This window comes from Macrotis lagotis, chromosome 2, assembly GCF_037893015.1.
Source record: "Macrotis lagotis isolate mMagLag1 chromosome 2, bilby.v1.9.chrom.fasta, whole genome shotgun sequence".
Classification (NCBI taxonomy): Eukaryota; Metazoa; Chordata; class Mammalia; order Peramelemorphia; family Peramelidae; genus Macrotis; species Macrotis lagotis.
The window spans coordinates 278,606,776-278,853,016 of NC_133659.1; the positions used below are offsets into that span (position 1 = coordinate 278,606,776).

A 246,241-nucleotide genomic window follows, 5' to 3' on the forward strand; every position below is an offset into this window, starting at 1 on the left:
GAAATAATGTTTCAGGGGTTTGGGATGGGGGGAACAGCTCCTTAGCAATATTATTATACATGGAAGAGAAATGATCCAAATCTAGAACTGAAGGAGCCTCAAAAGCCATCTAATCCAACCCATTCATTTTATAGATGGAGAAATTGAGACCCAGGAAGTCGTGACTAGTCAAAGATTACACAGGTAGTAAGCATCAAGAGATGGGATTTAAGGTCCTGATCCTTAGACTCCATATAGCCACATAAGAATAGTCACTTACCCCTTTTCTCCCCAGGAATTCTCCAACCTCTTGGACCACAGATTTGGGAGTAGGGAGTATCTTCAAAATCAAGTACAACCTTATCATAGATGATGAAAACTGAAGCTCAAATGAAGGTCAAATAACTTGACTAAAAGAATATATTAGCCAAGATAGCTCAAACCTGTATGATCCCACTCAAAATTCATTTCAGATCAATAAACATCCACTAAACAACTCTAAGGAATCATTCTAGACAATGGAGATACAATAATGACAAATAAAACTATCCCTATCCTCAAAGCATTTCATATTCTCTTGGGGGGAAGATATAAAAGTAAAATAAGATCAAAGGGTAGAGAATACTAGTACCTGATGAAGAGGGGAGTGGGGAGAAGGAAATCACATCTCAGGAAGATTTCTTGTGAGAGGTGATTAACCTTGAAAAAAAGCAAGAATTGGGGCAGCTAGGTGGTGGAGTGGATAAAGCACCAGCCTTGGAGTCAGGAGTACCTGGGTTCAAATCCGGTCTCAGACACTTAATAATTACCTAGCTATGTGACCTTGGGCAAGCCACTTAACCCCATTTGCCTTGCAAAAACCTAAAAACAAAACAAAAACAAAAACAAAAAAAAGCAAGAATTCTAAGATGCTGAGGTCGGGTGGGAGTGCATTCCAGTCATGAAGACAGAAGATGGAATGTTTTGTTTGGGGAATAGATTGAAGCATAGAATGGAAAATAATGTGAAATGAGACTGGAAGGATTGTGGATAACTTTAAATGGTTTGCATTTTTATCCTGGAAACAATAAGAAGCCACTGAAGAATTTAGTAGTGAAGGGGAATAGCATGGTCAAATCTATGTCTTTATTTTCCCATCAATAATCAATAAGCTTTCCCAGAGCTGAGGAACAGAGAAACAAAGACAGAGACACAACAAGACAGACACAGAGCCAGAAACAGAACCAGGCAGATACAGACAGACACAGAAATAGAGACAGAAAAAGACACGGAGACAGAGAGATGCAAAGAGACAGACACATAGTCAGACAGAAATAAACAGACAGAGAAAGAGAGACCAGATAGAGAGAGATAAACGGAGAGACCAAGCCAGAAGGAATAGAGAAGTATTAAACCCTACAGCCACACATGGAAGAGAGAGGAGGGATGAGGGTTGGGAGGTGGGGAATATAATTGATTAGAGCTGAATCTTGAGGGTCAGGGATCAACCTCCCAGATCCAACCTCTTCAAGACACCAAACGAATAGGAAATCCAAAGGGGCAAGACTTTGAACTCGCAGGAACTAAGCCAAAAAGTTAAGAAGACCTATTTTGGTTTGGAGAATTTTTTCTGTTCTTTCCTTTGTATTCCTAAAGCAGTTAGTGTGGAATGTAAGTTGTTGCTTCTATTTGTGAATGGTGCTGTTAGTGAAAAGGATTTGACTCATATTAATGAACTGAATTATAAATTATTTAGTATCTCTATTGAAAAACCCAAGTGAAGATAACCCAAGTGAAGAACAAAAAATTTACCCTAAGCACCAGAGTTATTACCTGAGTTATTAGAAGACATTATGAGAATGTCTTTGTAGTGCTATATTAATAACATTGTAAAAAAATATTGGCAATTTTATATGTTGTATTCCTATAAATGGTTTTCATAAGTCAATAATGTACCCCAGAAAACATAACCCTTTTCCTTCTCTCCCATGAAGAATGGTGTGTGCCCTCATCTGAAGGGGTACATGATAGCAGGTGGGCATGGCAACTTGCAAAGCCTAAAGAAAAAGAAAGCAGGAGGGGTGGCATTTGGAAGAAAAAGGGAAAGCTCTGGAGGTTTTGATCTCAAACAAAATAAATAGTCTTTTAAGATGGGAGAACATTAGAGGTTTGTGTCTTAGTCACTGACTGGAGAAAGTTCCCTCTCTTTTTTGAGTGCAAAAGAGCAGTAACCAAGGTTGGATTGAACAGGGGAAGAGGTGTAAAGGTTACTAGAAGAGTTCTGATATTCAGGGTCATGGCTCCAGGATTTACTCACTTCTTGGAAGGCAATAGTTATTTACAAAATGGGTTCTAGTTGGTTTTGACCCTTCAGTGACTAAATTTTTCTTCTATCATATAGTATACCATATACTTATAAGCATAAAAACAGTTTCAGTATATGCATGAAGAAATTTTTCCAAGTTTCTGGAATCATATCCCACTACTTTCTTTTTTTAATGTTTTTTAAATTTTAGAAAGGCTTTATTTATTTTGAGTTTTACAATTTTTCTCCCTATCTTATTTCCCTCCCCCCACCCCCACAGAAGGCAATTTGTTAGTCTTTACAACATTCCTATAGTATGCATTGATCTAAGTTGAATGTGATGAGAGAAATCATATCCTTAAGGAAGAAACATATAGTATGAGATATAGCAGAGTTACATAATAAGACAATATTTTTTTTTAAATTAAAGGTAATAGTCTTTGGTTTTTGTTCAAATTCCACAATTCTTTCTCAGGATACAGATGGCATTCTCCATCACAGATAGCCCAAAATTGTGCCCAGTTGTTGCCCTGTTGGTATCAGCAAGTTCATCAAGGTTGATCATCACCCCTTTGTTGCTATTAGGGTGTACAATGTTCTTCTGGTTCTGCTCATCTTGCTCGGCATCAGTTCTTGCAAATCCTTCCAGGATTCCCTGAATTCCCATCCCTCCTGGTTTCTAATAGAATATATATGTGATGGAACACTATTGTTCTATTCCATTACTTTCATATTCCATGTATTCAGCCAATCCTCAAATAATGGATACTCCCTCTCCTTCTAATTCTTCACTACTGAATATTTTTGGTGCATATATAGTAACTTTCCTTCCCTTGATAGGTCTTCTTATATTACCACTGATTCAAGAGGTATGGGCATTTTAGTTACTTTTGATAATTACAAAATGTCTTCCAACATTATTAAAACAATCCATACCTCTGCTGATAATGCATCAATTTGTCTGTCTTCCCAATGCTCCTCCAACATTCACCATTTTTGTCTTTTATTGTCTTTGTCAATCTGATGAAACTTCAGTTTTGTTTTAATTGATTTTTTTTCTTTTGAAAACTACTTGCTCCTCATTTTATATACAGAATCTCCTAGGTCTTAGAAAACACCTAAGGACCTCTGTAGGTCTGCATCCCCCTAAAACCATAGGTCAAAATGAGCATGAATATTTTTTTTCATTTTAATGGTTCACCAGATGATACAACTAATTCAAAGCAAAGATTTTAATGATTTAAATAATTTGTGGAAAATATAATGACAAAATATTTCCTATTTCCATTAAGCAGGGACATATCTGTGTGTGCACCCTACATTAGTGCAAACAATAGCCACATATGCAAGGAACACAAGCAGTTGGGATTCATGCTTTGAAAAATGCACATTTAGGTGACACAGGTGACAAGGGCATGGACAAAAAAGACACACACATGAAGAACATGTGTGATCAAGGAATGTTGTGGAATAGCCTAGGGAACATGTGCCCAGATACATATGAAGAAGGACAACCCACACCTTTGATCATCATGTTTATACCAGATCTGTTCGTTTCTAGTCTCAGTTTCTGCTTGATGCTAAACAGACCCCCATCTAGGGGGTACAGATAGGAAGAGCAATCAACAGAGTTTTCTTTTTCCCTCTCCCTTCCCCTCCCAGACTCCATTTAGGGCATTTAAGAGAGAGATGAGTGACATGACTGCTCAAATTAGCTGAAGAAGTAAGTCATCACTACAATAATTTTAGTAAGATGGAAAGACTTCTAGGTGTCATACAACTGTCACTGAATCCTAAGGTTTTCTGAGCCTTTACCATGATCTCTAACACCCCCAATATTAGGGTTAGATGTGTTAGGATGACAATATCACTGCCATCCACTCTGTCATTTCATTCTTAGGATTTTGGAGTCTCTCTTTATCCAATCTTAAGTATGATACTCTCCTTTAATTAAAATATGATAGCCTTAAAAGCAAGGATTGCTTCACATTTTCTAACTTTGTCCCCAGTGCTTGACACCTGGTTAGTACTTAATATATATTTTCATCAATTTATCTATTCACTAAAACATGTGGTTTCTGGGACTGCTCTGTTGTGGTCTCCACCATATGCCACTCTACTGGGTGAAGATCTCTTAAGACCTTACTCAGGGGGATTCTTCTCATCAAATGCAATTTAATAGAATGCTTTTTGTCTACGGCTTTCAGTTTCTGGATCGGTTGAAATTTTTGATTACCTCTTCCTCAAAGTAGATGTTGCCCTACTCTTTTAACTTAAAGCCTATAGGCTTTCCTCAGATCTTTTAAAAGGAAGAGAAATTCTTCCCTAGGACCAATAAAAGGCCTTTGTTTAGGTTCTTTCAGCCATGAATTCCTCATCTGCTCAGCTTGAGATACTCAGACCTAGGCTCCATGACACATCTTTCCAATTAATGCATTTCTCTCAAGATTAATCCTTTTTTAGACTTAACTTTCTAGTTGCTAGATTTTCATTCAGGTTCTCCCCCCGCCCCACTCCCTTCTCTCCTAGTTCTTCTTCATGTGTTGTCTTCTTCCATTAGAATAGAAACTCCTTGAGAATAGGAACTACTTTGATTATTTTTTATTTGTAACTCAAGTGTGTAGCATAGTATCTGGCACATAATAAATCCATAATAAATATATTCTTGCTTGTGAACTTGAATCAAAAAAAATACATCTCTAGCTGACATTTAAGATTTCCTTCAATTATGAATTCAGGCAACTATTATTATTCTGAGAAGAGATCTAAAGACTTCACCAGATTGTCAAAAGTATTCATGACACCAAAAAAAGTTTGAGAACATTTGATGTAGGGAATGAGAAAGAACAGCATCTCATACTTCCATATCATGAATACTTTCTCCAGAACAAAAATTGAGGAAACAGCATCTCCCAAAGTAGAATTAATTATATTTTGAAAGGTAATGACTTGTTCCTAATATGGAAGTCATTCCTGAACTAACAAAATAGTGACTAGTTACAAAAAAGATCAAAAACAATACAAAACTATGTAGAAAATTAAAAATGATAAAAATATGCCATTTAATTGAAGTTCACTCTAACCTATTTAAGCACGTTATTGAGGCCAAAAAAGGGTTAGACAATTTTAAACAAAGACCTAACTAATATAAATCAATTGCTGAAACAAGGAAACCAAAATCACCTCAGCCAGCAACCACTTGATCTCCCTACCAGTCATAGAGATGTGCCAAACAACAACAGTTGAAAATATACACTCATAATAAAATCGTACAGAGAGGGATGGTAGGAGATTATGAGCAACATTGCCTCATAAAACACTGAGAAGCCATAAAAGGAAAAAAAGTTAAAGGAAAACTTAGGAAAAGATCCAACTAAACAAAATTATCCCAAGGGCATTTAATTTTGAAATTGAAGGGAAGACAAACAAACATGAAAAAATGGAAAATATTTTCAAGATTTTTGTAACAAACTCTTTTCATGGCCAGCAACAATAGGGGCAGCAGATTTGGATTCTAATGTTTCAGTCCCAGATGTGTGACTTGATGAAATGGAAATGGTTCTGATGATAAAAGGGGGGGGGAGTAGCTTGGCTCTTAGACTGTATGGGGGGGGAGAAATTGATTTTTTCACATTTAAAATATATAAAATAACTGAGACAAGAAGTTATTAATGCATTAACACAGCATTAACTCCCAATGACCCTTTGATGAAGCATAAACAGACCCCTTGAGTGAAGGGTCCAAACTTATTGGTTGAGTTCAGTCTGTTTGTCATAGACTCTTTAGGGGAGGAAGGAGTAAATGAAGAAATGTCTCTCACCTCCCCACTCTAATTCATTGACAATGACAGCTAGCAGAAGAGAGGGAGTCATTCCAAAAAAAATAATCCAGCAGTTTGAATGTTCATTGGTTTGAAAGTTCTGGGAACAAATGAGGGGGCAGACACAAATTCCTGATGGACAAAAACATAGAGAAGTATTCATTGGAAAGGTAAAAACAGCTTCAAGGGATAGCAGCCAAGAACAAAATAGACTATGGAGAAAAATAGAACCTAGGGTTCTGCCCATCCAAGACTCTGAACCCACAGGGAGTTCTATAAAGATAAAGGGCTTCTAGATCCAGCAATCAATGAATCAATCAATGATAATTTATTTAGTGACTTCTACATGCCAACCAGTTGTTCTTTGTCACAGATATGCCTCACTACTCATCCTACTCTTACCAAGGATACTGTACAAGATGCAAAAATTTAGAGTTCCATCCCAAATGTTCATTTAGCCTATTTGTACCCAACCTGTGGTAGAGCATTCCAAGATTATATTCATCTGATCAGTTCCAGTCAGACACAATGTAACTTGACTCTAACTTAGTAATGTCATTTTGGTCCTCTTTGAGAATGAAGGATAACAACCACTTGTGGAAGAGTGTAACTCAGACTTATGAAAAGAATGTTTTAGAGCTACTGGTTTTAGTCTGCCATCTTAGTAAATAATGTTGTTAAAAAACTAATTGGGTCTTCTAGTTCATTTTTCATGGGAAGAACAGAAGTGGAAGCTCATGATCTAAATTATTTTCAAAGCCTTACACTATCCTAAGGATTCATTCTAATCATACCCCTATGTATCCAACCTACAAACCTGTGAGTGCAAGTTGGAAAAGTGACCCAAAGTGGATATCATTTAAGTATTTACAGAGAAGATCCAAAATGGAGACAACATAATTTTGGTGGTAAGGTATTGAAAGGAAATAAAAAAACAGTTCATATTTTATTATCACAAAAAAGGAATGATCAAGAGAATTCAATAACTGCAAATCCATATGTCTACTTTCCCAGGATTTTTGTGAGACTAATACATACATACATAGGCATATAATATATATTACATATATATGTATATATATATATACATATATATATGTATCAAGGGGATCCTTGGACAGAATATTATTAGATGACTTTCACAAGATTGTCCATTGTAGATTACATCTTTACCATAAAATAACTGATAAAAAGATGAAAAGGAAAAAAGATTCCATTATCTTTATTGTTGATAGGCTATTAAAAAAACATTTGAATCATTGAAGAAAAATACCTCTGTAAACATTTTCCTACAACAAAGTGTCTCATATGACAATAGGTAATGACCCTCTGATTACTACTTTACTTATTTTAATTAATTTATTGTTAACATTATATGATAAAATGTAAAGCATAAACTAGCTATATAAAATTTAATAAGCTTAAAGCTGCACTGAGATTTTTGGGGTATCCTGAAAATGCTCACCAAAACTGCATACCTTTCAAGGTAAAGATACAGAATATCTTTAGAAACAGATTCCTGTTCCAGCCAAGATGACAGAGAGAAGACAGGCACAGTTCTAAAGTCTCCTGATCTTTCCCCATCCATCACATAAAACAAATCTCTTAAAATAAATCTGACCCACAAAACCCAGAAGAAAAAAAAAGCTAGAAGAAAGAACATCTACCTCAGGATTTGTCTCCAGCAGCAGCTTTGGCTGAATTCGGGCAGGTGAGTCTGGGCTCAGAGGGAGGATCAGCACCAATCAGCGAGATTAGCAGCTGAATTGGAAATGGGAGTCTGAGGGCCGAGAGCTGGACCTGCTGGATCAGCGGTGGGGCTGGACGAAAGGGGCTTAAATCAAATAGGGAGGAAAGACCCTGGTGTTGGTGCTGTCCCCTGGGAGCTTGCGGACAGGGATGAGGAGAGAGTTCTGGTGCAGGAGAGCTGCAGACACCATCCCAGGCTCCTCTGGTCCCATTACAATTCAGACCTCCTCCCAAACAAACAAATGCAAACTACTTCTGCTTCAGGCTCAGGTGTGTGAGCAGAAGAACCAGCCCAGCTGAGGAATGACCTCAGGCCAGGGTAAAGGCCACCATTGATTGAAGACAAAGGAATTCAATAGTTCCAACTCCTCCCTTCAAGCAAAGGGAAAAGATCTCAATCAAGGTCACAGACACTCCAGAGAAAGCAACCAACACCCCTACTGACCAGCCAGAGAAACTGCACTCAGTGAGTAAAGCCTTTAGCAACCCCAAGCCCCTGTGAACCAGCCCCTCCCCAACTCAAGGTCTTAGCAAAATGAAGAAGGGTCAGCGGAAAGGTGGATCCACAGAAAAATTCCTGGAAGGGAAAGACCCTAACTCAGAGAGACCTGAACATCTGAGGAGAATACAATCTGGTCTCCATCACAGAAAGACTTCCTTGAAGAAATAAGGAAGGAGCTTAAAAATTTGGGAGAGACAATTATTACCTTGCAACAAGAAAACAAAACCTTAGAAAGTACAATTGGACAAATACAAAAGAAGAATAAATCTCTCAGATCATCAATTGGACCAATATAAAATGAGAATAATTCTCTCAGATCCTCAAATGAGCAAATGCAAAAAGAAATTAATTCTCTCAAAACCTCAATTGGTCAAATGGAAAGCTCTTTCAAAAGTAGAATTGACCAATTGGAAAAGTAGTTGAAAAAGGTTAATGAAGAAAACTCCTCCCCCCCAAAAAAGAATGGAGTCTACAGAAACTAATGACTCCATGAGACAGCAAGAGTCAGTTAAACAAAATAAAAAAAAATAGAAAAAATAGAAGCAAATGTAAAATACCTCATCAACAAAATCACTGACCTCGAGAATAGATCGAGGAGGGGCAACCTGAAAATTATAGCACTTCCTGAAAACATTGAAGAGAAAAAAAGCCTGGACTTAATATTACAGGATCTAGTGATGGAAAACTGCCCTGATATCATGGAATTGGAGGGCAAAGTAGTTATTGAAAGAGTACATCAATCCCCACCAGAAAAAGATCCTAAAATGGAAACACCAAGGAATGTTGTGGCCAAACTCCAGAACTATCAGATAAAATTGAAAATCCTGCAAGCAGCCAGAAAGAAACAATTTAACTATGAAGGAGCCACAGTAAGGATCACGCAGGACCTGGCTGCATCAACATTAAGGGATCAAAGGGCCTGGAATGAGATATTTTGAAGAGCAAGGAAGTTTGGAATGCAGCCAAGAATTTACTTTCCTGCAAAGCTGAGCCTTATCTTCCAGGGAAAAAGATGGACATTTAACGAAATGGAAGAATTCCAAAAATTTCTTATGAAAAGACCAGAGCTAAACAGAAAGTTTGGACATCAAACAAGAGGTTCAAGAGACACATGAAAAGGTTAAAAGGGGGGTGCTGTAAAAGGAAAAAAAATGCAATCCAGCAACTTGAAACTGGCTATATCCCAGCATGGGGGCGGGGGGGGAAGATTCTCATAAATCTTGAGAATTGTGACTCTAACAGAGAGAATACACCTAGCCAGAAATGATGTACATTCATGACCTATCCATGAGACTGCTATCTAATGGGATGTAACTGGCTTGGGAGAAACACTCTAATAACTCTCAGGAATTTTGACTCTATTCAATAGAATATACTGAACTAGAAGGGACAGACACTCAGAATTTTCTATAACTTAGATAGAATGATCTAAAAAACACTACGTCCTTAAAAAGGGGCACAGGAAAGAGACTGGAGGAGGGAGAGGATTGAATGGAGTAAATTTCATTACACTAAGAGGTACAAAAAACCTATGGTAATAGAGGGGAAGAAGGGAGCAGAGGAGAAACACCTGAATCTTTTTCTCATCAGACTTGGTTTAAAGTCAACCTACACATACTTAGTTAACTTATAAAACATCTAACCTTTCAAGTATTAAAAGGGGAAAAGGGGAGGGGGGAACGGAGAAAGGGAAGAGGAGTGGGGGAAAAAGGGGGGAAAAACAAAAGGAAGGGAAGGGAAAAGGGAAAAAGGGAAAGGGGAAAGAAAGAGGAGGGTGTGACATAGGAGGGCAAACACACTGAAGGGGTGGTATTCAGAAACAAAATACTGGGCAATATGGATAAAGGGGGGAACTTTGCAGAGGGAATATAGCACAGAGGGCAATAAAGAATTAGTAATCATAACTTCGAATGTGAATGGGATGAACTCTCTCTTAAAACATAAGCAAATAGCAGAGTGGATTAAAAACCAGAATCCTACAATATGCTGCTTACAAGAAACTCATTTGAAGCAGAGAGATACATAGAGAGTAAAGGTAAAAGGCTGAAGCAAAATATATTTTGCTTCAGTTGAAGTAAAAAAAGCAGGGGTAGCAATCCTTATCTCAGACAAAGCAGCAGCAAAAATAGCGTTAAAAGAGATAAGGAAGGAAACTTTATCCTCCTAAAAGGTACCATAGACAATAAAGTCTTTTCAACATCGAATATATTTGCACCCAGTGGAACAGCACTCAAATTCTTAGAGGAGAAGCTGAAAGAACTACAGGAAGACATAGACAGCAAAACTCTACTAGTAGGAGACCTCAACCTCCTGCTCTCAGATCTAGATAAATCAAATCATAAAATAAACAAGAAAGAAGTTAAGGAGGTAAATAGATTGTTAGAAAAATTAGATATGGTAGACTTAAGGAGGAAACTGAACAGGAATAGAAAGGAATATACCCTTTTTCTCTGCAGTACATGGAACTTATACAAAAATTGACCATGTACTAGGACATAAAAATCTAATGATCAACTGCAGAAAGGCAGAAATAGTGAATACATCTTTCTCAGATCACAATGCAATAAAAGTCATATGCAATACTGGGCCAAGGAGATATAGACCCAGAACAAATTGGAAACTGAATAACCTCATCTTAAAAAATGAGTGGACCAAAAAACAAATTATAGAAAGAATTAACCATTTTAACCTAGATAATGATAATAATGAAACAACGAAACAACATACCAAAACCTATGGGATTCATTCAAAGTGACTCTCATGGGATATATTATAGCACTAAATGCTTCCATGAATAAATTGGAGAAAGAGGAAATCAATGAACTATACATTCAACTAAAAAAATTACAGAAAGAACAAATCAAAAATCCCCAAATAAATGCCAAATTAGAAATTCTAAAAATTAAAGGAGAAATTAATAAAATCGAAAGCAAAAAAAACTATTGAATTAATAAATAAAACCAAAAGTTGGTATTATGAAAAAAACAATAAAATTGATAAACCTCTGGTCAATTTGATTAAAAGAAAGAAAGAAAAAACCAAATTGCTAATATCATAAATGAAAAAGGTGAATTCACCACTAATGAGGAGGAAATTAAAGTAATAATTTGAAATTATTTTGCCCAACTCTATGCCAATAAATTTGATAATCTAAGAGAATTGAATGAATATTTACAAAAATATAAGTTGCCCAGATTAAATGAAGAAGAGATTAAACACCTAAACAACCCTATCTCAGAAAAAAGAAATTCAACAAGCCATCATTGAACTCTCTAAAAAAAAGTCTCCACCCAAAGGGCAACAAAAAATGTGCATACCCTTTGACCCAGCAATACCAATAGTGGGTCTATACCCTGAAGAGATGAGGGAAAAGGGTAAAAACATTACTTGTACAAAAATATTTATAGCAGCCCTGTTTGTGGTGGCAAAGAATTGGAAATCCAGTAAATGTCCTTCAATTGGGGAATGGCTTAGCAAACTGTGGTATATGTATGTCATGGAACACTATTGGTCTATTAGAAACCACGAGGGACAGGATTTCAGGGAAACCTGGAGGGATTTGCATGAACTGATGCTGAGTGAGATGAGCAGAACCATAAAAACACTGTACAACCTAACAGCAACATGGGAGTGATGTTCAACCTTAAAGGACTTGCTCATTCCATCAGTGCAACAATCAGGAACAATTTCGGGCCGTCTGCAAAAGAGAGTGCCATCTGTATCCAGATAAGGTGCTGTGAAATTTGAACAAAGGGCAAGGACTATTCCCTTTAATTTAGAAAAAAAACATATCTTATTGTCTGATCTTGTTACCTCTTAGACTTCTCTTCTCTTTAAGGATATGGTTTCTCTCTCATTGCACCCAATTTGGACCAAGGTACAACATGGAAACAAAATAAAGACTGACAGAGTGCTATCTGTGGTGGTGGGGGAAGCAAAATTGGGGGAAAATTGTAAAACTCAAATAATATCTTTAATAAAAATAAATTTAAAAAAATCTCCAGGGCCTGATGGATTCACAAGTGAATTCTACCAAACATTTAAGGAACAATTGATTCCAATCCTATATAGACTCTTTGGAAAAATAGGGAAAGGTGAACTCTGCCTAACTCTTTCTATGAAACCAATATGGTACTGTTACCTAATCCAGGAAGAGTTAAAACAGAGAAAGAAAATTATAGACCTATCTCCCTGATGAATATAGATGCAAAAATCCTAAATAAAATCATAGCAAAATGATTACAACAAGTCATCACTAGGATGATACATTATGATCAAGTAGGATTTATTCCAGGAATGCAGGGTTGGTTCAATATTAGGAAAACTGTTAGTATACTCAATTATATCAACACCAAACCTATCAGAAATTATATGATCATATCAATAGATGCTGAAAAAGCTTTTGACAATATACAGCATCCATTCCTATTAAAAACACAAGAGAGTGTAGGAATTAATGGACTGTTCCTTAAAAATAATTAGCAGTATCTATTTGAAACCATCAACAAGCATTACATTCAATGGGGAGAGGCTAGAGGCATTCCCAATAAGATCAGGGGTGAAACAAGGGTGCCCATTATCACCACGACTATTCAGTATTGTATTAGAAATGTTAGTGTCACCAATTAGAGAAGAAAAAGAAATTGAAGGAATTAGAATTGGGAAGGAAGAGACAAAACTCTCACTCTTTGCAGATGACATGATAGTCTACCTAGAGAATCCCAAGAAATCATCCAAAAAACTACTGGAAACAATTAGCAATTTTAGCAGAGTTGTAGGTTATAAAATAAACCCTCATAAATCCTCAACTTTTCTATATATGTCTAGCAAGATACAGCAGGAAGAGCTAGAAAGAGAAATCCCATTCAAAGTAACCACAGACAATATAAAATATTTGGGAGTCTATTTGCGAAGACAGACTCAGAATCTTTTTGAAAACAATTATAAAACACTTCTCACACAAATTAAATCAGATTTAAATAACTGGGCAAATGTCGGCTGCTCATGGATAGGTAGAGCTAATATAATAAAAATGACAATTCTACCAAAACTAAGCTATCTGTTTAGCACCCTACCAATCAAAATTCCAAAAAATTACTTTAATGAGTTAGAAAAAATTGTAAGTAAATACATATGGAGAAATAAAAAGTCAAGAATTGCCAGGAGCATAATGAAAAAAAGGGCAAAAAAGAAGGTGGCTTAGCCCTACCTGATCTAAAATTATATTATAAAGCATCAGTGATCAAAACTGTTTGGTATTGGCTAAGAAATAGAGTGGTGGACCAGTGGAATAGACTAGGTGTAAAAGCAGGAGATGATTATAGTAATCTGCTGTTTGATAAACCCAAAGAGTCTGGCCATTGGAATAAAAACTCCCTCTTTGATAAAAATTGCTGGGATAATTGGAAGCTAGTATGGAAGAAACTTAGATTTGACCAACACCTAACACCCTTTACCAAGATAAGATCCAAATAGTTACAGGACATAGACATAAAAAAACAATACTATAAGCATGAAGATCAAGGACTAGTCTACCTGTCAGATCTATGGAAAGGGGAGCAGTTTATGACTAAGGAAGAGTTGGAGAACATCACAAAAAAAACAATTAGATTATTTCGATTACATAAAATTAAAAAGCTTTTGCACAGATAAAACCAATGTAACCAAGATCAAAAGAAATGTAGTAAATTGGGAAACAATCTTTACAACTAATGATTCTGACAAAGGACTCATTTCTAAAATATACAGAGAACTGAGTCATATTTTTAAAACAAAAAGCCATTCCCCAATTGACAAATGGTCAAAGGATATGCAAAGGCAATTCACAGATGAGGAGATCAAAGCAATCCATAGCCATATGAAAAAATGCTCTAAATCATTAATTATTAGAGAAATGCAAATTAAAGCTTCTCTGAGGTACCACCTCATACCTCTCAGATTGGCCAATATGACCAGGAAGGATAATGATCATTGTTGGAAGGGTTGTGGGAAATCTGGGACACTAATACATTGTTGGTGGAGCTGTGAACTCATCCAACCCTTCTGGAGAGCTATTTGGAACTATGCCCAAAGGGCAACAAAAATGTGCATACCCTTTGACCCAGCAATTCCACTACTGGGTCTATACCCTGAAGAGATGATGAAAAATGGTAAAAACATTACTTGTACAAAAATATTTATAGCAGCCCTGTTTGTGGTGGCAAAGAATTGGAAATCAAGTAAATGTCCTTCAACTGGGGAATGGCTTAGCAAACTGTGGTATATGTATGTCATGGAACACTATTGTTCTTTTAGAAACCAGGAGGGATGGGATTTCAGGGAAGCCTGGAGGGATTTGCATGAACTGATGCTGAGTGAGATGAGCAGAACCAGAAAAACACTGTACACCCTAACAGCAACATGGGAGTGATGTTCAATCCTGAAGGACTTGGGATGATTAGAGGGCTTCCAAACTATAAGTCTTGACTCCATCCCTGTCTAATACTGGTTCCACAGTGGACACACATAATAAATAGCAAAGAAACCCATTTCCAAATTATAGCAAAACAGATATAGATAAGATATACACAAAGGAGATCATATCCCAGACAATACAGAATGAAGGAGCTTTCCTATTGGGAGAGCTATAAACAATTCAGTCAAAAGACAGTGTCCTGGTCCTTAGCCAAGGAAAATCTCTCTGAAGTCTCTAGAGTATCAAGATGTGAATATAGAAATGATGAAGACTGCATTGATTCTCAGGTCTTCCCAGAATCTTTTTTTTTCAGAAACCTGAAATGGGATTGACTGTCATCTTTTCTATCAAAACTAGAAACCAAGAACACTCAAAGCAACTCAGTGATCAAAGAAGACGTGAAGCCCAGAGGGGAACTGACTGAAACCTGAAGCTCTCCATCTCTCCCCAACTTCACCCTACCCCTCATGTAAAGTATGTATGTATTTGTTCATGTGTGTGTGTTATCCTAGGCAGTAATAAGAAGCAATGATGTGCAGAGCAAGGAAGGTGATCTACTATTATATTCTCTTCTAGGTGCTGAATTTTTTAAATAGTGATTTTTTAAAAACCAAAGCATTGATAGAGTAGAATGGCTCCAGAAGAAGATAATTAAAATAGTGAAAACCAAAGAGACCATATAATATGAGAAACAGTTGAAGGATTGGTAATATTTATCCTGAAGAAAAGAAGGCAAAGAAGACTTGAGGGAGGACATGATCATGATAGCCATTTTTAAGCAATGAATAGGGCTGCCCACTGAAAGAAGGATTAGACTTGACAATTAGTCAATCAAAAAACATTTTAAACACCATATGCCAATGGGATGAAGATACAAAGAAAGAGGGGGGAAACCACACAACCCTCAAGGAACTCAATCTAATGAGAGAGACTCATTGTTCTGGCTGACCTCAGAGGAGAGGACTAAGTTTCAGAGAGGCAAATGTAAGTGTGACAGAAGAAAAGACTTCCTAATAATTAAAACAATCAAAACAGAGAAAAGGCTATCTTGGTTGCTTTGTATTCCTTTTCACAAGAGACATTAAATGACAACTCATCAGTTTAGTCAATGCAACTAGATTCAGGAACTTCCAAGTTCCATTCCAAATATTCAGTTCTGTGGGGTCACATGATAAAATGAATCTAGTTTTTCTTTTTGTCACCTTATTTTCTCATTCCACTTGACTTCTTATCCTGTCTTTCTTCTTTTTAAATGCTATTTATACCTCCTCTAGAAGCATATCTAGGACAATATGTGACTCCAAATGCCCCAGAACATTTGAACCGAGAAAAAAACTCACTGAGATCAACATTTTAGAGGAAGCAAGAAAAGTAAATTTTAAACATTAAGGGGTAAGAGAAAAATGGAAACTCTTTTTAATATGCTATCAGAGTTCAAAGGAGAGAAGATAGGTGATTTCAAATCCTGTGGAGGGAAAGTGGGTGTTCCTGCAGCATTAAGACATGCATATAGTATGATTCCCCCCAAAGGAGCTAAGATGATCTGGAGGTCAGGGATGTGGGGTTCTCTATCCTTCATTTGAATTATGGAAATGTACCAGTACAGACCTCAAATAACTATTGTAAAGAATGTATGTAATCAGTTTGGACTTTAAAATTCTCTATAAATGTCTACTATCAAATAAATCACGGGGGGTGGGTGGCTAGGTGGTGCAGTGGATAGAGCACCAGCCCTAGAGTCAGGAGTACCTGAGTTCAAATCTGGCCTCAGACACTTAATAATTATCTAGCTGTGTGGCCTTGGACAAGCCACTTAACCCCATTTGTCTTGCCAAAAAAAAAACCCTAAATAAATAAATCACAAGGGAACTATAGGAATCTGAAGTTAGAAGTTATTTTGGGTTAAATTTGTGAAAAAAAAATCTGTATAAGAGAATTTGAAATCAACCCTGAAAAATTTGGTAGACTTCAGTTAGCTAGAGGGGAATGTGAAGAATGTTCTAAGTGTTGAGAATAGCATAAATAAAAGTTTCAAGGAAGGATAGTATTAGACATTTTTAGATGGTGATGAATTGAATGGTCTGACTGTTGACAGATAATACAGGAACTATGATAGATAAAGCTGAAAAATCCTGATGCCAGGCTAAGGACTCTGAACTTCATCCAAATGGGGAAATGTATGGGGATCCATTGGTAGTATTTGAGCAGGGGAATGATATAACAGGAACAGTGCCTGAGAACACTTGATAGCAAAGGGATGGAAACAGCATACAAGGCACAGATGCCATAGATTATAAGGAAAATAAAATGGTTTTCAAGTCAATTTTTCACTCACCAGAGCTCTCTGGGACAGAGGTTGTTTTTTTTTAGGGTTTTTTCTTGTCTTTTAAAAATATAGTTTTTCTCCACTCTAAAAGGAGATGACAGGATAGTGAATATGGTTTCCAGCATTCTCTTCCTCCTTCTCTCCCCTTCCAACAAAACCCACACATATGCCCAGCCTTCTGATGACTTCCTGATAATTGAGTGTTGATGACTTCCCCTGAGTGTCGTTGTGAAATATTGAGTCACACTTAATGTTACCAACACATTGCCCAGATCCTTGGATCCAAGTGAGAGAGTGGGTGGGCCATTGAATACTCAAGCCAGAACCAGGGGAATAATTTTGGGTTGAGTCAGTTCAAGTCTTTAACAAAAGATATGGCTCACTGGGGAAAGAGGGGAACATTGTCTTTTTCTGCCTTGTTGAGAATTGGCTTTTCTGTCATTAATAGCTAGCCTTGATATGAAGCTTTAAGAGTTCAACTTACTTTACATACATTATCTCATTTGATCTTCATAACAGTCTGTTGAAGTGGGTGCTTTTATTAATATTATTATCCTCCATTTTACAGTTGAAAAGACAGATTTTCTGAGATCACATAGCTAGTAAGCATCTGAGGTAGAATTTTCCAGACTCCAAGATGCATACTCTTTATCCACTATACTGCTCTGAGAGAAGAGACTTGGTATAAAGTCACATTTACTTGTTTGGGTATTTTGAACAGAGTCCGGGGAAAGAACCCTATCTCCAGGGTTCAAGAACCTGGATTCAAATTCTAAGAGTATGGAACTGGATCTATAAGGGATCTCATAGTCAATTCAGTCCAACCCTCTTGTTAGGAAAAGCAAAAAATCAAGTCAAGATGTGCTCAAACTTACATAGGTAGTGATAGTAGAAATTAGAGACTACCAACCTGATACAATATAGACTATCAAAGTAAGCATGATACAATGGAAAAAAAGAAATAACTTTTATTAGAGAAATGCAAATTAGAGCTTCTCTGAGGTACCACCTCACACCTCTCAGACTGGCCAATATGACCAGAAAGGACAATGATCATTGTTGGAAGGGTTATGGGAAATCTGGAACACTAATACATTGTTGGTGGAGCTGTGAACTCATCCAGCCTTTCAGGAGAGCAGTCTGGAACTACGCCCAATGGGCAACAAAAATGTGCATATCCTTTGATCCAGCAATATCATTACTGGGTCTATACCCTGAAGAGATGATGAAAAAGGGTAAAACATCACTTGTACAAAAATATTCGTAGCAGCCCTTTGTGTTGGCAAAGAATTGGAAATCAAGTAAATGTCCTTCAATTGGGGAATGGCTTAACAAACCGTGGTATATGTATGTCATGGAACACTATTGTTCTATTAGAAACCAGGAGGGATAGGAATTCAGGGAAGCCTGGAGGGATTTGCATGAACTGATGCTGAATGAAATAAGCAGAACCAGAAAAACATTGTACACCCTAACAGCAACATGTGGGTGATGATCAACCTTGATGGACTTGCTCATTCCTTCAGTGCAACAACCAGGGACAATTTGGGGCTATCTGCAATGGAGAATACGATCTGTATCCAGAGAAAGAACTGTGGAGTTTGAACAAAGGCCAAGGACTATTACCTTTAATTTAGAAAAAAAACTGATATCTTATTGTTTGATCTTGCTATCTCTTATACTTTATATTTCTTCCTTAAGGATATGATTTCTCTCATCACATTCAATTTGGATCAAGGTATACCATGGAAACAATGTAAAGACTGGCAAATTGTCTTCTGTGAGGGGTGGGGTGAGGAAAGTAAGATTAGAGGGAAAATTGTAAAACTCAAAATAAATAAAATCTTTAAAAAAATTAGAGCGCCCTACAAATTTTATAGTCAAAGGACTTTTCAAATTCCATCTCTGTCATTTACTACCTTGAGCAAGTCCCAACATCCTTGAGTCTTAGCTTTCTCAACAGTAGAATGAGAGAGTTGGACTCTTTGGCCTCAAAGAGTTGTTCTATCTCTGAATCTCTGTTCCTACTTTAGGATAAACACTTTATTGTATGTTCTAATAGTGAACTTATAAGCTACAGAAAGCTTTTCTATCATCTGCCATGAGTGACTAAGCTGTTTCTTCTCTCCTAATGCTGAAGAGACAGAAGGGCAAATTGAGATCCAGTGCAATTTGTGGCCCAACAGACCTCCAGGTAGACCCCTGAGATGGGACAAGAAGTTGGCATCAACCAGTGAGTAAACTACCTGGATCCTTTTCCTATGATGCAGAGTAAACTGCAGAGGGAGGGAAAGGGGGGGAGGGGGATATATAAGGATCAGTATCTTGATGGGATATGGGGAGGTGGATTCTTATGAGACTATGGAAAGAGTGTATGATAGAATAGAGGAGAACTTTCCTTGTCATTTCTTTGGCTATACTAAAAGATATTAATTGTCTTTTGCTTTAAGTAATGGTTCTCTAGTGGTAGTGAATCAAACGCTAGGCTTGGAATCAGGAAGTCACATCCTCATGAATTCAAATCAGATCTCTGACATTTACTATGTGTGCAGCCCTAGGCAAGTCACTCTACCTGTTTGCTTCTGTTTCCTCAGATGTTACATGAGCTGGATAAGAAAATGGCAAACTATTCCAGCATCTTTGCCAAGTAAACCTCAAATGGAGTCACGAAGCATCAGATACAACTGAACAATAGCTTTTGGTAAAATCTGTTGTTTTTTTTTTTAAGGAATGTTGGTAGGAACTCAAGCTATGGCATGCCTGGATACTTACCCGAAATTTTCCATATACCAAGAAAAGCTTTGAATGGGGCCACAATTGAGGGAGACCAAATTGTAACAATTTGTTTACTCAATAATGATCGTAAAAATCTAACTCAAGAAAACAGAAAAGAGTAGTCAACCATGATTCTTTGACCATGACATTCTTTAGATTCTGAGTATTTGTTAATATAAGCAGCTTATTAAAATTTTTTAAGCCCAGAAGTTTCTTTATATGGCTTTTTCAGGGGGGAAAAGATGAAAATTATGAAAATATTCTCCATATAGCATAGTCCTGAAATTTTGCTTTTTTTCCTCTACCTAGTTAAAATAGAAGTCATAGTAGATAAGTAAAAAGAATTCCTGACTTTAGTTATTGTGGACAGAATTCACTTAGAACATCAAATTAAAGACTGGAATTCTTGAGAACTTAGAGAATCTTTCGTTCTCATATTAGTTTTACAGTGAGAAAAAATGCTAGTCACATTCTCTATAGGCAGCATCTCTCTAATTCTATCCAGGAAATAATGCCAAGAAAAGAATCAATATTTAAAATTTAGAGATGTGAATAGTTATAAACAAGCCAGAGACTGTAGCTCTTTGTTACAGAGCAGTAGAATCTTTGACTGGAATTGAATTTGAGAGCTGAAAGGAACCTTGGAATCCCTCCAGTTCAGCATCCTTCTCAATACAAGAATTCATACTCATAGTTATGAATATAATGCATCTCTGATAGATTGTCAGCTAAATTCCACATAACATTTTCAATGAAAGAGAGCTCACCACCTCACAAGCTAGCCCAGTCTTTGCTGGACAGTTCTGACCATTAGAAAATTCTCCCTCATATGGAACCCAGATTTATTTCCCATCCTATTGTACCAGATGGAGCTACATGGAAAAGGTCTGGTCCCACTTCCATATTTCATCCACTTAAATATTGTTATTATAAAATTGAATAATCACCAACATACCTAATTGAATAAACATAAAAAACTGGACAGAATCTAAGAGTAAAATCTCTTCCCTCTAAAAGAAAGACCTAATCGGGGCGGCTAGGTGGCACAGTGGATAAAGCACCAGCCCTGGAGTCAGGAGTACCTGGGTTCAAACCCGGTCTCAAACACTTAATAATTACCTAGCTGTGTGGCCTTGGGCAAGTCACTTAACCCCATTTGCCTTGCAAAAACCTAAAAAAAAGACCTAATCAAGAGAATTAACAAATAGGTACTCTTTTCTCTCTAGGGGACTGCATCAGCTCACATAGGTTTTTACACCTTAGATTCCCAGATCACTGTTAATATCCCACCCTAGTTATTGCCTTGAGATCCAATCTCACATCTTCAACTGTTGATTGGCCTTTACCAAATGAATAAATCATGGGCATCTCATACTTTACATATCCAAAACAGAATTCATGTTCCCCACCCACCTTCTTCTGCATATTTCTGTTGAAAGGACCACTATTCTTCCATTTAACCAGACTCACCATTAGTCCTTATTCTTGATTCCTCAAACTCTCTCATGTGTCCAATCAGTTGCCAGATCTTGTCATTTTAATTTCTTCTACCTCAGTCACCTCACCACTCTTAGTGCTCCTACCTCTGTTCAAGTTCTCATCATTTCTCACCTTGACTATTTCCAAAGCCTCCTTAGCAGTTTCCCTGCTTCAGACATCTACATGCTCCAATCTACAAAGCTGCCAAGGCAATTTTCCTAGAACACAGGTCTCACATTGTCACTTTCCTACTCAAAAAACTCCAGATTCCTACTACTTCATGAATCAAATGTAAACTCCTCTGTTGGACATATAAAATCTCTCAACTTGGACATCCCATAGACATTTAAAATTCATGACCAGATAGAGTTCTGGAGTTAGGAGGACCTGATTTCGAGACCTGCTTCAGACGCTTACTAGCTATGTGACCCTGAACAAGTCACAAACTTGATTGCTTCTAAACAAACAAACACAATAAAATACACTAAAAAAACTCATGACCAAAACAGGACTCATCATGTTTCTTCCAAAACCCTCTTCAGTATTTACCTATAACTGTTATGGGCACCTCTCTTCCCATACATCTAAGCTAACAACATCAGGGCCATCCTCAACTCCTCCTCTCTTTCACCCCATATGCTAAATTCATTGTCAGACTTTGTTGTCATAAATATATATATATATATATATATATATATATATATATATATATATATACATATTCAAATAGACACCACTTCAGTTCACAGTTCACCTTCATCCTCTCTCTCCTGGACAATTGTTATCATTCTTAGCAGATCTCCCTGCCAGAAGCCTCTCCCCAACTCCTATCCATCCTACAACAAACTGCCAAAATGATTGTTTAAAACACAAGTTAAAACATCTCACTTTGCTATCTAATTCAAGTGGCTCCCTATTAATTCTAGGATCAAATATAAAGTACTATGGCATTTAAGGTTCTTCAAAAAACTTGGTTCTTTCCTGTCTTCTAGTTTTCTCATACTTCTTCAGGGGGAAAAATGACAAAAAATTATTAAACTCATGCATACTCTATGAGTATGAAAATTTGTGTTCTTTTTATTTCTTCTCGGTCTAGTTAGAATAGATATCATAGAGGGGAATGACATTCCTGTCTTCTATGAACAGAATTCACTTAAAATATCAAATAAAGTTGAAAGCTTACCTTTTACAGAAGGCCTTTCCCAGAGTTCATGACTGCCACTCTAGGATGAGACAGAGAGAGAGCAGAGAGAGAGAGAGAGAGAGAGAGAGAGAGAGAGAGAGAGAGAGATTTGGGACAGTTGAAATCTAGTCTCAGACACTTGACACTTACTATCTATGTGACCTTGGGCAAGTCACTTAATCCTGACTGCCTTGTACCCAGAGCCATCTTCAGTTATCCTGATCCATATCTGGCCACTGGACCCAAATAAGTGAGGCTGGTGATTTTACACAGTACCTCCTCACTCAAATCCAATTCACAAGAATGTCATGGCATCATGTCCTTGATTTTATTGTGGTTGTTGAGAATGAAGGACAATAAGCAGCAACAACAACATGAATGTAGATATGTATGCATGTTTTATATATATGCATTTAAATGGGTATATACCTATTTATATGTGCTTATGTGTATGACTATGTGGCTGTGTGTTTGTACATGCATGTTCAGTTATTTGTGTTTTCTCTCCCATTAGAATGTGAGCTTCTTAAGGGCAGTTTATTTGTGCTTTTCTTTGCATTCCTACATTTCAGCTTAGCCCATGGTACATTGAAGGCATTTAATTAATGTTTATCAATTAGCTGATTACCAAATGTATACTTTTCATATCAGAAAATCATTTCGGGATGTCGAAACATTTTTTGATCCTGATTCTGTTATTGAAACTATTAGCTCTCCCAAACCCTTTATTTTGCACAGGCTGGGATGATTTCCCTTTAAAAGACCAGCTCCTGGATAGTTGATCCAGTGGACCAGGAAAATAAACACCCAAACTTTAGGGAGTCATTTTAGTGGCAAATACAGAAGCGAAAGAGTTTCTGCTCCTACAAACACTTACTTCCATCCCGTGCATATGATATGCTAACTAACAATAATAACTGAAGTTTATTACCAAACTTTAACAAAAGTGCATTATATATTTTAAACCTGAATTTAAAGCCCATAGTGCAACTAGAAGAAATTGTGTTCAAATACATCGCCTCCTTCCCTTGGTTGTATAACAAAATGTCTCTCATGCACATGTACAGGATAGAAATGAAATAATAAATGAAAGAAGTGGTAGGATCAAGCTAAGATCACTTCCTAAATTTATACCTGAGATTTTGTTTTATTATGAGGTCCTATCACACTGGAAAGGCTTCAAATAAAAGTTCAGCAGTGGACTATATATCTGTGACCTGAGGTGGTTGTTACTTGTTCTTCATTCTCAAAGAAGATCATGACATCAGGGAGATGATACCATTACAAGCAAGTGGATTTGGATTTGATTAAAGAGGGCTATTCAAAGTCATCAACCTCACTCTCTTTTCTGGAGTCATCTGGATCCAAAGGCCAGATATAGATCAAGACAACTGGAGATGGCCCAAGATGCAGTGGGAAACACTGGCCTTTTTAAGCTGTCTTTAACAGCTCTCATTTTGACTGAGGCAATGCCCATTCAGTGATTAAGGCTAGGTAAGAAAGAGATGAGACTAAGAATGGCTATTTTTACCTAGTGAAAAAAAAACTGGGTGGAAAAGTTTCTGGCCCAAACAGAAACAATTGCTTTTTACATTCACTTTGAGTCAAGCAAGACCCAACAATGACCAATTTGGGTTCAGGACCTATTGTTAAATCAGTGAGAGCCAAAGTAATCTGGGTGCCATTTGGGTATGGTCTTTAAAAAAAGAAAAACCCAAAGCTATCTTTCATCTCCAGAATTAGGCAACTAAAACTAGAAGAAGTAGAATTTAAGAATGTCTCAAATGATCAAGCATATTTTTGCATCAATTGACACGTTAGATCTTTCTGATACTACATGATCCTGTGGATAGAGGGCTGGACATCGAAAGTCAAAGAGATTTGCACTTACTGGTCTGCATCAGTTGAAGAAATACCCAAATTGTGGTACTTTTGAGGTCTTGAAAAAAAAGGAAAAACACCAATGATATAGTCCTGAGGAACTGTGGTTATAAACAGTCATTTAGTCTCTCCTCAGGGTATTCCACAGGACAACAGTATTTGCCAACTGGCTAGGAGAAAAATAGCAATTTTAGGAGAATTAAATGGGCTTTCATAGCCTGGTATTAAGGAAATGTGATGGAATTTCTTCATTAAAATCATCCAACCTGGTCATAACTGTTACTCTAGATACTATCTATGATAGATGGTTGCTTGGGTCACAGAGAACAAACACATTTCAAAATTCCAAAGAGTTCAATCAGTCTGTGAAGGGAAAAACAAAATTGACCAAAAAAATCTAGGAATGGCTTGCATTTTCTTTCTTTCTTTATTTATTTTTTAAATATTTTTACCCAGCTACATACATAAATAAGTTTCAACATTTGCTTCCAAAACCTTGAATTCCAAATTCTCTCCCTTCCTCCCACTCCATACCCCATCATTGAGAAGTCAAGTTACTTGGTGAAGGTTAAAAATGCGTAACCATGAAACACAATACTACAAAACCATGCTGTGAAAATAAATATAACACCCCCCAAAAAAGAGAAATCTCAAGAAAAATGAAGTTTAAAAAAAAGTATACTTCAGTATGTATTCAGACACCATCAGCTCTGTCTTTGGCATAGATAACATTTTTGTAATAAGTCCTTCTCTTAGGTCACAGAATTCTGCTAAAAGATAGGTCATTCAGAGCTGGTCATACTGAAATATTACTGTTACTTTGTATAAGGTACAATTCCCATTGCAATCTTCTCTTTTAAATTTTTTTTATTGAGAACATCCTGTTCATCATTTCCCATAACAGAAAATCATTTCATCTCGATCATATACTGCAATCTGTTCAGTCATTCCCCAGCCACTGGGCATCTCCTCAACCTCCTCCTCCACACCACCAGAAGAGAACTTCTGGAAGTATCCCTATGCATATAGACTCTTTTCTTACCATAATTCATCTCTTCATGAATATAGACTTGGCAGTGGCACTGCTAGATCAAAGGGTAGGCATGGTTTTATAGTTCTTTGAGCGTAGTTCCAAATTGCTCTACAGAATTGTTGAATCATTTCACAACTCCCCCAAAAGTACATTAATGTCTCAATTTCCCTTCATCCCTTTCAACATTTGGCATTTTCTCCTTCTATCCTTTTAACCAATCCAGTAGGTATGGTAGTACCTCAGAACTGTCCAAACCCATATTTCTCCTATCAATATAGAGGCAGAACATTTTTTAAAAATATATATTTAAAGAGATTTCATTGATAACCTCATCTGAAAAATGTTTATGTCTCTTAATCATTTATCAATTGAGGAATGGCTCTTATTTTTTTTATAAATTTGACTCATTTTTCTGTGTTTGAGAAATGAGATCTTTATCAGAAAAACTTTTTTCAATATTTTTCCCACAGCTGCTATTACTAGCTGTATTTCCCTCCATCCTATTTCTCCACCCACATTTATTCTATTCTCTCTCTCCTTTCACCCTGTCCCTCCTCAAAAGTGTTTTACTTCTGAGAACCCTCTCTCACATCTTTCCACCTTTCTATCACTTATATCTCCCCTCACCTCAACCCACCCCTCTTCCCTTTCCCTCAACCTTTTCTTTTCCTATTTTCCTCTAGGGTAAGAGAGATTTCTATACCCTATTAAGTGTGTATATTGTTCTCTCTCTGAGTCAGTTCCTATAAGAGTAAGGCTCTCTTCACTTCCCCATCTTCCATTCCACTGCAAAAAAGGTTTTTTTCTTTCTCTTTTATATGAAATAACAGCTCCTTCTAACTCCCCCTTTACTTGTTCTTCTAGTACATTCTTCTCTCACTCATTAACTCCATCTTTATTTTTTAGGTTTTTACAAGGCAAACGGGGTTAAGTGGCTTGCCCAAGGCCACACAGCTAGGTCATTATTAAGTGTATGAGGCCAGATTTGAACTCAGGTACTCCTGACTCCAGGGCTGGTGCTCTATCCACTGTGCCACCTAGCCACCCCAACTCCATCTTTTTAAGATATTACCTATTCAAATTCAACTCCCACCTTTACCTTGTCTACATATGGTCCTTCTAATTTTCCTAATAAATTAGAAAGTTCATTTGAGTTGTTCATATCATCTTCCCATGTAGGAATATAAGCAGATCAACATCATTAAGTCCTTTATGATTTGCCTTTCCTGTTTACCTTTCCATGCTTCTCTTGAATCTTGCATTTGAAGATCAGATTTTCTATTTAAGCCCTGATTGTTTCATCAGGAAAGTTTGAAATTCTTCTATTACATTGAATATCCATCCTTTTCCCTGAAATAGTATGTTCAATTTTGCTGGGTAGTTAATTCTTGACTGAAATCCAAGTTCTTTTGCTATCAGGAATATTATATTACAAACCTCACAATCCCTTAATTTAGAAGCTACAAAATCTTATGTTATCCTAACTATAGCTCTATAATATTTGAATTGTTTCTTTATGGCTGCTTACAATATTTTCTCCTTGACTTGGGAATTCTGAAATTTGGCTATAATATTCCTGGCAGTTTTCACTTCAGAATCTCTTTCAGGAGGTGATCAGTGGATTCTTTCAATTTCTACTTTACCCTCTGCTTTGAGGATTTCAGGGCAGTTTTCCTGGATAATTTTTTGTTTATATTTTTTCACATTACTACAACAGTCTTGTTATAAAAGTAAGCATTATCCCCCCACACACACACAACAGTAGAGAAACCTCAAGAAAATTGGAGAGAAAAAACAATGTGTTTCAATCCATATTCAGACACCATCAACTCTGTCTTTGGAATAGATCACATTCTTTATCATAAGTCCATTAGAGAAGTTGCTTCAATATTTTTTCCCACAGTTGCTATTGCTAGCTGTATCTCCCTCCATCCTATTCCTCCCCACCCCCCTTATTCTATTCTCTCTCTCCTTTGACATTGTCCTCCTCAAACGTGTGTTGTATCTGACTACCCTCTCCCATTATCTTCCCTCTCTCATATCATCTACACCCCCATCCCTCCCCTTGTCCCCTTTCTCCCATCCCTTTCCTCTCCTTTTTTCCTCTAGGGTAAGATAAATTTCTATATCCTATTGAGTGTGCATGATATTTTCTCTCTGAGCCACTTCTAATGAGAATGAAGGCTCACTCATCCCCCCCCACCTTTCCATCTTCCATTCCATTGCAAAAGCATTTTCTCGGCCTCATTTATTTGAAATAACTTATCTCATTCTACCTCTCTTTTCCTATCTCCCAATATATTCCTTTCTCACCCATTAACTCCATCTTTATAATATATTATACCTTCATATTCAACTTCCTCCTGTGCCTTGCTATATATGTTCCTTCTAACTGCCCTAATAAGGTTCTTATGAGTTATCAGTATCATCTTCCCTTGCAAGAATATAAGCAGTTCAACATCATTCAATCCCTCATAATTAGTCCTTCGCATTCACTCTCTCTATTCTGCACCTGAATCCTGTTCTTGAAGATCAGACTTTCTGTTCAGCTCTGGTCATTTCAACAGGAAAGTTTGAAATTCTCCTATTTCATTAAATGTCCACATTTTCCCCTGAAAGAGAATGTTCATTTTTGCTGGAAAGTTGATGCTTGGTTGTAATCCAAGCTCTTTTGCCTTCTGGAATTTCATATTCTAAGTCCCATGAGCCCTTAATGTAGACACTGCTAAATTCTATGTAATCCTGACTGTAGCTTCACAAAATTTGAATTGTTTCTTTCTGGTTGTTTGCATTATTTTCTTCTTGATTTGGGAGTCCTGGAATTAGTCTCTAATATTCCTGGGAGGTTTTATTTTGGAATCTCAGGAAGTGATTGGTGGATTCCCTCAATTTCTATTTTATTCTCTACTTCTAGAATATCAGAGCAATTTTCCTGCAGAATTTCTTGACTCTTTTCCTGGCCCTGATTTTCAGGTAGCCCAATAATTTTTAAATTATCTCTACTGGATCTGTTTTCCAAGTCAGTTGTTTTTCTAATGAGTTATTTCACATTTTCTTCTAACTTTTCATTCTTTTAGTTTTTCTTTCATTGATTCTTGATTTCTTATAAAGTCATCAGCTTCCCTTAGCTTCATTCTACATTTAAAGGAATTATTTTCTTCAGAGAGCTTTTGTATCTCCTTTTCCATTTGATTAATTCTGCTTTTTAAGGCATTCCTTTCCTCATTGGTCTTTTGACTGCTTTTTCCCACATTTGCTGTTAAGATATTATTTTCTTCAGTATTTTTTTGAATCTTCACAAATCTGCTGACCCAATTTTCATGATTTTTCCCACATCATTCTAATTTTACTTTCCTATTTTTCCTCTAGCTCCCTTATTTTATTTTCAAAAACTTTTTAAGCTCTTCCATAACCTGAGATCAATTCATATTTTTGGAGGCTTTTGAAGGCTTTGGATGCAGAAGCCTTGACTTTGTTACCTTCTTCTGAGTGTGTGTTTTGATCCTCCATAGGACCAAAATCATTGTCTATGGTCGAATTTTTTTCTTCTGTTGTTTGCTCATTTCCCCAAACTATGATTTGATTTTAACTCTTTGTTAATGTGGAGTTCCACTTCCAGGGTGAAGGATATACTTCCAAGTTTTTGAGGGTTTTTGCAGTTGTTTTCAAGCATTACCCTACCCTCCCACCCCCAAGGGCCTGCAAGTTCTCAGTTCTTCCAGGATCTTATGAGAGGCTCTGACTGCTCTCCTGGCCTGTGTTCTGATCTGTGGATGACCACAAGCACTTCTTTTTGCCCTGGATCATTGAGGAGGACTGCTGCAGAATAAGCTCTGTTGTGCTTTTTGTTCCTTTTTGTGGGACTGGAGCTCCAGACTGAGACCAAGATCTGAGTAAGGGCAAAGCAACAGGGATCTAACCCCTGCCTCAGAGATAAGAAAGAAATTTCAGCAATCTCCCTCAACCTCCTTACCAACCACTGAGCACTGAGGGCTGAGCACTCTGGAAGCAGCTGCCCAAGTCTTCTCCTGGTCCCCTGGGGCTAGGTCTATGCTGATACCTGGGCTGGCCTGAACTCCCCTCTCACATTGGTGCAGCAGAGATTTTCTGCTGCCCTTCCAAGTTGTCTTTGACAATTCCCTGGACTGAGAGGTCTGGAAATCACCACTACAGCCATGGACCCAGGCACTTCAAGGTCTGTTACTTGATGGCCACAGTCCAGTGAGGCCTGGGCTGCACTATGGGCCCCTTTCTAATACTGGTGCAACAAAACTTTTCTACTGATATTCCAAATTGTCTTAAGCTGAAAAATTGTTTCACCCACTCATTTTGTGAATTCTACACTCTAGAATTTGGTTAGAATTATTATTTTTAAAGGTCTTTGGAGTGTTTGGGGGAGTGCCCTCAGGAGTCCCTGCCTTTACTCCACATCTTGACTCCACCCCTGGCTTATATTTTCTTTAAATGAGCTTGGGATGAGTCAAAAAATATCAATGCAATATTAACCTACATAATTCTTCTTCCTTTTACACTATGAGTAGGGCATAACTGTAAGACAAGCATTCTTTTTCCTTCAAAGTCAGAATGTACATCATTTAACCTGCCAAGAAATGCAAAACTCAAATGGACTTTACTGCCCAGTTGAGGTAACTGTTGAGTATCTAGGACATTTCTCCAAGATCATGCTTACTTAAATGATTACTTGAATCTGATTCTCTAATCTTAATTCTTGCCTCCCAAATTTTGGAATTCATATTTTTCTATTTATTACAGGGATAACTGGGTAAAGAGGAAATTAAGTCAGCACTGAGAATGTTATGTCTACTACACAAATAAAGTTGGAACTTTTAAAAGTTCTCTGCATTTATTGGTATTCAAACCAAGGAAGAGTTGATATTCAATAGCAAACTACCAAAGGTTACACATTAGCCATTGCATTATATATTTTAACCAGGAATCTAAAGTTCATGGTACCACTGAGAAATGTGGATCTCTCAATAAGTTCAGATACACATTCTTTTCTTCTTAATTGGGTTATACTTTTCTCTCCCAACCCACAAGAAATTTCACAATGAAGAGGGCAGGCAAAAGTCAGTATGATGATAAAAACATACATTTCAAGCTAGAAGAGTCCATGGAGGAATCCCATCTAACCCCTTCCTTTTACATGTAATAAAACTGAGACAGAAAAAAAGGTTAAATGACTTGCCCAGGGTCACACAGCTGGTAAGAATGTGAATTAGGATTTAAATTCAGATGTTCCTGATTTCAAGTCTAACAATCTAACTGCTATTCCATCTAATTGCCTCCTATGCCATATAAGTATCTCAGAAATACATTTTTCTCCTCTTCATTAGCCCAAAATGTAGTTTGAAATTAATCATTTCAAAAATTCACAATTGATTCCTTTCCTATTTTTCTTTTATTCATTTTTTCCAATATCTTTCAGCAAGAGTAGAAGAGCTAGATGACATCATGAATAGAATGCTGTACTGAGATCTGGGTTCAAATTTCATACCTGAAACTCATTAATAGTGGTTCTCTGGGCAAAGTTCTTAAATTTCTCTAAGTCTCAGGTAAATCTCTAAAATTATAGGTGGTTGATAGGTAACAATGTGTCTGTGAATTTATTATTCACCTAATCAATACATGTTTATTAAGCATCTCTTAGGCACTACAGAGATAAAGAAAAAGAGAGAGAGGGAGAGGGAGAGATAGAGAGACAAGGGGAGAGAGAGAGAGTAGTGAGGGAAATACTTCTTTTTATGGAAAGGGAGAAGTAGAGGAATAAGGAAAGAGGAAGAGAAGAAAGGAAAAGATATAGAAAAATAGGAAAAGCGAGGGGGAAGGAAGAGAGGAAAACAGGAAAAGGAGAGAAAGAAAAAGAGGGAGTGGGAAATGAAGGAGGGAGAGAAAGGAAAGAGAAGTAGATATAGAAGTACACGGAAAAGAAGAAAGAGGAAAGGGAATCAAGGAAAGATGGATCAAGATAAGAGTCCTGTGAATAGGGGACAGGAATGGATGTTGAAGATGCAAAGAAGACTGAGGAATGATCAAATTAACAGGAAAAGAGACAAGGGAGAATTGTGTCACTAAAACCCAACCAGGAGTGAATAACCTAGGTAGTCAATAGTGCTGATGAGAGCAGAAAGACCAAAAACAGATGATGACTCAAAGAAGAACATGTAAATTAGTAATAAGGAGATCACCTGTGACTTTGGAATCCTGTGGTGGGATGGAAAATAGATATTAAAGGATTGAAAAGTGAATGAGAAGTAAGAAAATGGAATATAAATGGACTTCTCCCTCCCCCTTTTGATTGGCTGTGTAGGGAATGAGTGAATGGTAGAAGTAAGTGAATATTTTCTAAGGATGGGGAAAATCTAGGCATGTTTGTAAGCATCAGAGAAGAAGCCAATGGATAAAGGAATGGTGAAAATTGGGAATATTCTTAGGAACAAGATAATATAGGGGGAAAAAAAGAAAAAATGAGCTAGCTTCAAAATAAGCACCATTCTGAACCCAGGGAAGAGAGACATGTTTTTGGTTTTTTTTTCCCCATCTGCCAAACTCAGACCAAATGTCAAACACATTACAATTAATCAAGGTTTTACAATATGATTATGTATGTATAAGGATGCTTCTGTGGAGCAATAGTGGCATCTAGTGATCAGGTAAGTTAATTATACTTATTCATTACACCAGAGTGACATTGCCTTTACCCTTATGGGAATTAGTTCTGGAAAAGTTCTTTTAGAACATCAAATACAGTCTCTCATTCTAGAGATATAGAAACTGAAGCTAGACTATGCCAAGAGAATAATCCAAAGACCAACTCTAAATCCACTACTCTTTCCATTACACCCAAATCTCCTGAGGGAGGTCTCATTTTAGATTTTTATATTTCATTGGTTAGCACATGATTTCATCACCATGGGAAGACTCATGGTGAGGAAACTCTCCATTAAAGTGAAGGATCACTGATCCGTGACTTCATAGGTAAGTCAAAGGTACTTGCTTGAAACCCAGAGAAGTTAAGTAATTTTTCCAGGATCATACAGTTATTTAATGATAGGGGTGGGATCTGAACCAAACTTTCCTGACTTCAAGTTCAGCACTTTATTTTTTGTATCAAAGACAAACTTGAACCAAGGTTTTCCTGACTTCATGACTAGCTTCCTATTGATTATTTAGTCTCTCTATAGTTTTTCAGTTATTTCCCAAGCATGTCTGAATTTTTGTGACCCCATTTAAGGATTTCTCCTTTTCCTTCTCATTTTACAAATAGAGAAACTGAAGCAAACAGTATTAAGTGATTTGTCCAGGGTCATACAGCTAGTAAGTATCTGAGGCTGGATTTGAACTCAAATGATGAGTCTTCCTGACTTCAGGTCCAGGACTCTATCCTCTTCATCCTTTAGTCTATTTATTTTATATATTAATATTTAATGCTTTATTTAATAATATATTTATTATATTACTATAAAAATTATAGTTTATTTAATATTATATATTATATGTGCTCCAAGTTAGAACAACCATTTGGGGAGTACTTATAATCCAGGCACCATGTTGGACATAGGGGATACAAAGAAGGGAAAAAAGATCCTTCCTTCAAGAAGCTTACATTCTAAAGAGGAATATAACATGTAAATAGATAAGAATATATGAAAGGTAAATGAAGTGGATAGAGTGTTTATAACTCTATAATCTTCTAACTCAATACTCTCCCTATTGTCTTACCTGTTATTTCTTTCTGAATTTCAAAGAATTTACCCTTCTAGGCATGTGTGTATGTATGTGTGTGTGTGTGTGTGCATATTTCCCTCTTTAGCCCATTCCCAATGAGAACTGGGTTCAAGAATTATCAGCCCTCCTCTCTCATCTAACTCTTCTGTATCAGTCCTTCCTCTTGTACCTCAATTGTTTGAAATAATTACTCTTCTTTTTCCTACACCATTTTATTTTTTAGAATCACTTCATACTCTACTCCAACCTTTCTTTTGAACTACTCAATTACTAATGACAATCTTAGACATATGGTTTACATTTTCACATATAAAAAGTAAACAATTTGTCCTTATTGAGTCCTTTGTAATTTGTCTTTGATGTTTTCTTTATATTTTTCTTAGATCTTGTATGAAAAATTTTATATGAAGTTCAAGTTTTTTGCATCAAAATCTTAAAAGTCTGGAAAATCATTAGATGTCCATTTTTTAAAAAAAAATCAGTATTATGATTAACTTTTCTGGAGATGATATTTTTGGTAAAAATCCCACATGTGATCATTTAATGTAGTCACTGCTAGGTCTTTATGATTCAAATTGTGGCTCTGCTATATTTGAATTGTTTTTATCTTGATATTCATAATATTTTCTCCTTAACTGGAGGGTTTCAAAATTTGACCATGATATTCCTAAAATTTTCCTTCTAGAATCTCTTTCAGGTATCTTTTGGTGGACTTTTTCTATTTCTACTTTCCCCTCTTGTTCTAAAACTTCAGGACAATTTTCTTTAATTATTTCTTGTACTATTGATCAAGATTTTTTAAATCATAGCTTTCAGGTAGTCTGATTACTCTTTTGTTTTCCCTTCTTAATCTGTTCTCCAGATCAGTTGTCTTTCTTATAAGATGTTTTACATTCTCTTCTACTTTTTTCATTCTTTATATTTGTTCTATTATTTCTTTATTTCATATAGCTTCACTGACTTCCCCTTGCCCAATTCTAATTTTCAAGGGGTCATTTTCATCCTTAAGATTTTGTATCTCCTCCAATTAGTTAACTTTTTTATAATATTCTTTTTTTCCTTGAATTGTCCTTATTTTTAAAAAAAATTTCCTTCAATCTCTCTTATTGAATTTTTTAAAGTCCTTTTTTAATTCTTTTGGGGCAGGCCACTATTTGACATTATTCTTTGGGGTAGGAGAAGATTTTTTTTGCTTCAGTATCCTCCTCTAAAAATGATCCTGAATCTTCTCTATTCCTGCAGTATAGGTCTATGATTGCCTGCCCATTTTTAGCTGCCTGTCATTATATTTATCTCTAGGCTTGGGGTGTGAGGGATAATACATCTATATTCAAGTTCTTCTTACTGTTATTTTTTGAGCTTTGTCCTGGGTTCAACCTCTCTACTCTTTCCCCCCCTCCACACACTATGGTGGAAATGTTCTTACTCCCTGAGACCTTTCCAATGATTAAAATATTAAGTTCTCCCCTCTGGTCTGGAACTGAGACCAAGAACTCAGTTTTCCTGTAAGTGGCCATCTCCCAGCCACTACTTCTGTACTCACCAGCTTGAGCTGTTCTCACTGGGGATTGTTTCTGAGCAATACAGCTGGGCCTGGCATCCCCTGTCAGTGGAATTTCCCTCACTCTTCCCTGTCCAAATGCCCAACTTCCCTCACTGGACAGAAGGTAAAGATTTATGTGGCTGAAACCCAACCCGGCTGCCCCTACCACCCAGAGTTCATTACTGGCTATTTCAGCAGAGCTAGCCAGAAGGTGTTTATACTTCTTCACTTGGGCTGAATCTCCCATTGATCCTCTGTGTGGGATTTTTCTTTGAATCTTCTCCAGTTGTCCCAAGAGAACCACTGTTCTGCCCAATTCTTGTTTATTTTTGCCACCCTGAGGCACTTTCTTTATCTTATTTGTGAAGGCAATATGGAGAACTTGAAATTTTCTGACCTACTCTTCTCTTTCAACCTTCAATATCTTTTTGACTTCATCAGTTCCCATAAGTTGAGACTCTTTTGTTCCATTGCCTCATAGAACAGTATAGCAGCATTCTGCTGTTGAATTTCTGCCATTATGCATTCCAGAATGTCTGGTTGTTAATTAGAATTTTCAGAGTTAGAAATGCTGCTTTCTTTTTTCTTTATGAATTGACAATGCATGTTAAAAAATTTCTCAGTAAAAAAATCTGCTGTATCTTAAGCAAAGACCCTACTGCCTTTTCTAGTCAAGAAGCACTTAAGAGCTTACTGCTCTAGGATATGAAGAAAGCAAGCACTAGGGTATGAAGAAAGGCAAGAATCTGGACCATTCTCTTAATGTATTCACATTCTAATATGGAAGAGATTATGTCAATTACTAGGAACATGCAAAATATAAAGAATAGATGGTGGGGGCAGCTAGATGGCACAGTGGATAGAGCACCAACCCTGGAATCAGGAGTACCTGAGTTCAAATCTGGCCTCAGCTAGCTGTGTGGCCTTGGGCAAGCCACTTAACCCCGTTGCCTTGCAAAAATCTAAAAGAAAGTAGATGGAAGGGAACCTTAAGAAGGGAAATTGTTAGCCGCTGGTAGTATCAGGAAAGGCCTAGAGTAGATAGAATCTGAGCAAAGTTTTGAAAGAAGTCTGGGAAGCCAAGAAGTGGAGAGTGTGGGGGCAGAGTCTTTCAGGATGTGGTGGACAACCAGAAAAGCACTGAGAAGGGAAATGGAGTGTTTTGTTTGATAAATGTAAATAGAGCAGAGTGACAAGTCCATAGAGTGGTTTAGACTGTGAATTCCAGACTCTCTTTTCTCTTTCTTTGTGTCCCCAACATTAATTGCAGTGCCTACTCCATAGTAAGTGTACAATAAATTCTAGTTGGCTGGACAATATATTAAGGTGTGAAAAGACTTGAAAGGTAGAAAGGGACCAAGTTTGGAATAGTTGGGAGGGAAGCAAGATAGGGGGGGAAATTGTAAAACTCAATATCTTTAATAAAAGTTAATTTTAAAAATTTGGAATGGTTTAGAATGACAAAGGAATAAATATTTGATCCTGTGGGTCATTAAAAAACTTAAATAGGAGGAGACAAGATGGTCAGACATACTTTAGAAAAACTGCTTTGACTCCTGAGTGGAAGAAGGATTGTAGTGGGGGAGGGGAGAGAGGGTAGGGAGAGACAGAGAGACAGACAGAGAGAGACAGAGACAGAGAAACAGAGACACAGAGACAGAGAAAGAGAGAGAGAGAGAGAGAGAGAGAGAGAATGATGATTGTAATGATGATGAAAATGATTGATAATGGTTCTTGTCTTTCTTATCCAAGAACACCAAAATGACATCACTATGTTTAAAACAAATCACAGTATATCCAAGCTTGGAATGCTCTGCCACAGGTTGGGCATAAATAATCCATGTGAACACCTGAGGTGGGTACTCTAAACTTACTGAATGTCACATTTCCTTTGAGCTGCTACAATTCTACCTTCTTCATATAGTGCAGCATCCTCACTGCTGAGGACACAATATGCTGGGTGGTCCTGTACCAGTGTTTCCCAGGAGTATAATTAATTCTAAAGTTCATCAATGAAACTTTCAGGGTATCTTGTATCACTTCTTCTGACCCCTTTGTGATTGCTTGCCCTGTGTGAATTCTCCATAAAATAGTTTTTTGGTCAAACATACATCTCGCATTCTAACAACATTTCCAGTCAATCATAGTTGCACTTTCAGTAGTAATATTGGAATGCCAGGAAGTATAGCTCAAGAAAGGACCTCAGTGTTTGGGATCTTCTTCTTCCAGGTGATCTTCAGAATCTTCCTAAGACAATTTAAATGGAAGTGGTTCAGTTTCCTGACTTGGCACCGTTAGACTGTCCAGGTTTCACAGGCATATGTATCAATTAGGTCAGCACAATGTCTTTGTAAGCCTTCAGTTTGGTAGTCATTCTAATACCTCTTCTCTCCCATACTTTTGAAGTCTCCCAAATACTGAGCTAGCTCTCACAATTCATTTGTCAACCTCTTTGCCAGTTGTGTACCTCTATGGAAAGGACACTGCCAAGGTAAGTGAACTTGTCCACAGTACTCAAAACTACTAGACTTGCTAAAATTGATGATTTCACATATGGATAGTGTGGTGATGGTTGATGGAGCAGCTATATTTTCTTGGTATAAATTTGGTATAAATTTTAAGACCAAAATTAGCCCAAACAGCAGAGAATTGGTCCATACTTTGTTGCTTTTCAGCTTCAGAGGCTTACATCTGCAAACAGAAGATCCCTCAGTTTTGGTCATGGCTTGTAGTCTTTTCAGGTTGAAAAATTTGCCATAAGTGTGATAGCTGACCTTGAGGTCATGTTCATCCTCAATAAAAGCATTTGATAAAATGCCTGAAAACATCATGCTAAAAAGTATGGGAGCAAGGACAACATCCTTGTTTTATTCCATTGATGACTACAAGTCTCAAGAGCATCATCCACTATCCAGAACCCAGGCATGCATGCTGCCAAGAAATTGATGTACAATACTGATGAACTTCCCCAGGCAACCAAATTTTGGCATCATTTTCCATAAACCTTCATGACTGATGGAATCAAAGACCTTGGTCACACAAATGTTGTATGAAAAGCTCTGTTCTATTCCTGGTATTTTTCCTGGAGTTGTTGGGCAGCAAACACCATGTCAACTGTTCCTCAAACCTTTCTGAAACCACACTGGCTCTCAGAGAAGTGACCATCTTCCAGGTGAAGGATCAGCCTTTGGAGGACTCTGGCAAGAATATTACCAGCAATGACTAAAAGAGAAATACCTCTGTGTTCCACAGGACACTCTATTCCCTTTACCTTTATAGAATTGGGCAGTGGAGGCATCCTTGGATTCTTGGGGGATAACCTCTTCATGCCATATAACCTGGAAAATTTTAGTCAGTTTTTGGATGAGCAATGAACCTCCCGCCTTGTTGGAATAGAATCAGCACCAGGTGTTTTGTCACTTGGAATGAGCCTAAAGGTATACAAAACCTCTTCTTCAGTTGGAACTTCATCTAGAAATTGATTGATTTCAACTTGAAGTAAACAATCAGTGACTTCTTTGTTGATTGATGATGGTCTGATAAAGAGCACCTTGGAAGTGTTCAGTACATCTCTCTAGGATCATATCCTTATCATTAATCAATGTGGATCCATCATCATTATGTAGTTAAGATGTACCATACATCTTTGGTCCAAAAATAGCCTTCAGAGCACGATAAAAGCATTTTGGTTTGTTATTATCTGCATAAAATTGAATTTCATCTGCCTTCTTACCAAGCCAAGAGTCCTGCATATCTCTAAGCTTTGCTTGTACTTTACTTTTGATGGAATTAAATGCTGCCTTCTTAGAAATGGATGAACTATCCTAATAAACCCTGTGGATTTCTTATTTTTCACAGTTCTGCATTTCCCCATCATTTTCATCAAACCAATCTTGGTGTTTGCAAGTGTTCTGACCCAGATGAGCAAATGCAGTGCAGTGCTTTCAGATTTCTGAAAGCTTCCCACTTCTTTTCTGTCTACTGTTGCCAACTGTATGTTGACTCAGTTTTCCCTCCAAGTTTGCAACACATTATTTCTGCTCAGAGAGACATTCTAATCTCTTAATATTAATTCTTCTAGTATTCATTTTGCCTTGGGGCCACTGCTTTGGTTGAAGGTGAATATTTAGCTTAGAGAGGATGAGTCTGTGATCAGTCCGGCACTCTGCACCACACACTGCCTTTGTCACTCTCACATCCTGTCTGTCTGTCTCTCCTCTGTAAGAGACTGTTGTGTGTGTGAGTACTAGCCTGAGGAAGTAAACTTTTGTCACCTGCTCTCCTCAAGCACAGGAAAATTTTTTGACTTGTAATTAGAGAATACCTCAGGATTGGGAGTAAAAAAAGGTATTTAAGCACTTGCTTTGGATTGAATAAATGGAGAACTTGCCATCTTTGTCTCCCACCTCTTCAACCTGCACCCGAGAACTTGACTACAGCTGGACTGAGTCAAGTCATAGGTTATGAGTAAGGATAAGTTAGCTGGCTGGAGTACAACACTTCTCCTTACAATCACATAGTCTAATAGATGCCAGTGTTTGCTACCAGATGTGCATACAGGTAGTTTCATTGCCTTTAGGTAAATTGAAGACAGTGTTGGTGGTGGTGATGATAATAAATTGAGGTGGGTGGCTATGTTAAGGGAGGGACAAAATGAACTATGTTGTAAAAGTAGAAAAAAGATTTGTCAATACATTGGATAAGTGGGATGAATGAAAGAACAATGACATAAGGTTACAAACCTGAGTGATTGGGATGATGGTAATTAAAAAATAATAATTAATAATTGTTAACATTTTTATAGTGTTTACCATGTGCCAGGCACCATCCCAAAGTATTTTATAAATATTCTCATTTAATCCTCAAAAGAATCCTGGGAGGTAGATGATATTATCATTCCCATTTTACAGATGAGGAAACTGAGGCAGATAGTGACTTTAAGTGACTCCCCTAGGACTTCACAGTTGTCTGATGCCAGATTTGAACTTAAGTATTCCTAACTCCAGACCCAGTGCTCTAGCCACTGTACCACCTAGCTGCCCTCTACAGTAAAAGTGAAGTTCTGAAGAAGGGAGGGCTTGGAGAAAATGTGATAAATTCATCTTTGGACATGTTGAATTTTGGAGTCTATAGACATCAACTTGAGATGTTGAAGAGCAGTTTGACCATCCAAGACAAACACTTAGAACAGAGGGTAGGGCTAGAGATAGAGATCTAGAATCTACAAAGAAATGATGATTGAACCCATAGAAGCTAATGAGATTACCTAATGAGAGACATTCTAACCCATAGAAGCTAATGAGATCACCTAATGAGAGACACAGAGTGAAAAGAAAAGAGAGCCCAGGACAGAGTCCTTCAGGACAAAGCAATTGTAGAGACAGTTCAAATGGATGAAGAACCAGCTGGCTAAGAAGGTATGGCCTAACTGATAGGAGAACCAAAAGCAAACAACAACATTGTCACAAAAGAGAAGTACCTAACAGGAGAAAAATGATCATTAGGATAGGAGAAATAAGAGGCATCAGGAAAGATGAGAATGGGAAAAAGTCCTTTGGTTTTGGAAGCCAAGAGATCATTCAAACAATATACCTTTAGGCCACACCCCATGACCCTAACTGCGGGATTTATCAAGATCAAAGAACTCAGGATACTCTAGTTCCTAACAATCCTTTAAGAGCAGTTAGGTGGCACTAGATAGATGACAATAATAATAATATTGTTTGTCCTTCATTTTCAAAGAAGACTACAACATCAGGAGGAAGGTGATGCCATGGCGAGCAAGTAAATTGGATTTGAGTGAGGGGAGCTGTACTATCACGCATCTCACTTTCTCCTCCAGGGTCATCGAGGTCTAAACCATCTGAGAACTGTCATTCCACCTTTCCCATCAGTTGATCTCAGCATTGCTTAGATAGCTAATGGTAACCCAACTTGAGATGCAGCAGGCTCATCTTCAGCTCTCTTGAGACCTCTGCTGGTTGTAAAGAAAATGAATAGACCTCATTGAGATCTATAAATTCTGTGAATGAACTCATTTCTTCTCTGGTGTGATGGGTAAATTAGCACAAATGTCACTGATTTCGAAAGCAATCACTGCTAACTATAGGAAAAGATGGGTGTCAATTTGAGCAATCTCCCCCTTTAAATTAGTATCTTGAATCCAAAATGAACACTTCATCTAGGAAGTCAAAAGAATCTAGTGCATAGGGAGAAAGGCACCTGAAGGGGCTGAGAACAGACGGAAGGACCCAGACTTCCAGATGTCATGACAATCTTCCCCTCCCCATCTATAGCAATTGCCCCTGCTCCATCCTCTTCCAAGTCAATAATCTCCTCCTTCAACTGAAAAGAAGGCATTGCATTAATTATATTTAACCCAGGGATGATTTAGAACTTGCAGTACATATCTTAGACCTTCATTTTCTTCTCTAAAAAATGAGGTTAACAATTATCATTCCAATTGTACAGAGTTGCTGTGAAGAGTAAATGAAATAGGCTAGGTGGTGTAGTGGATAAAGCACCGGCCCTGGAGTCAGGAGTACCTGGGTTCAGATCTGGTCTCAGACACTTAATAATTACCTAGCTGTGTGGCCTTGGGCAAGCCACTTAACCCCATTTGCCTTGCCAAAAAAAAAAAAAGATTAAATGAAATAAGTATATGGAATGCTTTATGAATTTTAAAGCCTTTATATAAATGTCAGTTGTTATACACATCATATGCAAGCTATCCCAAAAGTCTTAGTGCTTGCTATTTTAAGCTTAAAAACTGAAGTAAGACTTTTGGGACACAATATGTGTAGGTATTCTATGCTCACTTGCAATCTATTGCATAACTTAACTAAAAAACTAATCACCTGAAGAGTAATCTCTTTCTACTGACAAGTGGATAGAAAACTGTGTTTGGATTTAAGAAGAATCATCTTCATGAGCTCAAATCCAACCTAAGACACTATGTGACCCTGGACAAGTCATTTCACCTGTTTGCCTTAGTTTCCTCATGTGTAAAATGAACTAAAGAAGGAAATGGCAGACAATTTTTCTAAATTCCTTGCCAATAAAAATCTCAAAAATACAAAGAGTTGGACATGACTGAATTTTTTTTAACTCTTTCTATTCTCCAAAAGGAGGTCAGACCTTAAAAAACAACATAAGCATTCATTTGATCTCAGCCCAGAATATCAAAGGTGACAAAATCAGTGTCTCTTTTTCTCTATTCCAGGAGAAAATCTTTAATTAGAAAATAACCCACTGTTCATCCAAGTTACTCCTAATATAGAGTGGTAGGACTTGTGTTATAAGCACCAAAGAGTCTTCAAATCCAATCAAAAAATCTGAAAAAAACTGACTTGAGATCAGTAAAGGCTTAAATTACTGATAATCATAACCATAATATACATTATGTATTGTAGATCCTTAAATAATAATTAATAATATCTAGCATTTATATATCACTTTAAGATTTAAAAAGTATTTTTCATATTATTTTAATTTAGCCTCACATCAACCCTGGAGAGGTAAGTGCTATTATTATCCTTATTTTACACATGAGGAAACTGAGGCAGAAAGGTTAAATGATTGGCCCAGGGTAATACAGTAACTATCTGAGACTGAATTGGAACTTAGTTCATCTCAACTCCAAGTCCATTCTATGTACTGCACTACCCAGAATTTTTCAAATATTATCTCATTTGTTCCTAACAAGTCATATGAGGTACATATGTCAGTACTTGAAGGGTCTGCATTTCCACTGGTATAATCCTTCTCTTCACTAACACAGATTTCAACTCCTCCCTAACTTAGGAGACTGACTTCAAAATCTGCAATGGCAGAAAAATCCATCCTCTCTGGGACCAAACTGGTGATGAATTTATCCAAACTTAAGTCCACAGATAACAGCTCATCAGCAGGCCCAAAGTTGAAGACTTTCTAGCTTGGCAGATAAGAGCAGATCTTGCACTTCATTAAACATTAGCCATTGAGAACAAAACTACATAGGATCACCACTACACCATGAGAAGACAACAGAGTAGGGCTTTTATAAAGAGGGTAGGTATTACAGGGGGTAACTAGGTGGTACAGTGGATAGACTATTCCCTGCCCTGAGTTAAATATGACCTAGTTATATGACAAGACACTTCATCCTGTTTCCTCATTTTTCTCATCTGTAAAATGAACTGGAAAAGGAAATAGCAATCCACTCTACTACCTTTACCAAAAAAAAATCCAAATAAATCATGAAGAGTCAAACGCAACTCAAACTATTGATCAACAATAACAGGCACTGCGCAGGTTATTATCCACATTTAAAAGATACTGAGTGACTTGTACAGGATTTATAAGTGTCAGATACAGGATTTGAACCCAGGTCTTTCTTGGTTCTATATACACATCATGCTGCCAGTGTAGAATGCCAATTATAGTAGAGACTGAATAGTTGGTTTCTTTTGCTTGTTTTGCTTTGGAAATAGCAGGAAATCTAATATAGCTTACTATTAGAGGGAACTAGCATAAGATCATAGATTTATACTTGGAAGGAACATGTAATTCATCCTAATCCATTTACAGTTGAAGAATCTGAGATCCTGGGAAGTTAAGTGATTTACAAGTCTTAAGAGTGAGCAGATTAAGTGAGATTTGAACCCACACCTTCTGACTACAAATCTAGCATTGTTTCTACCCTACCATAATCGATGCTGGTGCCGTGGCAGAATATGAGAGAATTCTACAAATTCCTTTGACTAAATGATCAACAGTCCCCTCCATCTTCAATCTTCCCAGTGTCATTGTGACCTTTCAATTTAAACTTTATCATAGACTAAACACTCATATCAGTAAACACTGAAATTATTGGTGCTCATAATAATAATATATATTATATTAGTATATCCTTAAATAATAATTTATTAATAATGATGTACATTTACATATCACTTTGAGATTTAAAGTGTTTCCATGTTATTTCAGTAACTAAATCATTCAGAAATAGTAGAACAATTTACACAATAATGACATATATATATATATATATATCTGTGAAAGAATTATAAACTCAGATCAACTCAATGAACAACCAGAGTATCAGAGAATTCACGATGAAACATACTAATCACTAAAGTCTTAGCCAAAAGGTATTAGACTCAGGGTATAGAAGGAGGCATATATTTTTGGACATGGCCAAAGAGAGAATTTGTTTTGCTGGATTATGAATTATTTGTTGCAAATATTTTGTTTTTAATGTTGGGGCAATTGGAGGGAGGGAAAATAGACTTTTGTTCACTGAAAAAAATTTAACTTAAGATGAAAAAACTAATTTACTCGTTAAATACAATAATACTATTATTCACCCTTTACTTTTATAAGGGGCCATGAAGCTTTTAAATGTCCAGCTCTAACCAGTAGCTTTGCCTCTAGCACAACCATTAGGCAGTGTTGAGATATTTTTGGTTTCCAGAGGAAGCTGTCTTCCTGCCTTTTCAAGAAGTGTGCTACCCAAATGAATGTTCATGTTAATGAGAAGATATTAAAGTCCCCCAGAAAAAGAGACAATACTATCACTCCCCTAGTCACTCATTTCAATACTTTACATATCAATAACAATCAGGGTCAGAGAAACATAGAAGTGAAGGAACTAAAAATGAAAGCAACATTCTGATACTTGCCTTAATCCCTAAAGCAGAACTTTGGAGATGCATTTCCTCAGGTAAGAGAAAATTCTGTGTCCTCTTACGTGAGGTTAAAAAAGATCCAGAAATTGAAGTTCTTTTCCCCACACCTGAAGGAAAATCAACCATGCAAATGATGGTGTGCACCTGAATCCAATAGCTGGGAAATTCAAGGAAAAGAGAAAATGAAGAGACTGAATGAAGACCATAGAGGAATGGTTTGAATAGATATGGGACTCAACAGATGCTAGCTACTCTGCCTCACTCCTTTGGCCTATTATGAGACAATTGGAGGTTGAATCAAGAAACTATGGAATGATTGTACATGTATAACCCATGTCAGATAACTTGCTGTTATAAGCAGGGTGGTAGAAAAATGTAGAATTCCAAATCTTACAGAAAATGAATGTTGAAAGCCATCTTTTATGTCAATTAGAGCAAAAGATGGAAAAGGAAGTTGATACAAAGCTTGTAAGACCTTTATAAATGGAGGCTTTGGCCAGAGTTTGATGCTCTACCCGCTAGCATTTCAATCAGAGGCAAGAGGAAACTTGTGAGAATTAGTCAAGAAGATGTTAAACATCCAAAACCTGAATCGATCTGCCTGGTGATATGTTTCCATGTTTTAATTAGTACTATAGTTGACCCACATTGTAGGGGTTGGGGCAGAACACCCTTGCAATCTGAAAAATTCTTGTAAAATTTTTAACCTTCCTTACCCCAGAGAAGAAGTCTATATATTTTTTTCTTTTTCTTTTATGGAGTGTTTTCAATACCTTATTGTAAAATTTGGATTAAGTATTTGGTCCTAGATTGCTGGCTTTTGCAAGTCATCTCTGGCTTCTGCAAAACTCCCCATTTAATTTCTTATGCTGACCCATTATCTGTCAAAACCATGATGGGCAAAGTCAGCTAAGGATATGATCAGTTGAAACTTCTCTAGTTCACATTTCATTGTTTGGGAATAGGGATTTGCAATAGAGGGAATATTAAGTGACTGAGAAAAAGAGAGAAGAGGATTCAGACAGGGATCTTTTCTAAAAAGGATCTAAAATTCTAAGGAGTTTTTCCTTTCTGGCAGAGATCTATATGAGAGGAAATTTTATTGATTTTTTGATATTTCTATGTAATTTGCCAAATTGAATAAAACATGAGTCCAGGATTTCCTTTCAGTCTGATGGTCACTGAGATCAATTTTTCATTCCTTTGTTTTTCTTCACCCTTGCTCAGTTATATATCCCTTTGAGCAAGTGAAATCAAGGGTAATAACTAGAACAGGGATGGGAAAGTCTGGCCTGTAGGTTGTATAAGACCCATGAGCTGGTGCTACCACAGCAAGTGCATTCGTGACTCAAAGTTCAATAAATCTAGGAGTTGTTTAGGGGTAAATTAATTAGATTTTTGATCAAATATAGCAGGCAAATGATGTTATAAATATCCAAATTTCTGTCAAGATATGACAGAAAAAAGGTTTCCCACCCCTGAACTAGAGAGTAGGTCATGTCTGGTAGGAGTAAGAAGTTCCTGGGACAGCTAGATGGTGCAGTGGATAGAGCACAGGCCCTGGTGTCAGGAGGCCCTGAGTTCAAATCCGACCTCAGACACTTAATAATTACCTAGCTGTGTAACTTTGGGCAAGTCACTTAACCCCACTGCCTTGCCAAAAAAAAAGGTTCCTGATTAATTCCATATTTCAAAGATGGAGCCAAGAAGAGAGTGATTAAGAAACCCTTCCTTGTTGGAATAGTCTAGAAAGTTAATTTTTTTAAATGATTCTCATAGAACATAACTCCACCCTATAGATGATGTTTGGTGACCAGGTCTTTCATTTTTGGTGTAAAGTTTCAGCCAGGACCATGAAAATCTCTTCTTGTTGCCCTTAAAGTATGTTTTTAAGTTAAAAACAGACAACTCTCTCTGTTGCAATAACGGGGAGGACTCAAATTTGAAAATAAATAAATATATATATATATGTATGTGTATATATATATATATGTATATATATATATATATAATATATATATATGCACATTCCAGTTGTCATTGTTCATAGTTGTGGTAGGGATACATTAGGTGACATAATGTTACAGGGTCAATGAGTTACAAAGAATTAACATCATAAATGAGCATTTAGCAGTACTGGGGGTGCAGGGAAACATAAAATGCACTTAGGCTATTAGGAATATATATGTGTGTGTGTGTGTGTGTGTGTGTGTGTGTGTGTATGTGTGTAGCTAGTGTTCAAGAATTCCCTGTAAGATTTAGGTATTCACAAAAGGAGGGGGAGTGTCCATGGTACCAACCAGGGATATTTCTAGTGGCAAAATTTTTACAAAATTTTCACAAGGATCTTGGAACTTAAAATTCTACCATTAGCTGAAACCAAGAGAGTATTGTTAGTTAAATTTATAAGTTAATTGCCTCCTCAAACTTTCCTTCTTATCTCCTGTAACTTATAGTTAGCAAAGAAATGAATTACTGTTAATGCATAATGCCAACAATGAGTAGGCCATCATCTTATAAATAGGACTCAACAAGTAGGAACAGTATCAGTGAGAATCTGGAATTAGAAAGTGCCCTGAGGAAGTTGTCATCCTGATTTTTCAAGCAGTACAACATCCAAACCAGGTTGGTCAATGAGAAGAAGTGACTTTATAAAGTCCTCCAAAAAAAGAATGAATTCAACTACTCTCCATCCCTTGCTTCAGAGTCTTATACATCAGTTAACAATAGTGGTTCTAGGCAATTCAATAATAGACTAATTTGGTTAAAAGTATCCTGATATTTGAGGCAAATGTTATCAAGAAATGTTTTCCTCTGGTCTCTGATTATGGGAACACATATGAGTATGTCTGTATTGACAATGGATGTCTTCAATCTTAGGTTCTCATCACTATTAAAGGATACAAGTAAAGTCATTGTACAATCCATTCCACTTTTCTCTTGGGCAGTTGGACAGAAGTAATTCTTCTAATCTAAAGCAGGGGAAGATCACATCAGCCTTGGGTTTTTTTCTTTTTTCTTTATTTTTTGGCAATGGGGTTAAGTGACTTGCCCAAGGCCACACAGCTAGGCAATTATTAAGTGTCTGAGACCAGATTTAAACTCAGGTACTCCTGACTCCAGGGCCGGTGCTCTATCCACTGTGCCACCTAGCTGCCCACAGCCTTGGTTTTTAACCACATCCTTATATCATTTAACCAGGCTCTTTGATGCTGTGATTTCATATGAAAAGGACTCCCAGATCTTTAAGTTGACTCAAATTTGGGAATATTTATTTTATTTGAAAAGGTTAATAAATCACATGTAGGAATCCTCAGTCAGGGTCTCACAAATAGAACTGGAAAAAATACCACCAATCTGTACAATCAAAAATTCACAGTTTTATTAATCATAATCATTCTTTAAATATTTAAACAGGAAAAAGTATTGTTTTGGTTTTTCCACAAAGGCCTGACAAAAGACAAGAAAATATCAGTCACAAAAATATCCCAGTGAGATGCACAGTAAAAAGCACAGACTTCAAATAGGTGAATTGTACACTATGAAAACATTGGATCATTTTTAAAGTGACATTCAATGTATATTTTATGCTCATAAATGCCCTCCTCCATCCTTTCCATTCACTCACCTACCAACTCCAACTCTCATCTGGACTCCCTGCCATGTAGAAGGCATCCAATAAAATATAGAGTTTCAAAAGGAGCTTCTCAATCACACACACACACACACACACACACACACACACACACACACACACACACACATATCCAATTATCATGTTTCTCTTCATCTGGAAACTCCAAATTGTATTCAGTTCAGATTCTCCTCCTTCATTGAGATTCTTATCATAATTGGGGCCAAAGGCAAAATCCTGTCCCTTAAAGATCATCTCTCAACTCTGCTCCCCAAGTTAAAAAATTCTTTAAGCTGTAATCAGAATCCATCCTTTGATAAGATAATAGGGAAACCTCTATTTGTCCATGCTTCTTTTGGGCCAGGGAAGCAAACTGCTTCTTACAGTGCTTTCTGAGTCTGGGTGAAGGGGTGGAAGGGACATGAGCTCTGTCTTTTTGAAGTTATGAAAGGGCATCAATACATGCCATGGGGAAAAGTACCTTGTATACACTTCTGCAGTCCATATACCTTTCCACAAAATGGGAATGAAGATCGGTAGCAATAAAATGTCTTGAACATGCACAAACAATTAGATTCAGGTATTTCAAAGAGTGATCATAAGAGGAGGAAGGAAGTGCAGAAACATCTAAATGAATCAACTCCCAAGGGAAATACTTGAGAATACAATATCAATAAAGCTGGAAATTAAGAAACTTCCTTTACTTCTGCTGCCTGAATACAAATCCCAGTGTGTATAAATGGTGACAGTGACAAAGAATAAGTCTTCTACATACTGTGTAATTCTATACAGCCTTGTTTTAGTCTACAAAATAGGAAACAAACCTAACTGAATTGATTCACAGTTGTGATTAACTGGAATATAGAATACTCTAGCTCAATCTTTCCACAGCGCCTTTCATATAGTAATAGACCCTTAATAAATGTTTGGTGAGTTGAATGAGAGTTTGGCTGGTACAAAAGTCTTTTTTTTAAAGAAAAATCTGTCAACTAATTTTTTTCAATACCTGGGCCTGATTTTTTTAAAGTCTGGGTTGTCTTAATTCAAAGGAATTGTGACAATAAATGATGTACTGAAATAGTGGACTTCCTGCTTAAGAATTAGGCAGATCAAGCCTTGGAAAAGGATCTAAGAAAGTCTTTTAAGAGCCAGAGAACTGAGACTGGTATTCAGATTTCAATATACTAGTTCCAGTTCTTAGGGGAGAGAGCTACCCTCTCTTCAGTCTTCCTCCTTCTGTGCCAGCTTTTAACCTTCTTTATGTCATGGTCCCCTTTGACAAGTCTCATGAAGCCTTTTTAAAAGCATAAAATAAAATACGAAGGAAATCAATTATGTTGAAATACACATAAGCAGTTGAGAAAAAAAAAGTTTACAGACTCTAGGTTCAGAACTTCTGTTCTATGTCTTAAGCTGGTAATGAATTCATCCAAAAGAAGAAAGAATTGAGACACATTCTGAAATGAGCCAGATATAGTCAAAGGTTCAGTGAGTAAGTGAGGGGATATGACTCACCTAGGTGAGTGGGGAGAACCAGAGCATAAAAAAGGCTTTAGGAGGTATGACTCTTATTCTAAAAATCTGACTGATGGAAGATAAACTCCAATCTCACTTTAGAAAATGTGGTCTCTCTTTGGAGATAGGGAGTGGGGGGGTCAGAGATATTATCCCAAGTAGGTCCACTCACTATTTTATCTGAGAAGTTGCCTTTGGACATCATAAAACTCAATAACTGCAAATGAATGATCTCTCATATTTTTTTTCCATTTTTAGCTCTTTGGGGAGGAGGAGAAAGAAGAAGATAACATGACAGTGTTCTCTTTCCTTTACTGTATGCAGCATTTTTAATCTTCACTTAATCCCCAAACAAATCACATCCCTTTCAACCTAAAAAGATCGTTATAAAAATTTAGTTTCAGCATCAGCAACACAAATGCAATCTAATTCATACTTCTTACATTTCTAAAAGCATCACTGTTGATTTTTGCAGACTAAGCTGAAAGAAATTCATTCTGTTTCCTTTAAGAGTTTGAGGGAGAAATGGACCTCCTGTTTTGCCAGAAGACAGCTGTATGAAGAATGAGCTCTCTTTTAAGGCTCAGAAGATCTGAGACGGTTCCTTGGCATTTCATAGCAGGACTCTGTCCCATTTGGCAGGGGAAAAACATACCCCATAGGTCTTGGAGTAGTTTACAAAGTCATGGCAAATGCCTTTTCAGTGTGAGTGTTGACATGATTGTAGCCAGTGTACCTGCTTATCAATTGAAGGAGACAGGTCTAAGTCAAAATAATCAACAGGAAGTGTTTATCTTGACTCATTGGGATATTATTTTGTATCATGTGGCTCAGTTTCTCTCTGTAAAATGGAGATAATAGTTGTTTCTTGCTTACAGAGGGCCCTGGTGATGAATGAACAAGGCAAAAATTAAGAATACAGTCACCGTATTCCAGTAACAAAGTATTCTCTCCACAAGAATTTAGATTTCAAGTAACTAATGTATTTGTAGCTAGATGATTGACTTGGTTTTTGAAGATGAACACCCCCTCCAGTGTAAGGGACCATCATGGTATCTGGGCACTCTTGAAACTTGCTGAACAAACTAATCACAAACTATTGAATCAAGAATGCCACTAACAACCAAAGTACATCAGTAAGATGGAAGAAATTTACAGTGAATCAAATTTAGCAAACTTGGAATTGTTCAGTGTAAAGAAAGCATCTACACCAAGGACTATTCATACACAATTCAACTATGTAGGTCCATTAAAAGTTATGAGTATAATGGTTAACCAGACACTGGGTTTCCACAAATGAAACTGATTGTATTAGTAGATAACTAGGCAAAAATACAAAATTATAGAAAGGCTATCTAGATTTCCTCCCAGATCTTTCAGCATGAGGATAAAATGAAAATTTGATACTAGCTAAAAAGAAACCACCATAGGGAAAACATGCCTTCATACACAAAGCTGTACACCACACACACACACACACACACACACACACACACACACACACACACACATATACACACAAACACACAAACACACACACACACACATACATGAACTTACAAGGAGGCTAGTGAAACTGATAAGAAATCTTATATTTCATATTTCAAGCAAATGTGTACCTGGTGGGAATGCTGATAAAATACAAAAACTGGAGGTTTGAGGAGTGGTCACTGGCTCCCTAGAGGCCAACGATTAACTTAGGAGGAAGGATCAAGGATTAACAGTCTTGAAAAAGATAAGCCTTTCTCAACAGCTCAGGAAGAAAAAGTAGAAACATACTTCACACCAAAAGCACACAAGTTTACTGTTCCACAAAATTTTTACTCTTTGTTTTCTGGGTGGATATGGTCACTCACTGCCCCTCACTATATCTCTCCTATCTAGCTCCTATTGTGAGAATCGCAATTCTCAAAATGCTGGTTTTTGCACTCTTCTTCGCCCATTTCTTTGCTTTTTTAATCTTGAAAATAAAATTTCTTTTGGAAATTGTGAGACTGAACATCCACAACACTATTTTAAAAAAAGACTGACCCAGAATGTACAGTGCTTATAGGATGTCATCGTTTTTTAGTACCACTATTACCACTGGAAGATTTGTTGAAACTTCTGCTCATCTGGGGGAAGTGGACAGTTGGGGTTCTTTCTGTTGGCCCATATAATCCCAAATTCCTGGCTGCAGTTGATTTCCGAAGTGGCTTGACACTGGGGAAGGGGCTAAAAATGGGTGCTTTTGAATAGCTGGCTTGGGAAGGCTTGACAGGGATCTGTGGCTCAGATCCATGCTGGTGGCAGGTCTGGCTAGCCTTGGGTTCCATTTCGACAGCATTCTTTTCATTAAGTTCTAAGGCTTCTAGCTTCAGCTGGACCTCTGCCATGTTTGCATTGGCATCTCTAAACTCAGGCTCAGGAGACTGTCCATCAATTGTCCTACTCATGCTATCTTCAGGGCTGCCTCCATCTCTTGCAGCCTTCCCTGCACTGGCAGGGGGCACATCCTCTGCTGTTCCCAGACTGGTGGCCTTACAGACTTCATTCTGCTCTTCAATGAGCCCAATGGTATCCCCACAACCTAGCTGGCTCTTCATCCTGGTCATGTTCTTTCTATGAACACGGATGTGGGTACGCCAAGGAGAGTTGAGCTTGGTTTTAAGATCTTCATGGGGAATGGGAGACAGCTTGCCTCCCATGTGACCAGGAATATGGATGACTGCATTTTTGGCAGCTCTATTAGTTGTTTTCAGTTTCTTTCCCAAAAGAAGATGGTTTATAACTGGAGAATGATTTACCTGAGATGGGAGGAGACTGGTCACTAGTCCTTTATCTGAAAGAAATGTTTAAAAAAATCCATGTGAAATATGCTAAAAACACAGGGAAACATTTTCATCTCATAACAGTTGGTTATCCATCACTAAACAGACACCATATGAGAGCCCTTCTTAGAGCAAAATAATGTGACTGAGAGAAAAATCATTAGACTATTCAACCAGAATCAACCCAATAGCTAGCAGGTTAAAAACTGAATTCTATGCACTTCATGAATCTGATCCTCTCCTTTCTATTGTTCATGCCAAGGTTCCTCATAGAATCATAGATTTAGAGTTGGAGGTAACTTTGGAGGTCATATAGGTCAACCTCAATTTACTGACAAAATGGAAGCCAAGCATGGATAATAGACCTGTCCAATGATGCACAAACAGGGATGGAGGCAGAATTCAAAGCCAGGCCTCTCACTCCAAATTCAGTGCTCTTTACATTCCACCATCTTGCCTCTTTTAATAGGATAAGTCAATCTATGGCATAAATGCTTCCTACTCTCCATTTACTGATCACAGGCTAATTTTTTTGTTTATAAGCAACCACTTAAATGATAGAGAACTTAGAAGAAACCTGGATTGTTGTTGTTAAGTTGGATTCTTGTTTTAAGCTAACAAGACAAGAAACTATGACTATAATAGTATAAGAACTGTCATAATTTCAAAAGAATGGAAAATTAAACATTATTTCTCTTGAAATAGGAATAAGAGAAGTTATGGAATATACTGAAAATTCCGTGTAATCATAGTAAACCCCTAGCTAAGATAAGTCATCTATACTACTTTTTCCTTTGTACTCAATTCCATATCTGTCTCCTGCTTCCATCATCCTATCCTTTTCTGCTATGTATACCCTCTTCAATCTTCCATTGATGGTAGCAGCAAGCCAAAGTAAGCAAGAAAAAAATATCTATCTGTAAATCTTAAACTTGTGAATATGGCACAATATCCAATAGTGAGTATCTGGTAGTGAATGAGGGTGGACAAGGGAAAAGGACTGATTGTAATAACTACAACTACCTTTGATACAGTGATGACAAGAATCCTGATAGGGACGATGGAAACAGAAGGGTTATGGGTGATTTTGAATGTCCAATCCCTGGTCACAATTCTGTTGGATTGGTCTAAAGATAAGTTGGAATAACTGCTTCCATGAGATTTGTTTCTAAATATGATAAAAGGAAAAAGTGCTAGATTTGGAATCAAAGGTTCTGTGTTCAAATTCTACCTTCCTTAATTTATACTATATCCCTTTAAGCAAATCAGTTTTCTATAAAATAAGACTAGCTGATTCTAAAGTCCCTTCCATCTCTCAATCCATGAAGGTACTTAATTCATGAGATCCAGAGCATGAACCAATGTGCTATTTATTAACTAAAAGGAATATCCCATAAGCCCAAGCACACTGCTTTTTACTTGCTGATGATTTAAAATTGAGTCAATACTTTCATGTTGCTTCTCATCATTCCTCTAAGCAACAAAAATTCTGTCTCTGTTCAAAATCAGTCACAGGTCTCTAAGGAATGGTAAGCACATGTCATGGTTTAGTTTTGTTTGTTTTTTTTTAGTTTAGTTTTTTTTTTTTTGCAAGGCAATGGGTTAAGTGGCTTGCCCAAGGCCACACAGCTAGGTAATTATTAAGTGTCTGAGGCTGGATTTGAACTCAGGTACTCCTGACTCCAAGGTGGATACACTTCGCCACCTAGCCACCCCCATGGTTTAGTTTTAAGAAAATATCATTTCCATTAGGCACCAGAATCATCACAATAGCTAGCAGCATTTATTAAGCCTTCAACCATATTGATGATTGGGATTATGGAAAATCAAAAACCACTTAACAATCCTTGGAAAAGAGTGCCCCAAAAGTGCCCTAAAAATATGTCACCATTTTATACCAAGATTTTACTGACCTACCATCAGTGGGGCTTATGCTTCTTAATAATTTTTCCAATAGTAGCAATAGTTTTGTGCTGAACCACTACTGTCTCTCACCATTTCCCGTGTGATCAGGAGTAGAATGGGAGAAAAGTGAATTGAAGTCACAGAATCTCTAAATTCATAACTTTTTTTAAGGTTTTTTTTTTGCAAGGCAAACGGGGTTAAGTGGCTTGCCCAAGGCCACACAGCTAGGTAATTATTAAGTGTCTGAGACAGATTTGAACCCAGGTACTCCTGACTCCGGGCCGGTGCTTTATCCACTACGCCACCTAGCCGCCCCCAATTCATAACTTTGATATCCATAGTGCCACGCTCTTATCAAAAGAACTCACTAGACTTCACATTTTACATTCTCATTGTCATGGTATGTCTTTTTGTAAGGGTTTAAGTTTGGTAAAAAGTTTAGTAGTGAGTTTGTTACATAAATGACCAGCATGTTATTTGATTTACTTATGTTGATCTTATTAAATTTGATTTTCATGGGCAATATAGCTAAAAGGGCAAAAAAAGCATCTCAAGTCCAAGGATGGAATAGATGTATACTTATCAAAATCAACAGCAAACCCATCTCCATAAGCCCAGTGATCAAAGGCATGTTTAAATACCATTGGTTGAGTGTTCCTTGGAATTTAACAAGACTCCAAGATCTTTTTCTTCCTTAGAGCCTGATAAAATAAGATAAAAGTGAAGCGCTCAGAATGTGCTTGTTTCCACAGGACTACAGAAGCTATACTGCCATTGGCCAGATGGCCAAAGGGCTCTTTGTTTTCACTGATTCACAGTGGTTTAGATCATGTTAAACTGATTCAAGCAAAAGTTCACATTACCTGCCCTGATATAGACTTGGTGAACCTGCTGCTGCTGCTTCTTTTTAATTCTGGAATATTGCCTCTTGAGGGCATTGATGTCTGTGGTCATGCGCTCCATCATCATGCTGTTAAAGGCGGCATGGTACTCACTCCGACAGGAATCTATTGCTCCAGGGCTTAGCTCAGCAATATTATTAGAACCCAGACTCTGTTCTTCACTCGAATCTATAATCAGGAAAAATAAAAGAAGAAAAAGAGGGGAAGGGGTTGTTATGGAGAGTGGGACATGGGCAGAGATGTAATATGATCCTTAGAAAGGGAGGAGGAAGAAAAGGAGGAGAAAACAGGAAGATGAAAAGGAAGAGTTAAGGAGAAAGAGGAGGAGAAGGAGGTCTGTGACCCTACAATTGGTATATCAAGGCAGAACAGATCAGCCCCTTACATTTGGCCTATAATATAATTTACAGGATTGTCTGTTCTCTCCTGTAAATCTTGTATCCTTACACTTCAACTATAAAATGAAACAATTGTACCTGAGTTCAAATCCGGCCTAAGACACTTAATAATTACCTAGCTGTGTGGCCTTGGGCAAGTCACTTAATCCCATTGCCTTGCAAAAAAAACTAAAAAAATTAATATTCACATCAAATAATCTAATCTCAGTGAAAAGGAAAACTAAGATTGTTTGGGGACATCAAATTAGTGGTTGAGAGATTTGCAATAGTCATTGCAGAGAATGGTTAGTGTGTATCAAACCTCTTTCAAAGTGACATGGTGAATTCATTATATACCTTATTAATAAAGCAAATTTCATATAATCAATCTGTGGTTGTACATATGATCATTTTTTCTATTCTTCTTTGTATATAGAAATGCTTTGGAGTTTCTTTTGGGGGTGGAGTTTAAATTTTAAAAACCTAAAAAAAAAAAGAAGCAAGTAATGTGTTTAGATCTCAGAAGGGCAGGGTAGAAGGACCACTGAGCAGCAGGGAGGGCCCAGTTGGAGTTATGTATTTTTATGCATTTTTAATGAGTGAAATCAGTTCAGTTTTATTATTTTCTCTGATGATGCTCAGAAACCCTGGGAAATTTTCTACATCCTCACTCAGCATTTCCCTCCCTCTGGAAAATACATCTGATCTCCTAAGATTACGAATATGTAAATCCTGAACAGAGATTCCTAGGAATAAGCCCCATACCAATGGAAAGCTGAAGGGAGAACACCTGAAATCTTCAACCCTGCTCCTATGAGCTACCTGTGGCCTCTACCCTCCCCACACACCCCCACATTCTCACCTGTCATTCTACTATTCAAACAAGGATATCTAAGCTCTTTTCTTTCTGTCTAATACTCTGGCATACGCTGGCTAACTGCAGCCCTGGACAGAATAGCTGCTCCAACATTCTACATATCACCTATGTTCTTTCTCAACATTTGTGCCCCACTGAGCTTCCCTCCTTCCACACTTTGCAGACAGTATACTGGGATTGCTGCTAAGAGCAACCTGGTTTCCTGAAGACCAAATCTAGTCCAGGTTAGCCTCATTTTCTTTTCTACCATGGTTATTGGTTAGTATACTAGGGGAATGTCAGATAGGATCTGGACTTTAGCAAAGAATGTGCCAAAGTCTTCTATGATGCACTTGTAGATAAGGTGGAGAAATGTGGGTCCTATTGCTGATGGGTGAATTTGCAGTGGTTTAGACAGCAGTAAATCCAGGGAAAGTTTAACCTATCCTCTGAGATTAGGTTTGTTAATATTCCTTTTCTCCCATTTACTTTTCTACAAAAGAGAACAGAAGAGCTTTGTGTGGGTGAAATGGGGAACCCTAAGTTCCAGATTATTTAGTTGTTACAGAGTAAATAATTTTTACCAGGTTTATAGCTGGGCCTTCATGAATTAAAATTGGGGATCTGTGAACTGTTTACCGTAAGGCAGAGTAGGGTTTCCCACAGACCTCCCAAGCACAGTGTTATTGTTCATGGGGAAAAGAGTGCAAGGAAAAGATTAAGCTCAAGAGTATTATCTAACTGAAAGATTATACTTTTATTCTAAAGGGTTTGGCACTTGAAGCTGAAAATTTCTACCTGGGGAGATCACAGGCATCATAACCAGGACAACATAAGGGGAAATTTTGATTGGTCCCAGGCAAGAGTTTCAATCTGTCCAAAAGAGTTATGGCATGAAAAAATCTGTAAGCTCTAAGCTAAAATAGCATAGCATGATCTTCTCTTCCCTAAAAAAAAGATTATCAAGGATTTAAGTTGGGGGGTGGCTAGGTGGCACAGTGGATAGAGTACCAGCCCTGGAGTCAGGAGTACCTGAGTTCAAATCCAGTCTCAGATACTTAATAATTACTTAGCTGTGTGGCCCTTCGGCAAGCCACTTAATCCCAATGCCTTGAAAAGAAAAAAAAGAATTTCAGTTGAGGCAGAAACTCAAGGTAGCAGAAAAAATGTATAGTGTGGCAGCATCCAGTGAAGAAACACCTAACCAGTCTCTGATAGATATTTGGGTCCAAAGGACAGCAACCAATGTAGCATTGAGCAGAGATTGTGTGACCACCAGGGGGCAGCAACGTGTCACAACTATACTCTTACCTGGTTCTTGTAGGTATGTCCCTCTGCACAGGTTCCCTACACATGTCCATTTTTTCCATTGTGTATTTATGAGAATTATACCAAGATTTATAGGAGAAATTATTGGTAGAATGTTTTCATGTCATGCTAATTCATTAAATATATTTGCTTTGAAAGGTTTTGTGGTACTCTGGCTGGCCATTTAAATTTAAAAACATTAATGTAGACTTGTGAACTGTGGTTTTTATGGGATGCAGATGCAAAGACTATCTTGAAAGATCCATGAATTGGGAGTTACCTCTGTCAAATTAAACAGGTAGCTCTAAAGACAGAATGTAAGCTATCAATAATCAAATGAAATGTTCCAAATCATTAATCACAAGATAAATGTAAATTAAAGCAATCTGAAGTTTTATCTTTCTAGGATTGGCAAAGGTGACAACAGATAAAAATACTAAGTGGTAGAGGAGTTACAGGCACACAAATGAAATAACAGCAGGACTTTGAATTGGTGTGACCATTCTAAAAAATAATTTGAAATGAAAATAAAAGGTCTCTAAATTATACATAATCTTGGACCCAAAACTACTACTACTACTACTACTACTACTACTACTACTACTACTACTACTACTACTACTACAACTACTACTACTACTACTACTACTACTACTACTAGAAATATGCCCCAAGGAACACATAAGCATTGAAATATTTCAAATATACAAATCGATAAATAGAAGGTATGTGTATATGTATGTATGATTTACAAACAGGATATCCCAAAAATCTTAGAGCAGTTTTAAGTTTAAAATGCACTAAGATTTTTGGGAAATCATATACTGTATATATACATATACATGTGTGAATACATACATTTATAGTTATAAGATGTGGGGGGGTAAAGAACTGGATAGATTCCCTTAAATTAGTATATGATTCAATAAACTGAAGTGTATAAACATAATTATACTGTTCAGTAAGAAAAAATGAATACAAAGGATTCAGAGAAATTTGGGGAAACTTGCTTGAATTGATAAAGGTTAAAGTATACAGAACATACTTTACATAATAACCCCAAAATTGTAAAGGAAGGCAACACTGAAAAGCTTCAAAACTAAATAATTTAGGGATCAATCGTGACTTCAACAGATTGATGTCTCTCAACATATTGTCTCTCAGCAAACATTTTCAGACATGGTTAGTCTTAATTATATTTAAATACTAAAGACAGTTCTATTAGGGAATGGAGTGATGAAAATACTGATATAGACAAAATAATACCAGGAAAATATTTTTAAAAGAAAAAATTATGAGTGACAATTGGAGTTTATAAAGCAGTATTCATTGTGCCTTAAATTAAAATGTGCCACTAGCAAGACAGTGCAAAAACAAAAAATGGAGGGGATTGGACAAGATGACCTTAAAGTTCCATTTCACTTCTAAATCTAGAGTCAACTATGATCACTGGTCTTAATGGAGGTATAACTCTCTGAAAGAGACCTGTAAAGGAGTACCACAATATTCTCTCTCTGGATTTATACAATAAAACATTTTTATCAATGACTTTAGAGGAAAACTAGATAATAGATAGGAATCATTCCAGTTTTAAATCTCAGAATTTTCTGGGAGAGCCAACATTATGAGTGGGAGGAGTGAGAAGAGGAGAAAAGAGGAAAAACAGAAGAAAGGAACCAGTTGACAGAGAGATTAAAGATTGAGAGAGAGAAGGAGATTGAAGATGCAGTGTGATGGAGAAGGCATGTAGGAATGAGATCTAGGTCACATATAAAGGCTTTGACCTTGCTTAAGAGGGAGGGCCACTCCTTCATCAGACACTGAGTGATGGTGGAGAGAGGGGAAGAAAATGTCCTCAGTTCAAAAGGGATGAAGGCAAGACCAGTAAAGATGGTCAAGAAGCAAAAAGAGGTACAGGCATATTCCCCACTCACAATTACCCCACAAAGATCTTGAAATCATTGTGCCTTAAATCATTGTGTCAGAACAAGTCCTGATCAGGAAATCCAAGGCAAAAAATATAGGGCATTATTTTTTCTAGCCCACATCTATATAGGGAAACAAAGGACTATAGACAGTGGGGATGGGATCTAGGGAAGAAAAATCTATCTGAGACTATCTGATCCCTACCACAAAGCCAGAGGGAAGTGTAAGAAAGAGGGTAGGTTAAGGGAGGGATTCCACCTAAGCAAAACTAATTCAAATCATGGAAGACAGATAATGAATAGGGGATTAAAAGGAAAGAAAAAAGAATATGAGTTTGTCAATTATCTCTGGAAAAGAGAATAGGGAAGGGGGACAGAAGCAAATTGTATCCAATCTTGCACACCAGTCATTACCCTTTTTTCTGTTTTCTAAAGAAGGGGCGGGAAACTCTTCTGCACTGTGACCAATCACTATTTCAACAGACTTAGATTGAGGCATTCTATCCACCAGCTGATATAAGCTAACAGACAAAGGGTGTAGAGTAAGACAGTTCCTCAAAGATGGCACCCAATCTCTCATCTTCCACCTCTGAAGCTTTGGACCAGCTATCTACCATTCATGGAATGCATTCAATTCTCACTTCCATCTCTTGGAATTCCTCAACTGAATCCAAGTTACTCATTTCCTTTTCCTTTATCATCCCAAGGACTACCTACTTCCTATCTCATGACCATAATCTATGTTTTTAACTGAAGTCTATAATAATATCAATAAAAGAATAATTTATATCACTCATGAATCACATTAATGTTTAGAAAATTCTTTATATGTTATCTCATTTGATCCACATCGCAATTCTATGAGATAAGGGGCATTTTACAGATGAAAAAAACTGAGGCAGGGAGAGTAAAATGAGTTACTCAGTTCCATGAAACTAGTAAGAGCTTGAAACAAAATTTGAACTCAAGACTTTCGATTCTAAATTCAGCCCTCTCCACTACATCTCCTAGCTGCTTTTATCTTCTTCCTTACCCACTGTGAAAATGAGTATTGTCTCAGAAATGGAGTATTTCTCCTCCTCTTGTTCTGTCTCTGAAAAGGAACAGTCATTTTTGAAGCTTTCTGAGGCTTTTCAATGCTTGTCATGAGAGAATAAGAAGTTGCCTTACTGAGCTTCTTATTACACCTCCTCTCTTTTGATCCATTTAGGCCTTACAGGAAGAGACAAAATTACAGACAATACACTCTCTGTTCCAGTCAAACTGACCTGGCCAGCTCTTCCTTGGTACATAACATTTCTCCTATCTCAATCCCTTGGCACAAGTGGTCTCCTTAGTCCAGAATATACTGTCTCTGGCTTACCATACTTAACAGTGTCCCTCCTTCCTTCATAGCACAGTGCAATTTTTACTGAGGCCATTATTAATAGTTCTTTCTGCCTCTTAAAACTTCATTGAATTAGAATTTGTTTAATGCTTTTTATTTCCTTATTTACACGTAGATTTTATTCTCCCACCACCACCAATATAAAGGAAGCTGCCTGAGAATAGGATCTGATTCATTCTAATCTTTTATCTATTTTTTCATTTTATTAAATTTAAAATATTGTTATTATTGATATATATATATATATATATATATATATATATATATATATATATATATACCTAATCTCTAGGTATAAATACTTGCTGATTTGTCTTGAGCATAATGGGTGTTAATTAAATGTTGAATTGAATTGAATATAGATGCTAATGATAGATTCTTGAGTACACAAAGGACCAAAGCAAGTTCACCCACATTCCATAGGAAGTCAAACTCAGTTTATCCTGGGCATATCATCACAAGAAATTAAGTTAGTGAATCTCTGGGGTGAAGAGAAGATAAGAGTCTAGAGAGCTAGGAATATAGGGCAAGAACTGGGGACTCATTGCACCAGGCTGGAAGAATTACAGCAAAGGAAGGGGGAAGGGAAAGGAAAGCAACAGGATTTGCCTTTCCATTCTCTTTGTTGCTATCAAAATATTATCTTTTACCAGACCTAGTGAAAGTTAAAAAGCAAATATGACATGGACATGTGGAAGGAAAGCAGAGGAGAATAGGAAAGAAGAAGGGGAGGAAAATCATAATTGCTGATGATGTAGAAAGAAAAAAAGGTTTCAATGGCCCATGTATGGATCATCTGCTTGAAGGACCTAGTGGAAAACTGTTTGGAGGTAAGGAAAAGATAACACACATTTTGGAAGAGTTTAATACATAAGCAGTGGCACCATAGTGGATAGAGCACTGAGCCTAAAGTCAGGAAGACACATCTTCATGAATTCAAATTCTGCCTCAGATGCTCTCCAACTATGTGACCCTAGTCAAGTCACTTCACCCTATTTTCTCAGTTTGCTGCTAAAGAAGGAAATGACAAATCACTCCAGTGTCTTAGCCAAGAAAACCCAAACGGGGTTACAAAGAGTTGAACAAGACTGAAGAACAAATAGATAAACTGTATAAGAAAGGGGGGAAAAAACTGAGCTTCTTGACACAGGACAAGTAGACACTTAAAGTGTTAAACTCCCAGTCTCTAAAAGGGTTTAAATAATCATTCTTCAGACATGTCATAGAAAAACAAATTTTTCCCATTGAGAAAAGACTCATCTAGATAAATTCTATATTCTCTTCCAGCTTCAAGATTCCATGAAACTATGAAATTAATTTTATCTCAGATTCCTGTTATTTGTAGTATAGATACTAAAATGTTACATGATTAAAGGCAAAGTATTCCAGCACTTGCTAGTCATTTATTTCATAAATTCGTGCTCTTGTGTTAAGTAGAATATTTAATATTGATATTATAATGTGGTAAATTGAATATCAAATTAATGAGCTTTATTTTGAGCATAAATTATTTGAGTAAAAATTCCTTTGTACTCTTTGAAAGCTAACAAACTAAATAACAAACCAACAGGAAAGTAATTATATATTCTTTTCTAGATCTTGGCTCAAAATGAACACTCTACCCCTTCCCTTCCTGTCTATCCCAACCCCACCCCTGCCCACTTTCATAGTCACCCAAGTCCCAACCCAACTTTAAACACTCCTGTTTACTTCCTACCATATACTTTCTAAAAATAAGAAAATGCAAAATTTATCAAATTTTAAGACTCTTTTTCATTCCATTAAAATAAACCTGTCTTACAAACAATACCTTCATCATAAGAGAGCAATGAAAATATTTTAGTAAGTTTTTTAGGCAGCAATTAGACTAGCAAAATGAACTAACTATAGGAAACAATTATAGCAGCAGTGTACTGGTAAATGTTTAACAACAAATTTTCAAAAAAATTGTACATCAAACACATTTTTAAGATGAATCTGCATAAAGCATTTTCTCTATCATTTTCTTAAGCATAGGCCATCAACAAAACAATCAATCCAGCCCTGTTCTGTATCATTTACTCATTTCCAAAGTGCAAATTCTCACACTGACGATTTAACAATTGTCCTCAAAACAGCCCTGAATAGTAGGCTCATTCAATTAACTCAGAACATTATAATAATATTTAACAGATTAAGATGAGATTCTTGCTTTTCTACCTTTAACTTGCTTTTGATACTTCTGTAGTTCTGGGGCCAAGAATCCACTGAAAGATCCAAGACATCCAACTGCATTGACAATAGCATCCTCATCATCTAGGTCATTCTCTTCATCACTGTCTCTGTTCTTGCAAAGTCGACTAGGAGACATTTTTTAAAAAATAAAGAAAGAACATGTTCTTAACTAGTTGCCAATTTCCCCTTACAAATTATGCTTGCAAATGTGTCTGACTGCTTTCAAAATTACATCAAGCCTTCACAATTTGCTCTGAAATTCTCTCCTGAATCTACATGAGAAGTTTATGGGAGAAGGGGTGGCTTCTGGTTCTCTATGTGGTGTTATTCCTATAATATTATCATTAAGGAATGTTTCATTAGCAATATTCAATTCAGCTCAACAAAAATTTTTGTTGAGCTGAATTGAATATTGCTAAGTGCCTACACTGTGCAAGGCACTGTGTTAGTCACTATAGATAAAAAAGATAAAAACCAAAACAGTCCCCCACATCAAGGAGTTCACATTCTATATGAAGGCGATAGCATCTTCATTCCTTAAGAAAACACACTTATAAAGTAAGCAGAACCAGAAGAAGACTGTTAACAGTAATAGCAATATTGTGTGATGGTCATCTATGATAGATTTAGCTCTTCTCAGCAGTATAATGATCAAAAACAATTCTAAACTACTTGTGATGGAAAATATCATCCACATCCAGCAATGGAAATGTGGAGTCTCAATACAAAGCAAAGTATACTAATTTCCATTTTTAAAATTTGTTTTATGCTTTATGTTTTCCCCTCTCCTGGTTTTCCCTTTTGTTCTGATTTTTCTTTGCCAACATGATTAATATTAATATATGTTTAACATAGTTATATAAGTATAATCTATATCAGACTATTAATATCAAGGGGAGGGGAGAAGAAAGGGAGGGAAGGAGAAAAATGTGAAACTCAAAACCTTACAAAAAACAAATGTTGAAAATTATCTTTGCATGTTATTGGAAAGGTAAATAAACAAATTTATCAAAATAAAAAATAATAAAAATAATAATTCATCAAAAAATAAAAAAACACACACTTACCCAGAAACTGAAGTGGATTTGACTGTGGCTGGGAAAGGAGTAATGTTGTAGGTGTATTTCTCCCTTAGTTCTGCCAATTGAGGGAAAGGAAATTGGGCCATGGAATAAACAGTCTGAAAAAGAGAAATACTAGTTTGACAATGTTGGAAGTTGTTGGATCTCTATGGAAGCTTTGCAAGAAAAAAATACTTCCCCTTATGTGAAGAGTGGTAGGAAAAAATCATTATTTTTATAGATTAGCAGTGATTTTCATAGGTCACTTTTCATTTTTTCATAGGGAAGAGTTCATTTTCCTAGATTTAGGGTGGGAGATCTAGACTCAATCAGGACTCAAGCTTATAACTCCTGGACACTGGTATTCTTTCCACTACACTATGCTGATGAAAATGAAGGGTTCACAAAGCCAGCAACAGTGCCCAGGCAACCCTACCACATGGGAGGCTTCACTGTGCTTCTGTGACATTCTCTGTATTTCTCTAATTTGGGCAAGAGAAATGAGGGAAACTAAAAATAGACATCTTAGAACAATTTTAAGTAAACATTAAGTCTTATGGATAGTCTTGTGATCGAGCAAGTGTGGGGTTGACTTTTTTTTTTCCAAGCATGTAACCTTTTCCCCAAGGCTGTGAATGAGTTTTGAAGGAAGTTATTAATTGTTCATTCAGAGAAGAAAAAAGTGTGAGAAATAAAAAAGGTGGAAATTATGAGCTGTTAGTGAAATGTCTAAATATATATTTAAAGAAGCCACCTGCGTTTTCTCCCCAGACAGAGAATTGAATTCTCCATCACTGACAGGGATCATTAGGATGAAATTGAAAAATTGAAAAATATCAATATCTATTAAGCACAGCCAATGTTGTACTTTTTCCACTGGGATCTCAGAATGAGGACCATCACAATAAAGCAAATTCAGAACCAAACCCATAAAAATCCCTGTATTAGCATAAAGTGTCAAATGAATATGTTCAAAATGAATGATGCATATTCAATGACATTGCTTACACTGAAAAGTATTCTTGATAATAATTTTAGTGGTATCAAAAATGTTTCTTATATTATTAATAAACCAAATTAAACTATACCTATTTCATCATTTCATTTTCTGAAATTTATTTTGTGTATCTTTTATAATGTATTATATGTTATATGTGAATATATACATACATATATATTGCATTTATATTGATGATAGATCAAAAAATTTAGAGATCATTGCTCGAACCTTTTTTTTCCTCTTTATGAGACCATAACCAATATTTGGTCAATCTACAATAATTCTTCTTTCCTCAACTTCTCCAGAAATTCATTCAGCAAAGCAATTCAACCACATTGACCCCACAGCTCATCTTTGAAGTATCTACTTCTGAGGCTTCAGAAAAATCTGTCTGAGCAGTTCCGGAATGATACAGTCCATATATAAATGAGAACAAACACAGTATAGAGGAGAGAAGTAATCTCAGAGAAAAGCTGGACTTGGGTATGACACTTCCTCACTATGTGACCAAAGATGAGAAGTCACAACCTCTCAGAGCTTTAGTTTCTTCTTCCAAAAAATAGAATACATTAAAAAATAAATAAATTCCATAAAAAATGCATAGAGTACCTACCTTGGAGAGTTGTTAGCTCACAAATCAAATAATATACATGTAGCACTTTGCAAAAAACACCATATAAATATCATATGCTATTACTCTTTTCCCTCTCTTACAGAATTACAATTTTACAGCTGCAATGGTTCTCAGTGACCACCTATTCCAAACCACACGCAGAAATGTAAGTGTGCTAGAATAAGAGTCACTAAATTTGGAGTCCACCAATCTCCTAAGGTATCAAAAGATACATTTAAGGAAGTCCATTAACTTAACTAGGAAGAAAAATTACATCTTAATTTCAATATAATTGGTTTCCTCTACAATTCTATGTGTTTAAAATATGTATTTAATAATAATAAACAAGATTTTATAGTAACATATTTAGTAATACTAATAATAAATACTTAATCCTATGTTATTTAAATGCATTTTAAAATATTATCCTGAGAAAGGGTCCATAGGCTTCCTCAGACTGCCAAATGAGTATATGACCAAAAAAAAGGGCCATAGCCTCTGTTATGCAGTATCTTTAACAAGTTGTCTTTGCTTAAAGATACCCAAAGAGAAGAAACCCACTACTTTTCAATGGAACATTTAATCTTTATACAGCTCTAACTCTCTTCACAATTTCCATCAATAGCCCTTTGAGGCTAAAGAAAACAAATAAGAAAAGCATGGGAGAAATCTCCTACATGGTAGCCTTTCAAGTACTTTTAAGACAGCCAAATCACTTTAAGACAGTGCACATCACTTTCAATAAATTCTCATGGATCATGGATTCAAGATCCTTCCCCATTTTGGTCACTCTCCTTGATTTAATCTGAGTTCAAGTCAATGACCTCTAATTAGAAGTCAAAAAGAATCTCAAAGGAGGGGAAGAGGGTTATAAAATTGTTACCTTAATTTGCATAGTGTTTTATTGTATATAAGCATTTCTGTACGCAAGATGTCATTTGATTTTTATAATGACTTTGTGATATATTATTGGATACTTCCAAGGCTGGAGGATAGGGTGAATCAATATTACAACTGATCTTTCCTGCTGAGGGAGATTTGTATTGCTCTATAATTTAATATTCCAATTCTAGTCAGAAAATAAAACGTGGTCACAATGCTGCATCTACCAACTCCCTTAGCACATGTATTAACCATAGATGCTCTCTAGATAATTCTCCTGATTTCCATGCAGAATAACTCAACCAAAGACATCTGACAAACTAGAAAAGGGTCAATTCTGGGTAGCTTCCCTTTTTAAACAACTCAGACCTTCTGAATTTTCTAACATATCCCTTAAACTTTCAAGTCAGTATAAGGGTGGGAGTAATTGATTTATCACCCCACACCACTTAAATAAGATGGTCAATCAATAAATATCACTCATAAACCATAAACTTGCAATTCATTTAATGAAAAGAAATTATAGCAGGCAAGAAGTCTATTTCAAATGGCTGAGAATGTCCTTCAGATTCTCTAGTTTATAAAAGTATGGAATTGGGAAGTTCCAGAGTGTTCTGGAGAGAGGACAGTTCATATCCTCATCTGATAATGTAGGAGAGAAGCAGAACAATGGGGCTCAACTCAATGCAATTATAGAATTACCTCTAACTTCTCAGAAGTATCCCCAGAACCTTTGAGGAAAATGAAGCCTTGCTCAAAGACCTGAGCAAGTTTTCACATATCAGAATGGGATAAGGATATTCAGAACCTACAAGGGCTATATGAGAAAACAAAGTATGTGACTGAAATGTATCACCCAAAATAGCATTTAGAAACTTATAGTACTCTGTATTTTCAAAACAATTCAATATATTACCTCATTTTTCTCTTCAGAACTATTATTCCCCAAAAAATGAGACCAGAAAAAGTTTTAAATGACTTGCCCATTTAAATGACTTGACCAGAAGCTGAGTCTCCTGCTTCCCAATCCAGTATTTTTCCATTATGCCACATGTCTTCTTCAATACATCATCTCCTCATTAACTTATTCTATATCTGTTGCCTTTGTGATTTGTGTCATAGTATTTACTCTGAACATCTCATTTCTTTCATGTTTGTCTAAGACTGAACAGCATCTATAGAGTGTTTAAATATTCTTTGGAATAGCCCAACAGTCACAAGGCAGATAGTTTTTTTTTGGGGGGGGGAATAACAGTCCACTAACTGCTTCCCAATTTGAGAAACATTCTTATTTCCAAAGGTAGTGAATTCCTTTATATCATCATAATTTTAAAAAGTAATCAAATCCTGGTAATTTGATGACTGTGTCAGTTTCTTCCTGTGGAATGGTACTGGACAGTAAGTAGTGAATTCCTTTATATCATCATAATTTTAAAAAGTAATCAAATCCTGGTAATTTGATGACTGTGTCAGTTTCTTCCTGTGGAATGGTACTGGACAGTAAGTGCAATGTATTCTACCTTGTACCAATTATCTAAGAGTTAAAGTATCATTGAATTTTTTTTAGGTTTTTGCAAGGTAAATGGGGTTAAGTGGCTTGCCCAAGGCCACACAGCTAGGTACTTATTAAGTGTCTAAGGCCAGATTTGAACTCAGGTACTCCTGACTCCAGGGCTGGTGCTCTATCCACTGCACCACCCAGACACCCCTATCACTGAGTTTTGAAGAAGGACAATGTTTATCCTTCATTCTCAAAGAAGACCATAATATCAGGAGTGATGCCATGACAAGCAAGTGAATTGAATTAGAATGAGAGGAGAGCTGTGCTAAGTCACCAGCCTCACTTTTGGGTCCAGTGGCCAGATATGAATCAAGACAACTGGAGATGACCCTGGAAGGGAGGCAATAAAGGTTAAGTGATTTGCCCAAGGTTACACAGCTGGTAAGCATTTGAGACTGGATTCAAACTCCTATCCTCCTGACTCCAAGACCAGTGCTCTATCTACTGCACCATACAGCTCCTCATTAGGACAATAACTTAGAGGTCACCCAATCCAACTTCATCCCCAATACAGAGATTTCTGCCAAAGCATCACTTATAAATACCCAGCCTGCTTCTGTTGCATCACATTAATGAAGGAGGGTTCACTTCTTTGTAAAAGTTAGACATCTTTCATTTTTAGTAAGTTTCTTTTTATTGAGCTCAAACCTGCCTCCTAGAAATTTCTTCTGTTATTCAGACTTCTGCCCTCAGGGGCCAAGGTCAAGTTCCATCCTACATACTCACATTATAATCCTTCAAATATCTGAAGCTGCAAACTGTGTTACTATGAATTATTTCTCTTCCTGAGCAACCATCACCAACCCTTGATAATTCTTCATTTAAATTTGAGACCCCATCATTATGCTAAGTACCCTCCTTTGGCTGCTCTCTAGCTGATTAATGTTACTCTAAAATGTGGTACAAAAATTGTATAGACTATTGGGTAGAACATCATTTAGTCCAAGTATGACAATTCTCTCCTTTAATTAGGACCCTGTATTTCTATTTGTATAGGCAATCACAGAAAAGAAACTCCATCTACCAAAACAGATCAGCAACTGTTTTCCTACTTAAAGAATTGTTTAGAACACTGGAAGGTTAAGCAACTTGTCCAGATACCTCTATCCAGCATGTATAAAAAGCATGACAAACCCAGATCTTCCTGACTCTGAGCCTGAATTTCTAGCAATTATACTGGGGAAAGTCACTTAAACTCTGTCTCGGTTTTCTCATCTGTAAAATGGAGATGATAATAGCAACTATCTCCAAGGGTTGCTGCAAGAATCAAATGATATAAGTGCTAAAGAAATGTTAACTAAAAATGTTATTATTATCAAATCAACTGTCACTCATATGTTCAAAATGATCCATAACACAGGCATAATCTACCAAATGCAATTAGCTGGCTTCAAAATAATACATTATTATCTTCCAGAGGTATCTCAAAGTCAACATGAACAAATTAGTACTCATTATTTTCCCTATCACCACTACTAAAGCTACCCTTCTTTCAAGTTGCCCTATTATCAGCTTCTCAGTGTTATCCTAGAGTACTTCCTCTCCCTCACTCCACATATCAAAGCAGTCTTCCATTTGTGTCAGTTCTATCTCTACATACAACTGTCACATCTAAGCCTTTCTCATTACTCACATAGCCACCAACTTAGTACAGGTACTAATCCCCTCTCACCTGGACTACTACAATCCTACCTTAATTTGTTTCCCTGCTTCAAGCTTCTCCTGCTCTAATCCAACCTCCACACAGCCACCAAAGAGATTTTCTAAAGCACAGATCTGATCATATTATGCCTTTCTCAGCCTTTTAAATAAAGTCACTCCAGTGACCACTACCAAAGAGAGTATCCCAAAGAGATTATTTAAAGAAAAGGAAAAGGATCTACATATACAAAAATATTTATAGCAGCTCTTTTGGTGGTATCAAAAAACTTGTGAAATGACTAAACAAGTGATTATATGTGATTATGATAGGAAACAATTATGCTATAAGAAATCACTAGTAGGATCCTCTTCAAAAAACCTTGAAAGATTTACATGAACTGGTACAGAGTGATGTCAGCAGAACAAAGAGGACATTGCACACAGAAACAACAATATTGTATGATGATTGACTGTGAATAGCAACTATTCTCAGCAATATAATGATCCAAGACAATTCCAAAGGACTCATGATCAAAAGTATATCCATCTCATAATACAAATCAAAGCATATTTTTTTCTTCACTTATTTTTCTCAGTTTTTTGGTCTGTATTTTCTTTTACAACAGTAACATGGAAATATGTTTTTCATGACTGCACATGTATAACCTATAATTTAATTGCTTGTTTCCTCAAAAAGGAAAAAAGGGGAAAGATACAAAAGGAGGGAGAGAATTTGGAACTCAAAAAGTTTTTTAAAACTAATGTTAAAAATTATTTTACATGTAATTTGAAGGAAAAATATTAAATATTAGGTAGATGATAGGTAGATAAATGATAGATCATTGATAGATGACATGGTTAGATGGATAGGAGAGAGAGAGAGAGAGAGAGAGATGGATGGATGAAAGAATGAACCCCAATGGCTTACTGCTTGCCTCTAGGAGAAAATATAAACCCCTTTGTTTGGTACCTAATTAACTCCAACCTACTTTCCCCCACTTTCCAATCCAACTGAACTGGCCATCCCACTGTTCCTATCACACAGTGCAATTAGAAGGATCAAGAAACAATTTCTATTGGAGGTGGTACATGAGTGAAGTGTTGAATAAATCTAAAAACTCTAGAAGTTGGAAGGAGGGACTGTGTTCCAATTATGGGGACCACCCACACAGAGGTATACAAAATCAACTTGACAAAATAAGAAAAGTTGACTACATTTTAAAATTTTTCAACAGGTTGTGTGTTTCAACCACAACAATCTCCATATAGGTATGGAATTGTATCTTTGAAGATTTGTTTCTATTTAAGATGTTACTTTAAAAAAAACTCTATAAAACATAAGCAAGAAGCACCCAATGGAACAAGTCTTCTTTCTGCTCCTCTCTCCTTACTCACCTGCATGAGTTCATTGCTTTCAATTAGATTGTCCTCCAGCATCTCCTGAGTCAATCTTCCCATGGTACTGTAGAATTCATCAGCTGTTTCACAGCATTCTATCTGTCTAAATTGAAAAAAATCAAACTCCTTATGAAATGCATGTCATGCAAATAAAGAAATGTTACCAGGATATACACTTCAAGTCATTTTCCTCCATTGAAAGACAACAAACTACAGTATACAAAATGAACAAAATTGCTGGCCAGCAATTCAGTTGTTTCCCTTTGATGCACTGTACAGTATGAGAATTGACATTTTGTTTCATAAACCTTACACAAACACAAACATCAATCTACAAACCTGATCTCACTTGATCTTCACAACATTCTTGTGATATAGGTGAACCTAAAAGAATTATTAATCCCATTTTCTAGGTGAGGAAACTGAGGTTCAGTGAGCTTGATAGTTAATAAGTGTCAAAAGTAGAATTCAAATCCAGGTCTTCCTGGCTCTAAATTTGCCCCCTCTCCCCCCACCTCTTGGACACAATAGTATTCTTGATCTAAAAATAGTGCTGCTTACAGATGGTTTCATTGAGGGTGTAGAAGCTAAATCATGGAGGAAATAAAAATGAAAGCTCACACTTTCAGTGGCATAAACACAGTATCTCAAAAGTCTCCGTGTAACTAGATTCAATAGGCTAAATTAATTAAGTTTTCATAGCTTAAAATTTCACTAAGTTTTTTGGGATATTTTTATAATTGTACATAACTCAACAGAGCTTCATTAAAAGTAAAATTTTCTCCATTATCCTCAAAGAACTTATTATAAGGTACTAGATTCTGGTGCAGTTTAAAATCTCCTTCTACTTAAAATAAAAGAATTCTTGAGACCAAAACTCCTGGATATTTCCATTTCCATTTCCTACAGTGAATTTGATGGTCTTGTTTCATTTTCTGGATTAAGGAAGATGAAAATACTCACCCACCATTAACAGAACATTAATTTTGAGGGGAAAATATTTTCCCTAATATGTACAGTGAGCCATCCATACATTTTTACTCAAACCCCTTATGCCCACCAACACACTTTTTCAAGATAGATAAGAAAAAAAGTGTGATGAAGAAAATAGACTCTTGACAGAGCCAAGATGGCGACAAGAATGGATCATGTCTTAGGCGCTCTCTCATAAATCTTTGAGAGTAAGAACTCTAACTAAACTTTCGAGAGACACAACCCACAGAGGGACCCAGTGAGGCAGTTCTCCTACTCAAGGTAACCTGGAAAAGAGCAGAAAGGCTCTGCTTCCTGGGGTTGGGGGGAGGCCCGCCAGAGCAAAAGAACTTCAGCCTCCCGGAGGCAGTCCCAGGACAATGGGAGCCATGGCTCTCAGCAGCAGGGTAGTTTCCTGACTTCGCTCTAGGGAGCACCCAGCACAAATTGGGGGACCAGCAGGGGACCTCTGCCAGAGCGAGCACAGCCCTCAGGTCACACAGCAAGCAGATAAGCAGGAGCCCCCAGGGCATGAGCCCATTGAACCTAGGGAGGGGAGTGAAGAAAGAGACTGCAGAGCTCTGCCCCTAGAACAAGACTCTGGGGCTCTCACCACAGTCAGATCCTGATTGCAGTCTAGGCCCCCCCATAGAACAGCAGGGCCCTCCCACCTCAGACTTGTGGTGGGGGGGGGGTGCATATGATCATTCACAGACCAGGAGGGAGGACAGAGCCTCACACATGGAGTGTCCTGAGTGTCCCAAAAGCTCAGGAAGCACCCAAAAAATAAACAGGCACAGGCTGGGAAAATGAGCAAGCAGACAAAAAAGAGGAACACAATTGAGAAATATTTTGCATATGAGCCCAAGAAGGACCAAAATACTCAGTCTGAAGATGAGGAAGCACAAGCTCCTGTATCTAAAGACTCCAAGAAAAACACAAATTGGGCTCAGGCTATGACAGAGCTCAAAAAAGACTTTGAAAATCAAATGATGGAGATAGAAGAAAAACTGGGAAAAGAAATGAGAGATGCAGAAAAAACATGAAAATGAAGTCAGCAGCTTAGTCAAGGAAATCCAAAAAATGCTGAAGAAAATAGCATGCTAAAAGCCAGCTTAGGTCAAATGGATAAAACAGTTCAAAAAGTTACTGAGGAGAAGAATTCTTTAAAAAGTAAAATTGGCCAGATGAAAAAAGGGATAAGAAAACTCTGAGGAAAACAAATCCTTCAGACAAAAAATAGAACTCAGAGAGATTGATGAATTTATGAGAAATCAGGACTCAATACTTCAAAACCAAAAAATGAAAAATTAGAAGAAACTGATATGGAAAACAGATTTAGAAAAGATAATTTAAAAATTATTGGAATACCTGAAAGTCATGATCAGGAAAAGAGCCTTGACATCATTTTCAGAGAATTACTACAGGATTACTGATATCCTAGAAGCAGAGGGCAAAATAGAAATGGAGAGAATCCACCGATCCCTCCGAGAAAGAGATCCCAAAAAACCAACCCCCAGGAATATTATAGCCAAGTTCCAGAACTCCTAAGTCAAGAAGAAAATATTACAAGCAGTCAGAAAGACACAGTTCAAATATCATGGAGCTGCAGTCAGGATCACACAGGACTTAGCAGCAACTACATTAAAAGCTCATAGGGCTTGGAATATAATATGGCAAAAGAGCTTAGAATGCAACCAAGAATCAGCTACCCAGCAAAACTGAATGTCCTCTTCCAGGGAAAAAGATGGACTTTCAATGAACCAGGGGAATTTAAAATGTTCCTGTTAGAATGTCCAGAGCTAAACAGAAGGTTTGATCTTCAAATACAGGACTCAGGTGAAGCATAGAGATTGGAGGAGAAGGGGAAAATACGAGGGACTTAATGATGATGAATTGCATGTATTCCTACATAGAAAAATGACACTGATAATACTCATATGAACCTTCTCAGTTAATAGAGCAGGTAGAAGGAGATTTTATAGTTGAAGTACAGGAGAAAGCTGAATTTGAAGACAAAATATGGTGTAAAAATGGAGTCAATAGAAAAAAGGGAAATGTAATGGGAGAAAGAAAAAGGAGAGGGGGAATAGGCCAAGATGTTTCATATAATAAGATTTTTCTTTATTACAATGAGCTATTGAAATGATATGGAAGGGAGGAAGGCAAGGGGGAATGAGGAAATCTTTGCTCTCATCAGAGGTGGCTAGGACAGGAAATAGCATATATACTCAATGGGGTATAGGCATCTGGAGTAATAAGGAGGCGGGACAGGGGGAAGGGGTGGGGATGTGAGTGATGGAGGAGAGGATGTACCATGGGGAGAGAGTGGTCAGATATAACACATTTTCTTTTTTACTTCTTGCAAGGGGCTAGGATTGGAAGGCCTGTCCGGGACCCTGGGGGCTCAGGGCCTCTTGGCCCCAAGGCCAGGGATCTGTCTGCTGTGCCACTCAGCTACCCTACAACAGAGTCACAAAGGAGAAAGAAAATATAGTACATGGTAGTGGAGAAATACAAAAAGAGGGAGTTGAGATCAGCAATGGCAAGGGTGGAAAAATATGGAAGTAACTTTTGTGATGGACTTCTCATAAAGAATGTTATTGGGGCAGCTAGGTGGCATAGCGGATAAAGCACCGGCCCTGGAGTCAGGAGTACCTGGCTTCAAATCAGGCCTCAGACACTTAATAATTATCTAGCTGTGTGGCCTTGAGCAAGCCACTTAACCCCATTTGCCTTGCAAAAAACCTAAAAAAAAAAAAAAGAATGTGATCCATCTGTGACAGTGTTGGTGTTGGAACAAAGACTGAAGCACATTTTTTATTATTATTATTTTTGAGGGGGGTGTGCAGGGCAAATGGGGCTGGGTGGCCTGCCTGGAGCCACATAGCAGGGTGATATTTTGGGTGTCTGAGGTTGGATTCGGACCCGGGTGCTCCTGGCTCAAGGGCCAATGCTCTGTCCACCACCCAGCCGCCCCTACTATTATTATTATTTTATTTTATTTTGGGTCTTTTTTTTCCTTTTTTTTTTTTTTGGTTTTTGTGGGGCAGTGGGGCTGGTGTGGCTTGTATGTCACACTGCTGAGTGATTGTTGGGTGTACGGGGCCAGATGTGGGCTCAGGTGCTCATGGCTCCAGGGCTAGTGCTCCGTCCATTGTGCCACCTGGACATACCTACAATTATTTCTATTATTTTTTTAATTTTAATTTTTTCTCTACCCCTTTACTTTATTGTTCAAGCGAGTCTATATTTTGGGGGGGAGTGGGAATTTTGTTTACTCGTAAACAAGAATATTTTATTAATGTATAAAAAACATTATTTGTACAAAATGAGAATAAATAAATATTAAGTTTAAAAAAAGAAAATAGACTCTATGGATTTCAGATTCTCCTAATGAGCTATAAATTAGAATAGAATTTTAATAAAAATAGACAAGGGCATTAAAAAGTATGACTCTGTAGCTGAAGTTTATTTATTTGCTTAACTTTGTAGTAATGCTCATAAGTAGCCCTTTAAATATAACTACATCAATAATTTATATATAATTTATATTATATTCTTTATAAATATTTTGTAATAGCATTTACACTAAACATGAACATGGGCAGCTGGGTGGCACAGTGGATAGAGCATCAGCCTGGAGTCAGGAGTACTTTAATTCAAATCCAGCCTCAGACACTTAATAATTACCTAGCTGTGTGACCTTGGATAAGTCACTTAACCGCATTACCTTGCAAAGCCAAAAACAAACAAATAAATAAATAAAAAGCAATTAAAAAAACATGAACTCTGCCTAAATTAAGTATTTGTATGAGATCTGATCTTTGTGGGTTGATTGATACTTGGAAATAAAATTTATACGACTTCTTTTCTTCCTCTTAGATCATTAGTCTCTGAATATGTAAACAAATATTAATGATCAAATGCATTTTATGCTGATTTGCTTTTTTTTAATTCCTTGTAGTCCTCTCCATTGGAGATCATTCCTTCTTTCACTCCAGTTAGGACCTACCATAGTGTTTGACATGTAGCAGACTTCTAACAAGTGCCCATGACTGTCAGACTTTCTTGATGGGCCAGGAAGAGAGATTAGCATATTCTTTGCTACCCAATGCTACTTTCAGATTAATCATATACCACTGTTCCTCAGAAATCTCTATTTTCTCTTGAAATCCTTCCATCTATTTCTCTATTCTTTCACCATTCTTGTTCTTGTCACCTGCAGACCTTCAGATAACTCTCCCAACTTTTGCTATGACATTACCAACTTTACCAGCTAAGTCACAGGCTTTTCTCTATCTCATTCTTGGCCAATAACCTAATAGACTTGATCATTCATGTTGATAATCACCACCACCCCACTCACAATACCTCAATTACAATGCATTTATTCTCTACCTCATTTTATTTAAAAACCTTAGACCTCACCATTTCATAAAACAATCTACACTGAAAAAGCCGTCTTCAATGGCCATCTTCAAATGTGACATTCTGGTTATAAACTCTACCTCTTTCACTCATACCAAATCAGTTTTTTCTTATCCTTTGAGACTTCTAGTTCCCACCCTATTTTCCCAATCAATCTCTCCTGTTTTGGTTTAATTGCTTCCACAGACAATATGGATTCCAAATCCAACTTAGTGATTCACTAGCTACTATCCTATAATCCTTCACTTTCTACTTTTGCTGATCCCATGCTTTCATGGATATCCATATCTGATTTCTCTAATTCTTCTCCTAGACTGTCAAATAGCTAAAGATAGTCACAAAATTAAACCAATTTAATCTAGGACCTCATAATCTATAACCTTAGGACCTCATTGCTACTTAGCATTCCTTATACCCTACTTTTATTGGCCATTTATATTATTCCTCATAACTGTTGAAATTTTTTCATTCTCCTCAAGTTATCAAATATGCTCTCATTGCTCAAATTTAAAATAGATTATTTAACCTACTACTAAACTAAGAATATTAGGACCATCCAATTGGCTCCCTCTATTCCCCCACATTTTTAAATCTCATTACTTATTTTTCTTCTTTCCTCTAGACTTAGAGGAAAGGATGACTGTACTCCTCACTAAGGCTAATGTAAAACCTTTCAATATACTCCTTGCATCTTGGATACTATTTTCTCTTTCCTTCTCTAGAACTTGCTCCAAAAATCGTGCCCCCTTTCTTAAATATTTTCAGTCTCCTCATCTATCCTTCCTTTCTATCTCTCTAAAAAACACTTCAAGTTTCCAATACTAAAAAAAGCCTACCCTTGATCCATGCAACACCTCTAACTGTTCTCTTGCCTTGTAATACTTCTTGGGGGAAATAATTCACTTACAACCTCCTTAAACTTTTATTATTTAATCCATGCCCTGCCCCCATTCTACTAAACCCATTCTCTCAAAGGTCAAAAAAATTTCTAAATATCAAATATAATTTTTCAGTCCTCTCCTTACCCACTCCCTGATACATGGTCAACAATGCCCATGCTCAATACTCTGTCTTCCTTTGGTTTCATATTCTTCTTGATCCCTAACTCATTCCTTTGTCCCCTTTAATGGTATCTTATTTTCTGATATTTTAAAATAAGTTGTTTTTCTAGGTTCTGTCCTAAGTTTTTCTTTTACTTTATTCTTTCTTCTTTGGAAATCTCATTTAAATTTCAAACTCTTTGCTAAAAACTGAAATCTAGCTATACTATCCTGAAATTTCTCTGAACCCCACACTCAGACTCACATTTTCAGATGTCTTCAGGACACTTTCATCTTCACATTAACCAGAACCTCAAAACCATCAAGGCCAAAATAGTCCCTCTTCTCCTTTTGATTTTTTTTTAACCATTTATTTCAGTGATATTACTGTTCACTCAATCTTCCATGTTTGAAACTTTGGTTTTATCTCTTTCTCTCTGTCACTTCAGACAGTTACCTCCAAACATCCTCTCTCTCTCTCTCTCTCTCTCTCTCTCTCTCTCTCTCTCTCTCTCTCTCTCTCTCCCTCTCCCTCTCCCTCTCCCTCTCTCTCTCTCTCTCCTAGAAACATCTAAATTAGGTGCCCAAAAGAGAGATAACTTCCATAGAACACCAGAATAAAAAAAACTCATTTGTGAAATCTTACAAAGAAGGATGATGAACAATTACAAGCAGTATTGTTTCATAAGGAAATGAAAACCAATGGTGTATAAAGAAATCTTGGCAAGATATCCAAATTAACCAAGAAATCCCAAGAGTTTTAAGGGTAAAAATAAAAGTAGGAATACAAACTGAATAAAAATAAAAAATATTTACAGAAATCATGTAACCAAATGTTTCTCCATAAAGGATAGTATAACCACCACAGTTAGACTCTAAATATCACAATTTTAGATGTTCTTTTGAATGAGACAGAAATGATGGTAAAGGTGAAGTACAAGATGTAATTTTTTCTATACTGTTAAAGTGTTTTTTCCCTTCTGCATACTCATGCACAGTAGATTACTTCATATTAGATGCTAACCATTCCTATACTAGATGTTAAACACTCCTCAAACATCACCCACCCATCCTCTTTCTTACCACCACCAAGTATATTTAAAGAGGGTTTCAACCTCTGTTCCACCCTTTTTTTGTCTCTTTCTATTGGCTCAGTCAAACAGCAGCAGCCTGGCCCTGTAAAGTCTTGTCCACATGGTTATTTCCCTTGTTTCCCTTTCTTAACTGCTCTTTGCCCAACTTATAATTTGTTTCCTCTTTGATTAACCTTACTGTCTACTACTGTAAAGTTTTGCCCCATGAGGCTGTTTACCTTGTTTCTCTTTCCTCCTTAGTTGTCCTTGCTATTCTACCCCAGCCTAGCTTGTAAAGTCTCTTCTTTGCTTAACCTTATTATCTTCCTAAAATCACACTTTATTTACCTTGTTAAAGAACCTAACTTGTGAAATTTTTGTAGTAACTTCTGGAACTTGTGAATTAAAATCTATGCCTTTTCTTACCCTCCCTGGGTCAGAGTCTGATGATTTCATCACCCAAAATGAACCAATTCTGTCTCTCTCAAATTTCTCCCTGCCCCAAAAGTTGCTCCTGACAGCAAAGGGACCAAAATTGAGAAAAAGCAATCAGATTTGGAACAAGTTTATAAATAGAGAGAGGAGAGTCATCCTGTGGGACAACATAATTGTGAAATCATTGGGAAACCAATATACAAGTTATTGAAAGAAGAAGCAAATATCAAATGCATGAAAAAAAACTCAGACCTTATTAACACCAAAAGCTGATCAAGAGAATATCAGTAACTATCAACCTATATCCCTACTCTCCTATCTATACAAATGTGCTTATCTTTTCAAAAATAGAAAACATCTTTAATGAAAGAATTAACAGGGGTAAGAGGTTTTCACAAGTACCCCTCTAACTCCTCCAAAAAAAAAGCCAATCCTTGCTTTCAAGAAATTCACAGTCTAATAACTATATACAAAAAAAGATAATCAATAGGAGGCAGGTACTAGAAGGATTTTGAAAGGCTTCTTGTAGACTGAAGCATGTTAGCTTAGATGAAGAAAGCAAGGAGACTTGAAAGGAGGGAAAGAATTTCAAGTCTCAGAGGATAGCCAGTAAAAAATATTTGAAGTCAGGAGACTGAAACGTTATGTGGGAGGAACAACAAGAAGAGAGGCCAGAGACACTAGATGGTAGAATATGTGAAAGGGAATAAGATGGGAAGGGGGCAATTTGTGATGGGTTTAAAAGAAAATAAAGTTGTATATTTGATCCTAGAGGTTATAGAGAGTTTATTGAATAACAGTGTGCTTTGGGGCAGCTAGGTGGTGTAGTGGATAAAGCACCAGCCTTGGAGTCAGGAGTACCTGGGTTCAAATCCAGTCTCAGACAATTAATAATTACCTAGCTGTGTGGCCTTGAGCAAGCCACTTAACCCCATTTGCCTTGCAAAAAAACTAAAAAAAATATAAATAATAAAAGTTTATATTCCTTTGGACAGAGCATCCATATGTTAGGGTATGAATCTCCACATGGACAGAAGGAGAAAAAAAGAGGAAATAGCAGACTGAAGTGGGGAGAAGCCTGAGGCAGGGAGACCAATCAGATGGCTATTATGGTAGTATGTATATGAAATATTTCCCTTTTTGAATGTGGACTATTTTATTTGTGTAAAAGAGCAGAAACAGAAAGAGTCCAAAGAATTGAGAGAAAGTAACCTCCCAGTGCTAAGTATTATGAGAATTTGAAGTAGTCCCTCCAAGTAAAAAAGTACTTACATGAAAGGTAAAAATGGTTTAAGTGTCTGCCTTCTCAGCAGCTTATTTAAATTTGACTGTTATGTGGATTTTGGGGGGTGATAGCAAGGAATCCTGGATAATTAGAACTTTTTGACAACTATGAAATAATTGGGCATTGTCTATCTATAATAAGTCTGGAAGAAATGTAACTTTTGGTTTCTCTCCCCAAAGGTCAAGGTGAGTCATCTTATATAAGTAAATCTTGCTTCCAAGGCAAGAGTCAGTCAGTTACCAAAGAGTGAAAAAAAGAAAAAAGAGTTGCTGCTTCAAAGTTTAGCTCACTAGAGACTAACAAGAGGAGAAAAAAAGAGGCTTTGAAGATGTTTCTGAGAACTGATCTTTCGGGAAGAAAATTTCTCTATTCAAAAGAGCTGATTGCAGAAAAGAGGTATGTATCCTCCGCTGTTCTCAATGTGGGATGGGGAAAGAAAAAGCAACTTACTGACTTAACTTATCTGACTTATCTTATTAACTTCAGAGCCCAGCCCAACAGAAGTGAACTTAAAAAGCATTAGAAATTCCCCACCATAGAGGCTTTGCTTTCATTAAAAGAGCCTAATACAATTTTAGTGCCCTTAAGAGAGCAGATAGGTACAGGAGAAAAGCAGACCCACTCAGCAAGTGATGTGTTCACATACATTGTTCCATAAAGAGATCAAGGACTATTAAAGTTCAAAGTTATTAATTGTGCTAAATACATCTGTTTCCCTATTCATGTGATTCCTGCTAGATTTCTATCTAAACCACTCCTTCTGCCCATTCTGCTCCATAGGCACTGGAAGCATCTATGGGGGAATATGACCCATGTTTATGGGTGGACTATTATTTTATTATTATTGTTTTTTCCTTCAAAATTTCAAGATTAAAGGTGTCATCTTGGCTAAATGGCATTATCATTTATTTAAATGGGAATAACATGAGGCTCAGGAGCTATAGCTACATATGGTAGATATATAGATTCTCCCACACTAAAGTTATCCCTAAAACCCTGATAATTGAGTTATAACATTGTGATCTCCTCTTCTGAGAACCTTTGTTTTACCAACATGGGTACAGGTTGAGGTGAATAAGGGAGAATACCCCTAGAAAAGAAAACATCCCATACCATTTATATGTGGGGTAGACAGTACAGATGGGCAACCAGTTGGGCCCAGAGGAAGAGGATGGACTGAAATGTATTAGGGAAGTTGAAAATCTCATTTAATGATCCCCAAGGTCCCCATGACAACAAAAGTTCATCTTTTTAACATCTATATACTAACATAGGATACAGCTACCTTCCAAGAATCAAAAGTTAATATTCTACAAAAAGCAATGGAAAGGCACATAGTAGGCATGAACAGGCTGCAATATATAACCAATGAAGAACACTAAAATCTGGGCTAATAGTTGTCATTAATGAATTGTATGCTAGGAAGAAATAAAAGATGGGTGGGTACATGATGAGAACAAGGAATAAGAGGTAGATAATCAGCCAACACTGTTGGCCTTACAATGTCAGGAGAAAGATAAGGGATTAAGATGAGATTTCACTGGTAAAAAGAATTCCCAGGGGAAAAATGCAAGATCACACATAGCCAATATGTATCAAAGATAAGACTTGAATTCAGAGCTTTCTGACTCCCAAGCTGGTTTTCTATCATTAATAATACATTATCTCTCTTATGATCCAAATAAATATGAAAAAAATATGTTGAACTATGAAGTGATAGTACAGTTATCTAATTTCAAATAAAAAAAAATCTCTGAGGGGGCAGCTAGGTGGCGGATTGGATAAAGCACCAGCCTTGGAGTCAGGAGTACCTCGGTTCAAATTTGGTCTCAAACACTTAATAATTGCCTGGCTGTGTGGCCTTGGGCAAGCCACTTAACCCCATTTGCCTTGCAAAAAAAACCCTTAAAAAAAATCTCTGAGGCTCAGGCTTCTTTCAGTACTCAGATCCTCAGTACTAAGGATTATTTAGCTGAAGAGTCATGACTGGAGAAAAAATACATATTAGGAGAAAATGAAAATGTAAAACTGTTGCTAAATTCTATATAAGACAAGACATTCAGCTGAAAAAAACCCTGTTATACCTTGAAACAAAGGCAAATATCCCAGCATTTTAAGTGTAAAACAATGAATTCAATCATAAAGAAGAAACCTCAAGTGAGTATTTGGTCCACTTCCTGCTTTTGGGTACCTAAAGTTTTATTTCTTTATAGATTAAACAAAGAGGTAAATAATTTCTGAAAGATCAGCTATTATGGAAAGAAGGGAGAAGGATTAGAAGACAGATATACTGACTTCTAGTGAAATCCAGAATTGGTAGATGGCAGTTGATATTTTCCTTGCCCCTTCCCTACAAAAAGTATTCCAAATACAGTAAGGAAAAAGACTCATCTTAGAAAAACCAACCAACCATCACATCAATCATGTTGAATAGCCAACAGAATGTATAATTGAATATAAATTCTCAAAAGGCAGATGTCTTAACTGACATCCAGCAAATTAGGTAAAATATGCTGCATTAAAAGTTTAGTACCAAAACAAAAATAAAAAAATAAAAGTTTATACCATTTGTTATTGTAATCAAAAGAATAAGTGGACACATAAAAAGAGAAGATAATCAAATTGGATCTCTTTCATAGCTATGCCTAGGGGGGAAATTCTTAACCAAACAAATAGGAAGTCATAGAAGATAAAATCAAACATTTTGGTTACACAAAATTGAAAATATTTTTTAAAAACAATCAGTGCAAACTAGGACAAGTAAGACAGCTGTGGTTTGGAGTGGAAGGAATCTTTACATCAAATATTTTTGATAACCAAAACACATAGGGAACTAACATAAATATATAAGATCAAGAGCTAGACCTTGAATGACATAAAGATTACAAGCCATTAATTACCATATGAGGGACTGCTTCAAATTACTAATAATTAGAGAATGGCAAATTAAAACAACTCTGGGGTTTCAACTCACACCCAGCAAATTATTAAAGCTGATAAAAGAAGACACTACTCAATATGAGAGGAAAATAGACATATTAATTCACCATGAGTAGAGCTATGAAATAGTCCAACTACTCTGGAAAGCAATATGAAAATATGCTTTGGACAACTAGGTAATCAAAAGAAGAGAATATTGAAGTTGGAATGAGGAAAAAATGAGTTCAAATTGTGCCTGAGGCACTTACAAGCAAGCTGTCGTTTTACCTAGCAAGTTGTTTTATCTGCCTATAAAATAGGAATAATAGTGGTACCAAACTCATAACGTTGTTTAAGAAGATCAAAAGAAATATGTATGCAAAGTGCTTTGAAAACTTTAAAATGATATAATTTCTGATTATTATTAAAAATTGTAAAGTCTAAAATTTCTATGTCCTTTGACCCAGAGGATCAATCCCCAAGGTCAAAGACAGAAAGAAAATCTCATATGCACCAACATATTCAGAGCAATACTCATTGTAGCAAGGAAATGGAAACAAAATAGATGACTAAACAAATCTTAATACATAAATATTACAGCACCTTAAGACATTATTATTTACTATAGTACTGTATTTTCTTCTCAGTACAGCTTAATAATAGTCTTGAATTTCAGCATTATGTCAATTCTTGATTATATGGGAATGAAAAACAAGGATGGAATAGAATATCAAAGCTATTAGAGATCCCTTCATCCAGATAGCTTTTTACATATAAGAGCAGGCACTGTGTCTTATCTAAACTTTGCCAAATGAGCAAAGTTTACATTTAATCTAAAATGTCACTTTATCTAAAAGTTCCCTTTCTTCTACTTTCCCCTAACAACCAACATAGAATCTTGAGATTTATATTCTACCAAAAGTTAGCAGGGAAGGGAAATGAATCCTGGAGACTAATCTGTTAATATATATATATATATATATATATATATCCATTAAAAATATAAATATTAAAATATTAAAAATACAATCAACTCTAAATAATCCAGCATTGACTATAATTGAAGTTTCTGAAGGTTAAGGCCATTGAATAAGGTCTGAGAATTTTACATGTCTATACTTATCATGGACAAATCATAACATAAATATGACTTAAATCTCCAAATCTCTATTATATAACAAAACAAAAATCACTTACTCTCCTAATTTTGCCCAGATTGCCAGGGATACCCTCAGTATGATTTCAGAGCCTTCAAAGAAGACAGAATCCCAAATCTTTAAAACTGTATGATTAGGAAGGCATGTAGCAAAGAGGGTCAGGAACCACTGCATAGTGAAGACATTTGTAAGTGGGGGCTCATATCCGCCTGAAAGAGAGCAAATACATTGAGTCTCTTCTAGTTTGATGGTTTACAGGATATCCAGACAAGTACCTTCCACAGCCCTATCTCTTTCCAAATCTTCTTGCTTCTCCCAAGTTTCTAAAATGGAATTATAAAAACATAAAATCTGGAAATGACCAAGTTCAAACCCCTACTATTATATATGGAAAAAAACAAATTTCTTTTACCAGGTCTCCTCTAAAACAAATTGGAAAATTGAGTCAAATTACCTAGAAAAGAACATTTTGGTGATATCAAATAACCATCAAAAATTTTTGGTGTATATACATATATATATGCACATATACATACATACATATATTCAGAGAAAATCCTTATAATTTTTTTAATTTTTAAATTTTCTTCCAGATTTTAATTTGAAGATAGATATTCTAAAATGAGCAGAGATTAACAACTTTTTAAAAATTCCAATCCTCCTCCATCTGGCATCCTAAGGCATAGAGAAGGTGCTGAATGCTGAATGACTTATGAACAAGGGAGTGGGTCATACACGCTAGTTGCCAACTCTCCTGGCAGTTAGCTCATTCTGCTGTAGGCACAAGTAGCATGGATTGTTGGTGGAGACTAGAAAGTGGTGTTTTTCAAATCAGAATACTCTATTGATAGGTTTACTTCACAAACTGTCTAGTTTCTGACTAAAGGAAAAATTCAGAAAGGCTTTCTCAGATGAAGATTGGTTCCACAAGCTACAGGCAAATGAAAAATAAACAGTATGAATGAATACCTGCAGTCAAGAGAAAGAAGTATTTCAATTCCAAAGCATTTTCACCGTAATTTAATCAAAAAATAGATTATCTCTGCAACTTTTAAAGCACATTGCTATTTGTTGTTCAATCATGTCTAATTCCTCATGACCTCATAGCAAAGATGTTGGAATAGTTTGACATTTCCTTCCCCGGTAGATTAAGGCAGAGAGAAGTTAAGTGACTTGCCCAGAGTCACACCACTAAGCTAATGTCCGAGGCTGGATTTGAACTCAGGTCTTCCTGACTCCAGACCCAGCACTCTATCTGCCTTACATTAAAAAAAAAGCAATACTAAATGAAAATGAATAAGAGGAACTCCAAGTTTGGTACCAATTTAGACACCAAAAAAGTTTCACAATTAATAAAAGATGAATTTAATAGACATATCATTGAAAGACTGAAACCAATGACACCATGATTTCTCAGATTTGCTGAGTTCTTTTTTCTTACACTGATGTGTTTCGTTTGAGTTGTCTTGAATGGAGCCTTCTATTCCATCTCATCATCATTTGCGAGTTTGCTATTTAAAATTGATATAACAACATTCTTATTAAGTGCCTACTATTTGCCAGGGATTACACCAGACAAAATTAAAATAGTACCCAATCTCAATGAATTTACACTCTACTAGGGACTACAACATATAAATAGAATAACAAATACAGGATAATTTGAAGTTGAAGTGAAATTCCTCCTCTCCCCAAAGGCCCATGTAAGGGCTGTTGTTCTGATGCATCTGGCCAATTTAATCAGAGGACAAGACATTCAACACATCATGATCTTGGCCTTTACCTCCTCCTTCCCTGTTTGAAGCTCTCTGAAGAGTATCCAGGTGCTGAGATAATTCAGGAAGTTTCATTCTCAAGAGATCTCTGAAGACTGCCATATCCACAGACAATGCCCGGAGATTATTAACAAAGTAGCTTTCTGGAAGTACCTTATCAATGAGGTAAATCATGATCTGAGAAACAAATAAAAGAGAACCTGATTATCTAACATCCTAGTATCTCTTCCTGTTATAAGGAAATAAGAATATTCTAGTTGGCAATGGTACCATGAGCCAAAATTATGTATCTCTTTTCAGATAATACTTCAACTCCACATGTTCTGCATTTTCCAGGGGTGATTCACATATACAATAACCAGAGACAAACACAATTATCCCAATAATTAAAATCTGGATTTTGTGCTACTATCTCAGCTCCTTGTATGGGTCATTGAATCTGAACACACATGAAAATTAGCTTTAATTTAGAAAACCCTCTGCTCCACTTTGCCCAAAGGAAAGGACCACATGTTCCTTCCCCAGCAGTCCTTGCAGAAAGCTCAGTTTTTTTCTGATACTACCCACCCAAAACAGGTTTCAAGATATACTCACCTATCTTATAAGAAACTCTGGGTTTTATGTGCATAGCCATTTCTCTTCCGCTGTAGTTTAAAAGGGAGTTTCATCTTTGTTGCCCAATTTGTAACAAATTTTGTGTTTATGGGGCTTAGTCAAAGTAAGTAGTCTTTGTAAATATCTATTTTTTATCTGTAATTATCTATTTTTTTATCAAAACAAAACACAGACTCCTCACAAGTGATTTCAACCTTAAGTTCTTTTAACATTTTCTATCACATTTTCTAGGACATAAAGAATTTCTCCTAAATCCTATGAGAAATTCTTGGTACCCTGCCTTTTCTTTCACTCACTATCTTCTTTTCTTCCAAATATTCATGACAATGCATAAATTCAGCTCTTTGAAAGGCTGCCCCATTCTCAAGCTTGGAAAATAAAAGATGTCACCAACACTAGCCCTACACTTAAGGAAAGTATATACTTGCCTACACACTATGATTTAACAAATAAAAACATGTTGTTTTGGAGGAAGAAAGGTAGGGATGGCAAAGATTTTCCATTTATTATTTCATTGGTCCTTACAACCTTTGTATACAGGTATGTAGAGATAAAGAAATATGGTCAGAGAAACTAAAGTCACACATCTACTAAGTGGCTAAAGTTGATTTGAATCCATTCAAACTTCATGTTAAGTACTTTATCTGCTATGATACATAGGGGTTCATTCAAATCTGTTTTACCTTAAAACAAATGATAACAGGGCGGCTAGGTGGCACAGTGGATAGAGCACCGACCTTGCAGTCAGGAGTACCTGAGTTCAAATCTGACCTCAGACACTTAATAATTACCTAGCTGTGCGGCCTTGGGCAAGCTACTTAACCCCCATTGCCTTGGGGGGAAAAACCCTTAAAAAAATAAATGAGGGGCAGCTAGGTGATGCAGTGGATAGAGCACCAGCCCTGGAGTCAGGAGTACCTGAGTTCAAATCTAGCCTCAGACACTTAATAATTAACTGTGTGGCCTTGGGCAAGCCACTTAACCCCATTGCCTTGAAAAACTAAAAAAAAAATGAATCAAAAATAAATAGGAACACCAACTTGCCAAGAAACCAAATTCTCACTATGAGTGACTATTTTTAATATGACAAATGGAAAAGGAAAGTAGTATGATATAATGAAGGGACTGCTAAAATGTACCTATATCCTTGAAAATAGGAAAGCAGAATTTGGAAGTGTTTCTTCTTTAGCATTTTCTATTAGAACAGATAAAGCCATTATAGAAAGTTGCTGTCAGTTTGAAAGGACAAGGATTCTTATCCCTAGCAACATGATTTAAAGGAAAAGTAAATTTCAGTGCAGGAAACCAGGCAGTGAAAAGTCTTAGTTAGCTGGACTGAAGCCCAGTAAGATTTAGAAGAAAATAAATCTAAATGGGATACTCTTGCATGTTATCTTTGCACAGGGACCATGCTAATCTTATCTGTATCATTCCAATTGTAGTCTATGTGCTGCTGAAGCAAGAACTAAATGGGATACTCTTTCAAAGACTGGGCTCTAGGGTGGGAGGGGGGATGTGAGGATGCCAAGAAAAGAGGACAAGCCCTTGAAGAAAGCTCAGTTTTTTCATATACTACCACCCAAAACAGTTTCAAGATTTACCTACCCAACTGATAAGAAACTAAATTTTAGTGCCACTTTGCATAAATATTTCCCCTCCACTGTAGTTTGAAATAAGGTTTCATCTTTGTTGTCAGATTGACAACCAATTTCATGTTTATAGGGCTTAGTCAAAGTAAGAGCCTTTCTGAATCTTTTTTTAAAAAATCTGAACTTCATCAATACAAGATACAGACTCCTCCCATTACTAATTTCAAGCTTAATTTTTCTGGAAGTCTGGCAAGTCCCTTACTCTGTCTCAGTTTCCTCATCTGTAAAATGAGTTAAAGAAAGTAATTCCAAGGGTCAGCTAGGTGGCGTAGTAAGGGGCAGCTAGGTGGCGCAGTGGATAAAGCACTGGCCCTAGAGTCAGGAGTACCTGGGTTCAAATCCGATCTCAGGCACTTAATAATTACCTAGCTGTGTGGCCTTGGGCAAGCTACTTAACCCCGTTTGCCTTGCAAAAAAAAAAACTAAAAAAAAAAAAGAAAGTAATGCCAAACCACCCCAATATCTTTGTCAAAAATACCTCAAATGACATCACAAATCAGACACAACTAAAAATAACTGAACAACTTCCTAATTCCAATTTATATCTTTTATATCACATTGCCTTTCAATCTTTATGACTTCTAAATAGAAGCTTTCATGCAAACCGTTGGATCTGCATGGTTTAGATTTATGCTTTGTAAACAGGAAGACCTATGTTCAAATTCCACCTCCCTCTAGCTCATACTAGCTGTGTGACCATGGACAAGGCACTTCAGTCCCAGAGCACTTAGAGTCTACACATCATAATTCTCAAAGATGGTGAAAGAGAGAACTTCCTTATCAAGAGTTTCTAATACCAATCACTCACAGGTCTAGTCTGTAGCCAAAATACACACATATATACATACATACAAATATATATATATATATATATTATATATATATATATATAATATATATATATATAATATATATATACATATATCTGTATTTTTTTGAGGCAATCAGGGTCAAGTGACTTGCCTAGCATCATGAAGATAATAAGTGACTGAGATCGAATTTGAAGTCAGGTCCTCCTGACTATAGGGATGGTGCTCTGTCCATATAGTTATACCATATAGTTGTCCCCCACTCTTTTTTTGGATCATTATTTTTTATTTGAATTTTTTCTCTTAAAAGTGAATTCTATTTCTTGTGACCAAAGGAATATACATTATATACATATATATATATATATATATACATATATATGCAGATATATGTAAAATTCAAGTTATGCTATTCTGTTTACAAAGCTGATTCTTCTAATTCTTTTAATAAAATGGAATTTCTTATTTAGATATCTTAAGGTACAGTAAGATGATAACTTTCAAAGTATAATATTTGGTTGATATACTTACTGGCATACTGAACCTTGATATATAACATATGAACTAAGATATCAATGTTAGATAACAATTTTTTTAGGTTTTTGCAAGGCAATGGGGTTAAGTTAATGTGGCCCAAGGCCACACAGCTAGGTAATTATTAAGTGTCTGAGGATGGATTTGAACTCAGGTACTCCTGACTTCAAGGCTGGTGCTCTATCCACTGTGCCACCTAGCTGCCCCTAGATAACAATTTTTAAGAAAAAAACTGATTTCCAATTGTTATACCAAAAATGAACAGTAATACAAAGCTGAAATCTTACATCAGCATCTGAAAAAAATAATAAACTGATACTCATCCAATAAACTTACCGTTAACTGGCAACTGCTATAAGATAATATACAAATATATTATTTTAAAGGGAATTTAGCATTTGCCAAAACTATTGGCATTTACTTTTTTCCCTCAGAAGTGTTAGTGCTTATTACAATAATAATTTCCAAACAGTATACTAAATCTCTAGTCACAAGTTCATATGGGCCTAAGGACTTAGAACATTTTCTCTCAGAGTATGTCACGTATTTCCTTTGGGAGAGGGGAGGAATTAAAAATAAACTCAGTTTCATATATATATATATATATATATATATATATATATATATATATATATATACATACATATATATAATTCATCTCTACATCTGTGAATTTTGGTCTTCAAATAATAATATCACTAGTTTAGAATTGTAAGGAGCTTTTGAGTTCATCTAGACTCCCCTTTTTTCTAAAAAGGAAACTAAGCCTCGGAGAAGTAAAGTAATTTTTGCAAGTGCTCACAGGCCATCTTTGAAGTCAGGTGCTCTCTCAACTCCATTCTGATATTTTTCTACCTACATTAGGCTATTGAATAGCATAGCATGAATAGCATTTCATTGGTACAACAACTGGTTGAAAACACACACAAACACATACTTACATATACACTTTTATGTTTAATCTGAATTATTAATATTTTATATCATCTAGACAATAAACCAAGAAGTAAGTCAAATCCTAATTTGTAACATTTGCAGATTTCCAAGATATAAATTGTCATGCTTAAAATTTAACAATACTTTGCAGTTTGAGTAAGCTCAAGGACACCTCTAACTGAAACACGCTTTCTTATTTTTTTCCCACTGGAACATTATTTTCCTCTTCCTCTTATTATGAGACATACTATTTTGGCTTATTCTATGAGTAGATCTCATTTTTCAAGCATAAAAATATATTCATAACCTAGTCAACACTGATAAACAAAAAGGATCTGAATAAATATAACTGCCTCTAAATTAAAATCTTTTAAATTCAAATATCTGACTTGCCACTGTTCCATTTTTTAATACCTGAGTAATCTAAATATAAATGTAAATAAAAGGTAATCAGTTCTTAATACCAATAAGACATGTATGGTGCTAATTAGAATATGTGATAACTTTATGCATATTCTTTTGTAATTGAACTTGGGGGCAGCTAGGTAGAGCAATGGATAGAGTACTGATCCTGGAGTCAGGAGGACTTCAGTTCAAATCCAGCTTCAAATACTTGATACTAGCTAAGTGACTGGACAAGTCAATTAACCCCAATGCCTCAGCAAAAAAAAATCTCAAAATATTACTAGTCTGTTGGCTTCTATTTAATGGCATTATTTCCAGTCCTCATATCATAAAAAGCAAATATCAAAATGAGAAGAATCTTAAAAGATTTGACCATTCATTAGAAAATTAATGAATATAAATAAATGAATCAATGATTGAATAAATGAATGAACAAGTAAATAAATAAATCAGGCAGTTGCTATCTCTATAGCTAAAGTATTTCACTTTTCATGAATAAACTATACTGCTACCAAGTTAACAATATCAAGCTACTTTTATGCTTTGACAAAACAATTACTCAAAATCTTCCAAGCAGTCTTTCAAGCAAATACAACATTTCGTTTTCAATAACTAAAAAAAAGTTACAAGATTTTTTTCTTCTCTACATAGACAACAAGAATTCACTTCTAAATCTTTTTTTCTAGACAACTCAACCCCTCCACACCATCCAAAAAAGAAAGAAAATCACATGAAAGGTTCTAGGAAATCCAACCAGATTTTGTCACAGATTGCTCCTCTGTTCTCTCAAGGATGGATTTCCCCACAGGTAAATTAAATAGACTCACTTTAAGTGCATCCCCTTCATTGCCTTCCATCACTTCTAGGATAAGTGCAGCCAGGATGTTAAAGCCTTGACAATACCCAACAGACTTGTTCCATCGGGCATAAGCCAGCAGAACTCTCTTTAACACCACTCTGTCTTGTTCTGCCTCCTGGCCACAGTAAGAGCTGCAACCTGTTCGGTGAAGATCCTAAAAGGGAGGAGAGAAAAGTTGGAAGAGAGAAAACAGGAAATTTTAATTTAATTTAATTTAATTTAATCTTACAGAAAGTTTCTCCAAAAGCTATTAGTCTATCAGAATATTTACCGAACTACCAAACTAGCTAGCTACTTCTATACTTAAAAGAATTTCAGCAATTAGATAAATGAGAGAGAGAGAGAGAGAGAGAGAGAGAGATTTTTTAAAGGCAAGTAAGAAGGATGTCCTTGCACAACATTCCCCTCATTCTAATAAACATTATTGTACAAGACATGCCTTCATGTTTGTTATGACAACATGATTCTCTTCAATTACGATGGATTAACATCCGATCACCAAAAAACTTTGTCTGTATTGTAGGCTCTATTCCATTTCAATTTAACTTCATTCAAACATAATCTGATGTCTTTTGGAAATACTCTTTCATCCATTCATTTATTTATTCTTCCAATACTTGTAATAGTAATACTGACGGAAGGGAAGCTTGAAGGCCCTTTAAGATGGGACATTTCAAAGGAGGGGGAAGCCAATTCTGATAATTTAGACCCAAAACCATAGGACTCTCATATCTTGCCTACTTATTATTATAATAAGTGGGTTTTTTCCCTTAATTTAAAAAAATGTTTTTAACTTGACTGAACCTAACCAAAAAAAACACATTTCCATTATAAAGAACAAAATTAGAGAATTGATTATAAAATGATGACTTATGGTTAGGAATAGTTTGGTTTCATTTTCAAGTATGTAATACTGTCCTACTGATCTATGTCCCCTTCTGAACCTCCTTCTACTCCTGTTTATTTTTAAATTATTTTTTTGATGCTCTTTTCTTCTGAGTTTTTGGGGTTTTTTGAGGGTGGGGTTGACTACCACTATCATTATCCCTCCATTACTCTTCTCTCTGCCTCTGAGTCTACCATTACCAAATAAAAGACTGCCTAGGAATAAATAAGGATATTCAAGCAAATCAAATCTACACATTAGGTGCATCATTTGAAGTAATTATCCATTCTTTAAAAGATTTATTCCTTGACTCACACCATCTTTAGTATCAAACCATTTAGTCTTCACTTAAGCTTAAAGCCTTTCTTCAAATACCTTTTATTGATTATAATTTTAATGTTGTTGGGTGTCAGTAAAGAAAGTATTTAACATTTCTGCTTTCCTTCATTTATAGGGATTTTATCTCCTAACTTCAGGTTAATTTCTTTTTTTAAGGTTTTTGCAAGGCAAATGGGGTTAAGTGGCTTGCCCAAGGCCACACAGCTAGGTAATTATTAAGTGTCTGAGACCGGATTTGAACCCAGCTACTCCTAACTCCAGGGCAGGTGCTTTATGCACTGCGCCACCTAGCCGCCCCACTTCAGGTTAATTTTTATAAAGCTATGAACAGCAGTCAAACATGTATACTTCTTTCTGTTCCCATTTACTAATTATAAGAAATCTATCATAAACAACTTTTCTAAAATTCTATTCATTTATTTCTTATTTTGCTGTTGTTGTTGGATTTGCCTTATTCTGAATGAGGTACACTTACATAAGCAATAATTTTGCTGTTTATTTCTTTCTTTATGCCAATGAAGTTCTCCAAATACTCAAAAGGCTTCCTATTTGATTTATGTTTATCAAATATTGATACTATTTCATTCTTCATGATGCCTTTAAACATAATGGATTTTTACTTTTTTGTCATTTTTAATAGGATCTATCTTTATCTTGTCTGAGAGATCATGAATAAAACCCCTGATTTATTTTTTTTAATTCACCTAAAGAATATCTACTTCAAACCCTCATCTTAATTCAGCAACAGAAGAATAAGCCAGAACCAAAGGATACTGAACTGTTCCTGCTGGGACTCTGGATGCTCAGAGGTATGTACTACCTCATTCTATGTTCATCACTGTTATCTAGTGGGGCTAACACTGTCCTTGCCAGCTGCTCAAATAGGCAAGGGATGATAGTCCTATGGTTTTGGGTCTAAATTACCAGAATTGGCTTCCCCCTCTAAAATGTCCCAGCTCAAAGGGCCTTCAAGCTTCCCTTCCGTCAGTATTACTATTACAAGTATTAGAAGAATAAATAAATGAATGGATGAAAAAGTATTTGTTAACCACTCAGTATGTATAAGGCATTTTGCTAAACATGCAAATAAAAAACCGAGATGATGCTATGCTATGCTGTCAAGGAGTTCACATTCTAACAGAAAGAGACAACAATATATAAAAGGCTTAAGTTACAAGTCAAATGGAAAGGCTCAGTGACCCTGATGGTATAGCAGCAAAAGATATAGTAATGTAAATAAAACCCTATCCATTTCGAATGTTCAAGCATGGACTTTAAGAGCAAAACTTTTCTGTCTGCACTTTGACAGTGTCTGCCATCTAGTAGGCACTTTAAAAATCTCTGTTGATTGATTGGTGAGAGCAGCAGCAGCTACAGAGGACTATGCTGAAAAAACAAGACCAAATATATGAAGCATATTGCTATACTAGGGCTCTTTGGATTATCTGCTTAAAACTAACAGTTGACTGACTAATGATAGTGATAATGGTGGTGGTAGTGGTGATCAGGATGTGAAGTCCCAACTTTATAGGAATTGTTGCTTCCTGAACAATGATTTTAAAAGGAAGATAGCAGGGTTGATAATCTTTGTTATAGATATTGAACCATATACTTTTACTGATGTGCTTTGTACAAATTTTTTGGTTAGGAAGGACATTAATTTTTTTCCTTTCTATTAAATTTATACTAAAGTTGGATGCCAGCCCTCCAAATAAGCAATTTTTTTAAAGATCATAGGAATTAGATAGAAAATAGAATCTTCAGGTTAGTCACCTTCTTAGAGAGAAAAAGGCTTTATGTTCACCATCCCTTGAGCATAGATGGAAGAAATATTTGCTTTGCTTTTAATTTTTAATAAAGGTAATAACTATGGTTGTAGAGAGTGTGCTTCCATGAAATTATTCAGGAACTAAGACAGTTTTATGCATAAATTCTAGCATCAAAATTCTTTCATAAAATGAATAGTACTTTAACTTATAAGTGAAGCAAAAAGAAAGCAGCTTATCTATGTCCTGCAAGCTTTCTAGCATCAAAGCTAGAATCATGCATAATGTATATGGTTCTTTTTTAATCACACAATTCAATGTAAATGTCATCAATGATTAACTTAGGATTCTGTCTGACACAAAACAAATACTCCTCTAGACATAAGTGTGCCAACAAATGTAATTCGGAGAGTGGTAGATTTACTTCCACTAGTATTGTCTACTTATGAGAAAATATACACATATGTTTGTGTATTGAAACTCTAATAAAGAACTAAAAAACACCAACAAAAGCATTAAGATTAATATAGCATAACCTTGAGTTTGAAGACTACCTCATACTTTCAATTTTAGTGTGCTATCCTTCATATATGAAAATTATGCTTGTGGTCCACCCAATATCAGAAGAAATATTTGTTATTGTTCAGTCATTTCAGTTATATCCAACTCTTTATGTTTCTATTTGGGATTTTCTTGGCAAAAATACTGGTGGTGTTTGCCATTTCTTTCTCCATATCATTTTATGGATGAGGAAACAGACAGAGTTTATTGACTTGTCCAGGGTAACATAGGTGGTAAGTGAGTGAAGCCACATTTGAACTCCTGGCTTCCTGACTCCAGGCTTAGTACTCTATCCACTGTGCCACCTAACTGCTCCTGAAGAAAATTTACTTGAATTTTTTCAGTATTGAATATGTAGTTGGATTGTGCTGATCTAGTGAACTATACCCTTCTAGTTGCTCCCACCTGTCCCCGACACTAATTCCCAGCTGCCAGGAATCAATTACCTTTCTTTTTCCAGCATAGGTAATCAAGGAACATTGAACTAAATCTAACCAAAATAAAACCAATGACCTTGATAGTATTGGCACTAGGTTCAAACTATGCTAGCTGTCACACAAATATAGTTGCCTTACTACCTATCCATTTAAGTCTAATATTCTATTAAATACCCTTTAGCATATTTCAAACTTTTTACAAATAAAAATAATCTAATGAAAGACACGTCACTATAAAGTAACTCTCCTTTTGAAATTGCCAAAGATGGATCTCATAATCACTCAAAACTCCACTCAGTGTTCACATTGTAGGGATAAAAATTGTCAAACAACCCATCCTCATCTCCAGAAAGGAGATAATTTCACTATAAGTTGGTGATAATCCATAAGAACTTCCTATTAACATTTCCATTTTCAAACACTAGGCATAACCAGTGTTTTATATGAGATGCTGACAACAGAGAAATCTTTAGTCTTCATAGAAATGAAAGAGCATCTAATGAAATAACAGAGGCATTAACCTATATAGTCATTGAATCTACTCAAGTATGGGGTTCAACCATCTATTTTGCTACTACCATTAGAACAGTTAGCCACATGTTAGGACAATTACCTTTACTATCTGAATTCCCATGGAATCATCATCAGGGTTACTTCTTTCATTGAAAGTGAAGCGCATGGTTTTATCCCAATCAATGGCTATACTGTGCAAATAGTGGTCTGCCAAGGTCAACCAAACCTAGGGAAAAAATGCAATATATCTGAATAAAATATGCAGGTTCTACTTTTATCCCTGAATATCACACAAGAAGTTTCAACTAGATTCATCATTTTATTTACCCTACATAGGAAAGTAAGATGTAACTTAAAACCTGCATTAATATCTGAAGTCTTTCAAAGTATGTAGACACTTCATTTGGTTATACCCTGCCCTAAGAAAAACCATCTAAATTTGGGATAGCCATTCAGTCAATATATATTTGTTAAATGCCAAGAACTTTGGCAAGTTATGGGAATATAAAAAGAGGCAAAAGATAGTTTCTGCCCTAAAGGAGCTTATGATATAATGGGGGAGGGGGAGGACACAAACTATATACAAGATAATAGGAAATAAAAGAAGGAAGATATTAGAATTAGGGGAAAGGTGCCTTGGAAAAAGGTTCTCTGTAGAAAATGAAAATTTAAGAAAATGGAATTTTAGTTGGGATTTTGAGAAGTCAGAGAAGTCAGTAGAAAGAGATAAAAAGGGAAAGCATTCCAGTCCCAGGAGATGGGTAGAAAGTCCAGAGTTCAGAGATGGAATGTCTTGTTTGGGGAACAACAAAGGAAGACAATGTCACTGAATCAAAGAGTATGTACTGAAGATTCATTCCAAGAAAGGAGGGTCTAATTTAAATTGGAAGTTTTCTATGTATTTAAAATCACAGAATATCAGAGTTAGAAGGAATCTCAGTGATCACAAGCCCCACATTACAGATGATGAAACTGAGGATGATAGTGGGGAAGCAATGTCCAGAAGGTAAAGTGAGTTTAGAGGTAGTACCAGGGTTAGAACTGAATTCAAACTCTTTTATCCATATTGTCCTCAACACTGTCTCCTGACTGAAAGTTTCATTATCAACAGCTGAAAGACAGTACTAGATTTTTCCACCTTAGACTATCTGAACAACTGAAATTTTTATTTTTTTCCATATACATTTCTCACAGGTGTTCCTTTCATGGTAAACTCTTCTATGTATTCAAATTATAAATATTAAAGTTTAATTTATAAAAAGCTATTGTTCCACACATGATTGGTATGAACTGGCAACAACAGATTACCAGTGAAGACAAATGTAAGAATGGCATCAAGGACAGATAATGTTGGAAGAAAAGATAAGTCAGTCATCTTTTGAGAGGGAAGGATAATGTATCTGCAACATATTAAAACAGGCTTCCAGATTAATGTATGTATGTGTGTATATATATATATATGTGTGTGTGTGTGTGTGTGTGTGTGTGTGTGTGTGTGTATATATATGTATATATATATACATATATATATATATTTACTCTGTGGATTTATGGAAGGGCAAGAAAAAGAATCAAACAGGAATAAAAACTAAACTTGGATTGAGGATTGTACGTGTATAAGAAGTAACAATATCAGTAAGATCATAGATTAAGTAATGTAAATGTTCCAAAAGAATTAGTTAAGGCAACTTTGAAGAGTGTCTTCTGGCAGCAGAGAAGAGAGTCAGATACAGATTCAAGAGAGTCAGCCCTAGCGGTTGGAAGGTAAAATAAGAATACCAAAAAAAAAAAAAAAAAGAGTAAGAACATTGTACTAGTGACATGAATTGACTTGGTCATGTGTGTATCTCACTCTCTACCCTTTCTGCTAATACTATGTATATTTGTGAGTGTGTCCTAGTTTATAGGAGAAATGTTTTGTTATTAGCATCCAAATAAATGTCTTTGTCTTGAGGTTGGGTTTTTTGGTTGGACTTTTTTTTGCAAGGCAATGGGGTTAAGTGACTTGCCCAAAGTCACACAGTTAGGTAATCAATAAGTGTCTGAAGATGGATTTGAATTCAGGTCCTCAGGGTGGCTAGGTTGCTCAGTGGATAGAGTACCAGCCCTGGAGTCAGGAGTATCTGAGTTCAAATCCAGCCTCAGATTAATTAATAATTACCTAGCTGTGTGGCCTTGGGCAAGCCACTTAAACCCATTTGTCTTGCAAATACCTAAAAAAAAAAAAAAAAAGAAAAAGAAAAAGAATTCAGGTCCTCCTAACTCCAGGGCCAGTGCTCTACCCACTGTACCACCAAGCTACCCCCAGTTTTTTTTTTAAGGGTTTCAAAAGAATCTTTTCAATTATTACTATAGGAACCCAGATTAGCATGGATATTCAAAGGAGTCTTAAGCTATCAAACTAGAATTTACTTTTGGATATTCTAGAAATATCAAAATTCCCTTTTAAAAAAGGAATATAGTGACAATTTTTTAAAATCCTCTACATACCTTTCTCCTCCATTCCTTTGGTATTCCAGTTGATAGTCTGGCTACAGCCTTGAGAGCATCATACCACTAGAAACAGGGAAGATTAGAAGAACATCAAAAAAGGATGTACCATAATACATACTTGTGTTTATGTAATATGCAACAAAATATGTTGTCTTCTATTTGCTCAGAGAACTTTACAACTGACCTTTTATAAGTACAGGAAGATAGGAAAATTTATAAACATAACTCTTGACTTTACATATATTCTTCTGGTTATTTTAACTTTATGACAAACTGAAATTTTGGCATATATATGGATATTTATATATATATAAAGAGAGACAGAGACAGAAACAGTGACACAAAAAAAGAGACAGACAGAGAGCAAATGCTTAAAACTGTACTAAGACTTTGAGGATGTGTGTGTGTACATATTCATATAGGGAATTTAGCAAAATTCTTAGTCCAGTACTGGGTAATCAAACTATTAAAGCCTGAAACTGCAAAAGACTCCTGTATGCATAATTAGTAACTAATAATCTAACTTTGAGATATCCCCACATATAGCTTCAGATACCCTGAAAATAAGATCATAACACTTAATAGACATTTTACAAAATTACCTGCTGAAAACCATTTTGACATAAAGATGGCTCAAGAGTGAACTTCAACTTCGTGTCAACCCCTAGAAGAAAAATACATGCTTTATATAATTTATGGAAGGAGACATCGGAGCTCACTGAAGAGATTTTGAATGGAAATTAAACTGATGCTACAGGAAAATTATCAAATGAACAATGATATCACTTTTCTTTAAAATTATACTCATCAGTGCCCACTGAAAGTTCCTGCTGTTAGAAGTAAAAAAGAGAAGAACAATTTTGGTGATTAAAACATGACAGGATTCAGAGTTTTTACCTACCTAAATTTTTTTTAAACCTTTGCATGGAACAACTTTATGAGCAAACTAGCTGAATTGTGAAAAACTGTAGTGATGATACTATCCTCCCCTTTGTGAAGTATTCTATTACATCATGTTATTCTAACACTTAGAAAATATCTTCACTGATGTCCTTTTTTCAGGTAATCGATTAATGGTTGCAAGCAAAACCTCAAAGAACTGAATTTTTATTTCAGCTGATAACTGAGCTCTGACATAGCTCTCAACTCAATTTCTGTAGCCAAGGGATAGAGATAATACCATGGAGGAAATTGTGGAGGTTAAATTTGCAATGTTTGTTTATAACTTTGAATATGTAAAACCTTTGCTATTATTGTGATTGAAAGGAGTTTCTAAAATACAACTTAAGGAAAAGTTTATTAAAATATAATAGCAAATCTGAAGGCTATTTTATACTCCATTCACTTCTATATATAAAATCAATTTACTAACAACTAGTACTTACTTTGTTTTAATCAGTTTTTAAAAGACACTCCATTTGGGAATTTGTAGATAAAATTGAAAAAGACTATTGATCTATGTACCCAATGTTAAAAGTAATGTTCAATTTGGCAAATTGCAAATCAATTAAGTAGTGATATTTTGAATTTTAAGTTACTGACTACCATGTATTTTCAGGAAGAACTTTTCAACAACTTTCCACATTAACTTGAGTAGCTTGGGTCATAGGAATGAAGTTTGATTTATTAAAGATCATCAGTGCCCTACCTTAAGCAAAAAAAAGATACAGATATTTATATAGGTGAACAATAAGGAAAAAATTATATCAGCGTTATCCCAAGTCCAGCATAGTTTCCCTTTATAGCCATGGAATATTTGTGTGTAAAGGTCAGAGAATCATAGAACTGGAAATTATTTGAGAGCCATTTAATACATCCCACTTCTGAACAAAAATGCCTTCTACAATATGTCCCACAAGTATCCAGACTTTATTTGAGTGTTTTTAATTATGGGGAATGAACTACCCTCTGAGGAAGACTATTCACTTTTGTATGGTTCTAATTGTTGAGATGCTTTCTCAAATTTCAAATTTGCACTAAAATTTTCTCAAAAAGATTTTTGTAGAATCCTACAGACTACCTTGACATTAATTTTTTTTCAAGACAACTACATTGGTCATACTATAGACCAGGGTAAAGATTTTTAACCTGGGTCCATGAACTTGTCTTTTTTTTTTAATTTTGATAACTGCATTTCAAAATAATTACTTTTCTTTGCAATCCTACTTGTTTTATTTTATGCATTTAAAATATTTTTCTGAGAAAAGTCTAAGACCCATGATACCAAAAAAATGTTAAGATTCTTATCTTATATAAAGGAGAAGGAACATTGAATCAAGGATCATAGATCTTGAAGTAGAAGGGACTTCAGTGACCATTCAGTTGAATCCCTTCATTGAGGAAACTGAAACCCAGGTAGAATCAGTAAATTATTCAATGTCACAAAGGTCAGGTAAGAGTTAGAAACAGATTTGAACCCAGGTCCTCTAGGTCTCTATAGTCAATGCTGTTTTTATTATACATCACTTACTACCTGGTGACCCTGGGAATCTCATTTAATGTCTCGTATCACATTTATAAAATGAGAGAATTGTATTCAGTATGAATACTCTCACTCTTGCATTTTCCAAGCTCTAAATAAGTATGTGTTTCTTTGATTACAAATCAGTTCTGAAGGATTCAATGGGTACTATAACCAAAGAAAATTTTGAAATCTTCTTTAAAAAGTATTTTGTTGTTTTAATTGGATGTTTCTCATCTATTATGAAAGGCTAGAATTTGATTTTACCCAGAGCATGGATAACCCATCGAAAGGTTTCCAAAACAGCCTTCTAGGGCACTAGCTTGGTGCTGTCCAAACTTTAGGTGCTGAATAGAGAAGTAAAATTCAGCTATTCACTTCAACAGTCCCCCTGCTTATAATTAAGCTGAAGAAATACAATAGTATTAAACTGCTCTTTTTACTAGCTTCATTGAAACACAGATCACTTTTTGTACCACTGACATATGTTGTCCCTAATATTTCATAGAAGTGACAGGGGCATTGCCAGATAGATATACTTTTGTCAGAAAATAGGAGTCGCTACAGTTAAAGCTCCAACAGTTTTCTCCTATGCTAACAAATAAATAAATAAATAAAAATAAAATGGGTCAGAGAGGGTTTAGCTCAAAAGCTACAGTACTCAGTCTGCACCAGGTGCCAAAATCAGATCATTTTCATTCTGTTCCCCCTCCTAGAAGAATAAAAAAAAGAAATGCTTTGTATTTCACCTGATAATCTCTGCTGTCCTCTTCCAAGAAACACAGAATGTTTACTTTTAATGCAAGAAGAGAGTTTTAAAATTAAATAAATAATTAGGGGAAAATTCAATCACCCATATGCTTAAAAAGAGAAACAAAGAATCCAAGAGGTTTGGAAAGAGTCCTTTTCCCCATTACTATCTCAGACATACTTTACATCTCTCTGTATTTAGTGTTGGGATTAACACTACATCCACACCTGGACAAGTGCCTTCAAGCAAAGATTCTCTGGGATTCTGGAGAGACTTACTGGTGTGTTTCAATGAACAACAACTAAAAGAGTCTGGGCTCTAGGGGTAGGTGAGACTCAAAATTTTCCTTTTTGGTGTCCACCTGTCACCTACAGCCTACCATGAGCTCGGCCTAGGTGGGTTGAGTGTTTTAAAGAAGGAGGAGCTGTGCCACCCTGAATTGTCTCTGGGAAGCACACATCGTACACACATTGTTTATATACATACTCAGCTGGCTTAGCAGGGATGTTGTCAGAATAGCTCTGCAATCCCTGTTGAGCTCCCCAAGACCCCTTACAAAGGACCTCCTGCCCATATAAACCAGCTCCCTGAATGGGAGGAAAGGTAAGACCAGTTTGATCAGGCTTTTACATATCTGGAGGCCTTACAAAAATGTTCCCACCATTTTCCCAAAGATTCTCTTCCTAACTGTTCCATAGCCAAATTGTAGCCCAAATCTCTCTCTTTCTCTCCCAAGATGCCTGACCCCTAACTCCTGACCCCTTGGGACTTCTGGTATCTATGAAGTAGAAGGAGCAAAGTAAGAGTTGGGGTTTAGCAACAAAACGAGTCTTTCTTGTCACCTACATTGAAATCACACACACATATATCTCCCCCAGGGGAGAGAGAGGAGGCAGAAACCCAACCCATTCCTGTGCCCCCCATTCGAGGGGAGCATGACCAGAAAGAGCGGCCCAGTCAGTTACCCATCTATGTTAACACCTCTTTTTCACTCGTGAGGCTGGTGGATGGACTAGTCAGCTCCTCTTGCCCAGGCCTTTATGCACCGTCTCCCCATCCACCACCACCTCCCGCCCTCACCAAGCCCTGCCTGCCCCTTCCCTACCCCCAAGCAGGGATTCCGAGGCTCCACAGCCGCATCATACTAAACATTCCCACCCAGTTTTCCACCTTTCCTTCCAGACTACCGGTGAAGCCAAAGGAAGGGCCAAAGGACTGTAGGTATCACCCTCCCTCAACCACGCAGCGCCACTTTCAAACCCAGGGTGAGGGGGTCACTAAACAGGCACGGGCAGTGCTTTTCATATTGGGGCGTCTGGGTGTGTTAGGGAATGCGGGAGGGTGAGGGGACTGGCGTATCCGCTGCCACGGACCAGGGGGCGGCTGAGGGGCCCCAGAAGTCCAGGATCCTCACCCGGCTCCAGCGTGCAGAGCAGCCGCGGTGCGGTCCGGGATATGCAGCTCCGTTTCTTGAGCACGCTGCTGAGGATGTTGCCCACTCCTCCCCCGCTCTGCCGCTTGAGACATCTCCCACCTCGCCTCAGGGAGCCGGTCAGCTTGTCCTGCCTCATCGGGAACCGCCTCGGCTCGGAGGAGGCTGCCGCCCGCCGCGCCCCGCACTCGCCCAGGCCCTGGCCAGCAAGGGAGCCGAGCAGCCGCTCCTCCGCGGGGGCTCCTCCGCCGGGGGCTCAGCGGGGCCGGGAGGTCCCCTTCGGGAGCAGGAGGAGATTCAGGGCAGGAGAGCCGGTCTCGGGGCCATGACGAAGAGCCGGAGGCGGGCGCTGAGCGCGCGGAGGCTGGAAGACATCTGCAGTGCAGAGCCAGCCCCGCCGTGCCAGGGAAGAGGGCTGGGCAGGGGGAGGGGAGGGGCGGAGGGAGGGGGGCCGCAGAGGGGAGCGCCGCTGCCCCCGCCCACAATGCCAGCACCAGAGGCTTCACTCCATGAGCTCATACCAGCCCAGCCCGGCTCCGGCTCCGTTGCTGCCTCCAGCACCTTGGAGAGCGGGCGAGAGGGGAAGGGGCACCTGAGCCCCAAGCAGAAGGGGAATTCTAAGCTCGGCGCTTCTTCCCCATGTGGGGAGGGGGCCCTGGGGCGAGGAAGGTCGCTGGGGAGGGGAGATATTAAAGGAAGCGAATATCGTTGTTGTATTATTGTCCAGGCACTGCGCAGATTCAGCAAAGGGCTGACTTTTGTAAATAGAACACTCCCCAATGACATCTCCTTTATGTAAGCAACCTCAAAGCCTAAATCGGGTCCCAGGCTCGAATTTCTGCTCTATTCAGCTGTCCAGTAAACCAAATCTGGTCCGTGGAAAACACAATGGTCAGCAGACTGTGAAATGCACTCCAGTCCAAACTCTTTGTCACCACCCTCTTTGTTAGCAGGAAACTGAGATGTAGAAAGAGTTTTAAAAAAAACAACAATGACTTCTTTTTTAAAGAATCAGCTTTCAAGGGAAAGACGTTCATGTTCCTTCTTCAAAGCACAATTTCACACTCAAACACTTCCCATTGTTTTCCTACCAGAGAGATTCCCTTTAGGAAGGATTTGGCCTTTCCAATGACTGGGATACGTACTTTATTCCTGTTTGTATATACAGGGTTTTTCCAGAAACCAAATCAAGTGGACTTCCAAAGGAGAAGAAAATTTAAACTCGCAGATTCAAAACCACTGCCATAGGAAGGGAAAGCTTCTTAAACCCCATGGGTTAAGTGAAGGGGTAGGGAGAGGGGGGAAAGGGAGAGGAGAAAATAAGGTATGCTGAATTAGGGTCAACTCAACTTTAGCTAGCTATGTAATCTTGTGTATGTAACTTAATTGCTAAGCCTCAGTATGAGGCTTACAATGTACATACGAGGATATGTACATTAGGAAGAATACTATCTCATCTCAACTACTTCAAAGGATTGCTGTGAGCAGCACTGAGTCAAATAAGTGCTAGTGCCTTGAGAATGTTATGTAAAATACAAAGCAAATGTAATGCTAAGTAATGAGTTTAGTGATTGGATGGAGCACTAGACTCTCAGAACATCTAGTTTTGGGGTCCAGGTCAGTACAATTTAATTAATCCCACTGCTCATCAGTTTTCTCAGATAGAAAATGGAATTAATAATATTTGTACTACCTACTTCACAGGGTTGTGATAAAAGTGCTTCGTGAGCCTGAAAGTGCTATATATAAATATGAGCTATTAATGTTTTTAAAAACCAAATCATTTTAGTAGCAGTAATTGAGAATGGAAAACTGGAATCACATTCCCAAATCTCAATCTTAAATAAACACTGATTTTAACCAAAAAATTTCAAAACTGTTGTAAGTTAAATAGAACATGGCTTTGTCATTACCCACAGAAGAGCATTAAAGTTATTACTTTGTTTATCCTAGAAAATGAAGGTTCCATATAGATAGAACCATAACTTTGTTAATCTTAAAAGTCTGAACAAACTAACACTTCCTTTCTCCACTTGAACATTTGCTGGAAGAAGACACAAAATCTTGACTAGTGTTGTTACAAATTTTTTCCTCTCCTTGACTTGTCCCTCATGTCTTTCTTATTATTTTTCATTGTCCATCACATTCTCTGAAGTAACTGTTTCAAATCTTCTTTCTCTTTCATTACATAATTCCATTTTCAGATCACTCTTTTCTCAGGGAATAACCTTCTGACTTCACCTATTTTTTTTTCTTTCTTTCCATTATCAAAGGATGAGATGAACTTCATTCTTGCCCCATTTAATCCTTCTAATTGTTGCTTTGATTCCTTCTTGTGTCTATTTTTGATTCCTCTATCTCCTTTGTTTCATCAATAATTTGTCTCAACTTTTGTTCCTTCATGCAAATATACTGAAATCTCCTCATCCTTTTTTTATTTTGCAAGCTAATGGGTTAAGTGACTTGCCCAAGGTCACACAGCTAAGTAAGTATTAAGTGTCTGAGGCTGGATTTGAACTCAGGTCCTCCAGTCTCTAGAGACAGTGCTCTATCCACTACATCACCCTGCTACCCCGTCTTCATTCCTTTTTAAAAAAAATGCTTTACATGTGGGTGATAATCAACCTTGAAGGACTTGCCTATTCCATCAGTGCAACAGCCAGGGACAATTTGGAGCTACCTACAATGAAGAATACCATCTGTATCCAGAGAAAGAATTGTGGAGTTTGAAGAGAGACCAAAGAGTATTACCTTCAATTTAGGGGGAAAACTTTTATCTTATTATGTAATTTTGCTCTTATACTTTATTTTTCTTTCTCAAGGATATGATATCTCTCTCATTACATTCAACTGAGATCAGTGTATACCATAGAAACAATGTAAAGACTAACAGAATGCCTTCTGTGGGAGGTGAGGGAAGGGACTCAAGAAAGGGGTAGAAATTATAAAACTCAAAATAAATAAAACCTTTCTAAAAAAAAAAAAACAACTTGGGGAGGCTAGGTGAAACAGTGGATAGAGCAATGGTCCTGGAGTCAGGAGTACCTGAGTTCAAATCCAACCTCAGACACTTAATAATTACTTAGCTGTGTGGCCTTGGGCAGGCCACTTAACCCCATTTGCCTTGCAAAAACCTAAAAAATTTTTTAAAAATTGCTTGACCCTACTGACCTCTTTCTTCTTTGTAATCGCCTCTATATATTTATCACTCTGCAACTCTCTAGATCCCTTCCCCCTTCAATACTCACTTTCTATCCCCACCATGCTATTCAAAACTGATCTCTTCAAAGTCACCAGTGACAGGGATCTAAAGGTCTCTTTTCAGTCCTCATCCAGTAGAGGAATATTACAATGCTGTATTTGGAATTAGACAACCTAGGTTCAAATTCCAGCTTGCTCCTAATTACCAGCATAACCTTGGACAAATCACTTCAATTTTCTAGGCTTCTATTTCTTCATCTGTAAAGTGATGTAGCTGGACTAGATAATCTCTAAGATTTCATCCAGTTCTAAATCTATGATCTTATGAATATTGTTGTTATGATAATTATTACAATTCTGAACATAAGGCAGGCACTCAAGAAATACTTGCAGAATTGAATAAGATTTTTGATTTGAATCCATGTGGGTGCAACAAGGTCTCTCAGATACTGAAAGAGCAAGCAAAAATTCAGGGATAAAGCTTTAATTCAGTTAAATAAGCATATTACATTCCAGGCTCTGTGTCAAGCACTACAGATTTAAAAAACAAAAATTAAGCAGTACATACTCTCAAGGAATTTTTAATTCAAAAATAACATTCATTTATTCTCTAAGCTTTATAATAAAAGGAAAGCTTACTTAGCTGGGGGTGGAGGAGAGGAAATCTAACTTTAAAAATCCATAGAATTGGATACTGAGCTAGCCAACAGAACATTTTAAAGTTTCTCCTAAGGATGCAATCAGTAGCAAAGGAATTAAACAATATTGTTTTGTTTACATTATAGAAGAAAGCCAAGGCTGCCAACTTTTATAGCAAACAGATAATTAAACACTAAAATACAATACCCTAAAAAGCAACATGGCACAATTCTAGTATCACATTTATTATGTGACTCATCACCCCTTTTCTTTTTGTGTCTGGAAAATGTTTTTCCACAAAAAAAAGAAATAGAATTCCAAATAGGCTTATAGGTAATAAAAAATAATATTGTTTATTTTGCAAAAGGATTTGTTAGTCAGTTTCCCAAACAAATAAATTCAGCCTGATTTCTTACTAATCAAACTTTCAGCCAGATGTTAAGTCATATTCAAGTGAGTTAGGCATTGGCAATATACAACACAAGTGCCAAATAATGGTTTGCAGGCAGATCTCCATTGTCCTGTAGACTGGTTGTTGCTGTCATCCTTGTCCCCATTCCCACCCCATCTCCCATGTAGCACATTTTTGCTACCTTCACTACCCGCACATCACAAGGAATTGGGGACACAACCTTGGCATATCACTTTTCAAAAGATTGTTGATTCCAGAAACATTGTCAAAGAAACAAACTAGGAAATTCCCCCCCCAAAAAAAATAATGGAAAAACTCATGAGAAAGTTAGCAATCTTGGGAAATGAAGGAAAGCTATGAAAGAAAGGAGAACAGGTGTACACACTTGCACACACATATACACATAAACAAACAACTATGTCATTTAAACTATGTGTTCAAAATAGCTTAGTCAAAGCCTCTTGAAGACATACTTAGAGAACTAGATTTGTAATCAGAAAATCTAGGTTTGAATACCAGCTGTTACTGTTTGAGTTTGAGCAAGGCACTAGTGTCTCTGCTTCCTGTTTTGTGAGAAGAGGAGGTATTTGGATTCAATGATCTCCAAGGTCCCTTCCAATTTTAAATCTATTGAGATCCTTTCCAGGATACCAATCCTCTAAGAGACTAAAATGTCATTTCTCTGATCATAAGATGTTCATTGTTATTCTGTTCTTCCATTCCTATTTATATAAATTGAGAGTTGTAAAATATTAACTCATATCACACCCCCCACTGAGCAAATAGTGTTTATTGGACAGCAACCTCTTTATTTTGTTTAGGTTTTCTCAAGGCAAATGGGATTAAGTGGCTTGCCCAAGGCTACACAGCTAGGTAATTATTAAATGTCTGAGCCCGGATTTGAACCCAGGTACTCCTGACTCCAGGGCCAGTGCTTTATCTACTACGCCACCTAGCCACCCCTAGCAACCTCTTTAAAAAGGAATCTAGGAAGATTATGAACAGCTTCTTGAGAAAAGGAGGATCAAATATAACAAAGAATCCATCCTATTTAAATTGTTAAGGAATCAAACGGACAGACTTTCAAAAGTACTGTTTAATTCTTCAGTTTCAGTGGAGCATGAAATCTCCAGTTAAGTGCTGCAGAAAGGGTTAACCCTATCAGAGCTATTATAACATTTTTTATCAATGACTTTGATAAAAACAAAGCTTGCAGACTCATCACATTTGCTGATGACACAAAGCTAGGAAGAATAGCCCACATTAAAAATGAGTCAGGATCCCAAAAAATCCTTTACAGGTTAAAACATTAGGCTCTAGGAGTGTGATTAGGCAGCCAGAAATGTTAATGCGATTGTGATTTGCATTAACAGAGTCAAAGCTCCAAGAATATGGAAATGATAGTCCCACTGTACTCTGTCTTTCAGTCCTCATAGGAAAATTGTATTCAGTTCTTAAGGAATCACTTAAGGAAGAAGTTAATAAGCTATAGAGTATATAAAGGAAGCAACTGGGTTGATGAAAAACTTTGAATTCAAATCACATGAGGATTAATTGAAGGAAATGGACCCATTTCTCCTGGAGAAGAGAAGATTCAATGGTCACCTGATATCTATTTTCAAGAATTTGAAGGAGTTCCATGTGCATAAAAGAACCTTTTTCTTGTTTATCCCTAGAGGGAAGAATCAGAACCAATGAATGGAAGTTACTGAGAAGAAAAACTGGATTTGAAATTAGGAAAAAGTATTCTAATAGCTGGAACTGTTCACAGGTAGAATGATCATCATAGGAGGCAGTGAGTTCTCCCTCCTTAGAAGTCTTCAAGCAGAGACTGGACTACCACTTAGAGGCAGGTAGATATAGATATAGACATAGATTTGTTCATTATTTCAATCCTGTTCAACTCTTTATGTCCTCATTTAGGCTTTTCTTAGCAAAGATACTGAAGTGGTTTGCCATTTCCTTCTCCAACTCATTTTATAGAAATAGGAAACTGAGACAAACATGGTTAAGGGTCCTAGAACTAACAAATGTCTGAGACCAAATTTAAACTCATGAAGATGAGTTTTTCTGACTCCAGTCCTGGCACTCTATCCATTGAACCACCTAACTGCCCCCAAAACCATGTTATTAGCATGCATCTCCAGTATGTATAATTACTCCTGTCTCCAGACCCAGGTTGCACCAGAGATGTCACTTAGCAGGGAGCAGATTTGGCTTAATGCCAGCTTCAATCAGATGTGTCAGCTCCAACAGGGAGAAAATGTACTGTAGCAAATAGAATTTATCACCAGTTCTCTCAATCCCAAACCATCCTGACACTAAAAATTTGAATGCTGCAGAAAATGTAAATGACAAACCTTTGAAGGAATATTCTAAATGAGAGAAACTTAAGGTGCAGTTGCTAAAGGTGAAAGGTTGAGAGTGACTTTGCCAGAGAAATCCCTAAGCAAAATTGTGAAAAAAATAAATTATGGTTTTATCATCATTATACTTTCTTTTTCTTCTATTATGGAACCTTTTCCCCTATTCCATTCATATGGAATTGACAGCTGGCTGTCAATTAATTTCTACTAAGATCTTAACTAAGAAACTTTCAGCATAATATTGCCATTCCTAGATCCAGAATCCTAGGTCAATTAACATTGCTAAAAAGACAAGCCTTCCAATGCTTCTGACGTCTACTAACCAAAGTCTTCATGGCAGTGTTTTGGGGCATGTTCAAGCCTATGAGTCTCTACCTCCTTCCCCCCATAACCATTCAGGATATATACATACAAAAATACTCAAATGAAAGAGGTGGTGAACTGACCATGATATAAGATGCTCAAGCAATGACTAATTGAATGAGATTCTATAATGGTAATACAAGCTTCAGGTAGGGATTAGATTAAATGACATCTGAGATCCCTATGTACTTTAAAAATCTATTACTCAATGAAGGGAATCAATACACAAAACGACATGTAAACCTTAAAAATTTGCCAACCTGCTCTAAAAGATTATAGTTTCACTCCAAATAAAATGAGGGGGTTTGCCATGTCAACAATTTCTCAATTTTCCTCCTCCTCCTCTTCACTCTTTGTCTCATATATAGATATAGACATATATTATAGATATATGTGTGTATGTTTATATTTACTTATATATACAAATTCTTCTCAATGATCTCAACTGCTCCCAAAATTTCTATTATCATCTCTATTAAGATGAATCTCAAATCTAACTCATTTCGCTTATCAGTACCCTGTTAGACATCAAATTCAAAAGTACCTAAATGAAACTCATTACATTTCTCTCAGCCTGAAGATTCATCTCACTCCATTCAAATCCAACCTTACTCAAAGTTTAACTTATTTTGAGACCTATCATTTTCCCAGGCTTCCAAACACAAAGTCAATCTAGACATTTCTTTATTCCTTAATCCTTACATCGTATAGATCAATCAATGGAGACCATGATGAAAAGCTGATTTTTTTTCAGTAAATGGGATAACTGGTGTTCCCTGCAATGACCTACATAAAACTGCAGGAAGATCAATGCACTCCACAGGACAGTGGAGGTCAGCAATATTAACAACAGGGACTAACCACTGATGTTATCTGCAAAGAATTAAGAATTATTAAGAGGAATGAAGCAAATGAGTCTCACTGACCGTTTGGCAAAATACTAATGCCATCTGCTGGAGAGCCTCAGGGACAATTGCTCTGCACAGGATCTCAGTGAAACAGGGATCAGATGTGGCCTGAGCTACAAGCTCCAGATGATTGCAAACAGAGAGGAGACTTGCAAGGCACAGATGGCCAAAGAAATCATCAAGATTATACAAAAAAGAAACAGTCACAAGCATCCAGCTGGGACTGCAAATGTAACCTGAGTAGAAGACATATGATTCCCCCTGTGATGAGGATTTCTGTTTTGGCCTATACCTGTTTTCACCCTGCATTTTCAAGTTTGGATAGCAAAGAGAATGAGAAGTACAGAGCCAAGTGCCTAACCACCCCTGAGGGCTATTCTAAGAAGCTCTCTGGTGGGCCTCTTAAGAGGTCAAGATGTGGAACTTTGTGACTGTCTTAGACTTTTAGGGTCCAGCTGTTACACAATGGAAGGAGATGCAGAGAAAAAAGTTAGTTGCTCCTGCATATTAGTTTTGGCATTATGCAAGGAAAAAATGGTTAGACTATCCATACCTTTTGAACAATCTCACTATTGCATATATACCTCAAGGAAGTCAGACAGAAACAAATATCCAACATATCAAAACAGTCATAGAAGCAATTAGGCCACTAAGATTTGTTAAACACCTTCTACGTATGGGACACTATACTAATAATCACAGATATAAAGAAAGGCAAAAATTAGCCTCCTCAAAAAAAATTAGCCTCCTCACAAGGAGCTTACTATCATGTAACAAAACACCTGATCAAAGCAAAGAACATGAAACAAAGATAGTTCCCATCCATTGTGGATGGGCTGAAAAACACATAGTATACAAAGGTAAAGAATTTTGTTGAGTAGCAAGAAATGATGAAGATGAGGCATTCAGTGATACCTAGGTCAACTAATGCAGAGAAAAATAAACAGATTAAAGAAAGCAATATATGCCATATAAATGAAAAGATCACTTAAACTCTAACTCTGACTAATGAAAAAAGAAAAACTAAAGGTTCCAAGGGCAAATAATAACATAAAACACACACCAACAGTGAGGAAGCCTATGAGATCAAAATCTGAATATATTGTCAAGATGTGGTAACCAACGTTTTTGCTTATTTTTCTCGGAGAGTAGAATTCAAGCTGGATGTGGGTAGTGAAATAAATATTTTCTAAATATTCTTATTTATATGAATATAATATATATATATTAGAAAATATAATGCTAAAACAAAAGCCATACCAAAAAAACCAACTACATGAACATACTAGAGGACTTACTGGGGCCAGCTAGCTTAGATATCAGACAGCAGGTTTTTTCCAGGCTATCATCAAAGAATTGGAATCAATATTCACTACCAGTATAGGATAATGGGGTAAGTTGGAACATGATGAAATGGCTTCCCTCCCCACTGTGACCTCTGAAACTCAGAATACTTGATAATTCTTCTCGCCAAATGACTTTTGGGTACATCTGTTCCTGTGGTTAAGAAGAGAGATAAGCCGAAAAGGCTAGGATGCAAGAAATTCAACCTGATCAGGAGTAATTGTGCCCAGCTGCTCTTCAGACTGCTGCTTTTGATGACTTACTTTTTAAAAAATGTATAGAGAATGCATTTAATCTAAATGTTCTCTGTTCACTGGGGCTATGCTAAGAAGAAGGAAGACTGGCATCCAAATAATAAACTAAGAGAATTACAAATGATTAGGGGAACCTGAGCATGGAATCTGGAAGCACTCAAGAAGGTGGGGATAATTAAGTACTTTTTAAACACATATCATTTTTTAAATATTCATTTTTTAATTTTGAGTTCCAAATTCTCTTCCTTCCTCTAGTTTCTCCCCAACACATTGAGAAGGCAAGCATGTAAAGTCATGCAAAACATATTTCCCTATTAGCCAACACATATGTAATTTAAAATGAGTAGCTCAAACTTCAAGCACCACCCTTTGATGCATCCCAACAGTTATACCATCTCTGAGGTCTGTCCAAGATATAAATAAATATAAGTAAGTGACTGAGAATATACAGGCAGAACAGAAAGGTTCATGATCTCTGGATGAGCCATATTTATTTTCTTTACTCTGAAAATAAAATTATTCATCCTTTGAACCTTATGAACAGTGTACTTACAAGGAATATTTTGAAAACACGCTGGATGGTGTCAGATATTAGCATTCCATTTCCAGATTTTCTGGCTAGAGACAATGAAGCAAAGAAAGGAGAATTCCCCCAATGTGTACCCAGGTACTTCATGTTAGGTAAAAACCTTGACACAAGGATTTCATTAATATGAAAATAAGTCGGGGCGGCTAGGTGATGCAGTGGATAGAGCACCAGCCCTGGAGTCGGGAGTACCTGAGTTCAAATCTGACCTCAGACTTCATAATTACCTAGCTGTGTGGCCTTGGGCAAGCCACTTAATCCCATTTACCTTGCAAAAACTTTATAAAAAAATGTGAAAATGAGTCTTCTTTCCTTGAGCATAAATCACCTATGTAGATTGAAAACTACTATTATTCTGAATGAAAAGATAATCAAGAAAGTCAAATCACATGATCGATCTAATCATATGTCTCAGTAAATAGTACTTATTTCCCTATTTCAATATTCTAATGAATGTAATCATTCCAAATACTTTTACCTCTATGTAAAATACCATTTTGTGCTAAAAATAAAAAAATGCTTCAAAGCATAGGAATAAATGGGTCATTCTTTAATATGATAAGGAGTATATATCTAAAGTCAAAATATCATCTATCATGGAAAATCATGAGGACTTTTCAATAAATTTTGGGTAAAGCAAGAATGTTCACTATCACCACTGTTCTCTAACCTCTTTTTATATTCTCAGTACTTAGGAAATAATCTGGAGCATAATAGAAAATTAACATATGTTTTGGAAAAAAGTTGTGGGAATGCTACCTATAGCAATGAAAATTAAAATTAAGGGTATACATACAGGCAAGAGAGAAATAAAATGACTTTTTCATAAATTATAGATATATGTACTTGCAGAATCTTAGAGATTAAATTAAAATTCATTTAAAACAATAACTTAAAGTTTCAGGATATAAAATAGCCCCACAAAAATCATCAAATTTTTATTTTTCTGATATCTATTATATCTATATTAATATTAATATTATATGTTATTTATACATGGCATATTATATAATAGATATTATATAATATATTATATATCCACATATTTCCAACAATATTCAACAGAAAAAGAGAATAGAAACTACTTCCAAAATAAGTACAGAATATATAAAATATCTGTGGGGCATCCTACCACGGTAAAAACAGAAATTATGTGAATACAAAGACAAAATTCTCCATTCCTGAAATAATGACAGTTTTAATAAAAATTACAAATCCAGTACCATAGCAATAAAACCACCAAAAGATTACTTTATAAAAGTAGACAAAATAATCATAAAATTCATCTGGAATAATAAAAAGTCAAGAATCTCAAGGAAAATAACACACATGAAACAGTAAGTACTAAAGTTAACTGGTGCTAATTAAAAATAGCAAAAATTGGTCAATGAAACAAATTAAGTATATAAGACCCAGGAGAACCAAATATAATCGCAAAGTAGTCAATAAACAAAAGATTCTATCCACTAGGAGAAAGATTTATTGAAAAAAAAACTGGGAAAATGTCTAGTAGAAATTTGGTTTTGATCAAGCATGTCATATTTAGACCAAGAATAAATTTTCAATGGCTTTGGTATAACCAAATCATAAACAAATTAGAGAAGCCAGGAAGGAGATTTCTTTTACAACTATGGATAAGAGAAGGGAAATGTGGGTAGTTTGGATTACATAAAATTTAAAAGCTTCTGAACAAAGAAAATCGATGCAACTAAAAAAGAAAGTTACTTGATGGGGGCAGGGGAAGGAAGTAAAATCTCTGATAAAAATTCTATTATACAAATACATAAGGAACTGATAAGAATATTTAAGAATAAGTCATTCCCTAAAGATTCGTATGATCACAGGCAGATCTCAAAGCAAGAAAAATGCTCCATATGAAAAAATGCTCCAAATCACTAATAAGAGAAATGCAAATAAAAACAGCTCTGTTGTTCTACCATTTACTCACTAGATTGACAACATAATAAAAAAATGGAAAATTACAATTTGAGGGGAGGGGAAGATATTAATTAGCATTGTTTAAGGGAGGAGATACACTAACATACTGTTGATAGAACTGCAAATTTGTTCAATCACTCTGGAAATCACTAAACAGTATCTGTTGACCCAGGTCTAAACCCCCAAAGAAATCAAAGGCAGAAGGAAAGGACACACATACACCAAAAATACTCAGCACTTTCTGTGATAACAAAGAATTGGAAACAAAATGGGGGATGCATCAATTAGGAATGACTGAGCAAATTATCGCATAACAATGTAATGAAATATTATTACTCTATAAAGAAATAATACAAAATAACAGATTTACAGAAACCTGGTAAGGCCTGAATTAAGTGATGTGAAGTGAATAAAATGTAATGTTTATAGAACATCAAGCAAAACAACCATGAATGACTTGAAAAACTATAATCAATATAAAAATTGAATATAACAGAAATCTGATTATGAATCATATTTTCAACTTCTGACAGACTAGCTTTACAGAGAACAGACAATGTAGAGAATGGGCTAGCTTGAATATATTAATTTCTTGTAAATGAAAGCTTTATTTTTGGAAGGAGAAAGAGAAAGAAGGATATAGTGATGGTGAAACCAAAAAAAAATTAACAGCAGAAAGAAATTCAGAAGGGACATAGACAGTAGGGTAGTGTGGGAATTACTTTAAGAAATGTAATAATATACACTTTAAGAAAACAAGTTATGTATCAAAGAGATTCACATGGTCACAGACAATGCTCTTTTTGTCTTCTTTACATAAGGAAATATATCTGTGGTCATTTGTCAAGTTCATATAATAACAAAATAAAAATAAAATAATGGCAATATCTAGAATGACTTTAAAGTGGCAAATGTCTTATTTAGAATGGAATTTTGATAAGCACAAATGCATACAGCAAACCAACTATATACCAAAATAGAGTAATTTTTAAAAGTTTATATATGCTTTAATCATCATGAACAAACACATTCTTTCAAATATAGCACAAATATAAAAACATTTTTGAAACTGTGCCCAACAATATAAGCTGAAACCACCGCCATGAGAACTATATAGAACTAACTAGGAATATGCCTAGAAACAGGCCACAAATACCACCATGCCAAAAGCAATATAAAAAATTACTGACAACCTACAGAAAACTATAGAAAATATCAGAGAATTATATCAACATTTAGCTGGCAAGTACCACAAAAAACTTGAAAATATGAATTGGAATCTAGAAAATGAAAATATATTAAAAATTATTTGATATCACTAATCAATAGTTGAAATTTTTTTTAGGTTTTTGCAAGGGAAATGGGGTTAAGTGGCTTGCCCAAGGCCACACAGCTAGGTAATTATTAAGTGTCTGAGACCGGATTTGAACCCAGGTACTCCTGACTCCAAGGCCAGTGCTTTATCCACTATGCCACCTAGCCACCCCTAATAGCTGAAATTTTTAAGGTGAAACAGGGAGTCAAAGAAGCACAAACAACAAAGTAAGTCATTTAACATCAATCAAAAAATATGCAAGAAGTAAGAAATTAAAAGAAGGGGAGAACTCTGAAGATGGGCCATGGAAAATTTGTGGTCATCCACAAGAAGGCCAGAACACACACACACACACACACACACACACACACACACACACACACACACATACAGTCTTTGATCAAGCATGAAAACAAAAAGGCTGTTAACATGATGAATGACAGAATTGTTTTGTCAAGTAAGTTGACTAAAACTCAAGCTTCTCTGCAAACCTAGAAAGTGACAGATCTGGATAAGATCCATAATTATTGGCTTAAAAGCTTCCTAGTAGTGCATAAATTACTAGCAAAACACTTCACCAGCTTGCTCTCTAGTCCCATATTTTTTAACAGAAGGCATCACATATTTATCTCTGAAAGATAAGAATATCAGTGACCCCTCCAAATATAGACAAATTATGTGTTTATATTCTTTTTACAAAATATTCACAGCTTACATTGCTCAAAACATCTACCAAAAATTTGAACCAAAAAAAAAAGCAAAAAACAAAACCCCACAACATATTGGCTGAAGAGCAAAAGGAATATGCCAAAAAGTGCCAGGGGTTCTAACTAGAGAAACAACTAATCAAGACTGCTGATAAAATATACCTTTCCCTCTTTACATCAGAGATGATGGATTAACACCAAAGTTCTTAACCATTTTTGTGGCATGGACTTATTTGGCAGTCTGGTGAAATCTATGAATCCCTTTTCACAGAACAATGTTTTTGAACACATAAAATAAAATTCATAGGACTCCAAAGTAAATCAAATATACTGAGACATAGTTATAAATATTTAATAAATAATTCAAAGACCACAAGTTAAAAATCCTTGGACTATAAGATAGAAAATGATACACACATTCTCAAGCATGGCCAGAGTGTGTTGCTTTCCTTGTTAACAAAGTCAACTTCTTATACAATCTTCTTTCCTGTTTTTCTTTGTTTGTTACAATAATTATGTTTATTGATGATTAATCTGACAATAATAAATAAAAAGAAATTATGTATATATACACATGCAAACACATACATACAGAGAAATATGAAAAAAGAAAGCCCTGTTAAGTCACTATCAATTTGACCACATTGCCCAAAAATGCACAAATATATTTGCTATACCTTTTTTAATTACTGCAAAGTCTTTGACTCAAGCTTAAATAAGTATCTTAGTCATACACTGCAAACACATAAAACAGAATGAATCAAAGCCAAAAAATTAAAACACTAGCACATTTGATGTCCACATGCAACATTCTTTTCTATTTAAAACACACCAGCAACAAAGTATTGTCAAGAGCAATTTATATAGAAAGTGACATCTCTAAAAGAGATTGTATAAGTCTATTAAAGTTCTTCCTAGCCTTAAACCTATCATCATTCTGGAATAGAATTGAGTGCAGATTTTTAAGTCAAATGAATCATACTAAAAATCTTGTATTAATCATTGCTGAACTGAGATGACAACAAGTTGTATTGCTCTACTGAAAAACACATTTAATAGCTATTTCATCCCATAGAAGTTTCCTCCAATGATAATGAAACATCATTTTGACTCAATAATTGTAAAATTCTTAATAAGTACCACTCCCAAATAGAGACTGAAGGCTTTAAGTTTAATTTTAAAAGTCAAATTGAACCAAAAAGATAAAGAAAATGGAACATGCAAAAATTTTGGTTCATTGATTTGATTTTTTTCTTAGGAGAGGGCACACTGAAACTAAAGATAAGATTAACTATGCTAGCTTAAACAAGCTAGCAATGATATCAAGTTGTCGGATAACAAGATTAAAGTGATGAAACTGATGATGGTGATGATGATGATGATGATATTATAGATATATAATGGGAGATAAATCATGTAGGAATAGAGTGAAACACATGACATCTCTGACATCCTGATGCTGTTGAGGCTATTCTGAAGATGATTTCCTTGAACTAATAGAAAATTAGCTTATATTCCAAAACTTTAATTCAATTACCAACAGTCATGATTTTTATCTAACTTCAGCAGTCTTTAGAATATTAAATGTGTGTATGTTAAGAGACTGACTTGCCCCTGAAGTAAAAATGTAATGAGAAAACATACTTAGAGCAACTAACTCTTAATCAGTATGATTCTTAACATATACTTTAACCATCATAAAATTTACACCAAAGGTCTCAATTCATTTTTGTGTCATGGACTTTTGTGACAACCTGGTGATACTTATGGACTCTTCTCAGAATAATAATTTAAGGAAATGTTAAATTTTGGAGGGATTAGTAAAAGTGAAAATGAAGTTTTTCCCATTTAAATTCATGAACCCCCTGCAATGTAGCCAAGGACCCCAGGTAAAGAATCCCAGTCCCAAAAGATGTCTGATCAAAAATCCACATATTATTAATGAAACATAAGGCACATCACTCTAAAGCAACTACAGAAGGAAAAAAATTATATTTCCCCCCCAGGGAAAAAAAGATTGATAGATGGTCTCAAAGCAAGCAATAAGCAGTTTAAAGATATACATAAGTAATTTTGGAACAAACAGACCTCTTTTTTATTAATATTTTATTGATTTGTCTTTCCAACAACATACAACAGTAGTTTTCACCAATCATTTTTCAAAGTTTTGAGTTTTACATTTTTCCCCTTCCCTTCCCCCTACCCCCTGACAGAAGGCAATCCAATATAGGTTCTACATGTATAATTATGCTAAATGTAGATTCAAATTTTCTTGTTGTGAAAGAAGAATCAAATTCAAACAGAAGGAAAAAACTAACAGAAAAAAAACATAAGACAACTTTTAAAAATCAAAGATCCTAAGCCTTGGGTTTCATTTAAACTTCACAGTTCCCTCTCTGGATATGGATGGGATTTTCCATTACAGGTCTTTTAGAATTTCCTTTGATTATTGTACTGCTGAAATGAATAAGTCCATAATAGTTGATCATCATCCAATGTAAACAGACTTCATTGCACAAAACAATATGAAAGATTGACAAAAGATATATGCCATTGATTTGTCAAATCTAACAGAAAGTGATTTAGCTCTGATTGCAGCCTCTGAAATAACTGGAATCTAGGAATGGAATCAAAAGGTATCCTATGGGTAACATTCTTGCAAACTCAACCAAGAATATATCCAGAAAGAAGCAGCAAACAAATGACTAAGTCATATAGATGTTGGTTATAGATGTGAAGAGGTTTCTGATAATGATTCAGAATTGAGTTACTGCCCTTTGAAATTCTAAAAGATTATCCTTAGGGAGCCCAGACTTACTGGTCAATGGGAATTATGCAATGAAATGAAATGAAGCTTCAAAATATATTCTAATAGTTTACAAAAGTTTGGCATCTGCTGGTTAGCTAGAAAGACATGATCAGGTGGTTAGAATTCTATACCAGAAGCTCACTATCTTTTATAAACCACAAGATAACAACCTCCCATGCAAAAACCTCAAAATATCTTTGAGAATTCTACAAATAAGCTGTACTCCAACCAGAGTAGCACTGCAGATAGAACAGTTACCACATTTAACTACAACACTGATCCAAGACATATTTAAGAACAATGCTTTTAATAGACAAAGCCATATCAAAAATTCAATCTCTAAATTTTATGATGAAAACTTTCAAAGGTGTTCTATCAAAAGAAATTAAAACAATGCAGTAATAGAATTAAAAATATATTATTCCTGCTATTTTGGAGTTATTGGAGTTATTCTAAAGATGTTTTCAGTGAATCTACAGAAAATAAAATCATATCATCAATTATTAAAGGCAGGCATTTTAACCTCTTGTGGAATAATAGTAATTAAAAGATAATCATTGAATCATTTCTATCTGACCACCAAAAAAAAGATGAGAAAAATGAGGCAATAATCAGTCAATCAAGAAGGATTTATTGAGTACTCCCATGGGTCAGGCACTATATTAATACTCAGAATACAAAAAAAGGGGAAAAATGAGAGGCCACATTCTAATGGTGAAGACAATCTGAAAGATATATACAGTACAAATGGAACGTACTCTTAGAGAGATGGCATTAGCAGTGAGGAGTGGAAAATGAAAAAAAAAAAAAGGTTTCCTGATGAAGGTAAAATCTGAGATGAGTCTTGAAGGAAGCCAAGAGAGCCAGGAAATAGAGGGAAGGAGGAAGAGCATTACTGAAAAGCCCAATGATAGAGCCCAGGGAAGGAATTAAAGTATAAGAAGACTGGACAGGTAGGAGACATTTTGAGAAGGGTGTTAATGATAAACAGGGTATTTGATCCCAGAAAGTAATGGAGTTTAATGCTTCAGGAGAGTAATGCTTAAGGAAAATAACTCTGGTGACCAAGTCAAAGATCTATTAGTGTGGGAAGAGATCTGAGGCCAGGAGACCAATGAGAAGACTGGGTATAATAACTCACAGTGAGGTGATGAGAGCCTACATCAATGTGTTAGCTGTGTGATTGCAGGGAAGGGAATATATAAAAGAGTTGTTTGAAGGTAGAAGGGACAAGACTTGGCAACAGATAAAATATGTGCAGTGAGTGCAAGGGAAGATAGGGAGATGATAGGAGATTTTAATAATAAAATATAATTATATGTAATTGTATAATAAAAATATTTAGTTATATTTAAATACTAATAATGAAATAATATAAGAACAAGAGAAAATACATATTGTTCCTTACATCTTATCTGCTATTTTAATTATAGCAAGGATACTTTGAGAAATCCTGAAGAAGATAACTTTATCTCAGTCCTTTTCATCAAACCAAAAAATTATTTTACCCACCTATACAACAGATCACAGAATATTAAATATAAATGAATAATAGTGGAAAAACAACTTGTCCCAGAAATGTTTGTATCTCCTCCACTTAACAAGATGAGAATGATTTTCCTAAAATAATAATGGAATTTATGATGATTAAATGATGAAGATTAGATAATAAAAATAGTAGAATGTATGCAACATATCTTTGCAGTTTGTAAATAATTGGCAGCTACCAAATGTCGAAAAAGGTATGATTGAGATGACTAGAATGATGCTTCATAATTTTGTTGATTTTCATAAACTAGCAAATGATAAATCCCCAAACCAGAAATAAAAACCCAAAAATAGTCCTCAAAGTTTATCCAAGTAACTATATAGGAACTAAAGCATTATTACTGCCTAAAACAGTTCATATACAAGAGTAATATATAAAAACTAAGGACCAATATTTTTAATAAATATACCTAAACCAACAATCAAAACATAGAAATTTCAATGATTTAAAAATTTATAAAATAGAGAAACCTCACAGAATAAATTCAAATCATTCCCCCTATCACCTATTAGAGTTGTACTGAAGGTGTTTATATACATTTCCAGAAGATGAACTCATAGGCCAATTTTGTTGTTCAGTTGTTTCAGTTGTGTCTGACTCTTCGTGACTTCATTTGAGGTTTACTGGAGTAGTATGTCATTTCCTTCCCTGGTTCATTTTACAGATGAGGAAACTGAGATAAACAGGGCTAAGTGACTTGCCTAGAATCAAATACCACTGAATTTCCTGACTCCAAACCCAATGCTCTATCCACTATGCTATCTAGCTGTCCTACCATGTCAATAATATTACGAAATTTTAAAAAAGCATTTGTTTTATCCACTCATACAATACAGGCTACAAAACATTCATTATAAAATAATAATAAATAGCAGATAGTAAATGGTCCTTGGAACCATTTCTATCTGGACTTCATCACAAAAGAGGATAAGAACAAGATACAAGTCATGATGATGATGATGATGATGATGATGATGATATACAACTTGATGGGAAAAATCAAAATCAAGGGAACAGGATGAGACATACTTTGTTTCTGTCATCCTGATGCTATTGAAGATGCTCTTCTTGAGCCTGCAGAAAACGAACTTATATCCTAATTCTTTTATTCAGTTTCAAAAAGCAATGATTTTATCTAATTCTACAATGATCTGAAGAATATTATACATAAAAGTATGTCCTGTCCCAGGACCATTTCCTTCTGCATTTCATCAAACTAAATGAAATATTGAGTCATCAAGAACAATAATAATGACAATACTAAATGGCATTTACATAGTGCTTAAAAGTTTGCAAAATCTTTTACATATAATTTATAGAGAGAAGCAATTTAATACAGTGACTAGAGAGCAAGCCTTGAAGTCAAGAAAATTTGGGTGTGAGTCTTGCCTAACACATACTGATTATGTGATTGTGGACAAATCACAATCTCTTAATACTCTAGGCAGCCCTTCAACACAAAAGACAAAGCACTTACCCTGGAATTAGGAAAATCTGAATTCAAGTTCAGTTTCAAATACTTTGTAGCTGTGTGATCCTGGGTAAGTCACTTAATTCCATTGGCAAACCATTCTAATATCTCTGCCAAGGGGATGGCTAGGTGGCACAGAGGATAGAGCACCAGCCCTGGAGTCAGGAGGACCTGAGTTCAAATCAGGCTTCAGACAATAATTACCTAGCTGTGTAGTCTTGGGAAGGCCACTTAACCCCATTTCCTTGCAAAAAGAAAGGCCTAAAAAAATATCTCTACCAAGAAAACCCCAAATGGAGTCAAGAAGAGTTGGAGACAAGTGAAAGGACTGAACAACTACTACTGTTAATTATTGGTCATGTTTTATAAATAAGAAGACTAAATCAGAGAGTTTAAATGACTTGTCTGTGATCAACGTTATTAATATTGGAGGGGGTATAATCTCAAAAGTGATAGAACAGGGTGGCTAGGTGGCATAGTGGATAAAGCACTGGCCCTGGAGTCAGAAGTACCTGGGTTCAAATCCGGTCTCAGACATTTAATAATTACCTAGCTTTGTGGCCTTGGGCAAGCCACTTAACCCTGTTTGCCTTTCAAAAAACCTAAAAAAAGTGATAGAACGATATCTGTTTGAATTCAAGGCAAGTCAATCACCATCCCAATAGAACAAATCTGCTCCAACCACTGATGTCAACAAGGCTAAAGTTGATCAGATCTATGAAGGCTTATAACATCTTCTAGAAATAATACAAAAAAGAGATGTCACATTAATCATAGAAGATTGGAATGCAAAAGCAGGAAATGTAAAGATAAGTGGAATAGCAGGCAAATTTGGCCTTAAAGAACAAAATTAAGGGAAAAGACCAATAAGTGTTTGTCAAGATAATTCAATGATTATATCAAATGCTCTTTTTCAAAAGACAACTTTATATATGACATAACAAATGGTCAATTATAGAAATCACATTGATTACATACTTTGCAGTCAAAGGTGGAAAAGCTGTACACTGTCAATTAAAATAAGACCTGGAATTGACTAACTCAGATCATGGACTTCTTATTACAAAATTCAGCCTTAAACTGAAGAAAGTAGAGAAAACCAGCAGACCATATAGGTATGAGCTAAATAATATCTTTGATGAATATGAAGTAGAAATGGTTAAAAAAAACTTAAGGCATTAGTTCTGGTAGATAAACTTTCTGAAAAACTAAGGACAAAAGTTCACAGAATTGTACAGGAGGCAGTAGCAGCAACAACAACAACAATTCAAAGAAAAAAGAAGAGCAAGAAAGTAAAATGAAGCTTTACAAATACCTGAGGAAAGTAGGAAAAGGGCTAATTAATTCAACTATCTAACTCAAAGCAGAAATTTCAGAAAATAGTATGAAAAAACAAGAAATCTTAAATGAACAATGAAAATAAATAGAAAGCAATAGAAGAGGAAAGACAAGAAATCTCTTAAGAAAATTAAAGATAAGGGGCAGCTAGGTGGTACAATGGATACAGCACTGGCTCTTAAGTAAGGAAGACCTGAGTTCAAATGTGCCCTCAGACACTTAGTAATTGTCTTAGTAATTGGGAAAGTCATTTAACCCCATTGCCTTAAATAAAATAAAAAAAATTAAAAAAAAGAAAATTAGAGATATCAAGAGATATTATGCAAAAAAATAGGTAGATAAAAGGCAAAAATGGTAAGGATTAAAAGAAGCAGAAGAGATTAAGAAAGGGGAGCAAGAACATACAAAAGAACTATTATAAGAAAGAACTTAAATGGAAAAAATGTAGATACTGATCTAGAGCCATTCTGAAGAATGAAGTCAAGTGGGCCTTAGAAAGTAATGCTAATGATAAGGAAATGATGGAATCCCAGCTGAGCTATTTAAAATCCTAAAAGATGATGCTGTTAAAGTATTGCGCCCAATAAGCCAGCAAATTTGGAAAACTCAACAGTAGCTACTGGATTGAAAAAAGACTAGTTTATATCCCAATCCTAAGGAAGGATAATGCAAAGGAATGTTCAAATCACCAAATAGTTATGCTTTCATATGACAGCAAGGTTATGTTTAAGATAGAACAATATTTGAACTGAAAATTATCAGAAGAACAGGCTGGTTTTTGAAGAGGTGCAGGAACTAGAGACCAAATTGCCAACATTTGCTGGATTACAGAGAAAGCAAGAGAGTTCCAGAATAACAAATCCTCAAAGACATGGAAGTAGCAGATTATTTTTTACTTGTCTCCTGAGGAATCTTTTTGTGGAACAAGAACCAAATATGGAACAACTGATTGATTTAGATTTGGAAAAAGGAATGTGCATCTTGTCAATTTTTCCATTTAATTTATATGCAGAGTACAATATGTGAAATGTAATCCCAGATATACAGATGATATGACTCTAATGGCAAAAAATAAAGAGGAACTAAGAATCCTCTTGATGAGAAGGAAAGAGAAGACTTGAAGTTTAACATCTAAAAATACAAAGATCTTGGCAAATGGTCCCATCAGTACCTGGCAAATAGGAGAAGAAATGGAAATAGTGCCGTATTTTATATTCTTGGGTAAAAAGATCACTTCAGATACAACTTCAGCCATGAATTTAAAAACACTTGCTCCTTGGAGGGAATGTTATGGCATCACCTTGTCAACAAAGATCTGTAAAATCAAAGCTATGGTTTTTCCAGGAGCAATGAATGACTATGAAAATTGGACTATAAGGAAAACTGAGCACTACAAAATCAATGCTTTGGACAACAAGAAGATCAAATCAGTCCATACTTAAAGAAATTAATTCAGGCTATTCACTGGAAGGTCCAATACTGCAGCTGGAAACTTAAATACAGTTCAGTTGTGTCCAACTCTTTGTAACCTCATTTTGGAGTTTTCTTGACAAAGATGATGGAATGTTTTGCTATTTCCCTCTACAGCTCATTTTGCAGTTAAGCAAAAAAGGGTTAAATGACTTGCCTAGTCACATAGCTAGTAAGTTTCTGAGGACACATTTGAATAGACTTAAATATTTTTGTCACATAATGAGAAGATTGGAAAAGATTGAAAAAGATCCCAATATTAGGAAAGATTGAAGGGAAAAAAGAAAAGAGAACAGCAGAGGATATAATGGATATGTCATGGAAGCAACAAACATGAACTTGGACAGACTTTGAGATAGTGTAGGATAGAAGGGACTGGGGTGTTATGGTCTTTGAGGTCATAAAAAATCAGACACAATTGAATGACTGAAAAACAGCCAAAGATTTGAACCCAGGTCTTGCTCATTGGCTCTAACTCCTATCTTCTCCTGGGCCATTCTAAACCAGCAAATGACTTGGCACTTCAAAATCAGAAATAGCACCACATACCAAAGGAAGAGGAAGAAAAGGAAAAAAGAGGCAAATCTACTTTATGGCTCTCTACATCTTCTCCCAAGAAAAATCCACTATACTCAACTTGTGTGCAGTTTTTTCAGATGTAATCTGTGCATTTGTCTTTTGATAGGCATTTATTCATATGTACAATAACAATGCTATTCTCAGACTCCTTGGCAAACTGTCAAGACTGCCGCTCCGACAGCTCCGGATTTAGGCATAGCTTATGCTCCATCCCACAAGGGAAAATAGACTCAGCTGGAAGGCTCTAAGCTCCTAGTTTAAAAAAAAACAGTTGTACTTTTCAAAGAAAGACATTTTGAAGCTTAAGCAGTGACATTACTAGAGATAATAAGAAATGCTGAGTTTCGGAGGACTTATCAACTTCAAACTCATTTCATGTGTCAAATGTTAATTACCTGCATCCCTCAAGTCCCTCTTTGAGTTAAAGGTTTTATTTAGAATAGCAAAGGAACTGATGATTGGAGTTAACAAGTTGCTCACATTTGTCATCATGTTGATTTTCCTCACATCTACTGAAAACCTGCAGAATGAGCTTCAATGCAGGCATGGATAACACTTCCCTACTCTCCAAAAATTAATATATTCCCAGCATTAATTATCCAACAGCTGTTTCCTTGGTAAGATCCTAGGGCCAGCAGAAAAATCATGTATTCTATACTTACCAGTTTCCCTAGAAAACATGTGATTTTCCAAAATTAAATCCAAAGCTTTTGTTTTTAAAAAAGGAACTTTCTAGCATAGTGCTCCATTAATTTAAAAACTATACTTTTATTAAACATATCCTTCATATGGCTTCACCTCAAATAACATCACATCAAACCCCAGAGGAAACAGAGATAGAGAGAGGGGGCAGAAGGAAAAAGACAGAAGTTATATATCTCAGGCTTTCTTAACCTGGGGTCTACTGAGGATGCAAAAGGGGGCTACAGTTAGATTTTAGTTACTTGGACTTGGAAAGGAAAAAAAATACCTCTTTATTTTTATAGGTTTTTTACTTGCTATAATTTAACATTTTCTCAATTATTTAAAAACATTTTTTCCAAGAAGGAATTCACAAGTTCCACCACACTGACAAAAGAGTTTAAGACACACAAAAAAATAAGTTCTGATATACATGAATTTGGAAATAGCATCTTAGTGTCAACAAAGATATAGTTAGATTTTCATTTATAAGAGTTTAAGGAAAAAGTAGGAGCAAAAATTTTTTTAAAAACTATCTAAATACCTTCTACCCTAATTGTCAAATTAAGTCAAACATATTTTGGAGGTTGGAGTTCCAAAAGTATAGTTCATCAATTCTGGTTATGATCAGATATTTAGGGCTAGACAGTTGTTTAGAGATCATGCTTGTTCAACCCTTTCAGTTTAAAGATGGAGAAACTGAGGACCAGAGAAGTGACTAGTCCAAAGTCATACACATGGTTTTCAAACTCTGATCCTATGGCCCTGAATCATAGTGCAATTCTGTTATCTTTCTTCATCCCAAATTGAGGTCATGGTTACTTCTCTATGTCCATAAATGAGCTGTGTCACAACTCTTTACCAGGGAGCCATGGTCAGATGATCTTGGTCCAGCTGATCAGGTCTATGAATGAATCTCTAAGGAGGGGGTTTCTAGGAAATGAGGAAAGGTGATCTCACTAGAGATAGTTAAAGCACAAAAATGTTTAAACTTGGAAGTGATCTGATGTTATTCATCTTCTCTTCATTATCTCCTGTCCCAAAGGAGTCCTATCCTGAAGCCCAGTAGAAAAATGCCCAAAAGACTTTTGAGAAAACCTAATCCCACTTTAGACTTTATCAAATGTGAATACCAATCTCAAAGCTTCATAGGGTGAATAAAGAAAACCTAAGACAACTGCCTAGATAAACAAGGCAAGATAAAGCAATACACATGTGTTAAGCATGTTCTATGTACTAGACACTGGGGAGGTATAGATAAAAGCAAAAACAAAAGACAATCCTTGCCCTCAAGGAGTTTACATTCAAATGGAGAAAGACAACATCCAAAAGAAAGCTGAAAGGCAGGGGACATAGAGTGCAGGTGTTCAATCCAGGGAACAGGTATCCATACAAGGATGATAGAAGGCACTCTGTCTCTTGCCATATTAGATAAGAGGAGGGTGATGATAAGACTCTCTCCATTAAAAAGATGGTTCTCAAAACATGAAAAGATAATTGATCATCTATGACATGATATCTAGGATGGTGCAATAAAGGATCCTTCTTCACTGCCCAAATTTAGGATATCCCTGTGGATTCCTTAGGAAAATCTTTTGTCTATTTGGTCATTCAGAGGAACCAAATTTTGTTTGTAGATTTGAGGGACTCTTGGAATATGTCAATTTAGGGCAAGGGTAAAAATTTTTTAAGGCTCCAACTGTCCCAGAAAAGAAACCTAAGGGAAAAGGACATCATATGCATGTTTCTATCAAATATACAGACAGTAGCTAGATAGTATTATACCAGAGAACCCTCAATGGAGCCATAAGAATAGTTTCCATTGAAGCTATCATATAGAATATCACTAAGGGAAGAGTTATCCCTGCTCAGTTGGTAGTAGAGTAAAGTTCTATCTGGTGACAATTGTGATAGCTAATAAGGGTGAGTGTATTATAGAAATGGACATTAAGAGTTCTTGAAAATCAGTATCTATATGGGTACTTAAGTCAGTTATTATGTTGGTCATTGTACTGGGGTCAAATGAAAACTCTTGGAGTGGCCTAAACTATCTATCAGTTGATATTAAAAATATCAGGACCTTGCTAGGCATAGACCCACATCTTACATCCATATCAAAATAAGGTCAAAATGGGTACAGGATTTAGACATAAGGTATGATACCATAGAACCATTAATAGATCAAGAAATACTCTATCTTTCAGATCTATGGAAAGGGGAGAAATTTATGACCAAGAAAGAAATAGAATACATTATATATTGCAAAATGGATGGTTTTGACTATATTAAATTTAAAAGTTTTTGCACTAATAAACCCAATGCTGCCAAGATTAGAAGCAAAACAGAAAACTGGGAAACAATTCTCATAACTTGGGGTTCTGATAAAGGTCTCATTTCTAAAATATATAGAGACCTGAATCAGATTTATAAGGTTACAAGTCATTCCTCAATTGATAAATGGTCAAAGGATATGAACAGACAATTTTCAAATGAAGAAATTAAAACTATATAATCACATGAAAAAATGCTCCAAATCATTACTGATCAGAGAAATGTAAATTAAAATAACTATGATGTTCTACCTCACACCTCTCAGATTGGCTAAGATGATAAAAAGGGAAAATGATCAATATTGGAGATATTGTGGGAGGACTAGGACATTAATGCTTGTTGGTGGAGTTGTGAATTGATCCAACCATTCTGAAGAACAATATGGAACTATTCCCAAAGAGCAATAAAACTGATCATACCCTTTGACCCAACAACTCCAATATTAGGTCTATATCTAGAAGAAATCATAAGAAATGGGAAAAGTTCCACGTTCCAAAATAGTCATAGCAGCTATTTTTGTCATGGCAAAGAGCTGAAAATTGAGAGGATGCCCATCAATTGGAGAATGACTGAACAAGTTTTAGTATATGAATATTATGGAATACTGCTCTAGAGAAACATGGAAAAAATTACAGGAACTGAGCAGAACCAAGAGAACATTGAAAACATTAACAACAACATTATGAGTTGATCAACCTTGATGCATGCGGTTCCTCTCAGCAGTTCAGAGAGCTAAGACAGCTCCAGGAGACTCGCCATGGACAGTGCTATCCTCATTCAGAAGAAGAAAAACAAAACAAAATGAAACAAAAAAACCCTAAAAATTCTGAGTGAACACTTTTGCTTTTTAAAAAATTTCTCCTATATATTTTTCCTATTTCATTGTTTTCTTTCTTTTCCCTTAATCCTAATTCCTCATACCAAAAATGACTGATCTGTAAACAGGTTAAACACAAATGCATACGCACAATATTCACCTGACTTTTCGCTGCTATGGGGAGGAGGATGAGAAAGGAAGGTGGAAGGAAATTCTGTAACTTAAAAAAAAAGCATATGCATGTGGATGAATGTTGAAAAACTTTCATAACATGTAATTGGAAAAAATAAAATGAGATATCAATTCAAAAAAATATCAGGACTCTGGAGGAACACATAGCAAAAGATATCTCCTTTAGCATTAGAGATGGAGGAGACAAAGTTATTATGGCAATCACTCTTGTGTTCCTGACCTTGTCAATGCAGTGGAACAAGTATCCTAGGCAACAAGTGAGTGATTTGAGGTCAATGATCTCAACAACTTCTTCTATATTTTTATGGCTGAGAATGATCAGAATCTGTTTGCTTTTACCCAGAAAAGTTAAGTATAACTTCACCATCTTTTCTCAAACTAACTTGAATCTTCTTTCTTATTGCTAGAGTTTAGTGGGAAAAGACCTGAAAAAAGATCCACTTCCTAAGGGTATGGATGTTTACCATTATATCACTGATGTAAAGTTTAATATTGACTGGACCAGATGAGATCACAGTGGCAGTGACCATAGATTGCATTCTAATCTGGTTTACCTAAGAGACAAAGATGGGAGATTAACTCTAAGAAAACTCAGTATCCAACCCACCCAGGCTTTCATCCTTAGTCCTTTTGACCCTATAGTGTCAGTTCCTAAGAACCAAAGATTAAATAAACATTAGACTTTTAGAGCCATAAACTCTGTGAAGTAGTTATTTTGAAATACCATTTTTAAAAGCAGTTAGTTGCTGGTTCAGACCACTTTACTTCAGAAGTCCAAGACTGGACCTAGCTACCACATTCACTGTACCATTTTCAGGTAGTGAAGACCCTATTAACTGCTATATTGGATTCTTGAATTTATGCATGATCATATTACCAATTGTTGAAGTTGGGTGTCCCATCTTCCAGAAGCTGCACCTGTAATGTGTCAGTGAAATGAGGGTTCTACCCTCCAAGAGAGATGGATTACTTTTAGACACAATCTCAGTGCTTCTTTATTTTCTCCCCACCTTGGAATAGCATGAGCTTTGAGAAATTTCTGCCTCTATGAAGGTTCTATATATCCTAGGGAAACAGTTCATGTTCTTCTTGATTACAAAGCCTTCTCTTCTACTGGGATGATTTGAAGAACTCTATCCTATAAAGGGCTTAGGGGAACCAAGGGATGGAACTGTTAAGAGTTGCTAAATGACATGGAGAAATGAAATTATCTTTCCAAAATGAACAAATGTTTACTTATCTGGAAGAAAGAGTATCCTTTAGCTAACTTGGTAGCAAATTTGAGTCCCTGGATGAAGGAAATAGGAGAGAGATTTCACCTATTCTCTATAGAAGAAGAGGGCAACCCTTTATTAGAGGTTTCTAAAGGGGTAATCTAAAGAAGTCAAATATAGAAATGGTCACACACTGGATCTCACCATTATCCACAAGTGTTCCACTTTCTTAATTAAACATTCTGACATTCCTTCATCTAGAAACTCTTATCATTCCATCTTTCCCTATGTTCACCCTTCTAAACCTATTCTTCACCCTCATCGACCTCCAGTGATTCTACTCAATATTTTTCAAGCCATTACCTATGCTATGACTTCACTTCCCTCCTCACTAATGACTCTATAGTAGAAAATTCAATTTTACAATTTCCTCTAATTTTAAATCTTTTTCCCCCTCCTATCACCATTCATCCCTTGCCAAATATTGGCAGAGGACTATGTTCATCATTTACTTCCTCTGCTCTTAATCATATGCTATTGAAACATTTTGACTGAGTACATTACAAATTTATGTTATACAATTTCAATTGGGTCTTTACTGTAGCAAGGTAATGTTTTTATTTCTCCCTAATTTCATATCTCACTTCCCACAAAATCTTTCCCAAATGTTTTCTTCTCTCCTCCATCCTTAGCATTAATTTTCAAAAACAGACTCTCCAATATTCATAAGGGTTCCCTCCTCAAAATGCTCTAGCACTGGAATCTCACTGGTAAAACTACTCATTATACTGATAGGATTTCTTGCTTTCTTTGTATTAACTTCCTCCTTCAGGGATACATAAACAGGCTAGTTCTATTTTTTTAAGGCTATTAAGGTGCCCTAGAGGATTATGGGACCTTGCCACCAAAGAGAAAGATGGTAGTTAAAAAAATTAATTTTACATAGATTAATATAGTTTCCCACTAAGGATATCATCTTCAGGATTTGATTGGTCTGAAAGACTAAAGATATTAAAAACCTATGGGGAGCTGGTGTTCCTGAGTTTTGGTAGAATTTCCACTGAATCTTTTTAATAAGCATTGTTGCCCTGGGGAATATGGAGATAGAAGGAAGCAACTTCTGCTTTCAGTAATTTTATCCTTTTAATTATTTATTATAAGTAAAGTTATTTTATTGCATTTTAGGTTTCAAAATTGTTTCATTTAATTCTAATCCCAGGATTAAATAATGGGACAAACTTAAATTTGACCTAGAACAGATGACCTGCTTATTAAATGTGGGAGAAAGTTGGGAAAAATAGTTAACACATTAGATGATCAGTTTTCAAAATGATTCTAATAGACTACTTATTACAATGGACCAAATCTAATATAATAAAATTTACTTGGGTTAAGTATAGAATCAGACATTTAGGTTTAAAAAATCAATTTCACAAGTATGAGATATAAGAGGATACCCAGAGAGCAAGTTGTTCTAAAGGACTACAAATTCTGTAGGAGTCAACAGTGTTTTATGGCAGCCAAAAATACTAATGCAAAATTATTACAAATTATGAACAGCAAAATTAATATACATTATGAGCAGCATAATATCTAGAAAGAGATAGGTGATTTTTCTCTGTGTTTTTAGGGGTTTTTTTTGCAAGGCGATGAGGTTAAGTAGCTTGCCCAAGGCCACACAGCTAGGTAATTATTAAGTGCCTGAGGTCAGATTTAAACTCAGGTGCTCCTGACTCCAGGACCCGTGCTCTATCCACTGTGCCACCTAGTCACCCTGATAGGTGATTTTTCATCCTATATTCTCCCCTAATCAGGTCACCATAGTCATTTCAAGGTGGCATATTTTAGGGAAAAATCTGGCAAATTGGAATGTGTCAAGGGAAAAGGTTAAGAATCTAGAGATGATACCTTTTGAAAACTATTTGAAAAAGGAAGGGATGCTTAACCTGAAGAAAGGAAGTTTGGGAAAGGGGATAGATAGTCATCTCCTAGTATTCAAGGGTCTGTCATATGGAGGAAGGATTAGATTTTTCACTGCATAGTCCCAGAGGGAAGAATTGGATGCATTGACTGGAAACTGCCAACAGATTTTTGACTCATATAAAGGTATAAATTTTTGACTCATAAAAGGTATAAATTCCTTACAATTAAAGCTGCCAAAAAATAAAAAAGAGTTGTCTCATGTCTCACCATAAATGGTGAACTCTCTCCAAGTGGAAACTGTATGATCATTCATGTCAAAGATATTGTAGATAAAAGGTAACAATCTGGATTTAATGATTTCTAGATTCCTTCGAAATCTGAGGTTCTGACTTGTAAAATGCCTCAAAGCATGACTTTCTTTGATTTTTTAATTATTTATTTAAAAAATTATTTATCTCTACCCTCCCCTTATTGAACTATATATATATATATAAAATAAAAATAAAACCTATACCACAAATATCATAGTACAGCAAAACAACTATCTGCATTAACCATTCCAGAAAAATATATCTTTTTCTGCATTTTAAGTTCATCATTGCTCTGACAGGAGGTGATATGTTTCATCTTCTGGGCTCATGGTTTGTCATTGAATTGATTAAAGTTCTATCATGATTCACAGATTTTTTTCAAGATAAGACTTTAATTATGATGTCATCATCATATAAATTGTTTTCCTCCCTCTGCTTACTTCACTCTCTATCAGTTCATAGGGATCTTTCCAATCCTCACTAATTTTGTCTATTTTGACATCTTTTATCACACAATATTACATCACATTCATATACATAATATGTTTAGCCATTCCCCAATAGGAGGATAATCCCTTAGTTTTCAATTTGAGGTTTCTTGAGTTACAAAATGACCATTTTCCCATGGAACCTGTTTTTGTTCTTTTAATCCCTCATATGGAATGACCCAAAAAATTAGATGTTTCAAATATTTATGTACATCTGGGTCCTTTAGCTCTTTCTTTGATCTCCTTGAGGTGTAGATCTGGGTTAAAGGGCATTCACAGTTTAATAATTTGGGGGGGGGGGGGCATAGTTCCAAATTGCTTTCCAGAATCTTGGTTCAATTGACACAACGCCTTTAACAATGTACTAATGTGCCTGTTTTCCCATACTATCCCCAGCATTTTTTTTCTCTTCCATCATTGATATCTTTTGATATAATAGATACATTTTGTAAGATCATATGCAGAGGGTAAAAAAAAAAGCTCTAGAATAAAGATACTCCCGCCTTTCTGTCAAAAGCAGCTCTTTTTTCATTTTCTCCACAATTTGAGATTTACGGGGGGGGGGGGGGGGGTAGAAATAGATGTTTATAGCTGAACTCCTTTGCCTGAATATCCCTTGATAAACAGTTTATAAGTTCCTTAAGGGTAAGAACTGTTTTTGTCTCTTTTTGTATCCCCTGTGTCACTTGGTACATAATAGGAACTTAAGAAATGTTTATTGGGGGCAGCTAGGAAGCACAATGGATAGAGCATTGACCCTGGAGTCAGGAAGACCTGAGCTCAAATCCATCCTCAGACACTTTAATTATCTAGCTCTGTGGCTTTGGGCAAGTCACTTTAACCCCATTGCCTTGCAAAAAAAAAAAAAGAAAGAAATGTTTATTGATTGATTAATTGATTAGAAGTGAAAAAAGTAATGTGTTGGTTGCATTCAACTTTAGAATCTCTAATATAAACCTTGATCAACACCAATATACTAAAGACCTTCAAAAGAAAACAACTGAAAATGGAAATTTTATATGAGCTTCCTCCAAAGACAGCACATTTTAGGAGATGATTAGATAAGGAGGATTAGATTGACTCAATGAAATATTCAGTGACTCAATCATTTTCTGACTCAAATGCGCTACTAAAGCACTGACATGCATTTTGGATAATTTTAGTTTCAAGAAAAGAAAGATTAGAATTCAAGTACAAATAGTATTTGTTTTCCAAAAAAGTTCAAGGAAGTTTGTTGCTGGCCTGCTTTTGCGGAAGAGATTAGATACTGAACTTGAACTGAAAATGCAGGTGTAGTGAGTTATTCATTTCATTACTTTTCCTACAGGTGTGTGTATGTTAGTGATGGGCAGTGAGTCTATTAGTGGAATCCTCTGTTTATTGTTCCATTTTTTCTAATGAAAAGTGATAGAGTTACAGAGCAGGTGAAAATTTAAAGGAGAAAAAAATGGTCATTTTCCCACAGAACCTGTTTTTGTTTTTTTTTTAATTGTTCACATGTAATGACCCAGATAATGAAGACAATATCAATATCATAATTGGGAGAGGGAACACCTAATTTTTTTTTCTAAATGAGTCAGTCTGAACAATGAAGTACAGCTACAGCATAGCAATATTTCCCATCTTTCAGAAATATACTTGGAAGCATGGAAAATAAAAGTCTATCTTAGCAGAAGGTAACCTTTTTGAGTAGAGCAATTATTTCTTTTTTTTTTGTCTTGGTAGTCTCAGTGCCTAGTCCAGTTTGTTAAATTGAATTAAATCAAATTCCCAAAAAGTGACAATAATAACTCACATTTGGATCATGTTTTAATGTTTACAGTGCACATTTCCTTGCAATAACCCTGTGAGACAGGTAGGACAACTTTTATCATCCCCTTTTTACAGATGAGAAAAACTGAGACGCCAAGAGAGGAAACAACAATGTGGGATTCAAACCCAGTTCCCTGTTAGCTCTATTATACTAATACTGCCCTGTACATATTGAATTCATTTCCTACTTTTGTTCTTAACTCTAAATTCCCATCTGATAACCCCCCATAGATTTTATTTTATATATTTAAAAACACCTTCTGAGAAGGGTGTAAGGGGATAATAGACAGAGTATGTGGCCATGAGGAGTTCATCCTGAGAGTCATTGAGACCTGGGACAACAGGAATGTCCATACCGGAGTGCTCTGAACTCAGGAAGGAGCTCTGGCCCTTCTCTTTCTTTGTTCTCCTGCCTTTCATCCTTATCTTGTTGAATATTCTCAGGAAGGACCTTTTGTCCTTATCCCTCTGCCTTTCATCCTCATATTGTTCAACTGTCCCAGGAAGGAGTTCTAGTCCTTATCTCTCTACCTTTCATCTTTATCTTGTTGAAGATTCCACATTTTTCCAGGATACAGACCTTTTGTGGCATGCTCCACAGGCCTGGAGATGAGGGATGTTGATACAAGGGGACTAGGCTTATATATACCCTTATTTCAACTATGTGAGTCAGAGATGTAGTATATACCTGCAATAAACTCCTTGCTTATCTCTCACTGGCTGACTTTCATTATTGAACATGCGGGACATGTCCGGCGGAGCTCCCCAAAGAGTTGTGTGAATTAAACTGAGACCCGGCTGCCCAGAGTGGACCGCAACAGAAGGGGTCCATAGATTTTACCAGAATGCCCAAACATTCCAAGAACAAAGATGAAGAACTATGAGTCATCATCATGTCTTCCAAAGAGGAAGCATCTAAGCTTTCTATCTCTACAAAAAAGAAGGGGTGACTGAAGCTACTTCAGAAATTGTAGAAATTGGGGTGGCTAGGTGGCGCAGTGGATAAAGCACCAGCCCTGGAGTCAGGAGTACCTGGGTTCAAATCTGGTCTCAGATACTTAATAATTACCTAGCTGTGTGGCCTTGGGCAAGCCACTTAGCCCCATTTGCCTTGCAAAAAAAAAAAAAACCTAAAAAAAGAAATTGTAGAAATTTCTTCAACAGAATATCTCTGATTCATAAAGATGCCATTTACTGAATGAACGGCATGTACAGACAACTAGCAACCTCAGAGCTCAGGATGAACAAAGTGGTGAAAGTAACAAAATATTAAATTATAGAAATGCTTACTATTCTTTCAGTAAGTAGTTCCATTGATAAACATTTATTAATTACCTACTATGTTCCAGGGAAGCAGCTAGGTGACTCAGTAGACAGCTCTGGGGCTAGTTCAGATTTACTCTCAGATATTCAATAGCTGTGTGATAGAACTGGAAAAGAGAATAGCAAACCACTCCAGTGTTCTTAAGCCATGGATTGTATTAAAATGCTAAAAGATATGAAATCCCATCCAGTTGCCTTATAGTCACCATAATAAATATAGGAGAGGAACAAATATTTAATTAAATTTCTACTAAGTGTAAAGAATTGTACTAGATGTGAAAGATACAATATCACATATGAAAGTTGTCTCCCTCGAGGAATTTACATTCTACTATGGGAGCACAGAACTCAAAGAAAAAGATTTCAAATTGAATTTCAGGATATTAATGCCCTACAATTGCTAATGTTAAATTTTTTGAGGACTTTTGCATTTTTATCTCACTTCACCTTTACATATCCCTGCAAAATAAATAGGGCATATATTATCATCCCCAAATTATAAAGTGGGGGGCCAAAGAAATTAGGAGAGTTATCTAACACAATACATAACTGTAACTTCTATACAAAGACATACTGCTATATTTGCTGTTATTGTTCAGTTGTTTTAAGTTGTATACAATACAGCTCTCCTTTCCATGATCCCATTTGTGTTTTTCTTTGCAAAGAAACTAGAGTGGTTTACCTTTTCTTCCTCCAGCTTATTTTATCAAGAAGAATCTTAGACAGAGTTAAGTGACTTGACTAGGGTGACACAGCTAGTAAGTGTCTGAGGCCATATTTGAACTCACAAAGATGAGTCTTCCTGAATTCTGATCTGAAATTTTATTCATTACCACCTTGTTGACCGTACAGTTATGTAGGAGGGGGATAATTGGGTATATCTCTTAACTATCATAATTCTCTCACTTACTCAAGCATAAATCAGAACAAACCAAAAATAGTTAAGTGGAATGGAAAGCCTCTTTCTCTTCTTTCCCCATCTGGAACTGTACACAGCTAATATCATACATAGTTTCAAAGATTCATAAAGTGAAGATTATTCTATGAACTTGTTTTTAAATACTTTGATAACTTTTCTCTCATTATAATTGTCTTCCTTTGTAACCACCTAGATTTTATTTAATGTATTTAAAAACATTTTTCTGTGAAGCAGTCCACAGATTTCACCAGAATGCCCAAGAGGTCCAAGACACAAAAATGAAGAACCCAAAGATTCTAACAAGAATCATACCAACAAATCCTTCTCATTATCTTTCCCAGAAATCTTTTGCTTATTTATCCTCCTGTGAAGAATGGATTTTTTTCTCTAATTGCTCCTTTATGAAGTTCTTAAAAACAAACAGAACCTACTAGACTTGTAGGTTTGCATCTTAATTCAATCTTTAAGGATCTGTGTTTTCATCACTGTGTATACACAATGACACCACTGATGGCAATCATCACTCCTCCATGCATTAATTGACTGTTTACATGAGTTACTATGAATTAAAAAAAAAGCCACTCTGAATTTAACTAGACTGGTCCTCGGATGTGAAACATATGACAATCTATCTTTGGGTCTAAACTCAAAGCTCTACAATATCTATTTGTTGGTAAAGTCAGCTGCAAAAAAAGTTTCTCAAAACTGGCTTGCATTCCATTTTCACACCTTCATCAAAGAGCAAAAAATACTTCCACCCCACCATTCTGACTAACAAAATATGTACTCTCACTCAAATATGTTAAACTTAGTAGGCTGTGTGATCTTGAGGAAGTCATTTAACAAGCTCTAATCTCCATTTCCTCATCTATAAATGGAGCTGGAGAAGGAAATGGCAGACCACTCTAATACTTTTGTCAATGGAGTGGTGGAAAATATTGAACAATAAAAGAAGTTACCCAAAGTTGTTAAATATCAGTGTAACACAATGGAAAACACAGTGGTTCTGAAGTCAAAAGACTTGGATTTGAATCTCACCTCTGACATTTACTACTTTTTGACCTTTTAAAGGCCTGAACCTCAGTTTCCTCATATATAAAATGAGATGGCTGGACTAGAAACCAAGTCAACAAACATTTATTAAGTGTTTGATGAATGCCAGGCATTGTACTAATTCCTGGTGATACAAAAAAAGACAAAAAGAAATATTCTTAAGGAGAATCAAACTAGTGGGGAAGACAAACCCCCCACAAAAAAAAGCTGAAAATTAGGGAGGAGGGAGAAGATATGGGAGCTTAATGGTGAATACTAGAGAGAAGTAGAAATGAAAAGGAAAGAAGGATGTCTGATCTGAACCATCTGAACAGCTCTCTTAGGCCCCTTCCTTCCAACTCCATACCAGTGATCCCTATTGAGAGAATTTCCCTCCTATATAAGATCAGTTTCCTCCACTCACCACCATCGTACCTCACTGTGGTATGTTAGTCATTCTGAAGACAGTTCTAGAACAGTTCAAGTACTACCACATCCTACCACATTGGCTTTGAGTATAGACCCAAAAATAGATTGTCATATTTTTCACATCCGAGGACCAGTCTAGTTAAATTCAGAGTGGCTTTTTTTTAATTCACAACAACTCATGTAAACAGTCTATTAATGCATGAAGGAGTGATAATTGCCATTGGTGGTGGCATTGTGTATCCACAGTGATGAAAACACAGATCCTTGAAGGCTACGATTAAGATGCCAACCTACAAGTCTGGTAGGTTTTGTTTGTTTTTTAAGAAATTCATAAAGGAGTAATTAGAGAAAAAATCCATTTACAAATAAGTAAGACATCATTCTTTATTAAACTAGCAGGAAGAATTAAGTCAATTTTCTTCTGATATTTCCAAAGATATCTGATTTCATCCAAGTAGGTATATGTCTCTCTCCATTGGCATAGGATCACAACTGTTTCCTTAGTCAAAATGAACCTTTAGTAGATGGTTGGAATTTTGGCGATGACCATCTGTAAGCATAGACTGCTTCACTTTCTGGGCTTATAAAATTCTACCCCTTTCTACAGCAGATTAGTCTGAATAAGCATTTTCATTCTATTTTTGTTTTAAATTAAAACACATAAATAAATGATGTAGAACCAAACTAAAAATTATGTCTGTCTGGCATTAACTATTAAAAAATCTTTATTCATACACCCAAAGGGCAACAAAAATGAGTATACCCTTTGACCCAGCAATACCACTACTGGGTCTATATCTTGAAGAGACGATGACAAAAGGGTAAAAACATTACTTGTACAAAAATATTTATAGCATCCCTGTTTGTGGTGGCAAAGAATTGGAAATCAAGTAAATGTCCTTCAATTGGGGAATGGCTTAGCAAACTGTGGTATATGCATGTCATGGAACACTATTGTTCTATTAGAAACCAGGAGGGATGGGATTTCAGGGAAGCCTGGAGGAATTCGCATGAGCTGATGCTGAGTGAGATGAGTAGAACCAGAAAAACACTGTATACCCTAACAGCAACACGGGGGTGATGTTCAACCTTGAAGGACTCGCTCATTCCATCAGTGCAACAATTGGGAGCAATTTTGGGCTGTCTGCAAAGGACAGTGCCATCTGTATCCAGATAAGGAAATGTGGAGTTTGAAATGTGGACTATTCCCTTTAATTTAGGGAAAAAACAGATATCTTACTGTCTGATCTTGTTAACTCTTAGACTTCTTGTCTCTTCTTTAAGGACATGATTTCTCTCTCATCAACATTCAATTTGGATCAAGGTACAACATGGAAACAAAGTAAAGACTGACAGATTGCTTTCCTTGGGGGGGGAGGGAAGTAAGAGTGTGGGGGGGATTGTAAAACTCAAATAATATCCTTAATAAAAATAAATTTAAAAAAATCTTTGTTCAAATATTTCAAGTATTATAAAACTCTATTCAATTAAAAATGTTTAGTATCAAAATTAGGTTTATATATCATTATATATTATATTAAAGTTATATCTAAGTTACAGTTATTTCATTTAAAGTGTTATTAAAGTTTATTAATTCTATTAAAGTTATGTCTATATCTAAGTTATAGTTATTTCATTTAAAATGTTATTAAATTCAGGAAAATTTGTAAAATAAATTAAATATCATACTATACTACAAATAATAGTAAATATATGAAGGCCTTGCTGGATTACTTCTCTTGATTCTTGCAGAAAATCTCACATAACATATTTACAATTATTTTATTAATACAGTTTTTGTTTTATATTTATATTTTCTAATTACCTTATATTTTATATTTATATTTTCTAATTATAAACAGCATAAAATTTTATATTTTATAATCATAGATTTTAATTTGAAGGTTTGGGAACAAAGTTAACATTATAGTTATTATAAGATCTTAATGAAAATCTAAAAGAATATTACAAATGATATTTGAAATTGTTGTGAGTATTCATACTACATTTCCTTCTGTTGAAAAGGATTTTCTGGAACAAAAAAAAAATCACTGGAAACCAGTTTTCTATCTGCAATCCCAACACTAACACTTTAAGAACCATAGTCATGGTAAATCTTTTTCTTTTTTAAACAAGCTGGCTCATATGTCTTAAGCTATTCTGAAAGTGACAAATATATTCCATTTATTAGAAATCAGGTGGTTCCAAAAATATCCTTTTATAACATAAGACCCAAATATAAATTCAGCTATAGTATATTAAGTAATTTTGCAAGTCCTCCATATGTCTCTCCTACATGTTCTCTGTTCTTTTTTAATCTCTAATTATGCTATTCTAAATTGTGTGAATGCCTGCAAATCCTTTGGAAGGAGCGGAGTTATAAATAAATCACTTGAAAAAAAAATCAAAGCAAAAATTTGGGCTCCCTCTGCTGGCTCTTAAGAACACTTTTCCTTTCATCAAAGTATTACCAAAATGGGGAAGAGGAGAAAAGTCTGATACCCTGGAAATGAGATCAAAAGGAACCTCTGTTTTCAAAATTGAAAGAAAATTTTTTGGATATTAGGCAAGAAAAAAAGTTGCTTTTAAAATCATACAATATCAACAATGTATTAGAAATATTTGTTGTTGTTCTGTTATTTTAGTTGTATCTGACTCATGATGACCACATTTGGGGGTCTTCTTGGCAACAAAAATGGGGGAAAAAAGAGATTTCACCTATATTATGTGGTTTGAGAGCAAAAGTGGGGGGGGGATTCTTGCTGTAGAATATTTTGTGCAATTCATGTAACAAAATTCCCTTGATTATACCTTGATTATACAAATTATATTAATGTCAAACCAAACTTTAATTATATATTGGATGGACAAAAAATCCCCACAAAAGCCACTTTTGAAATACCCAATGGTACAAACAGGTAGTAAATAAAAGTGACACCTACTTTGATCATGCCTTAGTTAACCTTTTAAATGAAACCCCTGGTTCTACTCCCAAACAAAATAAGTTTTTTATGAGATTTAACTCGTAAGTAATCTTTCCGTTTAAATAGAATAAATGCTATTGAGAAGGGGCAGGGAGCTCTTAGTTCTCTCTGAGTCCAGAAAAACTTAAGAGGAGGGTAAGGTAGACTACCCAGTAAATTATTATCTGTAGACAGCACCTTTTAATTTTAGGACCCTTCTTCAAAACTAGTAACATCCAATCCCCATTTTACAATATACTTTTGTCAGGGGAAGAAAAAAGATGGACTCGTGAAAATTAGCAGAGGTTCACAGCATTCTCTCATGGCTAGAAATCATATTTGGTAGTTTCTTGATATAATATTCTGAGCCACTTTTAGGAAATGTCAAAATGTTTGTTTGGGGAAATGGCAGATTCCCAAATACTGCGACTGTTAGTTGTGCCTGCTAAAATGGTAGAACTGATATTCAACAAACACTGTTCACAGAAATTCCCTCTCCTCCTTCTGCAGGACTGATTCACAGTAGATAAAGGATATCTTATATAAAAGGAAGTCTGAAAAACAGTCATCCACTTATGTGACCAGTTTATACAAAGCATTTAAAGAGATGATATTTAAATGATAGGTTAGATAGATAGACAGACATAGATATCAATATGATAAACAAATACACATATACATACATTTTGCAAGCATATGACTCCTTTCACCTTATTAGAAGTCTGCCTTCACATGGAACAAAAGGCTGCTAAAATGTTCTTTATTTCTCTACAAAGTTAAAATAAAGGTAATTAATTATTATAAATATTACTAAGCATTTAGCAGCATTTTGACCCTGTTTTCTCTGAGCATAGGGCTCCCCAAAAGACAACTAGGTTTTTTGTTTTGTTTTGTTTTATTTTTGTTTTGGTTTTTTATTTAATATTTATTTATTCTCATTTTGTACAAATAATTTTTACACATTAATAAAATATTCTTGTTTAAGAGTAAACAAAATACCCCCTCCCCCACAAAAAATATAGACCCACTTGAGCGATAAAGGGGAGAGAAAAATTAAAATTAAAATTAAAAAAATAATAGTAATAATTGTAAGTATGGCCAGGTGGCACAGTGGACAGAGTACCAGCCCTGGAGCCAGGAGCACCCGAGCCCATATCAGGCCCCATACACCCAACAATCACCCAGCTGTGTGATATGCAAGCCACCCCAATCCCACTGCCCTGCAAAAACCAAAAAAGAAAAAAAAAGACCTAAAATAAAATAAAATAGTAATAATAGTAGGGGCAGCTGGGTGGCGGACAGAGCATTGGCCCTTGAGCCAGGGGCACCCGGATCCAAATCCAGCCTCAGACACCCAATGATCACCCTGCTATGTGGCCCCAGGCAGGCCACCCAGCCCCATTTGCCATGCAACACCCCCCAAAAAATAATAATAATAATACAAAATGTGCTTCAGTCTGTGTTCCAACACCACCAACTCTGTCGCGGGTGGATCACATTCTTTATGATAAGTCCATCACAAAAGTTACTTCCATATATTCCACCCTTGCCATTGCTGATCGCAACTACTTCCTTTTCATATTTCTCCACTATCATGTACTATATTTTCTCTCTCCTTTTGCTCTGACTCTGCTGTAGGGTCACTGAGTGGCGCAGCAGACAGATCCCCAGCTCTGGGGCCAAGAGGCCCCAAGCCCCCATACCACCCCTTAGGCCCAGCTTCCATCTGGCCCTATGGTCCCAGACAGTCCATCCAATCCCAGCCTCTTGCAAGAAGTAAGAAAGAGGGGGGTGGAGCCAAGACGGCGACAAGAAGGGATCCAGTCTTAGGAGCTCTCTGATAAAATTCATCAGCTAAGGACTCTAACTAAACTTTCAAGAGACAGAGCCCACAAAGGGTCCCAGTGAGGCAGTTCTCCTACTCAAGGTAACCTGGAAAAGAGCAGAAAGGCTCTGCTCCCCGGGATCGGAGGGGCGGCCCGCCAGAGGGGTGGCCCGCCAGAGCGAAAGAACTTCAGCCTCCCGGAGGCAGCTCCAGAGCACTGGGAGTCTCAGCTCACAGCAGTGGGGGAGTCTCCTGAGCTGCACCCCGAGGAGCACCAGGCACAAAGTGGGGGAACAGCGGGGGACCTCTGCCAGAGCAAGCACATGGAGCCCAGCCCTCAGGGCTCACAGCGAGCAGCATGGTCTTTCCCCAGCCCTGTTCCAAGAAACAGAAGCAGGCAGAGCTGGTAAGCAGGAGCTTCCAGGGCATGAACCCATTTAGCTGAGGGAGGGGAGTGAAGAGAGACTGCAGAGCTCTGTCCTCTGCCCCTGGAACAGGACTCTGGGGCTCTGACCACATTCAGATCCTGATCGCAGTCTAGGCCCCCCCCCCAATAGAACAGCAGGGGCCCCCCCACCTCAGCCCCTTGGCAGAGGGGGGCGCTTATGGTCATTCACAGACCAGGAGGGAAGACAGAGCTTCACATACTGAGACCCTTGTGGGAGTGTCCCAAAAGCTCAAGAAACACCCCAAACCAGGCCCAGGCTGGGAAAATGATCAAGCAGAGAAACAAAAAGAAGACTATTGAGAAATATTTTGCAAATGAGCCCAAGAAGGACCAAAATACTCAGTCTGAAGATGAGGAAGCACAAGCTCCCGCATCTAAAGACTCCAAGAAAAACACAAATTGGGCTCAGGCTATGACAGAGCTCAAAAAAGACTTTGAAAATCAAATGAGGGAGTTGGAAGAAAAATTGGGAAAAGAAATGAGAGAGATGCAGGAAAAACATGAAAATGAAGTCAGCAGCTTAGTCAAGGAAATCCAGAAAAATGCTGAAGAAAATAGCATGCTAAAAACCAGCTTAGGTCAAATTGATAAAACAGTTCAAAAAGTTATTGAGCAGGAGAAGAATGCTTTAAAAAGCAAAATTGGCCAGATGGAAAAAGAGATAAGAAAACTCTCTGAGGAGAACAAATCCTTCAGACAAAGAATAGAATTCAGGGAGATTGATGAATTTAACAGAAATCAGGAATCAATACTTCAAAACAAAAAAATGAAAAATTAGAAGAAAATATGAAATATCTCATTGAAAAAAACAACTGATATGGAAAACAGACTTAGGAAAGATAATTTAAAAATTATTGGAATACCTGAAAGTCATGATCAGGAAAAGAGCCTTGACATCATTTTCAAAGAATTACTACAGGAAAATTGCCCTGATATTCCAGAAGCAGAGGGCAAAATAGAAATGGAGAGAATCCACCAATCCCCCAGAGAAAGAGATCCCAAAAAACCAACCCCTAGGAATATTATAGCCAAGTTCCAGAACTCCCAAGTCAAAGAGAAAATATTACAAGCAGCCAGAAGGACACAGTTCAAATATCGAGGAGCTGCAGTCAGGATCACACAGGACTTAGCAGCAGCTACATTGGAAGCTCGTAGGGCTTGGAATAAAATATACCAGAAGGCAAGAGAGCTTAGAATGCAGCCAAGAATGAACTACCCAGCAAGGCTGAATGTCCTCTTCCAGGGGAAAAGATGGACTTTCAATGAACTAGGGGAATTTCAAATGTTCCTTTTGGAATGGCCAGAGCTGAACAGAAGGTTTGATCTTCAGATACAGGACTCAGGTGAAGCATGGAGATTGGAGGAGAGGGAGGAAATATGAGGGACTTAATGAGGATGAACTGCATGTATTCCTGCATAGAAAAATGACACTGATAATACTCATATGAACCTTCTCAGTTAATAGAGCAGGTAGAGAGAGCTTTTATAGTTGAAGCACAGGAGAAAGCTGAATTCGAAGGTAAAATATGGTGTAAAAATGGAGTCAATAGGAAAAAAAAAGGGAAATGGAATGGGAGAAAGAAAAAGGAGAGGGGAAATAGTCCAAGGTATTTCACATAAGATTTTTTTTATTACAATGAGCTATTGCAATGATATGGAAGGGGAGAGGCAAGGGGGAATGAGGGAAACTTTGCTCTCATCAGAGATGGCTAGGAGAGGAAACAGCAAATATACTCAATGGGGTATACACATCTGGAGTAAGAAGGAGGGCGGAGCAGGGGGAAGGGGTGGGGATGTGAATAAAGGAGGAGAGGATGGACCATGGGGGGACAGTGGTCAGATATAACACATTTTCTTTCTTACTTCTTGCAAGGGGCTGGGAATGGAAGGCCTGCCCAGGACCACAGGGCCAGGCGGATTCTGGGCCTAAGGGGTGGTATGGGGGCTCAGGGCTTCTTGGCCCCAGGACCAGGGATCTGTCTGCTGCGCCACTCAGCGACCCTACAACAGAGTCATAGTGGAGAAATAAGAAAGGAGGGAGTTGCGATCAGCAATGGCAACGGTGGAAAAATATGGAAATAACTTTTGTGATGGACTTACCATAAAGAATGAGATCCACCCATGACAGAGGTGTTGGTGTTGGAACAAAGACTCAAGCACATTTTTTGTTATTATTTGGGGGGGAGGGTGCAGGGCAAGTGGGGCTGCCTGGGGCCCACATAGCAGGGTGATCTTTGGGTGTCTGGGGCCGGATTTGGACCCAGGTGCTCCTGGCTCCTGGCTCAAGGGCCAATGCTCTGTCTGCCACCCAGCCACCCCTACTATTATTACTAATTTATTTTATTTTGGGTCTTTTTTTTCTTTCTTTTTTTTTTTTTTTTTTTTTGGTTTTTGCAGGGCAGTGGGGATCGGGTGGCTTGCATGTCACACGGCTAGGTGATTGTTGGGTTTACGAGGCTGCATATGGACTCAGGTGCTCATGGCTCCAGGGCTGGTGCTTCGTCCATTACACCACCTGGACATACCTACAATTATTACTACTATTATTTTTTTATTTTAATTTTTTTATCTGCCCTTTACTTTTTTCACCCAAACAAGTCTATCTATATTCATGGGGGAGGAGGGGTATTTTGTTTACTTGTAAACAAGAATATTTTATTAATGTAAAAAAACATTTGTACAAAATGAGAATAAAAAATAAATTTAAAAGAAAAAAAAGAAGTACGAAAGAAAATGTGTTATATCTGACCACTCTTCCCCCCATGGTCCATCCTCTCCTCCGTCACTCACATCACCCCCTTCCCCCTGTCCCCCCTCTCTCCTTCTTACTCCAGATGCCTATACTCCATTGAGTATATATGCTGTTTCCTCTCCTAGCCACTTCTGATGAGAGCGAAAATTCCCTCATTGCTCCTTGCCTTCCCCACCTTCAATATCATTGCAATAGCTAATTGTAATAAAGAAAAATCTTATTATATGAAATATCTTGGCCTATTCCCCCTCTCCTTTTTCTTTCTCCCATTCCATTTCCCTTTTTTCTATTGACTCATTTGTACACCATATTTTATCTTCAAATTCAGCTTTCTCCTCTGCTTCATCTATAAAATCTCCTTCTACCTGCTCTATTAACTGAGAAGGTTCGTATGAGTATTATCAGTGTCATTTTTCTATGTAGGAATACATGCAGTTCATCATCATTAAGTCCCTCATATTTTCCCCTTCTCCTCCAATCTCCAAGCTTCCCCTGAGTCCTGTATTTGAAGATCAAACCTTCTGTTCAGCTCTAGCCATTCCAACAGGAACATTTGAAATTCCCCTGGTTCATTGAAAGTCCATCTTTACTTTCTGCACTGCCCAGAAGAGGGGTCCATATGGCATTGTTCACGGTTTCCGTCGTAACTTTCTTTTTTCTTTTTTTTTTTTAGTTTTTTTTTTTTTAGTTTTTGCAAGGCAATGGGGTTAAGTGGCTTGCCCAAGGCCACACAGCTAGGTCATTATTAAGTGTTTGAGACTGGATTTGAACCCAGGTACTCCTGACTCCAAGACCAGTGCTTTATCCACTGCGCCACCTAGCCACCCCCCTCCGTAACTTTCAAGGGAAACTTTCACAATGTCCAGAGCCCTGGATGTCTTGCAGATGAAGGAGGAGGATGTCCTCAAATTCCTCGCTGCAGGCACCCATTTGGGTGGCACCAATTTGGACTTCCAGATGGAACAGCATATCTACAAAAGGAAGAGTGACGGCATCTATATCATTAATTTGAAGAGAACTTGGGAAAAGCTTCTGCTGGCAGCTTGTGCCATTGTTGCCATTGAAAATCCAGCTGATGTTAGTGTCATCTCATCCAGGAACATGGACCAGAGAGCTGTTCTGAAATTTGCTGCTGCCACTGGCACCACACCTATTGCTGGATGCTTCACCCCGGGCACCTTCACTAACCAGATCCAGGCAGCTTTCAGGGAGCTTCGCCTCTTGGTGGTCACTGATCTTTGTACAGATCATCAGCCTTTGACTGAACCATCATATGTTAACCTTCCAACCATTGCACTGTGCAACACAGACTCCCCACTTCACTATGTGGACATTGCCATTCCATGTAACAACAAGGAAGCTCACTCAATGGGTCTGATGTGGTGGATGCTGGCCCGAGAAGTCCTGCGGATACGTGGTACCATCTCCTGTGAGCACCCATAGGAGGTCATGCCTGATCTTTCCTTCTACAGAGATCCAGAGGAGATTGAAAAGGAAGAGCAGGCCACAGCTGAGAAGGCAGTGACAGAGGAGGAATTTCAGGGTGAATGGACTGCACCTGCCCCAGAATTCACTGCTGCTCAGCCAGAGGTGGCTGATTGGTCTGAGGGCATCCAGGTGCCATCTGTGCCCATTCAGCAGTTCCCTACTGAAGATTGGAGTGCTCAGCCGGCTACTGAGGACTGGTCTGCAGCTCCTACTGCTCAGGCCACTGAATGGGTAGGAACTACCACAGAGTGGTCCTAAGTTTTACTGAGATGCTCTAATAGTGTTGGGAAAATGCGGATGGAAAATAAACATTGGTTTCTTAACAAAAAAAAAGAAAAGAAAAGAAAAGAAAAGAAAGTCCATCTTTTCCCCTGGAAGAGGACATTCAGTTTTTCTGGGTAGTTGATTCTTGGTTGCATTCTAAGCTCTTTTGCCTTCTGGTATATTATATTCCAAGCCCTACAAGCTTTTAATGTAGTTGCTGCTAAGGCCTGTGAGATCCTGATTGCAGCTCCACGGTATTTGAATTGTGTCCTTCTGGCTGCTTGTAATATTTTCTCTTTGACTTGGGAGTTCTGGAACTTGGCTATAATATTACTAGGGGTTGGTTTTTTGGGATCTCTTTCTCGGGGGGGGGGGGAAATCTGTGGATTCTCTCCATTTCTATTTTGCCCTTTGCTTCTAGGATATCAGGGCAATTTTCCTGCAGTAATTCTTTGAAAATGATGTCAAGGCTTTTTTCCTGATCATGACTTTCAGGTATTACAATAATTTTTAAATTATCTTTCCTAAATCTGTTTTCCATATCAGTTGTTTTTTCAATGAGATGTTTCACATTTTCTTCTAATTTTTCATTCTTTTGGTTTTGAAGTATTGAGTCCCGATTTCTCGTAAATTCAGCAATCTCCCTGAGTTCTATTCTTTGTCTGAAGGATTTGTTTTCCTCAGACAGCTTTCTTATCTCTTTTTCCATCTGGCCAATTTTGCTTTTTAAAGCATTCTTCTCCTGCTCAATAACTTTTTGAACTGTTTTATCCATTTGACCTAAGCTGGTTTTTAGCATACTATTTTCTTCAGCATTTATTTGGATTTCCTTGACTAAGCTGCTGACTTCATTTTCATGTTTTTCCTGCATCTCTCTCATTTCTTTTCCCAATTTTTCTTCTAACTCCCTCATTTGATTTTCAAAGTCTTTTTTGAGCTCTGTCATAGCCTGAGCCCAATTTGTGTTTTTCTTGGAGTCTTTAGATGCAGGAACTTGTGCTTCCTCATCTTCAGACTGAGTGTTTTGATCCTTCTTGGGCTCACAGGCAAAATATTTCTCAATGGTATTCCTCTTGTTTCTCTGCTTGCTCATTTTCCCAGCTTTAGCCTGTTTTGGGGGGTGCTTCCTGAGCTTTTGTGACAGTCTCACAAGGGTCTCAGTGTGTGAGGCTCTGTCCTCCCTCCTGATATGTGAATGACCATATATGCCCCCCTCTGCCACGGGGCTGAGGTGGAGGGGGCCCCTGCTGTTCTATTGGGGGGGACCTAGACTGCAATCAGGATCTGAATGTGGTCAGAACCCCAAAGTCCTGATCCAGGAACAGAGGACAGAGCTTGGCAGTCTCTCTCTCTTCATGCCCCTCCCCAGGTTCAATGGGCTCATGCCCTGGGGGCTCCTGCTTACCAGCTCTACCTGCTTCTGTTTCCTGGATCTAGATTGCCTTGGCTGCTTGTTGTGTGCCCTGAGGACTGGGCTTCATATGCTCCCTCTGGCAGAGGTCCCCCCCACCACTGTTCCCCCAATTTGTGCCCAGTGCTCCCCAGGGCGTAGATCAGGAAACTCCCCTGCTTCTGTGAGCCATGGCTCCCAGTGCCCTGGGGCTGCATCCAGGAGGCTGAAGTTCTTTTGCTTTGGCGGGCCACCCCTCCAACCCTGGGGAGCAGAGCCTTTCCTGCTCTTTTCCAAGTTACCTTGAGTAGAAGAACTGCCTTACTGGGTCCCTCTGTGGGTTCTATCTCTCGAAAATTTAGCTAGAGTCCTTAGTTTAGAAGTGTTATGAGAGAGTGCCATCTTGGCTCTACCCCTGACAACTAGGTTTTAACATGCAAATTTATTTTGATGATTCATTCAACTGTTGCACATAAACAACCAATGCCATTTCAAAATATTTCATATTATAATGCAATAAACTAACTGTGAGGATTATGTTGCTGACAGCATTTTATCTATTCTCCTTACTCTGAACCCTATCATATTTTCAGGAATAGTCACAACAAAGTTAAAGAAATCACCTGTCTCTCAAAGTCAATACTAACCTTCCAGAAAACGTTTGTTTTCTTAATCCTTTTCAGTATTTACCTACTGCCTTTAAGATTTCTGGTGACTTTCACTGCAAACCAATGAAACAATTTTTCCATTATCTATTTGGTCTCCCAAATAAGAAATTCTATGTGAAAGTACTTTCAATTTAATAAAATTTAATTTAATAAATATTTATTAATCACCTGCTATTTACAAAGAACACTGCTGGTATTAGAGATACAAAGAAGATCTAAGACTCTATACTAGCATAAGAACTATTATCTAATAGTAAAGTGATATTATTATTATTATTATTATTATTGTCAAGAACTCTATAATCAAACAACAAGCATTTAATCACACATTCATTATGATACACATTCATTCTACTATGAAAGGTAGAAAAAAACAAAATAATTCCTTCTCCCAAGGAATTTTCATTTTAATGGGATTTGATATACTCATATAAGTAAATGCAAAATTTTTTAGAGAGATATGATCTTTGAGGGATTAGGGAAGACTTCATGTAGAAAAGGTGCTTAAGCCAAATTCTGAAGGAGGTCAAGGTTCTAAGAGGCAGAAATGAGGAGTGAGGCCATTCTAGATACAGGGGAAAACCTGTGTAAAAGCCTGGTAACATCAGATGGAATATGAGAGGAATGGCAAATGAGCCAGTTTTACTGGAAAAGAGAATGAATGAAGAGGAGTCTGGAAAGGATGATTAGACACTGGTTGTGACAGCTTTCATTGAAAAACAGAGAAATTTGCATTTGATCCCTAGGATAATGGAAAGCCAGTTTTTCTAGCTGAGCAGAAGAATGTGGTCAGACTTGACCTTCAGGCTTATCACATTTGTACCTGTTTAGGTAGTAACTACAATAGACAGATACAATTAATTTTATGGGGACCAAGCACTGAGAAAAAAGAGAATTCTGTTCAAGTAAGAACACAAATTTGCTTATCTTCTGGATGAAAGCATGTCCCTAAAAATATAACAAGGCATACAAAAAATACTCTTATAGGAAAATGATTAGCAAATGGTAAAAAAAATTTAATGGGATATAGTAAGAAGTTACAAAGATGAGGAATTCAGAGAAAACATGGGGAGATTTATGTGAAGTAATGCAGACTAAAATAAATAGAACCAAGAAAATAATACATATACCATGTTCAAAACAATGGCAATGAAAAGACACCAAAAGGAAACTGAACAAGTTGAGTAAATGAAAACCCATTTAAGGTCCAAGTGAATAGACCAGGAAGCATACATTCCCCACTCATGGCAGATGTGAGGGACTACTAGGAAAGAATATCATATGTGTGTGGTTTTGCTGAATTATTTTATTTGTTATAAAAAGATTGGGGAAGGTTAAGTTACTTGAACATAAAGACAAAAATCATCAGTAAAATGTATCTTTAAAAGAAAGAAAAACTCTATTACAATTCAGTTAATTTTCATAAGTTAATGGACTCAGATACTTATTCAAACCATGGAAGAGTCATATAAATCTCTGTTCACCTGGTTCCTCATCTGCAAAATGAGGATTATAATGGCATGTGACTCTCAGGGATATTATGAGGCTCAAATGAGATAATAATTGTAACATGCTTATTTAGCACAGTGCCTAGCACATATAAATGTTATCTATGATTATAATGGGATAACTAAGTGATACAGGAAGACTCATCTTCCTGAGTTAAAATCTGGTCTCAGACATTTACTAGCTGCATGACCCTGGACAAGTCACTTAACCCTGTTTGCCTCAGTTTTCCTCAGTTTCTACTCTAGTATCTCTGCCAAGAAAAACCCAAATAGAGACACAGAGTCAGATATGACTGAAAACAACTGAAAAATATTGTTATTATCTTAAGTGACAACAAACCACTTCAGTATCTCTGCCAAGAAAAACCCAAATGGAGTCACAAAGAGTCAAACATGACTGAAAAACAACTGAACAATATTGTTATTATCTCAAGTAACAACAAATATGATAAATTCAAAGAACTGTGAAGAATAGCTATGTAAAGTGTTTTTAAAGTGAAGAAATCAGAAGCAATAAATAATATATACTGACTACAACTATATGCATGAAGATAACATTAAACAACAAAAAACTCAATCTAAATGCAATGTTTTACAACCATACCATCTTGATAAATTTAAGGCACAGTGGTCTTGTCTCTGAACAGTCAGTAAATGACAAATAGTACAAAAGTAAACATTTGCATGTTCTATCCTTGGAATCATTCTTGGGCACTGTTTTATATAAGTTATCAAGAAGTCTACTTTTTGGTTTATCTACTTCTATTTGTCTTCTTTGGTCAAAAAATTTTATCAAGTTTAAAAAAAAGTTAATCTAGTAGATGGGAATTGATCTTATTGCTCCCCATTTTCTTATCTAACTTCCACTCCCTCACTCTACCCTCCTACTACTACTATAATATATATTTGTATAATAGGATCCTATGCCAATTAACTGAGAGATTTGATTATGTCCAACTGTAAGAAGTATCCAGCTATAATAAATGTAGTAGAAACAAAATAACATAATTATTTTGCATATAAACTATGCTTATGGTTATATTAAAAAGTATATATTTATTAAATATATTATTGTATATATTTTCTAATAAAATTTTTAAAATTAACCAAGTTGTATCATTTTTTTTTTAGGTTTTTGGCAAGCAAACGGGGTTAAGTGGCTTGCCCAAGGCCACACAGCTAGGTAATTATTAAGTGTCTGAGACCGGATTTGAACCCAGGTACTCCTGACTCCAAGGCCGGTGCTTTATCTACTACGCCACCTAGCCACCCCAAGTTGTATCATTTTTATTTGAGTTTTAAATTGGAAAAAAATCTTCCATAAGGCCTGAATAGAACTGCAACTAGGACACAGCAACTGAAGCTTTGTCCCCAGGCTATAAAATTTAGAGATTTCTAGTAATATTTACACTTTTTCAGTATTATAAAATAAATAAATTATTAGTTAACAATAATAATTATTTTAAATTGGAAGATACCAAATAATATGCTTTCCCCCCAAGAAAATAGTTAAACTTCAATTGAATCCCATTTTAGCCAAGTTCTATCATACAAACCCTCCCTCCCCAACAGTTGGCCTCACAGTGGCCTCTGTCAATTGTTACACATTTTGCCAAATATACAGTGTTTTCTACATCTAGGGCATTATGAAATGCAAATTCATATTAACAATAATAAATCCAAGAAAATGTAAAGTTGTAACTTATAAAAGAAATATTTAATTATTCTTAGTTTAGTCTTATTATCAAGACTGAAAAGGGGGCAGCTAGGTTGCACAGTGGGTAGAGCACTGGCCCTAGAGTCAGGAGGACTTGAGTTCAAATCCAGCCTCAGACACTTAATAATTACCTAGCCATGTGGCCTTGGGCAAGCCACTTAATCCCACTGCCTTGCAAAAAAAAAAAAAAAAACTTTAGGGAGAGGCTAGGTGGCGTAGTGGATAAAGCACTGGCCCTGTAGTCAAGAGTACCTGGGTTCAAATCTGGCCTCAGACACTTAATAATTACCTAGCTGTGTGGCCTTGGGCAAGCCACTTAACCCCGTTTGCCTTACAAAAAAAAAAGACTGAAAAGGGAACCCTCCAGAAAATTCTAACATTTAGATCACCTTATTCTCAGAACAATCTGGTTAACTGAGGTTTTCCTACAAAATTATGTCTAGAAATTGAAAACATAAAATATAAGAAAGTAAATATCAAAATTAATTTCATTACTTGGCAACATAAGAGTATGATCTTCTGGGGCGGCTAGGTTGCACAGTGGATAGAGCACCGGCCTTGGAGTCAGGAGTACCTGGGTTCAAATCTGGTCTCAGACACTTAATAATTACCTAGCTGTGTGTCCCTGGGCAAGCCACTTAACCTCATTGCCTTGCAAAAACTAAGAGAGAGAGAGAGAGAGAGAGAGAGAGAGAGAGAGAGTAAGTATGATCTTCTGCATTTTTAGCTAAATGACTAGAAATTTCATTATCAATAAATCTAGATACCTTGTAAACTCCTAAATATGCTTAGTAACCACTAAAAATATTCTCTAGCTAGTAATTCCATCGAGTTTCCTAATCTGTCTCTTTTCCTCTCTTTTGGCTCCAGTCTCATTCCTCTACCTTCCTCCTTTCTCTAGCTCTGTGCATCTTCTACTTTCCACTGTAAACTTTTGATTTAAACAACCTAAACTAAAGACAGATATAAATAAGAATAATAAGAAATACACAAATAAGAGATGACAATACTAAGAAGAAAAGAATAAAATATTAAATTTAAAATTGCTAAAGTTCTATTAGTAAAGATTATGATCTCTCTGTGACACTCAGCAACTGTTCTTCAAAGGCGGGATAAAGAGGACCTGGGGTTCAAATCCCAGTTCTGTCACTTATTCCTTGCAACTCATGAGACAATTCATTTAACATCTCTGGGGTTCAGTTTCTTTTATCTGTAAAATGAGAAAGTTGGACAAAATAACCCTTCCCATTCTAAGTCTATAGGTCTCTGATCCAGCACCAGATCCTATGGTGCAGTTCTCTCAGTTATCTGGGACAGGATAAGATAGAAAAAAAATAAGCTTGGAGGAATACAAAGCATAAAAATGGAATCTGGGCTATTAAATTTCACTTCCTGAAACATACCAACCCCCCAAATTAAATTTTATTGGGGAAAAACCCTTAAATGGAAAAGTAAGAGCAGATAAGTCAAATGGGTCAAATTTATTTGAAAAGAAATAAAATGCTCACTTTCATAAACTCTTGAAAGTCACCTCAAGCATTTTAATTAAAATATACTGATCATACATGTAATCAGTATACTCATACCTGAATATAAGGCTCGGCCAATGCTGCATGTTAATACAAAATACAAAACAAAAACAAGGAAATGTTAGTCTTAAGAAATACATGAAATTATTCCCAGGAGAATTAAAAAATTCATGTACAGTAAAATTTTATTTCTAACTAACCACAGTACTAATAACTAAAGCATTACCATAATCCAGCAATTAATTTGTAACTAGTTTACCTACCCACACAGAGAAGCAGCATGACATAGTTGAGAAGACCTGGGTTCAAGTCTTGACTCTGACTCATACTAGCTATGTGACTGACCAAATTATGCAAACTATTAGTACCCTAGACAACTCTGAGATACAAGGTAGACACCCAGCTGCCTAAGTAAAAGGAATGTCCTTATCTTGAGCTCCTCATAGCCATAAAACTGTGACATGGGTCCCTCCTTCAACAACAACAACAAAAATCTATACCCAAGTACAAGTAAGAAGCAAACTTTGGTTTACATAAAAAAAATGATTTTCTCCCCTTTTTATTTTAGTAGGGAATGAATGGAATAATGGGAAAGGAATGGAATACGCTTTGACATATCAGAGACCTTGTGCTAAGCACATCACAAATATTATTTCATTTGATAAGAATTTAAGAACAATTATTTCATAACAAGTCATGCATTTCTGCCTCCTTTTTAAAACAACAGGAGCTTAACCTTTCGGCATAAGTAACCAAGAAATAAGGGGGGAAGTTCACTGATCCCAGACAAGAAAATTCTACTCGAGGTTTGGCAATGTGAGGGAAGATGTAATGTCAAAAGAACATTGTTTTAATACCCAGAGTAAGAGAAACAAGACTTAGACCATAAAAATAAACCTTCCTCCTTCCTGGGAGAAAGGGGTGCATTTGGAGTGAAAATAACAGTGATAGTAATGGTTGTAGGATGTACATGTATTACTATATAACCTTAGGCAAAGCACCCAGACTCTGTGGACCTCATTTTCTTTAACTGTAACTTATTTAAGGCTTGCAATGCATTTTACAGAACGTTATCTCTAGATTCTAACAACAACCCTTAAAGGAAGTTCAATAAGTTTGCCCCCACCCCCATTTCACTGTTAAGAAAACTGTTGACTTGCCCAGGGATCACTCAACTAATAACAAGTTTGGAATGGGATTCAAACCAAGTCTTCCAACTCCAAGCTCAACCTGCTACACCATGTTGCTTCTCTGTTAGTAGTTTTAATTAATAGAATGAATCAGATTAAATATTTTGAATACTAGGACTGGAAACATTTTAATATTGGTCTTTAAAAGTCTGATTTCTCAAGTGACAAGCTTTCATGGAAAGCCCTGGCCCCTACCATGTTTTCCCAATTCCCCCATGGATGGACAACAGGAGATGCTGCAGTGACTCAGTGGTACTTACTTCTCTTCTGGGATACAGCCTGTAAGCATGCCGTCACAATGTCACAGTTCTGCTGCACTTTGTGCAGAAGTCGATCTTTTTGCTTCAGGTGGCGAAGCAATTTTGCTGACTGAAGAGTGATGCTGTATGTTAGCTCTCGAAGGATTGCCTTTAATTCACCAATATCTATTATCAAGACAATGAAAATGGAAATGTGAACTTCACCTATAGAATGGTTTCTAGATCACAGGTTCTTAAACTGAGGTCTGTGAACTTTTTAAAATATATTTTAATGATTTTAAATAGTTTAGAAATTATGTATTATGCTTATATAATCAAATTATTGTGTTATGATTTTATAATATATTTATGCATTAACATTTATAATATAAATTTTAAATATATTTTGATGATTATATTTTAATATAATTAGCCTCCTTTATAAATTTGTGTCTTTTATACATTTAAAAACAGTATTCTGCAGAGGTCTCTAGATTTCACCAGACTATCAAAAGGATGGAAGATGCAAAAAAAAAAAGGCTAAGAACTCCTATTTTATAAACTAATCATTCAAATGAATTGATTCTAGACACCATCATTATATGTATCTATTCAATCATACAATTCCTCCCACACACACTAACATAACAGTCTAACTTGCACATTATACCATGATATTAGTTCTACTAATAACAATTAGTATCTACTAATAACAATAATCATTAACATTTATATAATGCTTTAAAGTTTGCAAAGCACTTGCAGCTATTATTTCATGGGTTTCCTACAGGAACCTTGGGAGTTAGAAACTATTATTATCATCCTATTTAGAGAAGAGGAAACTGAGGCAGGCAGCAGTTAAGTGACTTGCCTCATCTAGTAATCTGAATCTAGATTTGAACTCAGGATTTAGTTAATCACCAAGCACCTATATTGTGCCAGGAACTTTTCTGGGTGCTGGAATATAACCTCTATGAGAATGGTACAGTGAAAAGAGAACTGGTTCTAAGTATCAGAGGATTCAGAAAACAACTGTTGATTACCTTTCCACTTATATGTGAGCAAGGCATTTGATTTCTCTTGGCCTAAATTTCCCTTCAACTTTAGAGCTGGGATTCCCTCACAGTTGAGGACCCTACCATGTTGGTTTTTTTGAATACTCCACAGTATTTTTGGATAATCCACAGTATCCAGACCTATCTTTATAGGGGCACTCCTGATAAAGAAATTCCTTCCCTACTACAGATCAGCAATTTATAACTTTTAGTGTTAAAATGTTGCCTGGGGTGAATTTAGACATGTCTCTTAATCCCACTGCCTTGCAAAAACAGAAACAAAAAAAAAAAAGAATGTTGCCTGGGCCACTGAAATCCCCATGGTTACATAGGCAGTGTGTGACCCAGTCTTTCTTGATTATGAGGCCCTTAGGCCCCATTGTCTGCTATGCCACATCATGTTTCCCCTTACACATAACAGGTTCTCAACAAATATTTCTTGAATTGAAGTGAATTGAATTAAATCATCATATCCTAATAGTGACCCTCTAATTTGTTTTTCTTACAAATTTCCTTTAGAACAAATCAACTAGATATAAAATATCTAGCATACGACTCCAAAAAAACTCTACTGTAGTATCTATATTTAAACTTTCCTGAAAAATCATACATTGCAATTTTAATCATAAAAGTGCATCAATGATGAGTTTACAAATAAGGATCATTTCTGATTTAAAAATAGCAATAAAAATAAAAATAATAATAACTAATATCCCTATAGCAGTTTACAAATGCTTTACAAATATTTTTTCAGCTGATAAATACTTGATTATAAGTTCCAAAACCTGTCACTTTTTACCCAGAAACACATATAAAAGGGTTCCCTATTCATCTGCTCACACATCTTTTTTGGCATATGAACATGAGAAATATTCTTTTTTTAACATGTACATGAATATGGCAATATTGTTTCTAGCTACTTTGAAATTAAAAACTCAAGGCAACTGAGCAATTTCTTGACCTTCAAGTGTTATATAGGTAGCATATTTCATTTTGCAAAAAAAAAGATAAAGGATGTGCCAGCATTTTTAGAATTTCTAATTTATTGAAAGCAACTTTGAAAAGGACAGAAATGGTTCCAGAGAGAGTGTAGAACACAATAGGAATACTAATAAGCAAATCTCTACTGTTATTTTAAAAACAAGCTTAATGTTTTCATTATCTGTTGAGAATATGACTCAAATATTCTAGGATGCTAAATCTTCTACTGTCCTTGGCATTATTTAGCCTGAATTTGAAGGTTTGAGTTCTGGGCAGCACATTAAAAAGTGGAGACATCATCTAGCTAACAAAAGGCAATATAGTCAAAGCTATTGTTTTTCCAATAACAATAGATGACTGTAAGAATTGGGCTATAAATAAAACTGAGAACTGCAGAATAGAAACTTTTGAATTATGGTACTGGAGAAGACTTTTGAGAGTCTCTTGGAGAGCAGGGAGGTCAAATCAATCAATATTTAAAGAACTTAATTCAGACTATTCACTGGAAAATCAAATATTGAAACTGATACTTAAATACTTTGGTCACATAACAAGAAGATGGGACCCACTGGAAAAGATTCTGATATTGGGAAAGATTAAAGGCAAAAGGAAAAGGGGACAGCAGAGAATGGAATAGATAGATGATGTCATGAAAATAATAAACATTAATTTGGACAGACTTCAAGAGATAGTGGAGGTTAGAAGGGTCTGTACTTTGGTCTATGGAGTGGAATATGTCACAACAACAAAAATAAAAAGCTCAGCCTATGTCTCTGGATTTGTTTAAGCCTATTATTTGGAGAAACTGGAAAAGACTTCAAGACAGAAATGTTCAAAGGAAGAATGTGAATAAAAAGTTAAATGTCCCCATGAAAAGGGAAATGCTAAGGAATGCTTACAATCTCATTACTAGGATTACTCTTTACCTACTGGATGAATTTCAAGCTCCTTAGTCTGCTTTTCAAGATACCTTATAACAGTTACACCCCTTCCTTTCCAGATTCATATACTAAATGTAGAACAATACCAAATCAAAAGGAACTTTCCTTTTTTCCCCAAGACCTCGTTTCATACTGTGGACCTCTCAGATATTTTATAATAATTTACACTGTATTTATTTTCAGTGAATATAATGGGGAAGAGGAAGATCACTGAATTTATTAGCATAAAGAATTCCCAGTGTGTAAGTAGCCTCCACAATGAAGACTAATAACTTGTCTGTAACCTATAGTGAAAGAAAGGTTAAGTGACTTGTGCATGATTATTCAACTATCAGAAGCAGAATTTGATCCCAGGTCTTTCTGACTCTGGTGTCAGCCCTCTTCTCTTTACTAGCATTAGAGTCATTTTACATAATAAGTTTGATTATTTCTTAAAGTCTTTCCCTGGTTGATTATCTCCATTTATTTTATTCTTAGCCTGTTTTTAAATAGCTGTTTTTCATGTTATCTCTCTCAACAAACTATAAATTCCTCTATCTTTTACCTTTCTTTGTATCCCTAAGCATAATCCTTAGCACATAGTAGTGCTTAATAAATATTTATTAACTGACAGTCTACTAGATGATAAGGACTATGAATAGTATCTATGCACTTTCTCTAGTGGCCATTGCTTCAATTCAAGAAACATGTATTAGGCTCCTTCTATGTTTCAAGGTATACAGGAGATATAAAGACAAAATTTAAAACAGTTTTTGCCTTTAAGGAAGGTCCATTCCTAGAAGATACAATATTAAACCAAAGAAACAAATATAAAATGGTCTGATGAGTTGAGAAAGTACAATGAGGAAGATGAGGAAAAGTGGTACTCGAGTTAAACCTTGGAGGAAAAGGGGTTAAAGATGTTAAGAGGCAGAGGTAATAAGGGAATACCTTGCATATAGTTAGCATTTAACAAAAGTTGTATTAAATGAATTACAAGTGGGAGGGGAGGGCAGCCTTGGCAAAGGCATGGAAGTTTTGTACATAGTAGGTATTTAAGAAATGGGTGCTGAATGACTGTAAAAAGGGGGCTTAAATGATATTAATCAAGTATTCAGTAAGACAAGGGAAAAAAATTTTTTTTAGTTTTTTAAGGGTTTTTTATTAGAAACCAAGCCAAGTTGTTCATTGCTGTCTAACTCTTCATGACCCTATGTGTGGTTTTCTTGGCAAAGATACTAGAGTGGTTTGTCATTTCCTTTTCCAGATCATTTTATAGATGAGAAACTGAGACAAACAGTGTTTAGTAACTTGCCCAATCAGTAAATGTCTGAGACCAGATTTGAAGTTATGAAGATGAGTATTCCAGACCCCAGGATGGGCACTCTGTGCATCACACCACCCAGCTGCCCCCAGACATTAATTAACCATAAAATAGAAATACTCTGTAATGATAAAGCACTGTTCAAGTAGAAGCAGTCTCCCTCATTTTCTTTCTTTTTAGGTTTTTGCAAGGCAAACGGGGTTAAGTGGCTTGCCCAAGGCCATCCAGCTAGGTAATTATTAAGTGTCTGAGACCAGATTTGAACCCAGGTACTCCTGACTCCAAGGCTTTATCCACTACACCACCTAGCCGCCCCTTCCTCATTTTCATTCAGAAGTACAACTGATTTACAAGGTATGGCAATTTTCAAGACAGTGATATAACCCACTGACTTCTCAAATATGGGTCTTGTTTATGTCCATATGTAACAAGAAAGCCAAATCAGTGGCTCAAGACTTTGCTTTCTGGGCTATTCAACTCTTAGGGACAGCTTTGGACAGCTTTGTCTTTTAGGGAGGGGAAAAAACCTAGCATAGCCTACATGACAGAAACTCAGATGGGTATTGTTCTTACCACAAAAGATATAGTCCATGAATTAGGTAATGAAATTCAGAATATAAGAAAAGAGAACTAATAAGGAGAGTAAAGTAAATAAAAATTTCTGAGGAAAGACCAGAGAGGAAGGAAGGAAAGAAGGAAAAATTTGAGTGAGAGGAAGGAAGATATTGAATCACACCCTTTACTAGTCAAGGACAGAGAAGATCAAAAGAAGGGATGAAAAATAAATGACACCAAAAGACAGACAGATAGACAGAAAAACAGAAAAACAAAATGAATTGATAAATAAATAAACAAACGGATAGATAGGAGAATGGATGGATGGATAGACAGATAGGTGGATGGATAGAAAAGTTAAAAAATTGAAGCAAATTCAAAGAACTTGGATAAGGGCAGGCAAATTGAAGAATGGGCAGAAGCTATGGAAACAAATTGGCATAAAATTATGTAAGCAAAATTAATCGCAGAGTCAAAATATGGACAATGGAAGAAAGGGATAAAAATCTACAAAATAGGGGTGGCTAGGTGGCACAGTGAATAAAGCCCCGGCCTTGGAGTCAAGAGTACCTGAGTTCAAATTCAACCTCAGACACTTAATAATTACCTAGCTGTGTGGCCTTAGGCAAGTCACTTAACCCCATTGCCTTGACAAAACCTAACAAAAAAAATCTACAAAATGAATAAAGGAAATATTAGTCTAATAATCTTAAATTTAAATATGAATACGTTTAAACAAGACTGTAAAGCAAAAGACAAGAGTGGAATGCATAAGAAAACAAAACCTAGACTTCAAAATTTGAAAAAAAAATGCTCAATGGAACAAATTGTAGTAAATAAGACCTAGAAGGAATCAAAAATAGCAGCATCATATTTGATAAATTCAAGGGCAACAACTACACGTATAAGGACTTCTTATTTAACTAAAGCTATTGGAAAAGCTAGGCAGCAATCTGGCAGAAATTAGGTTCTGATCAACATTTCACACCATATAACAATATAAGCACCAAGAGGGTGTATGACCAAAATATAAGAGTATTTGTCACAAATTGAAGAAAGGAATAAGTGCTTCACAACCATGATTAAGAGTTCTTGACCCAAGATTAAAATGAATAATTTTAATTATATAAAAATGAAACTAAACTCCTTCAGAAAGCCATCTATGATCTATGCTTCTAGTACCTTTTCTCTCTATTCTCAACTCTCTACAGACTGACTTCTCACCTCATCATTCAACTGAAACTGCTCTCTCCAAAATTAGCAAAGATCATTTAATTGCCAAACTAATGCCCCATTAATCCTCATCCCTCTTGGTCTCTCTGCAAACTTTAACATTATCAATCACCTTGTTCTTCTAGATACTTTTCTTTCTCTAGGTTTTCTAATACTGCTCTCTCCTGGTTATCCTATCAAGCTGACTGGTTTCAGTCTTCTTTAGGGGATAGTCATTAAGGACACTTTCTAAAAAAGGTATCCCCTAAAGATCCATCCTGGGCCTTTTTCTCTTATCCCTCTATACTATTTCACTTAGTTATTTCATCAGCTTCCAAGAATTCAATTATCGCTATGAAGAAGACTCTTAGGTCTATTTATATAGTCCTAATCTCTTTCCTGATCACCTGTTTCACATCTCCAACTGCCTGTTAAATATCTCCAATTAGAAATTCCATAGGCATCTTAAACTCAACATATTCAAAATCATACTCATTATCTTTCTTCCCTAACCATCTTCCCAGGCACCCAGGCTGGAAATTTAATTGTTCTTCCTTGACTCTTTCATACATACTCCTAGGTCCTGTTGATTCTATCCTCCCAACATTTCTTATATACTTTCCATGCTCTGACACTCCTTCTATCCTAGTATAGCTCCAAATCATCTCACACCTAAAACAGTAAAATAACTTTCTGGTTGGATTCTTTGCCTGAAATTTCTTCCCACTCCAGCCCATCTTCCACTCAGCTTTCAAAGACTTGAGTAGTTCTCTATTGCATCCAGAATCGAATGTAAAATCTGTTTGACTTTTAAAGCCTTTCATAACCTGGCCTTTTTCTTCCTTTCCGGTCTTCTTATTTCTGTTCTGACCCAGAAACTCTATGAATCTTTCCCCAGGTCAATTCTTTTATAAAGACAAACTGAACCAGCTTTTACCTCGATTCTTACCTAGCTTTTCATTACTGAATAGGTGTAACTTGGGACAAATTGAAACTGAAAAAGACCTTAGCTTAAAAAAGCCAAGATTTCCCACTGCATCTTCAGTCATCTACATTTGTCCTGATCTATATCTTGCCAATAGACCCATATGGCTCTTGAGAAGAGAGTGAGGCTGATGACTTGCACAGCTCTGCCTCTCTTAAATCTAATTCATTTTCTTTTTTTTTTTTTTTTTAGGTTTTTGCAAGGCAATGGGGTTAAGTGGCTTGCCCAAGGCCACACAGCTAGGTAATTATTAAGTGTTTGAGGTGGGATTTGAACTCAGGTCTGCCTGACTTCAGGGCCAGTGCTCTATCCATTGCACCACCTAGCTGCCCCCAATTCATTTTCAAGTCAAGGTGTCACCTTCCTGATGGTATTGGTCTTCTTCAAGAATGAAGGATAAGGGTGGCTAGGTGGCGCAGTGGATAGAGCACCGGCCCCAGAGTCAGGAATACCTGAGTTCAAATCTGGCCTCAGACACTTAATAATAATTATCTAGCTGTGTGATCTTGGGCAAATCACTTAACTTCAATGCCTTGCAAAAAAAAAAAAAAAGAATGAAGGCCAAACAATAGCAACAACCTACTGCCTCCACATATAGCCTGTGAATTTTCCACTGGCTGTCCCTTATGCCTGAAATGCTCTCGTTCCTTGTCTCACCTCCAGGTTTCCCTGGTTCCTTCAATTCTCAGCTAATATCCCACCTTTTAGAAGAAGACTTTTCAAATATTCTTTAATGCCAGTGCCTGCCTTCTGTTGATTATCTCCCATTTAACTTGTATTTATCTTGTTTTTCAATAGCTATTTATAATGTTGTCTCCCTCATTAAATTATAAGCCAAAGACAGATGTTTTTCTCCTCTTTCTTTGTATTTCCAGAGTTTAGATAGTGCCTGACTTTCTGAATTGATTTGTTGAAAAGCTTTTGCAAAAAAAAAAAAAGCCACAATTAGAATTAATAGAGAAACAATTAACCAAGAGAAAAAATCTTTATAGCAAATCCCTCTGATATCCAAGACATTTAACTGACTCAAAAATATAAGAAAAACAATCATTCCTCAACAAAAACCTAGAGTCATAGAATCTGAGATAACTGGATAGAATCTTGACAACTGATACAAACAGCAGACAAAATGAATCTCCAGACAAGTGATCATCCAGCCTCTGCTTGAAGACTTTCAAGGATGAAACAAAATATTCCACCTTAGGACAATTCTTACTATTAGGAAGCTTTTTCTGGCATCAAGCCTAAATCGACTTCCTTGCAACTTCTATCCCTTCATTTTTTTTTCCAAGTTGCACAACCAACTGGTTCTCATACTTCAAGAATTTTAAACTTTTTTATTATCTTGCTTGACTTCCTTAAAACACTATTCAGCTGATTTAGGGGGCAGAGCCAAAATGGTGGCCTGAAGACAGGAATTCCTGGAAACTTGTCCCCCCCCAAAACTCCAAAAGCCACCAAATTATGACTCTAGTCAAGTTTTAGAGGGGCAGACCCACAGAAAGACTGAGTGATACAATTTCCCAGTCCAAGACAACTTAGAAGTTCCGTGGGAAAGCTCTGTTTCACTTGGATGGGGGATTGGAAGAAGCGGCCAGGCCGAATGCCTAGATCCCTGGGGGTGCCTAGCTCCCGGGGGGCAGTTTCCAGACCTCCTGGACCAGGGATCACCAGGGACATCTTGAAACGGTGGTGAGAGAACTCTGTCACACCAGAGTGAGTGTGGAGTAATCACAAGCCTCAGAGCACTCTAAAATCAAGGAAGCCAACCTGCACCTCCAGAGTGCAGCCCACAGATGGTAAGGGGGTCAGGGGAGACTGTAGAGGTCTCTCTGCTCTCCCTGGAGCAGGATTCAGCTGTTTTTCCACACCCAAATCCAGGTTGTGGTTTGGACTCCCATAATACCATAGCTGAGCAAGGACCCTCCTCACAGCTCCAGGGGCAGAGTGGACCACCTGTGGTCATCCACATACCAAAGCACAAGCAAGAAAGTAATCAGAGCCTCTCATAAGACCTTCGAGGAACTAAGGTTCCTCATTTATTATAAGGCTGTCCCCCCAAAAAAACCAAACAAACCAAAGCCTTGCAAGTGTGGTAAATCTATCATAGATTGAGGAAATGAGAAAACAAAAGTAAAAGAAGACTATGATCATAGAAAATTACTTTGGGGGTGGCTAGGTAGTGCAGTGGATAGAACACCGGCCCTGGAGTCAGGAGTACCTGAGTTCAAATGCTGCCAGGCTAGGCTGTTGATTGGTTGGATGGTATAATTTCTTAAATTAATAAAAATAGAGAAAAAGACCAGGGGATATAGAATCAGAGGCTCTGACTCTGCCATTCACTACCACCTGTAGAACTTTAGGCAAGACTCTGCCCTTATAGATTTCAGCACACTCACCTACAAAATGAGAGGATTAGAAGACTTCTAATGTCCCTTCCAGATCTAAATCTCTTTAATTATATTCCAGTTTGACATTAATTTAATTTTACTAGAGTGCATGGCAAGGAAAAAAAGTTTTTGGATAAACTGCAGGTAATTCTGTCCTTTGAGTAAAAATGATTTTGAACACAGATATTTTTGCAAAAGACTAGTAAACTAGTAGATTTTTAGAAGAAAAACTATTAACAATGTTTCACTTCTTTTATCTGAAATCAATTTACTAAAACTCATTTTTCACTGGGAAATTAATACCAAAATGTTGACAATATGGAAAATGGAGTCCTTAAGAATTATAAGGGAGTTTTGATTCATAACTTTTAATTCTGGATTTTGCAAGAGCTAAGGAAACCATTCCTTTATTAACATTGGGCAAAAACAAAAATCATAGACTGAGCAAAATTCTCACTTAAGATGAAATTGTTTATTACCAGCTAGCACTGATGAGGGGGGAGGTACCGGGGATCCATTCATAACAATGAGTTAGAAAAACATTTTCACCAGGAAGCAGAGGAAATTCAGACTTGTTTACATAGATTTCAGAAAGCTAAAAGATTTATTCATTTCCTTTTAAATTTTTTGGCACTAGCAAGGCTGAATTTTACAGTAAGGAGACAATCAGCCATTGTGTTCTCCTCTTTTTCTCTCCTGGTGTAGTCAATTTAGCACAAGGACAGTAGTTGCAAGAAATGTGGTTGTTGCCTAGCAATCTGTTATCCACACCACGCTTCATTTTCTTACATGGGGGCTTGTTGTTCCTAGAGAGGACAATATATATGTAATGACTGATTAGTACAGAAAAATCATGCCCTTTTGAACTGGTGAGAAAAATTGAGATGAGGATATCAGCATTATACATTACTATTATGATAACAAAAAGAAACAACAGCTTGTCCTCTCTCCCCTGGGGGAAGTCAAGGACATTTTCCCAGTCCAAGTCTTCTTATGCCTATTGACAAAATATAACAGTTAAAACATGAAATATCTCAACTGTCACTATTAGGAAAATGATTACCTGGGGAGTCCCTTTAGAGGAGCTCTAAGCTCTGAAAGAAATTAAATTCACACACTCTGATCCTGAACTGCTATGACCAGTTAACTCTGCCTCTGTAAACACTATTAAAAGCCAGGAAAAGTGCTTGTATGTTTGTTTAAGTTAAAGCTTCAGTAGTCACACAGACCTATAAAGTCATTCTTCTGCTGGTGCCCTCTGTCATTAACTTCAGAAAATCTCTAAGATAACAGGAGACAGGTATAATGGGGCACTGTATTTTCTGCCTTCCTAGTAGGTGGGGGGAGGGGGAGGAGTGAATGAGTGAGAGGGTAGAAAGAAAGAACTTGGAACAGAAAATAAAAATTTTAAAGTGATATAAAATGAGAGACACAACATGGAGTTGTGAGTTGAGTTGCTGGATTTGAAGTCAAGATGACTTAAGTTCGCACAATCCCTGTGGGACCCTGTGTATGTTAATCTTTTAGTGTTCTAGACAACTCTATAAGACTAGAGCAGAGATGGTGCTAACTTGCTATGGTAAAGGGTGCCCCCATCCCTCTAAATCCGGGATGCTTAACATAAGATCTATGAATTTTTTTTTAAATTTGATAACTGTTACAATAAAAGTCGATTTCCTTGGTATCCTATGTATTTTACTTTATGCATTTAAACAGATTTCTTAGAAAAGCTCCATAGAGTTCCTGGATGATCTCTGACATACACAAAAAGAGTCAAGAAATCCCTGCAGTGAACAGCTACACAAGAGGAATAAACAAAATTGACAAAAGAAATAGGGGTCAATCAGGCTTAGACTTTGGCAGGAAGCTTTTGAAAGAGAGAAACTGCTATACAGTAATGAATCCACCTGTGCCCCAGATCACGTCGGAGGAATTATCTAGAGACATTTCTCCCTAAACCCTCAAAAAAGGAAGCAGCTGAACAAGGAACTAAAAAGCAGGATCTCTGCGTTTCCGCCTAGACTAAATACCCAAGAGGACAAAGTGAAAAGTTTTGTTTCGTTTGCTTATTTGTAGAGCGCTGAGTCAAGTCTTCGCCCAGAAGCTGGGAGAGACAAGGCTAGGACGGGCAGGGAGGGAGGGTTTGGTGGGGCCGGACCGGCGCACAGGGGCCGGTGGCAGCGGGGTTGCCAAGGAGAGTGCCCCGAGGGCAGCCCCTGCCTCACCTTTCTGCTTCAGGTAGTGCATCTGGTGCCTCTGGCTCTGCTTCTCCTGCAGCTCCTGCAGGACGCGGCCGCCCCAGACGGCGTCGGAGCCCCCCGAGGCCTCGGTGGAGCTGTCCACGCTGTCCTGCCGCCCCCCGCGGCCCCGGCCCCAGCTGCCCCCCGGCCCATCGTCCTCCTCCGGGCAGCTGTACAGCTCGGTGAGCAGCCCGCTCACCAGGGACGCCGTGCGGCTCCACCTGCCCCGCGAAGGCGGCGGGAGCTCGGGGTCCTCCTCCCGCTCCGCGCCCTGCTGGTCCCCGCCGCCTCTCTCCCTGGACAGGGCTAGAGGAGTTTCCTCCTCCCGCGGGTCTTCCTCCCGGGACTGCCCCCGGCCCCGTCCCCCCGCCGCGAGTTCTTGGTCCTGGGGGTCTCGGGGAGACGCCGTCATGTCCCCGGGGCACCCCCCGCACCGGCGAGCGCGCCCCGAGCCCTGCTTGTCTTCTGGCCCAAGCGGCCAGCCGAGCTCCCGCCTCCCCGGCTGGGGGAGCAATAAGCGTCCACACGAGCTCGGGATCCCGAGTGACCGCCTCCAGCCCTCCGCGGCCGCCGCCTCCCTTGGCCCCGGAGCGAGCCGCCGCTCTGCCCAGGCACGACTGGCAGCACAGGCGAGAAACAACGTGGCAGCGGAGCACGGGCACAGGTGTACGCCACCTCCACCTTCACCAGTCAGACCGGGAAAATAGAATAGCCAAGGGGCGGCTAGGTGGCGCAGTGGACAGAGCCCCGGCCCGGGAGTCAGGAGGACCGAGTTCAAATGTGGCCCCAGACACTTCATAATGACCTAGCTGTGTGGCCTTGGCCAAGCCACTTAACCCCGCTGCCTTGCAAAAACTAAATATATACATATATACATATGTGTGTGTGTATGTATATATATAATAGCCAGGAGTAATGTAATGATTTCAAACCAAATAAGTCAATAAGAGCTGTTCTGGATCTCTCCTTCCTAATACATTCCCACATAGCTTCTCACCTTTCCCCAAGTAAGAAAAAAAGATGCTTGTCTTGAAATATCTCTAAAGCTTCTCAATTTGACAAGAGCCTTTCTAAGACTTTTTTTTTTGGAGTTTTTAGCTGAGACTTTTTTAATGATATTATAATGAATGAACTTTCCGCCCGTGCAGTATTTGATCGTTTATTAATTTTCATTTACCAAAACATCTTTATTGAATATCTCCTTTGGACAAGACATTGTTCCTACTTATATTTCAAGACCCAAAGCAAAGTATGAGACAGCCTGTGATAAGTCAGGTTAGAATGATTAACCTACAAAAGTGATAGTCTGAACAGGTGGGTTTTGTATATGTATATGTATATGTCTAATATCCCAACAAACTATGCATTTCAGAAGAATTCAAGTCACTACTTTTTTTATTCCCCTCATTTTTTCATTTTTTTCCAATATCATGTAAAGCTAGTTTTCAACAATTACTTTTGTAAGATTTTGAGTCTCATTCCCCCCCCTTCCCTGCCCTCCCTTCTCCCCTTGACAAGTAATCTGATATAGAACCTTTCTAAGACTTTAATGATATATAAACCAGGGATCAAAAGGCCCCATTGTGTCACTATGTCTCCCCTTTTCAAAACAAATGATCTATTCTCCAACACTAAAATCTTTAGAATATATAATGCTGATATTTAACATTATTAAGAAAGATATTAAAATTGATAACTTTTAACCTCAAAATACCAAAGATTTAGATTCTTAATCTGTAATTTTCAGTTACAGCTTTCTTTAAATGCTGGCCTTGGAAGGTTCAGAATTCAAATTAACATCTGTCCTCACTTTAATTCACTAATATATGGAATAAAAGCAGGGCTACTGTATTCAACTTCTAAAGATCATTCCTGGGAGGCTTAGGTGGCACAGTGGATAGAGCACCAGCCCTGGAGTCAGGAGTACCTGAGTTCAAATTCAGCCTCAGACACTTAATAATTGCCTAGCTGTGTGGCCTTGGGCAAGTCACTTTAACCCCGTTTGCCTTGCAAATCATTCTTGTAAGAAAACAATAGCAATCCAGAAACAAAAGAATTGGGCAATAGTCTTCTCTGTTCTTGTCACTATCCCATCTACCCCCAAGAGGTCCTAGTCCTTCTTTCATAATATTCTTCCCTCATGTGACTTTTTTTGTTTTTGCTAGGTAATTATTAAGTGTCTGAGGTTGGTTTTGAACCCATGTTCTCCTGACTCGCGTGGGTGCTCTGCATGCTGTGCCACCTAGCTACTAACCCCCATATTGCTTTTTAAAAACTATTCTTTTTGTTTTCTTTATGTTCTGTCTGATCTCAGCTGATTCTTTTTTAGGTTTTTTTTTTTTTTGTAAGGCAATAGAGTTAAGTGACATGCCCAAGGCCACACAGGCAATTATTAAGTGTCTGAGACCAGATTTGAACTCAGGTACTCCTGACTCCAGGGCCGGTGCTTTATCCACTGAACCACCTAGCCACCCCTCAGGTGATTCTTTAATACTCTCAACACTATTTTTAAAAAATTCTGAAAATTAAAAAATTAAATTAAAAATAAATAATAGTTTTTTGATATCTTTTGTTTTAGATCATTACCTTTCTTTTTTTTTTTTAGGTTTTTTTGTAAGGCAAACAGGGTTAAGTGGCTTGCCCAAGGCCACTCAGCTAGGTAATTATTAAGTGTCTGAGACCAGATTTGAACCCAGGTACTCCTGACTCCAGGGCCAGTGCTTTATCCACTACGCCACCTAGCCGCCCCAATCATTACCTTTCGAAATATACCTTTTCCCTACATCACAGTTTTTCTGTAGGTTATATATGTGCATGAGTTGATGAAAAATAAAGATAGGACCAGCAGGTTTCATGGATCAGCTGAGATTTGATATCTCCTTCAATTTCTAAGAAAGGCCTCAGGTCAGAATTTCATTCCCCTCATTTTTTAATTTTTTTCCAATTTCATATAAAGCTAATTTTCTATCTGCCTGCCACCCCTAAACTATCTCTTGGCTAGGGGCATGAATTTAGGTCAAAAAAAGAAAACCATTTCTCTACTCTTAGTGAACACTCTCAGTTTAGCCTCTTCCAACCAAACAATGGTTATTCAAAAGATCCGGGTGAAAAGTAAGTAAACCCATTTATCCAAACCAAACTGCAAGCAGAAATCATTTTAGGATACCAAAATATGCACAAGAATATATGTGCTCTTTGGTAAGGCTTAAGAGAAGGTATCAGCCCAAACCAAGAGAGAGGGAACTATTACACCCAGGGAGTCAGTTCTCTGCTATTTCTAGAGTTGCAAGACCTGTAGGGCAAGGGACATGATTCCTCACAAATGTGAGTCTGAGCCTCATTCACCGTCATTCAATCTATGCCTTATCTTTTAGTCTCTCTCTGTCTCTCTGTCTCTGTCTCTGTCATCTTTCTGTCTCTCTCTCTCTCTCTCTCTCTCTCTCTCTCTCTCTCTCTCTCACCCCCCACTACCCCCTCAAGCTCCTATCTCTAAGTATTTTTCCAACAAACTGAAGGAAAGTTCCCTTTGAGCTCAATATCATCTCAGTCAAGAGTCATGTCTCCCTACCAGAGTATTGCTATCAGGATCTACAAATGAAAAATCTTAAAGAAGAAAAACAAAGAAAAGGGTCAGAAAGAAAGAATAAGTCTCTTATGAGCATTATCTAAAACAGGTGTTCTAAATATATGATCCTGGGGGGGGGGGGGGACTGTTAGTACTACAGCAAATCAGAACCAGAAGCCTAAAAAGAAATCCGTAATACTGAAATTTAGGAATGAATGAATGATGTTTTATTGAGTTCACTAGCAAGGGAGCCTCACTTACATGCATCCCCAAAGATAAAAAAGGGCAAAAAGTTTTGATTTAGGCAAGGGTGTGGTGTATCTCTGGATTGGAAAAGGCAGTTGGGGGGGGGGGGGTGTTGCAGATTGGACACACCTGTTGGGCTAGTAACAGGAAAGGTTATTCCACAGATTAGCTATCTTTTATAACCCAGCCCTAACAGAGCTCTTGAAGACAGGATGGGGTTAAAATTGCTTTAATTTAATAATAATAATAATTTAATAATAGTCCACATGGGTCCATGACCTTGACTGGGGAAAAAAAGTTACATCTGTATTTCAATATAACCAGTTTCCTTTGTAGTCCTATGTATTCTATTCATCTAAGCACATTACTATGAGAAAGGATCTATAGGCTGCATCAGACTGACAAAGGGGTTTAAGACATACAAAATGTTTCAATGCCCCTATTGGAAGTTGATCATAGAATTCTTTATTTATTTATTCATCTCTCACCCACATTCTAAACCACATTAAGGGAAAGTAATCTCTAAATTAGAATTCATCAAGGAAATGAACACAGGAGAAAAAAACCCAAATGCATATTGTCCTTGGAAAGATTGGTACCATTCTAGAGAATAGAATTCTAGATGACTAAAGTATCTACTAAAATCTGACAAGGAATGAAAAATAATATCTAAGGATCATCTTAGCAAAGTTCAGAGAAGCTCAAGATCAGAAGTTTGTCTACCTGCTGATGACTTCCCATATAGGGAAACTGTGTTCTGTTTTGGTAGCTTCATCAAGAATGGTCATGCCGGAAGGTCTTGAGGTGACCCAGGGCTGGTAGGTGCTGTGGTGTAGCAGGGAGTATGGCCTGTACAACCGTGGCAGCGATATGACTTGGGCTCGGCCTGTGGGGCGCCAGTTCAGCAGCAACCCTGCTGACACCAGTGCCATCTGGGACGCAGGCGGGGCCTTTGGCAAGAGAGAGAAGGCTGAGGAGGACCGGTACTTCCGAGAGAAGAGCAAAGAACAGCTGGCTGCCCTGAGGGAGCATCATCAGGAAGAAATTACATGCCATGAGAGGGAGATCCAGCTTCTGCAGAAAGAAATTGAGCGTCATAAGATCAAAAATCTGAAGCATCATGATGATTAAGCTGATTTCTATTCAGTGGTCAGCCTTGATCCAGATATGGAATTATTGTTCACTCCTTGTGTGCCCAATGTGACATACTCCCTAGCTTGATATACTTTTTGTTGTGTGCTGCAACTAAATGATAATAAACTGTGGTCACTGATTAAAAAAAAAAAAGAATGGTCATGCCATAAGTAGTGGAATTTAAGAGAAACAAGGAAAGAATTATATGAGCTGATGCTGAGCACAGGAACAAAACCAAGAGAACATTGCACACATTAACAACAATATTATCAGTTGACCAACTATGATGGATTCATCTCCTTTCAGCACTTAAGAGATCAAGGACAACCCTGGAAGACCTGTTATGGACAATGCCATCAACATCCAGAAGGGGAAAAATACAGGATCTGAATGTATACTATGTTCACTTTTTCAAAAATTCTCTTATGTTTTTCCTTCCTATCTCTTGATTTACTTTCTATTCTCTTAGCTTGATTCTTCTTTTTTACAAAATGACTAATATGTAAATATGTTAAACAGAAATGTACATGTACAACTTTTATCAGACTATTCACTGCCAAGGGGAAGGAGGGCAGGAAGGGATAGTGGTAGGAAATATGTAACATATAAATTTGCAAATGTGGAATTGCTGAAAAATTATCAAAGCTTGTAATTGGAAAAATAAAATATCAATTAAAAAATAGAACAGTCATGCCAGATTAACCATCTTTCTTTTTTAGACAGAAATAACAAGCTGGTAGCTCAAGGAAATGCCACAAAATATGCCAAGGTTTCAGTAAAGCATTTAAGAAAGTTTTTCCTCTTATCCTTCTGGAAAAGATGGAAAAGCAAGGGATAGATGATAATTGAATGACCTGACCCAAAAAAATCATGTTCACATGGAAAGATATCCACCTGGAAGGTCTATCCTGGAGGTTCTATCTTTTTGAAATAGATTTTGGAGAGACATCTAATAAATGAGATGACAGTATCTCAACAAATAAATATCAAAAAAAAAGCAAGAATAATGCCTAACCACAATAAGACTCCTAAATACAAAGTTTCTCATTTGGATTCCACCCCACCCCCCCACACACACACACACAAAATCAATTGTATTTGGGGGGTTTTTTTTAGATTTTTTTTTCAAGGCAATGGGGTTAAATGGCTTGCCCAGGGCCACAGGGTTAGGTAATTAAGTGTCTGAGGTCGGATTTGAACCCAGGTACTCCTGACTCCAAAGTCGGTGCTCTATTCCCTGCCATCTAGCCACCCCAATCAATTGTATTTGTAAATGTTGGGGGTGGGGGTGATTAGACAGCAGTTTTTGTAAAGAAAGGATCTCACTATGAATTAATCACCTAATATGGTAACCAAATGAAGGAGATAGACTTGCTGTATTCTAATCTGGTCAGACCACATCTGGGGTATAATTTTTAATTTACAGAATGATTTTTGGAAGAACAAACTGTTCCACTGTTGCTAGAACTGTGAATTGGTCCAGTCATTCTGGAAAGCAATTTGGAACTATGCCCTCAAAGTCATTAAACTGTACATATCTTTTGACCCAATGATACCAATTACTAGGCCTAAACCACAAAGAGATCAAAGAAAGAGGAAAAGAGCCTATCTATGAAAAATGTTTTTAGTAGCAATTTTTGTAGTGGCAAAGAACTAAAAACTAAGGGAATGCCCTTATAAACTTGAGAAAGGTTAAATAATTTATGGAATACAAATATAATGGAATACTATTGGGCCTTAAAAATGATGAAGAGGATAGCTTCAGAAATAATAGCTAGCATTCATATTCCTTTTTAAATTTTGTAAAGCACTTTAGAAATGTTATCTCATTTCATCCTCATGATCCTATTATTTCCCCCATTTTATACCTGAAGAAACTGTGGCACAAAGAGGTTGAGTGATTTGCTCAAGATCACACAGTTAATAGGAGGCAGAATTTAAACTCAGAACTTCCTGATTCCAATTCCCACACTCTTGTCTGAAAACTGAAAAAATATATGAATTTATTGCATAATGGAGTAATAAGAAATAGAAAAATAATTCATACTATGGCAACTTAAAAAAATATTTAAAATGCTGAGCAATACAATGCTGAGTCACTTCCAAAATACCAATGATAATGTGCCTCTCCTGCAGAGAGATGATGGATTCAGGGTACAAAATGAAACATTTCTGGTTGTAGCCCATCTGAGAATGAGATTTGCTTGATTATGCAAGGATGAAGAGAATGAGATAAAAGAAAAAATAGATCTTTGTTAGTTGGAAAAAAAAATTTTTAAATTGAGAAACTATCATACCTAGTAGACAATGAAGAAACTAGAATTGGTAATATACAAGGATAAGTTAAAGGAACTAAAGCTGTTTAGCCAGGAGAAAAAGGGTATCCAGAGGATCTATCCTCAAGTACTTAAAAGGATGTCTGATTGAAGAACTTCCCCCAAAATTTGTTCAATAAACATTTATGAAGCAATATATAAAAACACTTATTTTATATTATAGCTAGGGCAGCTAAGTGGTATGGTGGATAGAGCACTGACCTTGGAGTCAGGAGGATGGGAGTTCCAATCCCATCTCAGACAGAATACTTTCTGGCTGTGTGACCTTGGGTAAATCACTTAACCCTGATTACCTAGAACCCATCTTCAGTCTTCCTGATTCATATCTGACCACTGGACCCAGATGGCTCTGGAGGAGAAAGTGAGCACCCCTTCACTCAAATGCAATTCATGTGCTTGTCATGGCATCACATCCCTGATATTTTGGTCTTCTTCAAAAATGAAGGACAAACATCATCATCATATAATATTGCCAGAGGTTATATTAAATACTATTTTAATTGCCTCAGACAATAGAAGTAAAAGCAATGGATAGATGGGGGTGGTTCTCCCACCACTGGATTTGAACAAGTAAGGAATAATGTAGAAGGAATTGCTGGTTTATGTATAATAGAATTCCCTTCTAACTCTGAGATTTTATAAAATCACAAATCTTTTTTAAGTATTAAAGTATATACTGATGGAACATGCCCTTTTTTTCACCCATAGGTGAGATGTGATGTTTGGAAGGTCACAGAGCAAAAACCTTAGATCACTGAAACTAATTGAATGAGAGAACTATTTGTCTAAGAGAATATCACTACAAAACTCATCATGATTTAAAATCAGTATCAAAATGAGAGCTTAATCAGTTAAGCCTGTAGGTATTTTCAATTTATGTATTTTAATTTGGAATTTGTTTTGTTTTGTTTTTCATAAAAATACTTGAAATTATTTTTTTAAAGAGTCCCATGACATGTTAACTCATAGTTTCAGGGAATTGGTAACCTTGAAATTACATACATCTAATAATTTGAAATACAGTATTATTTATGATTTTCATAGATTCAATTTATTGTAGAATTTCTAGATTAAACCAAATGAATTTATTTTCATTGACTCATCATTTGGAAAAGATATTAAAAATCACCTTCTCACCCCATCCCATAACATTCCTACTTCCTTCAATTGAGTCTCATATGGCATGGTCTCCAAACCCTTCATCATCTGCTTGACTTGTGGTCCCACTGTAGCATATTAATCCCCTTCTTAACCTTGGTACCCAGACCAGGATTCAGAGATCCTTAATCCCAGAAAACAGGCCTCTTAATGCTTTCCAAGACACATTGCGGGGAGTGGGGGGGGGTCATATGATGTTGATTGAGTTTGGGATTCACTAAAACCTAAGATCCTTTTCAGGCAATCTTCAGTCCTGCAGATCTAAATATTAGATTCAGTTCAACCTTTGAACCTGTCAAGAGCTTTCTGCATTTTAATTCTGTAATTTAATGAGTTCTCTATCCTTCCTAACTCCAAATCATGTGCAAACTTAATGAGAATATCATCTAGCTCTTTGTCCAAATTAGTATAAAGACATTTAATATTTAACATAAGTAAGTATAGATTGCTAGGGTACTCCACAGCAGATTTCTTTGCCAAGCTTGAATTCTAAATGACTGTTCTTTGATTATAGCCTTTTAACCAGTTTTGAATTCATACAACTATAGTAATATCTAATCCAGAGGTGTCAAAGACACCCAGATCACACTAAACTCCAAGAGAGGTTGAACCAGATTAAAATGTAATTGGAAAATATTAACAAAATAAAATTAAAATAAAATAACATGCAACTCATAATGATCTTTATGCATGATTGATTGACTCATTTCTTTTTTTAATTTAAAACTACTGTCAAGAGACATGTCTTGTCCACAACTCTCAACCTTTTCCACAAAAATTGCAGATATTTGATCAACTGTTTTTCAAAAAAATCTAGGTAAACTATACTCACAGCATTCCTGTCACCTGTGCTTCACTTGTTTTTCAGTTTTTCAAAACATCATTGACAGTGGCTCACTTATCACATCTAACTATCATATATCATTTCTATCCTTCAGTATCTAAGGATGTAATTCAACTGGTCAAAATTCCTTCAATTTTGTGGCTTAGGGTCATAAGTACTCTCCAATTCTCTATTTATTTATGAATATCTTAATTTCTTATTAGCCATTTTTGTCCTGAGAAGCCAGGTCTTTCTTGGAAGAAAAAAGAGAAGATAAGAATTGAGTCTTTCCTCTGTTAGCAATTATCATTGGCCCATCCTCTCCAAGTATCAATTCTATTCCTACTTTAATCCTTCTCTTTCCTCCCACCTGGCCTCTCTCAAAAACTAGCTCATTTTGAACTTTAGCAGTCCCAGTGATTGTCCCAGGACTGTGTCTTGCTAATTTGGTTTTAGTGAGTTATCTATGCCGCTTCAAAAAATTCCCACTTTTATACCTCTCTAGAATTATTTTATGTCTTTTGAATTTCATTCTTAAGCATTCTTAAACCTTGTAGAATTTTGACCAAGATATACTACCTACCCTTCCCTTGGAATCTTTACAATCTTCTCTTCAAATATTCCATGTACATATTGGACTCTGGTGCATGTGAACCTTATGATAAACCCTAAGAAGGAATTGCTCTCTTCCCCCAAGTTCCCATCATTTCCACCTCAAGAAAACAGTTCCTCCTTGTTAATATGATCATCAGATCCAATATAGAATTCCCCCTTACTAATTTACCCACTTAAAATTTTTTTTTAATTTATTTAAGGCAATGGAGTTAAGTACTTGCCCAAGGTCACACAGTTAGGTAATTATTAAGTGTCTGAGTCTGGATTAGAACTCAGGTCCTCCTGACTTCAGGGACAGTTCTCTATCCACTATGCTACCTAGCTGCCCCTCTACTTTTTAAAGGAGGAAATTATCACTAAGGCATATTGAGTAGTTCTTAGATGCTTAGTTCTTGGCAGAGGGAGCACCCTCTAGCAGATGTGCTAAAAAATCCATGTTACACAATCCTACATAATTATATTTCTGTCCCAGACTGTGATCAATTTCCTGAAATATTTTTGTATTTCCTCATTTCTTATCAGATGTTCTAAAGTATACTGATGAAAAATTGTGTTCTCTACCTCACAATCACTTTCTTAATGTATAATCCTAAAAGGGGGGGATGACTAATGAAATGGAAAACTTTCAAGCATTCCAAATTAAAAGACCAGCTCTACATAGAAACTTTAAAGCTCAAACACAAGAGTTGAGAAGCATGAAAAAGTAAACATGAGGAAACATTTATAAGGGAATAAATGAGGATAAACTGTCTACATTTTATATGGTGACATGATAAGTGTCCCCCTCAGAACCCTATCATCATCAGAAGTGTGAGAAATGTAGGGTGTTGATCTTCACAGGATGTGCAGGGGAGCCTTAGGGAATCCATTACAAAAGGGGAAGTTGTGAGAAATATATGGTGATGGTCTTCACCTGATGTGGAGGGGAGACCTTAGGGAATCCATTACAAAGGGGGAATGGCCCAGCCAATCAGCAAGACTGGAAAAGTTTTCCTACTCCCATTCCAGGGATACCAAACCCCAAACTGGTTCTCATTGGGTCAACAGTGACCTAGAGATCTTGACCTAATGCTACTGACTTTGTGCAATTAGTTAATTGAATATTAACCCACACACCCCTGTGAGGATTGGGGTTCTTTAGCATATCATGCTTCTTATGAAGTGGGGGGGATCAAATTAGGGGTATGCCATGGAATGGGTGGACCTCTTAGATTGTAACTCAAACTCTGAGAGCCTATGAACATCCAAGAGGGAGGGGAAAGTTTCTGAAGACCATAAATTACCTGACTTTGAAGACTAATTCGTGCCTCACACCTAGAAGTGAGGTACCCTGTATCTTGGAAGATGTATCTTGCAAGGTTCGTGAATAAAATGTACAATTTTCTCTCACTCTAGCAGGTTTTTCTTTTCATTCATTTATAACAGAAGTCATAGAAAAAGTATAATTAGATTGAGACTATGAGAGCAGTTATATCTTAAATGACCTTAAAAGAAAAATGGAAAGGGAAGGGAGGAGGAATTGTGGGAGAGGGAGGAAAAGGAGGAAAGAAAGATTGAGAAAAATTATCTCACATAATTAGGGCTTCCAAAAATGTCTACACAAACTAGGAGTAAGGAATGAGGAAAGATTGAACTCATTCTTATCTGAACTGGTCAAAGGAAGGAAGAACAAACACATAGGCACAGAGATAGATTTCCTCAGTCAGGGGAAACAGGAGGGGAGAACAGACAGCAGGAAAAAAGAGGGAGGATAGATTAAAGTGAGCAATTAGTCCTAAGCAAAGCAAATTCTAACTAAAGATATGGCAGCTCTTTTTTGAGGGGGGGGGGTTAGCAAAGAATTGGAAACAGAATAGCTAAACAACTATGGCATATAAATGTGATGGAATATTGTGCTATAGAAAATGATGGGAGGGATATTTCTGAGAAACCTGGGAAACATATAAAGTGATAAGTGAAGTGAGAAGAACCAGGAAAAGACAAACTTCTAAAGATTTATGAACTCTAATCATAATGACGACCAACCATGATTCCTGATAACTCATGATAAAACATGCTATTCATACACTTGACAGAGAAGCAATTGATTCAAGGGGTCATAATCAAGATACATCCTTGTTTTGGTCAGAATCAAAGCAGAAATTAATTTTGTTTAACTATATATGTTTGTGATAATTTTTGTTTAACTATATATGTTTCTTTTTCTCAATTGAGGGTAAAGAGATTGGAAAGAAGACAGATTTTTGCCTACAAAAAATGTAATTTTAAAAAGATGACAGTTATCAGTCCACTAAGATTCTTCCCCCCCCCCTTAAAGACACAAGAACAGTGTCCTAAATTTCTATGAATGGGTCTATTTAATCTGGGATTAAATGAAAAAATGACAATTTTTCAATTGTTATTTTGGATGCTTAAACTACAAGTGTATTTGGACTAGATTTTCTAGCATTATCAGAGAAAAATTGTCAAAGAGAAGTCTCCCAATATTTAAATCTTTATATAGTATTTTGGAGATTTACAAAACACCTTATTCATAGCAATTATGTGAGATAAGTATTGCAAGGTGTGTTAATCCACCTTGCTTGAAGCCAAAGAGGTTAATGATTTATCTAGGTACTTAACTAGTGGCAGAATCGACATTCAAACCCAGGACTCTGCTGATATGCCTATCTAATTCTCACACTATAATATGATTTTGCAACCATTCTTATAGATCTTTGCTCCTTTTGTCCCTGTTGCTTTTCCTTTTTTTTTAAAACTTACTCAGCAACTTTTTAACCCTTTTCCCTTTGGACTCTAAGGCAGTAATATCAGAGAACTAAACCCCACTTCCTTTCTTCCTATTTCCTCTCTACTTCCCCCTATAATAAGAGTTCTTATATAATCCCTTGGAATTTGCAAAGCATTTAACATAAATTATCTCATTTGAACTTCCTAACAACCCATAGATGATATTATCCCCATTTAACAGATAGGGAAACTAAGGCTAAGAGATCAAGAGTCCTCTCTAAGTTTACAATTGTCTGAAACAGAATTCGAAACCTGGTCTTCCTCACTCTCAAGTCCAACATTCCAAGATGCTGACCTCTCCTCCTCCCTCTCAATCACAATTTTAGTCTTTTTCTTCCTCCTCTGCCCCTGACCCTCAAGCTCTTTTTTTAAGCTTTTTTTTTGTAAGGCAATGGGGACTAAGTGACTTGCCCAAGGTCACATAGCTAGGTAATTATTAAGTGTGAGGCCGAATTTGAACTCAGGGACACCTGACTCCAGGGCCAGTGCTCTATCCACTGCACCACCTAGCTGCCCCTTCAGGCTCACTTTTAATCCTTCTCTTGCCCCCCACCCCAGCCTCACTTGGTCTAACTCTCTTTCCTCAGTCTCACTTTGTCTCTTACCCCAGGCTCACTCACTTTCAGTCTCTCTCTCTCTCTCTCTCTCTCTCTCTCTCTCTCTCTCTCTCTCTCCCTACTCAGCCTCATTTTTAATCCATTTCTCCTCCTACTCAGCCTCATTTTAAAAAAAATATATATTTTTTTTGAATTTTACAGTTTTTCCCTTAATTTTGCTTTCCCCCACCCCCACAGAAGGCAGTCTGTTAGTCTTTACATTGTTTCTATGGTATACATTAATCTAAATTGAATGTGATGAGAGAGAAATCATATCCTTAAGGAAGAAAAATAAAGTATAAGAGAGCAAAATTATATAAGATAACATGTTTGGTTTTTAATTAAAGGTAATAGTCTTTGGTCTTTGTTCAAACTACACAGTTCTTTCTCTGGATACAGATGGTATTCTCCATCGAAGATACCCCAAAATGTGCCTGAGCAAGTCCATTAAGGTTGACCATTACCCCCATGTTGCTGTAAAGGTATACAATGTTCTGGTTCTGCTCATCTGGCTCAGCATCAGTTCATGCCACCAGCCTCATTTTTAATCCATCTGTCCCCCTAATCACCTCTCTTTTAATCCATCTCTCCCCCTACTCGGCCTCACTTTAATCCATTTCTCCCCCCACCTCATTTTCAGTTTCTTCTCCTCCACCCTTCCTTTTCAGTCTCACTTTAAAAAAATATATTTTTCCAACTGCTTGCAAAAATAGTTTTCAACGATTATTTTTGGAAGGTTTTGAGTTTCTCATTTTTCTCTCTCCCTCCCCCCTTCTCTATAGAAGACAATCTAGTTTATACATTACATTTATTTTCACATGAATTATGCTGTGAAAGAAGAATCAGAACAAAAAGGGGGGGGAACCACGAGAGGGAAAAAATCCCATAAAACTTCAAACAAATTTTAAAAATTGGTTAGTCCTTATTCAGACACCACAGTTCCTTCTCTGGATGTGCTCTTTAGAAGTATCTTTCAGGGTGGCTAGGTGGCACAGTGGATAGAGCTGGGATCAAATTTGGCCTCAGACACTTAATAATTACCTAGCTGTGTGGCCTTGGGCAAGCCACTTAACCCCATTGCCTTGAAAAATTAAAAAAAAAGTATCTTTCATTAATCTCCATTTCTATTGTTTCATTCTGTCCAGTTTCCTATTGCTCCCACCCTTCAGGGAACACTAGGGTACTCATCTCCGGGAAACTTTGAGCCTAATAAAAAATGGGGGGGGATGACAATCTGTCACCTCCCCTGCTTTTTCGACACTTTTTTCTTTTTATGTTTTAGGTTTCTTTACTGAAGAAACAAAAATGAGGGAATTAAAATGTATTATTTCATCAAAGGTATGAGAAGTGAATAAATATTACAAAAAAAGTATAAAAATATTTTAATAATGTGTAAAAAAAATCATGTTTTTTTAATTTTTTTTTAGGTTTTTTTTTTTTGCAAGGTAATGGGGTTAAGTGGCCACACAGCTAGGCGCCGGAATTGAACTCAGTTCCTCCTGACTCCAGGGGGCGCTCTATCCACTGAGCCGCCTAGCCACTCCAAAAACATCATTTGTCCAATAATAATAATAAATTCATTCATTCATTCATTCATTCATTAAGACCCCGCCCCTCAAAAAAAAAGGAGTATCTTTCATTTTTGCCCAGCTGATCATCTCAGAGCGCCCGCGCGGCCTCGCTTCCAGTACTTCCTTCCGCCCTGGAGTCGCGCAGGCGCACTTAGCGCCGCCAGCACGCGCTCTTCGGGTCATATGACCTCGCGGCCCCGCGCCTTCACGTGACCACGCTAGAGGAGAAAACGCCTCCTGCGCGCCGCCCGCGGCCGCCGCTCCTTCCTCTGCTCTCGGCTCGCTCCCCCTGCCTCGGCGATGCGGCTCCAGGCGGCCCCCGCGCCAGGGCGCCCCCGGCGGGGCCGCGTGCCCCGGAGCCCGGCCCTGCTGCTGCTGCTGGGCTCGTGCCTGTGCGGCTGGCCGCGGAGCGCGGAGGCGGCCGGCTCCCGGAGGCCCAACGTGGTCCTGATCCTCACCGACGACCAGGACGACCTGCTTGGCGGCATGGTAACTGCCCCCGACCCGCCGGGGAGGCTCGGCCCTGCCCCCGGCGCCCACCCCCGCGGGGGTCCCAGCCCGAGGGCCGCCTTTGTCTCGGCCGCGGCTTCCGGGGGGCTTCGGGCCGGAGGAGCCCCGCTAGGATCCTGCTCTCCAGTCCTTATTGTTGTATTTTTTTTAACTTGCGCCTTCAGACGTAGTTTAGAAATTAAGGAAGTCTGGTGAGCAAAAGGGGAAATTAAGGAAGGGCGATTAGAACTAGTGGTGCGCGGCTTTTGTCGGATTTAGCATAAAAAATAAGCACTGGTCTTCCTGGGCATGCCTCCTAAGCTCCGCCTCGGTTTCTCTTCTGGAAAAAGGGATCAAACCATGCCCGCCCCTCCTGGGGTGGTGGGTGTGAGGATCAAACGAGGTAAAAGGGGCATAAACTAGGGTGCAAGCTCGTGTCTTGCAGTGACCCCAAGTATAGCCTTCACTACCTTCTCACACAGCAGAAGCTAATTATCCTGTCCGACTGAGAGCTCAGTGGTGCCGGGCCCTACCCAGATAGTCTCATTAATATTATTAGAGGCTTCCCTATTTCCCAGAATACTTTTTTTTTCTGGATTATATAGTGAGGGCACTTTAAAACCTTTACATTCCACCAACATGTATCATTAGAGTTCTCTGTTCCTGGGATGGCTTGGTGGGGCAGTAGATAGGGCATCGGCCCTGGAGTCAGGAGTACTTGTTCAAATTCAGCCTCAGACACTTCCTAATTACTTAGCTGTGTGGCCTTGGGCAAGCCACTTAACCCCATTGCCTTGCAAAATCCTGAAAAAAAAAGTTCTCTGCTCCTCAGGAAAATGAGAATTTTATCACAGTTAAGACTTAAATAAAATTTTAATATATGAAAGAACTTTGTCAATTGTATTGTGATTGTGAAAGGTTTATATAATGTGTATATATGTATTATATATGTACTTACATATATAATATATCATTGCTGATACCTTCTTTTAACAATGAAAAGATACAAAGTACAAAGAAATGATAAATTTGTTCAAGGTCCCAAAGCTAAGATTAGAACCTAATGAAGCTTAGACTATTGTTTATCATCATCAGACTTGGCAGGCCAGCTAATAAAAATCAGTACTTAGGCTTGAACAAGAACCTCCTCTAAAATTTAGCTATGAATCATCCTTTAGCCTTTTGCTTGAAGACCTCAGGGAATCCCCCAAGGCGGACCATTCCACTATTGGCTATCTCTAATTGCAAATCTATGCTTCTACAAGTAGCACCTGCTACTTCAGTTCCACCCTCAGGGGTCAAAGGAGGACTCTTAACTCTTTTCTGACACTTGAAGACATCCATCTCCTTACTAAATCTTTAAATTAACTCCTTTAATTTTGACTTTGATTTTGATTTTGATCTCCTTCACCAGCCTGGTTTCCACTTGCTATATAGCTTCTCTGTTGTTTCATGTGAACACTATCTTTTTTTTTTTTTTTTTTTTTTTTTTTTGCTAGGCAAGGGAGTTAAGTGGCTTGCCCAAGGCCACACAGCTCGGTAATTAGGAAGTGTCTGAGGCCAGATTTGAACTCTGGCACTCCTGACTCCAGTGCTGGTGCTCTATCCATTTTGCCACCTAGCTGCCCCTGAAAGCTGTCTTTAAGCCATACTTGTAGTTGTAATAGTCATCTACTTTGGGGTCACTAGGTTTTCTTGCCTTCACACCTCAATCTAGACCTGATCCACCCCATCTTGTCCAGTTGAAACATGTGAGAATTTGTTTAGGACAGCTTTTGACCATCATTCTTCTAATTGCACCAGCATTTGTCATTATAGTTCTCATCTCAGGAAAACAAGTATATTTTCTCATAGTTACTAGGATCAAGTAAGATTTTAATACTGAAAAAGCTTTATAAACTATTAGAATTGTGAAACTTTTATTATAAATATAATCCAAGGTTACTTCTTAAAACTAGAATTTGATTGCTGTTGACTTTCTTTTTAGTCGTAATATGTGGACCTATTCCTTACTACTCTTTGCTCTTTCACTATTCCCCCACTCCAGTTATTTCCTAGTATTCTGGCCAGGTTATCCTCAGCACTACTTTGCTTAGAGAGGGTTTTCCATTGATTTTTAATCACATCATTAGAGAGTAAAGGAGAATTACTACTAGGTTTTCAGTAGTTTTGTTTTCCCATTTACATTGTTGTTATCCATATTGTTTTTCAGTTTCTACTTAATGTCACTTCTTATCATTTCACATCTTCCAGGCTTCTCTGCTCCCTACATAGCAGCAGGATTACAGAGTGTGAACACCCTCATCATCTCTTAAGCATAATTCTAGTAGTTTGATTTAAGTTACTTAATTCGATTAAAACTATGATGGATACAAATTCAGATCAAGGAGTTCACATTTTCCTGATAGTGTAGATGAAAATTAATTGTTTTAGTTTTGGTTCCTGAATTAGCCTGCAAAATGGTGGGAATGCCTCAAAACTACTGACATTGCAGGAGTGCGACAATTGCTGACAGTGAGGTTTGATTTTTTTTTCCTCCACATTTTTAGCAGCTGCATTTCACTCTAGGTGTGATCTGAACCATAACCAACCATGTTTTTAAGTAACATTTTCCCAGAATTCTGTGGTACTCATTGTTGTTTACATGTGATATTAAAACAAAAGAATACAAAAAGAACAGAGCATCCAGCTTCAAAGAAACAACTATATAGAACTCTAAAATTTAATGGTTGACCTTGATAGAATCTTGTAATTAATAACTGTTTCTCTTATAGATTCCACTCAAGAAAACAAAAGCCCTCATTGCAGACATGGGAATGAGTTTTTCTAGCGCTGTAAGTTTTGAAGCTAAGTTCATTTTTCACTAAAGTTCAAAGGAAATCTTTTTATCATGCTGTGCTGTTAATGGGAAGAAAAGATTTTGTTAACTTAAATGCAGTATCTGATTGAATTTTGTCAATGACTTTGGATTAAAAAGTTTTCCCTAAAGGAGAACTATATTTCCTAAATTCCTTATCCCACTCAACCCAGAAATAAAGTGCAAATTAAACATTAACCTGATTTGTCTTGAAAGTCTAACTAAATTTGAGGTTATTGCAAATGTAGCATTTTTCATTGACTTGATCTTGTCAAGCTTTCCTCCCTTTCTTCCAAACAATAGAAAATTCTAGGCTTTTCAAGTCTGCGTTTGTCATTTCATTGGCCTTTAACTGCACTACATTCTTAGGCAGCTGCCATCTAAATTAGCTTCTTGGTTTTCTCAAATGATGGGATTTCAGTCTTTCCACTAGAAAACTATTGCACAGTCTGGCAGACTTTACAAATAGCTTTCATTGCTTCCTGAATTCATATGTATTATAATCATTGCTTCTCTTCTATCTAGTAAACAAGAAGCCTAGCTAACTCCTCTGTCAGATTAATTGGTTTACCTTTTGGTTTAGAAAAAAATGTCTTTCACTTAATAGTTGTAATGTTTTTTCCTGTTCCTTTCCAATTAAATTGACCTTTAAAGTATTGAGTATTTTTTTTTTAGGAATGGTCTCCTTGATAATGTGATTTTTAAAAAATCCCTTCCTAATCATTCTAAAATCCATTTTCCAAGAACTAGACTTAATTTTTTGTTTAGAAAAAGAAATCTGATTAATATGAATGTCTTGGAGGAATGGAGAAGCATTGATGTCCTTTAGTTTGTATTTAGCAGGAATTTTGAATAAAAGAAATCCATGTCCACTTTATATGAGACCATAAATCATAATTGCTCAAGAAAAAAAAACCATTGTAATCAGTGCAAGTATGTGCATGGTTTATAGTTTGCTCATAAGTTTTTCTTGTTCTATTATTCCAAATGAGATGGGTAAAAGACTTTCTTTTTATGGGCAGTAAAAGAAAATTTAGTGAAAGAACTGTCTCTTACTTAGTGTCCTGAGTTTAGGAATTAGAATGATTCTGAAATATCTGATTATTGAAAGGCATTGGTATTTTTAAAAATATGCTACATTGATCTCTTGGGTTTTTTTCAAAAACAATGCGGCTTCAGAGAGAAATCTTTCTTCAGTAATTTTTCTTTTCTTTTCTCCTTGTAGTATGTTCCAAGTCCCCTTTGCTGCCCCAGCAGAGCCAGCATTCTGACAGGAAAGTACCCACACAATCATCATGTTGTTAACAACACTTTGGAAGGAAACTGTAGCAGTAAATTATGGCAGAAGATGCAAGAACCATATACTTTCCCAGCAATCCTCAAGTCCATGTGTGGTTATCAGACATTTTTTGCTGGAAAGTACTTAAATGAGGTATGAAATGTCAATACATTGTCATAAAATATGACATGTATAGAACATGTACAAAGTTTCTGATGTCTAAAACTGAACAAACACTTCCCTGCTTTCCATAGGAACTCAGGACCTAGTAAGTTCTTTGCTGTTCTTTCTCCATACATTCTTTGAAAAAGCAATTTTTTTTAACTTGAAGACCTAACTCTGAATTGATGTCTGGACTTTCTCCATCTTTCCCTCATTATCCCACCCCAGCCCCCAGGGATTTGTATGAGTATATGACTTTAGCTATATCAGTCTCTTTTCCTCATTCTCCTGTTCCATTGCTCTTTTCTCCTCCATGCCTATACATTATAGAATTTTTTCATTTTTAGCTTTTTCTAAAGTCTAAAATCAACTTTAGCTGACTAGATAACATTTTTTTTAATGAAAAATCTCTGCCAAAGGTAAGCAACATGAAAGGTTAGTCACTTAGACTTCTGAAGCTTAAGACAACTAAGCTATTAACAGATTTTCTGTGCCTAGTTTGGAAAGAATCAAATCTTCCATAATTTGACTCTGCTTTCAAGGTATTTTATGAAATATTCTTACTTTCATCATAACATGATCTTACAATTAATGGTATTAGAATCAATTTAGCCTGAAGATTGGAATGTGGGGAACAAAGGGGATCTCTGGAGGTACCATTTATAAAAAAAACAAAGTCACAAATGAAGTAGGGCAGGAGGAAAGGCATTCCTTTACCCACCTTATTTATGATTGACCCATTTTTATTCAAGATAGAAACTTAAAGAGTTTAAAATTTAAAGGTGCAGGGGACAGAGCAAAAATGGCAGTGGAAGGCAGCGTTTCCCGGAAACTCATTCCCCAATAAACTCCAAAATCTGTCAAATGATGATTAACCAGATGGTAACAGGGTCGGGGAGACTGCAGAAATCTGTCTGCTCTCCCTGGGGCAGGACTCTGCTGTTTGCCCACACTTAGATCCAGGTTGCAGTTTGGCCTTCCATACTAAGATAGCAGGGACCCTCCTCACAGCTCCAGGACAGAGGGGAGTGCCTGTGGTCAACTACATATCAAAGCACAAGCAAACTAACATAAGACCTTGGAGGAATAAAGGTCCCAGTGGGGTGCCCCAAAAAACCCCAAAAGCAGTTGTCCCAGTAATACTCAAACTCAGGAAGCACCCCAAAAACCAGGCATAGGCTGGATAAATTAGTAAACAGGAAAAAAAAAAAGAGGAACACCATTGAGAAATTCTTTGTCTATGATCCCAAGAAGGATCAAAATACTCAGTCTGAAGATGAGGAAGTACAAGCTCCTGCATCTAAAGACTCCAAGAAAAACAGAAGTTGGACTCAGGCTAGGAGAGAGCTCAAAAAAGATTTTGAAACTCAGGTAAGGGAGATAGAAGAAAAATTGGCAAAAGAAATGAAATGCAGGAAAAATATGAAAATGAAGTCAGCAGAAGGAGATCAAAAAAAAATGCTGAAGAAAATAATATGTTAAAAACCAGCATAGGTCAAATGGATAGAACAGTTCAAAAAGTTATTGAGGAGAATGCCTTAAAAAAGCAGAATTGGCCAGATGGAAAAGGACAAAAGAAAGTTCCCTGAAGAAAACAAATCCTTCAGATGTAGAATGGAGCTAAAGAAAGCTGACTTTACGAGAAGTCAAGACACAATACTTCAACACTTCAAAAGAATGAAAAATTAGAAGAAAACGTGAAACATCTCATTGAAAAAACAACTGATCTGGAAAACAGATTCAGGAGAGATAATTTAAAAATTATTGGAATACCTGAAGTCATGATCAGGAAAAGAGCCTTGACCTCATTTTTAAAGAAATTCTACAGGGAAATTGCCCTGATATCCTAGAACCAGAGGGCAAAATAGAAATTGAGAGAATACACCAAATCTCCCCTGGAAAGAGATAAAAAAAAAAAACCCTCATAGCCAAGTTCCAGAACTTCAAGTCATAAAGAAAATATTACAGGTAGCCAGGACACAATTCAAATATCGTGGAGCTGCAGTCAGGATCACACAGGACTTAGCAGCAACTACATTAAGGGCCCAAAGGATTTGGAATATAATCTGGAAGGCAAAAGATCTCAATGCAACTGAGCAAAACTGAACATCCTTTTCCAGGGGAAAAGATGGACTTTATAGGAACCAGGGAATTTCAAATGTTCTGTTGAGACAACCAGAGCTGAACAGAAAGTTTGACCTTCAAATACAGGACTCAGGTGAAGCATAGAGAGCAAAGGAGAAGGGTAAAATATGAGGGACTTGATGATGATGATGAACTGCATGTATTCCTGCATAGAAAAATGATGCTGATAATACTCATATGAAACTTCTCATTTAATAGAGCAGGTAGAAGGAGCTTTTATGGATGAAGCACAGGAGAGAGCTGAATTTGAAGATATGTTGTAAAAATGGAGTCAGTGACTAAAAGGGGAATGTCCAAGGGAGTAAGAGAAAGGAGAGGTGGAATAGGCTAAGATATTTCATATAGAAGATATATGTATCTATATATTTTACAATGAGCTTTTGCAATGATATGGAAAGAAGGGAGGCAAGGGGTAATGAGGGAACCTTGACTCTCATCAGAAATAGCTCAGGAAAAAGCATATATACTCAGTAGGGTAGAGTAAAAAGAGAGAAGGGGGGGATGTAGGTGGTAGAGGAGAGGGTAGATCATAGGAGAGAATATTCAGATATAACACATTTTCTTTTTATTTCTTGCAAAGGGCTGGGATTGGGTGGCCTGTCCAGAACCACAGGGCCAGGTGGTTGCTGGGTCTCAGGGATAGTATATGGGCTTGGGGCCTCTTGGCCCCAGGACCAGTGATCAGTCTGTTGTGCCACTCAGCTATCCTACAATACATTTTAGAAGAAGGACAGAGTGAAAGGCGAGAGAAAATATAATATATGGTAATGGGGAGGAATGGGTGGAAGGAATTATAATCAGCAACAGTGGAAAAATATAAACTTATCATAAAGGCAAAGCAAATGGTATCAGAACGCAGGCTGAAACTCTTTTTTTCCCCCCCTTTCCTTTATTTCTCATGAGGGTCTATATTTTTTTGTGGGGGGAGGGGTATTATGCTTGCTCTTAAACAAGAGTATTTTAGTAATATATAAAAAAAATCGCTTGTACAAAAGTATTCATAGCTCTGTGGTGGCAAAGAATTGGAAATTAAGTAAATGGCCATCAATTGGGGAATGGCTTAACAAAAATGTGGTATATGTACATGATGGAATGCTATTATTCCATTAGAAGCCAGAATGGATGGGAATTCAGGGAAGCCCAGAAGGATTTGCATGGCAGAACCAGAGGAACATTGTGCATTCTAGCAGCAACATGGGGGTGATGACCAACCTTGATAGATTTGCTCATTCCGTTAATGCAACAATCAGGCACAATACTTTATTTTTTCTTCCTTAAGGATAAGATTTCTCTTCCTTATCACATTCAACTTAGATCAATGTTATACCATGGAAACAATGTAAAACTAACAGAATGCCTTCTGTGGGGGAAGGGAAGCAAGATTTGGGGGGAATTGTAAAAAATTCAAAATTAAAAAAAGTTTAAAGGTGCAAAGATTCTAATTGACATACAAAAAACTGCTTAAGTGAGCATTATTTAAACCTTGTCAAATATGGTTTTTGTTATTCTATCAGTTTGACTTAAGAGTTGAGCATAAAGAAATGAATTATACCTTCATATCAGTCTAATTAGGGACAACTAAAGTAGTGACTATTTGTCCATTTATCTGGATTATAGGCTCCATGCTTAACCTATTTGTGACTCTGCAGATTAAGTCATACTGATGTTTCTTGAAATAGGATTAGATTATCTGTGGCTACTTGATTATAATACCATGTCACTTATTTCTTCTAGCTATTCATAACTGAGGACTGTATAATTTTTCTATTTTTCTTTTTAGTATGGAGCCCTGGATGCTGGAGGAATGGAGCACGTGCCTCCTGGATGGAGTTATTGGTATGCATTGGTAAGTGGTTTGAACAATCATGTTCCTAAATTAACCTTTAAGAAGAAAATACTCCCAGAATGTCAAGAAATTTTGCATTGGGTTCATACTTTTGTAGATTTATTTTTACTTGACTGTGGCCTAGGCTGATTTTTTTTTTATGTGATTGGTTATTTTTTCCCTTTTCTTCTCTCTATATTTTCCTTTATAATCTTCCAATACTCTCCAAAAATCAGCCTTTCTCTTTTCACTGAGTTCTGAATAATTCAGGATTTGTTTCTCTAAAAATCTCAGAAATGACTCCAAATTTTTGTTAAGCTTATGAATCACAATTTCAAAAATGTAATACTGTATTGTCTTGGGTAACCGCCTATTCTCTGCCCGGTAGTAATGGAACCTAACCTGATTTCAAAAGGTTTTTCAATTTCTTTGTAAATCTGACAACATTTTTTTTTTTTAACCCTTTCACAGGAGAAGAATTCTAAGTACTACAATTATACTCTTTCAGTCAATGGGAAGGCACGGAAGCATGGTGAAAACTACAGTCTGGACTATCTGACAGATGTGTTGGTGAGATACTTCACTCATTCCCCCATGTGGTTTTTGTCCATAATTCAGCTATCTTAAGATCCAGAAAGCGCCAGACCTTTGTTGTTAAGGACAAATAATTCTCATAGAGTAACTTATTCTTATGTGTAACTAAGGCTTCTAGATGAAATTTTAAACCTCACAATTTTTTTTAATACTTTTAAGTTGTATGAAGGGCTTTCTGTGCAAGTCATACTTACTGCTTCTGAATCCTTTTTTAAATTAAGAAAAATGGGTGGCTAGGTGGCGCAGTGGGTAAAGCACCAGCCCTGGCGTCAGGAGTACCTGGGTTCAAATCCTGTCTCAGATACTTAATAATTACCTAGCTGTGTGGCCTTGGGCAAGCCACTTAACCCCATTTGCCTTGCAAAAATAAATAAAATAAGAAAAATTTGTTTGATGCAACTGCCCCTCCCTGTAAAACAGTTCTACAAAACCACTTTATAATGATGGTTATCATGGAAGTACAGGTAACTTTCAACAACTTTTGATTGTTGAAAAGAAGGATGATATACCAACAGTGTTGAAAAGAAGGATGATATACCAACAGTGACTTGCATATAGTCTTTATCCCAATAAATAATCTCAGTGGGGTATATTTTATTCCTCTTGTATCACCCAATAAATCTTGACATGTTTTCTCTAATTCTTATTTTTAACACTAATTGTTGCATTCATATACCAGTTTCTTCAGGAGTTTGTAGTATGACTTTGACTAACTTATGGGCCATTTTAGAAAAGGTGTAAACTTCTTTCACAGGGCATTAAAATAAGTCTTATTTCACTTTCTATGGGACCTGCTGGGTTCTAGTCCAATGCTTTTGTTGAAGTTCTAGTCCCTCATCAACTTCCTATTGGACATTTCCAATTGGATGACCTATAAATAGGTATTTCAAACCCCGAAACCTAAATTATCATTTTTACCAAACTCAACCTCTCCTTCTAAATTTCTTTACCTGTTGAGAGCACCATTCACACAGATAAGCCATTGTCTGCTCCTCCATTCTTTCTGTCTTCCATATCCAGTTCTTTACCAAGTCTTGTCCATTGTACTGCCATGACCTCTCGCATCTCTCACTTTCCATCCTCATGTATGGCTAACAGCTGCTTTAAGCCCTCAATCCCTTATGCCTATACCATTGTAATGGTCTCCTAATTGCTCTCCTTGCCTCAAGTCTTTTCTGTTCTGTTTCTTCTTCATCCTGAAGTATGGGCTGACTATGGTCACCCCCAGTCCAAAAGCTCAACATTTGTGCCTTTAGTATAAAATACAGTTATATCTGTTAGTAATTTAAAACCCTTCACTCTGATTCCAGCCTGCCTGTCCAAGCTGTTTACATTGTGGTCCAACTATACCAGCCTACCTACATTAGCTCACATGGTATTCCATCTCCATGCCTAGAATGTTCTACCTTTAGACTTCAGTCTTTTGGGATCCCTGGTTTCCCTGCTACCTATGTTCCCCCCCCCCCCCCCCCCAGAAAAAAAACCCTACCTGCTCTCCCTCTCAAAATGATCTCATATTCATTTTATTATTTACTTAGGTGTGTGTGTATGTTGCTTCTTAGAATGGAAACTCCATGAAAATAGGGACTATCTCACCTTCATTTTTGTAAACTCAGTATTTAGCATGTTCCTGGCACATCATAGGTGTTTTAATAAGTGTTTGTGGATACATTACATCTACAACATATTTCTCTCCAGGCATGGGCCATTAAGAGAGTAAGTTCCTTGAGGAATAGTGTGTTATACTATCTAGAATCCCTGAACTCTTTAATGAATAGATAGTTAATTCGAGAGATGTTTACATTTTTTGTTTTTCAGGCTAATGTCTCTTTGGATTTCCTGGACTACAAGTCAAACTCTGAACCCTTCTTCATGATGATTTCTACTCCAGCACCTCATTCCCCTTGGATAGCTGCTCCCCAATATCAAAAAAGCTTCCAAAATGTCAGTGCACCAAGAAACAGTAACTTTAACATCCATGGAAAGGTGAGGTCTCTATAGGTCTTGTAATGTTAAGCTTTTTAATTTATAGTTATAGTGGGCATGTTAACCTGGTTATTTTCCTCTTAGAACTTAGAATGTTAGGATAACTATTTGTGAGTAGATCTTTGATTCAGAAGTGTATAGGTTAGGCCTTGCATGTGTTCTCTCTCTCTCTCTCTGAGTTTTCCATGAGCAAGGAAAAGTTTTGAGAAACTGTGTGAATCCCAAACTATTCACTAGGGAGGCAAATTTCCTGTGTTCTTTACTCAAGTTATCAGTGTGGCTTAAAGTGCTAATGATTATTCAGTCTGCCACTAATATTCCTGGATACTTAAAATCACTGGTAACTTGACTGATATGAGGATAAACAGAAGAAGAGACAAAAGAGAGGGAAAAGTGAATGGGTGTCTGTTGAGGAGTCATAACTTTGAAATTTACTTCCTCTTCCTTGAAGTAAGATACCTGTGGCCAAAAGAGAATTCAGGTGCTCAAGTAAGCAAATTTACTGTCATCTTAAAATTATGTGATAAAATTAATTCTTCATTCTTTATAAAATAAAGGATCATGAACATGAAAAAGAGGAAATCCATGATAAGTTAAAAACTTAATTTCAGCTATTTCTCTCAATACTTTTTCATGGAAAAAAATTTTCCACTCAGCTTTATAAGATTATTATGAAGAAAAATGGCTGTTCTTTAAAAAATAGTCCTAGGGCAGTCACCAGAGTGATCCTGTAGTATCCAAGGGATTTTTTTACCTGGGCTAAAATGAAAAGATTGTTGACATTCCCTCTCTCTGCTACTGTTTACCATTGATGATTTTTCCATGATAACTTTTTTTCTCTTTTAGAACAAGCATTGGCTAATTAGGCAAGCCAAGACTCCAATGACTAATTCTTCAATTCAATTTTTAGATGAAGCATTCAGGAAAAGGTAGGCATTCCTTCTTTATCTCTACCAAGATGGTGTTTCAGGAACTCCCAAAACATTTACTCACTGTATATTAGCCACTACAGCTTCTTTGGGTGATATTGGGGCAGATGGGCATGATCTAGTCCAAACCCCACCATGAATATAAACAACTTTTTTTAGTAAAAGGCATTTTAAGACTTCTGGTCTGGAATAGTATCCTATAACCATACAGTCCCTGTCTTGGAAGAGAGCCCACCTATTAAGAAATTTAAATGACCTTATATGAAGACTTCAAACCTAATATCAAAATAAAATGTTTGCCTTTGAGGATTTTGAGTTTTTAAATAGCTCAAGCTAAAAAACAGAATGAATATAAAGAATACTAATTTTTAATTCCAGGAATATTTTAATGTGTAGTATGGTATAACAATGAGATTGCTATAATTATTTCTAATATGTATTTATTGAATTAATATCTATATCCTTCTAAGAAATGATCTAAAGTGGTGTAAAGGCCTATTTTAAATTAAAATAGTTCGTAGTTTAATCTTCTCAAATTCAATAAAGCATTTAAAATTAGAATTAACTAATTTATAAAAATAGGAGATAACAGCAAGCATTTTTTAAAATTTCATCAAGAGTAATTGATACTTAAATCAATAAATTTAGTCAAAATATCCATCTTTGGAACTCAACAATAACTAAAAATGTTGACCCATTACTTATCACATTCAGGTGGCAAACTCTACTGTCTGTTGATGACCTAGTAGAGAAATTGATAAAGAGACTGGATTTCCGTGGGGAGCTAAATAGCACCTTCATCTTTTATACATCAGACAATGGCTATCATACAGGTAAGAGACTGATTTGGTCTCTCTCAAATCATTGTGTTTCTCTAATTATTTGTCAAATATCAAGTTCTAAGGAGACATTGCCTCCTTAGGTGAAAAGATAAGAAGTACACAGAAAGAAATGACAAAATAATAAGAATTCCTTGAACTACCTGCAGGAGCAACTCTGAGGAAGAAGGGATCTTAGAGAGGTCTTGGGAACACATTCTGAGAGTAGCATTGCAGGAGGAGGGTCTCTTTGACAGGAACTATTTTTCTCTAAAGCTTTGAATAATGAAATAAGAATGTTTTGATACTCAGAGAACAGCATGAATCATTTTTACCTTTCTGTCTTGCTATCCCTCCCCCACTGGAACTTTTAGATAGAGCCAAGAGGAAAAGACAAAGACTGACTCATGTAAAACATTTCTGTGTAGACAGCAAGTGTCTGAGGCTCACTTTGCTGTAGTCTTGTGATTAGAGTAGACAGAGGAGGTAGACCATGTCTGAGTCTAGGAGTCAGGATGTCAGTCATTTATGTTTAATTAACTGCTTTCTGCCTAGTTTCTTCATCTGCAAAAGGGAGTAATAAGAGCACCTTTCTCTCCTGGAGGTTGGGAGGCTCAAATGAGAGAATCATTGTCAAGTGCTCAGTATATAGGGCCTGACCCATAGTGCTGTAGAAACGTTGACTAACATTGATGTTACTGTGTGATGGAAAATCTGGAGCATGATATTCTCCATTTTAGTGCAGGAGCCCCAAACTCTGCTCACCCTTTATCACTATTGATCTAGGGTAGGTCAAAGAGAGCCTTTTCCCTCTTCTCTTGAATGAATGATATCAGTTGCAGCCAGAGTTGAGTTGGGAGACCCATCTTCATGTGTTTCTGTGTTTCAGGGCAGTTCTCCTTGCCTATTGACAAACGACAGCTGTATGAATTTGATATTAAAGTTCCCTTACTGGTTCGAGGACCTGGGATTAAAGCAAATCAGACAAATCAGGTGAGACAATGACTAGCAAAAAACTTGTTCCACGGGAACGAATAGTGTTTAACATCTGCATCTTGGAGACTGAGCCACACAATGCTCATGAGTCCGTGCTATTGGCATGCATTCTCTCCCCCCCTTTTCAGGTTTATTTACATTGTCTTCAGAATTAGCATTATCAATGATTCTTCATGCCTGATAGTTTTCTTTAATATTAGCAGAATGATCACATGTCAGTTTTGTTAAACTACTTTTTCATTTTGGTATACCATTTTCATTTGTCAGATAGGTAGGTAAAAAGGCAACCAAGTTGTTGGTAAAATAAACCTATTATACTTTGCAATGTAGCACTTCATCTTAGTTGACAGGTAATAATAGAAAGCTCACATTATCCAAGACTCTTTCATGAATTTTCCTTTGTAATTCCCAGATATTAAACTGAAAGAACACTTAAAGTCAGAAGAGGAAAAAGTAACTCATGATATGTAAATGTGAATTTATCTTATAAGTCCTACGAGTCATAAACTAGAGAAATGCCTGATAAGGCCCCTTATGCTCCCAAGTCCTCAGGTCACCTAAAGGTATTCATGTAGTATAGTTTGGTTTGTAAAGTTAGAAATCCATCTAGGTTTGTCGCTCTTCAGGTAGTGTTTAGTATTCAGAGCTGATCTCTAGATCATTTTAATGCCTTTATTTCCAAGAACATGAGAAGCAACCACCACAGAAACTCCTTGAACCAAAGAGGAGGAGGATATGATGAAATACTCAATAAATATCTAAAAAAAATAAACTTTTAATTGGGATTCTCTTCATTTGGCAGTACAAAATATTGATTGATTCTATTGAGCAAAACTCAGCTCTCCTAAGAAGAATTTCATTCCACAAATAAATACTAATGAGACAAAGCTCTGAGCCTGCTGCCCTTTGGAGCTTTCTTTCAGTGATGGAAGAAGTCTGACCATAATCAGGCCAGGAGGAGAAGTTTGAAGGAGGGAAAAGAACCTGCCCCATTCACATGAGAGCAGTAAAAGCACAGAGATGAGGGAAAATAAAGCCAGAAGGATAACCCAGTTTGACCGGGACACAGAAGTTACTAGCTTCTCTCTTCCATTTGAAATTTGGTCACTCTTCTTGAAGGAAGATGATGTTTGTCCTTCATTCTCGAAGAAGACCATAATATTAACTCTGGTGGGTAAAAAGAATAGAATTGAGTAAGATTAAGATAGAATTGAGATTGTAGTAAGAATGTACTAAGTGTAAACAAATAAAACTACTAGAGACAAGAATACAAAGATGGAAGAAAGAAAAGTCCTCAATTTTCCAGTTTGATTGGGGGAGGAATGGTAAGACGTGTTGGCAGTAGCCTATAACATTTATACAAGGGACTGGATTGACTAGGACAAAGGACCACAAGAAATTAGAAGGAGGGCTCATTTTGAGGGACAGCTAAGGAGGAGCAATGGATAGAACACCAGCCCTGGAGTCAGGAGGACTTGAGTTCAGATTTGGTCCTCACACTTAATAATTGGCTAGCTGTGTGACCTTGGGCAAGTTACTTAACCCTAGGTTCATTTTCTCAGTGGGGTGGGGAGAGGGGAGGTCCTCGAGTTGAGGGAGTAGAATGAGGTTGGGAAGACTTTAAAGAAGTCTCTTCGGGCGGCTAGGTGGCGTAGTGGATAAAGCACCGGCCTTGGAGTCAGGAGTACCTGGGTTCAAATCCAGTCTCAAACACTTAATAATGATTTAGCTGTGTGGCCTTGGGCAAGCCACTTAACCCCATTTGCCTTGCAAAAACCTAAAAAAGTTTCTTCTAGGCACAGAATGCTGTGTGAAAAGAAACCCTGAACCAGAGCAGAAAGAGAACATGAATATATGAAAGGGGGCGGGGTTGGCAGAGCATCAGGAATGTGGAGGATAGAGGGTACTCTCCAGGGGTGTGTGGCAGAGGAACTGGACAAAATGCAAGGCTAAGGTCCTTTTCAATCAAAACTAAATGGAGGTGGAAAAGGATGGGGAAGTGCCAACTCATTTAGTATGTTCCAGAAGTTAGAGCTGGCTTGTGCAATTGAATATTAGATCTGGTTTTTGCAAAGGTCAAACACAAATGCCCTTCCTGGTTGCCCCACTTGAATTATCTGCACTGGAGCCAAGGTATTCCAGACATAGGACCTTGAGGTGGCTGTGTGAAGGTGTTACTGTTTCCTCTATTTCCTTGTTTCTTCAACAAATACTTAGCTTTAATTTTCTCAAAATAACCACTTCCATACAACTGCACCTGTGTCTCAGGATTTCACAAGCTCCTTTATTTCTTCAGTTCTTTACTTATTTAAGGTTTTTTCCTTCAGATTTTTTTTTTTTTTTGCCAGGGCATGGTTTGTTAGAGGGAACATTTTTTCTCCTGAATTTTTCTTTTCCTGACCGGTAGAAAATTAAGTTCTTACTTAACTATATCTTCCAGAGTCCAGAGGCTTTTATTTGTTCTTTGTTTTCCTTAGTTATTATGAAGGTATTAACCTCTGTAATTGAGTTTCCTCCCCCCCACGAAACAGGGATAAAGGAATAGTTTGGTCACATAATTCCTCACTGACGGAACTAAGACACAAACACAGGCTTATATGATCTCCTAGGCCTCCTATAGTTCTGAAGCTGATGACCTTGTGACTCCCTCTCTTGAAGTTTTTGTTAAACCACATAGTTTATTCTAATTCTTGGCCTATTTTAAGAGCTTGAACTAAGTTTTTGAAAAAGGAAACTATACTATTTGCCTTCTAACTCAGTTCTCACACTTCATACTTGGCATTCCCTGCAAACCATTTTTCCCTAACCAGCTTAGCTATCCAGCTAGGTCCAGATTAGTGTGAGTAATATATTCCCTGAAGTGATCACATTATCTATACTGCTGCATATTTCCATTGGACTAGAGCTATTATTTATCTTCTAGTTGTACAGATCATAATGCATTCAAACCTAAAGGGATGAATTAATTCTAAAGTACTGTTGTACTTTGGAAGTGGGGAGTTGATGATTGATAATCAGATTAAATCTGATTATTTTATTTGTTTGCAAAAAAGGAGCAACAGTATGGAAAGATGATTTAAAAGTTGACTTTGGTTGGTACTTTGTGATTTGGCATAAATTTTATGAGGGTCCTACCCAACCAGTTATGTTTGAATCAGAGATATAAATTGACACATTCTTATGTACTTAATTGAGATTTTCCATTTCCCACCCCTGCTTTTCTTATCTCTGATCAAATATCATGTACCTCTGTCTCTTATTCTTTGTAGCCTCTGATATTTGTCTGCATTTCTCACTGGGACAATGAGGAATGGCAGAGTAAAAAAGTATGGAGGACTTCCAGATTGTGATCTCCACCTGCGATAGGTCTTCCTGTTTTTCTCTTTCTCTTTTCTCATTTCTTTTTCCTAATAGTATTCCCACAGAAAGTAATTCTAATACAGCTCTACTGGTGTTGCTGATTCTGCTAAGGGAACGCTATTACTGTTAAGATCTAAACTGCTCCTATAACTCCAAGGTTCTTTCTGAAAAGTCTGATAGGAGATTGGTACTAATTCTGTAACTTGATTCTTTCATTCAGTTGTTATCTCTCCTCTTCCATGCCTCAAATGTCATGAAGTTATGACATCTTTAATTTCACAGATTTGTCCAGTATATGCTATTCTACTTTGGTCAAGCATGCTTGTTTACACATGAAAACTGGTTTGACATCGGTGTGAGTCTGTCTCCAAAATAATAATAAAAGTAACTCAAAACCAAATTGTAGTTATCTTTAAAAGCAGAAGCGATATTACCCAAAGCTTGCTGCTTTTTAAATTGAGCATTTGTCAATAGCCTCAGTAACCCATGAAGCTGTTGACTTTTTATTTTATTTTTTAGTGTCTTCATTTTGTTATGTGCATTCTAATATACACCAATTTCCAGCAGCTACTGAATTAATCTTAGATTTGAATAATGAAATGATTCTCCAAGGATAGAACATTAGCCAGCAGCTCCCTCCACTATACTGATAGCTGCTTCCATTTTAATTTGTTATCCAGAATGCCACAATGTTCCTAATCCTTTCTATAAGGGTATAGGGGCAACTTAGTATAGAGTGATGTTCTATCCTTGGAGAATCATTTCATTGATTCAAATCTTCTAGAAAACATCACATCCTATCAGTCAATCAAAGGAAAATATAATCTGATGAATTGATGCTTCATAAATAGACCTGTAGAAATACTGGCCTTTGTTCATATCTTTGCCTTTATTACCTTAAATTTAGAAGAATAAGTGGTAGCTAATTCTCTAGTAGCTCTGGTTTCTTCCTAGAATTAGAAGGCTATCGTTTCTTTTCAGTAACTAATGAAATATTTTCTTTGATTCATGGTCTTTTTTATCTGCTATTTTTTTTAACAATTTTGCTCATACTTTACCATATTTAAGGTGCTTATTTCAGACTTAGTTCTAGGTGAGGTAGGAAAGGAGTTGCATGCAGTCCATAATTTTGAAGCGCTTACAAAATTAACTGGAGCAAGAAAGCTGTTATGATGTAGCAGAGCTTCCTCATGCAAAGGAGTGATGTTTGTCTCCCCCTAGTTATATTGCGAGACTTTGTACTTAGTCTGATGTTTTGGTTCTTACACTATTTTTTGAACTTCCTTACTGAAATTTCTTTCAAATCTTATGTCACATTCCTTTCACTAGTCTTAATTCTAGTAGATTTTTTTTATTTTAAAATAATGATTTAGCACCAGCTACACTTGTTTCTGGCTCCATATATAGTATGGGGGGGGTATTTCCTCCCTGCCTCAAATACTGTCCCATAAATTGTTCTAGGACTATTGTGAGCAGCTTATAGAAAGTCTTCCAAGATGACTACTTTTGGGGGGTGGGGGGAGCTGGACAATGTTTCCATGAATTCTCATTTTTTACTTCCTCTACTCAATTAAAACAAAAACAAGTATATGGTAGTGTTGTATAAGTATTGGGTGCAAGAAATACTTCTTGTGGATCAGCCAAAGCATTTAGAAGCAATACCAGACCTGCTTTGTCTCAAAGTGAGTTTTCTTTCTGTACCCCTAGATGCTCGTCACCAACATTGACTTGGGTCCCACTATTTTGGACATTGCAGGCTATGATTTGAACAAGACCCAAATGGATGGAAGGTCCCTGTTGCCCATCTTGGTAAGTTATCATTTCTATGAGGGTGATTGTGAATACAGAATAATTAATCTGTACGTCTCTTAAGTACCAAACCCTCTCACCTAGAGGTTACTATGAAAAAACTTATAAAGTCATATCTGTCTTCTGATTCCCAATATTTCAGAGACCTAAGATTTCACTGGACAAGTACTTTCTCCACAATACAGCCTCTTCCGTGTCCATAGATAAGATGATCTTTGAATTGCCATGACCATCCTTCTAGTCATGCGCTTTTCTGAATTTAATTTGGACATTAGATGACTCATTGCCAGTCCTTTAGTCAGCATTTTGTTTCCTTGCCATAATAAAAGCATCTGACATTAAGCTTTAAGATTTTCAAAGTGTTTTTCATTCATTATCTATGATTAGAAGAGGATTTAAGTGGGAGTTGATTTTAATAATAGCTGATTCTAAGAGTTGTCGTTTATATGATATTTAAAAAAAATTTATTTAAGGCAATAGGGTTAAGTGACTTGCCCAAGGTCACATAGCCAGGAAATTATTAAGTATTTGAGGCTCCGGGGCCAGTGCTCTATCTGTGCCACCTAGCTGCCCCCATTTATATACTTTAAGGTTTACAAATCACTTTACAGATATGATCTCTTTTGATCCTCACAGCTGTCCTAGCACTGTTATCTGCATTTTATAGACAAGGAAACTGAGTCAGGCAAATGTTAAGTTGACAGGTCCAGTATTACCCAGCAGCTCCCTCCACTATGCTATTAGCAGCTTCCATTTTAATTTGTTATCCAGAATGCCACAATATTCCTAACCTTCTCTAAAAGTATAGGGGCTGGGCTTAAAGATAAGACCTAAAAGCCCAGCAGACCCTTTATTACTTGGGTGACCTTGGGCAAATCATTTAACCTGTAAGTTAGGGGTATACATTATTTTTTTCAGAGATTCAGAAAAGGAACCAGGCTTGAATACCTAGAGAGGTCAGTTATGCTACTTACTTTTCTGGCCCTAGAGCCAGATCAAGGGAGCTGAAACTTAATTTGTTGATTCAGTAGTGGATCAGTATCTATAAGTGAGTAAGGAGAGGAGCCCAGCAAATTTTTTTAAAAATTTATTTGTTAGGGGGTGCTAGGTGGCACAGTGGATAAAGCACTGGACCTGGAGTCAGGAGTACCTGAGTTCAAATCCGACCTCAGACACTTAATAATTACCTAGCTGTGTGGCCTTGAGCAAGCCACTTAACCTATTTGCCTTGCAAAAACCAAACAAAAAAAAATTGTTTCACACAATGATAGCTTTCATCAATCTCTTCTTTTGTAAGGTTTTGAGTTTTGCATTTTTTTCCCTCCCTTTCTATATAGGTTATAATATATATGTTAAACATATTTCCATATTAATCATGTTGTGAAAAAAAGAATCTGAACAAAGGGGGGGAGCTAATGAGAAGAGGAAAAACCATAAAATATAAAACATTTGAAAAATTGAAAATATTAAGCTTTGGTCTGCATTCAGACACCATAGTTCCTGTTTTGGATGTGGATGGTATTTTCCATCACAAGTTCTTTAGAACTGTCTTTGGTTATCTTACTGCAGAGATGAACAGGTCCATCATAGTTAGTCATCAAATGGTGTACAGCCAATACTTGTTTAATTCACTTTGCTACATTTTGTTAAATATGATGGCATTTATATACACTTTCTCTTCTTGTTTTATTTAACTTTGGGAAATATTATACTTTTTCCTTGAAAATGTCTTTAGAGGGGTTGGCTAGGTGGACACTTAATAATTACCTAGCTGTGTGGCCTTGGGCAAGCCACTTAATTTGCCTTGCAAAAACCTAAAAAAAAAGTCTTTAGATGCTTTTTATTTGGATATTGCTCTGATTTTTCTTCTTCATTGGTCTTTCACCCCAGACATAGTAAATCCCTTTTAGGGGATAGTGGTTTGGCATGCCCCAAATTATTTGTAATAGCCACTTGGCAAATATATTGATAAATTCTGGTGCAGCCTTTGCCCTTGTTCTAGAGCCTTAAACCACCCCACAATCACCCCCCTCTGTGCTTCCTTGCCTATTCCAATGAAAGGAAAGCTATAGTTTCTGACATTCTGAGGAGTCGCCATTAAACATTCGAGGTGTTAGATGGCTATGTGAAATGTTGAGGCTGTCTGTCATCTTTATGATGCTTTACTGAGCTCTCCATGTTACTAGCTGCCTTTCACACATTTTCATACTGGACATCCTAGAGGTTATCCAGCTAATTTGCTTTCTGCCTAGGGAACCCCTTCAAGTAACTCCTTTGAGTTACCCCCTTGTTCAGCTGGGTATCACATCTACAGTCATTTGCCAGGTCCTGTCAGTTGTACTCAACAGGATCTAATGTCCATCCCTTTCTCCACTCCCACCTGGAGTCTCGTTCAGGCTCTCAATCTCTCACCTAAACTATTGTCACCTCCTGATTGATCTCCCTGCTTCCAGTCCTTCCATTCCACACTACCCTCTCAACTATGGGCACTTTGGCTGAAGCTCAGGACTGTTGCCCCGGTGCTCCCACTTTAAAGAAATCCCTTCCTGACCTTTGGAAAGCTCTTTCACATTCTGTGAGTTAGCTAAGTGGGATTTCTTGCTCTTTGTCCCATATACCATATCATCTCTCTACCTTTGCATTGGCTTTCCCTCCAGCCTAAAATGTACTTACCCCTATTTCTGCTGCTTATAATTCTAATTTACTTTAAAACTCAACTCAGGGGTGGCTAGGTGGCCCAGTGGCTAGAGCACTGATCCTAGAGTCAGGAGGACCTGAGTTCAGATCAGGCCTCAGACACATAATTACCTAGCTGTGTGGCCTTAGGCAAGCCATTTAACCCCATTTGCCTGCAAAAAAAAAAGAACTAAAAAAAAGAACTAAAAAAAAACTCAACTCAGTCAGCACCTATTAGACTAGGATTTTCCTAATTTCTTTCCCCAACTTCTCTCCAAAAAAAAATCCATTTTTTTTTTGTATTTTGCATGCATTTATATTTTTCTTATTTCCTGTAATAGAATATAAGCTACTTGAAGGCAGGTACTATTTCATTTTTGACTTTGTTTTTTTGTTTTTTGTTTTTTTTGTGTGTTCTTTTGTGTTTTTTTTTTTTGTTTAGATTTTTCAAGGCAGTGGGGTTAAGTGACTTGCCCAAGGCCACAGGGCTAGGTAATTATTAAGTGTCTGAGGCCAGATTTGAACTCAGGTACTCCTGACTCCAGAGCCAGTGCTTTATCCACTGTGCCACCTAGCTGCCCCTATTTTTGACTTTGTTTCCCTATTGCATAGCACTGTGCCTAGGATAGAGTGAACACTTGTGCTTGAGTTACCTTTTTTGTTCTGTAGTGGTGTTTTTTGTTTTTGTTTTTTGTGTGACTTAAAATTTAGTAATTAGAAAGTGACACCAGTTGATCTGGGATCCAAAAGTAATTTTCTGCAGTCAAGTTAGTAAATCTGTGTTTCTTTTCCATGGTGGATATCGATTGCTTTACAGAGAACTATTGTGCTTTCTTTTTAGAGAGGAAACAATAATTTAACTTGGAGATCAGATGTCCTGGTGGAATATCAAGGAGAAGGATATAATGGCACTGACCCAACTTGTCCTGCTCTGGGCCCTGGAGTCAGTGTAAGCAGAATCAGCTTAATTTTTCCCCATTTTGTGTAATTTGGATTTTGTTACAAGTCATTACTGATCTAGAAATGTCCCTTGCTGAAACCTTTGATCTTTGATCCACTTTACTCTTCTGTGCCACAAGACTCTAGGAGAATATGGAAATGTGATCTTGTACACACATCAGTTGAAGCTAGTGGTGCTTCCACCCCTCCCACACTACCCCCAGTAGTAATGAGGTGCTGATCAATCCAGAGTTAAAAGAGTACCCCTTGTATTTGAAGGCTGACCTTTGTGAAAGAGCAGAGTACATCTACAACAGAACTCAGGACTTAAACCTGTACCCTGACTTTGCCAATGGACCCTATTAACTGTCCCTTGGGAGTCATTGACAATGGCATCCAGTAACTAAAAAAGAGAAATATGCTTGGAAGATGAGATAGTTTTCTACCTTAGGCTTTGGTGTTGACTGTTGGGTTTTTCAAGAATCAATTTCTTCTTCCCATTTGATATAAAATTCTTCTTGATATTAAATTATAGAGAACATAGAATAACTGGTATTCCCTCCTCCCAATGAGGGAGAAAGACTTTAGTAGTGAAAATGTAGTCTGTTAATAGTTTGACTGTCCAGTAGTATCAGCTTCCTCCCACTCCAGCCTTTTTGGAAAACTGCCTCTTGTGCCTTACCTTTATTATGCTCATCAGATGAAACCCCTCTGCCTAAGACTTCCTCCGCCACCCATCTTTAAGACTGGGTTTGATGATTGTGTCATTGCCCCTTTACCAGTAGCCTTGGGAAGAGACTGCTAAACTTCTATCACTATGAGAGAATGATCTTCGTTGTTTTTATTTTTAATCTTCTGACAGCAATGTTTTCCAGACTGTGTATGTGAAGATGCTTATAATAACACATATGCTTGTGTGAGGACAATGTCAAAGTCATGGAATCTGCAGTATTGTGAATTTGATGATCAAGAGGTGAGACAGACTGGTCCATCCTCTCCCCCCCCCCCCCCCCCCCCCCCCCAGTTTGTCTTATGCTGGTTCATTGTTCCTTGAGACAGCCCCTCATCTGTTACAGAGTAATTCCATGGGTATTTGGGAGACTCGGGGCTTGTCAGCATAACCAAACTCATTCCTGCATCTGTGTTCCTATAATGGAATCTTCTGTCCCCAACTAAATGAGGGGAAGATCCCCATACTAGGTAAATGAAACTACCCTCAGAGTGGAGGGTCTTTAACTATAATGAAGAGAGAGCCAGAAAGACCTAGGTTGAATCTTCTGACACAAATCATCCGTGACTGAACCTTTTGGCACTTCAGGCAGCTCTCTGAAACAGAATAGAGAAAGTGCCAACTTGAATCAGTACAGGGAGTTAACTCTTTAGGGAGCTCTATTTAACAGCAAAGTCATGGGTCCTATTTCTTACTCTCTTGAGTAGGAGAATAGCTGAAACCTACCCGTGTTTCTTTCTAGAACAATTCCTCTTGTGTTATTGCTATTATATGATCATTGAGGTGAAGCTGGAGGGCTTCAGTTCCATTCTCTGGGATGAAGGAATAGCTTAGTAGACATTGGTACAAATCCTGTAAAAATTCTCTTCCATGAGTTGTTGTGTTGGGGATATCTCCAAAATCAAAATAAGAATTTGCTCCAGGACTTTACCGTTGTACTATGTTGATAAATGAAATCAGGTTTTGGCCAGTATCATCATATATCTTTTTAACTGTCATTTCATCTACAAACCTGTTGAGAATTACATTTTCTGGATGTAGGCTGTGTACTTAAATTATGTAGAAGGAAAATATACGGGAGTGGCTAGGTGGCGTAGTGGATAAAACACAGGCCTTGGAGTCAGGAGTACCTGGGTTCAAATCCGGTCTCAGACACTTAAAAATTACCTAGCTGTGTGGCCTTGGGCAAGCCACTTAACCCCATTTGCCTTGCAAAAACCTAAAAAAAAAAGGAAAATATACACACTAGAAGAAAATCATATAAAATTATTGTGGAAGTTGGATAGCCATATGATACATGTAGTACAGAGCAAGAAGGACCCTTTGAATTCCCAAACCTACATCCTCATAGTAGTAACATTAGTACTTAATCACCAGTTTTGTACAAAGAAATCTAGTGGTAGAGTCAACTGGATCCAGTCTAAGCATGATAAACTATAACTTTCTAGTAAGCATGAGTGCCCTTGCCAAGTTTGAGTCTAGTAGTAACTGCAGTTAAAAAAAAAAAAAAACTCCCATTGAGTGGTGGTTACTACAACATCAAACATAAATTAACCTCAGGTTGGAGGAATTGGGATTTTTTTTTTTTTGGTTTTCCTTTACTTCATATCTTAAATATATGTATCATAATGAATAATTTTAGAGAGGAGTAGCCTGAATATGCTGATAATTATAAGTCATCTATTTAACACCTTAGCCAAATTGACTAGTATAAGCCGTCCTATGTGAAAAATTCTGGTCATTTTCTAACTGTATTACTTGGGAGTGAGACTTTTATTTTTGTAGGGCTTTTTTTTTAGGATTAGTATATTTTTCTCAATTCTCTCCCCTCCTAATCTCATAGGTGTTTGTGGAAGTCTATAATCTAACTTCTGACCCACATCAAATTGACAACATTGCTAAAACTATAGATCCAGAGCTCTTGGGGAAAATGAATTATCGGCTAATGATGTTACAGTCTTGTTCTGGACCAACATGTCGTACACCAGGGGTTTTTGATACAGGGTAAGTGTTTCCTCTTCTTGCAATTGATTGTAAAATAAACAGTGATTTTAAAGTGTGAGCTGATGATTCACTGACTTTGCTACAAATGGAACTATTGCTGCCTAAAACAGTAGAACACTGAACTGAGAATAATGTTTGGAGTCAAGAACCATCAGTTCCTTTTCAACAAATCAGAGATGACAGACAGTCCAAGAAGACCCAAGCCCAAATCCTCCACCTGACATTTCCTAGCTTTGTTACCTTTGCCTGCTTTTAATTAGGGTTTAATGAAATAATAATTTAAAAAGATTAAAACTGAGACATTCATGAGTGCTTCCTAATCCATTGTAGGTGATGCTGCTTGCCAGCTAAACTCATATCTCTTAACTTAGGACCTCTGGCTCCTTGTTCATGAGCTCCTGATACATTAGCATAGGTGGGTTACTCTCTGCCTTTATTTTCCCCTTAATAATTTGGAATTCAGAAAATTGGTGCTCTTGAGAAGTTAATGGAATCCAAATAACTTCAGAGTGGTCCAAAAGCTTCACAGCTCCTCCTTTTATTCTAATATTTATGGAATCTCAACATTAGAGTTTGCAATTACTTTAGAAGTAATCTAGTCCAACATTATCATTTTGTACATGAGAAAATATTGATCAGCAATGAAGTAGTTTGTCCAAGATCATCTGCACTAAAGGCTGAATACCATATTAGGGAGGAGGAGTAATAGGTATGATTTCTCCTTCAGTATATTACACTGAGCCCAGAGACTTCTTGCTACATCAAATGTCCCCTTCAAATTTCTGAATAACTGGAATTTATATGTTGCTTTATAGTTTGCAGAAGGTTTGCTCTGTTAGTCTCACTTATAAAGTCTTGCTTCAGTGGCCTCAAAACTAATACCATCTTGCTACTTTTAATGACCTGTAAAGTGTGAGGGATAAGGTTATACAGAGAAGTAATGAAAGAACCAAAGAGAGAGAAGGCCCCAGAGGTCAGGGGCAGTCCTCTGTGAAGGATTTTCAGAAGGATATGGATTAGAATAGAATGAAAAGTCATGGATGGGCAGTGGTCTTGGCTGCCAGAGGGAATGCATATACCAGAGAAATCATGCAAAAACACTGAGATTCTGATTTTTGATTATATCATTTTGTTATGTGACCTTTAGCAAGTCATATTTTACTTCAGATTTTTATGAACATTTATAATAGTTTAGAAACTGTATCCCAAGACATCGGGAACTGAATTAAAGCTTTACTTTCTTGTGGTCTGCTTTTGGTCCTGGTACACTGACCAATGAAGTGGGCATGCAGCTTTCCTTCAGAAGCTCAGACAAATCATTTTCATTCTGAGCACAACAGCAATTTCTTAAGCCAGAAAAGCAGCTGTTAGTCTGCAGCAACAAATGCTTCCAAAACAAATAGTTTTTTCCTGGACATTTGCCTCTCTCAGCATTTCAGCAGCTGCCATGGTATGGAGTCTGGTGTAGAGAACTCTAGAAATCTAACTCTGCCATAAAGCCACCAAACCCTAAGCACTCCATTACAGGATCTTAAGATTACTTCATGCCCACTTGCCTACTTGACTCTATGATAATACAGAAGCATCACCTAGAACTATAGTGATGATGCAGATGATGCCTGTTCTTATGACCCAAATAACTTGGAATACCATGCCTCATTTCAGATCCCTAACACCATAAATTGTAGATCTTTATTTTGTAGCTCAGAAATCATAAAAGGTTAACAGGTATGTAAATTGATGAATACAGAATCCAATGAATGGAAAGGGATCACTATCTACCCTGTCTTTCATTTGATGGGGAAAGAAATAAAACACAAAAAAATAAGACTTTCACAAAGGCACCCAGTCATCGGTCCTTTGTGGGCTTCTTAACTCCTCAAAGTGTTCTTTCCATTGTATTATGTTGGGTTTGGGTTTTGGGGGTTTATTTGTTGTTTAAGAGGACACCTTATCAAAATCTCATAACTAGTTCAAATATCTAATTTTATGATGTTATTAGTGTAAAGCAATTAGTCTATGCCAGAAATTTTTCTAAGTATTTGATTTTTTCCATTTCACAGAACAGGCTTACAGAATTTTCTGAAATAAGACTGAAAACTAATGTTCCTAAAACTTACATATGTCTTATGTCCCACATGTTTTATCATCATTTATTTCTAAAATGTTTACCCCTCACAGCTTGACCTTTACCTTCTGAAAAACCAATCGTTAGGTTTATTGCCATTTCTGATTTGTTTCTGTTATCTGCATCCTGTTGGCAAATCCAGTACAGCTTATGCTCAGTTTTTGGATGATGCCTTGCAAGATTCAATAGAGGAATTATTAATTATCTATTCAAGCCAAGGACTGTTTTTCTCTAGCCTTCTTCCAGTGGCACTATTATCGTTGTCTCCTAATAAAAAATTCTCAATTACGGTAACTATTTAGAGTTGATACAACCTTTTTTTTTTCTTTCCTCTGTTTGTTCAGGTATAGGTTTGACCCACGTCTCATGTTCAGCAATCATGGTGGCAGTATCAGGACTCGAAGGTTTTTAAAACCATCTCTGAAGTAACTATTCTTAGCCTATGCAGTTGGATTCCTGCATTTCTCTCTGGAGTGACTATAGTAGTTCTCTCCAAATCGTCGAGACCATGCCTGGAAGAACTCCTGGACTGGCTTCTCATTTTAAATCCTATTTGGAAAAAAAAAACCCTAATCAGCTGACTTCCTTGTGCAATATGTTTTAAAAACTGTGAACTCCAATTCCCACCACAGTCAGAAGTGGCCATTCTGATCCAGTTACTCAGCATTTTGAGGTTTTTGTATATTTTTATGAACCCAGAGTTCCTGGTGATAACCTGTGGTTCTGTATCTGAGTAACAACAGAAGACTGAGTTTACAAACGAATTTAGATAAATATTCCAATTTTTTTGCCCTCATTGGTACAAAAGTTAACCTGCACATCCCTCTTGTATTTCAGATTTTTAGGATTTTCATATCAGAAATGTCAACATAGAATTCTCTTCACCATACTATAACTCATGATCTGAATTAAGCAAGTGCCATAGTCATTTGACTATAAGCAATATCATTAACTTCATGTCATGAGTGTGGCATCATCCTACACTTAATAGACTAATGCTTTCCTATCTTTGGGTTTTTTTTTTAAATACTGGAGTGATACTTTCGACATCCTCCCTAGAAAAGCATCTTACCTTAATTTAGCAACAAATTTTTATTAAAAAAAAAAACGCCTAATTCCACATAGCTGGTATTTTAAAAATGACATCACCTCTCTTGAGCTGCTGGTAAGTAAAATAAGTGCTGCTCAATAGTTATGATTTGCAGTCCCTGATTGTGCCCAGATACAGTTGTTTTCCCCTTGAAATAAATGAGTGTCCTCTTCCCTGTGATGTTAAGAAGTGACACGTGCTGGCCATTGATGAGAGCTCTAATTTGAGCACCCAATATAGGAAGCTTAGTCTTAGGTTGACTGATTGGAGTCCTAACCTTTCCACCAAATACCCATGGGGTACTTTGGTTCTTAAGCTAGTCTTCACTTTTTGTCTGACTCCTCTGTGCCAATTTGTAGGCAGAGCTGTTTTTCACATCTTGCAGGAAACCAAGTGTGTTCCCATTGCCCACCCTTCCTCTTCCTTCTCCAGTGGTTGACTGGAAAATATAAATAATTCTGCCCCTTTCTTCTCTAAAATCATTAGACTTGTAAGGGTCCTTTGTGGTTTGTCCCCTTCATATATTATTGGAGGAAGACTAATTTGTAGCCTGTCTCGGTGTCGAAAAAACTAACAATTATGTTTCCCACCTTGTGGGAGCTTAACGCCATTCAGTATTGATGTCTAACTTACCTACTTTTTGAACTAGAAAACCAGTTTGTAGAGGGGCAGACAGAGGGAATACGTGGTTTATAATGGACTGACTTGTCTCAGGCAAAAAAAATTTGATTTTTAGCTTTAGGGTTGTACATGAAACTTTGTTTTTTCACTAGTAGTCAGGTAACAATTCTGGGTTAACAGCCATAGGATTTATCCTTTTACATGATTCCTATTTCATATGATATCCTTGATTTTGATATGTAATTCAGATTAATCTCTGCATGGTATACCTGTGGAAAAACCCATAGCAACACGAGGAGATGTAGAGTTAGTATTAAGAAGCCATTCTTAAAATTGAAATAGCATTAAGACAAACCCAGGATGGTCTAGTATGGGGGTTGACTTTTTTGTTCTTTATATTGATTCTTCATAAGGGTGAAATAACATGTAAGCAAACTGATTCTCATCTAACACAGTATAGTTACTGATAAAAATAAATACTACCACTTTTCCTGAGTAAAAAGAAATGAATTTTTCCCATTTAGTCATTCAAAAACTCCCCTTATTAAGTTTCCAAATTTAGGCACTTATCACACAAAATATTAAAAATGGAATAAAGCCAGCTGCCTAGAGGGTTACTGCCCCGTTGCCTCTTAAGTGTTCAGTGACGGTTGGGGAAGCTCAATGGTTCACCCCCCCCCATTCTTTTCCATCACCCAATTCTTGTTAATTGGTTTTCCATCCTTCGTAAAATATTGTGCAATGGAACCTTTGTTTTGGGAAGTAGAATTGCTAGTTCTAAAACCTTGGTGCCATCCCCGGGGAAAAATTAGACTTGGTCTCTCATAGGTGATTATTCTCCACTGTTGTTGACACTCCATGTTGTAACTGGAGAATTTGTGCTATTTTTTTCTTAAGACTGTCCTGTCTGCACCTTTTATTACACAAGAGCCACATCACCCTTGAGATGGATAGAGGCCTTGCCTTATGAATCTCCCTCTTGGAAGGTATCTTTCACCTTCATGTCATCTATCAGATTTAAAACAAGTTTATTTAAAGACTCCAAAACAGCAGATTTGGAAGCGTATATTTCCTAGCATGTGAAAAACAAAATTTTAACTCCTTTCAATGTACATTATAACTTGTCGCATTTTAGGGTTGGGACCTTTATGGGGGGGGTATCCCAATTCTATATGAGGAGAAAACACCACTTTACCAGAATTTACACTGGAAGGCTGTCTCAGTTAACCAAACAACCAAAGCAGAGCTCATTTTTTGTACTGTGGTTATAAAACTCCTGAGGTACAGCCATATTGTTTGAATTTTTGTCTTGTTAGCCATACCCTTGCTTTGTTGTATCTTTTCATATGGTTAGAAAGTGCCCTTTCAAGGACCCTGTTCACTGCTGCACTTTTCAATGAATTAAACTGTGTCTAATGGAAAACGTTAGCTTGCTTTTTGTGTTTTATTCTGTATATACTAGTTGAGAATATGGAATGGCAAATGCTCAGTCATGTTCTGGTTTAAGAGATCAGTATTTTATAAAATATTTTAAATGGGGAACTCCCATTTATATCTGAGACTTTGTAGAAAATGCAGTCAAAAGGCAAACAATTGTGCCTTGAATGGACCAACATTTTCAATAATTGTGTTTCTGAGACTAAAACTGCTTCAGTTATAGACAGCAGTAATTCTAGCTGAGGAAGGGTGCCAGTATCAGAGACAAATCTATGCTCTAACCAAATTTTAATACAGTACAGTTGATAGGAAAAGATGGCCCACTTTGCATCATGTACACAGGGCTGTAATTCACCAGAGGCCAAGTGCAGCATCTGTCCAGAACCAAAACAAAGGCAACCAGATTTCTCAAATGAATTCTGCCCTTTGCTTGAATCTCATCAAGTTATAGTAGTCAGAATAGTACTTATGGTTCTTTAAGCTTCTCACATGATCCTGTGCCTTACAGCCCTGTGAGGTGCTTGCTATTATTTGCCATTTTACCAATGGAGACCGTGAGGCTGAAGTGTTATAAATTGTCCAGGGTCACAGGTGTGTTAGGTATCTTGCATAGGAGTTGAACCTCTGGCCTTTCTCTTAGAGTCTAACAGTCTCCACTGTGTCAACTAGCTGCCTAGGTTACATAACAATTATGTTAATTTTAATAGCGAACCCTGAAGGTAAATTAGTCTGGATCTTGTCTAGCTCAGTACTTAGTTCAAAAGAAACTAAGATCTTGAATGATGTTCCTTGTAGGACAATGTTAGATGAAGTAACGTTTTCTGGTTTCTTGAGGTTCTCATCCTCAGTGGTTATGACCGTTAAGAATTTCTTGGTTTAGGGGTGGCTAGGTGGCACAGTGAATAGAGCACCAGGCCTGGAGTCAGGAGTATCGGTTCAAATCCAGCCTCAGGCACTTAATAATTACCTAGCTGTGTGACCTTGGGCAAGTCACTTAACCCCATTTGCCTTACAAAAATCTTAAAGATTTCTTGGTTTCATTTGAGTCTTCAAAGGTTAATTAAAGTTTATTATTTATTATTCCTATTCTAGAAATACAAAGATGAAAAGTGAGGATTTAGAATTGAAAAGAGTCAAAATGATTAAAGATTGCTATGTAGCAATGAGGGCTCAATTGAGGCTAAAATAGGGTAGCATAGAGGGTAGCATAGAGTAGTACTAAGTCACTACAAGAAAAGATTGAAACTCCAAAAAGCCCAGGTCAGTTTTTTCTTTTTTTTTTTAGTTAATTTTTATTAAAGATAATATTTGAGTTTTACAATTTTCCCCCCCATCTTACTTCCCTCCCCCCACCCCACCCCCACAGAAAGCAATCTGTCAGTCTTTACTTTGTTTCCATGTTGTACATTGATCCAAATTGGGTATGATGAATCATATCCTTAGAGAACAAACAAGAATTCTAAGAAGTAACAAGATCAGACAATAAGATCTGTTTTTTCTAAATTAAAGGAAATAGTCCTTGAACTTTGTTCAAACTCCACAGCTCCTTATCTGGATACAGAGGGCACTCTCCTTTGCAGACAGCCCAAAATTGCTCCAGATTGTTGCACTGATGGAATGAGCAAGTCCTTCAAGGTTGATCATCACTCCCATGTTGCTGTTGGGGTATACAGTGTTTTTCTGGTTCTGCTCATCTCACTCAGCATCAGTTCATGCAAATCCCTCCAGGCTTCTCTGAAATCCTGTCCCCCCTGGTTTCTAATAGAACAATAGTATTCCATGACATACATATACCACAGTTTGCTAAGCCATTCCCCAATTAAAGGACATTTACTTGATTTCCAATTCTTTGCCACCACAAACAGGGCTGCTATGAATATTTTTGTACAAGTAATGTTTTTACCCTTTTTCATCATCTCTTCAGGGTATAGACCCAGTAGTGGTATTGCTGGGTCAAAGGGTATGCTCATTTTTGTTGCCCTTTGGGCATAGTTCCAAATAGCTCTCCAGAAGGGTTAGATGAGTTCACAGCTCCACCAACAGTGTAATAGTGTCCCAGATTTCCCACAACCCTTCCAACAATGATCATTATCCTTTCTTGTCCTATTGGCCAATCTGAGGTGTGAGGTGGTACCTCAGAGAAGCTTTAATTTGCATTTCTCTAATAATGATTTAGAGCATTTTTTCATATGGCTATGAATTGCTTTGATCTCATCTGTAAATTGCCTTTGCATATCCTTTGACCATTTGTCAATTGGGGAATGGCTTTTTGTTTTATAAATATGACTCAGTTCTCTGTATATTTTAGAAATGAGTCCTTTAGGGGGTGGAGCCAAGATGGCGACAAGAAAGGATCCAGTCTTAAGCACTCTCTGATAAAACTCATAAGCTAAGGACTGTAACTAAACTTTTGAGAGACAGAACCCACAAAGGGACCCAGTGAGGCAGTTCTCCTACTCGAGGTAACCTGGAAAAGAGCAGAAAGGCTCTGCTCCCCGGGTCAAAGGGGCTGCTGCCAGAGGGGTGGCCCTCCAGAGTGAAAAACCTTCAGCCTCCTGGAGGCAGCCCCAGAGCACTGGAAGCTTCAGCTCACAGCAGCTGGGGAGTCTCCTGAGCTACACCCCGGGGTGCACCGGGCACAAAGTGGGGGAACAGCGGGGGACCTCTGCCAGAGCAAGCACGTGGAGCCCAGCCCTCAGGGCAAACAGCGAGCAGCTTGGTCTTTCGGCAGCTCAAATCCAGAAACAGAAGCAGGCAGAGCTGGTAAGCAGGAGCCTCCAGGGCATGAGCCCATTAAACCTAGGGAGGGGAGTGAAGAGAGACTGCAGAACTCTGTCCTCTGCCCCTGGAACAGGACTCTGGGGTTCTGACCACATTCAGATCCTGATCGCAGTCTAGGACCTCAATAGAACAGCAGGGCCCCCCCCCCCTCAGCCCTGTGGCAGAGGGGGGCACACATGGTCATTCACAGACCAGGAGGGAGGACAGAGTCTCACACACTGAGACCCTTGTGGGAGTGTCCCAAAAGCTCAGGAAGCACCCCAAAACCAGTCTCAGGCTGGGAAAATGAGCAAGCAGAGAAAAAGAGGAACACCATTGAGAAATATTTTGCAAATGAGCTCAAGAAGGATCAAAATACTCAGTCTGAAGATGAGGAAGCACAAGCTCCTGCATCTAATGACTCCAAGAAAAACAGAAATTGGACTCAGGCTATGACAGAGCTCAAAAAAATACTTTGAAAATCAAATGAGGGAGTTAGAAGAAAAAGTGGGAAAAGAAATGAGAGAGATGCAGGAAAAACATGAAAATGAAGTCAGCAGCCTAGTCAAGGACATCCAAAAAAAATGCTGAAGAAAATAGCATGCTAAAAACCAGCTTAGGTCAAATGGATAAAACAGTTCAAGAAGTTATGGAGGAGAAGAATGCTTTAAAAAGCAAAATTGGCCAGATGGAAAAAGAGATAAGAAAACTCTTGAGGAGAACAAATTCTTCAGACAAAGAATAGAATTCAGGGAGATTGATGAATTTACCAGAAATCAGGAATCAATACTTCAAAACCAAAAAAATGAAAAATTAGAAGAAAATGTGAAATATCTCATTGGAAAAAACAACTGATATGGAAAACAGACTTAGGAAAGATAATTTGAAAATTATTGGAATACCTGAAAGTCATGATCAGGAAAAGAGCCTTGACATCATTTTCAAAGAATTACTACAGGAAAATTGCCCTGATATTCCAGAAGCAGAGGGCAAAATAGAAATGGAGAGAATCCACCAATCCCCCAGAGAAAGAGATCCCAAAAAACCAACCCCTAGGAATATTATAGCCAAGTTCCAGAACTCCCAAGTCAAAAAGAAAATATTACAAGCAGCCAGAAGGACACAGTTCAAATATCGTGGAGCTGCAGTCAGGATCACACAGGACTTAGCAGCAGCTACATTGGAAGCTCATAGGGCTTGGAATACAATATATCAGAAGGCAAAAGAGCTTAGAATGCAGCCAAGAATGAACTACCCAGCAAGGCTGAATGTCCGCTTCCAGGGAAAAAGATGGACTTTCAATGAACCAGGGGAATTTCAAACGTTCCTTTTGGAATTGGCCAGAGCTGAACAGAAGGTTTGATCTTCAGACACAAGACTCAGGTGAAGCATGGAGATTGGAGGAGAAGGGGAAAATATGAGGGACTTAATGATGATGAAGTGCATGTATTCCTGCATAGAAAAATGACATTGATAATATACTCATATGAACCTTCTCAGTTAATAGAGCAGGTAGAGGGAGCTTTTATAGTTGAAGCACAGGAGAAAGCTGAATTCGAAGATAAAATATGGTGTAAAAATGGAGTCAATAGAAAAAGGAAATGTAATGGGAGAAAGAAAAAGGAGAGGGGGAATAGTCCAAGATATTTCACATAAGATTTTTTTTTTATTACAATGAGCTATTGCAATGATATGGAAGGGGGGAGGCAAGGGGGAATGAGGGAACCTTTGCTCTCATCAGAGATGGCTAGGAGAGGAAACAGCATATATACTCAATGGGGTATAGGCATCTGGAGTAAGAAGGAGTGGGGAGCAGGGGGAAGGGGTGGGGATGTTAATAAAGGAGGGGAGGATGGACCATGGGGGGACAGTGTTCAGATATAACACATTTTCTTTTTTTACTTCTTGCAAGGGGCTGGGATTGGATGGCCTGCCCAGGACCATAGGGCCAGGTGGATTCTGGGCCTAAGGGGTGGTAGTGGGGCTCAGGGCTTCTTGGCCCCAGGACCAGGGATCTGTCTGCTGTGCCACTCAGTGACCCTACAGCAGAGTTAGAGTGAAAGGAGAGAGAAAATATAGTACACAGTAGTGGAGAAATAAGAAAGGAGGGAGTTGCAATCAGCAATGGCAACGTTGGAAAAATATGGAAGTAACTTTTGTGATGGACTTATAAAGAATGTGATCCACTCACGACAGAGTTGATGGTGTTGGAACAAAGACTGAAGCACATTTTTTGTTATTATTTGGGGGAGGGTGCAGGGCAAGTGGGGCTGGGTGACCTGCCTGGAGCCACATAGCAGGGTGATCTTTGGGTGTCTGAGGCCGGATTCGGACCCAGGTGCTCCTGGCTCAAGGGCCAGTGCTCTGTCTGCCACCCAGCCACCCCTACTATTATTACTATTTTATTTTATTTTGGGTCTTTTTTTTCTTCTTTTTGGTTTTTGCAGGGCAGTGGGGAATCGGGTGGCTTGCATGTCACATGGCTGGGTGATGGTTGGGTCTACAGGGCTGGATGTGGGCTTGGGTGCTCGTGGCTCCAGGGTTGGTGCTTCGTGCATTGCACCACCTGGCCATACCTACAATTATTACTATTTTTTTATTTTTAATTTTAATTTTTTTTCTCTGCCCTTTACTTTATTGCTCAAGCAAGTCTATATTCATGGCGGGGAGGGGGTATTTCATTTACCCTTAAACAAGAATATTTTATTAATGTAAAAAAAAACATTTGTACAAAATGAGAATAAAAAATAAAATAAAATAAAAAAAAGAAATGAGTCCTTTGTCAGAATCATTAGTTGTAAAGATTGTTTCCCAATTTACTACATTTCTTTTTATCTTGGTTACAGTGGTTTTATCTGTGCAAAAAGCTTTTTTTAAAATTTATTTTTATTAAAGATATTATTTGAGTTTTACAATTTCCCCCCAATCTTATTTCCCTCCCCCCACCCCCACCCCCACAGAAAGCACTCTTTCAGTCTTTACTTTGTTTCCATGTTGTACCTTGATCCAAATTGGGTGTGATGAGAGGGAAATCTTATCCTTAAAGAGGAGAAGAGATGTCTAAGAGGTAACTGGATCAGACAATAAGATATCTGTTTTTTTCTAAATTAAAGGGAATAGTCCTTGAACTTTGCTCAAACTCCACAACTCCTTATCTGGATACAGATGGCACTCTCCTTTGCAGACAGCCCAAAATTGTTCCTGATTGTTGCACTAATGGAACGAGTGTGTCCTTCAAGGGGGCTCATTCGGGATACTAATGTAAATCTCTTTTCCTGGTATTTTCCAGAAAGAAAACAAGAAAATAATGCGTGCAAATGGCTTGATTTCAAGCCTAATTTCTTGGTGTTCTTTGCTGGGGAAATATTTCAGAGATTCCTGGGAATATTGGCCCAGGTTTGGAGCCAAGAGTGATTAAAATGTCTGGGAGTAGAACCAAGGTAAAGGGGCAGCTTCCAAGGTGACATAGATGGCCAGAACCACCCTGGACCAGCTGAGAAGTCCTCCATGTGGGAGATCTATCCCAAAGAAGAGGCCAGAAGATGATAGGGTGCCCCAAAGGAGGGGGATTTGGGTTCTTCTCCATAAATTTCCCTAAAATCTTAAAGGGAGAAGGTTTCCTCCAGGCTTGGGGGGCAAGAGAGCCACGTGGCTGCTAGCTGGAAACCAAGGAAGTTGGAAGGAAGGAAGCCAATTGGATCCAGTGCTGTGTGGGTGAGTTTGAATGTTCCTGAGGGAATGTGTGTTTGTTCTATGTCCTGTCTTGTGAAAGTGTCTGTTTTAGGCATTTCTGGATTTGAGGATCCAGCTTAAGTTGTTGGGGGATAGACAGGAGAGCTCAAGTGCTTAAGTCATTATTTTTAGGTTTTTTTCAAGGCAAATGGGGTTAAGTGGCTTGCCCAAGGCCACACAGCTAGGAAATTATTAAGTGTCTGAGGCCAGATTTGAATTCAGATCCTCCTGATTCCAGGGTTGGTGCTTTATCCACTATGCAACCTAGCCGCTTGTCAAGTCTTAAAGGGAAAGAGATCCCTCCACAGGTTGGATATGTGATTGGGAAAGGAATATAAATAAATAAATAAATGTATGTATATATATATATACATATGATCCAGGGGTTAGGATTCATTTATTGAAAGGAAATCACATTTAATGAATATCTGCTGTCCATGTGGCCTGAGTGATGACTCTCATTGTTTTTAAAGTTTCTGAACTAGAGTTTTGGGAAGCGGGCTGTGGGGGTTTTAAAAGAGGGATATATTAGTGTTGTGACATTCTGACAACGTTTGTACAGAATGGGCGGAATTAAATAACCTAGATTGTTAAATTAGTTTGGCATTATAAACTATTGTAACTATTGCAAGGAATTATGTGGTTTGGGATTTTAAACTATTGTAACACCTTTGGGTTAAAGAAAAGTGGTATTGTGTAACTAAGAAGAGGAATGCCTAGGTTATCAGAGATTTTACTGATTCCTTTTGGGAAAAAGATCTAATTGGTTTAAATGTTAAGCTTAATAATGCTAACAATTGTGTTTTTATTTTGGGTAAAGCTTTTGGAATATACGTGCTGGATTATCTGTGTACGGTATTCTAAAGTTTTTATCAAAGTAAACAGTTGGGAAGATTAGTTGTAATTGCATTGGTTGAAATGTATCATGTATGGGATTGGATTCTGAGACTGGGTAAAGAGACAAAAGTGTATAGATCATGGGATATTCATTTTGCTCTTGTTCTAAGGAAAATGAGATGTTTAAATAGGAATCTGATAATTACTGTATATTAACAATGTATGTTTAATTTTAAATAAATCAAGAATGTGAACTTCTCTCTTAGTAACTGCTGGCAGCTGATGGGGGACTGAACAAACTGCAATTGTGGGCCCTATTGCAAGGTAACTTATTGATGAATAAGATGTTTTTATCAGTTATGTGATATTCTTTTGTATCTGCAAAGAGATTGTATTTAGTTATCTCTTGTGAATGTTATTTAAATACTGTATTAAAGCCTGGGATTAATGTGTGATTGCTTTGAAGGGCAATAAGGAAAATATGAAAAAGTATGACCCTCTCTGGGATAGATCTGTGGGTTCATGAATAATGTAATAATGGAAGATTGCTTTGCCCAATCTAGTAATTTGTGAGTTACTCTTTTACTCTTATTGCTGTTCTGTTATATTGAAATTAACAATGCACATTGGAAATTTAAAACTACCTAAGATGTTCCAATAGTTTTAAAGAATTCTGAAAAGTAATTCATATATGATAGGGGGCAGCTGGGTAGTGCAGATAGATCACTGGCCCTGGAGTCAGGAGACTTGAGTTCAAATCAGGCCTCACTTAATGATTATCTAGCTGTGTGACCTTGCACAAGGCACTTAACCCCAATTGCCTTGCAAAAACAAAAATAACCATTTATATGTTGAGTGAAGATGGCTAGTAGGTAAACAAGTTTATCTATAGAAGTTTCTAATTACATATGTGAATTGGGAATATTTGAGATCTATATGTATATTCCAAAGCAGTGGTTGTTTGCTTTGAAGAAAAAGCATGTAATATGAGAAAGATAAACACAAGATAATTTGATATTTCTCTGTAAAATCTCCTGGACAAAGGAGACATTTATTTGTTGTAGATATAACAGACTAGAAGGAGGTTTCTCTAGCCATGGGGAATCTGATATACCATCTTTATATACAGATAGAATAGATATGATTTCAGACAAAGGGATGTCTCTAGTAAGAGGTAGGAGACAGACCTGTAGGGCCAGTCATAGTTAGAATATTGGGTTTTAGGCAAAGACCCCAGAAGGATAATCCAAGCTTTAGGTAGGGGTTTCATTAATTGAGACACCATTAAAATTATAACTGGAGTTTAGTGAATTGTATTCACTGGAAGTTCTAATTAGGTAAAACAACCATTTTAGATCACAAGACTTTTAATCAATTTTCTCTTAGTGTCAGATACCAGGATGGTCAACAAAAAAGAAATGCTACTGGGTAAATGTCATGTTCTTGAAGCCAAGGAAGCCAAAAGACCAAGGATGTCAGGTGACAGGAATGGGCAGCCAAAGGGGTGGCTTCTCTGTATGGCTGAGGTTGGACCCCTTTTGACTTGACTTCCCCAAAATGACATTTGGATAATGTCTCATCTGGAAGAATAAATCTGGCCTAAGACATTTGACTTACCCATGTGACCTCTGCCTGGACACTGACATTCAATATTTATATCTATAAAGGAATTATCCTTTAATGTCCTGGATCTTTATAGTTAGTTACTAAGCAAACCAGAAAAAGAAGTTTTAAGTGAGTTGGATCTAATAGCCAGAGATGCATTAGGTGTCTGGCTCTGACACCTGCTATCAGCTACATGCTAAGATAGGAATTTAGTTTCCTTAGTTTTTGTGTTAGAGAGGAAGGGATATTTAGGTAAGGAGAATGGGAAATTCTTAGGATAATTATAGTTTCAAGTTCTAATTTAAGGAAAGGAGTGAGAGTTAGATAAGTACACCAGGAAAAGGAAAATATGAATATTTGGGGAAAAATGCATTTTAGTTAAGGATATTTGAGTCATTATTGTAATGAGAGCAAAAGTTAAAATTGTTTTGTTTTATTCCCCAATTGAAAAATGGTCAAAGGATATGCAAAGGCAATTTACAGATCAGGAGATCAAAGCAATCCATAGTCATATGAAAAATTGCTCCAAATCATTACTTATTAGAGAAATGCAAATTAAAGCTTCTCTGAGGTACTACTAACACCTCTCAGACTGGCCAATATGACCAGAAAGGACAATGATCAGTGTTGGAAGGGTTGTGGGAAATCTGGGATACTATTACACTGTTGGTGGAGCTGTGAACTCATCCAACCTTTCTGGAGAGCAATCCAGGATTATGCCCAAAGGGAAATAAAAAATGTGAATACCCTTTGATCCAGCAATACTACTACTGGGTCTATACCCAGAAGAGATTAAGAAAAGGGATAAAAACATCACTTGTACAAAAATATTTATCAGCCCTCTTTGTTGTGGCAAAAAATTGGAAATCAAGTGAATTTCCTTCAATTAGGGAATGGCTTAACAAACTATTAGAAACCAGGAGGGATGGGAATTCAGGGAAGCCTGGAAAGATTTGCATGAACTGATGCTGAGTGAGATGAGCAGAACCAGAAAAACATTGTACACCCTAACAGCAACATGGGGGTGATGATCAATCCTGATGGACTTGCTTATTCCATCAGTGCAACTACCAGGGACAATTTTGGGCTATCTGCAAAGGAGAATACTGCCTGTATCCAGAGAAAGAATTATGGACTTTGAACAAAGACCAAAGACTATTACCGTAAAATTAGGGGAAAAAAGCATTATATTATTATGTAATTTTACTATCTCATACTTTATTATATTTTTTCCTTAAGGATATGTTTTCTCTCTCATCACATTCAACTGAGATCAATGTATAACATGGAACCAATGTAAAGACTAACAGAATGTCTGCTGTGTGGGGGGGGAGGTAAGCAAGAATGGGGGGGATGTAAAACTCAAATAAAATCTTTATTTCTTTTTCTTTTTTGTTAAGGTTTTTGCAAGGCAATGGGGTTAAGTGGCCTTCCCAAGGCCACACAGTCAGGTAATTATTAAGTGTCTGAGGCGGGATTTGAACTCAGATCCTCCTGACTCCAGGGTCGGTGCTCTATCCCCTGCGCCACCTAGCCACCCTATAAAATCTTTCTTAAAAAAAAAAAAGAATAAAAAGGAGGCAGGTTGTATAGGCAGCAAAACATGTAAAGGGAGAGATTAATAATTATAGAGGGTCAGGGGGTAGCTGGTGCAGAGTGGATAGAGCACCCTGGAGTCAGGAGAGCCTGAGTTCAAATCCATCCTCAGACACTTAATACTTAGCTGTGTGACCTTGGACCCCGTTGCCTTGCCAAAAAAAAAAAAGAATTATAGAGGTTGAATGATAGTGGAAACAATTTACTAGAAAAGGAAGGAGATAGGATTAAGTGTTAATGTAAAGTGGTTGGTCTTGGTAAGAAGGGTTTCCTCTAAAGGGAGAAAGAATTAGAATTTATAACCTGAATGTTAAGATATAGAGGAAGGGGCAGCTAGGTGGTGTAGTGGATAGAGCACCGGCCCTAGAGTCAGGAGTATCTGAAGTCAAATCCAGCCTCAGACACTTAATAATTACCTAGCTGTGTGGCCTTGGGCAAGTCACTTAACCCTACTGCCTTGTCAAAAAAAGATACAGAGGAGGAGAAGAGGAATCTCAAATCAAATTTATATTTTCTCAGTAAAACAAGGGTTGAGAACTTCAACTCAGCATGGGGAGATAAGGTACCACAGTAGGCTTCATGAGAGAAGAGAAAATATGACCAGCCACTGGTGAGTAGGATTGGAGAACTGATTAGAGAAAAATAAAAAGGTTGCCTCACAACTATGAAGAATCACTTGAGATAACATAAATTTGAGGTGGTGAAATCAGCATGATTATATGACCTTTTTTAAACCATCAAGAACAGGAGAAGTTCGTTTTAAGGCACAGGTTACAATAGGATGGGGGGAATAGAAATTTTAAAACAGAAGAGAGTGTAAAGTTGAACTGTTTTTAGGGTCAAGAACAGGAAGAGAGGGGTGGCTAGGTGGCGTAGTGGATAAAGCACTGCCCTGGAGTCAGGAGTACCTGGGTTCAAATCCGGTCTCAGACACTTAATAATTACCTAGCTGCGTGGCCAAGCCACTTAACCCTGTTTGCCTTGCAAAAACCTAAAAAAATAAAAATAAAAAAAAAACAGGAAGAGAGAAAAGTGAAGTCAGAGCAGAAGTGATGGTCTGGCAGAACAGTGAGGGGTAGAGTGACTAGAGGAAGCATAAAATAATGGGAACAGAAAGAGATGGAATGATGATGGTCACTTATAGTCATATAGAAAAGTTTCAATGCTGGTGGAACACTTTTAAGCAATGGCAAAATGAAGAAAGGTGTGGCTTTGCCCAAATATGACTGAATTGGAGTGAAGGTTTTGGTCATGAGAGTTGATGATGACTAGTGTTTGAGAAAACATATATGATAAGGACATGATATGTTTCTTCACCATCACCTCATCAACCGTTTCTGATGTAGAAAAGCCAGGATCCTGAGTTCTAGAGCTCTAGAAATAACAGTGCTGATCCTACTATAACCCTGTCTCCAGCCCAGCTCAACCCTACCCCACCCCTAAGACATCCTCCAGGAAATCAGAGATATTACTTAGCAATGGCTTCTGCAGATGCTTCAGCATTCATTTCCCCAACAGTTACAACTACTGAATACCCAGAAATTAAATCCCTAGCACTGTCAAATGATTCAACATCAGAAATGAAGATGGTTTTTATCAATGAAAATGATATTACAGAAGATGAATTACCTTTGCTTTGCCCCAGCACCCTAAGGTCCCTGGGACCTTTCCATCATACAGCTGAGACCTATATGTATCTTCTCCCTTATTAATAAGAATGTGAACTTCTTGGATCAGGGACTGTCTTGCTTTTCTATCTACAGTACTTAGCATAGTATTTTTCATAAAGGAGTCCTTATTAAGGCTTTGAAGAGAAGACTTTGAGATAGGTCCCAAACCACTTGTTATAGGAAGGAGGATGTCATGGGAGCTCCCTTGAGGATCTGAATTGAGTGATATATCTGAATAGGGTGACCCTCAAAAGGAATAGTAGTTGCTGAACAATGGAATCAGAGGGAAGGTTTAGAAGTAGCAAAGGAGAGTAAGACTACTCTTCCTTCTGGACTAGTAAATTAAGGGCAGGAGAGAAGGTCCAACCAATTCTGAAGAGGGTTCCAGAGAGGTAAAATCCTCTGGGGGGGGGGGGGGAAGCCAGTTCTCTGGGAGGACCTGAAGATAGAGGGAGCAGGAAAGGAAGCAAGGCTAGGAAGAAGGGAAGTTTGTTTACAAGGAATAGAGGATGCAAGGTGTGGAATGTAATCTATCCTGATTCTCAAGCCTGCAACAGCTGCCAGGAGCAAGATATATTTGGAGGAACAAACTCTTTGCTAAGTGACTAGGGTTTCTCTAAAGATGGAAAGATCATTACTGTCAGCTGTTAATAATTGTGATTATGTTTGTTGAACCACGGAAAGGTATGAGGGAGGTCAAGTCAAGAATAGTCATTGGAAGCCAACATAAGATTATTGCTCTGATTCTACATCCTAACCAAGATGCTCTGCAAATGTGGGAGTTTGAGAAGAAACTGTTTTGCCTCTTTCAGATGAAGTGTGTTTATCTCAATGACCTGAGTTCAAATCTGGCCTCAAACACTTACTATCTGTGTAACTTCTGGACAAGTCAGTCAACCCCATTTGCCCTAGTTTCCTCAACTGTAAAATGAGCTAGAGAAGAAAATGGAAAACTACTCCAGGATCTTTGCTAAGAAAATCCCAAATGGGATCATCAAGAGTCAGACACCACAGTAATGGGAATGATGTGGATGAAGATCCATCAAAAGACACTGAGTCAAAAAGATGGGATAAGACAGGAAGAAAAGCAAGAAAGAGCTTTTCTAGGAATTAGGAAGAAAATACAGTTTAACAGGGTCGGCTTCTCTAGAGAAGTCAAAAAGAATGAAGATTAAGAAAAAAATCGTTAAATTTGGTAACGAAGATGTAACCAGCAGATGTCACTGTTGGAGAAAGAAATATTTATACTCAATGTTGAGAGTTTGTGTCTGCCAGCATAATTTTTTTAAATTAATTTTCATTATTTGAATCTGAGCTTATTCTGCTTGAATGAGAGATGTCCAAACTGATAGAATCTCTTCATGCTTTAACTTATTTCTTCTCACAAACCATTTGATATTTACAGGATTCCTGAAAAAAGGAAAATTTCATAATATAGTAAAACAGAGTTACAATATTCAGGGTAAAGTAAATCTAGAACAGTAGTCATTTAGTCTTGGAGAATCATTTACCTAAAGCCATTCAGTTCCTCTATGACCATTTATCTCCCCTACCCCTCCAAAACAAGTTGCTAACAAATAAAAGGGCAATTAGTTGACTTAGTGATAGAGCACTGGGCTTGGAATCAGGAAAACTCATTTTCGTGAGTTGAAATCCAGCCTCTGGACACTTCCCCACTCTGTGACCCTAGACAAATCATTTGTCTCTTTTTGCCTCAATTTCCTCATCTAAAATAAACTAGAGAAGAAAATGGCAAACTACTCCAGAATCTTTGCCAAGAAATCCCCAAATGGGTCATAAAGAGTCAGACCCTGCTGAAATATTAAGAAAACTAAAGTAATCAAAAGAACTTCAACTATTAAATACCCTGATCTCTTCAGGGGAAAGTAGAAATTAACTAGACATTAAATATTTATGATTTTAAGTCTAATTATCATTCATAACCAATTTCCTGGATAATTAGCCTTCATTCTTGACTTTTACAAACTTATCCAAAAGAAAAGAAACAAGGGGAAAAAAAGAGGGGGAGAGGGGGTACATATGGTCGGGGGAGAAAATTCATTAAGTACTTTTTATTAAATACTATTTACCAGATATTAAAGAAAGGGGTTTGTGTGATGATCAACTGTGCTGGACTCATCTCCTCTCAGCAGTTCAGTGATCAAGAGCAATTCTAAAAGACTTGTGATGGAAAATACTGTCCACATGCAAATAATAAACCAAAGAGTCTGAATGCAGAACAAAGCATGCTACCTTCACTTTTTAAAACTACTTTTATGGGGTTTTTTCCCTTTCTCATACTTTCTCCCCCATTAATTCTAATTCTTCTTTCACCACTACTAATATGGAAATATGTTAAACACAATGGTATATATATAGCCTATATCAGATTGTTTGCCACCATCGGGATGGGAAAGGGAAGGGAGAATGGTAGAAGATAAGCAATTCAAAAACTTACAAAAAGATGAATGTTGAAAACTGTCTTTGCATGTATTTGGAAAAAATAAAATAACTTTTTAAAAAAAGGAAGAAGGTAAAGGATTTTAGTGGATGGCATTTTTTCCTGAGAAGCTTTTTTGTTTGTAGGTTTTTGCAAGGCAAATGGGGTTAAGTGGCTTGCCCAAGGCCACACAGCTAGGTAATTATTAAGTGTCTGATACTGGATTTGAACCCAGGTACTCCTCACTCCAAGGCCAGTGCTTTATCCACTGCACCACCTAGCAGCCCCTTCCTGAGAAGTTTGATTTAAGTATTGATAAAGATTCCTTCCTTCAGGTAAATGTGAAATGATTTTAAACTGGAAAAATAGTTTTTTCTTAATATTTACAATTGAACTAAAAAGTATTTAATATGCTTCCACAGTAGGCTGAGGGGGATTTTCCTTCCTCCAACTAAATAGAGGCAGTCCTTATTCCCCAGACCACACTTGTCTCCTGTCACTGGGCTGACTCAGAGGCAGAACCTTGCTTTTGGTCCCCATCTCCTCCCTCCCCTTTGCCTCAGAATGCCATAGGCATTCCCATTTAGGTTGTCTAAATAGTAGATGAAAAAAACTTATTTCATACAGTTTTAACTTAGAGGCAAATGGCTTGGACCAACATGGATCCCCTTCTCTCTTACTTTAGAGGACTTAAGAATAGAGATTATTAGGGGGTGGCTAGGTGGCAGCTAGGTAGCATAGTGGATAGAGCATTGGCCCTGGAGTCAGGAGTACCTGAGTTCAAATCTGGCCTCAGACACTTAATAATTACCTATCTGTGTGGCCTTGGGCAAGCCACTTAACCCCACTACCTTACAAAAAAAAAAACCTAAAAAATATTTTAAAAATTTTAAAAAAATAGAGATTATTTCTAAAACCTGATTCACATAGCTCATCAAGTTCCCAGTTAGGAAAATCTTAATATTGTTTGGTCAATGATCTGGAAGGAAATTTAGAGACCCAATCTTTTCATTACAAATAGGGAAGATGAAGCCCAATGGAGATTAAATGACTTGCCCAAGTGTTTGAGGCAGAATTTGAAATTAGGTCTTCCTGTCTCAAGAGACAGTACTCTATCCACTGTAATTTTGTTAGGAAGAAAAAAGCTTTTCAATTTCGTAATCAACATTACCTAATTGTAATTGCTTCTTTCCCCTGTTTGATGAACACTTCCCCTCATAAGACAGCTGAGAGGTACTTGATCAGGTTCTCTTCTATTTTAATAAGGTCGGATTTTTAGTATTCATTAAGTTGCTTATCTATTGTTTAGCTTTAATTATTTGCTATCTTAAGTGTTGTTGGGAACCGTTGTGTATGGGAATACTGTAAATTATCTTCACCTGGTATCCTTGAACACCAGAATCTTACTAAGAGCCACAGGAATGGGAATGGATCAGAGACTGGAAAGGTATTTAGGTACTGGTGTTTTGGTGAATAAATAGAGCACTTGGAGATCTTAGTGGAATATTTGTCTCCTTTGTCATCCTTGTCTCTGGCCCCTCCAATGCTCACCTGGGAAAGATAAGGGAGTTCAGAACTGGGACTTGACAAAGTGTGTCTTGTGGATCCAAAATTTTAAACTTTTAACTGTGCTTTGTATAAATTTAGCATTGACCAAGGCAAGATGGTGAACTCCAGAAATCTGTTGTCTAGGTCTGGCTTTGTCACTACCTCTGTAGAGTAGACTTTGGGCAAATTTCCATTCCACCATTCTAGGCTTCCCTTTCCTCCTATCAAATTTTCCATATTTCATTTCCCTGATGGTTCCATGATCTCATCAGGTATGGGTACTCAGTCTTCTGATCCATTAGACTTGAAGGCAAAGACTTTTTTGTCTTTCCCAATATTCCCAGGGCTTAGCATCTTCCCTCTCTGGTGTAAACCACAGTAGGTGTTTAAAATAAACACTAAACTTGACTCTGGAACAAAACTTTTCTAGACCTTCTCAAACTTTGGGAGTCTTTTTCTTGTCTTCCCATAAAGCCAGCCCCAAACATCAACCGAACATTCTGGTGGCCTTCCATTGTGGTTTCAAATTTTTGTGGATATCAGTGTATAATCCTCAGGCTATCTGCTGGTCAGCCTTCATTTTCATTACACAACCAGCTCATTTCCTTTTCCATTTGTACCTGCCATTGTTGGTGTCTTTCCTACCAATTCTGGAATACTAGTGATTAGTAAAAATGTGTTGCAGCTGTTTGGTGCATTCTTTCTATTTCTCTTTGTTTCTAAAGTGATACGTAAAGAGGAGAGTCAGAGAACCTTGGCCCAATTCAATGAACATTTATTAAAATACTACTTGCACAAGGGAAGGGGCAACATGCATAGGGCACAGAGAACCACAATGAAGTTACATTACACTTCACACCCCACAATGATTTTCCTGACTCTGACTTTTCACTGGCTATTCCCCATATTTGACAACTTTCCTTCTTCATCTCTGCTTCTTAGTTTCCCTGGCTTCAAATCCCACCTTCTTCAAGAGAACTTTCTTGGTGTCCACTTTCCCCAACTCCCTCCACACACACACACACACACACACACACACACACACACACACACACCCCTTCTAAAATTTGTTATTCAGTCATTTTTCAGCCATATCTGATTCTTCCTGAACCTTTTGAGGATTTTCTTGACACAAATACTGAAGTGGTTTACCATTTCCTTCTCCAGTCCATTTTTCAAATGAGGTAACTGAGGCAAAGTTAAGTGCTTTATTCAGGGTCTCACACAGCTAATAAGTGTTATGAGGTTGGATTTGAACTTAGGTCTTTCTGACTTTCAAAATTGCCTTCCATTTATACTATTTATATGCACATAGCTATTTACATTTGATCTTTCTCATTAAAATATAATCTCCTTGAAAGCAGGGATATTATTTTGGATTGTATATCCTCAGAGCTTTGCTTCATACAAAAACAAACAAACAAATAAATTTGCAAAATGGAGTTAATATTATCCATAGAACAAGATATAGGAAAAAAACTTATTTTGAAACAAAGCCAGTATGGGAATTGTTTTGTTTGATTATGCATATTTTTTCAAAGTTTGGTTGTTTTTTTTCCCTCTAATAGGACAGAAGACAAAGGGGAAGACCAAGCTAGAATGAGGTTGAGGATTGAGGATAAGATGACCAAAAAAGAAAAAAGACATGAAAGAGGGTCATTGAAACTACTTTTTATTTTAATAGAAGAAAACAGAAGGAAGACACAAAAAAAACACAGATATACAGGAGAGCTCTGAAGGCTGTAATTCAAACTTATTATACACTTAGAAAACAAAGTCATGTGCAATCCTCTTTTTTCTGTGCATATAGAAATATGTGCATATAACGTTTGTTAAGTTCATATTAAAAATAATTTTTAAAGTTTTTTTGCAAGGTAAATGGGGTTAAGTGGCTTGCCCAAGGCCACACAGCTAGGTAATTATTAAGTGTCTGAGACCGGATTTGAACTCAGGTACTCCTGACCTCTAGGGCCTGTGCTCTATCCACTGCACCACCCAGACACCCCTAAGAATGCATTTTTAAAAATACTGGTATTTCTGCTTCACAATGGTGTTAAGAAGTTCCAGTGTGATAATATATATAAAGTTAATATCTATAAAGTGCTTTGCAGTTCTTAAAGTGATATGTAAATGGTAGTTATTGTGGAAGTGGTAATGTTGGTGATGGTGATGATAATGATGATGTCAGTCTGCTGTATTGGAGGCAAAAGACAGATTGGTCTCAAAGCTAACAATAAGATTCCCCTTGAATTACTGTTAGTGTAGACAAAATGCCAAGATTTAGAGAATTCAGCTATGACAGAGAAGAAATCTGTAGCTAAGGGATAGTAGAAGTTTGGACCTACAAAGAATGGAGAGGAAGCCTCTCTTAAGAAAGTTAAGAGAGGGGAAAGGAGGGGACGGCTAAGTGGCACAGTGGATAAAGCACCGGCCCTGGTGTCAGGAGTATCTGGGTTCAAATCCGGTCTCAGACACTTAATTACCTGGCTGTGTGGCCTTGGGCAAGCCACTTAACTCCATTTGCCTTGCCAAAACCTAAAAAAAGGGGGGGGGGGGCCCATGACCCTTGGGTTCCAGTGACTTGAGAACACTTCTGAGACTAGCATAAAAAGCTGGGAAAGAAAAGACCCCGGTCACCAGACTGTTGGTCTTCTTCATCCTTAATTCTCAAAGAGAACCAAAGACATCAGAAGGCTTTTGACTTGACTTGCAGTTGGATTTATGTGAAGTAGAGCAGTGCTGTCATCAACCCCACTCTTTCCTCCAGAGTTATCAGAGTCCATAGGTCAAGTTGACTGACAACAGCCTGTGGTCACCAGGATTAATCCTTTGAGAAAGACTAAGAGCTCCTGGTCAGAGTTGGTATAGGATGTGCTTGGTGGGAAACCTGCAATCACCTCAAGTAACCAAAGCTAAATTGGGAGGTATACTAACTTCCACTTAGTTGTCATCTCTCCCACTGGACAAAGAAGTAACATGGGGTAAGAAGCATACGAATTGATGCTGAGCAAAATGAGCAGAACCAGAAGAACATTGTACACCCAATAGCAATATGGGGGTGATGATCAACCTTAATGGACTTGCTCATTCCATCAGTGCAACAATCAAGCACAGTTTAGGGGTATCTGTGATGGAGAATACCATCTGTATCCAGAGAAACAATTGTGGAGTTTGAACAAAGACTAGTACCTTTAATTAAAAAAAGTTATTATATAATTTTGCTATCTCTTATACTTTATTTTTCTTCTTTAAGGATATGATTTCTCTCTCATCACATTCAACTTAGACCAATGTATACCATGGAAATAATAGGGGGAAAATTGTAAAATTCAAAATAAATAATTTTTAAAAATTAAAAAACATTAACAAAACTTTTAAAAGAAATTAATGAACTGAACGTGCCTTTTAAACATTAGAAAACCAATGAGTAAACAAATCCAAAGTAAACGTAGAAGAGGAAATACTGAAAATTAGAGGAGAAATAGGTAAAACAGAATCTAAAAAGACCATAGAAATAATAAAACTAAAAGCTAATTTTGAGAGGCTGGGGAAAATGACAGAGAGAATCAAGGAACATCTATATCTCAGTAGGTCACTTGAGTCCCAGAAACCTGGCAATGGGACAAAAATGTGTCATTTTTTAAAACTGAACTATTGTAACAGCTGATCAGGAAAATGCTTCCCTCTTTGGAAAAAGAGCAGATTAAGAAGATTACACACTGCTCCTTTCATTAATGCATGTCCCAATAAGTAGAGGAGAAATGACCTCTGGTTTCCAGCTACTGTTACTAAAATGCTGCCTGAAATGGAAAATTATTTGCTTCAATGACTCCTCCTTTTATTTTTTCCTTAACATACCATATGTTGGCAGATGCTATTCTAATATGCTTCTGGACGCCAGGCTCTGGGTGTGAGCATCCTCTCTGTGTTCATCTGGCTGTTTCTTGGCAACTAGAAGAAATTGGTATGTGGGAGAATAGAAGACCTATTCTAGAGGGAATGGATAAACTCTCTTTACAGCAGCTGTTTAACAAAGCCCATAGCATGCTAAGATTCTGGATTCATTACTCAGACACCTGTTGTACAAATCAAAAACAGTAGTCACTCTTCTTTGCCTCCTCTCTCTCCTTGTAAAGTAGTTCCAAAAAACAATGGCTTCAGCTCCTGCTTGGATATATAGAAAGATCCTAAAGTCAGTCAACAAACATTTATTAAACTCTTATTTAAACATTTATTAAACTAGACCTGTCCTCCAAGGGCTTATATTCTAATGAAAAGAACAACAAAAACAAAGTTGAAAGGAGGGGGTGGAAATGAAAAGACAAGGAAAATGTTGGAGAAATCCAGAACAGGGCTCTTAACCTTATTTTAAGTCACAGAACCCTTTCTCAGAAGGATATTTTTTGAGATAATATTGGTAAAGATTTTATTTGAGTTTTACAATTTTTCTCCCAACCTTACTTCTCTCCCTCTATCCCCCCCCCCCCAACAGAAAGCAATCTGTCAGTCTTTATTTTGTTTCCATGTTGTACACTGATCCAAATTGGGTGTGATGGGGGTGACTAAGTAGTGCAGTGGTAGAGCACCAGCCCTGGAGTCAGGAGTACCTGAGTTCAAATCCGACCTCAGACACTTAATAATTACCTGGCTGTGTGGCCTTGGGCAAGCCACTTAACCCCATTGCCTTGCAAAAATCTAAAAAAAAAAAAAATTGGAAATTGGGTGTGATGAGAGAGAAATCACTTCCTTAAGAAGCAAAAAGTATAAGAGATAACAAGATCAGACAATAAGATATCTGATTTTTTTTCCTAAATTAAAGGGAATAGTCCTTGAACTTTGTTCAAACTCCACAATTCTTTCTCTGGATACAGATGGTATTCTCCATTGTAGACAGCCCAAAATTGTCCCTTATTGTTGCAATAATAGAACAAGCAAGTCCATCAAGGTTGATCATCACCCCCGTGTTGCTGTTAGGGTGTACAGTGTTTTTCTGGTTCTGCTTATCTCACTAAGCATCAGTTCATGCAAATCCCTCCAGGCTTCCCTGAAATCCCTTCCCTCCTGGTTTCTAATAGAACAATAGTGTTCCATGACATACATATACCACAGTTTGCTAAGCCATTCCCCAGTTGAAGGACATTTACTTGATTTCCAATTCTTTGCCACCACAAACAGGGCTGCTATAAATATTTTTGTACAAGTAATGTTTTTACCCTTTTTCATCATCTCTTCAGGATATAGACCCAGTAGCGGTATTGCTGGGTCAAAGGGTATGCACATTTTTGTTGCCCTTTGGGAGTAAGTTCCAAATAGCTCTCCAGAAGGGTTGGATGAGTTCACAGCTCCACCAACAGTATCATAGTGTCCCAGATTTCCCACAACCCTTCCAACAATGATCATTATCCTTTCTGGTCATATTGGCCAATCTGAGAGGTGTGAAGTGATACCTCAGAGAAGCTTTAATTTGCATTTGAGAAGGATATTTTTGAATGCATAAATTGAACTATACAAGGCTACCAAGACACCATAGCAGTAGTCTAGAAACCTTTTTGATTATGAGCCCTATCCATATAAATTTTGGAACATGTACTTCTAATTTATGTATATTTATATTATATACTGTATTTTGCAATATATAATTAATTATAAAATAGACATAAAATATAAATTAAAAAGGACATAATAAAAATGGAAAATATTTTTAAAATAATTTTATATTTTATAAATGTACAAAAACATTTTTGCACTAAAATTAAAATTTTAATTAAATTATGTTTATAGTGAGAGCAATATTTTTACCATGCTTTATTATTATTATTTTTAGGGGGGGTTGCAAGGCAATTGTGGTTAAGTGGCTTGCCCAAGGCCACACAGCTAGGTCATTATTAAATGTCTGAGGCTGGATTTGAACCCAGGTACTCCTGACTCCAGGGTCAGTGCTCTATCCACTGTGCCACCTAGCCACTCCTGCTTTATTATTTTTTTGATACAGTGATTCTAACCTCTGGGTTCTAATTTCAAGTGCTTTGTTTTGTTTTTTTGTTACATGCTTCAAAAAGATATTGAGGTACAAATGGAGAACATGCATTATTAGCTGTGAGTACTAAATTATGGCTCTCATTTTTCAGTCCCATCCCCACCAATTTTACAGTGGCTTTTGCTAAAATTCAACAGGTTGATCTCTATCCCTCTATTGCCATCTCTGAGAACCTAGTTATAGAGACAAGTATGTTGTCCTGGTTACATGACTGACTGTTACAGGTGTGAAGAAGGGCAGATGACAAGATGCCCAGGTACCCTGCTTTGCAGATGGAGGAGTTCCCAGTTGTCTAATGTGTTTGGAGTTGGGGCAGGGAAACAACATTGAAAACCATAATATAAAATATAATATCACGAGAAGTAGATTTGAAAGTTAGAAAACAAAGTTGTCTGTATGGTCTGGAGGGAGGTTGGCCCTGGACAGCAGGATGAGGAAAGGCTTCTTGGAAGATTTGACATTTGAACAGGGTTTTAAAGAAGGGGGTAGAGAATCAACAAAGGACTCACATACCATTTGAAGGGAAAGAAATCAGTCCCAGGAAGCTCATCCTTGTTGGGAGAATGTCATGAATTTGGGGGGCTAGAATTTCCTCCTAAGGGATACTATCATTTTCCTCCTTTTCTCTAGTTTCAGTTTTATTATTGTTTTACTTATTTCTCTCCTTATCGTAATTATTTCTCTTTGTGTCTTTCGAATTTCATTCTTGAACATTTTTGCATCTCTCCTAGATTGCGTTCCCCCATAGCATACTAACTATGCTTCTTCTGATCCCTTTGAAATCTGCTTTTCCAAAATCCAAGGAACAATGCCTGAATTTCTTCTCCTCTATCACAAACTCTACTATAATTTCCACCCAGTTCCTCCCTATTATCTCTTGTTGATGTCTAAGGCATGTCAAAAAATTTAGTTGCTCCATTTTTGGCAGAGTCACAGCAAGATAGCTGGATAATTGAAGTCCCCCATTATTATATAACTCTCTATTAGACTTGTGATGATTCCCAGACTCCTCATCTATTTCTTCTTTTTGGCCAGGTAGTATGTAGTATGTTCAAAAGACAAAATCACTTGTTTTTGTCTCTTCATTGACCTTCACTCAAATATTTTAAAAATCATGTTTCTTCAAATTGATTCTTACATTTCCCCACAAGTATAGGGGGGTGTCCAGGTCAGCCTTGTCTCTGTCATTCCTCTTCAGGACACACTCTGGACTTCCTCTATCATTATCCCCTTCCTGGGACCCCTTTTCTTCTTACTCCCTTCCCCGCTTCCTTCTATGTGCTATTTTCCACCATTAGACTACAGGGTCCTTGAACATAAAAAAGGGAAAAGAACCTACAGGTACATATACAAAAATATTTATAGCAGCTCTTTTTGTGCTGATGAAGAATTGTAAATTGAGGGGATGCCTATCGATTGAGGAATGGATGAACAAGTTGTGTTATATGAATGTAATGGAGTACTATTGTTCTATAAGAAATGATGTCAGATTTCAGAAAAACCTGTAAAGAACCAGGAGAACACTGTATACATTAACAGCAACATTGTGTGATGATCAACTCTGATAGACTTAACTCTTTTCAGCAATACAGTGATCAAAGCCAATTAGAAAAGACTTCTGATGTAAAAATGCCATCCGCATCCAGGGAAAGGACTATGGAGTCTAAATGCAGATTAAAACATACTATTTTAACTTTTCTCTATTTGTTTTTTGTTTTTTCTTTCTCCTGATTTTTTCCCTTTTGTTCTGATTCTTTTTTTACAACATGACTAAAATGAAAATATGTTTGACATGATTGTGTATGTATAAACTATTTCAGATTGCTTGCTTCTTGGAAAGGGGTAGAGAAAGGAGGAAGAATTTTTTTTCCATAGTAAAAACTATCTACATGAATTTGAAAAAACCGCTATTAAGATTTTTAAAACAGCTATGGAGTATGACTGGAGATCAAAATATACTATTTTCATTTTTTAAAATGTGTTTTTTCACCTTTTTGTGGGTTTTTCCTTTTGTTCTGATTTTCCTTTCACAACATAACTAATATGGACATTTGTTTAACATGCTTATACACATATGACCTATATCATATTGCTTGCTATTTGGGGGAGGTGGAAGAGAAGAGAGAAAGGAAAAGAGAAAAATTTGGAACTCAAAAATCTTTCAAAAATGAATGTTAAAACTTTATATGTCATTAAAAAACACAATACTATTAAGATTATATTTTTAAAAAGCAACACAGACTCCTTGAGGGCAAGCACTCCTTCTACTCACTTGTATTTATATTTCCAACATTTAGTACACACAATTTGTCAACTGTTGACTCACTTCATTTTTCCTAACAATCTAGAGTGTGAAGAGATGTCTTTGTTCTTCATCTCCTCCTGGCAGGTGGTCAGTCTCTACTTGGAACACAGATCATCATTACTGTTTGGGGTAGAAATACAAGAGCTACACAATTGACACAAGCCTTAGCACTATTTTCTTGCTCTATAACAATTGAGATTTTCAGATTTCTTTTTTGAACTATTTGTGGGTGTTCACACCTCAATCTCAAGAACCTGGTTAAAATTGGCACAGTCACCTCTTAATAACTTGACGTGCCCACTCAGTTTCCTGTTTAGTCTCAACAATTCCAGTCACACCCATCTCCCCTACAACTTGGTCCCAAACTCCTAACTCATTCAATTTTTCCCTACCCACAGTCTGATCTCTTCATTTGCTTTAAATCTTGCCTTTTCTTATTTATCTTATCTTGGTTTGTCAACTCCATTCTCCTTCTCCAATCTACCTTTTCAGGTTCTACTTCCCAATCCTCTTCAGTCTTTTAATAATCCTTATTTGACATGGTTTTGTTTCTTTTTTAACCTAGAGTAGAATCTGGTCCAGTCTCTAGACCTGGAGATTGTTTTCCTTCAAATTTTCCTCAATTTCTTCTTCACTACTTGAACTACTTCACTAGTTCAAATCCCTCAAGTTTCCATGATTTTCTTAGGCTTCTATAGTTTCTTCTTTTGTCTTTCTTATTGTGTAGGGAATTTAAACCCTAACCCAAAATGACTTGGAGTCCTCCCAAAGTGGCAGCAAAGAGTTAAAATTTAATTCAGTTCTTGCAAGAAGCAGGGCAGTTCCTAACTCTCTATGAGAGAGAGAGAGCAGGAAAAGCCGAATTACAGAAGCTGAAGCAGGGTTAAAAAATCACACAAACCACAACCCCATTCCCCCTCCTCTTTTCTGCCGACCCTTACAACAATTGGTCAAACTTGATGGTCCGAAGAGAAGGGGAGTATACCTGAGCATTCCCAGGAAAGTCTTTGTTTATGTCTTATAAGGTTAGGGTGATATGATTTTTCTAGCTGGAGATCCGGGTTCCCACGCTCACCTGATTCTTGAGAAATAGAAACTGAGGCCTATGGCTTAGACTAATTTAGCACTGTTTCTGAAAAGTTAGCACTTTGCCCCTCACATTATGCTTTCAGTGCTTACTACAATGCCTGCCCTTGTGCAATAATTAATAAGCACTCATTGATTTGCTTTGCTCCATGTAAATTCTCTAAATCATAGAGAAATCCAGATGGAAGACCCAAATGAAATCTCTCCAAGTATCCCCACAACACCTAGGGACATCCAAACTTCTCTCTCCCTCTTCTTCCCACACCCCTCCCCATTAGCCTGATAAGTGGTAATAGAATATGAAAGTGAAAAAGGCTCAACTTCATCAACAAAGTTCTTGGGATTAGAGCTCTAGAGCTGGAAGGAATTCTAGAGGTTATCTAGTTTAAACTTTTCATTTTATAGATAAGAGGCTTAATATATGGGGCCCTTCTGTCTTTGGTGTTGATTTCTTTACTCAGTAGTGGGATCTCTGAGCCAAGGGATATTAACAATTTATCAAGATAAGAATTTTTTTGATCATAGATTTAGAACTGGAAGGATCTTTTGAGGCCCTGTAGCTATGGGAATAGATGGAAAGGATCGGATTCAAGAGATGTTGTGAAGAGAAAAATGGAAAGATTTCACACCAGATTGGCTCTGTGGAGTGAGAATTAGTATAAGATACAATTACAAACCTGAGAGACTGGAAAGATCTGTAGTGCCTTGGACAGAAATAGGTAAATGGGGGCGGGGGGAGTGGAGAGGGTTTTTGGGGGAAAGAAAATGAATTATATTTTGTACATGTTGAGTTTGAGACATCACTTGGCCATCTGATTTGAAATGTCCAGCAGGCAAATAGTGATTAAGATCTGAACCTGAGGGGGGCAGGATGCCTGTGGTTAAATCTTGGGAATATTCAGTTAGGCATCATGATACAGATGATGTGCCAACAAAGGAGATTGAGAAGCTTTTACATAAATAGGAAGAGAAACTGGAAAAAGTAGTGACATGCAAGCCTAGAGAGTACATTCTGGGGAAAAGTATTCAAATGTCAAATTTAGCACAAAAGTCAAAAAAGTTGAGGACTGACAGATCATTGGCTAATGTGGAAATGTTTTGCATGACTTTATATGTATAACAGATATTGTTTTTCTTTCAATAAGCAAGGGATTAGATTGAAGAAGAGAATTTGGAACTGAAAATAAAAATTTTAATTCTAAAAAATTAATAATGACCATTGGTAACTTTGGAGAAAGCAGTTTCAGTTAAGTGATGAGGTTGGAAAGCCAGATGACAAAGGGTTGAGGAGTGAGAAGAGAGGAAGTAAAAGCAGTGACTGATATCAAGGAATCTTGGGGTTTTGGCAAGATACTAAAGCTTGTTGCATCTTTCTGGAAGCAGGATGAACATCACTGAACCTTTAAATGCCCAAGACCACTAAAGCAAGGGCCCCTCCCTACCCACTCTTCTTCAAAGGGAGCGACCACAAATGGCTTAATGAGTTTCGGATGTCCTGTCTCCCTGAACTTGAAAGTTGGATTGTGAAGGGCTGGGTTGTTTGATGAACCTACATGTGTATGGGCTAGGTAACACAAACCAGATCTCCCTTGTTAAAGACCAAGGTGCCCTATAATTAACAAATGGACTCTCCTGGAGAAAATAAGACCCAGGCCTCATCATTTACCAAGAGAAAAAAAACCCAAACCAAATCCCATCACTTTGAAGTTTGCAACAAAATCTTCATGTCTGTCAGACACAGAAAAAATGAGATAGAGGGGGCCCACAATACCAGGGTTTCTGGAAATGGGCAATAGGACACAGAGCTCTCTTACACCATGTCAACCTGACTCAATAGAACCCAGGAAGGCACTTACTCTTTAAAAAGCTTTAAGAACAAAAAGGATCTTCACTCAGCACCTTCCATTTCCACCCTCCTTGTGGAACTTAATTTTTAAAAAAGCTACAAATTTAACAGGCAGAAAAACTGTTTCAAACTTGAAAGGCTTCTCCTGCATTAATTCAGTATTCTCAGTCTTTAGTCTCTCGTATGATCTGCCTAAAGTAGGATGATTTACAGTCTTGTACTTAATTTCATCAATTAATCTCTTTTTTAGAAGATGGCAGCACTGTTTTCTATTTAAGTGAAATAGGTGGGAACTTCCTTTTATTTCCCTTCATTTTTCAATGTAGCTGCTAGTTCTCATGATTTTAGAGCATTTTATCTTCCGACTCTGATAAGAGCTTTCTCAAGAATCTTGCTTAATTGCCATCATATAAGAGAACTGCTAAGCAAAGACAGGTTATTTTAGTGTTAATATGTAAAAAAATCTTAGTCAACAATTAATAAATATTTATTAAGTACTTACTATTTGGGGATTTAAAAAAAGAGGAAAAAGTCCTTGCCCTCAAGGAGTTTATAGTCTAAGTGAGTACAAATGTAAATTATGATTACGTAATTATAAATCTTACATGATAACTTATCTTTGTCAGCATCCTTTCTATGGAAACTTCTCAAAATCAGTTTTTAAAAGGATTTTAGAATATGAACTTAATCATCAACCTAATCAAACATGTAAATCTATAAACTTTTTATATAGCTGGGTTTTTTGTTTTTTGCAAAGCAATAGGGTTAAGTGACTTGCTAAGTAGTTATTAAGTGTCTGAGGCTAAATTTGAACTCAGGTTCTCCTGAATTCAGGGATGGTGCTCCATCCACTGTGCCACCTAGATGCCCCCAAATGATGTTGGTTTTAAAAGACATGAATATGAAATTTAGCAAATTGCCTGGTTTGTATTCCATTCTGAACTTTTTTTTTGTATTTTTTTACATTTGTTAATTCCCACTAACTTACCTCTACATAGACTCCTCTCTGTTGTAACAGATAAGTATATTTAATAAGACAAATAAATAAAGTCACTATATCTGAAAAAATATATTTCACTTGGCACCTTTCTTCCATCGCTTTTTGTTTTTTTGATCCTTTGAAGACATAATTGATCATTGCATTATAAGAGTTCTTTTCCTTTGCAGGTTCTTTTCCTTTATTTCCATTAATGGATGATCCCTGAAAATTGTTCTATTTTGCTTATTTCCTTCTGATTCCAAATTTTTCACATCTGTCATCTTTTATATTGTCGTAATACCCCATTACATCCATCTGCCACAATTAGTTCAACCATTCCCCAATTGGATACCCACTTTCTTAGTTATTTATGACATGTTGCTGTAAATATTTTTGGTATGATTGATCAATTTCTATTTTTGATGTTTGATGCTCAAAACCAGTTTCCATGATGGATCCAAGGTAAGATTTATTAAGTTTTATTTCCTCCTTTTGTTTTTATACCAGCTATTTCTACCTTTCCCCTTTTCGTGTTCTCCCTGTTTTTGGAGCAAAATCAGATAGTTATTCTGCGTGTCTGGTGTCATGTCTTATTTCACATTTGTGGCACTGCAGGTCTCTACCGAAAAGGGGGGCTGGGAGTAGTGTTAGGGTTCCATCTTCCCATGAGAGAGACCGATCAGATCACAACTCTGCTGCCTTTTGGTGTGGTTTTTGATGTGGTTTATAACTGTGTAGTGCTGTCTCCTGTTTTCCTGTTTCCGCTATCTTCATTTTGAATCAATTCAGCTAAGTCCTACTCAGTTTAAGAAATTAAATTTATATACCAACATATTCAGAGATTCCCCTTATTCTATCTATTCTTTCCAGTTCTTTATGAAAATCATTGCTAAGAATATATGGTGGAGGAGGGAGGGGAGAAAATTTGCTATTTGACTTTCTTGGGGTATATGCCCAATAGTGATATATTTAGATTATGACATATGGACAGCTTAAGGGCTTCTCTCATGTAATTCCAAATTGTTTTCTAATTCAGTCACACACACACACACACACACACACAGAGTATATTTAGGATGTCTCACTTCCTGTTCCTTTTTGTTGTGTAGTTGTTTGGTGGTGTCTGACTCTTTGTGACTCCATTTGGGGTTTTCTTGGCAGAAATACTGGAGTAGTTTACTATTCCAGCTCACTGTACAGATGAGGAAACAGGCAAAAAAGGGTAGATAATTTGCCAAGGCTTATATAGCAAATGTCTGAAGCTGGATTTGAACTTCTGAACATGAGCTTCTTCTACATATGCACAGTAATATTTTTTTTTTACAAGGCAGGGGGTTAAGTGACTCAGGTCACACAGTCAGGTAATTATTGTCTGAGGCCGGATTTGAACCCAGGACCTCTATCCACTATGCCACCTAGCTGCCTCCAGTGATCTATTACTTCAATATAAAGCTGCTTAGTCAAGCTTAGTCAAATTCCAATAAAAATCTATCTTCAAGGGGCGGCTAGGTGGCGTAGTGGATAAAGCACCGGCCTTGGAGTCAGGAGTACCTTGGGTTCAAATCCGGGCTCAGACACTTAATAATTACCTAGCTGTGTGGCCTTGGGCAAGCCACTTAACCCCATTTGCCTTGCAAATACCTAAAAAAAAAAATCTATCTTCTACAGGAAGCCTTACTCAACCCCTCTTACTTCTAGTACCTCCCCTCCTCTCTTCTCTACTTCCTAATCATTCTAGTTATAATTTATTTTCTCCTCCATTAGATTGTAAGCTCCTTGA

General features: G+C 37.0%; 2 protein-coding genes, 1 non-coding gene and 1 pseudogene across 5 annotated transcripts; 2 read left to right on the forward strand and 2 right to left on the reverse strand.

Moving 5' to 3' along the window:
- Positions 1-47,565: 47,565 nt before the first annotated feature.
- TBC1D30 (TBC1 domain family member 30) lies at positions 47,566-175,189 on the reverse strand. 3 transcript variants are annotated; one of them, XM_074226214.1, is made up of 14 exons: positions 170,298-170,402; positions 158,672-158,836; positions 99,907-99,968; positions 99,302-99,367; positions 96,912-97,037; positions 92,278-92,463; positions 86,511-86,679; positions 84,768-84,936; positions 71,413-71,518; positions 64,327-64,439; positions 63,245-63,384; positions 55,154-55,360; positions 54,932-54,991; positions 47,566-52,396 (listed from the first exon to the last, which is right to left on the reverse strand). In XM_074226214.1, exons 1-14 carry the CDS (start codon positions 170,317-170,319, stop codon positions 51,633-51,635), a joined length of 2,355 nt encoding a protein of 784 aa, XP_074082315.1. In that variant the 5' UTR covers positions 170,320-170,402; the 3' UTR covers positions 47,566-51,632. The 3 variants fall into 3 exon arrangements, with proteins under 3 accessions (XP_074082315.1, XP_074082316.1, XP_074082317.1); XM_074226215.1 differs by lacking the exons at positions 54,932-54,991; positions 170,298-170,402 and adding an exon at positions 174,847-175,189; XM_074226216.1 differs by lacking the exons at positions 54,932-54,991; positions 158,672-158,836; positions 170,298-170,402 and adding an exon at positions 103,931-104,087.
- Positions 88,477-88,579, reverse strand: LOC141515708 (U6 spliceosomal RNA). The gene has a single exon (XR_012476464.1). It is a non-coding gene; the product is annotated as a U6 spliceosomal RNA (small nuclear RNA).
- On the forward strand, positions 174,968-175,362 carry LOC141514997 (ATPase inhibitor, mitochondrial pseudogene; annotated as a pseudogene).
- Positions 175,363-185,431: 10,069 nt separating this feature from the next.
- On the forward strand, positions 185,432-215,760 carry GNS (glucosamine (N-acetyl)-6-sulfatase). Its single transcript, XM_074226217.1, has 14 exons — positions 185,432-185,635; positions 188,410-188,469; positions 189,718-189,924; positions 193,859-193,924; positions 194,375-194,473; positions 196,316-196,483; positions 197,330-197,412; positions 198,127-198,245; positions 199,120-199,223; positions 204,294-204,395; positions 207,913-208,020; positions 208,873-208,983; positions 210,584-210,744; positions 213,217-215,760. Exons 1-14 carry the CDS (start codon positions 185,447-185,449, stop codon positions 213,299-213,301), a joined length of 1,662 nt encoding a protein of 553 aa, XP_074082318.1. The 5' UTR covers positions 185,432-185,446; the 3' UTR covers positions 213,302-215,760.
- The last annotated feature ends 30,481 nt before the right edge of the window (positions 215,761-246,241 follow it).

Coding starts and splice junctions, on each gene's coding strand:
- GNS (XM_074226217.1), top strand. CDS start 185,447: ATGCGGCTCCAGGCGGCCCCCGCGCCAGGGCGCCCCCGGCGGGGCCGC. Junction 196,484..197,329: donor ACTTTAACATCCATGGAAAG/GTGAGGTCTCTA, acceptor TTTCTCTTTTAG/AACAAGCATTGGCTAATTAG. Junction 208,021..208,872: donor CTCTGGGCCCTGGAGTCAGT/GTAAGCAGAATC, acceptor ATCTTCTGACAG/CAATGTTTTCCAGACTGTGT.
- TBC1D30 (XM_074226214.1), bottom strand. CDS start 170,319: ATGCACTACCTGAAGCAGAAAG. Junction 64,440..71,412: donor AAAGCAATGAACTCATGCAG/GTGAGTAAGGAG, acceptor TCTCTTTTTCAG/ACTGTTTATTCCATGGCCCA. Junction 63,385..64,326: donor AAATCCACTTCAGTTTCTGG/GTAAGTGTGTGT, acceptor AATGTCTCCTAG/TCGACTTTGCAAGAACAGAG.